The sequence below is a fragment of the Labeo rohita genome, chromosome 12 (genome assembly GCF_022985175.1).
Source record: "Labeo rohita strain BAU-BD-2019 chromosome 12, IGBB_LRoh.1.0, whole genome shotgun sequence".
NCBI lineage: Eukaryota > Metazoa > Chordata > Actinopteri > Cypriniformes > Cyprinidae > Labeo > Labeo rohita.
This window is the reverse complement of record NC_066880.1, coordinates 14323656-14552587: the sequence shown is the minus strand read 5'-3', so window position 1 is coordinate 14552587 and position 228932 is coordinate 14323656. Positions and strand designations below refer to the sequence as shown.

The window sequence follows — 228932 nt, the reverse complement described above, 5'->3', positions numbered from 1 at the left end:
GTGTGTTTTGGAGAGTGTGATCGAATTCTATTGCTCTCACGTCCTTCCTCTATTTCTCTCTGATTCTCTCTAACCACCCGACGAGCCCATGTAATGAACGTCCCCAGTATGATGTTGTGATGTTTCAGTAGCAAACAGTGAATATGATCTGTTCTCCTCAATAAAGGATTGCTAAAGTTTGATGTTAACACAATGACTTGCTTGTGTTTGAAATGTTATCTCAATGTTCCAGGAGGGGAATGAAGGATTCACATCTCTGTAAGTGAAATTTTTCATCTTCATTCAGGAGAACTCGGTCCACCTTATGTTTTAAAGCTATTTTCTGTGGAAGTGTGAGACTTCTGATTTATTTGCATCTGTACGGAGCAACAGTCTAACTTCCAGTTCCGGAAGTATTTTTCCCCATTCTTTTTTTTTTTTTTTCCGTAGGGATGTTTAAAAAGTGTTCATTAAAGAGTGACCCAGACTGACCTGCTATGAGGTGAATTACAACATTACATTAAGCAAAAACGTACTTAAAATCCAAATTGTATAAAAATGGTAATGTTGTTTTTTTTCCCCTCTAGGTACAAGTCTGTACTTAAGGGATTTAATAGGAAAGTTCACCCAAAAATTAAAATTCTGTCGTTATGGTAGAGTGGGGTAAGATGAGCCTTTTTTTATTTATATGGTCCTTAAGATAAGGATAAATGAGGCAGAGGTATAATGAAAGTGTCTCATGTATTTTCAGGGTGTTTCCAGAATGTATCTATGACAAAGGGTTCCAAAAATATGGCTTTTTATATAAAAAAAAATTTTTTTTTGGCTCAATTTGCCCCAGGTTAGGGGTAAGTTGAGCCAAGGCAAGGGGTAAGCTGCACCATCTCGGTGAAAACTGGCTGAATCTGATTCATATGTGAAATTTTAAAGATAATATACCTCTTTTAAAAACAAACTTAATCAAATTTCATTACCAATTTAATTTAATTTTCAATCTTTTACCTTTTCTGCAATGTCAAACAGGCCATTAGGGACTACAGGTGGAAAGATATATTCGATTATAATGTGATGAAAAGCATCTTCTGGTTCTCAGAGAAGGATTTGGTGCACTTGTACACTGTCCCTATCTAATAAACCACATGTATGTATGGGTATATATACACATGATAAATGATAAACTAAACCAGTTGCGTAATATCACATTAAGTTTATACTTCAGAGCCTTTTGGTGGAGTAAGAGAAAGTGCTGGCTCAACTTACTCCACAGCATTTGGCTCACTTTCCCCATAGCTGGCATTTTGGAACAAAAAACTAGCTAGCTTACCAATTCAGGCTCATATTTAGCTAAATGATTTGCATGGTTTTATGTTGCTAAATCACCTATAAATATTTTTAGACTTGGATACATTTTTGATGTAACAACCATTACATCTGTTATGCTAAAATTTTACTTTGACAAGCCAAAACTAGCTTTTAGAGTAAATTGTTGTCTTCCATGTGTTTCTTCTTTTCACAGTCTGGCAGAAATGATGTGTGATTACAAATAAATGGTCACATGACAGTAAAAGTGTACAGTTTCCAAGATACAGGGGATGGCTCAACTTACCCCACTTTCTCCTTATTACTCACCCTCATGTCGTTCATCTTTGGAATGCAACTTAAAGGGGTCATGACATGGATTTTTATTTATTTTAGTATGTTAATTAAGTTTTCTCCACAGAAAAACAAACAAAACAAAAAACAAATATTTAGTTGGGAAAAAAAATTAATTTAAAACCCTCATTCTGACCTTATTAAGGCTACATCTACATTAAGCCAGACTTTTGAAAACGGAATTTTCGTTTTAAAACGCTCTCCGTCCACATTAGCGTTTCAAGTGTCTTCCGAAAGTTTCTCATCCACACTGAAACGTAGGAAAACATTAAAGCTCACCGAGATGATGCAGACGGAACAGACTGTTATGATTGGCTAATGTCAGTGCGTCGGATCCAGTATCAATGCGTGTTGACAACATATGATCAAAATGAAATGGTCATTTCCAAACCAAGCATTATGAAATCATTTAGGTTGCTTACAGTTTGTGATGCAGCTGCAGTCAATTTTTCATGGTCAGCCATTAAGAGAATGAACGCCTGTGGGCGGGGCCTATGGTGAGAGGAAGACTATTCGTTGATGTGTTGCTCTGGAGGCGGTCATATGCAAACAACTGCTCCCTACTTACCTTACCTGGCTCTTAGGATCCAAACGAGCCGTTTTCTGATGGTTATTAAATAAAAGCTTTTTTACTGATAATAAGAACATGAAACTCGCAGGATGTGTTAAGCATACAAAAACCTCTTCTGTGTCAAAAGATCAAGGGAAATTTGGTTTCTCTTCATGACCTCTTTAACGTCATAGCTCACAGTAGGTCTGTTTTAAAAGGTTTATAAGTTAAATATAAATCAATTCCTCTATTGGGAAAATGTATCACATTTTTATTCCTTGGAACTCAACTCTTGACCTTTAAAAGTGCCCTCTAAAATCTCTTTGCACTACAAACTGTTCATGATGATAAAAAAATATTTTTTAAAAATCAGTATCAATTTTGCAGTATCAAGCAGCATAACAGGCTGGATGACATAACTGGAAGCCGCTAAGACTGGAACAATCAAGTTAAAAATAAGGTGGATTGAACAACAACAAAGGTGTTTTAGAGGTGTGAATGGCTATGTCAGTGGATTGACACAAGAGGGCGTGATAACTGAGTTAAACAAGTCAAACTTTCATTAGAGCAGATGTGAGTGCTGAATAAGAAAGCATGATGCGAGTTTAGCAGTTTTTAGTTTTCTTGAAGGTCTTTGATTTTTCCTCTCCCCAGAGTTGTTAAAATTTTGTTGATTTTATCATAGAACAAGAAACTGTGGTTTAGCTTTAGAGGCAGCAGCGTATTTCCTCTTGGCGAAAAACCGTTGTCTTTTTGAAACTGAAAAGATCCTGTTTCATTAAGAGGATGTATGTCACTTTACTCTGGTTGTCTGTCTGAATAAAGTGAGAAAAGATGAGGAACAGTGTTCATTACACCACAGCTGACTGCACACGCTCACCTGACTCCAGGGTGTCGAGGGGTCATCACCTCTCAACCCTTTCGCTAATCAACAGCAGCGACATCCTGAACTGGCTTTTTTTTTTTTTTTTTTTTTTTTAAACATCCTTACCTCATTACAATGTCTCCCACTGCAAAACCTAAATCCCCTTAATGATCCAGTATAGACCCACCCCCATCTAAAAAAGTGTCCCTGCGCGGTTACACAGTATTGTTTCCCTGGATCAGGATGCCAAACGTGTGGATTAAAGTAATCCACACTCTTCAGGATGAAGCGGTGGGGAACTTGACTGGATTGCGCAGAGCCTCTCAGGTTTGTGGATTGGGAGATTAAGGAAGGTGGTAAATGGTCTGAAAAGGGTTATAGGGAAGCTAGTTTAGTCGAAACACCTGTTGAATGAGGCTGTTTGTAAAAATAACAGTGTTGTGAAATGCCTGGTGTGGAGCAAAACAGGAAGTACCGGAGACGTAATTTTAAAGGGATAGTTGACCCCAAAATGAAAATGTTGTCACTTGCGCACCTTAATTTTGTTTCAAAACTTTTTGACTCTAAAAGGGGAGAAAGAGGTATTTTAGAAAGAAGTATCCTTTTTTGTACCTTTTTTATTTATTTTTTTTTTTTTGACCACATTAACTGTCACTTTATGTACATATTTTATGCGTTGGTTTATTTAATTGAATTTTTATTTAATTTTAAAATTTTTAAATAATTTTTTTAATTACATTATTTATTGGTTAATTAATTTATTTATTTTTGATGAACTGTGCCTTTAAGTTGACTGAACCAGATGTGGGGGTTGATGTTTTTTTTTTTCCCATATCACACAATGATCTTTGACCAGATTTGCCTGCCTAACAGGCCAATCACACAGAACATGTTTTTATATTTAAACATGGAGAAACAGAACAGGAAAAAAAAAAGAAAAAAAAAATCGTTTTTTTGAAGGTTAAGCTTTTATAATTGTATGTGCTGCATTTTTAGAATACCGTTTTTGTCACTGACAAAAACAATGGAAAAGCAATTGGAATGCAAAAACTTGTTCTGTTGAACGCTTCATAACTTAAAGTTTCTACATTTAAAAACACAGATTGGAGGTAATAGAACAGGGGGAAACGAGAACCAAAAGCTTTAAATTTGAATGCAGAATTGCATTTTAACACCGTGTCTACACCGGACGCGATAAAGACTGTCAAACCCATTATAATCAGCGTCTGCACTGGATGAGGTTGATGTACTGACCGGAAGTCATTCGTTTTCAATGGAGAGTACCTACACTGTAAAAACAATTTGTTGAGTCAACTTAAAATAATTTGTAACCTGGCTGCCTTAAAATTTTAAGTTCAGTCAACTCAGACAAAGTTTATTCAACTCAAAATGTTAAATTATACTAAGTGATAACTTGGATATCTGAGTTGAATCAACTTAAAATTTTAAGGCAGCTGGGTTACTTGCCCATCTATTAAGTTTAGCTAACACAAGTATCTAAGTTGTTACTTAGTACAACTTAACATTTCAAGTTGAATAAACCTATTTTAGTTGACTGAACTTAAAATTTTAAGGCAGCAGGGTAACAAAATATTTTAAGCTGACTCAACAAATTGTGTTTTTTATTTTTTACAGTGTACTACAGTATACGCACTATAGCGCGGGAGCTGCGTGGAGTTCCGATCATATGCTTATGCGGAAATTTCCGAACCGATTCGGAAGCCAGAATACACAGAGTTCAGGGAGAGCAAGACAAGCGTTTGTCATTAAAAAGTATATAAATTGTATTATTTTTATGAACGTTTGAAGCCACATTTAAACTGCATTTTGGAAGTTCAAACTCAGGGCACCATAGGAGTCCATTATATGGAGAAAAATGCTGAAATGTTTTCCTCAAAAAATATAATTTCTTTACGACTGAAGAAAGAAAGACACGAACATCTTTGATGACAAGGGGGTGAGTACATTATCTGTAAATTGTTGTTCTAGAAGTAGACTTCTCCTTTAAGTGTTTAGCTTGTTTTTGCTTTGGTTACTTGTGCCCTTTTAAACATCCAATATATAAAGCTAGCGTCATCATTTGTAACGGCCTGCTAAAATACCTTAGCTCATGAGTGTATAGAGTAAGCAGTGGGGGTCTGAGCGGTTGACCGGGAGGGTGGGCATGGGGGGTGTTAAGGATTACCCCCTTTTCCAAAGCCTAGTTACATTGCAGAAGTAAATGAGCTGTTGAAAGAATGCACCCAGGGCAGGAACAGCCGTACGTCCTGGGGGCCGAAGCTTAACCGCCACCGATTGGTGGGATTACAGAGGAAATGAGAGGACAGAGCAGGGGACCGAGAGCCAGGTAATTCAGCTCTAATTAACCACATTCACCAAGCCGCATGTATTCTTCCCCACCTTTTCTTCATTCCTGCAGGATTTGTTCCTACCTGTTGAGACACAGTTGCTGTGTGAATTCTCAGACATCATTGTTCGGAAGCAGAATGCTGCACGTTTGGATCGAGGCAAGTGTTGCGTTGAGTTTATTTGATGAGTCGTTTCGCAGGTCACCGTCGAAGATCACAGCTCCTGCGAGCAGCAGGTGTTGTAGGGCTAATGTACTTTGTGTGATAAACTTTCTCTCAGTCTCATCTGACTCCGTATTTGTCAAGTGACGTTAATTACGCCTCTCCCCCGCTACGTCTTTCTCTGTTTCTCCCTCTCTGAGCTGTCACCTCTGTGTCAGTGGATATCCCTGAGTCTCAGCATGCAGCGTCCATTGGAGCTGAATGCACCCTCCCTCTCAGCCACCGGCCCACCAGCCGGCGCTGTCCTGACATGACAGCCCATTGTGTTTGTCCAGCCAGGCCGAAACCCCTGGCCGCAGGAAGGAATTAAGAGAGGATAGGAGGGGAGAAGTAATTATGTTTAGTCACTGAATTCTGTAGATCCCTGTGTTAATTATGCGATTCACCACAAAACACTGTCAAGTCAAGTGAAAAGAGCAGGAATGCCAGTGAGAGCGGATCAGAACATGACACCTCGGAGCCCCTGTGAGGTCAGGGCAGGACCGTGTGTTTGTAAGGGTAGGATAAGCCGCTCACGTACACCAGGCTCCAATTACAGGCCTGCCCATTCACATGCGTCTCTGCTCTGCTCGTCTGGTTTGTCAGCAATTTTTTCGGAATTAATAGGGCGTGAGAATCTATGTATGCTGTAACATGCGTCTGCTGTGTAAAGACAGACTGTATGTGGCGTAACCACTCGGTGGTACATTAAACTAGATCAGGACATCCCCGTGCTCTTTGCAACTTGTTTTTAAGAGGCTCTGTAGTTCTGTAGTCCAAGGGTTTTCAAATAGGGGCCCAGGGATCCACTAGGTGGTCTGCAAAAAAATATCAGTATATATAAAGTGTGTATGTATGTATGTATTTTTAATGTGCATATATATATATATATATATATATAATGTGTAATTAATGGAATATACTAAAAACTTAATTATAGCTATAATATATTGAATTAATATCTATTTCATTATATATTAATATAATTAATATCTAACATTAATTTATCAGATTAAATTAATATACAGTATAACTGAATTTGTGTACACACACATAAATAAATAAATATACTTTTCCATAAGTAAATATGTTTTTATTACATTAATTTATTACTTATCTTAGAAAACAGTTGTATTTCTATGTACAAGTATTGTGTGTGTGTGTGTGTGTGTGTGTGTCTGTGGTTGTTTTTTATTATATATTAAATGCATATATAATAATGTATTTAAACAAGTAAAATATATTTTGTAATTATTTTCAATGTACTAATTACATAAATAGTATCTGATGTATTTATTTATTATATTACATTGATCTCATAAATTACTTATTTTAAAAGACACTGATTTAATATAATAACCTTATAATTATAAGTCATATCAAGTGTGTGTATATTTTCCTTTTATTTTATTGAAAAAGATACTTATTTTCCATAAGTAAATGTTTTTATTACATTAATGTAGTATTACTTTTTCTAAATTATATGTATACACACACACAGACACACGCATATGTGTATATAGTTTTTTCTTTATTATATATTAAATACATTAATCTTATAAATTATAACTAATTTTAAAAGATATTGCTTTAATATGATTGTTTACAATTTTAATATAATGAAAAAAAAATTAAAACTTTATAATTATAATAAGTTATATCAAGTATATTTTCCTGTATTCTCCTTTGTTTTATAGGGAAAAAGTCTTTTATATTTTTTCCATAAGTAAATATGTTTTTATTACATTAATCTAATTTATTATTTATTTTAGAAAAAAATTGCACAAACACACATAGGCCTATATATATATATATATATATATATATATATATACTGTGTGTATGTATATGTATGTGTGTGTATATACATATATTAAATACATATATAATAATTAATGTATTATTTTAATAAAATATATGCAACAAGTTTTAACTAAATATTTCTAGTATATTTTATATAAACAGATAATTTAGTACATTTTTCTAGAATTTTTAGTATCAATATACTAATTACATACATAATGTATTTATTATATTACATTAATCTTATAATTTACTTATTTTACTTATTATTTAGTTATATTAAGCATGTGTATATTTTCCTGTATTTTCCTTTATTTTATAGAAAAAGATAAGTAAATAAATATTTTCTTACATTAAATGTTGATTTAATATATTCATTTTAGAATTGTTATATTGTTAATCAAGCTTTTTTAAAATTAATTTAATAATTAACATTTCAAAACTGTTGCTTGTGAAACTTTTTTTTAATTTTATCACACAGTATTATTATATTTATAAGCCTATACTTGAAAACTCATAGGTGCTTTTATTTTACACCAAGGTTATTTGAGGCTCCTTGGCCTCAAGAAGTTTGAAAAGCCATGCTACAGTCACTCTATAAAATCAGTGAACATGCTATTGTGTAAAATGTATTTATATTCTCCTTCACAGATGTGCTCTAGCCTGGGGAGCCAGACCAATACGCTCCTAATATCTATCTCCATATTATGGCTTCTCTTTTGTAAGTGAGGAGAGAGAGGCAGATACGATCAGGTGCAGGAGCCTCAGTCCACGGGCTAGACCGGGCTCTGGAGGAGACAGGAGAGAAGAAGAGGAAGTCATTTATGGGCTGAGCATGTTTCATGCCTCAGAAACCATGTTGAATTAAATAGAGTAATCACTGCTTGAGGCCACCCTCTCTCCGGTTCACTCTCTCTTTCGTTCTTTGTACCTCATTTGCTGCTGAGAGGAGTGGATTATCACTAGATCACCGCGGAGGCCAGACCAACAAATCCACACACACTTTACTTCACCACAGTCATGTGTTTGGAAAATCTAAGACCTGGTGTGCTTCACTTTCTAAAAGTTTTTTCTCATCTAGGAGTCACGCGCTTTTGTTTAGGCGATTGAAAACTCGCAATCAACAATGAAGCGTTTGATTTGCAGACCAACCTGTTAGTCATTTGACCCGGTGTCCGGCAGCCAGCCGAAGGAGAAGAACTGCAAGGTCAGAGAGATAAAAATAGTTTTGATTCAGATCAACCGAAGCGTTTAATTCTGGAGGTGCCCTCGGGCCGCTTCCGTGAATGCTCTTAATCCACTTCTGTAATGCACATTGCCCAATTGTGTATGTGCATTATCTAGACGCAATGTGCGCTCCTTTGGGCGGTCGTTGTGAAACACAATGCGGAGTGTCTCCCGTGAGCCGTATGAATTTAGACGATGACAGCTGAGCGTGGAGACAAGACCATATATCTTATTTATGGGGCGGAGGCAAAGGTAGCAGCAGGACATGGGTGTCATATTGAGAGACTGTGATGAGGAGGAAGAGGGAATGACTGAGCCACTTCTGCCAGCATGTAAGCTACAGATGCCACAGAATGGACAAGCGGGGATGGTTGTAGCACTTGTTGTAACTCAGTGTTTTTGTGCTGGTTACTTAAGACTTTGCATCAGCATCATTACTCCAGTCTTCAGTGTCACATGATCATTCAGAAATCATTCTAACATGCTGATTTATTATCAGTGTTGGAAACAGTTGTGCTGCTTATTTTTTTTTTTTGAAAACTGATTTTTTTTCAAGATTCTTCTTTGATGAATACGTTAAAAAGAACAGCGTTTATTCAAAATATGAATCTTTTTTAACAATGTAAGTCTTTACTATCACTTTTTTTAATCAATTTAACACATTCTTGCTGAATAAAGTATTAATTTCTTTAAACAAAGAAGGAAAGAAAAAATGAACTGACCCCAAATTTTGAACGGTAGTGTGTATTGTTACAAAAGATTTCTACCTTAAATAAATTCATTTTTAAGTGTTTTATTCATCAAAGAATTCTGAAAAGGAATCACAGATTCCAATAAAATATTAGGTTGCACAACTGTTTTCAACATTGATAATAAATCAGCATATTAGGATGATTTCTGAAGGAGCATTTGACACTGAAGACTGGAGTATAATGCTGAAAATTCTGCTTTGCATCACAGGGATAAATTCTATTTTAAAGTATATTAAAATAGATAAACACTGCAATAATATTTCACAGTGTTACTGTTTTTACTGTATTTTTAATCAAACAAATGCAGCCTTGATGATCAGAAAAGTCTTCTTTAAAAAACATTTAAAATTTTACTGATCCCAAACTTTTGACCGGGTGTATATATTTATTATTTTATTTTATTTTATTTTATTTATAAAAATTAAATAATATAACCAGCACAACTGTTTTCAACAATGATAAAAAATTATTTCATATTTTATTTAATTATTAAATATTTTAAAGCATATTACAATAGAAAACTCTTATTTTAAATTGAAATAATATTTTATAATATTGCTGTTTTTTTCTGTATTTTTGAATACAGAAAAAACATTTAATTCAATTTAAAAATTAAAGTAGTTTAGAATAATATAAATTACAATTAAAAATATGTTTCTGTTTAAATTTTAGGATCAGCAAAATGTTTTATTTTATTCTATTTTTTTTTAACAATAAAGTGACAGTAACAACAAAAATGTCTATTTCAAGTACATGCTATTCTTCTGAACTTTCTATTCATTAAAAATCTTACTGATCCAAATCTTATGGCAGTGTTTTTATTTTATTTTATAAAAATAATATAAGTAACACTACTGTTTCCAATATTAATAATTCAGCATATTGGAATGATTTCTGAAGGGTCATGTGACACTAAAGACTGGAATAATGATTGCCACCACAGGAATAAATTATATTTTAAAGCATATTAAAATAGAAAACTGTTATTTTAAATTGAAATAATATTTCACAATATTACTGTTTTTTCTGTATTTTTGAATACAGAAAAAATAATAAATGTAAAAATTAAATTAATTCAGAATAATATAAATTAAAATTAAAAAATATGTTTATGTTTAAAATTTCAGGATCAGCAAGATGTTTTATTTTATTCTATTTTCTTTTTTACAATTATTTTGTTCAACAAGAATGCATTAAATTGATCAAAAGTGACAGTAACGACAAAAATTTCTATTTCACATACATGCTATTCTTCTGAACTTTCTATTCATTAAAGAATCCTGGAAAAAAATATCACAAAAATATTAAACAGCATAACTGTTTTCAACATTAATAATAATAAATACAGAATGATTTATGAATGATCATGTGACACTGAAGACTAAAGTAAGGGCTGCTGAAAATTCAACTTTATCACCAGAAAAATAACAGTTTTTTGTTTTTTTGTTTTTTTTTTACAGAAAAATTGTAATAATATTTCACAGTATTACTGTTTTACTGCTTTTTTGATTAAATAAGCACAGAGGACTTATTTTAAGTCTTACTGACCCAAACTTGGTAGCGGTACATCAAATTAAAATAAACTTGGTACCGAATCAGTTGATACTAGATGACACAAGTTCTGCCAATTAACATTTAATAACTTGATCACAAATTAAATCTTAATTCAGTCAAATATGTTTTTACCTCACTTTTTTTTTTCCCTTTATATTGTACACAGAAACTTAAGGATAACACTGATCATTTATAACAGGAACCCTTGACCGCATTGTTTTGAGTGGTTGAAGTGACAGTTTTATCTCCTCCTCTACTTTTCCATCAACATGAAAGGTATTCATTGCATAGGCCTACACTGTATCACCGTGTACAACCAATGAGGCCTCACACTCTAGTTTCAGTTTTGATATAAGTAACATACCTGTAATCTAGTCCTATGAGAACAGTAGTGCTACAACATCACTTTCAGTCTCTGTCTGGCCATATCTCAAATCACACAACTGGATTGGCCACAGTAAGTAAGCAGTGTTAATTGCACTTACCAATAGCCTGTGGGCGTTACAGGGATTATCGACCTGAATCATATTAGCGAAGCTTCCCAATGATCGGAACATTTACTGATCTGTGGCTCTGAGTGCTTTATCCTGCTTTACTGTTCAGCGCGGAGTGTTTTAATCCAATAACAGACACTGAAGTGCAGGCCGCAGTGCTGCCTCACCGTGCGCCGCCAGCGGGTGGCAGCAGTCTCCACTGTTTGCATGCGGAGCTCATTAAGGGGTCCTCTGGTGGTCTTTGAGAACCTGATAGCTCCTGTCTGTAAGTGTCTTGTAAACATGCAACATTCACAGCTTCTAATTCAGGCTTTTAGCTGCGAGCTAATTCGCAGGGAGCCTCAGAGCAAAAGCAATCTGGTCAGAGGAAAGTTTACTTTAAGACTGAAAACACACTTACCGAACTACCAAGGGATTTGTGTGCGTTTGTTTTAAGGGACAGTTTATTCAGAATATTCAAATTGTGTCATCATTTACTCATTCCAAACCTTCTTTTGGAGATATTTTGAAGAAGGTTTCAGCTGTTGTTGTATATACAGTATACACAAGTCGATGGAGTCCAAAACAACATTGGACTTTTATTATATGTGAGCCTGGACCACAAAACAAGTCATAAGGGTCAGTTTTTTGAAATTGTGATTCATACATCATCTGAAAGCTGAATAAATAAGCTCTATTGATGTATGGTTTGTTGGGATAGGACAATATTTGGCCGAGATACAGCTATTTGAAAATCTGGAATCTGAGGGTGCAAAATAATCAAAATATTGAGAAATTCGCCTTTAAAGTTGTCCAAATAAAGTTCTTAGCAATCCATATTACTATTAAAAAATGTAATTTTGATATATTTACGGCAGGAAATTTACAAAATATCTTCATGGAACATGATCTTAACTTAATGTCCTAATGATTTTTGTCATAAAAGAAAAATCTATATTTTTATCCCCCGTACAATGTTTTGTTTGCTATTGCTACAAATATACCTGTGCTACTTATGACTGGTTTTGTGGTCCATAGTCACATATGAAAGGAATATAATTAATATTTAATTTTTGTGATACTCAGATAAAAAGTAAGTCATACTGGTTTGGGACAGCATGAGGGTGATTTTTAATTTGAAGCAGTTTAACATAATGCTTGAAGGGGTGTGAATACTTTTGCAGTGCACTGTGTATGTTACAGAAAAATGAAAGATTGGAGTATGCTTTAATTGAAAATTTCAGTCTTTCTGAAATTTCACATTATTCAATGTGTTACCTGATGTTTCTTTGTATTAACTTGGGAAATTTGCCAATTTCTGAGCTTTCTCACCCCTCAGTGTATTATGGTGGACAGTGGCAAGCACTAGTGAATAACCAGCTGACCGATGGGTAGTTAATGCATATGAAAGTAACACCTAAAGCCCTCTACTCTCAAACCTGTTCACCAGGCACTCAAGAGGGGATTTATACCTGCTCGCATCCTCTCTCAGTCGCCCATCACCATCCCACCTGTTACCTTTCTTCCTCTTCCACAGACAGAAATGCGTCTCCTTCTCGTTTTAATCCCTGAACTTTGTCACCTTCCAAAATCTCCATCTCTCTTCTTTTCTCCTCTCCTCTTCCCTCAGATACACCTGTGGCGGTCTTATCAACGCCCGTGCTGTGTGAGTGTGGTATTATGAGATTAAGGATGGAGCTCTGATGATCGGATGCAGGTCTTAATTGGAGTGGAAGGTGTGCTTGGCCCCAGCCAGTGATTTTGGCTCAGGGATATGACAGTCGAGTAGGGCTCAGAGCACTGATACGGGACCTGGTTGGTGGAAGGATGTCAATATAATTCTCTAATCGTTTCTGATTGGTCCAGGGAGCTCGGATGGGATAAGGAGAATGACTCCCTACTCTCTTGATGTCTTCGCATTCTCTCCACAAGCTTGATGATGGCCGGCTGTCCATCATCATGCAATCATATCTGAAAGGTGTTCACAATCAGGATTGCGGATTAAGAGATTACGCTCGCATTGTCGCTGTCCATTGTGAGGGGTCAAGTCTGCGCAATTTTGGTGATGGACTGCGTTTCTGTGCGCCATTACCCAGGTCACCCTGACGGCTTGTGGCAGGTGTGGCCTCTCTAATGACAAAAGACCATATTGATATAATTGCTCTTTTTGTGATTAATTTCATATTGTAATGGGACGGGATTTAGCAAAGCTCTACCCAAAACTCTCAAGCTTCTCATTACAGGAAGAGCCCCGTCTCATTGCTGTGTTAATATAGGTCATCATAGTAAACGAGAACCCATTAGGTTATTGTATTATCGCTTGTCTTTTAGAGGTGCGCCAAAACAGCCCAAATTAGGGTAAGAGGCTCATGGGAAGAGTTGGTTCCTCTCGTCACTTTTGCATGCACAAGTCCCCAGTTGATGCGTTTGGAGATTCAGAGCAGGTGTTCTTACTGCACAGATTGCGCTTGCTGCAGGGCATCCTGCGAGCATCCGGGGCGGCCTCTTAAAAGCTTGAATTAGAGCCTTTGAATATTACATGCATGTAATGCCGTTTTAATTTGGAGTTTGGCAATATTGTTCATTATTCAACAGGAGCCGTTTTACACGGCCAAACTCCACCTGAGGATGAACAACCCTGCAGGTAAAAATTGGATCGTAATTACGCTATGACCTCCTATCAGCTGGTCAATCCCATTCACTTGGCAGGGTGGATTGTGAAAGCATGGGGCATTGTGGGTTTCGGAGGCCGTTAACTGAAATGGCCTTTGACTAGACCCCCTTGTCACCACGCACCGCTTATTGGGCCTCTTTCGCCCTGCGTGTTACGCTTTCCTCCATTGCTCTCCATTCATTCCTCCCTCCTCAGCAGGCCTTCATAAAGAAACAGGCCCAACCGTTGACCCCGCCATTCAGACTGGGGCTCTCTGCTGTGCCCAGCATGCCGTCTAACAAGCATCCTCGGTGCCCCATTTCTGATGGTTAGAATTGCACAGGACCTTCGGGGTCAAATGCGGGCTTGGCATATGCCTTTCATTCGCTCCGGCGTGGAGTAGACACACCTGAACCCTTGCCCTCTGAAATCAGTTTTCACATGCAAGTTACTGCTAAAAGTTTAAGAGCACTTTTCAATTAACAAATTAATGAGCTAATTGCAAAAAGAAAACGCTTTGAAAACAATGACGCTCCTTTTTTTAAAAAAGTTCTGCGTTGTGTCAAAGCCTGTTGCGTCCCATCAAAAAGACGGCGTGTGAAGACATTACTCAATTATTGCTCCTAAGTGCCTCTTAAAATTTAAGTGCTGCGCTGTCTGTCAAGCTGCCATTATGTTTAAAGGCTGTTCCCCTTGTGTCTGTTCATCTTATCACTTTTAGGGCAATTTCATAACAGAGCAATTTAATCCACTGTGTGGTTTCAATCCATCGAGTTCTCCAGCGGTATCACTGGAGTATACACACACATATGCACGCAGGCAGCCAAGCAGGAGAGCACTGTGTTTTCCACAGTATGTTGATGGCCGGTGAGGTCACTCTGTCTCTCTCTCTCTGATAGTGAAGAGTGGAAGATGAGCAGGTCTCTGTGGAGTGAATAAATGTGTAAATGCAGGTCGTTCTTCTCTAATCCACAGAGGTGGAAAAGCACTGAGCCGTTAAATAAGCAGAGAGCTGAGCCGCTTTGCTCTTCGCCTGCATATTGACCAGAGACTTAAGATGATTAATGCAGCACTTTAGCACTGCAGAGGAGAGAGTGTGTGTGTGAAAAAGACAGAGAGATGGATAGTGAGAAAGAATAGAGATGTTGAGGATCTTAATTGTTTTGTTTAAACGATAATGAACGCATGAAGTCTGAGATGATAGATTTGATGTGAAAAAATTGTTTTAATCAGTATTTTTGTCTCGTTCCACCAGTCTTTCAAAAAAGATCAATTTACTTAAAGCTGAATTGTGAATAATAATAATAATTAAAAATAATAATATGCTTGTTTTACACATAAATCTAACAACATATTGTCATGTTTATATTCAAAAAACAAAATACAAGAAAATGGTTTAAGAAAGATAACTTTTAAGATATATTCTCAAAATAATCACTTTACTGTGGCACAATGTAGTGCTAAAAAAAAAGTCTTATATTTTATATTATTGCACATATATCATTATATTTATATCATGTTTTTTCAGTCAAAATCTTAAAAGCATGATCAATTTACTTGAAGCAAAATTGCATGCAATTTTCAAAGAATATGAAGAATAATTAGGTTGTTTTTCTCATATCATGGTCATTTATTTTTTCTTGTTTTAAGCAGGGGTGTTTACACCATAAGACAAAAAAATAACTTTTACAGTTATTCTCTAAAAAATTAACTTATGTTATTAAATATACCATTATTTTATATCTTGTTTATAATAAAATGTCTAAAAAAGGGCAAATGATTAATCACGATTAATCACATGCAAAATAAAAGTTTGAGTTTGCATAATATATGTGTGTGTACTGTGTTTAATTATTATGTATATATTTAGGAGAAAAATGTTATGTACAAAATATTTTAATTTATGTATAATATAAATTCTATAAAAATTATAATAAATACATATACTGTCTTAAATATATACGTATTTCTTAAATATATACATGAATGTGCTTGTATTTATATATACATAATAATTACACATGGCACACACACATATGTTAGGCAAACTCAAACTTTTATTTTGTATGTGATTAATCATTTGCCAGCCCTAATCTAAATTTAAGTTTAAATTTAATTAAAATTAAGTTAAGATCAATTTACTTGAAGCAAAATTTAATTACTTGTTTTAAGCATGTTTTAAACAGGGTGTTTACATGTTAAAAGACAAAAAAGACAAGCAAATGATAAAACAAAAATAACAAAAAAAACTTTTTTTTTCTTATATATCTCATATTATTTAATGTATCATTATTTTATATCTTGTTTGCAGTAAAAAAAAATATCTAAATACATATGTTAAAATCAATTTACTTGAAGCAGACAACAATTTTCAGAGATTATGTCTTGAATTAAGTTTATTTTTCTTGTATCACTGGCAAATTATTTTTCCATGTTTTAAGAAAAATAGCTTCAAGAGAGATTCTCTAAAATATATATTTTTTTCCTCATATATCTTACATTATTGCATAATTATTTATTTTAGATTTTGTTTTGCAGTAAAAAAATCTAAAAACCAGGTTCAATTTACTTTGCATGATTTATTTTTTGCATTGCAAAAAATGTGTATTTTTTTCTTATATTATTACATAAATCTTTATTTTACAGTAAAAATATCTAAAACCTTTAAATTAAGATCTTAAGATCTCTTAAGATTGTCAAGAATTTACTTGAAGCAGAATTTAATATGATTTTCAGAAAATATGTCTTGAATTAAGTTTTTCTCGTATCTTTGGCAAATTATTTTTCCTTGTTTTAAAACGGGTGTTTACACCTTAAAAGATGAAAAAGAGAAAAAAATGATGATATATCTTATATATCTTATAATATTGCTTATAATAAACCTAATAAACATGCTTATAATATAATATAAGCATGTTTGAAGCATTAGGATTTGTTTTCACTAAAAAACGGAAAAAAAAAAAACTATTTGCAAATTATCTAATAACCTTAATCGAGATATATTCTCTTAATGTAAATCTTAATATTGTACACAATTTTGATTATATGTCGTTTAATTTTATTGAACTGTTTTTGGCCACATTATGTGAATATGTGAGCAAGAAATACCCACTTCCATAAAATTTACTGGTTGGCAGCACATACCCAAATAGTGAACAATTCCCAAGCCATGAGATGAGAGAAATGGCAAGTACACTGTACAAACAGAGCTCAGCGATTTTGCGTAGCTCTATCTGAATTCAAGAAGTTGCGTTTGACATCCCAATCCCAAGGTTGCACTGTGTTCGCAGAGAGGGGTTGTAATTGGCTACTGACAGCAGGGTGAAAGGTCAGATGCAATCGGGACTCAGGTAATTTACTGGTGGAAGTGATTTACGTGTGTGTTTGTTTTTCATATTCACCACTCCATGAGAAATTGCATTTTTAACAGGGCAGGAGGGAATGCAGAACAGTTGGATGCTGATTGCAGATATTCCACATGTGCTCTGTGCGTGTGTTTCTATGTGCATATTTATGCGGTCACTTAGTCGCCTCTAACACAATCTTACTGAATGCCTCAAAGCATGTGGACTTTTGCACTATACAAAAATCTGAATAAAGTAGAAAATGTAGCAGTATAGTGATGCTTTTTGTTAAAAAGTGTCGAAATCAGAAATACTCAGCAAAGAGGGTAAAAGAATAGCCATGTAAAGCATTTGATAACAGGCTTTTCAGTGCAATTTCAGTGCATGTCGAAAGACACTGTCCTTTCATGCAACTGCATGTCACAATAGGCCAGAAGGTGAATGCCAGCAGCTATAGACTCAACCAAATAGGCAACGTCAGATCTCGCAAAGCAATAAACCCTTCATAATACAAGAGGTCATCTTTCTCTCCGTAGATTACCTGTACGGCAGCAGATCCATTAACCTTTAATGGAACACATGACCGTTCTCTGAGCTTTTTGGTTAGGAAGCCAAATCAAAGTTGCAAGGGAGAAAATGGGAGCCGTGAAATCCTACAAAAGAGTTGCAAATAAAATTCAGATCTAAAAATGGCATTCTCATGGTCGGTTGATTCATTTGTCAGTGGTTCAGATGTGCGTTTCATAAGATAATATTTTAGGTTGCGTCCTGTCACTCTCAGTAAGGTGAAAAGGGAAAGAGCAGATTGAACATAGCGCTTAGCCATAGTTGAAATCAGCTGAAGGTATTTTCGTATGACAGGACCTTGTTTTGAGTGGATTTGCAAATATTCTGACTATTTGTAGTTGTAAATGGTGTCAGAAATCCTTTTCAGTTCCCTTCGCTCATCTTGCCAAAGTAAAAATATACTTTTGACATACTGCTGCCAAAACAGCATGAATCCTAGGAAAAGAGGTTCATACACAAGACATCTCAGCTGTGTAAATACTGCCTTCTAGCTAGTTGGAAATAAATTTTTTGTTGGAAACATTAAGCATTAATTTTGTTTTATTCTAAGACTGTATTTGCCTACTAAAAATGTGGTAAATAGAAATTTCTACATGTGACACTAGACCACAAAAACGGTCATAAGTGTCATTTTTTCAAAAAATATATTTATATAAGCTTTCCATTGATGTATAGTTTGTTAGGATAGGACAATATTTGGCCGAGATACAACTATCTGAATATTGAGAAAATTGCCTTTAAAGATGTATAAATGAAGTTCTTAGCAATTCTTATTACTAAGCAAAAATAAAGTTTTGATATATGTATGGTAGGAAATTTACAAAATATCTTAATAGGAAAATGATCTTTACTTAATATCTTAATGATTTTTGGCATAAAAGAAAAATTGATATTTATGACCCAAACAGTGTATTTTTGGCTATTGCCAAAAATTGGCTATTTTTGGCTATTGACTGGTTTTGTGGTCCAGGGTCACATATATATGTTTAACATTTCAAATTACTTCATTAACATTATCAAAATGTGTTACGAATGGAAAAAATATATATAATTTAACATTAAACTACATTAAATGCTGTGAAATGTTATTATTGTTAATGAGTTAAACCTTATTGTCAAGCGTTTTCCAGTATGCAGCCAAATACTTTAAATGTTTGAAGACATCTTTCTTATATCATTGACAACTGTTAGACTCCAAGTTAGCTACACTTACAGTCATGCAAGTTTTTGTGCCAATTGTGTCTCCTGTAATTAGGGGTGTAGAGAGGTGGAAAATTGTAAATGTTGGATCTGCCAGGCAGTGACGAAGAAGCGTCTGTGGGGAATAGCTGGAAAGAAAAGGCAGGAAAATGCAAAGTGCTCTAGGGTCCCTGGGAGCCATTTCAGCACTCTCGCAAAATCATTTCTGCAGATAAAATATTCAAAAAAGCAGTTATGTTTTCATTTAAAACATCATGTCCTCTGTAAGTTCTATTTAATGTCAAACCAAGCACTTGGGTTTATCTCAGACTTTTGTTGTGTTTTTGTAGCCGCTCGTTCGCTATCCGTTTTAACCGTTGAAGAAAAATGAATTGTTGACTCTTCAGCTTTCGTTTGGTTTTCTGCACTTATACTGTGTAACAACATTGCATGGAGCAAGGTTAAATAAGTGTGCGTGTCTGCTCAGTTTGTGCTGTAGTGTTAGATTTACAATACTGTAGACATTGACCTTTATTAAAAATCACTGTGAAAAGGAAAAACATATACAGAATGCGTAATGTACAGGATGTATTTGCTGCTCTAAAACACTCTGAAACATAAAGATGCCACAAATAACCATTTTTGGTTGCTTTCAGTCAAAAAAATCCCATCTCTTCATCTAAAGAACCGCTTTCCACCTTTAAAAACAAGGATTCTTTATTGGCATCCATGGAACCTTTATGTAGCATAAAGGTTCTTTAGAATGGAAAAAAGTTATTTAGATTATTAAAATATTCTTCATGTTAAAAAAGGTTCTTTTAAGAATTGTTCACTGAAAGGTTTTTCTATGCACTCTTAAAGGGGTGATCGGATGCCAAGTTCACTTTTTCATGTTGTTTGAACATTAATGTGTTGGTAGTGTATGAACAAATCTACCCTATAATGATAAAATCCATGCAGTGGTTTTTAATTAATCTGTAAAAATAATATCCCCTTTTTCAAATCGAGCCATTCTCAGATGCCTGTCGTTGTGGTGTCACACTGTCAGAGGCTGCTCCCACGATAGTTGATTGACATGAGCGGCTTGCCTCAGATCAGCTGTCTCAGTACAATCTCCATTGTTTCGATCCCGGTGCAGGCCGATTACTGAGCGATTACTGGATGTAATAATGAACATAGTGGTCGTCATTTAATCCTGACATCTGAGCCGCTGAAGATGCAGTAGATTACGTTTGTTTGTGAAGAGAATGCGGCTCACGATCTACATATATCCATCTATGTTCACGCAAATCATTCGTGATCCAGCTTCACTTACAGCAGAAATGAGTATAAGGGTTTTTTTATGCATCTTTGTGATCGCCTTTCTTAATAATGTGCTTGTTAGCAAGTTTAGCGGCTAAATGCGGCTAAAGAAAACTGGCTCGTCACTCCACAGAGAGAAGAGAGAGGCGGGGCGAACAGAGCTCATTTGCATTTAAATGAGCAATTAAAAAGAAAGGGTATTGTTTTACACAACCATTGAGAATTTTTAACCAAAGTATATTATAGACTTTTCATTAAGACCCTAAAGAATCATATCAATTTGTGGAAAATGGGCATCCGATGACCCCTGTAAAAATAAGGTTCTTTATTGGCATTTATAGAGGGTTTGCACTTAAGTCACAGTTTGGCCATATTGGGGATTCCCAGATGTAAACAACAGCATGGATTGCACGGTTAATGTGCTGCTGAATACATTGTTCTGGCAATTTATGCTGTCTAAATCACAGAAAAAACATATGCAAGCTGCTAAATCATATAGAGAAGAACTTAGTAAGCGGTAAAGGGCCAATATTTTGACAAACTAAAGTTAATAGGTGGTAAAGGTACATACAAGCAGTATTCATTAAGATAATATTTCACCTACCTGACTAGACTCAGTCTGGCAAACCACAAATGCCTTTTGTTCCTCTGACAGTTTTTTGCACTCTTCTCCTTGATTTGTTGTAACTTTTGACAGTCTGTAGTACTCCAAATGTTTTTCCCTGTCCGACTGATTAGTACAGCCCAAAATATGACATTAATTGATCATTTTCAGCAGCAATAATCAACACAACATGTTATGTTCACCATTATGGCCGATTGATGACGCATCATAAAAAAAACACTATATAGTTCAGTGAAGAACCTCCCTGGACCTTTTCCATTGCTTAAAAGGTTCTGTTGTAGTGGAAAACGGTTAGACAGTAAAAACAGAGGAGAAAAAAACAGATTTGTTCTTTTAAGAACTGATCACTGACAGGTTTCTATGAGGAACCCAAAATGGTTCTTCTGTAGCATTGCTGTAAAAAGCCCCTTTTAGAACTTTTATTTTTTTTTAAGAATTTGCCAAAGCTGACAAAAATCCTTTTTTGAAACCTTTGGAACCTTTATAGTTTACAAAAAACCTATGGACCCTGGAAAGAGCATTTTAAGAACCTTTATTTTTTTTGTTATATTCTTAACTTTGAAAGCAGGGATATTTTAATGAAATAGATTATTGTATAGTGACTTTTTTTCAGTTTGAAAGATGTTTGTAACTTTGATGTGAAAGAGATGAATGTCCCTTCCTTGAAAATGTTCATTTAATTCTTCTAAGTATATGTCTTTACAAACTATAGATATTAGACAAAAGTAGTCAAAAATAAAGGGAAAAAAATAATATTCTCTCCCAGTCGCCCTGCGCTTCAGTCAGATGGTAATTGGGGCCAGTAATTACTGTAAGTGGAGGGTTAACAGGCAATTAACCTGAAAGAAACGGTAGAGAATGTAAAAGATCAAGAGAATGGGAGAGACAATTCATGATGAGTCCAACTAGAGTAACACATTTCTTTTCAATATTCTGATCTTTGCCTCCCCTGTCAGCCAAAGGCCGGCTTTGTCATACAAAAAGAAAGCTTTAGATCATAAAGGCAGTCATCAGCGCTCAGAAAAATCTGGACAAGGTCAAGTCAGACAGGACTGAAAATATGTGTTTACCGTGATGTTTGAAGAGGTGAGTACAGCCGGCTGATTTGCTTTAGCGCGTTTCTTCCGGCAGTCAGTGAATGTGCACTGTGCCATCTCAAAACACTTTTAGAAACGGTTCTTTGTCTGACCTTTTAAGAAGATTAGCTCTGCTAAATGAGTGCTCGGAGATGTTCCGATTCAGACCTTGCAGGTCTGGTAGGTCAACTAGTAAAATTAAGTTAAGTAAAGTCCACTTTGACTCTGGAGGAAGTGGAGATGGGCCTGTCCGTTTGCTCTGAGAGAACTGTGGGATACGTTTGTCGATTGAGCCCCTGAGGTCTCTGACACTCGGCACAGCTTTAAAAACCTTAACCTAAGCTGATGTGAACGATCTCCCCTCGGCTCCTCTGAGAGGGTGCGTGTGCGACGGGGAAGGGGGGGGTGTGTTTGCGGTTAGTTTATTGAAGCTGAAATGATTTTAGCCTACCTCTATGTAAGGATGTGCTTTGCCAAGCAGACTGGCTGACTGAAGCTCAGCTTACTTTTTTCCTCAATGCATTTACATTCCCAACACCTGCATCACTTATTTATTTCTTAACCGCTTCCCACCCACTTTTTTGCTCCATTAAACCCCCTCATTTGAATATGGCGTGCTGGAGATACTGTATATTGCTCTGTCGAAAGCTCCTCCATAATCAGCGACGCTACAGACCTCTCTGAGCTTTGTGTGCGACTGTGCGGGTTCATGAGGTTCTGTAATCGCACACATTCAGCGCGGAGCTCCTCACCTGTTCCCTCTCTCCGCTATCAGAAACTCATCCGTCAGTAACCTGGACAGTGTTAGAGGGCCTTTAATGTATCTGCTGTGGCTTATTGTCCTTCCGGCTTTGCCCCTCAAGTCCAGTGAAGTGTGGAGCAATCATGGGCCTCTGTGGAGAACGGATAGAGCAATTTTTTTTCAGAAAAAGGAGGGAGGGGGGGATGGTTACAGTAGTTTGTGCATGCACATTTCCAGAGTAGCAATCTTCCGTTCCTTTTTCCGCTCTGAATAAAGGTGATGAAATCCCTCTCGCTGCCACTAATCTTGAGCTGACAGAGAGGGCTGCTATACAAGACTCTCTCTATCTGTTGTGAGAGGCAGTGGACGCCTGCTTGTAAGCCGCTTATGATATTGACTGCCTGCTTCCTTTCCTTTTCAGTGTGGCCCAGCCACTTATGGGTATACACACACTCACACAGTCTGCCATGTGTCGTCATGAGGAAATTCTTATTTTGTCCCTCATGACTCAAACTGTATGAAAGTTGAGAAAGCTATGAGAATGTTTCTTTCTCCGTCGAGTGGCCTGCATTGGGTATTGATTAAGATAGGGAATCGAGAACCCGTTCTTATTCAGAATCGATTTTTTTTTTTTTTTTTTTTTAAAAGTAATAATAATGATAAACACACTCGAACTGAATGACTGAAAATTACTTGTTCAACAGCCGTGCAATACTACAACTGCTATAAATCCATAGCACACAACAGAACAACTTTTGAAGTCTGTCTGCCAAACATATGACTCTTATGAATTGATTCTTTCTAGTGAATTCAAAACATACAATGCAACTAGTGAAGTTCGATTCCTGAACAAATTACTCTATTGAATCGGGTCTTTTACTGAATCAGAATTACACCGCATCTACATCGGATGCGACAGTGGTCATGAAATCATAAAAAAAAGACTCTAATGAGCCAATTCTTTTTAGTGAATCAACCCCATAGAGTGCAAGTAGTGTAGTATGATTCCCTAACGAATGACTCTTATGAATCAGGTCTTGTACCGAATCAGATTTATACAATGCAACTAGTGTAGTCTGATTCCCGAACGAATGACTCTTATGCATCAGGTCTTTTATAGAATCAGACTTGTACAATGCAACTAGTGAATGACTTTTATGAATCAGGTCTTTTACTGAATCAGACTTACACCATGTCTACACCAGATGCGACAGTGGTCTCAGATGAGTGACTCTAATGAACTGATTCTTTTTAGTGAATCAACCCCATGGAGACCAAATAGTGTCATCTGATTGCCAAACTAATGACTTTTATGAATCAGGTCTTTTACTAAATCAGACTTATACAATGCAGCTAGTGTAGTTATGTGTCAAATTCAAAACATACAATGCAAGTAGTCCAATTCCTGAAAGAATAACACTTGTAAATTGTTTCTGGTTGGTGAATCAACCCTAATACATTATAACTGGTGTTGTGCAATCCCAGAAACCTTATTAAAAAAACGTTTTAGTGAATCAATCCCATAGAGCACAAGTAGTGTAGTCTGATTCCTGAACAAATGACTCTTATGAATCAGGTCTTTCACTAAATGAAACCTATACAATACAACTATAGTCTGATGCCTGAATGGTTTGTATATGTTAGCTATATTTTTAGTGTATTCAAAACAATGTAATAAAGGTAGTCAGTTCCTGAAAGAATTACTCTTATGAATCTGTTGTTTTTAGTGAATCCAAAACATACAGTGCAGTCAGTGTTGTCCAATTTACTAACTAAAGACTCTTACTAATGACTCTTAACTAATGACTAGTGAATCTTCACAACTAATGAAGTCTGATTCTATAGTTTGAGTGAATTCAAAACATATAATGCAATTAGTGTAGTCCATTTTGTGAGAAAATGACTCTTATGAATCTGTTTCTAATGAATCCAAAACATACAATTTTGGTCTAATTTACTAACAAGTGACTTTAATGAATCAGCTCTTTTAGCAAATCAAACTTATACAGTGTAACCAAGTAGTTTAGTCCAATTCCCAAATGAATGACTCTTACGTGTTGACTCTTTTAGTGAATTTAAAACATTCAGTGCAAGTAGTCCAATTCCTGAAAGAATAACTTACGTAAATTGGTTCTGGTTGGTGAATCAACCCTGTACAGTGTAAATGGTGTTGTCCAATCAAAAACAAATGACTCTAATGAACCAATTCTTTTTAGTAAATCAACCCCATAAAGTGCAACAGGTGTAGTCTGATTCCTGAACAAATGACTCTTATGAATTGCTTCTTTTTATTGAAACCAAAAGAGTCGACTCTTACGTGGCGACTCTTTTAGTGAATTCAAAACATGCATGCAAGCAGTCCAAATGCTGAAAGAAGAACTCTTATAAATTGGTTCTGGTTTGTGAATCAACCCCAATACATTGTGCAATCCCAAACGAAGGACTCTAATGAACCAGTTCTTTTTAGTGAATCAACCCCATGGAGCACAAATAGTGTAGTCTGATTCCCAAATGAATGAATCATACAGCTTAAATCAGTAGTTGTTGACAGGCTGTTGATATGACAATGTTTAAAGAGACACATGCATTTGGTAGCAGTATTTTATAAATATTAGCCAATAAATTATTTTAACACTTTTTTATTAGTCTTAGACAGCTTTTGCAATGAATATGTTTTTGAATTTATTGAGGAAATCATATGATCAGTTTTCAATGGAATTGCATTTCATTCTCACATATACGTATTACTTAAAAGTACTAAAAGAGACCTTGATTGAGCTATTGAGAAACTGAAATCATTAAATTCTTTGCTATTTTTATTTCTATACTACCAGCTGAAGGTCAGTCCAGCATTGTTGCTCTGACAATTCAGTTTGTTCATACGAACTGTGGTGAAAAGCTCTGGAGTGGTATTGTGCTTTTGTAACATGGCTATTCCTTCAGAGAGGTTGAAGACAAATAGATAGCTGTCACTCAGCTTTTGTCCTGAATGTCCTGTAAAAAAGCAAAGTCCTGCGCTATAGCAATCTCACAATGTCTGTCTTACAGTGGCTGCTTTGGCATTGTTCAAATCGTAGTAAAAGAACAGAAAAGGACAAAGATGAAATCTTTGCTGTGATGATGACAGCTAGAAAGGGCGAGGTAAATTGTCAGCAAAGGAGAGATGAGAAGGGAAGGAGGGGGGAACAAGAGACTGAGAGGAAGAGAACAGGTTCATAAAACACAATCAATCCACTTTGGCCTGGGCTCAATTATCCCAATCAAGGTTAATTCTTTTGAACCTGGGCACCGTTAAAGGGCACGAATACAAAGGAGAGAGTGGAATGTAGAGAGGATTTACTAGGGGAAGAGGGACACGCTGATGGAAGACCATAAATCAATGATTTCTATTCAGAGGCACTCAGATCAACGTTTTGCTGGGGAGGGCCGTCTAGAATTGTGACACCGATTGCGCCCGAGCTATTGATCGACACATTCACTTTTTAATCTTCCAGTCTTCATGAGTGTGTCTGTACACGTAACAATCATTTAGTCCATTCCAGATGAGAAAGAGCGAGTGAAAACTCCTGCCAACTTTTGTTTTCATTATATAAAGGCAACTTAGAAAGTTCCAGTGGGGTCCAAAACTTGTGAAAATTCTTAAAGGGATAGTTCACTCCAGCATTTGCTTACCTTTAAAGAAGTTCACTTCCAGAACAAAAATTTACTCACCCCCTTGTCATCCAAGATGTTTGTGTCTTTCTTTCTTCAGTCGATAAGAAATTATGTTTCTTGAGGAAAAAATTCCCGGAATTATCTCCATATAGTGGACTTCAATGGTGCCCCCAAGTTTGAACTTCCAAAACGCAGTTTAAAAGGGCTATAAATGATCCCAGCCGAGGAAGAAGGATCTTATCTAGCAAAACGATCGGTCATTTTCTCAAAAAAAAATTGACTATTTATATACTTTTTAACGTCAACGTCAAAATCATCCTACATAGTTGTTTTACCATTTTTTTTGTAAAGGGCATTTGATCTTCTTTGTATGCTCACTTCGTAAACACTGGGTCAGTACTTCTGCAGCGACCTTCTCATGTAGGGCGATTTTGAAGTAGAGGAAGAAAACGAGATAGGAGTTTTTTGACATACCCTAACTGATTTGAACATATTGAACCGGAAGAAAACAGAGTTCACGCAGACATAGACAAGACGAGCATTTGAGGTTAAAAAGTATATTTGTATAAATTGTCAATTTGTTTAGAAAATAACTGATCGTTTTGCTAGATAAGACCCTTCTTCTTCGGCTGGGATCATTTAGAGACATTTGAAGCTGCATTTAAACTGCATTTTGGAAGTTCAAACTTGGGGGCACCATTGAAGTCCACTATATGGAGAAAACACCTGAAATGTTTTTGTCAAAAATAGTACTTTTCTCTAAAGAAACTGGATTATGGTCATTGATATTGTTATCGCAATAAATACCAGAAATTATCGTGATAAATTTTAAAGCCTATATCGCCCATCCCTATTGGGTAAACTATCCCTTTAAACTTGACGTTAAGAAAGTCTGAGGATTGTAAAATGAATAAGAAATATTAAAGCTTCTGCACTGTTTCTAGGTTAAAGTTGCGATTTTCTTCTGTTGAAGTATGAGATGCTTTTAGGATTATCTTTGGATTATTCTTAAATCATGCTGACAAAGACATGGAGATCTGGAGTTCATGCACATTTTAATTACTAAGAAATTTGTGTACATTTTTCTATTCAAGTTTTTATTGAAATTAATGTGCTGATTATATCATTTGTGCTAGAAAAAGTTTTCAAACCCTGCTTTTAAACCATGCTATGTTTGACACATTTGATCATTGACTTAGTATTCATTATATTTCAGGTCCATGCATAGTCAATTAACATTTTTGTCCACTTTTTAATGAAAGAGACAAATTGGTATTTGCAATGTAGAGTAAAAAAACAAGCACCTGCAAAAATCTCAGAAATTGTTGATATTAATCCAGGATCGTTCTTGAATTCCGTCCCCCGCCCAAACACGCTCCTCTATAAACACCAGGATAAAGAGGCCAAAATGAAAAAATTGCTGTCGTGCAAAGTTACATGAAGGACATCAGACAGGCCGAGCGAGCCGATGGCAGAGTGACAGCCCCGTGCGATGGCTCTGACTGATAAACGCTAACCTGCAAATGAAAGGCTCTTCAGTCCCCATCATCCCCTGTCACAATGCAATTACTCTACAGGGCGATAGCAAGATAGAGGCTCGCAGGCAAGCAGATAATAAAGCTATTGACTGATGTGACTTAATGATTAGAATGTAAGAAAAAAAGAACATAAGGACAGAAAAGCGTCGGCAGATTGTCAGGACGCGTGACCGTTTTTCCTCGCCGACACAGATACAGTTCAAGCCCGATGAAGAATCCTATCGGAGCATCTGAATATGTCCTGCTGCACTGAGCTGAATTTGAGCGAGCCAGATAGAGGGGGCGAAAAAATACGTTGGACTTGAGGATCTGTGTTTAAGTGTTTCATTGTGTCCTTCAGAGAGCTTTTGACTTTGAACTGTTGAGCGGTGCTCCTCCTTTTCCTCCACTCCCTCCTTGTCATGTATTTACACTCGGAGGAGAGATTGAAGACGTAAACGTGTAATTAGTCTCCATTGTTGTCTTTGCAGATTAGGAGCACCGTCGGAGCATGTCGTTTGAGGGGGCCGTAAGTTTGCAGCGTGATTGGCTGAAGGGGGGTTGGTCGGGGCACCCTGCCGTGGGCAGAAATAGTGTTTCCCCCAGGCGTAATTTTAGTGTAGTGAGTGTGAATAACGAGTGATTATTAATCAGAGCCCGGCAGTGTGATCACAGCTTCCTCTCCGAGAGCTCAGGGGTGATGTTCAAATTCCCTTTACTCAGTGAGGAACCGTGATGGTTTTGAGTAAGCAAGGGTTAGAATGAGAGCGGCCTGAAATACAAAGTAGAATGATTGACAGGCGGCATGGGAAAAAGGCCCTGCTGTCGGTTTTGATGCTGTGATGCTCTGATTTATGTGGTGACGTTGACCAAAGGCCACTAGGGAAGCACATTTCTGCCACCCCGTTGGTGCCCGGGGGCATCTTTGCCCCCCTGTAGCGCCCGAGAACGACACTTATCAGATGGTCCCTGTAACAAAGGATATTGCATCACGTCAATTCCCCTCTGGTCTGATGTGACAGCATTATTTCATTGTTTTAAACATCTTCATGCATCCATAGCCAGGGAAGAACCAGTGGCAAAATAAGACGATTGCGCAGAGCCAAAATGAAAGCGGAGTAGGAGGCAATACATAGTTTTCTTCTCACAAACACACACACACACATACGTTTTGTACCTTACGTCTTTTTAAGGCTTTAGATGAATTGGTGTACAAGTAATTTTTTATTTCTTTAATGCGAAGGACATTTTGAAACACTCAACGTAACTACACAGCCTTGGCTTTCCTGTGAAAACCCGGTATTGTGGTGGTGCTCCAAATACATGTGAAAATGAAACTATACTACAGCTTTTTAGACACATGAGCTGCCTCTAGAAAATGCAAGCTGTGAGGAAATTCCTTACAGAAATATTCCGGGTTCAATAGAAGTTAAGCTCAATCAACAGCACTAGAAAAAAAAAATCTTAAAAATAAAGGTTCTTTACTGGCATGGTTCCATGAATATTCGTATGAATTTGTACGAATGACCTACCCCTAAACTGGGGTCTAGACAAATCGTACGAGTGAGGTCAAACTAGCCACCTCGTTAATTACGTACAAATTGGTCGTGAGCTTTGGTCACTGAGACAGCGCACGCATATAGTGAAAGTAGTTTCTTTTAGCAGCTGATTGCATTTCAAAGGCTTAAAATCATGTTTTAAAACTGCAATACTTAAAAATGTGTGCAAATGATACGTTTTCATAGCACAGCAAGACGGTTAATCGTGTCTGGTGGTATCACCCACCCCTAATTAAAAACAATGTTCTTTACATTAAGGAAAACGAAAACAGAGTGTCTGTTTACACTAAGTACAAATGGCATGACTCGTTGGCAGAGGCTATGTAGTCAACACTACAAACAGCTGTCAGTTGTCAGCTCCAGTGGCACAGACGATACAGCATGTGTTCTAACCTTTCTGACATGATGAACCCAGGTTCGAATCCACCTTCTGGTTGCACTTTGGAAATATGGAAATATTATGGAATATTTGGATTCGTGTCGGTTGAGAGAGGTAGGATACAAGAGCACAAAGCTCCATTTCGCTGACTGTTGAGTGCGCAAGTCTTTAAAGTATACTCCTTTGTCAGTGAGGGACACGTTCAGAATCAGCACATGATCACTGTGTAGTGGGCTTTGTTTTCAAGTACGCAACTCCTGGCATTTGCTGTTCTTCTGCCGGTGGTTATCAAACAGAGTTGCATTACTGCGGGCGCCCCCTTCTGGATTGAGGGTAAATTGCCTGTATTCATTGTAAGGCCTCATGCACTGAACCGAGATGCCCATACCGTGACGGTACGGTACGAATACATGTATCGTTACACCCCTAGTATCTATTGCCATTTGCATCAAGTGCTATTTACACTTACACTCTTAAAAATAATGGTGCTTTAAAAGGTTCTTCACAGCAATGCCATAGAAGAACCATATTTGGTTCCACAAAGAACCATTCAGTCAAAGGTTCTTTAAAGAACCATCTATTTCTTACCTTTTTATAATCTGAAGAACCTTCTTTTGTGAAACAGAAAGGTTCTTCAGATGTTAAAGGTTCTTTATGGAACCATGTAAACAAAAAAGATTCTTATGACATCGCGAAGAACCTTTATTTTTAAGAGTGTAGTGCAAATAGCCGCCTTTTTTTTTTTAATAACTGTTCACTGTAAATTGTAAAATTTAATTTTAAACTCTCAAATGACCTTAAAACTGTACTACATTTGCAAATTTTGATTTTAAAAAAGGAAAAAGTCAAACTATTTTTTATCAACATTACACCACAAATGCTGTTGATTTGAGCTGAATCAGGAAAATTTATTTAATGATGTTTTAATGGAAATTAAAAAGCAGATTCATATCATCTATGTCAATCGATATGCTTGAGAAAGCACTAAAACAAAATACACAACTCATGGTTGAGATGTAAACAAAGCTGAGCTCACAGTGCACCAAAAATGCAGATCACACGATTATAATCTGTTCAGTGAAAGTGAATGAAAAAACCCTGTCAACCCCATTAGTTCCAGAAGAGCACACATACCCATAAACACCTAATCGGTTAGAACGTCAACTGGTAACATAACTGACTGGAATAAGTGTCTGAATAAGCATCACCATATGATTTTAGCTGAGTAATTTAGCAAATGCTCTCTCGCCCATTGTTCCGGCCGATCACTCAGGTTTCATTGCTCTGATTAGGTGAGCGGCCGAGAGATTAGGGCAGATTATGGAGAGATGTGCGGCCGGCGTGGCAGACATCAGAGATGACCTGACAGTTCCTCCGGTACCCTGCTGAGAATCCCCCCTTAGACGAGGGGCCGATCGCTTGGCTGTGGAGGTCAGGAGGGGGTACAGACAGACAGATGCATTTAATAATGTGTTCTTCAACTTGTCATCCCTTACAGTAGTTTGGAAACACCAGGCTGGGAATGAAAGCGGGCGCTAGTATCGCCGGCGGTGTGGTGTAATTCCTCTCAAACCCATCACACGATGAGGTGTCCTCTCTCATTGTGCAGAGTAGCTCACACACTGCCACTCAACGATTAAGATAAATAATGCAATGACTAGATTAATACATCATAATGCTTTAATATTTTTCATATGCAATTTGGATTTATAGTCCTTATCTGTCTGATGCCTTTGGCTAATCTACGCCGAGACCCTTGGCACCCTGGCTGTGAGATAAGAGAGGGCTGAGTTGGGTGCAGTGCAAGGGGAAAACATTAAGCGCTGAATGAGATTATTGTTTATCTTTCCTGGGTTGGACTATTCACTTTGATAAAGAGACACATTTGTCTGAGAAAATAAGGAGCAAATTGAATACTCTCTGGGGGCCGGCTCTCATTTGTAACCCTTTTTAGAGGAACACGCGCACACGCGCGCATAACCGGGATAGAGGGAGAAGCCGTGTTCATATTTGCCTCACTCATTTCTCATTTTTGCACTTGAAAATCAAGATCGCAAATTGAATCTGTATGTGCGTGTTTTTTTCCGTCTGTGATTACATCCGTTATGTTTTTGACTGTACATTCACATGGAAATTTGCACCGGCCGTGTGTGATGGAGGAGCAATCTGTTATCATGTCGTATGAATTTGACTGGCATAAAAGAATTGTTTTTTGATTGCTGAGGTTTATCGTACAGGCTGTGAGGTATCGAATGTTTATGCGAGTGCTGGTGAAGACGCTAATCTCTTTGGTCTGGAAACAGATGTGTGTGGCACACCAGACAGCTGTTTTTGTTTTTGGATATTTGTTTGTTAACCTTAAGCCTCCCTCTAATTAAAAACAGCCACAATAACATCAGTCAAATTTCATGGCAGATTTACAGTAATTTTTAACTAAATAATTTCATAAACTGAAATGTTAAACACTTGCCCAATCCTCTTAAAGAAGAAAATCAGATGTATCGGTGCAGGATTGGCTCAGATGTTTTGAATGGTTTTGTCTTTAATCTAATAGAGCTTGCAAGCAGAAAAACATAAAAATCTGTTTGATCTCATTAGATAAATATGGAAAATGCAATGAAAATGCTATGTGAATGTTTATTCCTTATTAAAAACAGACCATAATCTCAGATATATATATTAAAAAATTCAAAATTCAAAAATTCAAAATTCAAAAAAATATATTTAAAAATACAAAAACACTGAATATAATAGAAAAAAAAATTATATTAAAAGTGTGCATGTGTATAAATATATATATATATACACACACATACACATTTTTAATATAAAATATATATTATCCTATTATATTCCGTGTTTTTGTATTTTTTAATGATCAGCTTTTGATATTTTTTAAATGTATATTCTAAGTTAAGGTAATATGTTTATGAGCATGTTATACTTAATACTACCACAATAAATGGTGGTGGTGGTTGTGGTGAGAATGATTATTCTTAATAATAATAATAATAATAATAATAATAATAATAATATTTATTGTAATAGTATAGTTATAATTATTATAAATTATATATTATAGTTATATTGTTATTGTTATTATTATTATTATTATTATAAACCCCAGATGATAATCTGTGATCATCTGGGGTTTGTGGGTTTCCAGACCAAATAATAATGATAATAATAATTATTATTATTAGTATTATTTTTATTATTATTACTTTTTCATTGTTATTATCATTATTATTATTATTATTATTATTATAAACCCCAGACGATAATCTGTGATCATCTGGGGTTTGTGGGTTTCCAGACAAAGTAATAATAATAATAATAATAATAGTAATGTTATTATAACAATAATAATAATAATTATTATTATTATTTTAAACTCCAGATGATAATCTGTGATCATTGGGTGGGTGGGGTTCCATCATCATCATCATCATCATCATCATCATAATAATAATAATAACAATTATTGTTTATTTATTTATTTATTATTATTATTATTTTTATAAACCCCAGTTGCTAATCTGGGATTTGTGTGTTTACAGACCCAATAATAATAATACTTATTATAACAATTATTATTTTTAGTGTTTTTCCTGACCAAATAATAATAAAATAATCATAATAATATTTATTATTATTATTGTGTTATATTTGTTGTAACAGGGATGGACTAGCCTGGAGGAGTTGTTTGCTCTGTCATCATGTCATGATTTTTATTTAAAATTGTCAGTCTCTATCTGTCTGTATCTCTGCTGAGAGACAACAGCACTCTTTCCAGCACTTGAATATCACACTTACATCTATGAACCCAAATCGCTCCAGCCGCACATATGCTATAGATAAAAAGCAAAACAGTTTATGCCTTCTTTTGTTAAAGTGAAGAGAATTTATAGATGAACACTTTTTGCATAAAAAAGACTCAGTTGTAAAAAATTGTTTCATGTGCATGCAGCAAAAATGAATAACAACCCTAAGTAAAAAAAAAAATGGTCCAGAAGATGACTTTTATTTATAATCAAAGACAACAATGCATTTTAAATAGCTTCAAATTGTCGTCAGTCGTTAAAATACGTTACCAACCTATGTATCTACTCCCACACGAAACACTCAAGTGCTGTTTAAAATCTGTGGCATAACAGGATAAAGAGAGTTTGTAGTACAGGTATGAACTTGTGAAGGTGTGAGAGAGAGTTTGGGGAAAATCAGCACCTTTGAATAGAGTGACATCGAATACCGTCAGTCAGAGCACTGATAGATATTTTTGAGACACATGGCACAATGTGTGGCACTTAGAAATTCACATTAGTTCACCAGCTAGGGTTACCAGCCAATTAGAATGCAGGATTAATAAGTCAGGTGGAGTTACCCTCCAATTTGAGCCCAGGATCAGGGAGACAGGTAGAGTTTCACTCCAATTAAAGCCTGGGATTAAACCCTGGTAAGGTTACCTTCACGTCTTTCCAGATTTGAGTAGCTATGGCGAGGTTATAGCACGGTCATACTGTCACACCTTTGTTTTTGTTTTGTTTGTTTGTTTTAGTTTGTTTTATTTTTGTTTCTTTATCTTATTTTTCTTTGTTCGTGTTAAAACAAACAAAAACATATAAAAGTGAAACATTGTTTGTTCCTTTTGTTTTCTTTTTGTTGAATTTTGTTTGCTTCTTTCCATGTTTTGCTTGCTTGTTTGTTGGTTTCTTTTTGTTTCATTTTTACATTTGTTTGAACATTTGTTTCTTTTTTGTTTATTTCTTATGTTCTTATCTTCTTTCTCACTCTTCTCAGATATACATTCATTTATTCATTCATTCCACCCATTCACGTACAAACCGTGGAAACCTGACTCTCACGTACAGGATGCTGAGGTGAAGTATGCAGATGAGCCCATGCGGTCTGGAACGGGCAGGTGAGGATTAGCCTCTGATTGAATCGTTCCTCTTATCTGCTGTCAGACAGAGCAGGCGGCAATACTGAGCCTGTTAAGATGGGAGCTGATTCTGTTTGCCTTGGGAATACATGCACACATAATGGAGCAGCACCTCTCACCAGTCTCTGGAGAATTGCCTAACAGCTCCATTTTGCAGAGGTCGCTAATACCAGACCTTAAGACCGCTCACTCCGCGTCAACTATTTTTTATTCTCGCATATTAACACCACTTCACACCCTGTGGGAAAAACATCATTTGACATAAATTGGCATTAGTGAATTCAGCATTGACTGACCTCTGACTTTGTATTGTTTTATTAAAGGTAAAATTAAACTAAGCCATAAAATAAATATGAAAAAAATAATTCCTCTGTATTAGAAATAAGGAGGGTTTGAATGTTGGTTTTGTTTTCTTTTGGTTTGGTTTGGTTTAGTTTGTTTGATTGTTTTTTTTTTTTTTTTGTTTTTTGCATTTTGCATTTTGCTTTATTTTATATCTCGCTTTATGTTGAAATAAACAAACTAAAATTTAGTTTTTTGTTTGGTTTGGTTTGTTCTTGTTTTTTTTTTCATTTCTTGTGTTATTGTGTTTTGTTTTATTTTATATCTCTTTTCATGTTGAAAAAACAAACAATTTTTTTTAGTTTTGTTTTCTTTTGTTTTGGTTTGGTTTTCTTTGGTTTGGTTTTTTAATTTTTTGTTGCATTTTATTTTATTTTATTTTATATCTCTTCTTGTTGAAACAAACAAACACAAATTGTTTTGTTTGTCTTCTTTTATTTTCTTTGTTTTTTATATATATATATATATATATCTCTTCATGTTAAAACAAACACAAATAGTTTGTTTTTTGTTTGAGTTTTGGTAGTTTGTTTTGCGTTTTGTTTTATTTTAATGTCTTTTTATGTTGAAACAAACAAATAAAAATTGTTTGGTTTGGGGGGTCTTTGCGATTTTTTTATTTTATTTTATTTTATTTCTCTCCATGTTGAAACAAACAAAAAATGTTTTTGTTTTGTTTTGAGTTTGGATTTTGGGTTTTGTTGGATTGTTTTTTTTTGTTGTTGTTGTTGCATTTTGTTTTATTTTATATCTCTCTACATGTTGATACAAACCACTTGTTTTGGTTTTAGTTTTGTTTGGATTGGGTTTTGTTTTTTTTTGCATTTTGTTTTATTTTGTTTCTCTTTTCATGTTGAAAAACAAAAATTGTTTTGTTTTGTTTGTTTTTAATTTTTTGTTGCGTTTAGTTTTATTTAATATCTCTCTTCATGTTGAAACAAACAAACAAAAATTGTTTTGATTATTTTGTTTTGGTTTGTTTTTTGTTGCATTTTAACACCTCTTCACACCCTGTGGGAAAAACATCATTGTTTGTCAACAAAAATTTTTGTTACGTTTAGTTTTATTTTATATATCTCCATGGTGAAACAAACAAACAAAAATTGTTTTGTTTTGGTTTGCTTTGGTTTTTAATTTATATTTTATATCTCTCTTCATGTTTAAACAAACAAACAATCAACAATTGTTTTGTTTTGTTTACCCATCAGGTCACATCCATGACACCACATTTTAGTGTTGTTGTTTTTCCTGTCTGTTTTGTCAGTTTTGTGTAAATGCGTATTCTTGAGTGAATACTCCATATCCTCAGGGAATGAGGTGATGTGTCTGGAGCATGGAGCAGGATATGAGTGCAGAGGCAGCTGTGGTGTCCAGCAGAAGGGCAGTTATCCTCTTAACCCCCGAGTTTGAGCACAGAGAGAGACGGGCTGCTCGGTGCAGGAGAGAAGCTGATAATGCTTCTTCTTTCTCCACCCGGGCCCCTCTTAATCTTTTTCTTATACAAATGCTGGCAGAGAGAGTCATGAATTTTAATATCAGCCCCCCTGCCAGCCCCCGTCTCCCGTTTTTTCTCAGCATAGTTATACGGCGGTTCCAAATCACACATTTTCTCATCACAAACTCTTTTAAACTCTCATCGGGAGTAGATAAATAGATATTTTCCAGTCTCTAATTTCCCGGGTGGCTAATCGTTCTTCCCTCCACCGTAACCTACGATGGCTGTGTTTTCTCCGTCGCTAATGCTAGCGTATCGTTTCAGCCCTTGCCTTGATAATTACCAGAAACAGTTGCACAACAAAAGTTGTCTGTTATCATCTGGGGTTTGTGGGACACGCTGGGGGTTCCTGCGGTGACGGCGCTGAAGTGGCACTGGCCCTGCTCGTGCCCCAGGGGGCCTCTCTCAGAGCCGAGACCTCGCTAATCACTACCTCTAACGAGGCTGCTAATTGAGCGCACTCCCCTCCTTCGCCGTCTCTGAAAACATCATTCAGCTCTGCAGTTTGAGTCACCAGTGAATCAACACAAGGGCCCTCTCCGTTAAACAGCGCACCCATGGTAACCGCAAAAAGCGTGACCGGTGCGGTTGACGGAGCGCAGACGTCGGTACCGCAGTGAGCTCGAAAATGGTATAGGGACCCGAAAGAGAGAGTGACATGTCTTTATTGTTACCCTCCATCTTGACACAGCACACTCAGCCTAATCACACATAATTGGATGGGAGGAGTCGAGGGCTGCAGCCTTTGTGTGCAAAGGGCATGTGGTCAAGTTAATGGGGCCCTTACTCTGAGTAGATAGAGATCGCTCTGTGCTTTCCCTCTTTTCCTGCTTTTCCTGTTTTACCTGTTTGTTTTTTTCGCACGCGCTCAGGTATGAAAGACTGAGCTCGTGCTCGTTTTTCACCCATCACCTTAATTCGTCCTCGCATTTTTTCCCTCGATTCTGCTGCAACAGAACAGAGATAAGAGCGTTTCAATAGTGGGATAATGTAGACCTGTAATGCTTTCATTCTGCTCGGCGTATATCTAACTAGAGGAGTATAAACACGCCGATAACGCTGTCAGACCGTGTTATTTTCTTTGTCTTATTTTCCTCCGTCTGAGGTTTAATTCAAATGCCAGAATGGAGCTTGTCACACGGCAGCATCCTCTTGTTCCGCTCGCTTTTCCTTTTCTTTCGTCGCTCCATTCATCGGAGGGAGGGAAGAGAAAATGTCAGTCTCTCGGCACTGTCCTCCGGCGCTTGTCATCTTAACAGCATCAGAGTGACATCTGCCCCCGCCAGGAGAGTTCCCCGAGTGACAAGCACCCATCACGAAGCTGGCGCCTGATTGGATAATGAACTGTAAAATTCCCCATCAGTCAATCAGTCCAACTTTATTATTGTATGCGTGACACCTTCCACAATTGAATTGTCACTGATTGTGTTATGATTTACACAAAGGCACTTGATTTCAGATTCCTTAAACAGTGACGTGAAGGGGCGAACGGAGAGCCGGAGATTTGTGCTTTAACCGCTTCCTGTGCGAAAGCGCTCATTACCGCGCGCAGGAGAGTTATGGGTCGTATCCTGGGCTCTGTCCTCGGGGTTCAGACCCATGCTGCTCGCAACAATCGGAACCACCTTAAAGGAGATCATGTCATACAATGTCCCTCTCTCCCTCTGTCCCGCACTGCAACAATGGCCTAACTGAGCTTTTCAGTCTGACCAAACACGGCACAAAAGCAAAGCGGAAATTGGGGTAACTTTTCGGGGGCTTAGAGGGCCACTCAATAGAGACAGGGGCCTCTTGGGTCAGAATGGTGGTTAATTTGGAAGCAGGAAGTCATTGTCCAAATGGTAAAAAGAGCTGAGGCTAAAGGGTGGAGTAGGCATTTCTTAATATCTTAAAGAGATGCAGGTTCTTTTTGTCTTTGTTTGTATTCTGGGTGTATCAGAGCGCTGGTTTGCTTTGTATTAGTTACTTCCTCTGACCACACATGAACCTGTTGTCTTCTAGTCTGCTTCTTTTTCCACATTTTCATTCCATTGCTCATTTTACTTCAAAAACTTCGTTTTTGTTAAGACCTTCAAGCGCACGCCGTTGCGCCGTTCGCGTATTACTCATGCCTACTTCATACCTCCTTTGTGCCCCTTGTGTTTGTCACTCTTTTGTTTGAGCGGGCCAAATATTTAGCAGCACCTCAGCGTGGCTAAATTGGGGCAGATGAGTCCAGAGTGGGCTTGAGGGTTGGTGGTAGTAAACAGTGAGGCTGCAGTGTTTGCCTGGCAGGTGAGAGAGGTGCTCTTGTGTTAAGTGGCCCATTGCAGCGAGGGGCCGGCGCGCTGCGGGAGAATGCCCTTAAATGCGGCTCTCCACCGGCAGGCTTTGTCGAGCCCGTCTTTCTCAGGGTCCCAAAATCAGCTCTCCCCCCTCTCTCTTTTTCCCCCGGCTCATAAACGCCCATGTGAAGTGGATCATTACCAATGGCCTTCCCTCTCTACGCTCTGGCCCCTTTGGATTCCCACCACTCCAGATCTGTAACGGGAGGTCTGCTAGAAAAAGAGAGGTGGAGCCGTGAAAGGAAAACATGGCACAGAAAGGTCCTGTCAGCACTTCCTCCAGCAAATTAGCGGTGCTCAGAGGGGAGAAGTACAACTTCATTGACCCTGCGATTGTGCGAAGCGTCCCACGCCTCCCCTCCCTCACCCCGGCACTGCTCTGCCGATGACACACCGGAGTTACTTCCCCTAATTAAGGAGAGAACGGACTGGAGCTGTTTAGAAGAGCACTGTCATGCCAACGGAGAGTCTGGCATGAACGTTTACGTAAAGTAAATAAAATTCCTATTTCTTCAGAAATCAATCCTAGTATATTGATTTGGTGCTCAGAAAAAAAATAACTTCCTTACTATTATCAAAGTTGAGAACAGTTGCTTTCTTTTTATATTTTTGTGGAAACAGTCATCATTTTTTTCAGGATACTTTGATGAATAAAAAAGTTTAAAAGAACAGCATTTTTTTTTATAGAAATATTTTTTAACATTATAAATATCTATTTTTGCCACTGAATAAAAAATCAAAAAGGTTATTGCGACTTTTACTCAGAATTGCGTGACAAACTTACAATTGCGTGAAATAAAAATAAAAAAATATAAAGAGATAATTATATATTTAATATAATATAATAATTATGACAATTATGACTTTTTGTTTCTTTCAGATTTGAGTTTGTATCTTGTAATTCTGACTTCTCTGAAATGTGAGATATAAGTTCACAATTGCAAATAAACAGAGAAAAATTCCCAATTCTGACTTTCTGTTTCTTACAAATGCGAGTTTGTATCTCGCAATTCTGACTTTATAACTCGCTATTCTGATTTTTTTCTCGCAGTTCTGACTTTTTGTTTCTCACTAATGCAAGTTTGTATCTCACAATTCAAATTTTTTCTCAGAAATGTGAGATATATACTTGCAATTGCAAGTTATGAAGTCAGAACTGCAAGATATAAACTCACAATTCTGACTTTTTGTTTCTCACAAATACGAGTTTGTATCTCGCAGTTCTGACTTTATAACTCGCTATTCTGTCTTTTTCTTGCAATTCTGACTTTTTTTTCGCAATTCCAACATTTTGGTTCTCACAAATGTGAGTTTGTATCTCGCAGTTCTGATTTTCTCTGAAATGTGAGATATAAACTCACAATTCTGACTTTTTTTCCTCCGAACTGCGTTATACAAACTCACAATTGTGAATAAATAGAAATAAAAATTTGCAGCTCTAACTTTTTATACTTTATATAAACTCACAATTCTGACTTCTGAGTTTCTCACAAATGTGAGCTTATATCTTGCATTTCTGTTTTTTTTCTCAAAAATGTGACATATAAACTCGCAATTGCAAGTTATAAAGTCAGAATTGCAAGATATAAACTCACAATTCTGACTTTTTGTTTGTCACAAATGCGAGTTTATATCTCGCTATTCTGACTTTATAAATCATAATTCTGACCTTTTTCTCGCTATTCGGACTTTTTTCTTGCAGTTCGGACTTATTTTTTCTCACAAATGTGAGCTTATATCTCGTAATTCTGACATTTTTTCTCAGAAATGTGAGATATCAACTCACATTTCTGACTTTTTGTTTCACACAAATGCGAGTTTGTGTTTTTATATGTATATTTGTATTATTACTGCGAGCAATTGCGAGTTTATACTATCTCACATTTCTGAGAAAAAAGTCAGAATTGTGAGTTTAAATCAATTCAGACTTTTTTCTCAGAAATGTGATAGTATAAACTCGCAATTGCTTGCAGTTATAAAGTCAGAATTGCAAGATATAAACTCACAATTCTTTTTGTTTCTCACAAATACGAGTTTGTATCTCATAATTTTGAGAAAAAAGTCAGAATTGCAAGATATAAACTCGCATTAACTCGCAATTCTCGCTATTTTGAAATTTTTCTCACAATTTTAACTGTTTCTCCCAAGTGCAAGTTTCACAATTCACAAATCTTGCAAATCTGCCATTTTTGTTGCCACAACTTAAAGTCTCACAATAAAAGACTGAATTGCGAGATGTAAAAAAAAATTCTAAATTGTAGGGTTAAAAAAGTCACAATTACCTTTTTTTTATTCAGGCTTTCATATATGCAATATGGCTTTGTGTGAGGAACAAAATGAAATTTAAATCATTATTCTGGATCAGTGAGTCTGTATGTAAGTGAATCCTTCTGATTCATGAATGAATCATTCAGTTTGGTTTTGTGAGCTGGTACCAAATGATTCATTGAAAATGTCTAAGGGAGCACTTTTTTGGTCCTTTTTGATTTATTACTGTGAACTGTTATAGCAAAGAGCTGCATGAAGATTCTTTAAAGGTTTTCTTTTTATGTTCTACTGAAAAGGATAATAGAATCGGATTTGGATCAACATTAGGATGACTACATAATGAAATTTTTCATTTTTGGGTGGGCTACACCTATTAATCGAGTCAGTAGTAGCCATTGAGGTAAATCTGTCTTTTGAGAAACAGTATCTGGCCTTCACTGCATTCACTGAGATTTTCTAGTTCATGCTAATTAGCCACTCATTGTATATTAATCCATTATTCACAAACTCCTCGGGCTCCTTATTGTTTAACGCTCCCACCGCAAACCATTTGACCTTCTCTGTCGCTCACGTTCTGCTGGAAAAAGCCTATTTAATAATGGAGATATCCTTCAGCCTGTTCAGTTTTGCTCAGAGTGGCTGCTTGATAATGAAGTGAGGTTTATATGCCTGCTTTTTATTACTAAGGAAGGCAAAAGCATCTTACAGCAGATACTTGGTGGAGGGGTGCAGGGTTTACCTCCGCAGTGACACCGTAACGTGCTGAATGAAAGAGCTACATGTAAAACCAGGCTTATCCTGTAGCAGGTTAGGAATTTGCATTCACCAGAAAATGGGATTTCATACCACATTAAGAAACAATGGCTGATGAGTTTCCGATGTGCGTATTTGTGTTCCCTCAAGAGGGGAGAGGGGAAACTCAATTTTAGCCCTGAATTAAAAAATAAAAAAGAAAAAAAAATCACATATTAATGCAGGGGGTTTAATCTTTAATGCATCCACGTGAAAGAGACCCCCCAACCTAAAAAGGCATCTTTTCAAGGTTCTTGCATCAAGACCCAATTTATACTGTCTAAAAGTAATATGATAAATTTGTATAAAATGTTATTTGGAAAATATTTAGTTTCTATTACATTATTACATCTAGTTACATTACGTTTTTCATAATAGTTATAGTACTGTATTGTTTATTTACTTATTAATTAATTAATTAACTTATCCTTTTCATTCAATTTATTTACTGAAATGTATTTATTTACTCATTTAATAAGCTAATTATTTTAGTTTTTAACTAATTTAATTTAGTTTTAATGCTTAATTATTTATAATGAATTCATTTGAATTAATTTTATTATTTGCTTGCTTGATTGTTTACTTATTTAATAACTTATTTTAATTTCATCTTTTTAAATTAACTTTTGTTATAATCTAATGTTTATCTATTTATTATTTAATTATTAAAGTCTAATTTATGATTATTTGTTTATGATTATTTGTTTTAATCAAGTTGTACTTACAAATAACCATTACATGGTCAATATATATTTGCTTCAATTTATTTTTATGAAATATTTGAAATAATTGTTATTATTATTTATGTCTAGTTTTAATCTAAATTATTTTATTGTGTGTGTGTGTGTGTGTGTGTATATATATACACACACACACACACACACACACACACACATATATACAAATTATTTTAATGTAATTATTTATTATTTATTTATCTATTTATTATTTTCATGAAATGTATTTACTAAAAATGTATTTATTTACTCATTTAGTTAATTATTTAATTTAGTTCTAATGCATAATTATTTATTATAAATTCATTTTAATTCATTTTCTTTAGTAATTTATTTTATATAGTTTATATATATATTATTTGCTTGCTTGTTTGTTTACTCCTTTATTTATGTAAATGTTTAATATATATCTATATATATTTTAAGTTTTGTTTTAATCTAATATTTGTTTATTATTATAAAATATTTGTTTTTATATATATATATATATACATATATATAACATAGCTTTGATTGTTCATTTATTTTGATCAAATATTTGATTATGTATTTATTTTAATCTATTGTAATTATTATTTATTTCTCATTTTAATCTAAATTGTTTGTTTTTTTGTTTGTTTTGTAATGTAATTATTGATTTTTTGTTTATTTATTGTTTATTTATTATGTATTCTAATCTAATTTATAATTATTTCTTTTAAGAAAGTTCTCTTAAATCTCTGAATTTATTTTATTTTGTAAATATAATCTAATTATTTTTATTTGTTTATTTAATTTATTTTTTATTTTTTTTAATTTCCATGGACTCCCTAACACCCCTTTGCAACCTGTTAAAAAAAAAGGTCCTATATTAATGTACACTTGCTAATACATTTCACAAATAATTAAAAAAAAAACTGCAAGTGCACATTGAATTAAATGTAAAATTTTGAAGTAGAAAGACTGAAACAGTATCAATTTGAAAAACATACTCTAGTAATTATTAACAAGACAATTTCAAGGCCGCGTTCAAACGCTGATTGCGTCACAAAACCTGATTTTTTTCCCATTGGCGTGCTGATCCACACTTCAGGCGAGCTGCCAGAGTATCTTATCTTTTAATGCCTTTGCCTGATCTTCCAATTAGCTATGCCACCTAATAGGCTAGTTTTGGGGGTCTGCGCTTGGGTGGGAAAAAACCGGGGTTGGATTCAGCGGCGGTTTGTGGAAGCCGTGTCGTAAATGAGTCAGGATGGATCTGGGGGATGGTTTTAGGGGGTCAGGGTTTCGTGATAGTTCTGCTTGAGAGGCTGTCTGAGGGGCTTTTTTGTGCTCAGGGCAGGGGCTGGGCTGTTTCCAGGTCGCCCGTCTCAGGGCTGGCCGATAACAGAGCCTCAGCCCTTGAGTCCCCATTCTGCCTGTGTATTAACACTGCTTATCTGCACTCCGATAGAGCTGTGTGCCATTTGCCTTTCGGAGGAATTAGCTTGTCTTCCCTGGCTAACCAGGCAGTGGTGATTAACCTTTCCACTGTTCAATATCCTCTCTGCTGTCTCCCTGTTCAGATTAGACTCGACATCATTACTGTAGGTATGACTCCAGAAATGAGAGCTGCTGCTAGTTTGGAAAAAAAAAAAAAGCAGCAAGGCTTAGGAGAAGATTTTTGTGTTTGTATGTGTGTGGAGAAGTCAAACGTTTTATTTCTCGAAGGCTCAAGTAAACACACAATTTTCAACACAGCCGAGACTATAAATATTCAGCATCACTGAGCGCATATTTCACCTCAGCAGAATAAGTAATGAAACAGACACGATTTGTCAATTTGACCCAACTGTCAATCACTTTTTCTCCATTAGTCAGTAATCCATTAACCAGCCCTCCCTTCCTGCGAGTGATTATTTGCTATTATTCGACAAATATCATAATACGTTTTTCACACACACCCGGAGGCACATCCACAAATCAATTATTTCCTGACAAAGACTTGAAAGTACTTAGCAAGATGCCTGACGGAAAAGCTGCGGGTTATATCAAATTGAACCTCTCATTTGTTTCTCTCGCTCGCGCACACACACAATCTCTCAGCACAATTAGCCAGCGCCTGCCGCGTTTGTTTGGCCCACTTTAATTCTGCCTGGCATATCTGCGTTACTACAGAATAAACCGGCACACAAATACCATTGTTGAGGGTTTTAGGAGAATCAATAGAATGTAGGCAGTGAGTAGACCGAGCGGGTTCACTCAGTCTGCTGTTGGCAGGAGATAAAGACCTAGGTTGAAATGCACCATGAGCAGATGCTCCCATTATTAACACCATACAAACAAAGCCGCGAAATGTGACGCTGACATTTGACGCGTGCAGCTAATTGGTAATATCATTATTGTCTTGTTCTTCAGCTCTCATCGGGAGGTACAGGAATTACCTTTGTGTGGCTGGAAGTGACATCTCACTTCACTATTCATAATAGATACACACTTCTACATCAGCTGTGTGAGCAAAGGAATTTAGCTGTGGATTGGGAGCAAAAAATATGTATGTTTGTAACCCTAAAATTCACTTTTACATGGTGTTTGTATATACAGTCTGAATTATCAAGCCGTTTTGATTTTCTGAGCAATATGATGTCATACTGCTCAGGCCCCGCCCACAACCGCTGACGGACTATCCTGTATTAGCATATTCCCGCCCTCAGCCAGCTGTACGCTGTCCGCCATTTTTTCCGCTCTCAAGCAGCTGTAGTGACAACATATCGTAAGCAATGCAGGTGTTTTGTAGTTGGATGTAGAAGTGAAAATAAGTTTTCTCCTGACATCAGAGCCACTGAGGAGGCAGTGGATTAGTTTGGTTTTTGATGGTAATGCCGCACCGAATACACCTACATTTTTTTATGTCTGCGCAAATAATTTTACTCCGGACTGCTGAACGAGGGACAATTCTAGGCAGTTTTGCTTTTTTTTTTGTGATTATTAGCAAATTGCCTTTCCTCTTCCACAGAAGAGAGGGGTGGGGTGAGCAGAGCTCATTAGCATTTAAAGAGACGTGCACCGAAACGGTTTGCTGTGAACAGAATCTTTGACGAGGTTCTGTCATGACAACTCTTAGAGGGATTGGCATGGCAATGTACATGACAATGTTACTGTATTTGGTTTTGGTGGAATAGATTTGCTATGCTGCTGCTGCTGCTGCTGCTGCTGCGGCAGAGCAAGTATCCAGTGTTGTGGGTAACGCATTACAAGTAACGCAAGTTATGTAATATTATTACTTTTTCCAAGTAACTAGTAAAGTAACGCATTACTTTTTAATTGACAAGAAAATATCTGAGTTACTTTTTTCAAATAAGTAACACCAGGTACTTTCCCCCCCATTTATTGATTAAAAGCTCTCTTGTCCCCATGTTGAGGAAATCGGGAGTAAAATGTTAGTTCTAGAATAAATGTGAACATGCATTATTTCATCTCACTCACAAAAAACAGATTCAGTATTCCTCAAATTTAAAAAGAAACAGTGAAATTCAACTCAGAATATGACGCCAAGCTGCAATAATTAACTGTACAGATGTGAATTTACTTTTCTGAAAGCCTGAGGGTTTTGGGTGTGAAAAGGCTTTTACATTTGCCAAAAATAGAACTCTTTAAAGGTTTAGTTCACTTCCAGAATGTCTTTCTTTCTTCAGTTGAAAAAAAAAATTTTTTGAGAAAAACATTCCAGGATTTTTCTCCATATAGTGGACTTCAGTGAGGATCAGTGGGTTGAAGGCAGCATCGCCAATCCTCAGAATTGGGCTACTGTTGCTGCAGGTTGTTTTTAATGTCCGTGTTTTTAATGTCCAGAACCCGATTTTTACCAAGGGACTCCCACTGAAATGTGATTGAGCTAGTTTTGAGCAGCAGTTGGGCAGGTTTTGTTTTGACAACCTGGCAACCTTGATTGAAAGTCCAAATTGCAATTTCAGTGCATCTTTAAAGGGCTCTACACGATCCCAGCCGAGGGATAAGAGGCTTATCTAGTTAAACGATTGGTCATTTTCTAAAAAAAAAAATAAATAAATAAAAAAATTTGATATATATTTTTAATCACAAATGATCATCTTGCACTAGCTCTGCGATGTGTGTCTACGACTTCGAATGTTATGAAATCACGTTGGAAAGGTCGTGCATGGTTATTTCTTAGTCTGTGTACTTTGGTTCAAAATGGCATGGTAGGGCAAATTTTCCCCAACTTTGCTTGACCTTTTTCAGCATGATTATATAATGCTTTAAGTCAATGTAGTGCAAGGCGAACATCTGTGGTTAAAAATTTTTTTTTTTTTTTTTTTTTTTTTTTTTTTTTTAGAAAATTAAGATTTCGCTAGATGAGACCCTTATTCCTTATCTGGGATCATGTAGAGCCTTTTGAAGCTGCATTGAAATTGGACCTTCAACCCGTTGGCCACCACTGAAGTATGGAGTAAAATCCTGGAATGTTTTCCTTCGAAAACCTTAATTTGTTTTCAACTGAAGAAAGAAAGACATGAACATCTTGGTTGAAATGGGGGTGAGTAAATTATTTATCTGGGAGTGAACTAATTCTTTAAAGAGAATAGTTTTAATTTTTGGCACAGAAGTTGAAAAATGTTTCAGCTGTTTTTTGTCCACCCACAATCTTACCACTAAAACTACTATTCAGCACAATTGTAAAAACTAATATAGGTTTGGATTGACATGAGAGTGAGTAAATAAAGCCATAATTTAATTTCTGGATGAACTGTCCTTTTAAATCTTACAAAAGCATAAACAGAAGTTTATCCACATACAGAAATAAGTACCATCTCTAAAAGGATGCTTTAGATGGCTTTACATCTCCAGTAATTATAAAATATTTTACAGAATATTTCATATGCATACGTTTGCAAAAATACTAGCCCTACATTTCTGCATTTCACTTAAAATACCTTACTTTAACATTCCTTTGATGTGAACAGATTCTGTCCTTGGTCCCATCTATTTTGAAATAAGTTATCCTTTTTTTTTTTTTCAAAATTACAACAAGATAATAAATTATTGGTGTTACGTAGAAACTTGATCTCGGCCTCCAGGAAAATTCTCCTTTCCACAACATCCTTCACCTCAGCTTCTCTCTGCAAATGAAACTTTTATGTGAATGTGTCAAAGCTCGCAGGATACCTGACTATTTATAAACAGCTCCACTTGCACCGCAGACCCAGGTGAGTCCAGCCCTCAGGGAGTTCGCTGCTGGAGGAATATTTTGTTGATGTCAAAATAAAGCCACTGATGAGAAGAAAAAACATAATAAAATTTCACGCCCACAGTTTTCAAAAATGCATCTTCCTGAGAGTTATTTGGGATGTTCATCACCTTTTCCTCCCCCATTCAGGCTACTTGCCCTGATCAATGCCGCTGAAGAACATAGAAACTCCATTAGAGACTACAGGAGCTCAAAAGATTACTTGCTAATGCAATCTGATTAATATTGCACATAATCTATGTGTTTTTCAGGGCTGCTGTCTGCTCTAATGCAACGTTATCAGCTGCTACATCATGATACTGAGAGAGAGATTTTTCTGCATCCTTCCTGAGATACAGCATGAAAAGTATGTCACCAACAAGACATGTATTTGCAGCGTGGAGATAGAGATACTCTTTGTACGGTAGCACATGGCTGTACTGTTAAGCTTAATATACATTTGTTTGTATGGGTGAAACTTAATGGAGAAGTTTACCCAAAAATTAAAATTCTGTCATTAATTACTCAACCTCATGTCCTTACGAAATCAACCTTCGTTTATCTTCCGTAATTTTATGAAGCTACGAGAACACTTTTCATATGCGAACAAAACAAGATTCCCGGGTAAATGAATGGTGTTTAGGTAAAGGACTTGCTGACTCCGGTGTTCTTGTATGACCCTTGTGTGCTGACAAGATGTGTGTCTCAAGTATCTGTGACAAGCGTATTTTGGCTTTCTTTCACAAAGCATGATGGGACCGAAGTCTGGGAAGTTATTCTTGCTCCATCTGTGGAGGATTTTCTCAAGGGCTCTCAGGGTTCTCAGCCCAGACAAAAGAGCCTAAGAAACATATGCGCAGACTCACAAAACAAAGGCAACGAGTTGCCTCATTCACCTTCCTCCCATGCTCAGAGAATGAGCGCTTGAGGAAATGATATAACTCTAGAAAAGTTTGTCACACAGGGTAATGCACTTAGGGTGTTTTACTTGAGTCTGTGCCCTTCTATCTCCTTCAGCAAGAGGGCACCTGCAGGCAAGAGCTCCAGGCCACCCCTCTAACAGGACAGATAACACTGTGGTCAATGAGTGCATCATTAACATTACTAAAGGAGCCTCATTCAGGACTAATTGATTCAGGGGCTTATTTGCCTCAGCTGCAGGGCGTTGACTGCTGATATGTTTACGCTAGCCGGCTAAGAACAGGTCTCATGCTGAAAGAGACTAAACCCAAATAGTAACGGTGTGTATTGTGTATGGTTGGAATTCTAAAATTTTGGAATTTCAGAACGTCCTTACAACCTTTCTGGGCCTCGAACATGGTAGTTGCATCGCTGTCTAGTAACTAATAACAGAATTTTCATTTTTGGGTGAACTGTCCCTTTAATTCTGTGTTACTTGCATTTATTTGTAAGTGTTTGTGAAATTTATTAGCAATTTACTAGTGAGATTTGTTTCCACACCTTTTTTTCCTGTGTACAGCATATCCGGTGTAGTCTGATTCCCAAATGACTGATTTTTTGAACAGGTTCTTTTTAGTGAATAAAAAACATGCAGTACAACCAATGTGGTTCGAATTCCGAACAAATGATTCTACTGATTCAGTTCTTCTTACAGAATCAAATATATACTATAGAGTGAACAGCTGTGAAACATAAATTACTGGATAGTTTACTGGATAGGTTTATATGACAATGTGTATAAAGACATACAGTTGAAGTCAAAAGTTTACATATACCTTGCAGAATCTCCAAAATGTTATTTTCCAAAATAAGAGGGATCATACAAAATGCATGTTTTTTATTTAGTACCTGAATAAGATATTTCACATAAAAGATGTTTACATATAGTCTACAAGAGAAATTAATAGTTGAATTTATAAAAATGGCCACATTCAAAAGTTTATGTACACTAGATTCTTAATACTGTTTTTACCTGAATAATCCACAGCTCTGTTTTGTTGTTGTTGTTGTTTCAGTGATTTGTTCATGGGTCCTGTGTTTGTCCTGAACAGTTCAACTGCCTGCTGCTCTTTAGAAAAATCCTTCAGGTCCCACAAATTCTTTGGTTTTTTAGCATTTTTGTGTATTTGAACCCAATAATGACTGCATGTTTTTGAGATCCATCTTTTCAAACTGAGGACAGCGGATGGACTCTATCTATTACAGAAGACTCAAATGCTCACTGATGCTTCAGAAGAAAGAGCCAGGGGGTGAAAACGTTTTGAATTTGAAGATCAGGGTAAATGTAACTTTATGTCTTCTGGGAAACATTTAAATATCTGCTGTAGCTTCTGAAGGGCAGTACTAAATAAAAAAAAAACCTTCTGTAATAGATAGAGTCTCTCAGTTGTCCTCAGTGTGAAAAGATGGATCTCAGAATCATACAGTCATTGTTGGAAAGGGCTCAAATACACAAAAATGCTGAAAAACAAAGAACTTGTGGGACATAAAGGACTTTTCTGAAGAACAGCGGGCAGTTTAACTGTTCAGGACAACAAAGGAACTCATGAACCAACTATCACTAAACAAAAAAACACAGTTGTGGATCATTCAGGCAACAACATTGTTAAGAATCAAGCATATGTAAACTTTTGAACAGGGTTATTTTTATAAATTCAACTATTATTTTCTCTTGTGGACTATATGTAAATGTCTTTTATGTGAAATATCTTATTCAGGTCAGTACTAAATAAAAAACAACATGCATTTTGTATGATCCCTCTTATTTTGGTAAAATAATTAACATTTTGCAGATTCTGCAATTTCCCAAATACAGTTTTTCTTGAAAGTACTAAAAGAATCATTTAAGAATCCAAATTTGAACCTGAACCATTAAATTCTTTGTTTCTTATCCCACGTTTCTTGTATTTTATACAATTTCTGCAAGGTTTTTAACACCATATTTGATTTTTTTTCAGATTTAATGTCATTCAGTGCAGTTGAATAATTCAGGCAGGTTGTGTGTGTAATCGCTGACACAGTGACACTCATGACATCACATAGTTGACGGCACATTCACTCAGGTCTCAAGGGCACCACATGTACACCTCGCTCCTGCCTTCCACATGAACAAGTACTTGAGCCCCGCTACCAGCATCATCCGTATCCCACCGGAGCATGGTGGAATTCTCACCTCGTATTTACGTCGCTTACCCCCGACAAGCTCAGCCCGGCCCCTTTTGGCGTCAACAAACCTACTGCACACTCTTGCGCGTCTCAACCCCCCCACCACCACCACCCTTCCCCGTGACACATTGTGATTCACTGACTCGAACTCTCTCCCCCCAACCAACTTTAGAGTACAGAGAGTGCGTTGGACTGTGAATAGTGGGAGAAGACAGCTCCCCGGTGAGTCGTCTGTTATCGTCTCTTTGTCCTGGAATAGTCAGACACGATGAGTCACTCCCTGACATTGCACACCCCTCAGTGAATTCCCTCACACTGCACTCTATGGCCAATGTTCTCACTGAGACTGCTGGCTGTTCGTGGCTCTGTGTTTGGCCCACGATGAGCCGACGCCGGTATGATCCAGGAGAATAGACACGTGTGGCAGACAGCTCTTTTCAGTCCAGAAATGTACCCAGTTGGTTGCTTATGAAATATTTACGTTAGCCAAGCAGAACATGGTGACCTAGAAGCTGGTGTAAGAGGCGGTAATTAAAAGACTTGTAAGAAGTGTCTTGCATGGGGGACGGCGAGGTTGGAGGATAAAAATGTGAGAGGCAAACACCAATGTGATGTTTTTGTATTTTATCTTAGCTTCGGACTGAACCTCACTGTGAAGTTTAATATTTCATACAATCTTTTTTTTTTCCTTCTGCAGCCTCTTCTGTGTCATTTCCCCAACTTGTTTTTCTACAATGTAAGCTCACACTCAGATGTGGCAGGATAGCAGTGGATTCAGGTTCCTCGCCATGAACTGCCTCCTGCTATCGGAGGATCTGTCAGAGGAACACAGTGTGAAGGTTGAGCTCTCTGGCACAGCAAGGTCAGTAAACTTTTACCTACTGTAAAGCATAAAAGTGGTATGAAACTGATAAACCGGATGACAGGCTTCACGTCTGAATGTTGACATGCCCCCTCCCTTTCTTTGTTTCCTTATAAATGATGCAATCAGCCCTCGCTGCTTGGTTTTCACACCAGGAGGCTGAAAGTGGTCAAATTGTCATCAGGTTCGAGGGGGAAAAAACAATTTATAAAAAGGCGAGTGCTGTTTAATACGTAAAGGACCTTTTGCTTTATATGGTAATGAATTTCAAATGTCTTCCTCACTTCAGGAGCAAGAGGCTGCGGTGAGGGCCTTACAGCTGTTTCGTGGAGATAATTGATTTTGGAATAGGCCGACGAGAGCGCGGGCAGGCGGGGTTGACGGTGCTCTACAGCGGGGTCCGAGCCAATTTCCGCAGGCCTCGTCCCTTTAATTACAGCAGCGCTGGAGCGCGGGACACGGCGGCACTCTTCCCTGGGCAAATTAAACCCCCTCACCAGTCTTGCCTCTGCCCTCCCCCCGCCATGCGGAGGCCTGATGAATTTTTCATGGCTCTGCCTCTCTCTTCGGGCCTATCGTTATGGCTGCCGGCAGCGCTGACGGTGCCGCTTCCTCTGACCTCCCAGAGTGGCGAGGAAAGAGTTGTCACAGGTAAAGCAGAAAAAACTAAGAAATGACAGAGTACCTGAAGTCAAGACCAATCCTGCATATTGAAGTAGCCCAACATACTTCAGAAATATACTAACAGTCATTCTACAATTATGTTTGGATTCAGCTTCTTTCTACATGGCTATGAAAATGTTCAATTTTCTCTGTCAGAAGTGATTAAGATTGAGGCTAGACAAGCACTTATGTTCTTTAGCAATGTCTGTAAGCATCTTGCAGGCTGATGCATCTTGTTTTTGTTTTTTTTCTTTTTTAAACCTTTTCTCACAGACCTGTTGCTCGCAGAGTCTCCATTATAAGTGTTCCATTTTAGGTTTGCTAACTGGTGTTTTCAAACTGGGGTCCACAAAGGAGACACTGATGAGTCTTGTGGGAAATTTTTTTTTACAAAAAAGTAACATTTGGAGAGCTTGGAGAGTTTTATTGTACTTTCTGAACACTGATTGGAAATCATGAGATTAATCAGGATTATTTTATTCTATATGTGACAAATAGTTCTTAAGATTAAGAAATAAAAAAAAAAAAAGTGACATTGGACCACAAAACCAGTCATAAGTTGCACGGGTGTATTTGTAGCAGTAGCCAACAATACACTGTACGGGTTAAAATTATAAATTTTTCTTTTATGCCAAAAATCATTACGATATTAAGTAAATATCATGTTCCATGAAGATATTTTGTACATTTCCTAACGGAAATATATCAAAACTTAATTTTTGATTAGTAATATGCATTGCTAAGAACTTTATTTGGACAACTTTAAACACAAACACTACATATGTATAGTTTTGCGTATTTTTAAATACATCTAAACATACTTTAATCTTGGGTACAACAACTGTTAGTGGCAGTTAAATATTGGTAAAAGTCCAGCATTCATAAATGAGTTTTTTAAGTCTCATATGCTCACAAAGGCGTAATTATATAATTAATTATATAATTAAATAAAATAAAACAGTCAACAGTTATATTGTGAAATATTATTACAATTTAAAATATCTGCTTTCTATTTTAATTTATTTTATTTAAGATGGAATTTATTTCACTGATGGTGAGGGGTTTTTTTTAGCACCCATTGTTCCAATCCGAAATCATTCTAATGTGTTTGTTTGGTGCTGAAAAATCATTTCTTATTATCACTGTTGAAAAATGCAGCTCAATATTTTTTGTGGAAACCATGATACATTTATTTCAGGATTCTTTGATGAATAGAAAGTTCAAAAGAATGTAAGTTATTTGAAATAAAAAAGACCTCTACTGTCCATAAATTTTGATCCATAAATGCAAAAATATTAATTTTTTCTATTAAAAAAAACTTACTGACCACAAACATAATACAAAGTGAATAATATTACAATACAGTTTATTATTTTTGCCGTTAGTGCAAAAGACAAAAGCCAGCTTGAAAACTAAATATGAAAGACTCCTGATCTAAACTGAAAAAGCCATTGGGTTTCCATGATAACACTTGGCTATTGTTATCTCAGCATCATTATCATTAATATTATGAATAATTTCTTCTTTCATGACAATAAGTCAGCACTTGTGTGACACTCATTACAGCTTGACCTTTGGTGGCTTCAGCGCTTCATTTTTAACAAAGGAGAGTATGAAAGCCTGCCATGCATGTTAAAAGGAAGATCAGAGAAAAATTTCACAGAGAGACCTCAGTATACGTACGTTAAAAGCCATAATGATTATGTTAGCATTCCATATTCCATATTGATCTACACAGCATGCCTGGATCTGAAGATGAGGGGCTAAACCCACAATCTCCACCCTAGGCTGTGTATATCGCAGACCCCTTTTGTCCTGACTCGGCAGGCTTTAGTCTCGCTTCGGCTTGTCCTCAGAGACCCCACAAGGAGGAATCAGAAGGATTACCGTATACGCTGTTAATCGGACGAGACTCCATGAGGAGGTCCTCAAATAGACTAGTCTTTACATTTGTGGTCCTGTCTTGCATTATGTTCACTAAAGACATAATTTTAAGCCTGCTTCTGAGGCAGAATGGGGACAGGCCTTGACCTATCATTATTTTATGAGACCCGGGACAGGGCTGAGCGACGGGGGTTGTGGTATTGGGGTGCGCTTGTCCTCATCTCTCCAAAATCAGCTTGTCTGAAGAGTGCATTTCCATGTAGATCCAGGCTGTGGTTTCCCTCAGCACTTCACTGGCCTGCCCGACCTAAGCCCATCGTCCTCTCGTCGTCTTGAGGCTTCTCCAGGAATACACATTGAACGGTCTGTCAGGCGTTTCAATACATATTTTAACAGTCTGAATGGCAAGTCTGAATCGAAGAGCCGCGTCCTGTAGACTATCTCTTCCTTGACAAACCAAATTGCGACTGAATTCTGACCTTTCGTGATTTATGAGACTGAAGGGGACGTTAATCAGCTTGCATAAGATTAATTACAAGCGATTATAGATTGAACGAGTGGTAAAGCACCACTTGTCTTAAATACTATAAAAAACACGCGTGTCATTTGATTACAAGAAGCAGACGCACGAACTGAAGTGGGAGGAATCGGTAAGTGGAAGGAGGGGGCTGAGCTTTCAAAGAAATCATGCAGGGGGACTGCCTGTCGAGGTGGAATTGAATGTTTTTGCCGTTTAGCAACTGTTTAGCATTTAATTTCGCATGTGACGCTTAATGAGCCCAGCCCTTGCTCTGATCTCTCAGTGTTAGCCGAATTGAGAATTAATTGCATTCGTTCTCTCTCCCCCGTCCTCCCTGCTCGTCGTGACGCGGTTTTTAGTCTCCTTTACGAGGAAGCTCACAGACAGCAAAATAGGCTTTTCAACTTTCTTGTTTAAGCCTACACGCTGACCTCTTGTGGAGTAGAGCTCGCCGTGAAAGCACAGTATTAGCAGTCGTGTTGTTTTTCCACCTGTGGAGGGGTATATGAGTTCCTCTAGCTATGGACCCAGCACGTCAGGCAAATTATTGACTTAAAGCAACTAAGATTTGTTCACTTAACTATATTTAATAGAGAGACAGATGCAGTTAATGTCATAAGCTTTGCTTTGAGGAACATCTGGAAGCTCTCTGAAATATTGTCTATTACTAAAGTCATCATGTAAACATCTCATCTTTAATCATGACGTGAATGGATTTAGCGCTTTGTGCAATATGACATCTGCTGCTGCCAACATAAATTGGCATTAACACCCTTTAAATCTCACCCAGCTGCTGTACCACTCTCTCGGTGGCAGTTTTTCTGTATTGTTATGGTCGTTTATTTTATTTTTTGTTAGTATCGGTCTTGAGCTCTGAGGTCGTTCTTCACACTCAATTAGCCTCCATGTTGGCATTCCACTGCATACATCAATTATCCACTAGTTTTGTCTTGAATGCCTTGTCCAGTTCGGTTCTTATTCAGTCTGCTTCTGTGTCTGAGGCTTGTGTCTCTCTATTTTTCTCTGTCCTTTTCTTTTGCAAAATGCTGGGTTCCATCTCCATTATAAAAATGCAAAGGGTTCACACTCATCAAGAGTTCATTACTCCTTCAGAAATCATGGGAAAGATTAACTATTTCACAGCAGAATAACAAACAATGTTAATGTGTAAAATAAGTAAAATTAAAGAATCGTATTATCCACCTTTTTCTTCAAAATACGTAAGGAAGTACGCCTATGGGTGAGACTTCCAGTTCATTAGCCGCTATAGGGTAATAAGGAGAAAAATAACAATGTGCAGTAAACGGTGAAAATGTTTGCACTACAAACCAATGTGTTCATAATTAAGATAATATATTAAAATGGCATGTTACGATACACCAATTTGCAATATCAAGCAGCAAAATTAGCTGTTTTGTACAGCTAAAAATAGCTGGATGCAGATGAGTCCAGAAGCCTGACCCATACAGTTTACAAATGGCTGCGCCCGTTGTTACGAGGGAAAAAGGTTGATACACAAATAATATTTCATATCCACTTTTTTTCTGAACGCAGAAGTCCCGCCTGACTGGAACGATGCAATTAATTAACATATTTAGTCAATAAGTTAAACTTGCACAAATTTTATATTTAGTTATATTGAAAGTGTTTCAATTCAGTCGATCTTTTTAACCTCGTTTTAACATAGGAAATAGGAAAGCACCCAAAAGGCAGTTAGAATCCATCATGGCACCGCTCATCGGTTACTGAGGAAAAAGGGTGCATAAAAATGAAAATATTGTCATTATTTACTCATCATCATGTTTTTCCTCATAACTTTCTTTCTAATGTGTAAAACTGATTTTTTGAAGAATATTCTGGCAATACATTTCAAATGATAATGAAAGTAACTAAGCATTTGGGCTTAAAAATGACACCCACACACAAAACACACAATCACAAAAGTGTCATAAAGATGCTCAGTACTTCTTATGCACTGTTCCAGCTCTTCTAACGTTGTGTAAGAAGCAGTCAGACTTTCATTATTCAATAGTCATCTTGCAAATTCATGAGAGAAATAGCAATGTCGATTCATGAACAAATCTTTGTTGTTCAATGAATCAGTGGATTCATTTCACAAAATAGTCTGAATGATTCATTCACCAACCAAATTGATATGATTTGCCAGTAAAACTCACAAACTAGATGATTATCCGCGACTAATGGCTTTGAATTTGGTTTAAAATTGAAAAACTCAAACCTACTCCTTACAAGGTTAATGCATGTCAATTCCCTTCATGATACTTTTATGGTGCTTTAGATCCTTTTCAAGCTTGACAGCTCTTAAAAATATTCACCTTTTGCGTTCCACGTTCAAGAAGAAAGTCGTACAGGTTTACATACAGACATGAGAATGGGTAAACGACACATTTATATGTGTATATATAGTATATAATTACATAAAACCAAGTGTTAATGCTCATACTATGGTTACTGGAACAAAACTGAATTTGCTATTGATGACAGAAGAGGATGAGGTGAAAGAAGGTGCAGTGACTAGCTTTATTTTTTAATTTTTGAGTAAGTATATTTTACAAAAAGCAAAAGTAGTCTTTCTTTTTGTATTTGCTAAACATGGGACATAACGAGGTGTGTAATGAGCTGAACATTAACGTACCGTGATCCATTTCATACTGATAAATCACCTCAAAGTGCATGTGAATTCACCTGGATGACCTTCTACACTTTGTGTGTGGCTTACTGCTCTTAGGATGAACTTTAAGGAAATTCAGGAATTCGGAAATGAGAGAATGAGTCTGTATGAAACAGTGGCTGTGTGCTGCGGTACAAGGACAGGCAGGCTTTTGGCTCTTATTCATGACTGAGCAATAAAGATGCCTGAAGCTTCAGTTTCAGGTGCAGATTAAAAAAAAAAAAAAAAAAACATATTTCATGACATTGCCTTTACCCATTTAAAAGACATGGAAAAACCTCTTGACACACACACAATACATCTCATTGGTGAAATCCATTGTCATATGGCCATTACCGCTATTAAACAAATTATGCTCTGAACCTTGGTCACATGGATCAAGGTAAACTGCACAGTACCATTAAGCAGCTTGTCCCAATGACAATACTGTTAAACACTGGTTTATGGGCCACTGTTGCAGAAAATCTCACTTCAGACAGGATGAGCTTATGTTTCTGTAAGTAGGCGACCACAATTTACATTTGCAACAGCCCGGCCAGGCATGTTCAGGCTAGAGAAGCATTTTTAACCAAAATAAGATTATCATACTCGCTTCTGATGAGAGGTTTGGATTAATAGCTTTGATTAATAGAATAGCTTTGACCAAGGAGGATTTATTCAATATCATTTTACCTTATTCTTGCTAAAACACTACATGCGTGTGAGCCATATGCTATGTGGATCAGTGTGCAATGACAATGACGGATTAAACTGGGTTTTTATCTTCGCTCAGTTCCAGTCTAATGTAGTTTTTGAGAAATAAAAAGCATTGTTGTCTTACAAAGAACTGTTCATGTGCCTACAGTGTGCTTCAGACTGAAGGACTGGCTAGTAAAACAAGCAGGGCAGATATAATTATATGCAATAAATATTTTAAATATGAACTGATGAATATGGTTGGTGGCTGCAGACAGCTGTCCAACATGAATGATTAATTTAGTGCCCAGGTAATGTCTTCATATCCAGCATAGCAAGTCACATTCAAACATTCAGATGGCTCAACATCTGTTCTATGGGAATTAACACACTGCAGACTTTAATTAAATATGCATGGGGTATCTAAAATATGCCATGCAAATAACCCGTCAATTTTGATATCAAACATACTTCTTATTGTCTTCAGTTTTAATACACAAACTTGCATGTGCAAATGTTAGGCTATGTATAATTCTAACAGCGTTTTTAATCGTGCTTGTGTAAATTATACAATTTGTGAGGAATTCAAGGATCGTTAATTGTCGTTTTGTGTCCTTTGGCTTACAAAACGGCCTCTTTTGAAGTCCAAAAAATTAATTAAAAACAAGCCTTTTACCAAAAGAAACTGAATTTTAACTAACAGGTTGCTTAATTATAATTAATTGAGTGTTATAAATAGTTCAGTGTTTGAAAGCTATTGCCAGTATTTTGTTTTTAGTTTCACCGTGGATGTTTGTTTAACTATGATGCTGGTCAGCACCGGAAAGCGGTGTCTGCAGATGATTCTAGACCGTCTGATTGACTCCTCCCGGCTTCAGAGCTGGAAGCTCGGTGAAGGTGAAGGGCGACTTGTTGCATGAGCTGTGGATACCCTTTCCATACACTCCCGTACTGATTCACGATACATGGACAATTACGCTTCAACGAAAGCGTTTTTTAAGAACAAGTTCATCTGGCAAATTTACGTTTCGTGTTTATTTTGTAATTCTGTAACAGATTTGTAAGTGTTGTTAAGCTTACCCACACTGATAAGCTGCCTTAAGCTTTACCGTGGATTATTAAGACTTCTCCAGCGACGAAAATCCAAAAGTAATCGCAGATTAATTTTGTATCCTGTTATCTGTAACTTTAATAAACGGTTTTGACTGTCGACCTAATGCGTGCCTGAAAGTGTTTGTGCATCCTCTGATCTAATGCAAAGTGTTCTGAATGTGACTGTCCCCTTGACCGTATCATTTCAAGGTCATTTCAAAGTTCAGCTGCACTGTGACCTTTAATATATTGTGTAAATAAGTTAGTTCAACTGTATAACAACCAATCAAATATAAATTTCAATAGGCCTGTATTTCTTCATTTAAGAATTCTTTGAAGCATCAGTAAAAAAATAAATAAATAAATAAATGATGAATAAAAATTGAGATAATAATAATAATTTCTGCATTTAAATGTGTATTTTGTTTTAAGCTGCAGCATTTCAGAACCGTAGTGACCAAAATTTAGACGTTTCGGTTTACAAGTTTACAAAACGTGCTCCTTAGAGCGCTTTGGTTGATTTTTGTGCTCAGTTCGACTGTAAATAGAGGTTCATATTTGCAGTGAACACGATATTCAACCAATTAACTAATCCTGATGAACAAAGACGTCTCGTTACTTGTCTACGGGGCGCGAGATTAGTGCTTTTGTTTGCAGTTATTATTATGCCAACACCTGTAGCCTAGAAAAGATAATGTTTAAATCTTGCCTTGGAGCAATGCCGTTTTTAAAATGGTTCTAAACGCATGTTATTATAGCAATGACGTTTTTTCTTTCTTCTTTTTCTTTGTTTTTTTAATCAAATGCCCAATTAATCACTAATGATAAATCTGCAGACATCGCCGCCTTTTAACTGTACACATTAATCTTTAATGTAAGACAGTAGTGGTGTGCCCACTGGAGAGAAGGCCATTAAGCACTAAGCCCCAGGATAAACAGACAATTAGGCCAAGTGAATTAACTTGTTTGTGGCATTAATTACACGCTTTGTGCAAACAAAAAGCCTTGTGAAAGAATGTTATTTGACTCAGGCCTAACAAGCCGATCTTGTTTCCTACTGACATTTTATCTTGCCTTTTAAATTGATAAAGAGGCGAAAGAACTAATAATAATTACACGGAATACGCATTATGCTGTAGGCTAATACCACGCGTATTATAGTATCATAACAATTACAGATTGAACATATACAAATATATACATATATATTAAACATGATTTGTTTTTGCAAATAAGTGCTAATGTTTTTTTAAGGATCGTTTACTATTCAGATGTTATTTTGTTTTTAGCTGTTACGTTAACGGGTTTTCAATTGCTTTTTCTTAAAGAAAAAAAAGTGCATGTACACCAACAACTAGCCTAAAATAAATTTTCATCTTTTTAATTACAAAAAAAAAAAAGAAAAGTCCTCTCAGTCCTTCTATGCTGTGTAAATGTTTGATTAATAACGGTAGGTTATTTATCTATTGACTAGCTCCCAAACTTTCACACCTACGCGCGGAAGCAAACTCGCTGTAATATAGCAATATTCCACCTTTTAATCCTCCTACCGTCGAGTGAACTGGCGCACCATTCGCCTGCTTGAAAACATCCCGCAGTGAGTGGCCAGTTCTGATTGGAGCGACGATAAAACCCTGCGCGCAAAGCAAGTGTGGAGAAGAGCAGCGCGCACTGGCTAATGACGGGCGAGCTTGACAGTGATTGGCAGGGCTGCCATGACAACCACAGCACGACACCAGGAAGACCAATAGAAAAGCGAAACAAAATGTTTCACCGTTGCACTCGAAGTTGATTAAGGGTAGATATTACGCGTTCGGTGGCACTGCAGCGATAGCGGCGCAAACACGACGTCAGTTTTGCCGTCTTTTCCCGTCTGTTTGTCTCAGTCCGGCGACTCCATGGTGTTCAGGTCTCCTTTAGAGCTTTATCCCTCACATCTTTTCCTGCCCAATTTCGCGGATCGCCCTCTGCTTCTAGCGGGCAGCATTCCCAGAGCGAGATCCCCGGAGGACTTACCAATGTTTCAGCTGCCCACCCTAAACTTCTCGGCGGAACAGGTGGCCAGCGTGTGCGAGACGCTGGAGGAAACCGGGGACATCGAAAGACTCGGACGCTTCCTTTGGTCCTTGCCCGTGGCACCCGGAGCCTGCGATGCCATCAACAAGCACGAGTCCATCCAGCGAGCCCGAGCGGTGGTCGCGTATCACACTGGAAGCTTCCGTGAATTGTACCACATCCTGGAAAACCACAAGTTCACCAAAGACTCTCATGGAAAACTGCAAGCGATGTGGCTCGAAGCGCACTACCAAGAGGCAGAGAAGCTGCGCGGTCGTCCCCTCGGACCCGTTGATAAATACCGGGTCCGCAAGAAGTTCCCCTTGCCACGGACCATCTGGGATGGCGAGCAGAAGACGCACTGTTTCAAGGAACGGACTCGCGGCTTGTTGAGGGAGTGGTACCTACAGGATCCTTACCCAAATCCGAGCAAGAAAAGGGAACTGGCACAAGCCACTGGACTGACTCCCACTCAAGTGGGCAATTGGTTTAAAAATCGAAGGCAAAGAGACAGAGCGGCAGCTGCCAAAAACAGGTCAGTTTAATGGGTTTAATTGAAATTGGGGAGGAAATAAAACGAATACTTGCGTGAATATAAAGGCAATTTATAAACTGCAAAAGACAGCGAATGTTGTCACACAATCTGCATGATGTGCTCGATCTTGGTTGAAGGAATTCAAGCAATATTATTTTATTTATGTGAAGAAACAAAAATGAATTTTGCTATTGCATTTCAGCATTATTATTATTTTAGTCAATTTCCTGAATTTAATTGTTAACGCTTTAGAACGCGTATACTTTTATTTGGTGTTTTTAAATCTAAAATAATGACTAAATGTGCAGTTCTTTGATAATTAAGCAAATTGGAAAATAATCATGACAGCACAACTGCAATTTGCAGTTTATTTTTTCCAGAAACAATTACATATTTGTTTTACCTTCTCTGCAAATAAATAATATATAATAAAAATGTACGTGTTTTGAAAAAATGTACATTTGGCAGTGTATTGCATATTCTTTAAATGCAAAATACATTTACGAAAAACAAGCCTATATTTTCATATAGCGTAAACTGATATTATCTTATATATATATAAAATTAGATTAATAATTTTTTATAATTAGAAATAAATTTCAGTTTTTAATTGAGATTATTTTGTAGTTAATAGAAATGAATGTATTTGAAAAATATAAGCTAGTAAATAAATATAAATATAAGCATCCTTATATAAACACTGGCTTGTGTAACTAAATCGCTTTTTACTTTTATTGGTGTGATCTCACATTTCACAGAGTAAATCAAGTTTGTTTTTATTGGAGACCATGCAACCCGTCGAATTCAAACCATACCCCCTGTAACGTATGTACAGCTGAATATTATATTGCATAAAGGATCTAATTTTCTAAATGCTTGTCTTTTTAGGCTTCAGCATCACGGACTGGGTCAAAGCGGCCTGCGCTCCATGTCAGAGTCCGGGTGCACACCGCATAGCTCGGCCGAGTCGCCGTGCGCGGCCGCCAGCCCCACTACCAGCGTCTCCAGTATGAATGAACGAGGCGACGGCGGGACCATTCTCTCAGTTACCGACAGTGACTCTGATTTCGATGTATGATGCACCGTCAGACAAATATGGAACATTTTTGCCCAGAGAAAAATGAACTTGTGAGAAATTGTGGGCAACATGGGGGCCGGCCATTTTGCCAGCTTGTGTTCGACAAAAGGAGAAAAGCATGCTGTTTTTCCAGCGCTTCAACGGACTGACGCCCTTTCCTTTCATTTCCAAGGCCTACACGACCATTTTGCATGTTCATTTGTGAATATTTTACATTTTTAAAAGGCATTTATGAAGTGGAGTTTGAGAAAGTAGAACTCGATGCTCAAAGAAATGAGTGAGCCGGAGAGACAATTTTGTTATTTTGTGTTTATCAGACAATCGTTGAAGTCAAAAGCACCTTTATTCCCCCTTCGTCTTTTACTCGACAGCAGATGCTCATACTAATTTTATCTCGAGATTTATATTGAATTGTCCATGTCCGATTCAAAGTTTTCCTTAGGTCTAGGCTTGTCTAGATATGCTTGTATGATATCGCAATTACGCCACTCTCTTTCCTGCAAATTTCTTTATGTTGTGTCCATAAAGCGTGAGTAACTGTCTGTTAAGTGCTTGGAGATTTTAAGTGTCTATTCATTCTGCTCGTTTTTATACTGTAAATGGGTTAATGGCGCTGAAAACACAGTGTTATGGGTCACTTTTATGCAAATAAATATAATTTAATATAATGACTATCAGAGTATTATTTGTTTATTTAATGAGTTGGCATTGTGGCATTTTGTCAAGATATTCGCATTCTGTACATTAGTTTCTTGTTCGTTTTTATTTTTATTTTAGGAGTTTCTTAATTTTGTTATTTCTATAGTGAAAACATGTTAATTCCAACTTGGAACCATGTTATTGCTTTCGTTCTTTTATTTCTTTCATTTTAAATTTCGTTACCTTTTACCTATTAATATTATTATTATTATTATTATTATTATTATTATTGACGTAGTAGAATTGTTCATTGGCGCAAACGAGTTTAAAATAACACGAATATATTTAGGTTAATGAATGTGCCAGTGCAGATGTACTACATGCATTTTTCAACACATATATATGTATTGATAATTATTGAAAATATTTATGCTTTAGGCAGAGAACAAGGTAAAACAATAATTTTGTAATTTACACCTGCGTAATAATTGGCAAACGTAGTAGTCTACAATGTAGGCAAGAAAAATACAGACAAATAAAATTAATACATTGCAAAGCTTAGACTATTTTTTTTAATTAAATTAAATTGAAATGTTTATTTTAAAGAGAAAAAAAGGAGAAAAAGAAAGAAAGAAAACCGATCATTAAAGTCCGACGTGTCAGACGATAAAAGAGAAAAACAATTATGATCATTAATCGTAAAACCTTTTAGGTGACCATGTACACACCTTTCATTATTGGTCTTTTTAGAGTAGAAATAAACGCCGATGAAACACATTATTGTTAAACACAAAACTGAACTTACATGTGGACATATCAAGTAGCCTAACGTTGATACGAAAAAAAAGTTTTATTTTATTTTATTTTATTTTTAGTACTCAGTAGTGGTTTATGTTAACCAAGTAATCAAAAACTCATTCGGTCGTTGAAATTAGTTTCACCATATTACTTCCACATTACTCCAAAGAGTTCACTGTAATCACCTCAGTTTCCAAACGTCATTTATCTGTCTAATAATGGCATCATTCAGTTTCAGTCTTCTCTCTTACTACTACCATAAGGCTAAATAACAAGAAGATGGTTTGTTTGTGGTGTCCTAATAGCATTGCATATAAGAGAAAGAGTGTGTCGTTTACTGTGAGAGGATTTCGGTTCCCTCTTCTCCCCTTTGATTTGATCGCTTAACTGAGCACAACTTTTTATTCGTGTTTATTCACGCGGCAGTTCCCCTTGACCTGGATTCATTGTGCTGCATTGAACTGCGCTATAAAATAATCTAAACTCGACGCACCTCTTTAGCACACCAGAAGTGCAATTTAGTGCAATTTCAAGACTACACTTAAGTTTAAACTTAACATGTTAATAGAGAAGCAAATGTAGTGAAAAAGGACTAAATGTGTTTGTTGCACTGTCACCTGTAGCCAAAATCTACTTCACATTTTCCGCTTCATTTGATGAATAGCCGATGTTAAATTAATGAAACAACCAACGTGGAAAAATATTGGCAAGTCGATTACAGATAATGCATCCGTGTAAACACACGCGTTTCAATAGCGTTTTAAACAATCTTTCAGCAAGCGCTCAAGTCACAAGCGCTTCAACAAAAGTTTCTTTCGCCTGAGGATGCAACCATAGCAACAGTACGCAGATCGAGCGACTTCCGTTTAGATCAATATCTGACGGTAAGTCTACAAAACATAAGTAGTCCTTATCATTATCACTCATTATAGATTAACATACCACAACACATGTAATCACAAAAACTTGTGTTGTTTTAAAGATCTGTGAGTTGGCTGTGTTGGGGCCCCATTAGAATGTTTGCGCGTGACTGAGGAACCTCAAGAAGCTGGGGTTGAAAAACAAAATTGGACACATTTTATAATTCGCATACTCACGTGAGTGTGAACGCCTGTAAGCCGTTCGATCTTCAATTTGGAATTACATACGGGGTCACGGCCTCTGCGCACATTGCTGTTCGGCTAAATTCGGCTTTTTTCATCTGCATCTTATAAAACATTTCTAAATGTCAGTACTTTTGTGACAGCATTGTATTTACCGATTAAAATCGATTTTTCAATAATTAAGCTATTTAAAAAATCGCTTTGTTTTTTTATTTCATTATATTCTTAATCGGTAGATAATTTTATTATCGCTCACAGTTCAACCCACACATGCTATTATGACGCTTGCACGGCTGACAAAGCTGTCAAATAAAACTATTTTATTTAAGTGTGAATTAAAAGTACGTGCTTGATTGAAATGTAAAGCTTTAGGAAATGCATATATATCGACAAACATGTCATGAACTTTTCTTACAGTAGGAAGGATTTACATCCTATGCATGTGCTTATGTCGCCATCATGCGGTGGCTATGAGATAAAACAATCTGAGCTGTGAAATTTTTAAGTCTGTGTAATGACTGTTATATGTATGCTTTACAATGTACAGAATTTGTCTTTATTAATCATGTAAATAAAAACAGAAATTGAATAGTTTATTTCGTGCAATATTATTTACGTTTTTGTCTTATAACAAACAAATCTTCGTTTATAAAAAACAACCTCCAGGTTGTAACTTTGGCACTCCTTAATACATAGAAACTGCAATCAAACATGCATTTTCAGTTTTAGTGTGTTGAAATTAGTGAAGTTGTGAAGAAAATTATTTCATGTTTTACTCTCATTTGGTTTTAAGATGTTTTAAAGAAATCATTTTATTTAAAGTTATTGGAATATATTCAACATTTTATCCTTATAGATTTGTCTGCTTTTTATCTCTGCCTCTATAACTTTAGGCCTAGGCCTACTTTGATTATAATAATACTAATAACAAATTCCAGCAGAAAGATCTTGCTTTTACAAGCAAACATATGTGAATAAAATGAGCAAACGAATACATTTGAATCTGAATTCTCTCGTTCCTCTTCAGATTCAAATCTTCTTCAATAGGCCTACACTGTAAAAAAATAAAAAACACAATTTGTTGAGTCAGCTTAAAATAATTTGTTACCCTGCTGCCTTCAAATTTTAAGTTCAGTCAACTAAAATAAGTTTATTCAACTTGAAATGTTAAGTTGTACTAAGTAACAACTTAGATATTTGTGTTTGCTAAACTTAACAGATGGGTAAGTAACTCAGCTGCCTTAAAATTTTAAGTTGATTCAACTCAAATATCTAAGATGTCACTTAGTATAATTTAACAGTTTAAGTTGAATAAACTTTTTTTGAGTTGACTGAACTTAAAATTTTAAGGCAGCCAGGTTACAGATTATTTTAAGTTGACTCAACTAATTGTTTTTTACAGTGTATAGCATTCCAGCCGCATATTGCATATGTATAGCGCCATAACAGTGCTTAGATTTGCAGTACATCTCATGCCACCCAATAAATGCATATTTTTTCACCATTTTCAGAACTGTATCTGAACAAACAATATAATATATCAGAAATAAAAAATAAGAAATAATACATTACACTATAAAAATGCTGGGTTAAAAACAACTATAAAATATGAAATATGAACAAACACAGCAAATGGGTCGACCCAGCCTTTGGGTTAAATATTCAACCCAACCTTCTGGGTAGTTTTATTTATCTTGCTTAAACTTACTATATTTCTTGCTTAAAATAAGTTGGAAATTATCATTTATTAACATGTTCAATAAATGAACATTTATTGATAAGATGAATAAGTGATAATTAAAATATATATATATATTTTTAATTGCTTATTACCAGAATGTTCACCTTTTGATGATTGCTGATGGCTTTAGTAATTATGTGGCTGTTTTTTTAATTTTCAACCTATTTTGGATTAATTTTAAGCCAGCCATATAGTAATTTTTAAACTATAGTTAAGTTAAATAAAACTGCCCAGAAGTTTGGGCTAAACATTTAACTCAAAGTTTTGGACACAGCGTTTTTACGTGGTGGTTTTAGGTAATCTTGTTTCTTCGTAAAATGACGTACGACATGTTAAAATGATCTCAGCAGTGATTTGCAACTTCATAGGAAACACCCAGCAGGTTTAGACCACCAGTTATAATTAAATATCGTCACCAATAGGGGGCAGTATATGTTCATAATTTCGGTTTCTACAAAAAAGGAACAATACAAGTTAAAAACAAAAGTTGCAAAATGTTATGAAACATTGAAAGTGAAAATTTGTTTTATGTTATATAAAAAAATCGTAATAGTTTCAATGCAGTTTTTGTTTTTAAACAAAATCATAGTTTTGCTAAAGTTACAGCCTGCAGTGATAAGTCAGTTGGACCTTTTTCGACCGTGCTTAATGTAGTTACTGATGAAAAATGTATGAGAAGCTAATCTACTGTTTTGACGGAATTCAATATATTGTTATAAATAAAGATAAAAATATATTTATAGTGCTATGTTTTAGTTATAAACTGAACATGGACATTCATACCCTTTAATATGAAGAAGAAAGAAAATAGATTTATGTATCCAAACATGACAAAGCGCCATGCGTTTTAAACGAAAATTTAAATAGTTAAATGCCTGTTTACTCAGTTAGTTATTTACTTACATGCTACCATAATGTTTCAAATATAGCCTACTTTTATACTCCCATTTAATCAATAATAATCAATAATGATTCAGCAGAAGAGATTCTGCTCGATCCGCTCTCGACAAAGCAGTGACCTGTAAATTAGACCATAAAAAAATATATTGTTCAAGGAGACCACACATTTTGACTTTATTAAATATATATATTTATTAGTTCATTTTATAGCTAGACATATCAAAAACTATCCCTTGATTACATAGTTACAGTGTTTTTATGGAAACCTGTTTTCACGTAGGCCCGTCATCTAGTAGTTTGGAATTTTTGTCTAGTGTCCTCTAAGCTTGACTAATAAAATGTTTGGTAGCCTATATGATAATGAAGCTAGTAACTGGGGGGGAAAAGTCAAAGATGTGTTTTATTTCTTATGATCCAAGCTCCACCAGGCTGGCCGTCATAGTGTTGAGAAGGCCGTCGTGCATGGAGAAGTGGTGGTGGCTCTGAGTGTCGCTGACGGGGATGATGGAGGCGCTGGGGCCGGGCGGAGGCGCGAAGCTGTGCAGGGGTGGCAGACCTGAGCTGGAGGGCATTAGGATGGCTGGGCTCATGGAGGTGTGATCCGGGGTCGCCGAGGGAGATTTGTCGTCCTCAGAACTTTCACACAGAGATTTGTTTTCGTTCACGTGAGAGGTCAGTGAGTTGTGGCCGTTTGGATTTGCACCATCGTTTTCCCTGTTGAAACAAATCATTTAAATTCATTAGCGGGCTAGCAGAAACAACAACCACCGCTTACTGATAGACACACAAACACCTGGACCGCGCATGACTAAATGTGACAAATAAAATATGATACTTTCATTTTTCTCCATTAGGGCGACATTATAGTCCTTTTTAAAGTTTCAAGCACAAGCTAAAATTATTTTTATATTCATGAACTTTTTAACACAGTTAGAACAAGCATATCCGTTAATCATATAGCCTATTAAACTCTTTTTCAGCTCCGATCATTATAAATGAGTTGAGATTTTTTTATTTTTTTTATTTTTTTAAATTACACATTTACACAATACTCAAGAATTTTATAGACTAAATAATAACATCAGATATTCATGTTTTAATACAATGAATAAAATGAATACTTCTGTGTTTAGTTTTACATGTGTTTATTTATTTTAATTATTTGTAGTTATTTTTATTTGATTAAATAATTACTTTAGCGTCACTCATTAATTAAAAAGGCAGGTGACAAAACTCCCATGACACTAATCTCATCAAACACATATGTGTTATAAATGTGTTATTTGCGGTTATATATATTCTTTACAATTGCTGACCTATTGATCCCAGTGCTCTCATTTTTTAAATATTTGACGTTCAGATTGTTCTATAATAATTAAAAAAATAATGTTTTATTTTATGCCTTTATTCATGCTTTTTCTACCCACAAGTACACTAATGAAAGCTATTTTTTTGTTTAGCATTTCTTAGATACTATGGTAATTTTAGTGAGCATTCCTTCTTTGTTGTACAGAAAAAAGGCTTGTTTAAAGTCTTGAGAGTAATGGAGTTCTTACCTTTCCTTTGCTTCTGCTGCACGGTCCCTTTGCCTCCTGTTCTTGAACCAGTTGCTGACCTGCGTCGTGGTGAGGCCCGTGGCCTCGGCCAGTTCTCTCTTCTCTCTCGGGGAAGGGTACGGGTTGTGAGTATACCACTCTTTAAGCACGCACCGGCTCTTCTCCTTAAAACAGTAGCTGGTTTCCTCTCCATCCCAGATGGTGCGAGGCAACGGGAACTTTCTGCGCACTCGGTATTTTCCCACTGCGCCCAGAGGACGGCCGCGCAATTTCTCCGCTTCGACATAGTGAGCTTTCAGCCAGAGCTGTTGCAGTTTGGGGTGGTTGTGCGGAGAAAACTGGTGGCTCTCTAACACTTTGTAGAGCTCCCTGAAGTTGCCCCGGTGGAAAGCTACCACGGCTTTCGCTTTCAATACGCTCTCATTTTTGTGGAGGTGCTCACAAGCAGGTAAGGACCACAGAAAGCGTCCGAGACGTTCGATACTCCCACCTTGCTGAAGGACCTCGCAGACGCAGGCAACCTGCTCTTGGGTAAATCCAAAAGTTGGTGGCATGGACATAGCTGTGGGAAGTGGGATAGCCTACCTGGTGTCCTGCACGTATCTTAACGTTGAATTTTAAGGCGATATCCACTTTGGAAACTCAAGCAATGAAGCTCCTCCAACTGAAGAATTTCAGTTCTTGGCGTACATTTTCCATTAAAAGTAGTTTAAAATCAATCCAAAGTAGAAAACAAATGCAAAACTAACAGTTTGAGTCAGTGTCTTGCATTGCTCAATCACTTAGTTGCAGTATCATGACGCGCTAATCATTTCATTCTTACGCGCTCTCGTCGTGCGCAATAGATTCTTTCCTCGACTGTCCTTAGCTATCAGCCCGCCCTCTGGTTATCATATCTCTTACAGAGTGCCTAGTGTGTAAGGACGGCTAGCGCATCCTCCTGGGGAGTCATACGGGCAAGTGTGGAGAGAAGCTGTGTAGCAGAAACTGACCCTGCCTCTTGGAGATAGAGTGGCACTTGGATGTCATGCACCTCGGGGGAAGGAGTGCGCGCAACACACTCCAAAAACAGACACTGCTGTATTATCATCTCAAAATAAAGGGAAACCAATAGCTACACAGTGAAATGTTTTTATTGTTATTAACAAAACGTTTTACTGGTTGAAATGTCCTTTTGATTACTGTACTTTCATTTCACCATCACATGTTTGCAAATGCATAGGCGACACGTGAATACTGCAGTTACGTCATTTTCTAAACTACTATATAATCATCGAAATATCTGTGCAAAATACAAATATAAATAAAAAGTAAATCTGAGAAACATAAAGTAAACGTACAAAAAATAAACAAATTAAATATAGCCTCAAATGAATCGTTTTATTAGTGATGGATGACGGCCACCAGAGGTTTGCTGGATTGATGTTTGTGACGAGAAGTCTCTGGTGTCGTGTATCTGACGAGTTATTTTGGAATGTAACGTGACCCCAGCGTACTTTTTCATATGGACATTGTAATTCTAGCATTTGGTTCCAGAGGGACATAGATATTTAGCAAATTCGTTTTATGGTGCGCTAAAATATACTGTATATGCCAGCTCTCTGCAGCTCTCGAGTCATGAAAATATTTTGATGTTAGTTTGCATATGAAAGCAAAACATATTAGGAGTTTTTAGACTGAATATGCTGCTCACTGGTGTTAATATATTTGATTACAAAATATAGTAGTTATAAAACGACTACTGTATATTAAATGGAATTAATATTCTTATAACATATAGAAAGGTTCTTTATTGGCACTTAACGTATTTAGATTTTCCGCTTAAAACCATTTTAAGCTGAATAGACTTCTTTAAAAAGTTTATTTTACGTTATAGATTCTTCAGATCAGTGTTAGAATAAAGGATTCCTTATAGAACGGTTGGTTCTTCAGCTTTAAACCCTAAAAAACTGGAACCTTTATTTAAACATATTACACTTTTGTATTTATGCATTGTGCAATTGTCTTACTCAACCATCTTAGCTAAAAGATGCTCAAGTTAACCTACTGATATAATCAAAACGGAAATATCATTAAGCATAATATTCAGAAACAGTGGTAACGTATTTCCCCCCAAAACCTTGAAATTTGCATGATGTTTCACGTTTGCACTGTGGGATATTATGTTACGTATTTTACTTGTCTTTTTGTAAAAAAAAGTCCACACCCTTCTCAATAGCCTGCCGACACACATGCTCATTCTCACACACGTGCACGCAGACGCAAAGGGTTGAGTTTTCAGTAAAAGGACCTGATTGATTATACATGGCTGGGATCATTTTCCAGTGAAGGAGGAGGAGGTGTCTGAGCAGCCGTTAGCCAGTCTGAGACCTCCTGAGGGCAGCCACAGCAGCAGAAATGTGCGATGGTGGACGTTTAGTGAGTGGCTTCAGCTCGCAGCAGCCGGCAGGACAGGGGGAGTCAGTTTGAGTCCATTTTAAAAGCCATTCTTTATTCAGCGGAGCTGCTCCACGCTAGCTTTGCTGTGTCATTCTAAACCACGCGTCAGAGACAGTGAGCCGAGCTTGGCTGCTGTCTGGGGCTCCAGCCTCTGACCTTGATGATGGAGAAGTGAGGAGATGATGGAGAGAATCTTTGCCTGCTCTTAAAGTACTAGCTTACTTTTTAATGAATGAATTCTTGTGCAATGAGTGGTGATAGTTCACCCAAAAATAAAACTTCTGTCACCATCACATCAATCCAAACCTGACTTATTTCTTCTGCAGAACACAAAATAAGATATTCTGGAGAGTGCTTAGAACGAAGAAGTAATGTCTTTGTCCGTACAGTGAAAGTGAATAGGGTCCAAAACAATACTGGATGCCACTGACCTTCACTGTATAGACAAAAAGTGACTTTTCTGAATAATTTTTTGTGTTTTGCAGAAGTCATATAAGCTTTGAACATTATGAAGGTGAGCGAATAATCACAAATTTTCCATGTTTTGCTGGACTACACCTTTAAAAGTTAATCATATTACTTAAAGGAATAGTTCAGGCAAAAAATAAAAGTTCTGTCATCATTTACTCATCCTTAATGAGGATATTTTGAAGGATGTTGCTAACCAAAACAGTTTAGTTGACTTTTAATATATGGACAAAAAGCAACAATACAAGGTGAGTAAATAACAACTTTTTTTTTTTCATTTTTTGGTGGACTATAGTAGTCCACATTTGAAGTGGATCAAAACCTTTCATTTTGAAGGATGCTGGTAACCAAAACAGTTTGGTTGACTTTAAATGTATGGACAAAAAACAACTCAGACATTTCTCGAAACATCTTCTTTTATAGTCCACAGGAGTAAGAAAGTCATACAAGTTTGGAACAATATAAAGGTGAGTAAATAATGACATTTTTTTTTTCATTTTTGATAGTCTATACCTTTAAATCTTAACCATATTATTTAAAGGGACAGTTCAGGCAAAACTGAAAGTTCTGTCCTCCTTTACAGGTAACCAAAACAGTTTGGTTGACTTCGAGTGTATGGACAAAAAACAACTGAGACATTTCTTGAAACATCTTTTATATTCCACAGAAATAAGAATATCATTCAAGTTTTGAACAATATGAAGATCATAATGACAAATTTTTCTTTTTTTTTTTGGTGCACTGTACCTTTAAAAGTTAATCATATTGCTTAAAGCAATAGTTCAGCCAAAATGAAAATTCTATCATAATTTACTCATCCTCAGGAAGATCATTTAAAGGATGTTGATAACCAAAACAGTTTAGTTGAATTTGAGTGTATGGACAAAAGACATTTCTTGAAACATCTTTTATGTTCCACAGAAAAAAGAAAAAAAAAAATGATACAGGTTTGGAACCACATGAATATGAGTAAATGATGACATTTTTTTCATTTTGGGTGAACTAAGTCATAAAACACACACACAAAAGAATTCTGTCATCATTTATCTTCATGTCATTCCAAACCTGTATGACTTCTTTTCTTCTGCAGAATACAAAAGAAGACATTTTGAAGTATGTTGATAACCAGACCATTTTGGTTACCATTTACTTCCATCGTATGAACAACAACTCTCAAAACGTCTTCTTTTATGTTCCACAGAACAAAGTCGTACAGGTTTGGATGATATTAGGAAAAGTAAATTATGACAAATTATTATAAATTATTATTTTTTATTTTTTTGGGTGAATTATCCATTTAATTTCACTTTTCCGTAATTTTATCTGTTACAGTAAAACCTGTCGATGTTCTCTATAACCACTATTTAATCTTGCTTTATTTTTTATTAAATAAAAAAACTTTTTTTCACTTAACAGACTCTTGTGAGAGTTACAGCACGCTAAAAGCATTTTACACTGCGTGACCTGGCATCCTAGGAAATGCACATCACCACCTGCACCAACAGAGGAAGAACGGGCAATCCAAGCAGCTCTCTGCACACACCTGCACCTGTCTAATGTTTCATGGGCCATGAGTAAGAAAGAGGTCTGCTAATCTGCCCACGCGGCTGGGCAGCGTTGGTTTTTCCTGGAGGCCCGTTGCTGACCATGCAGTGGCCTAAGCCTTTTTCTTTATTCAAATCAAGGCAGTTGTGTAGGGGGCCATGAGCAGAGACACCCAACACCCGGCAATCACACTGTCCTCCACTCACAGCGCACACTCTAAATGATTAATGAAGCTGGCTCACCTTCCCTCTCAGGAGGGACGCGAAACCCGATAGCGCCGGGAGAGGCTGCGCTTAGCCGTGCGTCTGTGTGTGTGTGTGTGTGTGTTTGCATGAGCGCAAGCACTAGGAGAAGACGTGCAGGGCCATAAGTTTCATCAGAGTCGTCTGGTCGTTGACACAGAGAGAATTCACTACACAGTAGAGTACCGGTAGCAGTTTTGTAGAAGGTAACGACTGGCTAGAAGTAAAATTTGACTCCGTTCACATGACCGATGTTCCACCACGTGCATCATTTCAAGCTTTAACACAGTTAATCAGAGTATTGCGCCATTATCTAAGATGCTAAATCATGTCAGTGCTTGTTCTCGTTCTCTCTCTCTCACTCTCCTTCTCTTGTCCTCTTGTGTGTTGGCCCCCTGGGTGATCAAGTTTCAGCCCTCTGTCCTCCTGGCAGGCAGAGGGATTAAATGTTCATGCATAGGGAAGTGACACCACCAGTGTCTGGGCAGGAACATGCTTCTCAGACTGTAATCAAAGCACTATCTTTCATTCTCTCTCTCACGTCTCGCTCTCATTTACTCACTCTTTGCTTATTTTCATATGGATAACTTTCAAAGCTATTAATGATTTTTAGCAATTTTATTCAAATAATTTTGTGTCGGCCAGACGATATAATCTCTGGTGTAAGTGTATTTGCTAATCCATATAAATTACACTAACGTTGTTATGGTGTGTAATGTGTTCAAACACCTGTGACATATAAATCTAACTTTGTCACAGATCTTATTAACAGCTGATCCTTCGCATTCCCATGTTTTATTGGGAATCCTGGCTTATAGCAGATGAGTGGCTCGGTTAGGACTGCCCTGATGTTTCATATACATTTGAGGAATGTGTCCATATGTGTGGTAGAGCACTGTATTGTATATTTTCAACAACTGAGTCCTGTATAAGCGTTGCTGTAAAATGTTCTGTAAATGGGTTGATGATGTGACACTGCATTTTATCCTTTAAAAGGGTCATCGGATGCTAAGTTCACTTTTACATGCTGTTTGAACATTAATGTGTGTTAGCAGTGTATGCACAAATCTACCCTGTAATGGTAAAAATCCATGCAGTGGTTTTTAATCAATCTGTAAAAATAATATCCCCTTTTTCAAATCGAGCCATTCTCAGATGCCTGTCAGTGTTGTGTCACACCCACAGAGGCCGCTCCCATGATAGTTGATCGACATTAGGGTCTTACCTCAGATCAGATGTAACTGTCCAACCTCCATGTTTTGATGCTGGAGTAGGGATGTAAGCTAGACAAGGATTGAATGATTGAGGTGTTGTGTTGCTGGATGTAATAATGAACATAGTGGTCGTTATTTACTCCCGACATCTGAGCAGCTGAAGATGCAGTAGATTACGTTTGTTTGTGAAGGGAATGCGCCTCCCTATCTACATATATCCGTCTATGTTCGCGCAAATCATTCGTGATCCAGCTTCACTTACAGCAGAAGTGAGTATAAGGTTTTTTTATGAATCTTTGCAATCGCCTTTCCTTATAATGTGCTAGTTAGCAAGTTTTTGTGGCTAAAGTAAACATGCTCGTCACTCCACAGAGAGAAGAGAGGGGCGGGGCGAGCAGAGCTCATTTGCATTTAAAGCAGCCTCGACCAGAATGAGATGATTTTTGCAGAGCTGATTTTGACAAGGTAAAAAGGGTGTTGTTTTACACTACCACTGATAATTTTTAACCAAAGTATATTATAGACTTTTCATTAAGACCCTAAAGAATCATATCAACTTGTGGAAAATGGGCATCCGATGACCCCTTTAAAGCGCCAGTTAAAAAAATTTAAATTCTGTCATTAATTACTCACCTTCATGTCATTCCAAAACTGTTCATTCATTTTTAGGACACAAGTTAAGATATTTTGATGAAATGTGAAAGCTTATTGACCCTGCTATAACAGCAATGTAATTTAATAATTTTATGAAGCTACGAGAATACTTTTTGTGCACATAGAAAAAAAAAAAACAATTTCTTCTCTTTTGTGTCAGTCAACGCGTGTTCACAAGAGTACCACAACGTGTGGAGTCAGAGTTCTGATGTAGAACCTGGATGCGCTGTGCCCTGTTTGCAAGCAGAGGAATGGTACGTGTGCATCCTATCATTATTGTAGTTTTGTTTGTGCACAAAAAGTATTCTTTTAGCTTTATAAAATTACGTTTGAACCACTGATGTCACATGGACTACTTTAATGATGTCCTTACTACCTTTCTGGGCCCTGAACGTGATAGTTGCATTGCTGTCTATGCAGGTTCAGAAAGTTCTCGTATTTCATCAAAAATATCTTTATTTGTGTTCCAAAGATCTTACGGGTTTGGAATGACATAATGGTGAGTAATTCATTTTTGGGTGAACTATCCCTTTAATGTATTTTAAAAAAGCTTTAAAAATACAGCTGAATACAGCCTTGAATGTGGGGCATGTTTTTAATTCTGATTTAAAATTCAGTTTTATTTTGTGGGGGTCAAAAAGTTAAAAAATGTTAGGGTGATAAATCATTCCTGATATTATAAAATAAATATGAAAGAAAAGACTCATAAAATAATACATTCTTTAAAAAATCCTTATTAAGTAGTTTAGCCTTTGATTAATATTTTGAGACATTTTAAATTGTGTGTGAGCTGAAAATTTACCTTTCTTAACTATTGTGATGTAAATCCAAGTAAAGCGGCTTCCTGAGTGAGTAAAAAAATGTAGGATTTGAGAAAAATGAGATTTGATTTTCTCCAGTGGGAACTGATTCGATTGTTGGATTGCTATCATGTGCTAATTGTTTTAATTGTATCATGTAAGTGACAGGTTGCTGAAGGAGAGGAATTGAAACTTGTCTTGGACAACATTGGCCAACCCCTCATATTTAATTTATGATAAATACTGCAATGTCCTGTGATAAAAATAAGAATTCCAGTTTTGATTTCAAGGTGACTTTAACAAAAACTTTACTGCTTAATAATATTTAAATATGTTAATATAATTTTTTGACAACAAATAAAATAGGTATGACCAACAAAATCATATTAAAATATACTAGCAAGTCAGCGCTGCTAGCTTTGTGGGTGGTGTGTCAATACATAGTGCCGTTACACTTCTGCCATCCTGAGTTTGAGTCCCGGCTTGTGGACCTTTCCCGATCTTCTCTAGCCCACTTCGCCTCCAGTCTAACATAATAATAATAAAAAATGCTAACAATATTGACTGTATGCAAGATGTAATGAAGCTACTTATTTTAATGAACATATTTTATAACAAACATAATTCAAAAAAAACACTACCAAAAACACTACCAGTAAGATTTTTAACGTTTTTAAAGAAGTCTCATCTGCTCACCAACCTGCATTTATTTGAACCAAAGTACAGCAAAAACAGTACAATTTTGAAATATTTTTACTATTTAAAAGAACTGTTTTCTATTTGAATATATTTTAAAAGGTAATTTATTCCTGTGATTTCAAAGCTACATTTTTAGCATCATTACTCCAGTCACACGATCCTTCAGAAATCATTCTAATATTCTGATTTGCTGCTCAAAAAAACATTTATTATTATTATCATGTTGAAAACAGCTGAGTAGCTTTTTTTCAGGTTTCTTTGATGAATAGAAAGTTCAGAAAAACAGCATTTATCTGAAATATAATTTTTTGTAACATTATAAATGTATTTATCATCACTTTGGATCAATGTAAAGCATCCTTGCTAAATAAAAGTTTTAATTTCTTTAAAGAAAAAAAATTACGTATGTATGTAGCTTGATCACAGGAATAAATTACATTTTAAAATATATTCAAATAGAAAGCAGTTATTTTAAATAGTAAAAATATTTCAAAATCTTACTTATTTTGCTGTACTTGGGATAAAATAAATGCAGGCATGGTGAGCCGAAGAGACTTCTTTAAAAAAAAAAAAAAAAAATCTTGCTGTTCAAAAACTTTTGACTGGTGGTGTATTTATGATACTTTTAGTGTCATTACATTTAAACTTTTCTTGAAAGTGGTCTTTATCTTTATCTAGGACACAAATGCTTATGATTAGTTTATTTGCCTGAAAAATTCATTTTTAATGCCATAAATGGCATTATGCATTTGTACAAGAATACATACAGTATAGCAGTGGTGTGCGGCTGTCGTCATTCTACTATAATTTCATCAAATTATTCAAACAATAGATCTTTTGCATACAGTGATTACGGGAAACATATTGCGTAACCACAAATACAAAGTTTGTTTTATGAGCGGTTTAATATTTCAAAAGAGCAGGCAGAGCCCAAAATCAACAAATTGTTACCATACGATCTATCTTTCAATAAAGCTGTCAAGAAAACATACACATACGTGGAACGAGAACGAGTGATTGATGTCACTCTTTGTTTTGTTCTTGATCACCACTGACCCATTAAGGACTAGTCAAGCTTACAGATAACGGTTCAAAGAGGCCGCAGGCTCCTTGTGCGATACTTGTTGTTGTTTGTGACTGTACTCTCAAAGAGCTTCTGCTTGTTCTGGTGTTATGAAGAGTGTTCTGTAAATATTTTGTAACCGTCTACCGTGCCAGTGAAACCATACACTCTCTACAATGTGGAAAACATTCTGACTACATACTCAGCTTCTGCTTGCCAGAGCCTGAAAGCAGATCTTGGGACTCAGAGACAGGAATCAGTCCAGTTGACTGGGTCATCTGACCTGCTCCAAGGCAGCTGTCCTGCTCGCAAGCCCCATTCCCCTTGCTAAACGGGGGTCAACACGTTTAACCATGAAGTTATGGGAGCAATTTGAGGAATAAGCAGAGAGAGGCTTTTGGGGAAGCTTGTACATGACGCTTTTCGCGCCATCTGACCTTTCCACCGTGACACTCTAACTGCTAATTCAAATACCAGCAGCATTTGCAAAGCCGCACAAATCGTCTTCATCAAACTTGGTCATGAAGGTTAATAAATCAACAGCGGGGGCCTGTTTTTGGAGCCTGTCAGTGTGTACTGAGTGTAAAGAGCTTTGTGTGTAAGATTAGGTCTGCATGCGATGCATGTCGGTTTGCGTGTATGTTTGAAGTTTCTAAGTCTAAACAAGGTTGTTAGGCTTGTGCTGATAGGTCTAAATGTGTGCTAATGATGAAGTGTTAATGGAGGGCTGGGTTGATATTGACACTCTAAACCTGTGCTATTCCCAATGGACCAACGGCAGGATTTGACACTGTGTTTGGGGCGGTGCGTGTATGTATGTGAGGCTGTATACGTTTGCTGGTTTGCAAGTGTGTGTGTGCTCCTTGTCAGTGGTGCTGAGTTTTCTCAAGGCTACTTTTACACAGCAGCGGAATATAATTGTCACTCTTTTATTTAGTAAATGAGCATGAAAAAATAGGCTGTTACTTATTTATAAATAGACATAGGTCACTATATGTCACTGGATGGATGGATGGTTGTAAATTACTGCAAAGGCTTAAAGGAACAGTTCACAAATTTCCAAACCCGTAACCTTTGTTCATCTTCGGAACACAAATTAACATATTTTTGATGAAATCCGAGAGCTCTCTGATCCTGCATAGACAGCAATGCAACTACCACATTCAAGGCCCAGAAAGGTAGTAAAGACATCGATAATATAGTCCATTTGACTTCTGTGGTTCAACTATAATTTTATGAAGCTATGAGAATGCTTTTGTACACAAAGAAGGCAAAAAAACTTTAAACAATTTCCTCTCTTCCGTGTCAGTCTTCGACGTACGTTCACAAGAGTATCACGACTCGTCAAAAATATCTCAATTTGTGTTCCGGAGTAATTAATGACAGAATTTTCATTTTTGTGCATATTATCCCTTTAACTATGTATTCATTGTTTAAAATGAGTGCTTTAAATGTCATCACACACAGTTTGATTATTTACAGCCGCATTTATAACCGACTTCACACCTGGAAATTATCAGCATGGCCATAGCCAGGTTTTGAAAATTAGTGAGGTAGTGGTACAGCTAAATTATATACACTATAAACGCTATAAATAAGAGAAAGACATGTTTGTGAAAGATGTTTTCTCTGTTTTGGAGTATACTGACATAGACTGTACTGACATAGACTTCTTAATGGCTAGTGTTTGCGTATTTCATTTCATTCTGTAACATACTTGCTCTGCAGATCTGTGTACTAGTGTAAAATGCTACTGTTTTTGACAGCGTTGATAACGTTTCTGACAGATAATATCGTGGTATTTTTTGCGTTTGTCTTACATCATGTGGGATCCTGTCAGCAATAACCTGTCCGTGGGCTTTTTTGATTACTGTCAGTTAAAATGCCAGTGATGCACTGTTGCCAGATATTGCTGTTAAAACTAACAAAAAACGGAAAACAAACAAAAAGTTAACCGAAAGTATTTAAAATCTTTTGCAAATAAGATAAAATAAAAATATCACTGACCATAAACTGCAACTTCCTACTTTATTAACTTTCTAAAGTATCAAATTAAGTCGAAAAGACAAGTCCAAAAACGCTTATAATAGCTCAATCTGGCAACTGAAGCTAACCATTCTTGCAAACTGTCTAAACTAAATTGTACATGTCATGCAGACATCCATATGAGAAGTTTATCAACAAATTAGTAATTCAAAGAAATTTTATTTTTGAACATGAAAAATTTACTAAGGTCCAGACCTCGGTGACCTCAGCTGGCTACAGGCCTGATTATCAGGACTCACAACACACATCTTTGCATTTTGGTATGTTTTCAAGTGTGGTTGGTAACTTACAGAGAAATATAAGCTGCATGTATCTGAAGCTTAGGTGCAGACAGCATCATCTACCGAAGCTCTCAGTTTTATCATCTGCATGTGACTTAAATGCTATTGTCAGTTAATTAAAATGTGATAGACTGACTCACACCCCTATAGAGAGCAATGGTAACATTTTATTTTAAGAACCAATTCTCACTATTAACTATTAGCTTATTAACATGCATATTACTGGCTGTTTATTAGTACTTATTAGGCACATAATAATGCTTTACTCGGCATAACCATATTTAAGGGATACTCTAGATCCCTTAACCTGACCCTGTACCTAAACAACTACCTTACTAACTCTTAATAAGCAGCAAAGTGCAACCACCGTATAATGATAAAAATCCACCCAGTGGTATTTTTTTAATCTTTGTAAGTAATATCACCTTTTTCAAATCAAGTCATTCTCAGCATCTTGTCTGTGTAATGTCACAAAACCCAGGCCGCTCCCACGATAGTAGATTGACACAACCGTCTTACCTTAGACCTGCCCTGAGTGAGCTGAACAGTCCAACCACCTTTGTTTTGACTCTGGTGCAGGGGAAGACAAGAATATCTCGATTGGAGTGACTGAGGTGTTCTGTTGTTGGATTCAATAATGAATACAGCAGTCATCATTTACTCCCGACATCTGAGCTGCTGAAGACGCAGAGGATTAATGTTACTTTAGTTTTTGAAGGAATACACCTGGCGATCTACATAAATGTGTCTGTGTTTGTGCAAATCATTTGTAATCCAGCTTCACCTACAGCAGAGGTGAGTATAAGGGTTTTTATGCATCTTTGCAAATTGCCTTTCTTAAGAATGTGCTAGTTAGCACGTTTCATGGCTAAAGTAAACAGTACTGCTCATCACCCCACAGAAGATAAGGGAGGGATGAGCAGAGCTCATTAGCATTTAATGACAATGCAACAAAACAGCTCGCTGCAAAAAGGGCTGATTTTGACATGGTAAAAAGGGTGTTTTTTACACTACCATGGAGAAATTTTAACCAAAGTATGTTAAAGCAGTTAAAGGAGCAATTTCAGATTTCAGAGATATTTGAAATCACCAAAACATGTCTCTACCCAAAAGGATCACACCCCTATCTTAACAGCTCCGCTCCAAACATGCTATGCAACAGGCACCTCATCATGAGTGGACACTTACTGGTGATTGGCTAGAAGTGTGTTTTGGTGTTCGGCCCGAACCACTTTCAGCAGTGTTTCTCATAATTCACTTACTGCACCTTTAAGTACACAGTCTCAGTCTTTCTGTCAGATTTTGACATAATTCAAATCAAATTTTGTAATGTTGTGAATCACCTTGTAGCTGGTTGTTTTGGTTCATGGTTTATAACTTTTTAACAAAGTCTTTTGAAAAATCCCAATAAGAAAAATCAATTAAAGAAATGCTTCTGGTCTACATGAGAACATATAAGGGGATTGCCACTGGCTACTCGTTTATATAGTATCATCTCGAATATTATATGCTATATTATAAGCTTTTGTGTGCCATCCAGCTTTCCCTTTTAACTACTTTAAAGCAAAATTGAGACTTCCATTAGGCCTATGTGTTTTTTGAATGTTAGCACAATTATAAAAATAATTTATTATGATTTTTAAATGCACTCTGTGGATCCTTTTACCTCTCATTTTTTTTTTTTTTTTTTTTTTACCTAACAGGGGATTTTTAATGCAAATACATTTGCATGGCTGGGCTCATGGTTTGTAGTTGTGTTAGTTTGTGTGTTTAACAAAAGCAAAGGTTCTGCTGCTCTACTGTGGCCTCATTACACGCCAGCATTGGTGAAACAAGATAAACCATATTCACATTACACTAGACTCACTAAACGTATATGTACAGTGTGTGTCTACACTGTATATGATTTTTCGAGATTCAACTGTTTGAAAATCAGATTCAGAAAAATCTGTAATTTTGACCCACACAATGTATTTTTGGCTATTGCTATACTTGTGCTACTTAAGACTGGTTTTGTGGTCTGTGTGTGTATGTATATATTTCATACTTGCATACTAGTAAATGCATATACTGTATATACAGTATATGCAAAATAAGTAAAAGGATTTGTTATCAATATCACTCATAATACCACAACAGAAAGGTTCATTTACATCACAGCATTTTGCATAATGGCACACACGTCCATAGCAATATACACTCATACATCCATAAGCACAGAAAGAAGGTATTTTTGGCCCAGTCGGTTGAACTGAAATGAGTCCTAGTAATTCACTGGAAGAGTTTGGGGTGTATAGGTTTACAGTGTATGCCGCAGGCACATCCTCTCACTAATGTTACAATGCAATGTTATACCACCATTGTTCAGATCCAGAAAATGACACTTCCCTTAAGGGCATGCACATCAACTTACAGGCTTTACACGGCCCCACACCCCTCCTAAACCAACTTGATTTGGCTAAAACATAATCCATCAACAGTCAAAAGTTGCTAAAATACAGTAGATCTCTAGTGTGTGCACTGAGAAATGCTCAAGTATTAAACAATAAGCAAAACAACTCATTAATTGACTTTCAGATAACATGTATAGCTTGGAGTATTTTTAAATATTCATTTTACATTGCTATGTTTCTATAGTCACATTTAATGAATTTTATTTTTGAATTGACCCAATTATTTCTGTTCTGTCTTTATATGCATATTCAGAAGCAGCTAATCTGATAATAACCATTCAACTAAACAGGCGAGCTTTACAAATTGAATTTGGTTCGCATTCAATTGATTGGACGCGTGTAGTAACTGAAGTACGTGACCTTTCTCTTGGCCTTGGGTTTCCCTGACCTTCCCACAGTGGACACCTGTGTGATAGCAGGTTTGCTCACCTGAGAGGAGGAGAAAGGAGTGTGCTGTGAAAGGACCACACACTCCTGTGCAGCTGAGTCTAACAGCGAGACCACCTTTCTCTCACAATGGTTGGAATTAACTAAATCAATACACCTTTGTGCTTTTTAAGCAGAGAGGAACTAATGCCAGCCGAGGTTTCAGACTTTATCTGAGAGCTTTAAAGAGCAAGATCTTGCACCTTTTAATAAGTCCATGGCTGGAATTATAAGAACCTGTTTGCCAATCAAAATTAAGAGCTAATGCACCTAAACATGAGTGGCGTATTATAACATGTCTGATTGAAATGTTAGCCAAGCTTTCAAAGAAGATCCTGCTTTTTTGATCAAACTAATTCTTTGTGTTTTCTGACACTCAATACTCTGGTACATCTTGAACCCACAGCAACACAGGATAAAATTAGTTTCATTTTTGCTTGAAAACAGAACAACTGAAGAAAGCAGCAAACTTGTGCTAATCAGTGTGTGACGTATGGGTATGATTATGGAAGAATATATAATTAAAGCAAGATTCTTTTACTTCTGGAACATCTGAGTATTATGACAGAAAACGTCATGCTGCAGAATGCTTCTAAGTTGTCTGAAACAGGAAATGGAGACTGCTTTTGTATTGGAACAGGTATTTCTCCAAAAATATTTAATGGTTCAGTAATCTTCAGAATCATTTTAGGGTTTATTATCATATCTGCAGCGCTATTATTATTTTAGGTTACTGGACATCTATGAATTCAGACATAATGCATAAATATCTCAAAAGAAGCACAAAGCAGCTTCTGTGCTGCTTGATGTGCAGTCTTACGTGAGTCTTCCAATGAATAAGAGCTCAATAGTCATTTCTAATCTTCCTTCCTTCAGGCTAAACAAACATTACACTACCCCCTGCATGGCTGGCATGGTAATGCAACCCTATAGTGAAGGCCTGGCAACCCAAGGGGGTTTGGCTAGCATGGCATGACTGTCAACTTACACATAAAGAAACTAAGTGGGCAGATTTTCTGTGAAGAAACTGACCAATATGTAAAGCAAGCAACCCCAGTTTGTTTATACGTGCCATCATTTCACCACAATAAAAGACTGGCCCGGAAAACAATTATTCAAGTAAAGGCCAAACAGTCTCAAATGACAGTACAGTAACACTAAAAAGTGTAGTAAATGTGCACAGAATATATTTTATGAGCAGAATTTCTCTCCATCCAGAATTAAAATGTTTTTTCTCCATTGACGGGCTTTCAAAAAAGTAGGAGTATTTTGACTAGATACAATTTTTTTGCAAGCATAAAGCACAAAACAAAAAACTATTCAAAGGATTAGTTGAGATGTTAAAAAGATAATATCGCAATGTATGTACATAAAATCCTGAAACAAAGAGTTATACTTTGGCTGGTGTGGGTGAATGCTGACATGGCAATAACCCGCCATCTGTCAACTTGAAAAAAAAACAGCACATGCTGGTTAGGTAGGTTTTGATGCTGGGATGCTGGTTTTAGCTGGTTTATGCTGGCCCTTTGCTGCTATGCAGGACCAGCTCAAACCAGCTAAGGACCACCAAAGAGCCAGCATAAACCAGCAGAGGACCATCTAAGAACCAGCTAACACCAGCATCCCAGCATCAAAACCTACCTAACCAGCATATGTTGTTTTTTCAACAGGGCTTGCAGCGAAAATTTACGTCAAGCGCACTGAATGAATGATAAAAGCTATCACTAGTATACCGTTTGAAAAAAATACTGTACCATTTATGAACCAATATACATTTTAGATCCTAATATGTAGGGGAGCGCAGGGCACAGCCTAACACTTTTTGAATTTCTCAGTTTGTGTAAATCCACATGGGGTTCAGAGGAAATTTTTTTATCCACGTTAACTTCACACTTGTCTAGTACAAATATGTCGCTTTGTTTTATAATTACAGTGTATACGTTTTTCGTTATTTACCTCAAAAGAAAGGAAGTGAAAACATGCCCCGTATGCAGTGTTGGGAAGGTTACTTTGGAAATGTAATAGGTTACAGATTACAAGTTACTCGATTTAAAATGTAATAAGTAGTGTAACTTTTCAATTACTTTATTAAAGTAATGTAACTTATTACTTTTGATTACTTTTTGATTACTTTTCTAAATTTCTAAAATTTTCAACTGTTAATCATTTGGAAACAGTTAAACCAGGCAGGGTTAATCTTACAGTAGCACTCAACATTGATTACTGTCAGACTTTTAAAATCCTTTATCACTTGAATTATTATTATCACTTGAATAATATTGAATTGAGTTTTAATATTTTATTAGCTAACCAAATGCAAAGCTTCGACTAAGAAAAATTATAAAGCGTCTAGGCCAATGCAAGTTTCCCAGATGAGCGTGTGTTATTAGCTTTTACCAGTTGTTATCGGGGAATAACATACATTGGAATGTCATGACTGACCAGTCAGAATCAAGCATTCCAGCCGTGTAATAATTGTATTTAAAAAATTATTTTTAGATAATTTTAGATCATTCTGAGGTTAAATTCAGATTTGAAATCATAACAAGAAATAGTTTCATAGCTATGATACTGGTTTTGAAATCAAATGTTTGCATAATTATGACATAGTTATGAAACAATGGAAAAAAACAATTGATCTTAAAAACTAAAGTATATGCATAAACCCAAATAGGAAATAAAACAGTTATTGAATAAGCATGTGTCCTATGCTGTGTCCTAAACTCTTGAAACACTGGTGTCTCATTTTAGAGCAATCAATGCAGTTTATAAAAGTAGAGTATTAAATCTGTGTGTTTGTGTGAAAAAAATTCAGATGTAACCCCCTTTGTAATCATTAACATTTTTCAAAAGTAACTGTAATTTAATTACATATTTTCTCAGTAACTGTAACTAATTACAATTACATTTATTTTGCAATTAAATTGCGTAATTCCGTTACATGTAACTAGTTACTCCCCAACACTGCCCGTATGTGGGGTACATTGTAACATGTGAGGGGCACGTTGTAACATGACCATATGACAGCTTTAAAATGTTATCTGATCGAATGAAAAAAATATACACGACAAACTAAAATATTTTGTCAATAAAATAAAATGATTATCTTTTTCAAATAAAATAATGGCGTTTTTTAAGAATAAAAACAAATCTAATTTTTGAGGTTCACAATGAACACATCGCAACCATGCGTGGGACGGCGCTGATCGCAAAACACAGCTATACAATACAGTGCGCAAATAGATGAAACACATTCAGAAAAACACTCCCCTAACTCCAAACACAGCTCTCATAGAACACGAGACACATAAACGAGCCAAAATACATTTCTTGAAATAATAATTTCTCAACATTACACATCGATTGTAAGTCTTTATTCACCTGTTTCTTGTGGTTTATTTTTACAATCCATAAAAGTAAATACTGAAAATGACATGGCTAATGCCATATAATATAGCATAGTTTAATAATAGCAGGGCAGATTGTAACGCAGTGTTACAGTCTTCCCCATCAGCGCGACTGGAATATAAAACTGGTTAGTGTCTTCCGCTGACTTGCCAAGCATTAATAAACTATCTAAACTGATTAATTATAGTTAGTTAGATTAGTTATAATAATAACAGATTGGCGATTAAAATCATAGCAGATTTGTCTCATTTTAAATGAATATTAAAAACTGAGATAAAAATTTTGCTTCAGGTAGAAATGTACTTTTACTATGGTAAAATTCAGCGATATCTTCAAAAGGCTTTTAAATTTTGGCGCACTTTTGTCTGTGTATAGCGTTGCTATGGAAACTAGTATATAACGTAAATTTGGTTATGCTGGCGTGTGTGGAAATATTTAAACCACGTGTGTTACAATTAACCCCGCGTTAGTTTGTGTCCCGCGCACCCCTACCTTTAAGGTACTAATACGCACCCTATAGGGGTAAATAAGGTACAAATGTACCTTTTGAAATATCAGTAACAGCTTTTTCACTTTATATGTAGGCCTGGGTTTTAGATTTTCGGATGTTTTATTTGGTAAACTGAAACCTGAACCTATAGTACCATCTACTGGAATAACGTTCTCATTGCATTCATGACTAAGTCATGTATTGTCTTATCTCTTTGCTATAACTCAGTATGCACAAGTAAAATTCATTTTAAATCGTTTGGTTTGTTTAGTTTGATACCATCTATCAACCTGAACATCCTGTTATGCTTTCTGTTTGCTTGCATGAATGATTCTTGTAATACTACCTGTGTAGCACCGTTTTCCGCCACTAGAGTTCACTAAATAACATAATTAGAACACTTTCTATTTTCAGCTGCTGTAACTATCTCTAGTAGCCTAAATCAAATACATTGTGGCCACATGATACTGAGTAACTGTGTTGATTTGTGATACAATTCCTAAATATAGGATTGTCATGCGGGATAGATATGCAACCAAAATGTTTAGATTTGGAATAACTCCCAGATGCAGTTATTTATCCTATCAAAGTCAAGAAGCATGTGACATTTTGCAAATGCAGTTGACTTAGAGAGAGAGATAGATCTGTGCACTTGCACTGACTTACATTACATGGTTATTAATCTTCCTATTGTCGTAAGAAATTGCACCCACATGTGATCCTCAGGTCAAATCGAAAACACTTCATTAAAGACTATTAAAAGGTTATTATTATGAAAAAACATGACTCAAAGTTCATTTACGCTTTTTTTTACACAATTGGCAAAAGATTTTTCCCCCTGTAACTCAGCGTCTTTTAGAAATGTGTAATATATCTCATATTTTAAAACAACTCCTGTATTATATACTGGCAGCAAATAAACAATGCCCATGTTGCAGTTAGGCTACCAGTCAAAAGTTTTTGAACAGTAAGATTTTTTAATGTTTTTTTTTTTTTTTAAGAATTCTCTTCTGCTCACCAAGCCTGCATTTATTTGATCCAAAATGCAGCAAAAACAGTAAAATTGTGAAATATTTTTACAATTTAAAATAACTGCTTTCTATTTTAATATATTTTTCAGATGTAATTTATTTCTGTGCGCAAATCTAAATTTTTAGCATTGTTACTCCAGTCTTCAGTGTCAGATGATACTTCAAAAATCATTCTAATATGATGATTTGCTGTTAAAGAAACTATTATTATTATTATTATTATTATTATTATTATTATCAATATTTAAAAGAGTTGAGTACACTTTTTTAGGATTCTTTGATGAACAGAAAGATCCAAAGATCAGCATTTATCTGAAATAAAAAGCTTTTGTAACATTATACACTATATTATTCAAAAGCTTGTCAGTAGGCTATATGACTATAGAAATGAATACTTTTATTTAACAGGGATGCTTTAAATGGATCAAAAGTGATGATAAAAACATTTATGTTACAAAAATTTCTATTTCAGATAAATGCTGCTCTTCTGAACATTCTATTCATCAAATAACCTGAAAAGAAATCTACTCAGCAGTTTCAACATAATAATAATAAAAGCATGTTTATAAATGTTTATTAGAATGATCTCTGAAGGATCTTGTGACTGGAGTAATGATGCTAAAAATTCAGCTTTGAAATCACATGAATAATTTACATTTTACAATATATTCAAATAGAAAACAGTTATTTTAAACAGTAAAAATATTTTCAAATGTTACTGTATTTGCTGTATGTTGGATCAAACAAATGCAGGCTTGGTTAAAAAAACTGTTCAACAACTTTTGACTGGTAGTGTACATTTAACAAATGAACCTCTATTGTGTCAGAAGCAGTCAAAATGGGCCCTTATTTTATTATGCAGTGAGAAAATGACATCCAAGGAAAAAAAAATATAGTAAGATTTTACAGGAGGTTCTTTAAAATAAGTCCAAAATAGTATTAAATTACTCCTATTTACGCTCTACAATTAACCCTTTCTTTTACAGACGCCTTCTAGACATTTTTTGGTCCATTAATGAACCCAACAGACTCTCGTAATCCAGCCCTCGGGTGCCTCCCTCTGTTTCCCCACGCTGCTGCTCCTCTGTCTGTACACACACGCTCCCCCATCCGGTGCAGAGTGGACGCGGCGCGGCTTAAATCATCTGACGTGTTTTGCGCATTTCCTGAACTGGCTCTTGAGCTCGGGGAGGGAGAGAGAGAGTGAGTGAGTGAGTGAGTGAGAGAGAGAGTGAGTGAGAGAGAGAGGGAGGGAGAGAGAGGGCTAACAGGGAGGAAGGCTGCAGCGTAAAGGACTAACATGAGCGTGTAGCTCAAATGCTTTCGCCTTCTCAAATCAACGAAGAAAAGAAGCAGCTGAATATCTAGGCGAGTGGATGGCAATAGTCTCCGCGCGGTTCGTAAGCAGACTGGGAGAAGGAGGAATCCCAAACGCCTCTCCCACTCAACGCCTATTGGAAAGCGAATAGTACAAGACAAGACCCGCTGAAGACCATCACATTTGGGATATTTTGCTCTGTGTTATTGCCGATATTCTGCCTCTCGGACTCGTCCCTGTACTCAGCGCTATTCCAGACGTAGGGAATTCGATTGTTTACGTATGCTTCCCATTACGAGGAAAGACGGACCGTAAACAAAAACAGGAGCCTCTGGTTTTGCATATCGCGTTTTTGCATCCTATTTGATTGTTGCGCTCAAATGAGAGAATCAGGTTGATCCGACTAGCGGTTTGGGGGATTAAATCATCCCAGCATCCATCTATACGTGCATGTATACTGATGACGTGATGACATCTACGGGTATAGCGACCCCCTGAATCAAAACCTGCTTGTGAAACCGTCTGTTCTTGCAAAGAAGCCAGCTGCATCTCACTTGAGCGTCATCATGGTGGTTTTTAACGGAGTGTTGAAGATCAAGGTTTGTGAAGCTCTGGATCTGAAACCTACCCCGTGGTCGCTCCGGCATGCCGTGGGGCCGAAGACCCAGACCTTCCTCCTGGACACGTATATTGCCCTCAACGTGGACGATTCGCGCGTGGGTCAAACTTCTACCAAGCAGAAGACGAACAGTCCAGCTTGGAATGACGAGTTCGTCACAGAGGTTTATGATGGGAAGAAAATCGAACTGTCCGTCTTTCACGACGCGCCGATTGGCTATGATGACTTTGTGGCCAACTGCACTATACAGTTTGAAGACCTGCTGCAGAATGGCAGTAGGCACTTTGAAGATTGGGTATGTTCATTTCGCAATTTATTGGCATAGTGTAATCGCTTCAGTGTGGCCCCTGGAGGCCCCTCAGCGCTGCTCATTTTGGGTGTCTTACTATTCTCTCACACCCGAGGTTATGGAGCGGTTCTACTGAGACAGATCTGGTGTAATCTAGTGCAGTGGTCCTGAAGTAGCCCAGCACTTAGACATTATGGATGCCTATCTATCACACTTGATTTATATAATCAGCTCATAAAGCTGCTCTAAGATCTAAAGTTGGTGTGGAGACATCCAAAATGTAGTCTTGCAAAACTGAAAACCACTGATCTGTTGTCTAGGCCATCATTTTCACGGGGGCTGGTCAGTTTAGGCTTCTCCCCAGCAAAGCCTCTTGTTTCCCAGCCTTCCTCATGGGTTCTCACGCTCTGGGGGTTTTCCCATTTCTCCACAAAACATGTTCTGCTGCTTTTGAATCCAGACCTACATTCACCATTTCCGTCAAGTCAAGCTGTTTTGCAAATTGCCTTCATGAGATGTAGTGCTCCCGTTCCAGAGAAGGAACTGATCGATGCTTAATTATGCAAGCTGTAAAACGAGTTTGACACATAGTTTGCTACATTTTTAAATGATAACATGTAATTTATCTAGCCATCTATATCTATATAGTGTAGGACAGCACAGCCAAATGAAACCGAGTGCTTCACCTTGCCATTCTACTTAATTTGGATTTTGTTCACTCAGTAGAAATAGGCCCTTTTACTGCAAAAAGGACAAGTGATGCTCAATTTACTGGCTTCCATTAGGGTTTTAATAGTGTTTTGTTTTCTTTTGAGAATGTGGCTTATTGTTTCTTTGAAAAGAAAAGAAATGATAGATTGCTAGCAATTGCGTGCTATTGTGTGTTTTTACAAGGTGCATAATGCACATAACAACTTGTGATCAGTTTTACAATAGTCTCAGAATGGAAAGTTTTGATGCTGCTGTGTTATAATGTGTTTCACTGTCATGGAAAAATAGTCAGAGATTCACTTAGCATTCTAATCATGCCTGGAATTATGAGTTGGTCTGTTATATAATCTTCACCCAGCTGAGGGGCTGTAGTTGGGAGTGCTTTGTATATCTGGTCGTTAGACACCCATGGAAAGGTCAGCATATATCGATTATGTCGCTGCATTGGTCAATCTTCCCCTCCTGTCACTGGCAACTCACGCTGTAAATGTGTCAGTAGAGAGAGTGAGAAGGGAATCAATTTAATCTCTGCGTTCCCTCATAACGGCTTTGATGGCCTGCCTAATCATAACACATCCTAAGCCTTCTGTCTCACCGTCAGCTCTTTATTCCACCTGTGTGCTAAAGGGAAACATTTGGCAAGTTAAAAATGGTTGAAACATCCCAGTTGTATGCTAAACGAATTTTACTTCTTTAGCAAATATTGCTAGTTTCCAAATGCTAATTTCATTGTTCAAATCTACAAGTGCTGGTACGGTTCAACAAAAAGGGCAGTTTCTGCCATATGTTCATCTTGGCCAACATATCTGACTTAATTGGAGCTGAACGTTTTGTCAGACTTCATAGCCACAGACACGCTTGATAACAATGTTTCGGACATGGAAGCTCTGGTATGCCTAATTTCCCAGAGAGACACCGATGTGCAATCTACATCTGCCATGTCTCATTTACGCAAATTAATAAAAGCTGATCAGTTGATGACCGTAGACAGAGGGCGAAGGTATCTGGTAATGAGTGTGCAATTCAGAGTTGAATTGTGAATGTTTAAAACTCCAAATCATTTTCTGAATTTTAAGTAATGCAGAAAATACGATACAGAATTTTAATTAAAGTATGAAGTAAAAAATAAGAACTTCACTACCTAATCTCATGATGAAAACGTACCTATGGGAACTTTTACCCCATCAAATGTGGGTTTTTTTAGCGATTGGGCTGGTTTTGAGTAGCAATTGGGTGGATTTTGTTGTTAAAACCTGGCATCCCTGCAGTAAGTACATATCACTGCAGTTTCCAACAGAAATGTCCATTGAGTGGCACTAAAAGATGAATGGAACAGATGAATGTACGTTTTACGTGACATTGGTTTTGTACGTGTCACCACAGTTCTGACTTGAAATATCCGTTGAGTGACGCTATAACTCTATGCTTTGTGACGTTTTCAAATAACGGACCATCTGCACTACACCTAAACCTCCCTGATAGTATGAACAGGGAGGTTCCAGCTCTTTCATCGTGAGTCATGTCTTTCACAGGATTCGTCGGGGTCGATGTTGAGGCTGCATTGTTACCCCTCCGCCAATTCCTCTCCTCAACCCCTAAATAGAATACATACGAGATGGGAATAAAATATATATTTCAGTACTTTTGCAGTTATATCGTTGGGTAAATACACTGTATATAAATTGCGGGCATTAGGGAGCCACTATTTTCTGCTTCTAAGTGCACGTTTGCTTTTTTACTTTCACTTTCGAGATTTGTGATCACACGTGCTCTGTGTTTATTAGAGCAGCAGTTCTCACCACACATTTTACAAGATTAGATGCTTGTCAGTGGTGCTCAGGATCTGCAAATCATTCGCAATCATCCTCTTTATCTCTCTTTACTCTGTTTATGTGGTAAGTGAAATTTAATGTACTGTAATGTAACAAGCAACCATTAGCGGCTAACCATGTCCCTTTAGTAGTTCGCGTTTATTTGTTAGAACACGTTATTTGTTTTCCATGCCTTTCTGAATACAGATTGACACTTCGGGAGAGTAAGGCGGCCCCCTGGTGTTTTGTGGGCCCTATGCAGCTTGCATATTTTGTGTATAGGGAGGATCGGCCCTGCCTCTAGTGTTCAGTTCTGTTGGAAACTGCAGTGATATGTACTTATTGGTACGTATTTCACGTCTTGCGAGGAGTTCCCACAGGTATGTTTTCGTCATTCGATGAAGAAATAAATTAATGTAAGTGTAATTGTTAAATAGATAACTAACTACATAAATGCCAGTTTCTGTCATGAAAATCTAGATGGCGCAGGCTGAAGCTGATACACCGGGCAACTTTTTGAGCAGTGTTACAGATATAAATTTGTTACCCATTCTCAATGAGAAAGTGCCCAAGCAACATTGTTAGAAAAAAGTTGCCTGGCAAAATTGCTCAAAAAGTTGTCCTGTTTATCATCAGCCTGATGGGTCGTTAACGCATACTGATGATATTAACTACTTGGCAAAAGCTGATTGGTTTATCTTGGATCTGTAGCCAATAAGCTTGCTGCTCTACATTTAAATGGTTTGTTAGCATTCACTAGAGCATTTCACAGCGTGCAGAGTTCCTCTGAAAGCTTCCACCTCCCCAGCTCCACCTGTATAGATCTGCTATGGGTTATTATATATGCTATTTGTGCATTAAATGCTCAAAGCAACGTATCGGCGTATGTATTGGCAGTAGAAAGTTCCTGTTCTCGCTTTGCAGCAGGAATAATCTGCAGCAACAGCAATAACCAACAGCAGCATATTGGTTATCTATTGGCAGATCTATTCTGCCAAGACCAAATACATTAACATTGTCATATCCATTACCAAGCAATTTTTTTCTTAAACCAGGTCTTGGTTCGGTAAAGTTTTTGAAATTTAAAAAGCTTTGAAATCCTTGAAATTGTAATGGCTTTTAGGCTTCGCAGACAGAGAGAGTAGCATATTAATAGATATAGCTATTTAGTACTGTGTGCATAATTCATCATACTTAATAAATTAACTTCTGTGGACCAGGGAGTAATAAAACATTTGTTTTAATTTTTAAATTCAGTAAATTCGGACAATTCAGTTCTAATTAACCCATGAATTTAAAGGATATCAATTATTTAATTCTGAATTTTGCACAAACCAGCTCGTAATGAATTGTTATAAAGAATTATTGTCTTTATTAGAATACATAGAGTAATTAGAATAGACAAGCTTGATATGAGTCTTAGGATGTCAAACTTTTAGTAAAAAGTTTTAGTCTCATCTCAAATGACTGCATAGAGGTACACTGTATCCGAGACTGAAAAAGAAACCAAACAAGACTAATTTTGAGGAAGACAGTTGTTTCTTGGCACGTCATTTGAGCAGCAAAAGCCGAGCCAGACGTCTCTCAAGAACCCACACTCTTCACGCAGTGTATACACATCCAATGAGCTTCACCCGTACATTCACTCCCACTGTTACCCACACAGGTGGAGCTTTATTCTGCTTGGAACAAGGAGAGCATGCTTACTAATTTAGATAGCCTCCTCTACTTCAACAAATGCAAACAGAACTGTCGAGAAACAGTAGCAGCAGTGTTACAAAACTGTTTAGTGGAAAAACTAACCAACCAGGATCTCAGACCCTAAATAAGACGCTGTTGTGCCATGTTTGTTGCTTTACCACTTCTCTATTGGGTTTCTGGTCTGTAATCGTTCCTCAACCGCATGTTGTGGTCGCCCGGTACAACGCAACACAGTTTTGAGAAATTGCACCACTTTTGGGCTCACACATCTTCTTACACTAAGCCGATGGTTGGGTTTGAGCGATATGTTAGTGTAGCGTTTAGCGGAAGAGGTAATTGGAGCCTGGTCTTTTGGATGGTTCTCAGACACTACCGACTGAGACACAGCCACCCGTCTTTGTTGTGTGAGGCAGGAACAGACTGAATAATTTACAAGCCTTCCATCAGGCTCTTTATGGAATGTCTGACCCGGCACAGATCATCCACGACACCCTTAGCTCAAGTTAGCAACAATCCCATTATCACCAGCGAAAGTGGTGCTTATCTATAGGGATATCGCTGCCTTCAATTACCAGCCTTTTACCTAGGGGGTCATCTGTAAAGAGTCCTGCTGAAGAACTTCTGCTGATCTTGTAGCCGTTCGATCACTCTTGTCTTTTTCAGGTTCATTCATTCTCCTTCCTCGTATTGTCCTCCTCCCGCTGTTCCTCTGCTTCCTTCACCTTCTCTCCACTGGGTTTCCTTCCCTTCCATTTTGTTGTCCGAACTGTCCTTGTTAAATTCGCAGATATTTATGGTCCTGACATTACATCCAGTCCATTACAAACCAGCTCCAAATGCTTAAAACACATTTCACTAGGAGTGTTGCTTTAGCTGCAGATAATGAGCTTTAAAGGCCTGCAGTTTCCTTAATGTCTTTCCACTGCATTACAGCTTACATTACAGTTATCGATTGCACTCAGTATTTTACAGGTTTATGCCCAGCAGCTCTCTTTTCCATTGTCTCCTCTTAAATGTTGGTGTTAGCTATACGGTACTTCCTGGTTACTGGACATTGACATCATCTGCCCTCACTTCTCCCTGGCCATTTGTGCAAATAGGCCAGGCTGAGGCTGAAACCCCCGCTCCTCCCCCTCTTTGGCATACCGTTGCCACAGGAGCCCATATCGCCCTCTTGCCAATCCAAAGCGCATCAGAGCTGGGTGTTGATTGAGTTCCTTCGCCCATCAGGGATTTCTTAGGAATCCCATATCTGTGCTTCTAGACGGAGGTGGTGACACGTTGACTTGTACAGACAGAATCCTTCTCACATTATTCCTTTGGCCCGGTGTTTGTCGCACATCACTTCACAGTGTTTTTCATCAGTTCTCAAATCTCGGGATTTGAAGGGGAAGGGTGAATTATGGGTAAGCAGGATCAGTTCATCCAGCAGCACTAATTAATTTCATGAAATGACTCGATGAGAGACCGGTGAAATGTTTTTATATGTTTGTTGAGCCTTTCTGTTATTGTATTTAATTGTGTCTGTCCTCATTTGTTCCTCTTGTGTAGTTTGGCTTGTGTGCTTTGCAGATTTGTGTATGTGACCGCCGGTTGTCTGGCTTTCACATGCTGCGTTGAGCTCTCGCCTAGGGCACATTGAGCATGCTTACAGTGAAAGGGAACAATACAGGTGACATATGAGATACTCTGGCAAATATGCCTGATCTGCACCGCTATCTACATGACCCAGTTACTCACACTCACACACACACACACTTGTACTCTCACCCTTACAGCATAATATACCACAAATGTGAATATCTTCTCTTTATAGCTAGTCCTAATGGGTTTTAAACTTCTGACTTGTTGATCTTTGTTGCAGATTCAAGGGAAAGTTCATATCATAGGAAAATATTTGATGGAAAATGTGGTCTGTTTCAGTGTGATTGATTTCATATTATTTGAAAACTTTTTCTTGGTTCCAGTGTTGGAATAGCTTGCGTTTTTGGACATTTTAAGGTCCTTCAATGCCAGTCAAAAGTCAACAGTATTTTTTTTATCTATAATGAATTCTTTTATTCAGAAAGGATGGATTAAACTGACCAAAAGTGACTGTAAATATGTTTAATATTATGTTAGAAGATTCTGTTTCAACTTGTTTTTATTAAAGGGAATTATTAAAGGAATTTAATATATTAAAAATATATTAAAATAGAAAAGTTATTTTATACTGCAACAATATTTGACAATACTGCACTTTTGATCAAATAAATTCATTCTTGGTGAGCATGCGCTCTTCTTTTAAAAACTATATATTTAAAAATCTTACTGACCCCCAAATTCTTATGTACACTAGCAGTCAAAAGTTTTTGAACACTAAGATTTTTTATGTTTTTTGAAGAAGTCTCTTCTGCTCACTAAGCCTGCATTTACAGCAATACAGCAAAACAGTAAAAATTAGAAATAATTTTACTATTTAAAAGAACTGTTCTCTATCTGAATATATTTTAAAATGAAATTTGTTCCTGTGATTTCTAAGCTGATATCATTCTAATATTCTTATTTATTGTTACTATTTTGAATATATATATATATATATATATTGTTAATAAATGTCTTTATCATTACTTCTGATCAATTTAAAGCATCCTTGCTAAATAAAAGCAAAAATAAAATAAAATAAATAAATACCCAACTTTTTAAAAATATTGATGCTAATAACAATAATAATAATAAATGTTTTTTGAACAACAAATCAGCATATTAGAATGAATTCTGAAGGAACTGGACTGGAGTAATGATGCTGAAAATTTAGCTTTGATCACAGGAATAAATTTAATTTAAATATATTCAAACAGAAAACAGTTATTTTAAAAAGTAAAAATATTTCAAAATTGTACTGTTTTTGCTGTACTTTGGATCAAATAAATGCAGGATTGATGAGCAGAAGAGACTTCTTTAAAAACATTAAAAATCTTACTGTTCAAAAACTTTTGACTGGTAGTGTATATATATTTTAAAATGTATTTCCAAGAATTTTTAGACATTATAGTAGTGAATTATGCTTGTTAAAATTACAAACGAAACATGTTATACTTTTTAACTGAAAGAAAATCTTACTTTTTAGTATTCCTAATTTGCTGAGAGTCTGAAAAGGGCATCTCTGAGTGTGTAAAGCTTGATCTAGAGGAGGGTTTGGGGTTTGGGGTTTGGGGTTTGTTTGAATGGACACATTCTTGCCTACTTCTTCTAAAGAAATGCTCGTATGGCACTCTCCCATCATCACCATCATCATATCTGCAGTCATCTTCTCTGCAGGAGCCGGCAACAGACTCGAATCCTCTCAGCACCCTATTCACACTCTGTGTGTTCACACACACACACACCATTGGCGTACGTGTGTGTGCGCTCGTTTTACGGCGAGATTAAATCAAAGTAATTCACACCTCATGATGTTTAAGACACAAAAGGCTTGTAGTCTGTTCCTGTGCCCACAGTTACATGAGCGTTTTATCTCCAGACGGCTGTTTTCGTTTTGTCTGGTCTCTTTTTGCGCTATTTACTAAATTAAAGCCGTGAAGCCCTCTCAGGACCTAGTGTTTATTCAAACTGAATTCCAATCAGACCTTCAAAGGCTCCCATTATTAGTCTGTATCATGAATTATGCACAATTAGCTCCGGTGTGGTGTCTTATTAGTAATTCATGGAGCTCTGAAGGTTTCACTCAGAGCCGGTGCGTTCACAGAGCCGAATGTGCTCGTATGGCCACGTCTGTGTGAGATTTCGAGTGTGAATGGGAGCCGTGCGTGCCGCCCCGCCGCCATGCTGCGGCTCTGCTGTTGACAGATGGACGTAGGAGGACCGTTGCTGAGCTCAAACTGTCTTAGAGAGAGGGTAAGAAATGGATGAGAAGAGTATAAAGGAGAAGAGGGCGAAATTGAGGAGGAGGGAAGAGAAAGTGCTCCTCAATGTTTAATCATAGCTTTAGATTCATTTAGAAATCAGAGGCACATGTGTTTAAAACTTCCCGGACCTACTTTTGATTTCCCAAGTGCACAGACTGTCTTCAGTCGCTGTGTTTCTTTCTCTTCACGCATCCCTACAGAGAAGTCTCAGTTCCCTATCCTCTAGTCAAATCAACAGCTCTAACAGGACTAACGGCTTAATGTATTGAACTACTCAAACACCGCTTCACTCCGTTCATTTTTCATGTTATAGAAGCAGGCCGCTTGCTTTTGGATGGTCTGGGATTGACGCATCACTTTTTATATTTAGTCCTAAGACACGGATCCATAAATCGCAACCACCTCCACGTATAATGTTAGTGCTGAATGTACAAGGTGGAAATGTAGCATGAGCTGTCTTCCCAGCACACCATACGAACAAATTCAAGCTTCATGTTATATTAAAGGGATAGTTTACCAAGAAATGAAAATACTGTCAACATTTACTCACCCTCATGTCATTCCAAATCTGTAAGACTTAGTTTCTTCTGCAAAACACAAAAGAAGATATTTTAAAAAATGCCTTGGCGTTTATTTTCCTGTAAACGGTTACTTACACTGAATGGACAAAACATTTTTTCTTCTGCTGGACAGAGAAAGTAAAACAGTTTTGGAACAACATGAGGATGAGTACATTTGTAAAGGTATAATAACTGTAAAGTTTTAAAGTTATAGTTCACCCAAAAATGAAAAATGCTGTTTCAAACCTGTAAGACCTTCGTTCATCTTTGGAACACAAATTAAGATATTTTTGATGAAATCTGAGAGCTTTCTGACTCTGTATACACAGCAACCTGAACTACCACGTTCAAGGCCCAGAAAGGTAGTAAGTACATTGTTAAAATAGTCAGTGTGACATTAGTGGTTCAACTGTAATTTCATGAAGCTACAAGAATACTTTTTGTGTGCAAAAAAACAAAAATAACTGCCTTTATTCAACAGTTTCTTCCCTTTCATTTCAGTCTGCACACAAAAAGTATGTCCTTACTACCTTTCTGGGCCTTGAACATGGTAGTTGCATTGTTGTCTATGCAAGGTCAGAAAGCTATCTGATTTCATCAGAAATATCTTTTTGTTCCGAAGACGAACGAAGGTCTCTGTCAGCATGTGCTTTTAATAAACAGAATGTTATTGTGCATCGGTGTGGATGCTAATATAGTTATCATTACTGTTATCTTTATAGTTGTTGTTCTTGGCGTGAATGGGTCCTAAATGTTGACTGAATTTCAACGTTTTTGTTTCTCAAACCTGCCGTTTCAAAAAACTCAGCTTGTTTGTAGACTGTCGAGCAGCACTAAGGATTTTTTCCATGGAGACGCGTGTTCGGGAGAGCGTGAGCGGCATGTGTTTTCTGTGGCTTGTGGGTATCTGTTTGCACAGCGGTGATTAGAACAGAGAGAGGGCGAGCAGGAGACTTAGGGCCAATAAGGGGTGCACGTTCAGGCGCTGGAGGACAGTAACCAGAGCAAGAGTTTGTTTTCCTCATGCTGTACTTGATAGCCTTACCGCAAACGCACCACAATAGCACATGCGCATGCGTGAAACAACTGGCCCTGAGGTGATTTTTAGTGGATGTGTGAAGTCAGTTTCTCCTTAGGTTCTCATAAGTGTCCTTGCAGAGTAACCACAGGTGTAGTTCACCACATTAACTATTCAGCATGTTCCACTAACGTCCCAGATAAGTTCTAGAAACGGCTTTGTTGTAACTTTGAACAGTAGAATTGTTAGTAATTTCCAACTTTCAGGGTTCACCCAAAAATGAAAATTCTGTCATTAATTGCTCATCCTCGTTGTAGTTTCAAACGTGTAAGACATTTGTTCATATTCAGAACACAAATTAAAATGTTTTTTGATTAAATCCAAGAGCTTTCTGACCCTGCATAGACAGCAATTCAACTGACACATTTAATGCCCAAAAAGGCAGTAAGGACATTGTTAAAAAAGTGCATTTGACATCAGTGGTTCAACCAGGGTTTGAAATTAACCTTTTCACTCACCAGCCAAGTTGGCTACTAAATTGTTGAGCTACCTGCCATTCATAACTTCTACTAGACAAAACAGATAATAATAAATAATGTTATGATTAATGTTTTAAATTTAAAAACTGAAATATAGAAATATGAGACAAAAGAAATAAACAGAGTGATGCTTTTAAATTTGAAACTAAAATTAGGCCTAACAGTAGGTAGCAGCAAGCCACTTCTTAATAAGCGAGTTGGCGAGTCATTTATTCAATCGATTCTTTCAAAATGAATGATTTGTTCAGGAACAAAATTGTTTTATGAATGGATCAGGGAATCATTGACTCACTGGATTTGTTCAAAACGCAAATTAATTTGGTAAGGAAACACCACTGTGTGTTGGTGCCAAGATGTACAACATGGCTTTGTTTGGAACTGTTTTCTTTAGTGAATTAGAGCAAAAAAGACAATATTGTCTCTACATTTACATCACTTAAAGGAGAAGTCCACTTTCAGAACAAAAATTTGCAGATAATATGCTCACCCCCTTGTCATCCAAGATGTTCATGTCTTTCTGTCTTCAGTCATAAAGAAATTATGTTTTTTGAGGAAAACATTTCAGGATTTTTCTCCATATAATGGACTTCTATGGTGCCCCGAGTTTGAACTTCCAAAATGCAGTTTAAATGTGACTTCAAACTGTCCCAAAAGCAGTTGTAAATGATCCCAGCCGAGGAAAATGGGTCTTATCTAGTGAAACGATTGGTTATTTTCATTAAAAAAAATACAATTTAAATACTTTTTAATATCAAACATCTTGCTCTGCCTGAACTCTGTGTATTCTGGCTCAAGACAGTTAGGGTATGTCAAAAAACCCTCATCTTCAAAAATCATTTCAATTCATTCATTCATTTCATCCTACATCGCTTTAGAAGTACCCACCCAGTCTTTGCAAAGTGAACATGCAAAGATGATCAAACACCCTTACCAAAACAGGTAAAACAGCGATATAGGACAATTTTGAAGTCCATGCAGAGCTAGACAAGACAAGCGTTTGACATTAAAAAGTATATAAATTGTATTATTTTTATGAAAATAACCAATTGTTTCGCTAGATAAGACCCTTCTTCTTTGGCTGGGATCGTTTTGGGATTGTTTGAAGCCGCATTTAAACTGCATTTTGGAAGATCAAACTCAGGGCACCATAGAAGTTCATTATATGGAGAAAAAATGCTGAAATGTTTTCCTCAAAAAACATAATTTCTTTACGAACTGAAGAAAGAAAGATATGAACATCTTGGATGACAGAGGGTCATCTTTGTTCTGGAAGTGGACTTCTCCTTTAATATTTATTTCTTATTCATTGAACTGTTGCCCTGACACGAAGAAAAGTCTGCTACAGACAGACCATGCTAACCAAACCGTTCATATACTCCCTCTAAATGCGTGTGTGTCCTAGGAAGACTGCATATAATTCTATGATTAAATATATTTGTTGCTTCACAGTCACAGGGCTCAGTAAAAAAAAACAACCTAATTTCACAAATAACAAGATTGGTGTTATTTGTATGCAAAAAAAAACAAAAATAACAACTTTATCCTACAATTTCCCTGTCAGTCTTTGGCACACATTCACGACAGTACCACGATGCTATTTTATCGATGTCCTTACTGTCTCTTTGCACCTTGAACGTGTCAGTTGCATTGCTGTCTATGCAGGGTCAGAAAGCTCTCGAATTTCATCAAAAATATCCTAATTTGTGTTCCGAAGATGAACGAAGGTCTTACGGGTTTGGAATGACATAAGGGAGAGCAATTTACAGAATTTTCGTTTTTTGGGTATTCTTTAAATAGGACAAATAAAACTAGAAACAAATGAGACATCCTAATTTCATCATATACTCAGCATATTTTGAGACATAGTTGGGATCTGAAACTCTAGAGGTGATACATGTGGGATGATGTGGGATGAGGCTGGAGATTCTCTATTTGTTCTCCATGTCATGTAATTTCTCTCTTGGAGAAACAGATGAGATATTAAAGAGATCTCATATGTGATATTTCTTTTCTAAGGGGAGGGACAGTGAGGCAGTGAGCCTCTTAGGCTGTGGGTGTGGACTAGGTTGAGCTGCAGGGTGTTGCATAAGAGGAGCTGATTATGTCCCACGGCTTATCTCTGGGTTTTATCCTCCCTTACTCTCTCTGTTTTTCTCTTTTATTCTCCTGTTACGTCCTCATGATATCCGTATGATGCCTTTAGTTTGACCCCAGTAGCATCTACTGTTATAATTGATTTTGTGCATGAAATGCTACAGTGACTGTCCAGGATTTCCAGGAGCTTAGTATTTTCCTATTTAGTTCTTTAAAAGTGTTCAATAAATAATTTCAGGCCATCAACCAAACCAAGCAGCTCTGACAGGGATCACATCATCACAACTTTGACTTGAGAAAAAGTTAGAGACTGTTTAATTATGAGGCAACGAATTAAGTATGTTTACAATGAAGTAACTATACAAAAATAAGTATTCATGTACATATTGCATTATTAAGAATATATGATATATATTACAATGCATATATCATATATATATTTATTTAGTAATATAGTACTAATTTATTACATTTATATTATATTTTTAGTTAATATATTATTATTTTTACAATTAGTAAATTAATCTAAGCAAATTTGTGTCTGTTTTCATCCTGTGCAGGTGTGAACAGTCAGTTACAGTGGTATGTATGATATCTGTATGAAAAAGGGGGAGCAAAAAGAACAAAGAGATCAAGCCTCAGATGTGCCTCAAAAGAGGAAGAGAGAAACAGCACAGAAAAAGTTAAATGCAGGAAGAAACTTCTCTTTGCAAGTAATGTGATCTAACCCTCTGCAGCAGTGCTGCTGTACGTTATTTAAAAGGGACAAATCAGCATTGATTGACAGGCTGCTGTACATCTGCTTGCAGTCTATATATGCTTATGATCCTGTCTGGTCTTGCTCATCACATGCAATAGACAGATTAACTACATCAGTTTATCCACTGTCAGTTAGCAAAAGGTTTTAGAGTAATGTGCAGTGGGGTGCTAAACTGGGATTTATCTCATTTATATGTAAAAATAAACATTTTAAAAATGTCAGATGTAAAATAAAGAAGTGCTATGACTTACAAAAAAAAGATTCTGTTCTATTTCAGGGTCAAGTATTAAAGTAATTGCACTTTTATTTGTTGTGATGCTGATCATTTTTAATGATAAAAGTGGCGTGCGAACGTTTGGGAACCCTTTGCAGAATCTGTGAAAATGTGAACAATTTTAACAAAATAAGTGAGATCATACAAAATGCATGTCATTTTTTATTTAGTACTGTCCTTGGTAAGATATTTTACATAAAAGATGTTTACATATAGTCCACAAGACAAAAAAGTAAACCCTAAAATTATTAAAATAACCCCCTTCAAAAGTTAGGGAAGCCTTGGTTCTTAATACTGTGTGTGGTTACCTGGATGATCTATGACTGGTTTTTGTTTTGTGAGTCCCTTGTTTGTTCTGGACAGTTGAACTGAGCATTGTTCTTCAGAAGAATCCTCCAGATCCTGCAGATTCTTCAGTTTTCCAGCATCTTTTGCATATTCGAACCCTTTCCAGCAGTGACTGTATGATTTTGAGATCCATCTTTTTACACTGAGGGCAATTGAGGGACTCAAACACAATGGTTCAAACATTCACTGATGAAAACTTTTTGCATTTTTTAAAGAAAAGGTAAATTGTACTTAATTTGTCTTCTGGGAAACATGCATCTTCTATAAAAAATATATATTTCAACAAAATAAGAAAAATTTTGACCCCCCGGCTCTTAATGCATTGTTTTTCCTTCTGGAGCATCAGTGAATGTTTGAACCTTTTTAGTAGTTGTTTGGGTGTGCTTCAGTGTGAAAAGATGGATCTCAAAATCATACAGTCACTGCTGGAAAGGGTTCAAATATGATTTTGGAAAACTGAAGAATCTGCAGGACCTGGAGGATTGTTCTAAAGAACAATGCTCAGTTTAACTGTTCAGAACAAACAAGGGACTCATGAACAACTATCACAAAACAAAAACCAGTCATAGATCATCCAGGTAACCACACACAATATTAGGAACCAAGCGTTCCCAAACTTTTGAAGGGGGTTATTTAAAAAATGTTTGTCTGGTGGACTGTATGTAAATGTTTTTTATGTAAAATATCTTACTCAGTACAGTACTAAATAAAAAATAACATGCATTTTATTTAATTATTCACATTTTCACAGATTCTGCAAGGGATTCCCAAACTTTTGCATGCCACTGTATGTTCTTACTGCATTTTTACAGTTCAGTCTGCATTAAAATTGCATTTCCAGACTTAATTTCCCCTAGTTTTACTCAGATACTTAATAGCACCATTATTTGAGCCATACATGATGGCTCAATATAAATAGAATAAATCAAGACTAGTATCATGCCACAGGCCCCTTTTTCTTGTAGTAATGGAGGGCCAAAATTTGTTTGAGCATGTGAATAAAGACAAAAAAATCAAAAGCATTATTGTCATTTTAGGATTCATCTGATTTGCAAGAAGTTTATATAAGGATACATACTTAAGTTTTAAGATAATAATCACACATTCTGATTCCTTTTTATTTTTTTTTAGCTTTTGTCTCTTATCACATTGGTGAATAGTTTTATCTGTAAAACTCAATAGATTTTATTATCCTCATCTTACACAAGTTTGCATGAAGTAAATCTTTTTGTTGTTGTTTTGTTTAGTTTTTTATACTGGAAAAAGGACAAAAATGTTGATATAAATTAATGTTTTAAAGGGGTATTTCACCCAAAAATAAAAATTCTGTCATTAATTACTCACCCTCATGTCGTTCGAAACCAGTAAGACCTTCGTTCATCTTCAAAACACAAATTAAGATATTTTTGATGAAATCCAAAAGCTTTCTGACCCTGCTTAGACAGCAACGCAACTAAAACGTTCAAGGTCCAGAAAGGTAGTTACAGACATCGTTAAAATACATGTGACATCAGTGGTTCAACCGCAGTGTTATGAAGCTACAAGAATACTTTTTGTGCACAAAAAAAAAAAAATAACTTTGTTCAACAAGTTTTTCTCTTTCATGTCAGTCTTCGACATGTGTTAACACATTGCTGTCAATGCAGGCTCAGAAAGCTCTCAGATTTGATCAGAAATATCTTAATTTGTGTTTTGAAGATCTTACAGGTTTGGAACGACATGAGGTAGAGTAATTAATGACAGATTTTCATTTTTGAGTAAACTATCCTTTTAAGCATAAAATTTGTGAAGTTTATTCTTAAAACAAGTAAGAAATGTAGAAAATTCTCTGAAAATTCTCTGAAACAAGTCTTATTTTACATAAGACATACATTTGTTTTATTTAAAGGATGTTTAGACGTTTTTGCCAAACTAGCCAAAAGAAAATGTTTTTTACATATAAGAGTGTGTGTGTGCGTGCTAACGACTACAACTAGACTGCCGTCTGCAGGCTGTCCTTGAGCCCGTATGATGACAGCAGCTTTGGACAGAGCTTTCAAGTCGGCGACGACTGGACAGGCTCACGAACTCACATGCACGGCCAGCAGAGCAGTCTTGCCAACATTGTTTAGCAAAGCATGATACTGGTTTCCTGGAGAGTGTCATCAGGGAGACTAGAGCACACCGCTTCATCCTTGCACGTTCACACACACACGCAGCGGCCTTCCTTCCTCTGCTAAATTTAGTGGCCGTTGCACCTCTGAGACAAACACACTCAAGGAGGCTGCTGTTGAATGGAATCTCATGACATCACAGGAAGAGAGGGGGGTTGGGGGAGGGGCCACGTGGCCGAGTAACAGACATGTCATCACCCTGTTAGCATTTCGGATGACATCATCAGCCACTCCGCAGTCGTAACTTTCATCTCAAAGCGACTTTTGGTTCGAATTTCATCAGATGACCGCAGGTCTGATATGTGCGAGCGGCTCGATTTACAGCAAAACTTGATGATTTCATCAGGAGTGGAAGGAGTAAATCTGTTTTTTTCCCCTTCCAGCTGAGAGAGCAGGTTAAACTCGGGGCAAAGCGACAGAAACACAACTCCCACGGCACAAACTGCGACTAAAATCTGGGCAAACGAAGTGGTTTCTGCTGCAGAGCGCATCAGATGAGCTTGTGCCGTTCTTCGTGTCCTAATTCCTGTATTCAGGAAGAGGCTAAGACCGGGAGTGCTGATCTGGCAGCGGGTCCGCCGTGTCCCTGATGATCTAGATCGCTGTGAAGAGAAAAATAAAACAGGCCTCCTATTTTGAGATGCTCTATGAATGCAGCTCGATATCTCTCTCTTCGACACCTCCATCCACCTCCACATATGCACCGCGGGGCCTGTGTTCTCGCTCTCTCTCTGCATAATAAGATTAAGCAGTGGTTTCCTGACATTGTGGATCTGGTGCCTCTCCCAGCTCCTCTCCCCCCACGCCGAGCTGATGGCGAGTGGGCGTCGAATCTCGGCTAGGCGTCGGGCCCGCGTGGGGTCTGCGTGGGGATGTGCTGCACTGGCAGGAAATTGTTTAAAAAGGAATTATAAAACCCAAGCAGTTTCCCTGCCAACTCTCTGCCACCCTCCATCCTTAGAGACAACAAAAAGAGACAGAGAGCAGGAAGTTAGCGAGCGCGTGTGTGAGGGGCCCATCCCTGTAGAGGGAGATTCACAGAGGGAATCTATTACTGGGATCGTGAACTTTGACATCAGCTGATAAAAGTGATGGTGATGTTGAATGAGATGTTTACCGAGCGCCCAAGTGAATATTGTGCTTCTGTCTCCCTTTTGTGCTGAGATGCTGTCCTCTGATTGGTTTCTTTTCTTTGTTTCTTCTCTCTACAGATCGACTTGGAGCCCGAGGGCAAAGTGTACGTCATCATCGATCTGTCGGGATCCTCCAGTGAAGGTGAGACTCTTGAGTCCACAGCAGATTAACACAAGAAACAAACTGTTAGAAAGACAGCAAAAACAGATATAGTAGGTATGAGGTCAGCCGTTATAAATTTTACACATTCAAAAGTTTAGGATTATTTTAAGTGATATAATGTTTTTATTTCAGCAAGGATCAGTTGAATTGACCCAAAGTGACAGTAAAGACAATTATAAAGTTGTAAAATAATTATATTTCAAATAAATGCAGTTTTTTAACTTTTTATTCATCAGAAAATCTTACAGAAATATATATTGCATTTTACACAGAAATGGAATCATGGCTGCTAAAAATTAGGCTTTGCTATCACTGGAATAAATTAAGTTTTAAAATGTATTAAAATAGAAAATAGCTATGTTAAATTGCATTATTCTTTCATAATTTCACTGTGTCTAATAAATGCAGCCTTATGAGCGAGAGACAACATTAAAAACAAAAAAAATCTCACCAATTCTTATGTAAGCCCATTTCCGCCACTGAATAAAAAAATAAAAATAAAACAAGGTAATTGTGACTCGCAGTTCTGAGAAATGCAGTCAGAATTGTGTGATATAAACTCACAATTGCAATTAATGTCAGAACTGCGAGACTTAAATTCTCAATTCTGAGAAATTAAGAGAATTGCGACATAAACTCAATATTTGGACTCTTTTTTTTTTCAGAATTGCAAGTTCTCGCAATTCTGACTTTATAACACGCAATTGCAAGTATATATCACGCAATTTTGCAAAAAAAAGTCAGAATTGAGTTTATATCATGCAATTTTGACTTTATAACACACAATTGCGAGTTATTAAGTCAGAATTGTGAGATAAACTTGCAATTTTGAGATAACATTAGTATTTTTCCCCTCAAATTTTGACTTAACTCGCAAGATCGAGTTTATATCATGCTATTCTGACTTTATAACTCGCGATTGCGAGTTTATATCAGATAATTCTGAGAAAAAGTCAGAATTGAGTTTATATCACGCAATTCTGACTTTACAACTCATAATTGCAAGTTTACATCACACAATTCTGAGAAAAAAGTCAGAAAGCCATTTGCGAGAAAAAGTCAGAATTGCGAGTTTTTATCTTGCAATTCTGACTTTATAACTTGCAATTGCGAGTTTACATCATGCAATTCTGAGGAAAAAAAAGCCAGAAATAAGTCTATATCACGCAATTCTGACTTTGTAACTCATATTTGTGAGTTTATATCAGGCAATTCTGAGAAAAAAAGTCAAAATTGAGTTTATATCAGGCAATTCTGACTTTATAACACACACTTAATAATAAAATTGAGTAATTAAATTGTGACATGTAAACTCGCAATTTTGAGATAATGTCAGTATTTTTCCCACTTCGAGAAAAAAGTCAGAAAGCCATTTGCAAGAAAAAGTCAGAATTACGAGTTTATATCATGCTATTCTGACTTTATAACTCACAATTGCAAGTTTATATCAGATAATTCTGAGAAAAAGTCAGAATTGAGTTTATATCACGCACTTCTGACTTTATAACTCATAATTGCGACTTTATATCATGCAATTCTGAGAAAAAGTCAAAATATAATGCAATTCTGACTTCATAACACACAATGGTGAGTTATTGAATAAAAATTGTAAAATAGTATTTTTTCCCCTCAAAATTTTACTTAATAACTCGCAAGATTGAGTTTATATCACGCTATTCTGACTTTATAACTCGCAATTGCGAGTCTATGTCACGCAATTCTGAGAGAAAAAGTCAGAATTGAGTTTATATCATGCAATTCTGACTTTATAACTCAAAATGGCCATCTTATATGACGCAATTCTGAGAAAAAAGGTCAGATTTGTGAGATAAAAAGTCACAATAACCTTTTTTTATTTTTTATTCATTGGCGGAATCGGGCTTCCATAGATTGTTGGTAGTGCACATGTTTAGGCAGAACAAGTATTCAAACATTTTATTTATATTAAACCATTGTCATTTTAATCTGAGTAAAACTCAGAAAAAATGACTAATGTAATATGAATATTATACATTAATATAAAATGAATAAATATTTACTAACAATTTTGCATCTATAAAGAAATGTCACTAAAACATGGAAAAATTGAACACTGTTTTGTGCAATCACTAACAACTGAATAGTAATGATCAGAGGATGGTTTGTCTGTCCTGATGGTGGGCGTTTGATAGATTCATGAAATCCTCTTGGTTTTGTGATGCATCATTAGTGCATTAGAAAGCCCTGCGCCAAGCTACTTGTGAGTGAGAGGAAGTGTGTGTGTGGAAAGCAGCAGTGTCCATTAGGGAAATCCCACACTTTAACGCTTGTGTGTGCGTGTACGGGGGCTGAAGCTGTTCTTTCCTGGGTGTGTGACGAGCATATGTTCTGAGAGCCCACTCACAGACCTGAGTTTGGTGCTGGGAGATACCTTTCTTCAGCTGAGGTAAACTAATGATGCAGAATCAAAGCAGCAATGCTGGACTTTGTATAATTTCCCACTCAGGTTATAACCGACTGAATGCATTAACGGAGATGATCATGACAGATAATCTTCATTGAATAACAATTCAATCAACATTCAGACAATGGACTGACCGCCTCTTTGTTTTAAAGTGACAGTTCTTCCAAAAACGATAATTCTGTCATCATTTACTCAGGCCGCTCCAAAACCATATGACGTCTGTTGAGCAACTGCAGTTATCAGCTTTCATTCTCACACATGCATATTCCAACTTGGCACATCAGTGCATGTTGCACAAGGTTTGACGTCAATGACATCAAAAGCAAATGAGATGCTTACCTTTTAGTTGGGATTTTGTCCTTTTCATAGTCATATTTGTAATGCTTCTAAACTTCTATTTCTAGTCAGAAATAAAATATGACTATAATGATTTCACAAACTGTGCTGCTTTAGCTCAAATAATAAAAAAAAAAAAAAAAATATATATATATATATATATATATATATATATATATATATATTTTTTTTTTTTTCTACCTCTTATATCTGTTCAAATTCTATTAAATTTTTTTTCCAAATTTCTTTCTTTCTTTTTTCTTTTTTTTGTTTTGTTTGTTTTAATTGATCTGGATTCCATTTTTTTCTAGATTCTGTTTTAATGGCTAAATTTAAAAATATTTATCAAAAACATGTCTAACTAATTGAAATCATGAAACTTCGGCAATTTAACACCAATTTAAATTTTTTTCTCAAATTCAGGTTTTTTTAAATTTTTTTTTTACTAAATTCGGATTTCCATTAATTTTCTGTGTTCCACTTTAATTGTTTCATTACATGTTAATACATGTTAATAATCAAAAGCATCTCTAATAAATTGATTTCATAAAAACAATTGAATAACCTGCAATTTTAACAATTTAATTGTAAATAATTTCTGGTAAATATTCCCTAAAAATAATGTTTTAATAATAATTGTATTGGTAATACATCATTTTCATCAAGTAATGTATTTCTGTAACAGTTTCTTCAAGTTAAACCAAACTTTTATTTTGACAGCTTGCTGTGAAGACCCTTACATTTCTGTTTATGATATGACAATAGTTTTTTCTCAAAAGAAACGGTAAAATGCTCGTCTACTTATATATTGAGGTGACCAAGACTGACAACTGTGCATCTGTGCCATTCATTCACACAGAGACATGCAGAACATGCTAAATTCATATTTAAATAGTATTTTTGCGACTTAATTGCACAGAAATTGTAGGGTCCTACTTCCATTTCTACAGCTACCATATTAAACTCTGCAATGTCTATGTCAGAAACTTAGAGCTTTAAAAGTCAGGCCTACAGCTTACATATATATTTTTTCCCCCATTCATACACTCTTAAAAACAAAATTCTTTATACCTATAGTTCCATGAAGAACCTATTACATGACAAAGTACAATAGTCTGCAAAATTTCTCCATAAAAATATGAAAGTCCTACCAATGTGAAATGACACCAAGGTGAGTAAATAATGACCCAATGTTAATTTTAGGTTTAACCTCCCTATTAAAGCATGACTCCTTCTTTTAATTTCACAGATTATTGGTGATTTAACACACTAGGCTAATTTGTCAATGAGCTGTGATAATAGGTCTGTAAATGTGTACGTTTACATACAAATGTAAGGGGCAACAAACAACTACACAGCGCCCACACAAGACACATCCACATACAGTCTCAACAGACAATAAAACACACACATACAAGCTCTGTGTCTAAATAATAGTTGTGTTGTCTGGATGTTGTGTTAATCACAGGCCTCTTTTCAGAGGTGTCAGTAAACTGAGGATGAGCTTGGCTGGAGATCACTTAATTCTAGCGTCTCCGTGCAAACAGTCAGTTAGTGCTAATGTGCGACTTTGCTCTGGGCATAAATGAGAGCTCAGCATCCCGCCAGTTTATATCCAGTGGCCTAAGCGAAGCCTTGTTTTGTATGATTGTATGTACACACGTCTATTGATCTCTGGTTGATCTGTCATATTGATCCAAAGCACTCTGCTTGTTCTGACCTACCTGGGTGGGGTGATTTGACACGGCCATGAGAATCCCAACAACAAAAAACAGATCACGTCAGACTGACAGACTGATAAAGTATCAATAGAAGTGCACATTCCCAAGAACTCCCAGCATGCATCAGCAAGCACACTTGGGTCATAACTAAGGTTGGGAACTGAGAACCGGTTCTATTTTAAAATAGTTCTTGCACTGCATATTAAAATACTGTGCCACTATTCAGCATTAAACATGCAGCTTGACCAATTAAGCTGAATTCTCTGACCGAATGACTCTTGGACAGCATGACCAGTGAAATCCGATCACCAAGCTAATGACTCTTACGAGCCAATTTTTAGTAAGTTATAAATAAACAGTTTGACCAGTGGAGTTATACTCTCCAGCAAATGACTCTTGTGAACTGATACGTTTAGTGAATCAAAAACAAACGACCAGTGAAATCTGATCATCAAGATAATGACTCTTATAAGTTGATTCTTTTAGTGTATCAAAAACAAACAGCCTGACCAGTGAAGTTCGCTTCTCAAGCGTATTTTTGATTCTTTTTAGTGAATCGCAAATACTTATGAATCAGTTGGCTTCTCAACCACCTTTAGACGTAAATCAGTGTATTTTGATGTGTAGTTAAAGGGATAGTTCACCCAAAAATTAAAAATTCTCTTATTAATTATTCACCTTCATGTCGATCCAAACCCGTAAAACCTTCATTTATCTTTAGAATACAAATTAAGATATGTGTGATGAAATCCGAGAGCTTTCTGACCCTGCGTAAACAGAAATGCAACTACCACGTTCAAGGCCCAGAAACGTAGTGAGGACATTGTTAAAATAGTCCATGTGACATCAGTGGTTCAAACGTAAGGTTATGAAGCTACGAGAATACTTTTTGTGTCAACCTAATCTCATGACGAAAATATACCTGTGGGAGACGCAAAATACGTACAATAAGCTCACTGCAGTTTCCAATAGAAATGAACACTAGAGGCGGTAAAACAGCAAGCGCTTGTAATCGTTTTCATACACCGGTACACGGAATTGGACTTAGGATGCGGAATCTTTGGGTTTGAATCCTGTGAAAAACATGACCCATGATGAAAGAGACATTGTAACATCGGAAAACAAGCTAAAACGGCATACTTGCGATTGCGTTTTTACATCACATTCGTTTTTGTTCATACGATCAGGTAGGTTTAGGTGAAGTGCAGATGGTACGTTATTTTAAAACGTCACAGAGCATATAGTACCACTCAAGTCAGGACTGTGGTGACACGTACAAAACCGACGTCACATAACCGCCCCTAATGGTCGACTAACTATTAGTTGACGAGAAGAGGTTTGGTTGACCGAAATTTTATTAGTCGCAGCAAAAAATAAAATAAATTAAATTCCACAGGAAGTGGTGAAGACACGCAGTCCGTGATGGACAGATCATTAACAGCTGGTTTATATGGAAATATAGTACATCGGGCAGGACCAATCATTCATTGACCTCAAATATGGCTTTTTATCTGTAAGATATAGGTAGCAACTTTAAATGGCAGCTCAATCTAATGTTAACCTAGAAAAATGTGTGTTATTGAAGTGTCTGTGTGGAAGCTGAACAGTAGCGCACTTGCTGCATGACAGATGGAGGCACTGATGCGGTCACTTGGTCTTAAAATACTCCGTCATTTTTGGTCATACAGTTAAAAGTAATACCTCTTTTGAATCTGTAAAGTCTCTATGCTTATTTGTGTGCACTCAGAATAACAACAAAATGTTGCGCTTTTGTAAAATAATTAAAGCACAGAGGATGCGCTTTCTGCCATCTTGTCTCTGAGAACTTGAGCGCGAAACTTTGAAACTCCGAAACTCCATGTATACTTGCTTTACAGACATGATATAAAATCTATAATTATATAATCTGTATGAAACATGCATACAGGTGCATCACTACTGTGGAGATGACCAGTCGTCATCTCTTAAGCCGAAAACAAAGTAAGTACTACTTTATCAATAAATTATTAAAATGTTAATGCAGTCTCCTTGTTGTTTTTCCCTGACACATTCATAATTATATCTGCCGGTGTGCTGTGGCAAGCTTTATGGGTGAGCTTGAGTGCTTATTGAGCTATATAGGCAAATAAAGGCTCATTATTATGATTTATATGGTGTATTAATAAATGGTCGACTAATAGCCGACTAATGCTTAAAATAAATGACCAAAAAAATCGTAGGGCAGCCCTATAAAAAAAACAAACATTTCTTTAGCGCCACTCAGTGAACATTTCTGTTGGAAACTGCAGTGATATGTACTTATCGATACGTATTTCGCGTCTCGCAAAAACGTTCCCATGGGTAAGTTCTCGTCATGAGACCAGTTGTTTTGTGTGCATAGAAAACAAAACTAATTACTTTATTTGAAAATTTCTACTCTGCCATGTCAATTTTCGACACGCGTTCACGAGTACCACAACACATGCGTGTGGTGCTGCTGACGCAGGAGCCGGCATTCTCACGTAGAACATCCTTCTCACTTAGTTTACCGTCAAATATGTAAGGTTAGGCAAAAAACTGCAAATCATCCTCTCTGTTGAAATCTTTACATTTTCAGTTTTCGAAGACTGTTTTATGTACAGCATGCGTCTTCCTCTGCCTGTAAACAAAACGTAGCGCGTCCGGGTTCTACCTCAGAATGCTGGCTCATAGAGTATTCTCATAGGTTCATAAAATTAAGGTTGAACCACTGATGTCACATGGACTGTTTTAATGATGTCCTTACTACCTTTCTGGGCCTTGAATGTGGTAGCTACATTGCTGTCTATGCAGGGTCAGAAAGCTCTCAAACTGCATCAAAAATATCTTAATTTGTGAAGTGCCAGAGTTTAATTTTGGGTGAACTATCCATTTAACACACATTGTTGCATTTCTTACAATTCACATCCCGAGTCATGACCTTTGGCCTATGATCTTTTCTGCCATGGTGGCCATACCACCAATAGCAGGCGAGAGCAGTTTTTGGTACCTAGAGGTGGGACAGTGTTGTCATGTTTCCACAAACAGATCCAATCAATGAGCCTTACACACACAGGCAAGAGACTCTCTTTAGATATGAAGGACATTTGAGCTATTTTCAGTGGCACCTCAAGCTACAGACAAGAATAGCTCAGGCACTGCGGCGTCCTTGCTTTCTGTAAAATTACCCACGTTCCTACCTTCCTGACCCAGCGTCCCACTAGGCTCTTTTGTGTGTTAAGCCCAATTCAGAGCGCAAAATTTCATTGCCGTTTAAAGACTGATGATAACAGAGGCTTCTGAACCGAGCTGCGCTGGTCACAGATGTTTCATTCGGATAAATGAAATATATTTCTGTCTGTTCCACTGCCTGAGTGTGTTTATATACACATAAATCTAGAGATATTGAAAAGAAAATGGGAGCAATAAAGTATCTTGGCTCCCACCTGCTTTGAGTAAGTTTGTCCCTTTTGCCGTTATCAGCTCACCCTTCTGATGAAAGGTGACAGACGCGGTGCTTCTATCTTTACCCTCCTCTATTTATAGTGATCCTCTCATCAGCCAAATGTATTCCTCCTTCCTCAGGCTTCTGACTCATCCCACCATTCAATACATTTATCCATATTAAAGGATAACCAACACAGGTTGAAAAAAAGAAATAAGTAGGAAATGTGTGTCTGTGTGTGTATGCAAAGAGTGAAAACGTTGTTTGTTAGGCGCAGCATGTCAGTTGTTCAGGATTTGCTGTCTCAAAATAGCAGGTGGGACTGAGCCATGGATTAACAGATAGATACACATACACACTCCTTATAGGTGAGCCAAAACAATGGCGGCATGTAATGGTTTAGTTAAAACAAAATATTGGATGAGAAAAAAATCTGTCACACTTAATTTTAAGGTCCAGTTCTCGCTATTCACAAACCATTAACTACGGCTTTTATCTCAATAAACTCCTAATTTGCTAGTAAGGTAATTGTTAGGTTCAGATATTTGGCAGGATTAGGGATGCAAAATGTGGTCATGCAGAATAGGTGGTTTATAAGATTCTAATAAACCGCAAATATGTTAATAATAGGCATGCTAATAAGTTAACAGTCAAAATTGTTCCCTATACTACAGTGTTACCAAAAATTCATAGTACAAAAATAAAACAACGCCAATATTACAAAATAATAACATTGCTTCATGTGATAAATCCTGCCTCTTGTGTTGAACCGCCTCTAGTCTGAATAAACAAAAAGTAAGTAAACAACTCACACATTTAGATAGAACCACTTTATTACATCAAACTAATGATGCTTTGATGACTGATGACACGAAAAATTAAAAAATAGTTAACTTAAAAAAGAATAGCTGAATATAAGGACACAAATAAAATATGCTGAGTCAGTTGTTATTGCCTTGAATTATTATTTTGAAATAAATGTAAAATGCTTAAAAACACTAACTTCATGAAATTCATACTTGACTTGACATTAAATAGAATATTGATTACATTGTTAATCTAAAAATATAAAATTGATTTTTTTTATGATAGTGTAAGTAATGTCTATTTAACCAAGAAAATATAATGTGAAATGGGACATGAATTTACATTTGATTAAAAAAAAATGTGTTAGAAATTATGTAGGAAAAGTAATAGATTAATATATGTCAAGAATGCCACTTAAAAAATCTACATCATAACATGAGTTCTGACCTTTGTCACAAAAAGACTTTCTTCATTGCCTTTTTCCCTATCATGCTTTAGATATCATAAGAAATTTTATATCAGCTCAAAACTTAAAATCTCAAAATTCATCCTTTAAAAGACATTTTAAAATCAGACATTGCATTACCATGGGAAATGTACATCAAAATCATATTGCAAAATGTTTTCATTCATGAATTATAAAAATGTAAGTCTGGATAGTGCATTTTTATGTCTGTGTTAAAAAAATGGAAGTGACAGTTAAAGGGTTAAAAGAAAAGATGACTTTCAAATAAATGCTCAGTTTGATCACAGTTTCCACAAAAATATTAAGCAGCATGAATATTTTTGAAATTGCTAATAATAATGAGCACCAAATCAACATATTAGAATGATTTCAGAAAGGTCGTGTGACTTTGAAAACTGAAATAATGGCTGCTGAAATTTCAGCTTTGTCATCAGCTGAATAAATTACATTTTAAAATATACATTGAAAGACGAAGCAGATATTTTAAATTGTGCTTACATATCACAATATTGCTGTTTGTACTGTATTTTATCATCAAATAAATGCTTTAAGCTTTTCAAAAACTTTAAAAATTGTACCCAGATCTGCTTGTGTTAGTAGTGTTCAATGAAAATAGGAGAAATGACCCAAATAAATCTCCAACATGAATCATTATATCCAGTATTGAGTACAAATTATAATTAAAAAAATCTTGGGTAACCAATATGCTGCCATATATTCTGTATTTCAAAAGTGAGTCTGGACACACTCAAAACACTTATCATACACTTACTGAACACACGCACATTACAGTGATAAACATTCATAGCAAAGACCAAATATTGCTACAGCTGTCCCTAACAAACCCCTGTAACCCCATTTCCATCCATCTTCTTTCTGATTGGCTGTCCCCATCCACTTCCTGTTCGTCCTACACTTGAACTTTCTCCCAGGGTTCATGTGTTCACCACTCAGTGAGTGTCAGCCTTTGCTGCTTATCATGCAAATGTATGCAGGGCTGCTAGGAGAGGTGGTATTGGCTATTTTTAGATTTTATATTTCCTTAATGAGTTTCTGTATTTGAGGCCGCAGTGCGCTAAATGCTCTCTGTCTGTTCCATTTTCTTCCAAGTTTTCTCTTTCTCTCATCAGCTTCCCTACTCCTCCCTATTTCTTAAAATCCAAATCTGTCTATCTGTATGTTGAGCAGGGGATCTTGTGCGGTCGTTGCGTGTGTTTGTTCAGCGGGGCGGCCCAGGCGCTGAGATGGTTTAGATTGCAGGGGTTGCCATGGAAACGAGCCAGTGTGCTCACACTTATAGATGGATAGAGTGGGTGAGAGGTCTGAGAGCAGGAGAGAAAGAAAGAGAGATGGAGAAAAGGGTGAAAGAGTGGACAAGGTCAGAATCTCAACAATGACGTTGCTGTCGTGAAGAGTATTCGGATTAGGTAGTGACAGCCTTATGCAGATGTTTGTCATTGAAATCCGGCTCGGCTTGCGTGGAATTATGAAATCACAAGGATTCTTAAGTATATAAATTTTTTTGAGGAAGTATTATGTTTGATAATATCTCTATTCTCAATGTTGGTGTTGCAGCTCTTAAAGATTTACCAGTGATCTTAACGTATTTCCCTTCATGCGATTAACGGCCCTCAAAACATAATCTGCACTCGTTTTGTAATTTAGAAAGCGAGAGAAAGAGAGTCATGTGACAGATGGCTAGTTAGATAACATCTCAGATCACTACGCTACTGTGGCTACATAATACGACTGTGATATCACCTGCCAGGCTTGCCAGAGACATGACTGCTTGACAACATTCTTGTGACTCAAGTACTTCCTGAAAGAATCTTTCTTTCTTACTTTCTTTCTCTTTCTTTTTTCTTTCTTACTTTCTTTAAAAGTACACTACTTTTCATAAGCTTGAGGTTGGTAAGACTTTTTTGAAAGAAGCCTCTTATGCTTAAAATATATTACAATTGTAATATTATTACAATTTAAAATCTGTTTTCTATGGAAGCATAAAAAAGGTAATTGCGACTCTTTATCTCACAATTCTGCGAGATAAAATATCCGAGATAAAAACTCACAGTTCATACTTTTTTTCTCAGAACTGCAAATTTATATCTTGCAATTTCTCGTAATTCTGACTTCATAACACAATTGCGAGTTATTAAGTCAGAATTGTGAGATATACACTTGCACTTCTAAGAACATATCAGTCTTGCAATTTTAAGTTTATGTCTCACAATTCTGAGAAAAAAAGTCAGAATTGCGAAGATTTATCCCGCAGTTGTGAGTTTATATCATGCAATTCTGGAAAAAAAGTAAAAATTGTGAGATTAAAAGTCACAATAACCTTTTTTTAATTCAGTGGCAGAAACGGGCTTCCATAGTTTTCTTTTTTACATACTTTCAAATAGTCGACTAACTGTTAGTCGATGAGAAGAGGCTTGGTTGACCAAAATTTTATTAGTCGTTTAGTTGCAGAAAAAAAAATTCCACACAAAGTGGCGAAGTCACCAGCAGGGGCCGTGACGCAACGTCACATGGCAGCTCAATCTAATGTTAACATAGAAAAATGTGCGCTATTGAAATGTTTTTGTGGAGTGTAGAAGCTGAATAGTAGCGTGCTTACTGAATGACAGATGGAGGTGTCGGTGCAGTCACTTGATCTTAAAATACTAATTTTTGGTCATACAGATAAAAGTAATATGTCTTTCGAATCTGTAAAAAACTAGATTATTTGTATGCTCTCACAATAACAACGAAACGTTGCGCTTTTGTAAAATAATTAAAGCAAACAGGGTGTCCCTTCTCTGCCGTCTCGGTCTCTGTGAACTTGAGCGCGTCACTTTGAAACTCTGTGTATACTTGCCTTACAGACGAGAAAAATATATCTATAGAGAGTGAAATGACTACTTTCAAATGAACCAATTCAAGTAGAAAACAAATATTCTCAGTTTATGTAATCTGTATGAAACATGCATACAGGCGCATCGCTACTGCTTGAGCGCTTATTAGGCTATGTAGGCAATTAAAGGCTCATTATTATGATTTATATGGTTTATTAATAGTCCACCAATGCTTAAAATGAACGAATACTAGTTGACCAGAAAAATCTTTAGTCAAGGGCAGCCCTACTTTAAAATGAATTTTCAGCAGTCATTACTCCAGTCTTCAGTGTTGCATGATTTTGATATGCTGGTTTGATACTCAGGATTGTTTTTGTTACTATTATCAATATTTAAAACATGTGTGCTTCTTTATACTTATATTGTGGAATATTAATATATTATTTATGCTTTTATTACTTTTTATTACATATTAATATATTTTCTCATATAATTCTTTAATTCTATAAATGTCTTAACTGCAAAGTAGTAATCTCTAACCAAAAAAAAAGTACTGACCCCAATTTTTAACCGTAGTATATGCTTAAGTTCTAAGCATTTCTAAAGCGCTATTCAGATGGTAATTGTTTCTCATGTGGATGTCTGTAAAAATAAATTTCCATGGCATCACAGTATTAAAATACATGGATTCGGATAGTGATTTATTTTCTGTGGCGAAGCGAGTTCTATGATCCTACGAACCCGGAAATGTGCTGCTCATATGGTCAATCACATGGTTGTCTGCTGTAAATAAAATGTCAAAAGTTTGGAATAATAAGAATAAATTCACATTTAATAATATCCTATTTATTATTTGATTATTAAATCTCCTGTTTAAAATTGGAAATAGATGTGATGTAGTTTATGGTTTTCTGTCTTGCAAAGTAATGTTAGATGTCATTAAAAATAATGGAGATTAGCAGAAATAACTGTAACCTCTTATTTACATAAGGGAAACATAAAGCTGTTTGGTTTATATTTTTATGTATATAATTGTATATAATACATATTTTAAATTGTATTGCACACATGTTGCTGCCATAATGACCCCATTTCAAATGTTTACATGCATCTCTTCTTTTTGTTCTTAACATCTCCCACTCACTGTGGTGTAGCGGTTATGCAACATTGTTCTTGTAAATGCTTTCTAACATTTCTGTAATAAATATGCATGCAAATTACAGCAAAGTGCAACAGTTACCATACAGTGTTCGGCAGTGGTCTAAAAAGATTGAATTTTGTGAATTCAGTGAATTTTTATTTAATCAGTTCTTCTTGTGAACTTAGAGATGTGGATTTGGACAAAAATTAAATTACCACACAACCCTGGCATTTGTAAAAAATAGTAGGCAAAAAACATTTTTAAGCAGGTGGTGGGAGAAAAGCACAGACATTCTGGATTCACATGGCAATAAATGTTGGAAATGTTGAAAATAGCTTCCATCCCCATGAGAAACAATTACCATCCGAATCAAGCATAAGTGTATTTATTTTGCCGCCCATGTTAAAAGGCTACTGTATTCACACAGCAGGAGAGTAGCTGCATGTACAGTAGCAGTGCTGAGCCTATTTTTGCTGTCCGTTGTGCACTGAACAGAAATACACAACCTATTTATGAGCACAGTTTCATTTTACTATATGTGTTTTTATGAAGCAACATAAAGTGCTGGAGCAAAGTGCTCACACGTGATGGCAGGTTACACGCACAAGCACAAACGGTGCTTTCTCCTCACTTAATCTGACTGAGTCCAGATGATTTTACAACAGATTATAGCTTTTGCAATTTGTGTTGATTAGTTTCTGTTTGGATGTAAATGTGTTTCATTGTTTCATCGTACACTGAAAAAAAAATTGGTGTAGAAAAGATTTTCACTCAGAAAATGGTAGTAAGTTTCACAAAATTGCAAATAAATGGCAAGGAATACTGAGCCTGAAATTTTGGAAGTACAAAAAAATGAAATAGGGTATTCTTGTTAAACACTCTAATGAACTGTTTAATTTAAAACTTATTTCTTTTTTACAGTGTATGAATTTAGGCAGTTATTACAAGAAATACATGAAATTGTGATGTGTTTTGGATGCTGGTATTAACCAGCAAATCTCCATTGGTTTCAACAGAAAGATCTATTTTTAAAAGACTGCGGTGGTCCACCAGTTAGACTAGCATCAAACCAGCACTAACCAGTTTGTATCAGCATGTACCTGCAGGGTGCGATCACTTCTCCAGCTCTAAACTCTTTAAACTTTACCTGGGATGATGAAAGTTGAAGGTTGTGTGGCTCATCTGCCACTCACTGATCAATCTGAAGTTATGGAAGCGACTGTCATTGAGTTATAAGCAGATTTGCAGTCTCTCTCTCTATCCCTCTCTTTTTCTGATTGATGCCATTTTAATTGGTCCCATGCTGTGCTCTGGCTGGATTGGAGAGTGCTTGTGGGTGGCGTGTCTGGGGCTGAAGTGGCATTGGCGTGGGTGGAGGCTGCCCCGAGCTCCTCTTGGCTGTCTGACCGTGGGCGAATGCAGCCGTTCGGCTCAAACTCTCATCAGCTCAGCCTTCCATAAGCCAATCAGGAGAATAGTGGACGAAATATACACGAACAGAAAAAGAGCAACAGAGAGAGGCGTAGAAGGATGAGTATGGTGCGGATGGAAGGGAGCGACCGTGGTTTGGTGTAGCGCACGTGCAGTCGTCCCTGATCACCATGGACACAGTCACTAGGGAACGTGTTCATGCATTCTCACCTGCTGCATGTCATCAGACTTGAATGAGATAGCTAATGATTGTAAAGGTGTGAGTGTGGGTACTGTACTCCTCTGTCACACCAATTTCTCTTTTAGATGTTTGCAATCTTTCTTTCTTTTCTTACTTTTTATGTTTATTTATACAAGATTTCAGTAACATTTTACAATAAGGTTCATTAGTTAACATGAACTAAGGGTGAACAATACTTATAGAGCATTTATTCATTTTAAATTTCAGCATTTACTAATGCATTATTAAAATCACAAAGTTGTGTTTGTTAACATTAGTTACTGCACTGTAAATTAACCTGAACAAACAATGAACAACGGTATTTTTATTAGCTAACGTTAAACAAAGATTAACAAATAGTGTAATAAAAGTATTGTTCATTGTTCGTTCATGTTAGTTAATACATTAACTAATGTTAACAAATGACACCTTATTGTGAAGTGTTACCAACATTTCTTTCTGGTTCTCAAATCTGATTGGCTGAGAGCCTTTTCCAGCAGTGCAATATTCTAGTGATAACAGCACTCCAACCATTTCACCATTTGTATCACTCCGCTTATGGTATTTCTCATTGCGAGTGTCATAGCGGTTGTCCAAATCCACTGTAATTTTATAAATAATACTGTTTTTGTGTCACAGAATGTAGTTTTAAGAATTTTTATTGGCAAGAATGTACTTGTTTAGACTTCAAATACGCGGCTTGGTAATAATGTTTTAGGAGATGTGAGCCTCACCTCAGCCAGTTTTTCTGGAATTTGCTGCCAGCTCTGATGTCTCTATAGTAGTTAAACATGATAGACTATATATATGTATGTGTCAGTATTATATTAACCACCTGCACCTTTATCTCATTTTAATGACATATATGGATATCAGTCTCGACCATTGAAACCGTCCTTATCTGTCAACCTCTATACAGATAACAATGTGTATGTGTGTGTGTGCCCAGTTCAATAACAAACCGAAACACAGACTATATCCAGGAATCTCCATATAGATCAGCATATTTACTTTGACACAAACAATAAGGCTTCAGTATGTCATACTGCCTTAAATCTGTTACTTTTAATATTTTTCAATGCAATTTTCAAAATTCTATGAAAAGATTATGTATGTTATGTTATGTATGTAGGTATGTTTTGATGCTGGGATGCTGGTCAGGTATGTTTTGATGCTGGTTTAAGCTGGTCCTTAGCTGGTTTAAGGTGGTCCTTTGCTGGTTTATGGTGGTCATGTTGCTGGTCAAGGACCATCAAAAACCAGCTAAGGACCAGCATAGACCAGCAAAGGACCAGCTTAAACCAGCATCAAAACATACCTACCAGCATATGCTGTTTTCTTCACCAGCGTAGTTGAATTTGTCACTTTGTTTATGAGATTCATTAGAGTTAGCGTATTGCTAAGCTAACAGCATGATGCTTAAGTAAAAAATAAACTGCAATAATGAATAAATAGTTCATTTTGGTTAGAAATTTCAACTATAAAATAAGAAAATATTTTAAAATATGAATCTGTCACTTTAATTGTTTACTGTTTTGGCTAAACTTTTCCACTGAGCTTGTTGCTGTTTATTCTAGGTTTGCGTTCTCTGTGAAAGATACTGCCTTACCTCACTTTGGTTAAAATCCATGTAAATAAAGCATAATTTTGCTGCATAACCGCCTTTATATTGGGCCTGTGATGCCTTAAAATGCTGTCTAGTTTGTCAGCGCACTAGATTTTAAAACAAAGCTATCGATTTCCTCTCTGTCTCATGTTCATGTCAAATTAAAAATGGTGGCTGCTCTGACTAGATCTATAAACTGAATGCAGACAGTATGAACTCCCTGTTAGTGGGTTGTGCATGGTACTCCAAGGTGAACTGTGTTGTGCTGGGAGGTATAGGTGTGTTCTGGATAAGCCCTGCTTTTTGAGCAGATGGATAATGTATTATGTAAGCACATCTATCCCACTAATGGCCCTTTTAGCCGCCACGCTGTTCTCCTGAGCAGCTGCCCGCTCCAGAAGACAGGACGCTCTGATATCAGACAACACACGCACACAACTTGCCCCAGGAGCACCCTGACATGAGACAGAACGCAGATATACACAGAGACGTTCACTGAACGTCCCCCAGGAACCTCGCAATGGTAATTGTACCGAGCGTAGTCGCTCTATGGGGGCTGCGTGCCGCCCTATGGGGATTCTTAGCTGTAATCACACCTCTGCAGCAGCTCCCCTTACAGACAGCATTAAAATAATGCAGCCCACACATACGCTGCTGTACTGAAAGACAAGAAGTGTGGGAGGAGTTGGATGGCAAGTTTATTGGAACAAAACAAGAGGGAGAAAGTTGTTGGACTCTCTACTCTCCACCAAGGAAACCTCTCTCATTGACAGACACAGGGTACATTATGGGCACCGCCACAACACACATAGTGATGTGAATGTAATTTCACAGTTGTTTGTGTGATGAAGGAACACTGTCCCCCCAAAGGCATCACCTGACTGCTGGAATGCATGGAGCCGTGGCGGTGAGTCACATGGTCGGTCAGGTGGTCCGCGGCCGACAGTTTCTCTCATGATCAACAGACATATACACAATTACTGCAGCCCTCAAAGGGGGAAAGTGAGGGGAAGATTTGCTTCAGAATCAATGATGTGTTTGTTCACTTTCTCTGCTGGCTGAGTTGACATTAGATCATGCGGCTTCTTGAAGACCGACCAGCTGTTAGGAGTTTGGTAATTGACCAGTGTTCTACTGTACCAGAGCATGTGGATGTGTGTTCACTTCAGAAAGTGTTTGTATTGCCTTTATCTTTAGTTACTACTATGAAAGAAGAGAAGTGTGAAAAGAATGGTTGTTTTCAAACAGGTTTTCTGAAACACGCCACCTGTTTGCTTTTGGTTGGATTAACAGGTAGCCACGCCCCAAACTCACCCCATTGGCTGAGCCAGTGTTACTATGTCAAGCTGGTGATATTAAAGGAGAAGTTCACTTCCAGTATAATTTGCTCACCCCCTTGTCATCCAAGATGTTCATGTCTTTCTTTGCTCAGTCTTGAAGAAATTATGTTTTTTGAGGAAAACGTTTCAGGATTTCTCTCCATATAATGGATTTCTATGGTGCCTGCGAACTTGAACTTTCAAAATGCAGTTTAAATGCAGCTTTAAAGGGCTCTAAACGATCCTATGCGAGGAAGAAGGGTCTTATCTAGCGAAACAATCAGTTATTTTCTAAAAAAAATGACAGTATATACTTTAACCTCAAATGCTTGTCTTGTCTAGCTTTGCATGCTACTCTGTGTATTTCGGGTCAAGACAGTTAGGGTAGGTCGAAAAACTCCCAGCTCATTTTCTTCTCCACCTTCAAAATCATCCTACATCACATTTCTTAGAAAACAACTGATCGTTTCGCTAGATAAGACCCTTCTTCCTCGGTTGGGATCGTTTAGAGCCTTTTGAAGCTGCATTTTAGAAGTTCAAACTCGGGGGGCACCATAGAAGTCCACTATATGGAGAGAAATCCTGAGATGTTTTCCTCAAGAAAAATAATTTCTTTACGACCGAAGTAAGAAAGACATGAACATCTTGGTAAGTAAATTATCTGTAAATTTTTGTTTTGGAAGTGAACGTCTCCTTTAAGACTATGTATGGCTTAATATAACGTAAATGATGTCTCTTACTGAAATTTGTAGTAGAAGACCCATGAAAGAGTTGTTAATTTACATCGTTTCATACATATTTTGGACTATGGGGGGCGTCGGTATTTCAATATTTGAATGGTTGCACTCGGTGAGCTACTGGTGCTACCTTTTGCTATTTTTACCTCAACGCAACCCTGAAAATAAAATACTAAAATACAATGGCCACAGCTACCGAAAGAGCTTATAGGTGGTGATGGATATAACCGTAGGCGTAAACCAAATGCGATACCATCGATTTTTCCCCACAAGGAGTTTAAACGCCCCTGGATATTGAGTGAAATCTGAGTGAGAAACTCTTTTAGTGAACACGGCGTCATGACAAGCATCGGCATGTTTACATCCTGCAAAGATGGCATCTAGCGTTTCTTGTCTCTGCCATTTGTAAGCTCTTTCAATAGCTGTGGTCTACAAAAAGCCTCAGAGGCACCGGGGCTGAAGTGGAGAGAACAAAGATGCAGGTCTTTAAGACGTTTTGTTCATCCACGGGCATCTTCCCATTCTTTTCTCCTCTTCTTATGACTAGGAAAAGCAGTGAAGACTTACCTCGCTTCTCCTGTTGCAACCAAAAGCCGCACAATGTGGCATCGTATCAGTATTTTGTTTTCAGAGTTGCTTATTCTGAGTTGTGTTGCGGTAAAAATAGCAACAGGTAGCACCATTAGCTCACCGAGCGCAATTATTTCACATCGAGTCCCCCATAGTCCAAAATATGTATAAAAAGATGTGGATTTTTTAAATAACAAATCTTACATGTGTTTTCTGGTACACATTTCAGTAAGAGATATCATTTACGTTATATTAAGACATACAAGTCCTAATACTTATAACTTACAATACTTATTTTCCATGTCATTTTATTCTGCAGCTGCATCATCCAATGAAAATGAGGAGAGAGTGTTTCGTGAGCGGATGCGTCCAAGGAAGCGTCAAGGAGCTGTCCGGAGGCGCGTTCATCAGGTCAACGGTCACAAGTTCATGGCCACCTACTTGAGACAGCCCACCTACTGCTCCCACTGCAGAGACTTCATCTGGTAGGACTCTCACCTGTCGCCCTTTATCTCATTCACAACTAACGTTTCCTTTATTATAAGATCTCTTTCAGATATATAAGGTTTTGTTTATGTAATTTTCCAAGACGATGAACAATGACACCTGATGCTAATCACAGGCACTCCTTCTTTTGATTCCAACAAAGTAGTGTTTTTGTAATGAATATTAATATTGAAAGCATTTTAGATCCACTGTTGTTTCTGTAAGTGCTAAGGGCCTAAAGGGATGCATTCATAGATTAGACATATGTTTATTTTTATTTGTGCAAACAGTTCCTCACTGTAGAGTAATAACTGTTATGTTAAGTATTTGCATACCTGGTGAATAGTGGATCTGTGTGGCTCCACACAATGCTGCTTGTTGCCGCTGACACAATCAGCTATAGATACAGTGTCTGTGTTGTAAAACAATGCCCCCTCTGCTGGTCGGAAACAGAACTGCACAATTTTGCTGTATGCCAGAGTTGTCTAACACATTTGTTTCACTGTGGTTCTGCAGGGGTGTGTTGGGGAAACAGGGGTATCAGTGTCAGGGTGAGTAAGATGCTCTTCTCTTATGTACAGTGTCAATTATAATGTCAATTATAACATATCCTGGTTTGATTATTTTATCTTTATCTTTATATATCTATCCATATTTTTAATTGCAATGCAAAGTAAACTTCTTGCCTATTCCCCAAATCTTAGTGTGTACCTGCGTGGTCCATAAGAGATGTCATGAGCTTATTATAACAAAATGTGCTGGCTTGAAGAAACAGGAAGACACTCCTGAAGAGGTCAGTACTACATCCTTGCTCTCTCTATAGCAGAGACAAGCTATGTTTGAGTTTGCGTACTTAATTTCTGAAGTATGTATACTGCACATTATTATCATTTCTGACCTACTACATGTGGCAAAATGTTTGCAATTATCACAACAGAAAACAATGCGAGGAATACTGTTTCCTAGAATACGATGCACTTATTATGACCTTCTTTTTACAATGTGACAAATAATATAAGCAGACACATTCTTCTCGCTTTCTTGACATTTCTTAAATGCAGTTGTTTTATTTCTGAGATAGTAGCGGGATACCACACGTAACATAACATAATGAGATAATGTGACAACATTTGATAAATGTACTGTGGCAAGGTCAAGAGAACTGTTTAAAATGTTGGTGCATAATGTGTGATACACCTGATATTTAAAAAAAAAATTGCAGGCAGCATTCTTTGGGATCCTGTTTCTGCCACTGAATTAAAAAAAAAAAAAAGTTTATTGTGACTTTTTATCTCACAATTTTAAACTCACAATTTGAGTTGAAGTCTGACTTTTTTTCTTGCAAATGCAAGTTTGTATCTCACAATTCTGACTTTTTTTTTTGGAGAATTGTGATATAAACTTGCAATCCTGACTTTTTTCTCACAATTCAGATTTTTTTTCTCGCAATTGTCTTATTACCCCTCAGAATTGTGATATAAACTTGAAATTATGACTTTCTTCTTGCAAATGCGAGTTTGTATCTTGCAATTCTGACTGTTTTCTCGCAGTTATGACTTTTTCTGAGAATTGTGATATAAACTTGCAATGCTGACTTTTTCTCGCAAATGCGAGTTTGTTTTGCCAATTCTGACTTTTTTTCTCACAGTTCTGCTTGTTTTTCCCTCAAAATTGTTAGATATAAACTTGCAATTTTGACTTTTTTTCTCACAATTCAGAATTTTTTTCTCTCGCAATTCTGTTTTTTTTTTCCCTTAGAATTGTGAGATATAAACGTTCTGACTTTTTCTTTTTTTTTTGGAGAATTGTGATACAAACTTACAATTCTGACTTTTTCTCGCAAATGTGAGTTTGTATCTTGCCATTCAAGTTTTTTTTTCTCACAATTCTGACTTTTTCCCTCCTAATTGTGAGATATAAACTTGCAATTCAGACTTTTTTTCACGCAAATGCGAGTTTGTATCTTGCAATTCTGACCTTTTCTGGGAATTGTGATATAACTTTGTAATTCTGACCTTTTTCTCGCAGATGCAAGTTTGTATCTTGCAATTCGAAATTCTTTTCTCACAATTCTGACTTTTTTTCTCGCAAATGTAAGCTTGTATCTCGCAATTCTGACTTTTTTTCTCAGAATTGTGAGTTCGATTGCAACTGCGAGTTAGAAATCCAGTTTTGAGTGGAAAAAAGTTCTCAGAACAGTATTTTGTCTGAAAAATAATAAAAAGACACCTTTTCATTAATAATTTGTCTTAATTCTTATTTTGTTAAAAAAAAAATTGTGAGAAAATCCTATCGTGTAATCGGTATCGTGAATCACGGTGTCAGTTGAGTAAATCGTTACATCCCAAAACCTTCTCAAGTTTTAATTATTTTATGTTCTCTTCTTTTTAATCATTTTCTTATTATATTTCTATTTAGATTTGGGTACCGTAGCTGAATGATGTTTTGTTTTTCCAGGTTGGCTCCCAGCGCTTCAGTGTAAACATTCCACACATGTTCAGCATTCATAATTACAAAGTCCCCACCTTCTGCGACCACTGCGGCTCCTTACTTTGGGGACTGATGCGGCAAGGCCTGCAGTGCAAAGGTAAGTGTTATGGCGAGTCATTTCGGTCAAGAGTTTGTTATTTTTGCAGTGTATTAATTTCTGTCTTTCCGCCTGTTTTCAGCCTGTAAAATGAATGTCCATCGGCGCTGTGAAAGTAATGTAGCCCCTAGCTGTGGTGTCGACGCCAGAAAAATTGCTAAAGTGCTCTCTGATCTCGGGGTGACGCCAGATAAGATCTCCAACAGCACCCAGCGTAGGAAAAAGGTGAATGGTCTAAATATCCAAGGAATGTGGGGAGGCCAGGGACCATGGGTTGATGCAATAATCTAGAGCACACAAGAATAAGCTGTTGTTCATATCATATGAGAATAGCACATTATAATGGGCCACATTATAAGCAGGGGAGAAATTAAAGTATGATCACTTTAAATAATGATGCAGGAAAATGAGGCCAGCAATGGTTGTGATGATAATGATGTAAAGGATTAAATGAGAAAGACATTGGAATATTAAAAACATTAGTGTTGATATTAAAAATGTTCTCTTTTCAGTTGACTCCAGGGCAGGACCCTCAGCAACCCATAACAGAAGCCCCCTCATCAGAGGAATCTGACCGATGCAAATCGGCTCCAACTTCACCTTGCGAACAAGGTACAGAATTACACACACACACACACACACACACTGCAGTCTTAGTCTTTCACTATTACATTTTCATAATTAATTTGCACACTTATTTGGAACACACTGGTACAACGAATTAAAGGAATAGTTCATCCAAAAATGAAAATTTGGTCATTAATTACTCACCCTCATGTCTTTCCAAACCCGTAAGACCTTCTTCATCTTCAGAACACAAATTAAGATATTTTTGATGGAATCGGAGAGAATTTTTTTTTTGGGTGAACTGTCCCTTTAAGACTATAGCTTCCAATCTTCAAAAATGATTTAAAACCACAACGAAAGCCTAAAAGTGCTCCATTTTGTGTGAGAAACAGCACGGACCATATCTCAGACTGTGAGTAACGATCATTTTTGAAAGAATTGTTCCTTTAAGTCTAATTTTTATGTTTGTCCGTCTGTAGCGGAGCTTGCAGAACTGGAGAGCATCCGCAAGGCCCTTTCATTCGGTCAGGAGCACAAGTCTTCCTCCTCTTCCGCAAGCAGCGGCGTTCAGAGCACAGCGACCGAAGGCCGGGAGAATGGAGATGTGAAGACCGTCCAGACGAAGAGAATGAATCTGTCGGACTTCTCGTTCATCAAAGTGCTGGGCAAAGGCAGCTTTGGCAAGGTGAGTGTTTTTCACAGATCAGTACTTTTCAGTTTTAATATCTGAAAATAACAGAATCACATCTTCACCGTGCCCTTTCCATTCTGTAGGTGATGCTGGCAGAGCTGAAAGGCTCAGATGAAGTTTACGCTGTGAAAGTTTTGAAGAAAGACGTCATTCTTCAAGATGATGATGTGGACTGCACTTTGACAGAGAAACGCATTCTAGCCCTGGCTAGAAAACATCCCTATCTAACCCAACTTTTCTGCTGCTTCCAGACAAAGGTAAAACAGTTACCAAACCAAGACCAGATTTCTTGCTAATTCAGACTCAAAGCCTTCTTTATTCTAATTAAGATAAACACTTTATATCTACCGTCTTCTTCATGTCACCTTCATGTCATTCCAAATGCAGTATTACTTTTTCATACCATAAAGGTTTTTGAATTGATACTTTCAAGCTCCAAAATAGAACTTTATGCACTGATTCATTGTAGCTGTATGCAGTGATTCATAGTTTATACCTCATTCCAAGTCTTCTGAAGCCATACAATAGCTGTATTTGAGAAACAGACAATACATTGTGCCAAAATGTAATTTTGGGGTAAACAATTCCTTTAAAAATATCAGTAAGTCTAGAATAAAGTTTAGTTAATCCATTAATTATCATGAAATAGCAATACATACATTTATTAGATAACGCCAGTGTCTAATAAATTAGAGACTTTCTACATGCACTACCGTTTGAATGTTTGGGCTGTATAATATATATATATATATATATATATATATATATATATATAAATTTTTTTTTTTTTTTTTTTTTTTTTTAAAGAAATCTCTTATACTCATCAAGGCTGCATTTCTTTGATCAAAAATACAATAAAAACTATTATATTTTTAAATGTTTTTCACCAAGGCTGCATTTATTTGACCAAAAAATACAATAAAAGCTATAATTAAAAAAAAAAAATTCTTGTACTTACCAATGCTGCATCTATTTAACCAAAAACACAATATAAAAACATATATATATAAATATATATATATATATATATATATATATATATATATATGTTTTTGAGGGAAATATTTTATACTCACTAAGGCTGCATATATTTGACCAAAAATACAATAAAAACAATATTTTTTAAATATTTTTGCAAAAAATCTCTTATACTCACCAAGGCTGCATTTATTTGACCAAAAATGCAATAAAACTATAATACTTTTAAATAAATGTCTTATACTCACCAAGGCTGCATTTATTTGACTAAAAATACAATAAAAACAATAATATTTTTAAATGGTTTTGAAAGATATCTTATATACTCACCAAGGCTATATTTATTTGAACAAAAATACAATAAAAACAATATTTTTAAGTGTTTTTGAAAGAAATCTCTTATACTCACCAAGGCTGATTTTATTTGACCAAAAATACAATATATTAAAAAATATATATATGTTTTTGAAGGAAATCTCTTATGCTCACTGAGGCTGCATTTATTTGACCAAAAATACAATAAAAATAATATTTTTTTAAATACTTCTGAAACAAGTCTCTTTTACTTACCAAGGCTGCATTATTTTGACCAAAAATAGAATAAAAACAATAATATTTTAATATATTTTTGAAAGAAATCTATTATACTCACCAAGGCTGCATTTATTTGACCAAAAACACAATAAAACAATAATATTTTTACATATTTCTAAATAAATCTCTTATTCTCACCAAGGCTGCATATATTTAACCAAAAATACAATAAGAACAATATTTTGTTAAATGTTTTTGAAAGAAATCTCTTATACTAACCAAGGATGCGTTTATTTGTCCATTTCTAATGTAATATATATATTTTTTTAAAGAAAGTGATTTATTGCTATGATGTAGAGTTTTCAGGAGCCATTAATTCAGTCTTCAGTGTCACACAGTCCTTCAGAAATCATTCTAATATCCTGATTTGGTGCTGAAGAACCCTTTCTAATTATTTTCACGATGAAAACAGTTCTTGCTGCTTAATATTACGTGTAAATCATGATACATTTTTGTCAGGATTTTTGTTAAATAGAAAGTTCAAAAGAACCACTTTTACTTAAAACAGAAATATTAGGTAAAAATGTAAATGTCTGTCATTTTAATGCATTGAACAGTAGTGTATGCTAATGACGTTTTAACATTTGAAGTTCATGGCACCTAATGTATTACAATAAGGTTTGATTTGTCAACATAAGTTGAAGTTTTATGGAAATATCTTGTAAATATCTCTTCGGCGATCCAGCAGATGGCAGAGCCACACATTATGACTTTATGAGGATTTGACTGCTAGTAACAGACATTGTCCAGAAGGTGGCAGTGTGGCCTCTTCTGTTTGTATGTTTAGATCATGTATCACAATGTGGTTTTAGGTGACAGTCTGTTGAGTTGTTTGAAACTATATAAAAAAGAGAGGGGTCAGATGAGGTTATGAAACCTTTAGCAGTTTAAAGTGGTTCAACAGTTTAAAGTGGTTTAGAATCCTAAAAAAAATGGCAGTTGTTATTTCCTAAGTAAAGCAACAACAACAACAGTGCGTGATATTTAAAACAATCGCTGAAATGTGTCCAGTAAGTTAACTTTGTTCAATCACCAGGGCTGCCCAAATGTCTGCACATAACTCTATTTACGGACAGCGAAGGCGAGTTGAAGTGGTACTCGTTCTGTCAATGAATTGTGCTCATTAAAGACTCTGACATCCTTTTCACCCACGCTTTTATCACTCTCATCTTCTGTCTCTTCACCCCGTCCTTCTCTATTTTGCACTTTCACTTCTTTCCGTCTCTTGTTCAGCTTCCCCTCCCATGCCCCAGTTACACTCACAGTGATATCTAGTGTCCTCATTTCTTTTTTTCACTCTTCGACTACCGCCCCCTCTCTATCACCCCTCTTATTCTCATTCGCCCACATCTGAGAACACGGGACGAGCACTGACGGAGGGCAACAATACAAGAGAAGGGTTGGAGGCAGTAGTAGTGCGGGAAAGGGGCAGAGAGAAGAAGGAAGACGTGATTTGGGGGAAAAGAGGAGTTGTGTACTCTTTTTGAACTGCTGCCTCTGGTTTTAATCAGCTTTGGGATCACAGCCATATTCTTATCAACTGTAATTACGCTGCAGAAATGTAAATAACATTACACAACTGTTTCTGATGAGGCCTGTTGGGACCGCGGGCAGACATGCTCCTGCAGATAGAAAATAGCCAAAAGAAGGGGCCATGCAGAAGGACTATGAGCTGGATTATGGGACATGTAAAGTCTGAATGATTGCCTGGGAAAAAGAGAGGGACAGAAAGAAGGAGGGGCAGAGGGTTAGCTCATGCTAGAGCAATTTACTGGGACTTTAAAACTACTGATAAACAACAAGAGTTAAAGTCCTTGTTCATCCAAAAACGAAAGTTGTCATCATCATCTCACCTTAGTGTCACTTTTTGTATTACGAGTGTTTTATTTGATGTATAGACTACAGTAGCCTACTGATTATTAATAAATATAAAAAATGACTATTATATTGTAATGTGTTTTATATATTTTTATATATTGAGTAATATATGAACACCATATTTTAAGTTTCAATAATAAATAAAATTAAAAATAAAGAATTCTAGACTGGCCATAAATAAATGAAATAATGACTTACATTATCATATATTATATTAAAAACTTTACCTAAATTCTAATAAAAAAATATAAACAAATTGAATTCAAACCTGCTGATTAACAAATATGAAAAATGACTATTATATTGGAATGTGTTTTATATATTAATGAGTAATATATTATTAAATTTCATTGATAAATAAAAATTAAAATAAAATTAAATGAAGAATTCTAGACTACTGGCCATTAATAAATTATGGTGTTATTATTATATAATATATTATTATAATATGTTATATTATATTATATTATATTATATTATATTATTTATTATATTATATTAAAAATGACTATTATTGTATTATTATATTATATTGCATTGTTAAATATATTAAAACCTTTACCTAAATTTTAGTAAAAAGTAAAATAAAGAATGGTTAACAAATATGAATAATGGCATTTTTATATTATATTATATTATATTATATTATATTATATTATATTATATTATATTATATTATATTATAGAAATTAAATAAAGAATTCTAGACGACTGGCCATTAATAAATTAAATAATGACTTACATTATCATATTATATTTAATATATTATATTATATTATATTATACAATTTTTGATATATATATTTTTATGTATTTTTTATATTTGTTTTATGTTATACAATATATTAATGAGTAATATATGAAAAACATCTTAAGTTTCATTCATAAAAATTAAAATAAAATTAAAATTAAATGAAGAATTCTAGACTACTAGCCATTAATAAATTATTATATTATATTATATTATATTATATTATATTATATTATAGAAACTTTATTTAAATTCTAACAAAAAAAAATTAAATGAATTTAAACCTGCTGGTTAACAAATAGATGGCATTATTTTATTTTATTTTACTCTAATATTTATGAGTATTATATTATATGAAAAAGTTATCTTAAGTTTCAGTGATAAAAAAAATATAAATGTTTTTTTTTTTTTTAATCATAAATGGATAGTTCACCCCAGCTTTCTTTATTTACTCACCTATAAATATATTTAAATACTTTTTGATGTTTTATTAACAAGGTTCGGTAAGAGCGCGTCAGATACCTAGCAGATAATATCGTCAGGTAATTATCACAAGAGGAGCTCACTCAAGTTAATAAACGCTACAAATTTAAATACAGCTGACTTGCCTCTATCCATTTGACGGTTTATCAGCATGCCTCCACCACCCCATCTCCTCACTCCGAGTTCTCACTACACCTAGGAGGGTTCTCTGGGTTCGGGCCATTCCCGAGCTCGGAGCTCTTCCCCGGACAGCACAACAAATATGCATTACTATAATATGACATGATTTAGCTGAAGACTAACATTATGTGAGTGAAGTCAAGTCACCTTTTTTCTGTAGTGCTTTATATGATACAAATAGTGTCAAATTAGCTTTACAGGGATGAACTGGAATAGTTTAAAACTCAACTATGGAGAATGCTGTAAAGATAATAGTCTGTGAGTATTCTAATATTGTTAGGTTCATATTCATAAATCATTCTGCATAACTTTCCAACACTCAGAGGAAAAGTGCAGCTATAGACGAGTAAGAATTATTTGAGTGGACAGAGAAAATGTCTCTGTCATGGCTTGTGATTTGTCACGGTTCTGAACAGTGTGCTAGTGTGACATGAATGTAGGGACAGATGAGGTCATATTCACAGCTCACTGCTCACTTTTTCTAGCACTGTAGCAACCCAAGAGCCCTGAAGCGCTTCCTTTCGCTACTGTGAAGCAATCTAGACTCAAGTGAGTTTAGTGAACCTATGCCCTGATGTTTTACAAAATTTTTAAGAAACTGCAGATACTTTTCAGTGCATTTGCAAACAATTACTGAGATGAATGAAGATCTAGATTGCATCACATTCGATTCCTTTAAGATCTCTTGCACTCATTTTTTCTTTCTTTAATATCAAAGTTTATAAAATGAGAAAACATGCACTTTTAGATCACTGCCTTTGGGTCAGATTTCTCATATTAGAAGTTTTTGGTGATTGTCCCATGTGTGTTTTCTGAGAACCCTCTCTGCAGTTTAAGTGGAGCACTCACTTGTCCTCTCTCCAAAGGAAGGAAAAGTTGATTTGAGCCTCATTTTATTTTTTCCACCCTCCTCTCTCCATATCTTGATTGTCTTTCGCTCTCTTTCTCTCTCTCTCTCCTTTTTTTTTCCGGAGTAGATTGATGAGTTGAATTCACTCTCAAAACTCTGAAAAATGTTGTAGTGCAGCCAAACCTAAGCTCAAATTTCTTCTGAGCACAACAACATCTATCCTTCTTTCATCATCCATCATTTGCTCTCCCTTTATCCATCTTTTTGTCTGTATGCTCTCCGTTCTCACTTGTTTTTACATCAGTCTGTTAGACTGCTGGCTCTGAATATATTCGATTTTTTTTTTTGTAAAATGTGCACGTAATTTAAAGTCATTATAAAACCTTTTAGACATAAAAAAGTTGCAGGACACTCCCTTGTTAGATTGTCTAGATTTCTCTACAGATGTTTTACACCTGAGATACAGTAAAGAGCCAGCAAACTTTTTCTGAATGAACAAAAGTTCATTTTTTCATTAAATGATTTTTTTAAATGACTTTATAGTAAAATATAGCATATTGTGTGTTAGTCATGCCAATTTTAGTAAGGTAATTCTGTGAAATTAAAAGCAAAAACTTGAATATTATTACAATGTAAAATATGTGTACTTTGTTTAATATATATTATAAAATGTAATTTATTTCTGTGATGCAAAGCTGAATTTTTAGCAGCCATTACTACAATCTTCAGTCATGTGATCCTTCAGAAATCACTCTAATATGCTGATTTGCTGATATTCAGGATTCTTTGATGAATAAGAGCAGTATTTATTTGAAATAGATTTTTTTTTGTAAAATATAAAAGATTTTTAATGCATCCTTGCTGAATAAAATGGTAGTGTAATAATAATAATTTAGCATTTAGCAGAGAAGTCCACTTTCAAAACAAAGATTCACATTTAATGTACTCACCCCCTTATCATCCAAAATGTTCATGTCTTTCTTTCTTCAGTTGTAAAGAAATTATGTTTTTTTGAGGAAAACATTTCAGCATTTTTTTCCATATAATAGACTGATATAGTGCCCCGTTCGTTTACAACCGCATTTGGGATTGTCTGAAGCCTCATTTAAACTGCATTTTGTAAGTTCAAAATCGGGGCACCATATCAGTCCATTATATGGAGAAAAAATGCTGAAATGTTTTCCTCAAAAAACATAATTTCTTTACGACTGAAGAAAGAAAGACACGAACATCTTGGATGACAAGGGGGTGAGTACATTATATGTGAATCTTTGTTTTGCAAGTGGACTTCTCCTTTAAGTGCTTATTTAACACCATTGCCACAGTAAGTAGTACTATACAGAATGTACAATGCTGCTTTAATCCTACACGGATTTGGTGAAGTTTTTAAAATGTTTATGTCTACATCTATAGGCTTTCGCTAATGCAGATTACAGGTTTTATCATGCTTGTGTGCTGTATGTCTGTTTAGTGTTTTCAGCACCGGTTTGTCAGAAGCGTCCTGCACCTGCAGTCCTTAGAAAATAAGCCATTGAAAATGTCTTTCATAACATGTTATATAAGCATGGATGAGACTAAACAGACGTTTCCTTACACCACCCGTCAGTGACAGCATGACAGAAAACTGCCCGGCATGAAATGCACACACGCACTGTAATTTCAGATGTAACGATACACTGTACTTTGCTGAATTCATGACACAAAGATATCAAAAATTCGTCTTTTAAGCAAAATCAGGCAGTTTTGACTAACCCAAATGGGGCTGTGCTGTGTCTGCTATCTTCCAATCAGAGCTGCTGTCTTGTGGTCCAACCCGAACGGAAGAAACTATTTGTTCATTTCTAATTAGGGGCAGGAAATGTTTGTTCATATTGGACTGGGTGGGCCTCCTTCAGATTTCTTGGCACATTTACACAAATTATTTAAGCATCCTGTTTAAATTCCTCCTCTCTGAATGAAGAACAAAATACACAGAAGTGGGCTTTTGTACTTCGCATAAGAGAACTTTGTTCATCAGAAGTCACGGCTTAAAACAATTTGTGTCAGTAAGGGAATGTGAAGTATATCAGTGTGGTATTTCTGGCAGGACTTCATCATGTATGCTGCATTAATTACCAACCACCTCTTCACAATTAAGATTTATTTAATATACCTATATCCTGATTGATTTAGTATATAATTCTAGTGGTCTTTAATTCTATCTTTAATATTGGCACAAAAAAGTGCCTTTCATGTCAAAGTATTTAGGGGTTTGTTTAAATAAGTCTGCAAAATGTTAATTATTTTACCAAAATAGGAGGGATCATATAAAATGCATGTTATTTTTTATTTAGTACTGACCTGAATAAGATATTTCACATAAAAGATGTTTAATTTATAAAAAAATCACCCTGTTCAAAAGTTTACATACGCTTGATTCTTAATACTATGTTGTTACCTGAATGATCCACAGCTGTGTTTTTTTGTTTAGTGATAGTTGTTCATGAGTCCCTTGTATGTGAAATGCTAACTGGTGCTTCAGAAGGAAACACAATGCATTAAAGGCCGGGGGTGAATACTTTTTTGAATTTGAAGATTAGGGTAAATTTAACTTATTTTGTGTTTTGGGAAACATGTAGTATCTTCTGTAGCTTCTGAAGGGCAGTACTAAATAAAAAAAATATGATATTTAGGCAAAACAAGAAAAATGTACACATCTTAATTTTGTTCAAAAATTTTCATCCCTGGCTCTTAATGCGTTGTTTTTCAATCTGGAGCATCAGTGAGCGTTTGAACCTTCTGTAATAGTTGCATATAAGTCCCTCAGTTGTCCTCAGTGTGAAAAGATGGATCTCAGAATCATACAGTCATTGTTGGAAAGGGTTCAAATACTCAAAAAGAAAGAATTTGTGGGACCTAAAAGATTTTTCTGAAGAACAGCATTTAGTTTAACTGTTCAGGACAAACAAGGGACTCAAGGAACAAGGAACAACTATGATTTCCGCGATGTGGAAAACCCAGATGAAATCGCAGAATCCGGTCATAAAAATGGAATTTACAGTGTAACGTTGAATGTCATGGAATTTGCACAATTTGAGATTAATAAATCAAAAGTAGGTCAGTACACTTAAATAAAAACGTGATATAGACTAGCGCCTGTGGATATTAAAACTATTGTCATATCATATACAAACAGAAGCTTAAAAGTCTTCAGAGCAACATGTCAAAATAAAAGTTTGGTTTTACTTGAAGAAACTGTGACAGAAATATATTACTGAAGGTAACGATAAATAAAAATATAAAATAAAAACATTACATAAAATTAAAACATTATACTGGGCATATTTATCAGAAAAGAATATTTATCAGAATTAATTTACCAAAAATGTAAACACACAACACAGTATATCTGGGGGAAACACACACACACACACACCTAGCCTACACCTAAACCCAGCCCTCACTGGAGACTGTGCACACTTTTACTTTATCAAAAAAAAAAAAAAAACTCATTCTGCATGATTTATAAGCCTGTTTCTTCATGGGGAACTAAAAAATATCCCCATTTGGTCCCCATAACGTAATAAATACTAGGTACACACACACACACACACACACACACACACTAAATAAATAAATAAATAATTTAAATAAAGTAATAATAAATTAATTCTTTCTAAAATCAATAAATTGGACTTGCTTTTGATTATTACAATTTAATGAAACCATTTTCCAAAATGGAATTTAGAAAATTAATGGAAAACAGAATTTGGTAAAAATAAAACTGAGTTTGAGCAAAATAAAATGTATTTCATAGGGCTTTAACAATGTAATTTTTGTTAAACGTTTAATAAATTGATGTTAAATTGTGTAAGTTTCATGATTTCAATTAATTAGACATGCTCTCTGATATGTTTTTAATTTAACCTTTAAAAAAAGGCTTGAAAAATGTAAACAGAATTCAGAAAAATCCACAAAATTTGGAAAAAATAAAACAAATTTAGGTAAAAAATAAAACTGATTTCATAGTGCCCTATTTTGGTGATCTATTCCTTTAAAAAAAGACTTAAGGTAGTTATGTTGTGTGCATAGCAATTATTTGCTTCCTTATAATCTTGGCCTTTGCTGTATAGCTCCACACAAGCTTTTTTATGTGTGGGAGGAAGTTTGTGACCAAACTGGAACTTTTTGGCCCATGAATCAGCAGTACATCTGGTGTAAAAAATCAAACCATATCAAACATGGAGATGGACCAGATTGATATGGGGTTCCTTTGCTGCTGCAGGAATTGGAAATCTCGACTGTATGACAGACATCATATTTTTATTCGTATCAGGCCATTTTGGCAGAGAATGTAATGCCTCGTATATAATAATTAACATAATATTTTTAAAAACTGAAACTCTATGGTATATCCTCATGTCCAGTTTATGGCCAGGTAAATGATAAACTCTGCAGGATTTTGTATAGCTTTACTAGAACTGTTTTTCTCTGAATTGTTTTATCGTAAGGCCTCTATAAAACTTCTCCACTTCCTGACCGTAAACGAGGTGTACAAAGAGAACAACAGAGTGTGATAAGATGTGTATACAGTTTTTATATCAATATGTCATTTTGCTAATTTACAGTATAGGAAACCCAAACATCACAAACGTTCCTTTCTTATTTCCTTATTAGAGTTATGTTACAAGAAGTGTTTCCTACTGTAAGTTGGAAAGTGTAATCAGATAATCAAGTAAGCAAATTTGCTAGCTCAAAGGATTGTGTGTTGAAATGTGCAGCGCTAAACTGTTATCTGCACAGATGTCATGCGAAACTAACAGTGGACTAACAGTGAAACCATAGATGATTTTAAATCACGCTATTACTGGGTGTGGGTGTTCTATGACAATCAACTCTGTCTTTTTGTCTTCTGTTTTATTCTCTCTGTCTCTCTAGGATCGGTTGTTCTTTGTTATGGAGTATGTGAACGGTGGAGACCTGATGTTTCAGATCCAGCGGTCACGGAAGTTCGATGAAGCTCGTTCCCGTTTCTACGCAGCTGAGGTCACATCAGCGCTTATGTTCCTGCATCAACATGGCGTCATCTACAGGTAAGTCAACAGAAAATACCGTCAGCCCATTTCACTTACATAATGTGTCATTTTGATGAGATGGATTTTCAGTTGGAAAACCGTAGGGCAGGACTTCATTTTATCAATCAGAAGTTAAAGGAGAAGTCCACTTCCAGAACAAAGATTTACAGATAATGTGCTCACCCCCTTGTCATCCAAGATGTTCATGTCTTTCTTTCTTCTGTCGTAAATTTTGTTTTTTTTGAGGAAAACATTTCAGCGTTTTTCTCCATATAATGGACTGATATGGTGCCCCGAGTTTGAACTTCCAAAATGTAGTTTAAATGCGGCTTCAAACGATCCCAAATGCGGTTGTAAATGATCCCAGCTGAGGAAGAAGGGTTATTTTCAGAAACATAATAGAATTTATATACTTTTTTTAATCTCAAACGCTCATCTCGTTTTACTCTGCCTGGACTATTTTTGTTCCGGTTCAAGACGGTTAGGGTATGTCGAAAAACTCCCATCTCATGTTCTCCCTAAACTTCAAAATCACCCTATATCGCTGTTTTACCTTTTTTGTTAAGGGTCTTTGATCTTTTTTGTATGTTCACTTTGGGTCGGTACTTCTGCAGCAATGTAAGATGATTTTGAAATGATTTTTGAAGTTGAGGGAGAAAATACGATTGGAGTTTTTCGACATACCCTAACTGTCTTGAGTCAGAATACACAGAGTTCAGGCAGAGCAAGACAAGATGAGCATTTGAGATTAAAAAATATTTTAATTGTATTTTTTAAATGAAAATAACCGATTGTTTCACTAGATAAGACCCTTCTTTCTCGGCGGGGAACATTTGGGATCATTTGAAACTGCATTTAAACTGCAGTTTGGACGTTCAAACTCAGGGCACCATAGCAGTCCATTATATGGAGAAAAATGCTGAAATGTTTTCCTCAAAAAAACATAATTTCTTTATGACTAAGGAAAGAAAGACATGAACATCTTGGATGACAAGGGGGTGAGTACATTGTCTGTAGATTTTTGTTCTGGAAGTGGACTTCTCCACAAAATGTCTTTATTTTCTTATTGCATATTTATATTCATGGTGATATTGTCCACAAAATTGACAAAGTTTGATTTCATGTTACATTTTTTGGTGAGACTAACATTGTAGACTCTAAATGCGTGCACTAGTCATGCCATGAGACTGCGGTGTGACTTCAGCTCCCACAAATGATGCCAGTCCTACCCAGGCATCATGCTAACTGGCCCTCAAAGACTTTAAATGCTTGTTTTTGTTCCAGCTCTGTGGCAGATGCTAATCCTATTTGACCCGTGAGAGTTAGCAAAAGATCACGCCATTGTTAGTGTAGCGTTTAGTATCAGCTTACCTCTCTCGATGAAGTAAAGCCCTTATTCAGGCCAGAGCAGGTTTCCTGCTCCCCAGGCACAGCTGAAGATACAGTGTACACTGTGTGCTGCTGACTGCAGCTCTGAGCTCCTGATACAGTTCAGAGGTTTTATTTTTTTGAACAAAGGGCTGATAAGATGAAACAATTGTGAAGCATCTCAAAGGACTAATCGGCAACCTTTTTAAGGGTCTGCGCAAAACGACAAAAGAAGCCCTCCTCTGTTTAACATTTCTTTATGCACACACACCTATTTGGACAGATATTGACGCACATGCTACATTCATACAGTTGAAGACCAGTTATGAAAGGGAATCAAATGCATTCAATGTTTTCATATGTACAGAACAATTTAAGAGTCACACCTGTTGATTAATACGATTGTCAGTCCCAAACTCACTGTGTGAACATAGCCAAACACATTCATTCTTTCCCAGGTACAAACTTGTCTCTTGCTGTCTTCCCTCTGTTTTTTATGGAAGCCCGTTTCTGCCACTGAATAAAAAAAAAAAAACTGACTTATTTTCTCACAATTGCATGATACAAACTCACAATTCTGACTTTTTACCTCCGAATTGTGAGATATAAACTCCCAATTGCAATTATAAAGTCAGAATTACTATACAAACTCATAATTCTGTTTATATCTCCCAATTCTGCGAAAATGTAATTCCCTCCCTCCCTCAGAATCAGACTTTATAACTTGCAATTGGCAGTGTATATCGTGCAATTCTGACTTTTTTCTCAGAATTGTAAAATATAAACTGACAATTTCGAGATACAAACATGTAGTTCTGAGCAAAAAAAAAAAAAAAAAAAAAAACCTTGCAATTGCGAGTGTCACGCAATTATATAGTGAGATATAAACTATGAGATATAAACTCACAATTCTGAGAAAATATAACTTTCCTCCACCTCAGAATTGGAATTTATAAGTTGCAGTTGCAAGTAATATCTCACAATTCTGAAAAAAAAAGTCTGAATTGCATAATATAGACTCGTAATTACAAGTTAAAAAGTCAGAAGTGCAAGATACAAAGTAGAATTCACTTTTTTTTTTTTACATTTTTATTCAGTGGCGGAAACAGGCTTCTGTAGTTTATCACACAATCAGGCTTGCAAGCAAAAAGATATGCTGAAAGCTGAATACAGAGGCTGCAATGGGTCACATGCCCCAAGAAAAGCACAAAAAGCAATATTCCTTATCCAAAGCTTAGGTAGATACTGTAGCCCTGTCATAATCCTACTCATTCATGCTGAGACCTGCAAAGAAGCAAGAGGTCAAACTACACCTGACCCCCGTTTGAGACAGCCATTATCTTCCCTTCCTCACTGTGTTATCATGTCAAAGGTGCTTGCCATTTCAATGTTTGGATGCTTATATTGATTTGTTCTAGTCCAATAAGGGTTTTTGAGTTCATTAATGCAAGTGAGCTTTCAACGCCCATCTCCTTCTGCAGGGTTTGTCTTTTATTAATAGTAGTCATTTGAAGATGGATTTGATTAATGGTTCCAGGAACACCAATGTTAAATCCCTCACTGAATTGTGTTAATAGCTCAGTGCATGATTTAAAGATACGATGATCAAATGTTTCCTTATTTGTGGTTTGTAATTTATTAGTTCTTGTAAATGTCATTGTAAATGGATAGATGGTTTTGCATGATAGATCTGGCCTCAGGGAAGAGTTGAGGAATGTAAGTGGAGGTAGGATGTATTAGTGGATTACAGCATTTTTTTTGAAGAATGAGAGGCCTCTTTAGCCCCCAGCAATACCAAACCCTCTCCACCATTTCTCTCCAGCTTCTCTTTCTTTCATGGGGAGAACAATTAGGGAGTAAATCCTAAAATGACACTGGTTGATTTCTGATGTGATACGTGTTAGATTACTTGAAGTGTGTCAAGATTCTGTTATACAAATTATTTTTATCCCATTTCTTAGAGAGATATAGCTTAAAGGAATAGTTCATACAAAAATGAAAATTCTGTCATTAATTACTCACCCTCCTGTCGTTCCAAACCTGTAAGATCTCAGTTCATTTCGGAACACAAATGAGGGTATTTTTGATGAAATTCGAGATCTTTTTGACCCTGCATAGACAACAACGTGCCTACCACATTCAAGGCCCAGAAAGCTAGTAAAGACAGGGAGTATGTACTTTATTAGTGTATTTCTCTTTAAGCAAGAGGGGAGAAAGACCTCTTTGGTCTGTTGTGCAGGTCAATGCTTGTCTTGTGTCTGATTAGACCCATGAATGGTCTCAGCTGTAACTCTTTTTACTTTCTCTCTCTGTTCTTGTATGTTTAGCTGAGATTTTTTTGACTGAGGCTGATCGGTGACAAAGCTTTATGTTAAAGCGATGAGGGACTCCATGGAAAAATCACTCTGCACACAAAGGGAACACAGGAAGGCATTTCAATAGGGCCTAATTATGTGTGTACATGCACATGTGTGTATGTGCGGGAGACCATGCATTATGGCATGTGTACGTGTGTGTGCAGTTGTCTGGTGGAGCTCAGAGGAAGTGTGGAAGTCAAACCCAAAAGGAGTCAGGGAGTTTTTACTTAATTAGTTACCTAGAAATCTATGTAATGTAGATATGAATATATTTTTTATATTATCTTTTACATTTTATTATAATATTTGTATTTTTATTTCATTGCTATCAAAATTAGCACGTGATTAAGTTTTAAAAATATTTAACACAGTTCACGCAGGTGTGGGGCTAGGGTTGGCCACTCCACTCACAATTGCTGCTTCTGTCTCTTTTTTCTTAAAGAAGAAGTCCACTTCCAGAACAACAATTTACAAATAATTTACTCACCCCCTTGTTATCCAAGATGTTTATGCCTTACTGACTTCAGTCGTAAAGAAATTATGGTTTTTGAGGAAAACATTTCAGGATTTCTCTCCATATAGTGGACTTCTATGGTGCCACCAAGTTTGAACTTTCAATATTCAAAGAGCTCTAAACAATCCCAGCTGAGGAAGAAGGGTCTTATCTAGTTAGGGTTAGGGTATGTCGAAAAACTCCTCCAACTTTAAAATCATCCTATAACGCCCTTGCAAAAAGGTAAAACAGCGATGTATGACGATTTTGAAGTTGGAGAAGAAAATAAGTTGGGAAGTTTTCGACATACCCTAACTGTCTTGAACCGGAATACAAAGTTAACGCAGAGCCAGACAAGATGAGCATTTGAGGTAAAAAATTACCTTTTTTTAGAGAAAAAAAGATAAGACCATTTTTCCTCTGCCTCGATTGTTTAGAGCCCTTTGAAGCTGCATTTTGCAAGTGTAAACTTGGGGGCACAATAGAAGTCCACTATATGGAGAAAAATCCTGTAATGTTTTTCCTCAAAAAACATAATTTCTTTAAGACTGAAGAAAGAAAAACATCAACATCTTGGATGACAAGGGGGTGAGTAAATCTGTACATTTTTGTTCTGGAAGTGAACTTCTCCTTTAAGGATTCATCTATATTTAATTTAGAATTTAGTGTTTCATAACTTTTATCCAATTTCTGGTAAATAATGGACTTATGTGAAGATTGTTTTTAAGCTCAATTTAAATTAGAAGTCTAATAAATGTTCAAATTGACAGCTCTCAATTATACAGAAATGTTGAATGGCTATAATCAATGGTTAAATATTATGAAAAAAGAACAGTTTCCTAAAGACGTCAGCAATATTGGTATCAGTGATACTCACCTTCAGTCATAAAAATGTTACAAATATTAAAATATACTGTCTTTATGTTGTTTCTACATTAATTTGAAGATTGAATGTGAAATTATTGCAATCTAAATGTATATTTAAGAACTTTAATGTTAGGTTGTAAACGATCCCAGCTGAGAAAGAAGGGTCTTATCTAGCGAAACAGTAAGTTATTTTCATAAAAATAATACAATTTATATACTTTTTAAAGCCAAACGCTCGTCTTGTCTTACTCAGCCTCGACTGTTTTTGTTCCGGTTCATGACAGTTAGGGTATGTCGAAAAACTCCCATCTCATGTTCTCCCTCAACTTCAAAGTCGCCCTATATCGCTGGTTTTACCTTTTATGTTAAGGGTGTTTGATCTTCTTTGCATGTTCACTTTGCAAAGACTGGGTTGGTACTTCTGCAGTGATGTAGGATGATTTTGAAATGATTTTTGAAGTTGAGGGAGAAAATACGATTGGAGTTTTTCAACATACCCTAACTTGAGTCAGAATACACAGAGTTCAGGGAGAGAAAGGCAAGACGTGCGTTTGAGATTAAAAAGTATTTAAATAGTATTTTTTTAATGAAAATAACTGATCATTTCACTAGATAAGACCCTTCTTTATAGGACCTTGCGCAGTGCACAGTCCACTTCAACTCAGTGTGTACTGTGCAGTGGACGGAAGACAGTTCCTGCCTTTAGATTGCAGGAAGCTGTGGTTCAGTCAACTATTTCTATTGGCTATTGTCGTGTTAAGTGCGTATCACTAAAATCCTTCCAACTTCCATAGTTGCTGTCAAAAATAGAACAGTTACATAAACCTGGGCTGTCTCGCCCTCATGTCGGAACAGTGCCTCACAAAATGGTTTGTGCTTGAATGATGGCAGCAAAAAAATGTTGACATTTTTTTGCCAATCAACCATCAAAGGCCAAGCCTGTTTGGCTCTCTGTTGCTATCTTTGTCCTGTTAAGCTTGATCAAACTGTTGACACACAAAACACACTCATGAACACTTTTTATATATATAAAACAAGTGGGTTTGTGAGAATTTTTAATGTTTTGGAACAAACTCTCTGCATTTACTTGATCAAAAATACAGTAAAAACAGTAATATTGTGAAATATTATTACAATTCAAAATGACTGGTTTCTATTTTAATTTATTTTAAAATGTAATTTATTCCTGTGATGCAAAGCTGAATTTTCAGCATCTTTACTTCAGTCTTCAGTGTCAGATGATCATTCAGAAATCGTTCTGATATGCTAATTTACTGCTAAAGAAACATCTTATTATTGTCAGTATATTTATTCCCAGGATTAATAGTCCAAAAGATGTTTATTTGAAATAGAAATGTTATAACTAATAAATGTCTTTATTGTCACTTTTAATTCATCTTTTCTAAATTAAAATATGAAGTCCCTGAAAACACAGCTTTAAAATAGATATGTACTTAACTGTACACTTTTAAGTGTTTTGAGAAATGAACTTGAGCTTCCTTATAAGCACATGTAGTCTATCATAAGAATACATTAGCTCATGTTTCAGTATAATAGAAGGTTTTACAAGGAAGGTGTGAATCCTTATCTCAAACGTGTGCAAACAGATGCACACCTGATGTGTGTTTGTGTGTTGAACCACACCCTGGCTTCTGTATCCCTCAATATAACCATCACATACACAGGTAAACACACAGGGTCATCAAGAGGTCATTGTAGACACGCGTACCCATGCTCTGGCGCCCAGCGTTCTCTCCTCTAACCTTTCCTGCTCCACCTACCTCATTAAAGAAGATATCTGTTAGATAAAGCATGACATAAACGTATTGGCGGTACACATCTCTTTAGCCTCAGTCACTCACCTAAGAAAGCCATGCTGCATGTGTCATTTACCGCTGAAGAAGGTGGCGGTACATCTGCGAGGCTTTGATAACAATGCCTCTACACATACTTACACGAGCCAGAGGGGATTCTATTCTCAGCTGAATAGTACACTGATATAAGACTCTTCTATGGCTCATTAACTGCAATTTGAGGAAGCCACAGATCACAGAAAGAGCAGCCACGCTCTGATACGTCTGAGGAGACGACTTAAGATATATTGCAGCATCCCCTATCAGTGCGATCCACCCAGATGCTCTTGTTAAAATGAAAGGGTGTAAAAATAGAGAGAGTTATATACTAATGTTTGGGTCAGTAAGAATTTATGTTTTTGAAGGAAGTGTTTTATACTAACTAAGGCTGGATTTATTTGACTTTTGTGTTGTGTTGCTGTCTATGCAGGGTCAGAAAGCTCTCAGTTTTTATAAAAAATATCTTAATTTGTGTTTCGAAGATAAATGAAGGTCTCACAGGTTTAGAACTACATGAGGGTGAGTAATTAATGACAGAATTTTAATTTTGGGGTGAGCTATCCATTCAAGCTAGAAAATGGCCATAGAAAATCCACTGAAATTGATTTCTTATACAAGGAAAAAATTGGTCATAAGCTGAAAAATGTGTCTTTGTATGTTTTATATACAGCTGAAATCAAAAGTTTAAATACACCTTGTAGAATCTGCAAAATTGTAATTGATACCAAAATAAGAGGGATCATACAAAATGCGTGTTATTTTTATTTTATTTATTTTTACTGACCTTAATCAGATATTTCACATAAAAGACATTTACATATAGTCGACAAGAGAAAATATTAGTTGAATTTATAAAAATGACCCCGTTCAAAAGTTTACATACACTTGATTCTTAATACTGTGTTCTTATCTGAATGATCCACAGCTGTTTTTTAGCGACAGGTTAAACTGATCTTGAAATTCAAAAAGTTTTCACCCCCCTGCTCTTAACGCATCGTGTTTTCTTCTGGAGCATCAGTGAGTGTTTGAACCTTTTATAATAGTTTTTTATAATAGAGAGTCCCTCAGTTGTCCTCAGTGTAAAAAGATGGATCTCAAAATCATACAGTCGTTGGAAAGGGTTCAAATACACAAAAATGCTGAAAAAACAAAGAATTTGTGAGACTTGAAAGATTTTTCTGAAGAAAAGCAGGCAGTTTAACTGTTCAGGACAAACAAGGGACTCATGAACAACTATAATAAAAAAAAAAAAAAAACAGCTGTGGATCATTCAGATACTGGAACAATTCAGTATTAAGAATCAAGTGTATGTAAACTTTTGAACGGGGTCATTTTTATAAATTCAGCTATTATTTTCTCTTGTGAACTGTATGTAAATGTCTTTTATGTGAAATATCTTATTCAATCAGTACTAAATAAATAATAACATGCATTTTATATGATCCCTCTTATTTAGCTAAAATAAATAATATTTTGCTGATTCTGCAAGGTCTAAATAAACTTTTGACTTCAACTGTATATATATATATATATATTAGATATAATAAAACATCACAATAACTCAGTTTCTTTACACTTCTGTTGGAAAATTAGTATCTTGACCACAAAGGAGACATTTCCCTCATGGAATTGACTTAAGCATGTAATCACTAAGCTGGGTCTTTTTCTATTTTGTTCTTGTCTTTATTTTGCTCTGACACATTGAGAAAACAGGATTTATCAGGCATGACAATCAGATTAGCTCCTCTGAACATTCCTGCCTTCATTCAGGTTCCAGCCAGTTTGTCCAGGTGCATGTAACACACAACCACACACACACACACAAATTCTGCAGAGGAATATACAGGTGTTCTGCACCTCCCTGTTTGTTATGAGATATACAAATCACTTCACATGTTTAGATCATTGTTGTTCGTTCCTGCAAATCTGTAATTAAGGAATGAACTCTCTGACCATCTGAAAGTATGCACTAAATCACTTGACTGACATGGACGGCAGGCCTCATATGAACATGTCTAACTGTCATGTGACCCTCGCTTAAGTATTTAATGTTTCTACATGTTTGAAAAATCCTTTGCTGCTGAATGCCCTCGGCCAGATACCACTGACTGTGTCCTCGCTGACACGTACTAGGGTCTCATCCTTTAACCTTTAAAATGGCATTACAAAATCTCCACCCTCTGTATGTGTACTGTTTTTTTCCACTCTGCGGCACAGAGCACAAACATCCCCCTGTAGAAAACAAACTATCTGCACTGGGGCAAGTCTCTGCAATCGCTGCGATTCAGATATTATCGTAATGTCCTCCTCCTAAGGTGTTTGGCTTTGGCCATCGCTGTAAAACTTGCATTTCTATGCATCGCTGCATTTCTATGTCCTGTGGCTTGTTGAGTGCAGATTTTGCACTTTGATGGGGCCGTTGTGTGTGTTTACAGTACTGTTCAAAAGTTTGGAGCCAATCTAAGTATTTTTTTTTATTCCTTTTATTCAGCAAACATGCATTAAAAGTGACAGTAAAAATATTTATAATGTTACAAAAAAAAAAAAAACAGAAAAAATATTAAGCAGCACTACTGTTTTTTTTTTTAATCAAATCAGCATATTAGAATAAGGGTCAATTTTTCAAAATTGAGATTTATACATCACCTGAAAGCTGAATATATAAGCTTTCCATTGATATATGGTTTGTTGGGATAGGACAATATTTGGTCGAGATAAAACTATTTGAAAATCTGGAATCTGAGGGTGCAAAAAAGTCAAAATATTGAGAAAATTGCCTTTAAAGTTGTCCAAATAAAGTTCTTAATGTATATTACTAATCAAACATTAAGTTTTCATATATTTACAGTAGGAATTTTACAAAATATTTTCATGGAACATGATTTTTACTTAATATCCTAATGATTTTTGAACAAAAATCAATAATTTTGACCCATACAATGTATTTTTGGCTATTGCTACAAATATACCCCAGGGATTTAAGACTGGTTTTGTGGTCCAGGGTCACATATGAATGTTATATATGTAATATAACATAATATAATTTCTTTTCTTTTTTTGCTATTATTTTATGGTAAAGTTTTTGACAGTTTTGAGCTGGAGAGCATAAAACGTTACTTAAAGTTTCATTTTCTTTATTTACAGGTAATAAATGTTAACTGAAATAAAAAAATATATATATATATATATATATATATTAAAGAATATATATTTTAGCTAGTTGACAAGGAAACATTTCTCATTCTAATTTAGTTTAACTTCATGTAAGTAACTAAAACTGACATACACTACCGTTCAAAAGTTTGGGGTCAGTACATTTTTATTGTTTCTTTTTTTTTTTTTTTTTTTTAAGAAATTAATACTTTTATTCACCAAGGATGTATTAAGTTAATAATTAAAAGTTTATTAAAAGTTAATAATAAATAATTTACATTGTTATAAAATATTTATATTTTGAATAAACACTGTACTTTTTAAACTTGTTATTCATGAAAGAATCCTGAAAAAAAAAAATCACAGGTTCCAAAAAATATTTGGCAGCACAGCTGTTGATATTATCCAACACTGATCATTCTAATAATAAATCCGCATATTAGAATGATTTCTGAAGGATCATGTGACACTTAAGACTGGAGTAACAGCTGATAAAAATTCAGCTTTTCATCACAGGAATAAATTCTATTTTAAAGTATGTTAAAATAAAAAACATTATTTTATATTGTAAAAACATTTTGCAATATTACTGTTTTTTTTCTATATTTTTAATCAAATAAATGCAGCCTTGATGAGCGTAAGAGACTTCTTTAAAGACTATTACAAGTCTTACTGACCCCAAACTTTTGAACGGTAGTGTAAATGTTAGTAAGATTTTTAATGTTTTTTAAAGAAGTTTGCTATGCTCACCAAGCCTGCATTTATTTGATCCAAAGTATTGATTTTGAAATTTTGAAATATATGTACTATTTAAAATAACTGTTTTCTATTTGAATATTTGCTGCATAAAAAAAAAAAAAAACATTTATGTTGACAACAGCTGAGTAGAATTTTTTCAGATTTCTTTGACGAATAGAAATTTTAGAAGAACAGCATTTATCTGAAAAGGAAACCTTTGTAACATTATAACTATCTTTATCATTACTTTTGATCAAATTAAAGCATTCTTGCTAAATAAAAATATTAATTAATTTAGCTTTGATCACAGGTATAGATTACATTTTAAAATACATTTTTAAATAGTAAAAATGTTTCACAATATTACTGCTTTTGCTGTATTTTGGATCAAATAAATGCAGGCTTGGTGAGCAGAAGAGACTTCTGTAAAAAACATTCAAAATCTTACTGTTCAAAAACTTTTGACTGGTCGTCTAACATCGTCTAACAAAAATAACACAAGCACAACAAAATTACTAAAACTGTAACATATTTATATAGTATAAAAATAAAAACTAAATCAAAATAATAGAATAGAAACTATAATAGTATTTTAGTGATGCTAAAATAACACTGCTGGAGAGAGGAGTCCTAATGGGAGTTAAATTACTCTGTATTTGCACAGCAAAAGACACATCCATCATTCAACCCCTCATTGCAGTTGTTTACCCTCCACTATACGTATGAATCCATCATCTTAACACAGTACTGTCATTAAGTCACCCTAAACTCTGCAATCATGCTCCTGGAAATTTTTTTCATACCTTTGAAAGAAGCATGTGGTCACGGTCAAAATTAAACAAGGGCTCAGGGCAAAAATGTCACAGAAAGTGACCACAATGTCACATGTGTTTTAAATGCTGGTAGAAAATGTCACTGTAGTTTGTGAATGTCTGTCTATCTATCTATTATCTATGTGTATATTTTATCAACGATTCAAATCTGTGTATTTAATGATTTAATTATTTGATTATTTAGTCCGGTACATGACTGACGGCTTCATGAGTGCTCCGAATGTTGACGTGCATGTTGTGAAGTGAAGGGTTTTAACGGCTTACCTGAGGCTGCTGTCGTTTACCTACACAAATGTTCAGCCCTGAGCACTTCAAACACCTCGACTTACATGCAGCCATCTCAGGAATGGAACAGAGAGCAGCTTGAGTTATAAATGAGGCAGAGTGCCATGTGTTATTGTTGTAGAGGTCTGCAGAATGGTCAGGCCCTCAAGGTCCTGTAGATCAGTTGTCAGCTTACTGTCGAACAGGCATGCCGAGCCCTTCGCACCAACCGTTTTAAACAGCCTGGATAATTTATTAGAAGAGTTTAAGCAAGCAAAAAATGTTAAATATGGTCTAATTGTTTATTTTTTTCTCATCACTCTAGAGATCTGAAGCTGGATAATATTCTGTTGGACGCTGAAGGCCACTGTAAACTGGCTGACTTTGGCATGTGCAAAGAGGGCATTCTGAACGGGGTCACGACCACCACCTTCTGCGGGACCCCTGACTATATTGCACCTGAGGTACGTCTAGTAAATCATCTTTGGACAGAACTAATAGCTGAGATGTTTGAAAACCTTATTCTTGCATCTCTGTCATTCAGATCCTGCAGGAGTTGGAGTACGGCCCTTCGGTGGATTGGTGGGCTCTGGGCGTTCTCATGTATGAAATGATGGCCGGTCAACCTCCGTTTGAAGCTGACAATGAGGACGACCTTTTCGAGTCCATCCTCCACGATGACGTGCTTTATCCCGTGTGGCTCAGTAAAGAAGCCGTCAGCATTCTGAAAGCTGTAAGCGGCCCATTTCTTGAAATTTTTTTATTTGTGTATGTGGTTTGTGGTTGGCCCATTTATCATTTCTTTTTCCACTTCTGTTCAGAATCTTTTCTCTCTCTGCAGTGATATATTGAGCTCCACTGTATGGTCATACACCTGGCTGCACTTTCCCTCTGACCTCTCCAACCTTCCCCTGTTCATTTTCTTCCCTTTTGTTCCTCATTCATCCCTCTGTTCTGGTACATTTACCTCCGACTTACAAATACGCTAATTTTGTGGCATGCTTCATACACTTTGAGAGTATATGATGTGATTTATTTCCATGTTTCTGATATTTGTGCACTAAAAATTCATGAATTTAGCTGAAATGTGTTGTAAGCGTTTGAATCAGTTTTACAAATTTTCTACGGACTTAATTAAAACGTCCATTGCTTCAAACCACATACCCTTTCTCTGAAACCCCGCCCTCCAAAGATATATCATCCAATCCGATGTCAGCTACTCTGAACATGCATAATGATTGACAGGCAAAGAGTGTTTGTGATTGGCTTGTTTTTTTGAGTAATGCTTTATAAGAATATTTCCTCCTAATTTCCTTCCTAATCTTTTTTTTTTTTTTTTTTTTTTTTTTTTTTTTTTTAATTGTTGGAAAAAACATTGATGTTTGTACATTATACACAAAAAATTAATTTTATTTTATTTCTAATTTATATAATTATAAATTATATATTATTTTAATATTTTTTTTAGGGCTGTCAAATGATTAATTGTGATTAATCGCATACAAAATAAAAGTTTGAGTTTGCTTCATATATGTATGTATACATAAATACACACAAATGAATGTATATATTTAAGAGAAATATGTATGTACAAAATATTTTTATTTGTATATAATATAAATTATATAAAAATGATAATAAATACATATACACTGTAAAAAATAAAAAACAATTTGTTGAATCAGCTTAAAATAATTAGTTACCCTGCTGCCTTAAAATTTTAAGTTCAGTCAACTAAAATAGGTTTATTCAACTTGAAATGTTAAGTTGTACTAAGTAACAACTTAGATATTTGTGTTTGCTAAACTTAACAGATGTGTAAGTAACCCAGCTGCCTCAAAATTTTAAGTTGAATCAACTCAAATATCTAAGTTGTCACTTAGTATAATTTAACATTTCAAGTTGAATCAACTTTTTTTGAGTTGACTGAACTTAAAATTTTAAGGCAGCCAGGTTACAAATTATTTTAAGTTGACTCAACAAGTTATTTTACAGTGTACATGTAAATATTTCTTAAATATATAAATGTATTTGTATTTATATATACATAATAATTATACACAGCACACACAAGTGCAAACTCAAACTTTTATTTTGTATGTGATTAATGGTTTGACAGCCCTAAGTTTAATAATTTCTACATTTATTTGTAGACATAAAAATGTAAATACATTTTTTAAATGTTAAAATGTGATAATGTATATAGAAATTAGCAATAACCTTCTTTAATAAATGCTGTAAATGTATTCTTATTTGGTCAAATATGATACCTGACTGAAGTTATTAATTAATGATCCTTTTTTAAAAGCATTACCATTTTTTGATTGGCTTAAAAGAGGTGTGGACAAGTTTGATTTCTTTGGACATCTTTTTAATGATATTTTCCTTGTTTTTAGGGATTGTATTGCACAAAAAATGCCTACAGCTTCTTAAAGGGATAGTTCACCTAAAAATTAAAATTCTGTCATTAATTACTCACCCTCTTGTCTTTTCAAACCTGTAAGACTTTTGTTTATCTTCAGAACACAATTTAAGATAATTCTGATGAAATCCGAGTGCTTTCTGACCCTGCATAGACAGCAATGCAACTGCCGCATTCAAGGCCTAGAAAAGTAGTAAGGATATTGTTAAAATAGTCCATGTGACATCAGTGGTTCAACCGTAATTTTCTGAAAATACAAAAATACTTTCTGTGTGCATAGAAAACAAAAATATCTTAATTTGTGTTCAGAAGATGAACAAAGGTCTGATTCATTAATGACTGAACTTTAATTTTTGGGTGAACTATCTCTTTAAACACTTCCTATTTACACTTCCTTTATGATTTAAGTAATGTAAAATCTATTCCCTTTCCTTAGTTCATGACAAAGAGCCCCAGTAAGCGTCTAGGCTGTGTGGTGACCCAGGGACTAGAGGAAGCCATCAAAATCCACCCCTTCTTCAGAGAGATCGACTGGGTCTTGCTGGAGCAGAGGAAGATCAAACCTCCCTTTAAACCTCGCATTGTAAGCATACATGATTCTCACAAATTGAATTAACCCATTTCTGTTGCTCAAAGGTTTTTGTCTCGATTCCCAAGAAAAACACAAAATGTACTGTATATAAAATGCAATGCAATGAAAGTCGCTTTGGGTAAAAGCATCCACCACCTGCATAAATGTAAAACATTAAATGCTCATTTTGACACGTCATAATTCATAGATGTTTTTTTTTCCGCAAAATATTCCGACACAGCACGCACACATTGACTTTATCTCTTGTGTTCCTCTGTCTTTAGCGTCTGTGGTCTAGACTGAAAGTCGGATGCCACAACGGCACTTCTCAACTTCTGCTTTCCCATGGGGGGGGGGGAGGGCTGCAAGTGTTGTGTGTATGTGCGCGTGTGTATATGTACACAAGTGGGTGCTCTAGATGGAAAGGTCACAGAAAGGTTCAGAGAAAACGCGACCGCCACTTGCTCTCTTGCCCTCTGAGTAACTTTGAGCTGGTGTTCCGTCACCACACTCTGTGCAATCAACACATTTACATACGCACCTGTGGCTTTTAACTGAAAGTCTACACTGCTTCTTAGAACAGCGTTGGGGACGAAATCTTAAGAAATACAGACATTTGTGTGTATTATTGTCTTAATTATCATATGTGACCATGTACCACAAAAACCAGTCATAGGGGTCAAATTTGTGAAATTTTAATTTTTACATCATCTGAAAGCTAAATAAATAAGCTTTCCGTTGATGTATGGTTTGTTATAGGACAATATTTGGCCGAGATACAACAATTTGAAAATCTGAATTTTGAGGGTGCAAAAAAATATAAATATATAGAAAATTGCTTTTAAAGTTGTCTAAACGAACTTCTTAGCAATGCAAATTATTAATCAAAATTTAAGTTTTGATATATTTATGGTAGGAAATTTGCAAAATATCTTCATGGGACATGATCTTTACTTAATATCCTAATGATTTTTGGCATAAAAAAAATTGATAATTTTGACCCATACAATGTTTTTTTGGCTATTGCTACAAAATTTATCTGTGCTACTTAAGACTGGTTTTGTGGTCCAGGGTCACATCTTTTTTAAAGGGTTAGTTTTGATGAAAATAAATGACAATTTTGTCATCATATACTCATGCTCATGTCATTTTGGTACTTAATTTTAACAAATTAAGATATTTTTTTCCTTCCATTGGAAGTTTATTACACCAAAACATGCTTCAAAAGTTCATAAAGCACAATCCATATGAATCAAGCAGTCGAATCCAAGAAATTCTGAAGGAACGTGATTGATTATATGATAAACAATTTTAATGTAGGCTTTTATTCACATCTAATATGGTAAACAGAAGCTCAAACATGCTTCTGCAAGAGGTTTTTCTCACGTGTCAACCATTTGCGGTTGAGCTTCTCCATGAACCAGTTAGGTTTTTTTCTCATGCGTCTAACAAGTACGATTGAGCTTCTGCAAGAACCGGTGAGGTCTGTTTTCCGTGTCAAGCTAATACAATTGAGCTTCCTCAAGAACCAATGCGGGTTGTTTGATCTCTTTACGAGATTTTTGAAGTGTTAAATATTTTGATTTAAAGAATGAGTTCATTTCCAGAGTTAAAATTTCCTGATAATTTACTCACCCGCATGTAATCCAAGATGTTGATGTCTTTCTTTCTTCAGTTGAAAAGAAATTAACGTTTTTGATGAAAACATTTTAGAATTTTTCTCCATATAGTAGAGTTCAATGGGGATCAGTGGTTTGATGGTCCAAACTGCAGTTTCAATGCAGCTTCAAAAGGCTCAACACGTTCCCAGCCGAGGAATCTTATCTAGCGAAACAATCAGTCATTTTCAAAAAAAAAAATACAAATTTATATACTTTTTTAACCACAAATGCTTCTCTTGCACTTGCTTGACTTAGAAGTACCAACCCAGTGTTTACAAAACAAACAGGCAAAGAAAGTCAAATGGCATTTTCAAAAAAAGATAAAACAATGATGTCAGAGAGTTTTTCTACCCTACCTTTTATAATGAAGAACTAACCACATGTGACCTTTCCAGCGTGATTATGTATGTGTGAAGTCGTAGACTCGCATTGCAGAACTAGTGTAAGACGGGCATTTGTGGTTAAAAAGTATATCAATTTAAATTTTTTTTAGAAAATGACCAATCGTTTTGCTAGATAAGACCCTTATTCCCCGGCAGCGATTGTGTAGAGCCCTTTAAAGTAGTGTTGCACGATATACCGGTACTAAAAAAATATTGCAATACCCTGCTTTTAAAAACAGTATGATTATGCATTTTACTAGTACTGATACTTTAAGAATGCATTTTAATAAGAGCCATATTTCTTGAGTAAAACACTGGGATGAACAGATTAAAAGTAGCCGGTTTAAAAGTAGTTAGATTAAAATGTAATGAAATAAAATGGAAAACACAAATTCACAAAAACAAAACTGTATTTGAGAAAAATGTATTTCATAGGGCCTTAAAAACATGTAAAAACATTAATAAATTGCTGTTCAGTTGTGCAAGTTTCATGATTTCAATTAATTAGACATGCTTTTTGATTAATATTTTTAATGTAACCAGTCTAGAAAAACTAAAATGGAATTTCAAAAAAAATAAAACCTCCTTCAGATTGTTACTTGCATCTAGGTTCTTATTATTAATAACGATTAAAATAACAAAAAATGACTATATCATGATATAAATTGTTATTGTGAAATAAAATTACTATATCATGAAATAAGATTTGGCTTTATCCATTTAGCTAACTTATCAATATAGCTCTCTACATACCCGTGGGCTTGGTAGTTGCTCACCTTTTCCTGTGTAGTGGCACTGGCATGTGATTATTATTATTTTTATTTTTTTTTAGGGGGGATGAAATGCTTTGTTTCAATAGATAAAATAACTATGATCTCCGTTTGGTTTGTCTTTTATTCAGTTACTTTTCCTGTTATTCTATGTTTTTGTCATAGTATCGGTTCAGTAGTAGTATTGTGATAGTTTAGTCAGGTATCAAAATTGATCAAAAAGTCAAAATTTTGGTACTGTGACAGCACTACTTTGAAGCTGCACTGAAACTGCAATTTAGACCTTCAACCCGCTGATCCCCATTGAAGTCCACTATAATCCACTTAATTTCTTTTCACCCGAAGAAAGAAAGACATGAACATCTTGGATGATATGGGGGGTGAGTGAATTATCAGATATTTTTTATTCTGGAAGTGAACTAATACTTCAATGGACTTTCAAAGGAGGAGCAGAAATCTCTCAGGTTTCAAGTACAACATGATGACAGAATTGTAATTTTTTAACGGAACTATCCCTTTAAAGGTGAACCTCAGAAAACCTTCATAAACCCATGTATCTCTGTCTGTCTTTTGCTATAGAAAACCAAGCGCGATGTGAATAACTTCGACCAGGACTTCACTCGCGAGGACCCCGTGCTGACGCCGGTAGACGAGGCCATCATCAAGCAAATCAACCAGGATGAATTCAAGGGCTTCTCCTACTTCGGAGAGGAGGCTTTGTCTTAAAGCCTAACTTGGTGTCTGTCAGCTCAAATATATGTTAACACACCCACAAACACTCAAAATCCCATCGCATCGCAATACACGAACACACACTCCACAGATGTTCTGAAGACGGGGCTCAAACCGGACCAGAGCAAAACGGCCAGTCCCTGTGGTTCAGTTCCCCTTTACTGCTGTTTTTGTTCTTTTATTTCTCTCCAAATCTTCAAAAAGAAAAAAAACTACTGCATATGGATCTCATCACAGGCCTCAACAAGTTTGACAACCAATCAGAAAACGAATGTTCTCCAGAGCCCAAGAAGGAAGGGTCGGAACGCACTACCTTAAACCAAAATTGACGATACCAATGATTGTACTACAATTTCGGACTTCAAGTTGGTCTTCGTAATCCCTTGATGGAAAGGTCTTGCCCTTGAGGAGGAATTTACCCTGCATACGTGACAATGTTGTGCTGTGCAGTCAAATGCCTTTTTGTGTATTCAGGTGACATTTTGGGAGCAATTTTATAAAATATACAAAGACATTTGTAGTATATATAAATATATATTCCGTCAGTGTTATGAAGGTCCATTTGGAATGATAACCTGCTGTATATGGGTTGTGTTACGAAGTGTCGGCCTGAGTAGGTGTGTGCATGACATGTATGTGTCCGTGTGCATGTGTTTGCATGAATGAGAGCGAGAGGCCCTTGCCCTCCTGAAGCTCTACGGTTGTTTTCATGTTGTTTTGCAATGGCTTTTAATTTGCGCTCGACTGTGTAAAGACTACAGTGTGCGTGCGTGTGTGTGCGTGCCGCGTCCCGCCGCTATGCATAAGAAGGTATAGTCGTGGGCAGACTGACCAGTACCCGTAGCTGTCCGGTCGTTTTGTACAGAACGTAACGTGTACATAGTATTCGCTCCAAAAGCCTGTGAAAGCTTCTTAGAGTAGGCAATTGTTTGCATGGTCTTGCAAATCGTGTCGTTATTGAGTAGCATCAGTTTATGGACAGAAAAACATGTTTTGATATCTATGTGCAATACCCTGAACACATTTCCCCTAGTTCTTTTCTTTATTTTTACATTTTTCTCTTTCGGTTTCTCTCCGTGTGCTGATTTTCTCGTGTTGCATAGGTTAGAGCTTCACCAAAGGCTTTCTCGCTCTCTCTCTCGTGCTTCTCTCTGCCATTCTCATGTACATAGTTTGCTGAAGTACATAAGCTGTGGAATGTAGTGGAAAAATGTGTGAGCTCTTAATTTATTCAATATACATGTAGCTCGCTTCCCTTTTTGTGTCAGTAAGTCAGTCGTTTCCTTCGTGTCTTTTTATGTTGCTTTATTTCAGACAGTTAACCTGCGTAGATCTTTCAAACTATTCAGTCTTGTTTTAAAAGTTTGTGAACCCCCTGTAGTTGAATCATTTACTTGTGCAATGTGAAAGACTCTAAAGGAGAGGTGAAGTAAACGAAAAGGGTACATTTCAGGCGTACTAATTAAAACCTTCTGGAATGTGATGACTTTTGTTTTAGCAATTGAATGGCGATTTGAATAAGTGTTTTGTTGTTCTTTTTAAAAGTGGTTGCTGACTTTCAACATTTCTTTCTGTCTGAAGTTTCTTTTCATTTCGTTGCTCTTTTTTTTAAAACGTGTCTGTGGGTTGATCAGGGTCTGTGGGTTGAGCTAGGTCAGTGTTGCTGATTGTCTTTAAAGCCTTTTCTCTCACAGGCACTTTCCTGTCTGTCACCCTCACTGTATCATGCCAAATGTCTCGTTCAGCTTTATTTCCACCCGTTGTTTCCTTTTTAATTGTAAAGGAATGGACTTGATATATAGGACGCATCCTTTAAAGTCAAAACAAAGTAAATAAACTAAGAATTACCTCTTAAATTAAGTGCAAAGATTTCTCTGGCTGAATATTGAATATTTGCGCATACAGTATTAAAATACATAAATGTTTCATATGTATGATAGTGCTGTATTATTTACATCTGGTATTGGACTTTAGTTTCTGTATGGTGAAGCTTCATGTGCACAGAGGTATTTCTTTTCTGGATACACTAGCGTTATCTCGTAAGCATTTTACTATGTGCCAAATGTACTGTCATCTAAAGGATGTGAATGTTTTGTTTAACCTATTAAACCCCAAGATGTATGAAATATGATGTGTTTTGGTAATATGTTGCAAGAGTATTATGTGCACACACACACCCATACTGAGGAAACAGAACATCAGATTGCAAAAGTAAAATATGTGACTACAATACAGTGGAACATAAAAAACTGAGTTGATAGGACATTTGAAGTGTTTTTTTTTATTATTTCAACATCTCACAAATCATCTATTGCCTTAAATCTGCTGATACCAACATGTTTCTCTGAGGGCGTGGGGTCAGCAACATTGCGAAACCAACATTCATGTGTATGCATTGCCGTTGAGCTTGATGTAAGCTGTACTTTAATAGTCATTCAGAGAAAAAGCCTAAATGGAAATGTTTGATGTGTGCACATGCACACTTCTCACAACCTTGCTTTTTCTGATAAGGACAGACATAATTGCAGTTTTCCATCAACTACATGGTTTCTTAAGTTATAACAGGGTTAGAGGTTGTCACTAACTATTATTTTGGTAATTGAGTAATCTGTCTATTATCCTGACGATTAATAATTTTTTTGTGTCTGTGTGTGGGGTAACAAAACTATACCTAAGCAAACAATAGCCTTTGAAACAACTTAAAATACATATATAATAGCAATGAGGTAATACTAATTAGTTCAAATAAAGTATCGAAATCAAGTAAGCATATTGAACAAATCTGCTTATGAACAATAGCATTATAATAAATGACTGCAGAGGGCGCCAAACGGACGACGATTGTTTTTACACTTCACAGCTCAATCAAATCCTTGTTTAATAGACTGTTTTCAAGATGCCTCATCAATCAGCCATATTGGCAGCACTGAACGTAAACAGTGCTGCTGAACCAAAGGAAACTCAAATATTTTGCTGATTTTTGCTGTTGAAAATAGTCAGTTATTGTCATGTTTTGGGTTGTTCTAATCAATCAGACAGGGACAAACATTTGGAGTACTATAGACTGACAAATGTTATAACAAATCAAGAAGAAGAGTGCAAAAAACTGAGGAACAAAAGGCGTTGGTGGTTGGCCAAACTGAACCACGATTTCCAGAGCAAGAATCTTGACAACATTAGTGTTCATTCTTATCATTTCCAGTCAGGTAGGTGAAGTATTAGGCTAATAGTTAATTGCTTGTACATATCTTTACCATCTTTTAACTTTAGTTTAAATATACCCTTTAAATATACTTCAGTAGCACTGGTATATTTGTAGCAAGAGCTGTACAGCAATATATTGTATGGGTCAAAATGAGCAATTTTTCTTTTATGCCAAAAATCATTAGGATATTAAGTAAAGATCATGTTCCATTAAGATATTTTGTTAATTTCCTACCATAAATATATCAAAGCTTAATTATTGATTAATAATATGCATTGCTAAGAACTTCATTTGGCCACTGTAAAGGTAATTTTCTCAATATTTAGATTTTTGCAAAAATCGTGAAAAAAAAATGACTAGTTTTGTGGCCCAGGGTCACAAATGATAACGTTCGTGTGGAGCAGCATTTACTGTGAACGGAGGAGCTGCAAAAGGCATAGACCTGCATTGCATATATTTATTTAATTGAATCGTATCTTTGCTTAATTATTATTTTAAATTATATCATGCAGCATTGGAAAAGGGTATAATAATGCGTTTCTTGGATTCTGGTCTGTAGAAAGTATGACTTTGGTACTTGACACGGGTAAAATGCAATCCAGGATTTTTTAAAATCCAGTACTCGAATTTTATGGAATTGTGACAGCCCTAGTTAGAGGGGTTCGATTACATGTTTGTTTACATGGTATACTGGTAAGGGCTTTTTATTAAATGGGACTGGCTCCGAGATAGAGTTGAACTAAAGTTAAATCTGTTCCAATTAATCCCTGCTCCGGGAAAAGACGCTTTACTGTTGTTTTTCCCTGGTCGACGGTCATTTTTGTTTGTTTGTCCACTTACAGATTTTGAAACTCAGCCCTGATTCATTCTGGATCCTTATTGGACACTTCACGTGTTGTTTGTTTTATATGAGACACTGAAACTGCGCTTTTCCACAGGCCAAATGCGCACAGAACTCGGGGAGCGCGCATGTGAGAGGGGAAGCGCGAGACCCGGGGTCGCGCGCTGAGAGGCAGGCTTGGGGGTGAAGAGCACCAATCAGTGCGCGCAGTGCGCAGTGCACAGTGCTGATAGCACGCGCAGCGCAGGAGCGGCGCTCACGAGCTCTTTACCAGCGTCCGGTCAGTCAGTGTCACTCTGGAGAGGTAGTGCGATCCTCGGCAGTGTTCTGAGACTGCACTAACTGCTCCGGTCATTACTGGAAATGTCATGGACATTGAATGGACATTACGGAGGACAAATAACTAAATAAAGGCATTTGTGAGAAAATACACGTTTAAACTTTATTTTATTCGGAAAAGTTCTGTGAATTCATCATACGGAAGACAAAAGTTGTCTTCAGCATAAGCGCATCATGACAGCAGAGAGAGAAAAAAAAAGGTAAGGCGCAGGAAAGTTTTTATTTTTATTTTCTTGAGTTGTTTACCTTCCTTTGAGATTCTAAGGTGAGATCTGACTTATTGCGCAATGACACGGGCACCAGAGCGGAGCGAACTGCGGTTTTAACTGCTGTTTTAACCTGAGCCACATTATCGCATTAAAAGTTTCCTAGTCTTCCAGGTGTTGTTTTTGAACTGACATGTTTTAGATTTCTCCCTTTTGTTAATAACATTTAACCTATCACCCCGCAATTTTAGTTTCTCTAGACTTTGATATTGGAGAGGTGTGCGCGGACCCTATTTTTGGCTCGTTCTTGTTAATGGACTCATACAAATGACTTGAAACGTTATTAAATGTCATCACCTGAGTGCAATCAATGCTTAAAAAAATAACACACTTACTGCATCTCATTATAAAACGAATGGATTAAAAATAATGATTCTGTTCAATATGCATTCATAATATATACTGCAAGACCAAAGAAAAAGCAGAAAATCTTTATTCGAAGAGTTGGACCCACAGACACGCTCAGACTGAGAATAAAATTGAGCAATAGAGTTTGACGACAAATAACTACCTGTTGAATTCAAACATTACTGTAAAATATTTGATATATTAGGCCTTAATGTTTATTTGTTTTCATCAGTTTAACATTTCACAGTCGTTTTTAATTTGTTTCATGAGATTTTAGAGCTCAATTTTCTTATTCAGTTATATCAGTAAAATTAAAAGTGAATTTGTGTGCAGTGAACTAATATTTTTTACTTAAAATACTTAAAATTAAGGCAGCAGTTAAATTACATTTTATCTATCTATCTATCTATCGATCTATCTATCTATCTATCTATTTTTTACAGTTGTTTCAGATATTCAGATTTATTTAAGAATTATGGTTGTTGTGATATTTTTTGTAACATGAGTAACTGAGTAATATATATATATATATATAGCCATTATTGTCTTTATTTCTGTTGCAATATACTAAAAAAAAACAGTTTAGATTGCACCATTTTTTTTCATTTAAGATACATTTTTTTAATAGAAAAAAAGTAGTTCAAACATTAATAAAAGCATTTTTTAAGTCTGTCATTAAAGTATTTGATTTAATTCAGCAGCAAAGATAATTACATTTTATGCCTCATAAAATGTAATTATCTTTATTAGGACTTGAATAATTGAATTAAGATTTTTCTTGAAAGCATTATTTTGAATTTTTACCATTTATCTATCATGTAAATAACTTGTAAAAGATTTATCTTTTACTAGCATGCTGCCATAGACACTGAACCTTAGTATTTCCCCTTAATGGATGACATTCTAAAGTCAGATATTGCCAGATATGGACAGCATTTTGATTTGGTGGTAAAATAAACCAGCACTGGCTCTCTGGTGCCTAAGGCATGTTGAAGAGAGGTTAAATGTTCCTCTGTGTGGTTCTCAGTGGCTTGTTAACGGGAACGTAATGTTCCAATTGAAACTGAGGTTATCAGATCAGGGTTCACCTCTTTTTTTTTTTAAATGCATGAACGGGCCATTATGTTTCCCTGCTCTGGTTACTTCCATCACTTTATTCAATTCTTATCTGTTATCTGGTTTGTTTAACTTGCTCTCCAAGTGTTTCATTAGCACTGTGATGTCTTTTGTAATTAGTGCCAGTTGGCTAATGTAATCATTTAACTGTGCTGTTCTAATGACATCTATCAAAGCTTGCTTGCAATATAATATATGCAGTATGGCTATTCTGGCACCCTTGGTTTAGTTATCTTATTCTGTTTAACACTGAATCTTTCACTGGATTATTAGTTGGGAAACTAAAGGTTGGCCATTTCTTTGAGGTTAGGGAAAATAGGATTATCTGTAGTGAATGGACGCTCTGTACAGTCTGGCTCTTGGCTCTTGGTGAACTCTGGCCTAATCTGGTTGAGAGGCGAGATGCAGAGAGAGATAGAGGGAGGAATGGGTTCACATCGGCCTGCTAATCACATGATCTGCTCCCTTTGACAGCTTTTGCTTTGGTTGTGCGTGATGACGCCTGAGGCAGTAGGTGATAGATACAGCAGTCGCGCCATTGTGTTTGCTAGGTTGTTATGTGCGCTTTAGGAATCGTGACAGCTCTGTTTCACGCAAATCTCCCTTGAGATCTCTCGCTGAAATACAGACTGTCTTCCTGTTGAGAGTTTGACTGACATTTTTAATGTAAAGAGCTCTACAGGTGGGAGTGGCCACATAGCTGTCGGTCTTGCTATTTTGTTTCAGCAATTGCACGAAAGATGAAAAGAGAGGACAAAGAAGTGAAAACGGCCAGCAGGCCTCTGTCTTCGGGCTACCTTGACCTGTTGCGCATTACTAATTCAGAAGTTGTTTAGCCAGCTAATGTCGAAAGTGCTTATAGCGTAGCTGGGGGTTGAGGTCAGCAGCTGGACTGTGTGGGAACAGAACTCAGTAGCCTAGTTGAGGGCAGAGGACACAACTCCCCTTCATTTGAAGGATTGAATCCAGCCAGAATGCGGTCAAAGGGTTTGTAAAAACTACATCTCTGAAGAGAGATAAACTTTACGCTCAGTTCACATTCAAAGGTTGTTTGGGCAGGATTAGGTTACTGAAAAAATAAGCTAGGAGCTCATGCATTGGGTGATGGTTACCGATTCCAGCTGGCTGCGAGAGAAGTGTTTCTCTATGGTTCATAACAAAACCACTGGGATGATCAGATGTATATTTTTTGTTATTATAAGTTAAGTCTAACAAGTTATGTAAAATATGCATAATGCTGATGGCGTTTGACCCCCGATTATGCAACAGGTAGAATACAATGATATGCCAGTAGGTGGCGACAAGTGACGGCGTTTCTCATTGAATCATTCGCACACACAACTGATTTATTCGAGAATCAAATAAGTAGCTTTTAACAACCATCCTTACAAGTGAGTCGTTGAATTGTTTGCTTAACTGATTTGTTTAAAATACCAATCTGTTTGGAATGAAACATTTGATTCTACTTTGACCTCTAAAATGTAAATTACTCTGTATTGTTGTTTATTAAATCTGCTTTTGCTTGTGTGATAATTTCTTAAAGGGATAGTTTATCCAAAAATTGAAAATTCTGTCCTTAATAACTCATCCTCACATCGTTCTAAACCCACTCAGACCTTCATTCGTCTTTTGAACACAAATTAAGATATTTTTGATGAAATTGGAGCAACTGCCACCATAGTGGTTCAACCTTAATGTTATGAACCTACGAGAATACTTTTCATGCACAAAGAAAACAAAAATAACAACTTTATTCAACAATTTCGTCTCTTTCTTGTCTTTGACACACGTTCATGACAACACCATGATGCACTGCTGTCTATGCAGGGTCAGAAAACTCGGATTTTATCAAAATAATCTTAATTTGTGTTCTGGAATGACATGAGAGTGAGTAAATAATAACAGAATTTTCATTTTTGAGTGAACTATCCCTTTATTTATTATAGATTTCCACTCTTCTGAAATGTGGACGAAGCAGAGAAACTGTAGGCATTAATAAACATAACTAGAGATCTTTGAAACAGCATAAACCCCAAACCATTTAATTTCTTGGTCACATTTATCATGGATTTAAACTCATGAGATCCATCTAGACTCTCTGGCGTAAAAATGTTTCAAAATTTGTTTATTGTGTTGTCTGGTGGGTTTACGGTTTTCCTGCATGTCAGACTTTCAGAATCAGGGAACAATGTGCAGTGTTTAAATGCAACGAAATGTTGCATTAGTCAAATTTTGCAGTCAGCAGCATTTTGTTGCTCATATGTTGTTGTGCATATACAACTTTGTTTGTTATTTCTCATGCTAAAGTAAAATTAAAGCGCCCTGCTTTTAAAATGTCCTTGACATATGATTCACACTTTTTAAAATAACTGGATCAAAAGGGCAGATGCTGTTAGATTGTTAGATGTTATTTGACACAACTCCAGGTTACATAAAATCAATTTATTAGCATCAGTGTTTTATTGCGTAGTATTTTAAATACTCTAAAACAGTAAATAGATTGTATAATAGATTGCATAAGCGCTTAAACTCTGGATTCAGAATCAGCTGTTGTGATGAAAGACAATCACTCTTCTTTCCCACAAACGATTGTACTAAACTCTATATGAGTCTGCGTTATCTTAAACCATTACATTTGTATTTTTAGAGATGAACTGCTCATTAAAACCCTGATGTGGTTTCATTTATGGTTAGAGACAGAAAGCAGCAACAGTTTGAGTTAAAATGGAAGTTACCATTCCTCATTTAGCCCCGACAGTAAATTCATGTGTAATTCCCATGGGTATGACCTCTGAGTAAAACCGATCAGCCATTTCCTGTGAGAAGAATCCATAGTTACTATTACAATGACAATTTTTTTTTGTGAAAACGGGGATAGTGGGAGGGCAAAAAGGGGGCATGTTGTGGTTGCCAAATATGCAGCTGTATAATAGAGGGCTGATTATTGCATTCCTTGCACCCCCGCACCACGCTGTGCACATTTTACAAACACTCCCAGAGTCGGAGAATAGGGGACCCACACTGGGAGGCAGCTACTGGAATTACACCGCTAGGTCCTGGTCTCAACATCGGCCTCCCACTGAAACTTAGCACTGTATGCAGGCCACGTGTGTTGGTATCTGTGTTAGTGTTATAATATGTGATGCATTAGAGAGCACTTGTGGTGTTTTGCTGACAAATAGCTCTGTGTGGCTTGGTTTGTTGTGAGGGTGGCATAGTGCACTGTGGCACACCACACTTAGAGGCCATAGAAAGTTCACTTCTTTCTGCCACACACGCTTTCACACACTGGCAAGCCACAAACCACACAATTCTTTGACCTGGCAAGATAAGCGTTCCGTCTGGATAGATAAATGACAGCATGTTCTTGCTGTGCTTTCACTGTCTTAATTTTTCTTTTTTGGGTGAGCGATGCTTTTAAAATACTATATGGACTAATTTTTTAAAAGTATATGTATATGTCCCTGGATTGTCAGATTATACTGTATAACATGTACTAACAAGATCAAGATAGACATCTATATGAGCCCGGCCCTGTGACCTAAACTGACCTGGCGCAAATTTACTGATATTTAATTTATCAGTGTCAGATTTTAAGACCAAACTGTTTTTGATCCTGCAATGACTCATTTTTTTTTTTTTTAATTTCCTTTGCAAGTGAGTAAACCTAGATTAAAACCTTGATGCACAGATTCTCACAGGTGTGGTTTTGCAATGCTTTTGCTTTGACTCAATGATGAAGTTTGTGCTTATGCACAAAAATGATGCTCAACATAAAAAAAAAAATATTTGAAAATATTTTATTTTAATTAAAAACTCAAAACCTGACCATTCACAAATTTTAGTTTGGTTTCAAGTAGTTTTTGCTAAAAAATTGAATACGCGTTTAGCCACTGTCATGTGTACCTTTGCGCTGCGTAATTTTGTGGGTCGTTTCATTTCGGTGGAAATCCGTGCAATCGGGAATTACTCATGAGGGTGGAAATTTTTACCTTGGGTACAAGTCTGGTGAACTGTGACACACAAATAAAAAAACTGCTTGGATTGGAAGTGTATTCCTCTGTGTACAGTGCCTTGTTTTTCATTAATAGATAACAGACTTTCTTTACCTGCAAAATTTGACTGTGCCAGCCAAAAAACAATAAGTTATCTTAACCTAAAGTTAAAGTTTATTGTTTTATTGTCTTATTGTCCTTTCTATATTAAAATGTATTAAGTACAATAATGTACAAGTACTGTGTGTGAGTGTATATATATAAAGCATCAGTGTAGGGGGTAACGCATTACAAGTAACATGAGTTATGTAATCATTAATTTTTTCAAGTAACTAGTAAAGTAACACATTGTGTTTTAATTTACAAGAAAATATCTGAGTTACTTTTTCAAATAAGTAACAGGTACTTTGTTTTCCCATTGACTGATTGACAGCTCTGCTTTGTTAATGGTGAGAAAAATTGGGAGTAAGTGCAGAGGCGAACTCAGAATATGACGGAAACCTGCAATAATTAAGCATGTTAAATAGCACAAATATCCTTTATGTATTTAATCCCATTTTATTGACCAATGTTTTTGCTATTGACCTTTAATGATACAATTTAACCATACTAATAATCAGACTGAAATTAAATTAGACTAACATTTTAAACTTTCATTTGTGCTTCATTTGTTTTTTCATTTGATGAAGAGTGTTGAAACTACTTCTCCTGTGTTTTACTGTACAGAAGTGCATTTACTTTTCCTTCAGCCCAAGGCTTATTAATTTCACTTTTGGTGTAACAGAGCTTTAATGTTTGCCAAAAATAGACTTTTTACATTAATGCCAAACAAGAAAGTGCTGCCAAGATTTAAAAAGTAATGCAAAAGTAACGCTCTACGTTACATAAAAAGTAACTAAGTAACATAAAAGGTACTTTTTCGGGAGTAACGGAGTAACCTTTAAAAGTAACTTTCCCCAACACTGTAAAGCATTTGTTGCACCCATATATAAGCATATTATAAGGCTATGTGTTGTTTTCATCAACCTCTTCTGTGTTCCAGGCATCCTTCAGAAAGGCGCAAGGAAAAGTCTCGTGATGCAGCACGCTGCAGGCGCAGTAAAGAGACAGAAGTGTTCTATGAGCTGGCCCATCAGCTGCCGTTACCCCACAGCATCAGCTCGCACCTGGACAAAGCCTCCATCATGAGACTAGCTATCAGCTTCCTGCGCACACGCAAACTCTTCAACTCAGGTATGAAGCTGAAAAAAACTGATGTTCATTACATGTGATCTGTCAGTAGAAGTCAAACTCCATTGTATCTCTTGGTGAGTCTATCGCATCCCATAAAGCTGTAAGGTTGAAAGGATTGCCCTCAAATTTGGGTTAGATCATGTTGGTCAAATGTTATTAGTATGACAGCACCACATACTGGCTAAAACATACTTACTGGAATAAATGTGACCCTGGACCACAAAACCATTCATAACATGGGTATAAGTGTAGCAATAGCCAACAATACATTGTATGGGTCAAAATTATCTATTTTTCTTTGATCATTAGGAGATTAAGTAAAGATCATGTTCCATGAAGATATTTTGTAAATTTCCTACCATAAATATATTAAAACTTAATTTTTGATTAGTAATATGCATTGATAAGAACTTAATTTGGACGACTTTAAAGGCGATTCTTTTCAGTATTTAGATTTTTTGCACCCTCAGTTTACAGATTTTCAAATACACTGTAAAAAATAAAAAACACAATTTGTTGAGTCAGCTTAAAATAATTTGTTACCCTGCTGCCTTAAAATTTTAAGTTGAGTCGACTAAAATAAGTTTAGTCAACTTGAAGTGTTAAGTTGTACTAAGTAACAACTTAGATATTTGTGTTTGCTAAACTTAACAGATGGGTAGGTAACCCAGCTGCCTTAAAATTTTAAGTTGATTCAACTCAAATATCTAAGTTGTCACTTAGTATAATTTAACATTCCAAGTTGAATAAACTTTTTTTGAGTTGACTGAACTTAAAATTTTAAGGCAGCCAGGTTACAAATTATTTTAAGTTGACCCAACAAATTGTTTTTTACAGTGTAGTTGTATCTTGGCCGAACATTGTCATATCCTAACAAACCATACATCGGTGGGAAGCTTATTTATTATTTTCTGCAATCTCAATTTCGAAAAAATGACCCTTTTGACTGGTTTTGTGGTCCAGGGTCACAAATTAGATTTTTGATTGGATTGACTTTTATTTTTTACCTACTATTTTTTCTGTAGTTTGCCCAATCTGGCTTCTTATATTTTCAGTGTTCAGACTATAAGAGGTGGTTTGTCACCAGGTTTAGGTTGGTCTGTAATTATAATTAGCTTCACCTAAACACAGTAGAGGTCTGTGGTGTGTCCTCATTTCGACAGCTAAGTCAACATGTTTATGTGTCAGTGAATTTGGGCTGGGTAGGTCCATGAGATGTCCTGTACTCCTCAATATACAATAAGAAATGCAGGAAGACAGACAAAGAGCAGTGTGCATTGTTTCCAGACTCCATTCCTGACGCACATACATGTGTACAGTATGTGCATGTCTCTAAAAGAGAGAGAGGGAGAGCATCAAACAATGAAAAGGGAAGAGATGGAATCTGGTGATGAAAATGTGTGTGGGTGATGTGGAAGTGGGTGGGGGAAGATCGATGGACGTGGAGAAACAGGGAAAGAGGGAGATGACGAGGTGTGGGGTAATTAGGGGCTGCTAGTGGTATTGTTTTCTGTGAATTATGATTTCTTCTCACACTCTTTTCTTAGCCACAACATGGTCTGCGTTGGCGCCGTGCAGGCCTGTCTGTGAAATTCGGTGTGTTGTATGTGTTTCTAAATGTGTTCTGTGTCATGCTGTGACCTTTGATAGGCCCTGAGATTACAAAACCAGAAGCTGTTTAAACTGATATGTCATTCGGTGAGGTGTGTATTGTGGGAACCGTAACTGCGTAGTCATAGAATTATATTACTGATAGGTGTTAAAGAGGTTATGATTCTCATATGAAAAACAAGTGTGACATCTCTGACATTTTGAACTTACTCATTGGTTAAACACTGGGTACGTCATATGATATGCTAGATTTTCAGCAAACGTCCTTCTGGAGATATGAATCTTTGAACCCTCATTATCAAACGACCCAAAACAGATGAACCAAAGAGGTCTCCTGTCAAAATGAAAAATCACAACTGAAATCTCTTTAACAGTTTCCTTTTCTGCAAATGGAGAATCTTGAGCCTCATTTGCAACAGAAAGTCCCTTAAAGAAGAGTCTGACAGGACCAGGTGTTTTTATTCTATTTTAATATATTTTAAAAAGTAATTTATTGTGCAGTGGCAAATCTGAATTTTCAGCAGCTAGCCATCAAGGTCCCATGATCCTTCAGAAATAAATTTAATATGCTGATTTAGCACTTAAATATATAATATAAAAATATAATTGTTTTATCATTATAAGTGTACAAAACAGTTTTGCTGCTATGTTTTATACTTTTTTGATGAATATAAAATTTTACTGTCATGTTTGCTAAAATAAATGCATTCTTACCTAGTGAAAAAATACTAAAATATATTTGAAATACATTTATTGTGTGCTTAGTACATATTTATGTGCTTAATAAAAGTACCCTGCAATTGTTCATTTGGTATATTAAACTGATATACTTAAAGTCTGCTAAATTGAAAAAAATTACAATAATTTCTAGCTTAATGCACTTTAATTGTGCAATTAGTGCTGAAGTCCAGCCAAATATATATTTAAGTATTTTATTGTGCTAAAGTGGAACTATTGCAAGCATACTTTAGCCCTTTAGCTGTCACTCCCATTTTTGAACACAGATGTAAAAATGCACACAAACTTAAATTTTTAGAATTCATCAATGAAAACATTTTGAGATATGATTTTGATGTACATTTTCCATGGTAATCCAATGTCTGATTTTAAAATGGCTTTCAAAGGATGAGTTTTGAGATTTTAAGTTTTCAACTGATATATAATTTCTGATGATTTCTAAAGCGTGAGTGAGAAAAAGGCAACTAAGAAAGTCTTTTGTGACAAAGGTCAGAACTCCTGTTATGATGTAGATTTTTGAGGTGCACTCTTGACATATATTAATCTATTACTTTTCCTACATAATTTGTAACACAAAAATATGGTAAAATATCTATTTAGGAGTCTTAGACCTTTCCAAAAATATATAGTTTGTCATGATTAGATTAGGATTTATTTGTAATATGGGGCAGGTGACAGGGAGACACATCTTAGGCATAATATTAAGAAATGTGCATTGTGCAATGAAGAAATACTACAAATAAAGTTTAATTATGCCTTTATATCAGTAAGTCTGAAGCAATATGTCAATATGGTAATGGATCTGACGTATACTTAGTATGAAATAAATGTATTTTAAATCAGTTATGGCATAGGTTTATTTATTAGGGCTGTCTTATAAAACTATGAAGTCTTCAATCTTTTGAACAGTAGTATATGTCCATTTTTATTTCTCCTAAGCATCTTGGAAGAAACCTCTGAGCCACAGTTGATAGTTGAAACGTAACTTCCTGAGGCATAAAAGAGCAGTTGCTGAGCAGGCTGTCAGAGAACATTGTTTATGGTCAGAAAAGGCTTAAATGATTCTAATAGAGATGGACAGGGAATGGCAGAAAATTGCGAGTTCTTGGGTTTTGGCTGAGAGCCAGAGGAGTAAGACATCAGAGTGAAGTATTAATAGCAGCAGGACGAATGCTGTGGGGTTTGAGGTGGGAGCACAGACATGGACCACCTGCTGACACCCAAACGCACAAAGCTGATGTCTGAGCCGGGTCAAAGCCTCAGCGCTCGGGCCCTTATTGCCTGATCTGAATGAGCAGGGGAGGAGGCCCTTATCTGCAGGGAAGCAGACATGAACCTCACAGCATGGAGCCTCTCTTTAATTATTTTCTCAAGTTGTTGATGCTTTTCATGGCATTGTGTACCTCAAACATCCTTTCTTTGCTGATCAGCTCAATAGCTTGTTTTTATTCCATGTTGGTATGTGAATTTAATTTGATAAATAAGTCTGTTTAACTGTTTACTTGAAGCTAAATGGTACAGGATATGAGTCTGTGTTTGTGTAAGAGTGTAATTGTGGCTTTTACTTTGGGTTTGGTCTTTTTTGACAAAAAAAAAACAAGTTTGACACTGCTCACATACTAAGTTGTCTTGTCTTTTGTCCCAGGCTGCACAATCCAACAAACGCGGTCACAGGATGACAGCCAGATGGACAGTCTTTATCTGAAGTCTCTGGAAGGCTTTGTCGCTGTTGTAACATCAGATGGGGACATGATATTCCTTTCAGAAAACGTCAGTAAATTTATGGGCCTTACGCAGGTGAGCCTCACCTCATTTCCTTTATTCTTTAAGAAAAATTAATGGGAGAAAGTCTTCTGTTACTTCATTTATACTGGCTGAGCATTGAAATTTACTTTCCCCTTACAAAATGTTATCAGGTAGAACTGACAGGCCACAGCATCTTTGACTTCACGCACCCCTGCGACCATGAAGAAATCCGAGAGAATCTCAGTGTCAAATCAGGTGAGCGTTAACTCAATTTTTTCCCAGAAGTATGTTACAGTGTTTTTTTATTTTTTGGAAATGCAGTATACACTGTTGTGCATACTGGCACAACAAAATCCCAGTCTCCTTTATCTCTGGATGTAATTTTCCATGAAGATGTCCTTATCTGAGTGCACTTATCACAGTCAGGATGTTCCATTTTGTACATTCTTGTTGTGATTCCTATGAGGACAAGTCCCCCCGCCCCCTTTTTTTTTTACCAAGCCTCACCTTACAACCACAGACCACAGTCTAGCTTGAAGTCCCTTGTGTAAAGACTTGAGGGCTATATGTTTGTTTTATCAATGAGTGTTCGGGAGCTGCTCATACAGTTTTAGTTTTAAGTTAGTTATGCAAAAGCATTTTAGCATTAACAGAATAGCTAGGGTTGAATGAATTGGGAAAAAAAATTGAATTGCATTTTTTGATTAAAAAAAAAAAATCGTGATTGCAATTTAAAATGTGATTTTAATTTAACCAATTACTTTCAATTAATTGACTATATTGTGATCATATATATAGCTAAATACTACTAAAAAATAAAAAAAGGTTGTTGCAGTCAGAAAGTCAGAATTGTGAGATAAAAGCTTTTTCTTGTAAATGCAAATTTGTATCACAATTCTGACTTTTTTCTCACAATTGTGAATTTATATCTTGCAATTCTGACTTTTTTATGCAATTCTGACTTTTTTCTTAAAACTGTGTGATATAAACTCAGAAAAAAATCAGAATTACAAGATAAAAACTCGCAATTCTGACTCTTTGCTTGGAAATGCGAATTTGTATCTCGCAATTCTGACTTTTTTTCTCTCAAAATTGCGTGATACAAACTCACAATTCAGACTTTTTTTCTCAGAATTGTGGGATATAAGCTTGCAATTGTGAGTTATAAAGTCAGAATTGCAAGATTAAAACTTTTTCTCACAAATGCAAATTTGTATCTTGCAATTCTGACTTTCTTTCTCAGAATTGTGTGACAATAAACTCACAATTATGAGAAATAAAGTCAGAATTGCGAATGTGAATTTTTATCTTGCTATTCTGACTTTTTTCACGCAATTCTGAAAAAAAGTCAGAATTGTGAGATATAAAATCACAGTTGTGAGTCAAAGTCGGAATTGTGTCATAAAAATGCACATTTGGATCTCGTAATTCTGACTCTTTTTTCCTCCGAATTGTAAGATATAAACTCATAATTGTGAGTTATAAAATCTGATTTTTAGGGGGAAAAAAGACTGATATGTTTTTAGAATTTCTAGTTTATATTTAAAAATTCTGACAACTTGAAATTGCGTGTTATAAAATCTCAATTGCAAGATAAAGTTCTAAAGTCAGAATTGCGAGAGATAAAAATTCTGAGAAAAAAAGTCAGAATTGTGAGTTTGTATCTCGCAATTCTTACTTTATAACTTGCAGTTGCAAGTTTATATCACGCAATTCTGACTTCATTTCTTGATTTTATAACTTGCAGTAGCGAGTTCATATCTTACAATTCTGAGAAAAATGTCAGAACTGCGAGTCTGTATCATGCAATTCTGAGAAAAAAAGTTGGAATTGCAAAATGTAAACGTACAATTGCAGGAATAAAAAGTCGCAATTACCTTTTTTTGTTTTTCGTTTAGTGGCGAAATTTAGTGTAACATTCTATTATTTTAGAGTACAACTGTACACCCTATCAACATAAAATAAACTCGACTAATCCAGTCTCATAAATAAAGGGAATTGTTTTACTCATTTTTTTAATTCTGTTTGTTTGCTTTAATTTAATAGTTAATAGTTAATTAGCTTCATTTCAAATATAAAAAAAAGAACACACAGACAATAAAATTCATAGCTTTAAAAAGCATACAGAACTACCAAAAGCCTAATCAGGAATTCATTCAGCATTCGTGTTCATTTCATGCAACAGCAGGAATTCAACACACTTAATTTGAATAGTTTCAGTGCTAAACATAGCTTGTGAATTTTTATGCTTTTGTGTCATTTTTGCACCAAATTTGGTGTGAACTTAGGCTTTACTCTGGCTCAAGTAGTTTTTGTAAGTTACTATTTCTGTTGCTGTCATGTAAGCAGTGTGTGCTTGCACACAGACACACTCAAAATGAGAGTGAGGGGGCCTTTCCCCACATCGAATGTTCCTACTCTTCTTGTTTTATCTGTCTCTCACTGTCTGTATCTTTCATAAGCTGGTCACCTGACCCATTTAGAGCATTTGAGCAAGTGACGTAACTTTCTAGCCATTTCATTGGTCAGTTGGAGATAATCCCTATGCAATAGCACAGTGAGCTCAATATACTGTAGTTAAGGTTTCAACAGACTGATTCAGTTGAACTTTGCACCCAGCGTCCACGACCCACTGACAGACCAAAGTCCTCTGAATGTGCCAGAAAAAGCTTTATTGCATGCACAATGGTCAGTTATAGTAAATACATGATTTTTAAGCACTTGTCTTATGAGTTGTTTGATTGACAGGACCTGTGTATGGCAGAAGAGCGAAGGACATGAGCTCGGGGAGAGATTTCTTTATGAGAATGAAATGTACAGTCACCAACAGAGGTCGCACTGTCAACCTCAAATCGGCCAGCTGGAAGGTAAGAGCTCATAAGAATATCATGAAATGTCACGCAGTGCACATGCGCACGTGCTATCAAGTAAAATACGGTTTCCCGGCTCTGTCTGTCAGGTCCTGCATTGCACGGGGCATCTCCAAGTGTGCAGCAGCCGCCCCCTCAAGTTCTCTGTGGGTTTTCGGAGCCACCTCTCACATGCGTCACGATGATGTGTGCACCGATCCCACACCCCTCAAATGTCGACACACCTCTGGACAGCAAGACGTTCATGAGCAGACACAGTATGGACATGAAGTTTATCTACTGTGATGAAAGGCAAGAAACTGTTAACTAATTGATGTATATGTGCATAATGTATAAGTGCATGAACAGTGAGCCCAAAAATATTTGGACAGAAAAGACACAAAAAAAATCTACAAATTTCAAACCCAAAGGCATCTGCAAACAAATGAGACATGAACCAAGTCAAACTTTCTTCAAAATTTTTATAGTATAAAATTATTCATTTTGTAATTCAGAAACTAATAAACTTTGTGCTTTGTGTATAATATAAAAGCCACTTGTATGGACATATATTATAAACTATTATAAAAGATCCAGTGAAATTGCTTGATGACATTTAGTTTTTTTCCTGTGTTGATGTGCTTTCTATTAAATCAGCAAGTTTATTTATTATTTATTAGCCACAAGCTTTGAAAAAGCATTTTACTTTCATTTACAGCTATGAGTAATACTTTGATAATTGCCAATCAGTTACAGGTTGTTTGAGGGGGAGGGACATTCTCACTCTAGTGAGCATTTGATTGGTCAAGAATCTGTGCAGTTCATGATGAGTCATCAGTATTTACAGTCTGTCTCAGTGGAAGATTTTGTGTGTATATCTGCTAAAACTCAATTTCATTTTTATTTATTTCATTTTCAGTTCACTGTATCTTTGTTAAACAAACATTGTTTACCATTTTCCCATTTTCTGCTTAAGTCAGCATAGGGAACAGCATTTGTGGGTTAATTTGTGCGTTTCAAAGGTCACTATTGGAAACTCTTTATCATAATGCTGTTTTGCTACTGCCTGTGTTATTATCAGTGTGTGTGGTAAAGGAGAGTGATTATGAGCTTTTCTCTTTAGATTAGCGTAATTTCTTAAAAGCTCCTAAAGGGCACAATTGAGTTCTCTTACATATCTTGCATAACAATCCAGGGGAGTTAGTTTATCCCCTGGCGATACGGGGCCAGTGCCGCTGTTCTGAGTGCTTGGTCACCCGTGGCTCCCAGATGTACTTTAGTGCAAAAGCAGGTTACTCAGGCTACACCGCAATGGATGTTTTGTAAGGAGGGTTAACAGATGAGGTCAGATATTTGCATGCTTCCATTTAATAGGAATCATTATTGACCGCACGGAGTTCATTAAAAGCCCATACTAGAAGAGGAAATGGGAGGCTATTCCAGGGTAACACTGAAGGTTCAAATAAAAGAAAAATAACAATTGCATGAATTTGTAAGGAGTATTCAACAGCACAAAAATGATTTGGTGAAGATTGCAACAAATTCCATGTGATTAATAGACAAGTCAAGCTCACATCTGTCTTCAATCTTGCGCTCGCTAAAGTGCTTCAAAAACAAAAAAACGACGTGGCCTTTGTCTTTTGGAGGCAGTGTGTTGATTCATGAGAGCTGTTCTTGTCTTTTAATCCAGCATGTTGGAAAACAGACATTAAAGATAACGATCAGACAGAACGAGTACAAATGTCTTGCTTGAGAGATTTATAGCTCCAATAAACAAGGGTCCCGCTTGTAATCATTTGTTCTCACTAAGCTAAGCATAGAGTTTACATTGGCTCCCAGCAGCACAAGTTCGATTGTTTTCGCCAGATGTAATCGACAGTCATGAATCTTGGTTAATGATGTGGTTTAATTCAATCACACTTTGTTTTGACTGTTCCATTCGTTTTATTCTTGACTTGTCTTTGTGTTTCAGAGTAAGCAGCCTGATCGGGTATAGGCCAGAGGAACTTCTTGGCCGTTCGGTGTATGAGTTCTGCCATGCTTTGGATTCTGAAAGCATGACGAAGAGCCACCAAAATCGTGAGTACCTGTTTGCTGCCAACATATACAAATCTGGAAGGCACAAGTAGGGTCTTTTTCTGTTTAGACTTGAAACAGATTTGAGTTAGAAATACCTGTCTGAACAAAGGCACAAGCTAGACACGTTAATTTTGCTGTTTTCTTCATTCTCCGTACCTCCATTTCATGCACTGGCGCAAACATACGAGAAACAACGCAGTAGCTCATTGTCATGGTCTCGACCGTCTTGGCTAATTTACCTATCTTTGAATCAATCTTGACTCCGTCCTGAAATGACTCACAGTTTGGAATAGATCCATGCCTCTCATCTCTGTCCATGGGTAAACTGCTTGAGTTCAAAACCTTGTAGACCTGAGGCGTTCCCATGGGCTTGATGACTGAGGGAAACAGATGTCCCGCCGGGCTCCAGGAATTGTTGAGGGATATTTATAAACTCAATGGTTGTTGCATTGCATTATTTATTTACTTAACAGATGCCGCATACTCTTCGTTTAATCTTTTCAGCAACTTTGCTTTTAAATTGTGCTTCCCAAGAACCAAAACCTACCGTATGGTTTGAAAAAAATCTATATTTTATACATTCTACATTTTGTAAGTTGTACATTCTTGTTTAAGTAAGGAAGCCCATTTCTGCAATAAATAAATAAATAATTGTAAATCATAATATGACATAATTATGATATAAAAAGTGAAATCATAATTATGAAATAAAATTGACAATTATGACATGCAGATGAGATAAAAAGTTGGAATAATGGCATACAGCCATAATTTGTACATAAAAAGTCATAATTATGACAAATTTTTTTTTAATTATGACATTCTAAGTCTTAATTATCAGATTAAAAGTCATTATGACATAAAGGTCAAAATTATGACAGACTAACTTATTATGACAAAAATTATTATGACAAAAATGCCATACTTTTATGCCATACATTTGATTTTTGTATGTCATAATTTAGACTTTTCTCATAATTATGACCTTTTCTCTTAATTTTGATTTTTTTTTTCACCCTCATAATAGGATATTTTTTGTCAGAATTTCAACTTTTTATCTCATAATTCTTATGTGAGCACTAAAAGTCATAATTATGAAAAAAAAAATTATGACATTCTAAGTCTTAATTATAAGATAAAAAGTCGTTATGACATAAAAGTCAAAATTGTGTTGTACTACCTTATATAAAAATATAACTCTAAATAAAAGTGACAATTATGACATGCTTATGAGATACAAAGTTGGAATAATGACATATAGCCATAATTATTACATAAAAAGTAATAATTATGACATTCTTAGTCTTAATTATCAGATAAAAAGTAATTATGACATAAAGGTCGAAATTATGACATACTAACATGTAATTATGACATAAAAAGTCAAAATTATTAAGACAAAAATCTACTTTTATGTCATAAATGTAATTTTCGTATGTCATAAGTTTGACTTTTCTCATAATTATGACTTTTTCTCTCTTTTTATAACTTTTTCCCCTCATAATAGGACATTTTATGTTATAATTTACACTTTTTATCTCATAATTCTTATGTGAGCAATGAAAAAGTCATAATTATGACAAAAAAAAGTCAAAATTATGACATTCTACATAAGTATTAATTATCAGATAAAAAGTCATTATGGCATAAAAAGTATGTATGACATAAAAATATAACTAAATAAAAGTGACAATTATGACATGCTAATAAGATAAAAAGTTATGACATTAATGACATACAGCCATAATTATGACATAAAAAGTGATAATTATGACATTTACCCCTGGTTTCACAGACAAGGCTTAAGCCTAGTCCGAGACTAAAATGTAAGGCTGAGCTGTTTTAGCTGAAAGAAACTTGCACAGACTGATCATAAAATATATCAGTGCTTTTGTTTTGTCTCAAGATGCACACCAGTAATGTTTTTTTTCTAAGGCATATCTATAAAAATTACTTAAATGTCCTAATTGAACTATAGCCTAATTCTGGCTTAGTCTAAGCCCTGTCTGTGAAACCAGGTCATTAAGTCTTAATTATCAGATAAAAAGTCATTTATCATGGACATAAAAGTCTAATTTATGACATATAATCTGGTGATAATGACATAAAATGTCACAGTTATTATCATTAAATGTACTATTATTAAGTTAGATTTTTCTTATAATTATGACTTTTCCCCTTCATAATATGACATTTTATGTCATAATTTAAACTTTTTATCTCATAATTCTTATGTGACAGAAATTGCTTCCATAGTTATGCAGTATAATGTGTTTTTCAGATTACTTATTGGTTTATTTACGTGAATTAGATTTCCAGTGCATCTGAGGCACAAGCAATACGAGTTTTGAGTTTATGTCAGTTTCAAATCACAAGATGGTCCAACTTTATACAAAAGCTCTTGTCCAGCCTTGTTTGAATGTGATTTAGTTTGTACATTCAGAGGAAACTGATTTGATTGTTGTTGCCACATGAGGCATTGAGGCCGAGTAGATGGCCTGAATCCCATTATATGCCCTTTGACTTCAACCCAAAAAGCTCTCAGATTCGCTTGTTCAGGATGACCCACCCGATTAGCTAGTGCATTAGCGGCTAACAAGCCTTTGAAGTGTACAGCACCTCTGATCTGGTTCCTCTGATGTCTTTAATCCAGATCGGTGCTCTGGTCTTCTTCACTGGCCTCTTCCAGTGATAAGTACCTGGAGTATTACCTAATAGCAAGATCGTTTGATTTGAAAAATGACTAAACTTACATGACATGCAGTAATGGACATTCAAAGACAGCTGTAAGCTACAGAGCATGTGCCAAATAATGTCAAACAAGGATAATTAATAAATATATATATACGATTGTGTAAAATTGTCTAAAAATCGCATTAAAAAGTGCCTTACTCTGTTTTCTTCTTCAGTTTGTAATAAGGGTCAAGTGGTGAGTGGCCAGTACAGAATGCTAGCCAAGCACGGGGGCTACGTCTGGATGGAGACCCAGGCAACCGTCATCTACAACAATCGCAACTCCCAACCACAGTGCATTATCTGCATCAACTACGTCCTTAGGTACTGCATTAAATGAAACACCATACAGATCCTTGTCATAAAGCCGTTACAATATTCTTCTCATACCGTCATTGTATTCCAGTTCTGTCGAGGAGCAGTCCGTCATCTTCTCCCTGGACCAGACGGAGTCTCTGTTCAAGCCCTACCACATGTGTAACATGGGAGAACTGTTCAGCCAGGGTGGAGCTTCCTCCTCAGAAGCTGAGGACATTCTTTTCACTAAGCTCAAGGAGGAGCCTGAGGAGTTAGCTCAGTTAGCGCCCATGCCAGGAGATGCCATCATTGCCTTGGACTTTGGTCAGAGCGCCACCCGGCACTACTTCAACCATTCCCCCTACAATAGCTTCACCCTCTTCACATCCTCAACCCCCGATTACAAATCTACTCCCATCCTGCATGCATGAACTCTTGCTCCTTCCCTCGGCTCTCCTTACTCTACCTCACAATTTACAACCAATCACGCACGTACACTGCCCAGGTCATAAGCTGCGATGTTGCAGCAGATGTCGTTGTACTGTAGCTCAGTGGCACTGTAGCTTGGCTTTGCTGCAGGGTACGCAATATGTGACGACGTAAAAAAAAATCTGAATCTATTTGCTCTACAGCACATGGGCATCTTATGGCTTAGCGTTGGCTTTAGCATAAACTTTTGTATTATTAAAATAAAGTTTTGTTCCTTTTTTAATAATAAAAGTAGGTGTTATATTTGAACATCACCTGTGCTTTTGAAGGTTCACCAATGGAAGTAGGCAGTGTTTGTGTGTTTCTTCTCACAACAGGGCTATAATGGGTATACTAATTCCTTTTTCCCTCAAAATGCATGTCTTCACATGTAAAAACCACTGCATGGGATGGAAATCACCACATTGTGATGCTTTCAACACTTCTGTAATTGCTTTTGGTGATGGCTGAGGTTGTTTTTAACATCATATTTCATTTTTTTTACTCTCAGATATGTGTCTCTGGACCACAAAATGTAAGTAGCATGGGTATATTTGTGGCAATAGCCAAAGATACACTGTACGGGTCAAAATTATCGATTTTTCTTTTATGGCAAAGATCATTTGGATATTAAGTAAAGATCATGTTCCATGAAGATATTTTGTAAATTTTCTACCATAAATATATCAAAACTTAATTTTTGATTAGTAATATGCATTGCAAAGAACTTCATTTGGACAAATTTAAAGGCAATTTTCTCAGTACTTAAATTTTTCTGGACCCTCAGATTCCTGATTTTAAACAAATTTTATCCTATTCTAACCATACATCAATGGAAAACTTATTTATTTAGCTTTCAGATGATGTATAAATCTCAATTTTTAAAAAAAAAATGACCCTTATGACTAGTTTTGTGGTCCATGGTCACATATGTTAAACGAACCATGTAGTAATGTAGTAATTCTTATGTAGTTATTCCATCTTCTTATGTAGTAATTCTATCTCATTTCAGCTATTTTTATCCCACAAGTGTGTTGACTTCTTACTGTCATGTGCATTGCAGATAGGCCAGATTTTGAAGAACCAACCTTCTTCTCCAAGTCCACCAAGCTTCCTGTGGTGGGACCATCATGGCTTGTGGACACGCCACCTGATGGCAGTCCTGACAGAAAACTGTCCAACATGCCGTCCACCTTCACCAGACCCCCGGTGCCTCCTGCAGGCAAATGCACACCCTGTTCCACGCCCTGCTTGAGCGGCTGCAGCAGCTGTTCTACAGTACGTCCCGTCTCTATCTGGTCATATGTCAAAAGCAGTCAATTAGATTTCATAGTCACTTATGACAGGTCCTCTAGGAATTGTTCACTCAGAAATGAAAATTACCCCATGATTTACTCACCCTCAAGCTATTTTAGATGTATATGACTTTCTTCTGTCAGATGAATACAATTGGAGTTACAGTAGAAAATGTAGTGGCTCTAACAAGCTTTATAATGGCAGTGAATGGGTGTTGAGATTTTAAAGTCCAATACAGTGCATCCATCCATCATAAAAAGTGCTCCAACGGCTCCGGTGGGTTAATAAAGGATTTCTGAGGTGAATTGTTATGTTTGTGTAAAAAAAAAAATCCATATTTAATACATTATAAACTGTAATCTCTAGCTTACGATAACTGCCTTACGCGCGTTCATGAGAATGGCGTTCTAGCGGATGACGTAGGACGTAGGCGAATGCAGTGATGATCACGGAAGCACAGTGGAAAAAACAAAACACCTGTCACGAATTAGATATACAAAACGATTTGTAAAGAAAAATACAAGCCAGGAGGAAACTTGTTTTTCCTTTGCTGTAAGCAAAACTTGAGACTAGCATATTCTCACCGGAGGTGCGTATGACAGTTAGCCCACAAGAGATTATGGTTTACAGTTTTAAATATGGATATTTTTTTTGCACAAATGCATCAATTCGCTTTAGAAGGCCTTTATTAACCCCCAGAGCCATGTGGAGTACTTTTTATGATAGATGGATGCTCTTTTCTGGGCTTCAAAATCTTAACACCCATTCACTGCCATTATAAAACTTGAAAGAGCCAGGACAATTTTTAATGTAACTCTGATTGTATTTGTCTGAAAGAATAAAGTCATATACATGGCTTGAGGGTAAATAAATCATGTGGTTATTTTCATTTTTCCCTTTAAGTCTTCTACGTTTAAACCAGTTCCAGTTTTGGTTTCCTCCTGATGATCTCTTTGAATAGTGATTTCAAATTCAGAAGGTGTGTTGAAGTGTTTAATGTGTTGTGATGTGTGTGTTTGCAGCCTAGCAGTCCAGTAGATTACTGTGGCAGTGGAGAGTGTGATCTGAAAGTGGAGCTGACAGAGAAGCTATTTGCCCCTGAATCTGTAGCAACAAATCCCACAGGCTCCCAGGTGAGTGTGGTATGATTATTAAAGCTATTTTTCTTCTTCTAAAAATATTCCTTCAGTGTCCTTCAATTTTAATTTTTTCATCAACTGCACATTTGAAGTAAATATTTGGTTATCTAACTGTGTGCAGTTGGACCTGAGCGATCTGGACCTGGAGACTCTCGCTCCATACATCCCAATGGACGGTGAGGACTTCCAGCTGCACCCTATATGCCTGGAGGAGCCATTGTCTGACACAGGTCCAGGCCTGAGCACAGCCCTCCACCACAGCTTCAGCAGTGTAGCTGACCTCTTCCAGCCCCTGGGTCCATTCCCTCCTGACAACAAGAGCAACACTAACACATGTCCGGACACAGCTCGTGTGCAGCCTTACCAAACCACACCAAACATCCCATTTTCCTCTAAGGAGCGTAGACCGAGTCTTCAGTGGACCCCTGACCCATCCCCAATGTATGAACGTACAGATATTAGACGCATGGATGACCGAAGTACAGGAGATCCAGGACAAACATGTGATTTCAACTCTGCACTACCACAGCAAAGGTGATTAGAATTCATCATTGCATCACAAGTGTGTTTTACTTTGCAATACGCAAACTGGGCATCAGTGATTAACTAGACTAGGATTTCCACAAGGAAATATGTCTTTGCAAGACATGAATTGTGTAACCTTTGACAGCACCAGTAATCTTGTTTTCTGTCATCTGCTTTTGAGGACATCTTACAGTGTAAACACAGCTATAAATGACTGAAAACATGCAAAAAAAAGTCTAGACCGATTACAAATTAGCATGCAAATATGAAAAAAGAAAAACTCCAGTTGCAAATTAGGGTGCAAATATGTTCTAGCTGAGACAACTGAACAGAGAATTTCAAACTTTTTGATGTCAAGGACAAACAAATATGTGACCCTGGACCACAAAACCAGTCATAAGTCATATGGGTATATTTGTAGCAATAGCCAACAATATACTGTATGGGTAAAAATGATCGATTTTTCTTATATCCCACAAATCATTAGGATGTTAAGTAAAGATCATGTTTCATGAAGATAATTTGAAAATACATCAAAACTTAATTTTTGATTAGTAATATGCATTGCTAAGAATTTCATTTAGACAACTTTAAAGGCGATTTTTCTCTACATTTTGTCAAATCCCCTACGCAGAATGTTTTTATGAATATCAGTGTATTGCTGCCCTTTACATAAATTGTTTCTAAAAGTTTTTTTTTTTTATGTTTTTAAAAGTTTTTATTCTCACCAGTTATTTAATCAAAGTACAGTAAAAACAGGAATATACAATTTAAAGTTACTATTTTCTATTTTAATATATTTTAAAATAAAATTTTTTCCTGTGATGGCAACTTTTTATAATGTCTTTAATGTCACTTTTGATCACTTTAACTCTTTCTTGCTGAAAATCCCAAAACTTTTTAATATTGGTGTACTATAACAAAGGTCATGTTAATTCACTGACTTCATTTTTCTTGCTATTTTCAGATTTTTTGAGCACTTTGCCCCTGTGCAAAAAGGCATGAGTGTGGGTCAAATAGCTCTCGTCAACAACTTTAAACGAAAGAGGCAGTCAGAGTTCAGTTCATCATGCTCTTTCACTGATATTCCAAAGGTAATCTTTCAGATCTCACTGTAGACTAATGAAAATGAGTAAAGTTTACATAGTGACACTAAAGACAGAATATTAAATTGTTGTCTCTTTAGCAGGTGGTAGCTCCTCACAAGTCAGCAGATGGCATGCAAAAAAGGATGAAGACAATGAACGTCGACAGCTGCGCCTTCTCTGTCAGAAAGTCTCTCAGCACAAGTGTGCTAACAGGTACATTAACTCTTTCTCTCTGACATACGTAGTTGTTTTCCAGTTTTTCTACACTCCAAATTTACACACTCCTGTGTTCTTTTTTGACAGATAAATTTTCATGTATGCAAAGTGGATTGGTTGCTCCTCACGGCTACAGCCAGTCTCTTAAAGGGAGCTCAGAGGATCTCAAACAGCATTTCCCAGAGTCATTTTGCTCTCCCAGTAACAGACAATATCACATGATTCCTCCACACAAACACACAGGTCAGACTCAATAAACATTTCTTGATATTTACAGTGTTGTGCTGCTTAATATTTGCAAAACATTTCAAGATTCTTTGATCTTTGACCTTAGACTTTTGAATGGTCATGCATATTCCAAATCTTCTGGCGCCATAAAATAATCTCCAGACTATAACTGGATCAAATGGGTCTTTATCTATGTGACATTTGAGTTACATCTTTTTTATTTGTGACAGGCATGATAAGTCAACTCTTGGGGCCGTCATTCGACTCATACTATCTGCCAGAGCTGACACGATATGACTGTGAGGTAAACGTGCCTCTACAGGGAAACCTGCATCTGCTTCAGGGCAGTGACCTCCTGAGAGCTTTGGACCAGACAACGTAGACCCAGAGCTTCTGCGGCGACCCATTCACCCATCACTGTCTATATATGCTGTTGTCTTTTACGCATGTATTATCAGCCTTTATTTAGACGTATTTGTACATTTAAGACCTGTGTAATATTTTAATATATATTTGAAAAATCTGATTGTTACTTGTTTAAAATGTGTTCGGTGTACCACATTCTGTGCTGTCTCAAACTCTAATATCGTCCTGTGCCTTCAGATGCTAAGTGTTCTTAACATTTATGGTCAGATTTACCTGATGTTTCACTGTTGCAATGTTATATCTCAACTAACTAGAACAGATACAATAATATATAGTTTAAATGGTGGTTTAATTTGTAACTTATTCAGCAAGGAATACGACTACTGTGTTTGTATAAATCAAAGACAGTTAACTGCTTTGCCAAACTATTGCCTTAAATATTTGCTTCAGAATTGTACCAGCAACAAACGTGGCATTTGAAAGCTCAGAAACAAATCTGTTTTCCCATGTAGAATATTAGTACTAGTATTCTTCTACTTTTCACAATCATGACAAATGCTGTATGAAATGTATAGTTTATGTCATCTAAAGCACTTTATTTTAAAAGATGCAAACGGAAGACCAAACTGAAACGCCCCAGGATAGTGATATGTTTTGGGCATCTTCTCAGGCCCATCCAACACTAACCACCCATCTTCTTTCTTTAATAACCAAACTGTAAATTCCCATTTTATTTTCTTATACAAACATATCTGTTGTGTCTACATTAGATGAGGTCTTTGTAGATCACTGTAACACGTAAAAAATGTTTGTATTTGGTGTTCAGAAGTGCCTTGGTACTCGGTCTTGTCTACCTAGCGGTAGACAGAAATGAATCTGTAGCTTTCTCTTTTACACATATATGTATATATATATATATATAGTAGTTTAAGGTTATTAGATTTTGTATTCGATTTTGTGATGTGTATCACCTTCTCGTGATACTCTGGGGTTTCTGTGAGTTTCTTAACAAAATATATAAAGCTAATTTTATCGTATATATCTTTGAGAGTCTGTGATTGTTTATTCTCAGGTTAGTGGCTTAAGTAACGAGCGTTTGTATTCCAATCTTTCTTTGTAGCATTAAAAGATATGAAAGATTGCATTATGTGTAAAAAACATTAAAATATAAATGGTGCTACCTAATCATTCTCATTTTTATTCTTCCTACGATCCTTCATTTTACTTAATGCAAGTTATGTTTCATTTGCTTTATTGTTGCAATAATGCGCTGGGTAATGCAGAAGTAAGTCATTTTCTGTGAATGTGCGACACGTCAGAATGTAATTAAAGTAGTGATTATTAAAGTGTATTGGCACATTTAGGCAATGCAATTCACACCAGCAAATTATGTATATGATTAATTACTCTGCTTATGGGAGTTCAAAAATGTCCGTGAATGCCAAAAAGAATCGGCAGGAGATGCAGAAAATGAACTTGTTTTAATGACATAACAATTAGGCTACAGGAACATTCCGATCCTGGCCTCTGTATCCCACAAGACCATGATACTGTTGGCCGCAAACAAATGTGTAGCGCCAAAACATACAAATGACCATAAAAGGAATAAATATTTAAACACTGAACAAGCAAACACTTCCTATCAAACGCTTCTGGGAGTCGAAGGAACCCGAGAGCATTGATTAAACTAGAATATACAGGCTACATTAACTTGTTAGGTTTTCATACATGGATCAAGGTGGGAATTCAGTGGGAGATGCAAGTAAGATGTTTTGATTGTCATGGGAATCCTTTTATTGAGATGCCGATTACCTCAGAAAGGCATCCTGATGCAGCCTGAATTTCAGAAGAAGAAACAATGGATTTGGATGTGTGGAACTGGACACATGATTTTTATAGATTAGAGAGTTATTCTCTTCAGAAATCAAAGAATTGTGTTCACTTGTAGCTGAGAAACAAAAAAGAGAGAATTGTGTGACTATTGACTGTTGTTTTTTATACTTCCAGCTATGGTTCAATCACAAAAGAAACATTGTGTTCAGCTGTATCTGAGACAAACTATGGAACAGAATAGAAAAATTCATTTTCATCATTTTTAGACCAAGATACAGTTTGATTGCAAGTTCACTGGCACACTTTCAGAGAGGAAGTTTCTACAATGTGATGTTGTAGAATGGGAGTGATTTTGTTTAATAGTGCCGATATGAAGTCTGCAGTATGTATCCAGTAATTGTTCCAGTGTGACAATAGATGTTTCATAACCTAAATCATGTCACTGATGCAATCGGTTGCCAGATTGGGGTCGTAAAAGTTACGTAACTAGTTCAGTGTGGTTCATAGAAATATTTTTAGCTATTAATCTATATAATCTGGGTAAGCCAGGGAATTACTTTAAATTTATATAAACTCATCGCCATTTATAAATACCATCATTTTCTCTGCAATTAAATTATTATTTATTAAAAGCTTGATCCATCACAGGTTTTAATACCAGCCTATTATATGCATGTGAGGATTATAGTAATAATAATATTTTTCTTATGTGCAGTTTCATGTAAGTACAGGTACATTTTGTGCTCTGTTAAAGTAAGTGTTTAAAATCAATTGTTAAAAAAGGCATATAGTTCTTTTTAAAGGAGAAGTCCACTTCCAGAACAACAATTTACAAATAATTTACTCACCCCTTTGTCATCCAGGATGTTCATGTCTGTCTGTCTTCAGTCCTAAAGAAATTATGGTTTTTGAGGAAAGCATTTCAGGATTTTTCTCCATATAATGGACTTCATTGGTGCCCCAATTTTGAACTTCCAAAATGTAGTTTAAATGCAGCTTCAAATGGCTCTAAACGATCCCAGCCAAGGAAGAAGGTTCTTATCTAGCAAAACAATTGGTTATTTTTTTCGAAAAATAAATATTTGTATACTTTTTAAGCACAAAAGCTTGTGTAGCACAGGCTCTGGGATGCGCGTCCACGATGCTACGAAAGTGTAATGGGGCGTTCTTAAACGATTCTTTCATTTTGAACGAATCTTTAATGTGACTCAGGAAGAATGAGTGGTCTCAGGGAGTGATTTGTTCAGTCGTGCACGCGCAACATCCTAGTAGGTTCTGTACTGGAATTAGTTCACCTGTTTCGAGTCTTCGGGTTTTTCGAGTCATTCGTTCATCTTATGGGGCTGTCACGTGATGAACTAACGATTCAAACCTGAAATCTTGTCAGATAAGGTGAGGTGAGCTAATCATAGGCTAAAGGTCCCGGTAAACAATAAATTAATCTTTTCTGTTTCTTATAGCATTATAGTTTTGTCTTGTTTGTAGAGTGATCAACGTTTGTGTAAACAGTAGATGTGTTAGGGAAGTAACACGTAACATTTTAATTATATTTCGCTAAAATGAACGAAATGACTCGAAAAAAGATTCGTTAAAATGATCCGAACTTCCCATCACTACTATGAATCACGTGTAAGTTCATCGTCTGTGTACTGAGTATGGCGAAAAACTCTTATTTTCTCCTACAACTTGAGAGGAGGACATTGTTGTACCTTTTTGTTTGTAAACAGCATTTACAAACTTACTTGCACTTTCTTAGTCTTTGCGCATTCGCTTTGTAAACACTGGGTCTGTAGCTCCGCCTACGTTCCGCGTGACCTTTCGACGTGATTCAGTAGTACGTAGCGTTGTGAACGTGCATCCCAGAGCCTGTACTATACAAGCTTTTGTGCTTAAAAAGTGTAAAAAATTGTATTTTCCAAAAAAAAAAAAATGATGTTTCGAAAAATTGTTTCGCTAGATAAGACCCTTCTTCCTCGGCTGGGATCGTTTAGATTCCTTTGAAGCTGCATTTAAACTACATTTTGGAAGTTCAAATCGGGGCACCAATGAAGTCCATTATATGGAGAAAAATCGTGAAATGCTTTCCTCAAAAAACATAATTTCTTCACGACTGAAGACAGAAAGACATGAACATCTTGGATGACAAGGGGGAGAGTAAATTATTTGTGAATTCTTGTTCCGAAAGTGGAGTTCTCTTTTTAACTAAAAGTGCTGCCTGCTTACTTGAAACTTGTATGTCAGTGCATATAACATTATAAAACAGAAGTGAGACTGATAGACCCGTTTGTCAATCATGCTTATTTTTGCTATTCAAATAAGTTGCTTTTTCTCACGAAGAATGTGGACTGAAGCCAACCGGCCTTATTCCCAATGGGATTGCAGACATCTTCAAGAGCCTCTCATAATGCAGAGGGTCTCAGTGGCAGACTGATATTTTCCATAGAGAAGGGAAACACAAATAAGGAAGAGTCAATAGATCATTAGAATCTAGTCCCGCTGCAAATAAGAACTGTAGTCACTCAGAATTATGTAGCGCAAAATAAAAGTACAGTGTGTACCAATGAAGTTTCATTTATAGTAATCTTACATTCTGATGAAATATTTTCATTTTCATGTTTAGTTTCTCATCTTAATGTTTAACGTTACTGTAAAATAATGAAATCAGCAGTATTTATATATGAAGAGTTCAGATGCAAAACCAGCTGAACCATCTGACATCTTTCTTTAAAAAATGCATTTTTATCAGGCTCAGATGTACAGGTTTCTATGTAAGTACCAGTACTTCTGATTGGGCTGAGGCTGATATATTAGCGAGTTTGAAGAAAAAGTATGTGATGGACGTATAATATGCGTCGAGAGCATTCACTCAGTATCATTATCTCGTTTTTGACCGAGATGGCTTTTAGCTGGTTTTGCATGTGAACTCTTCATATTTAAATAGTGCTTACTTTATGTCTTCCTGTTGTCAGCGTTCTCTTTGTTGAGAGGACAATGCTTGAGTTATGAATTTTTATTGTTATCATCATAATTTTGCGTTATGTAAGGATGGACTGACACAATGACCTTTTGGACAGTAGATGATTTCCATACAGGAAGAATCTAAATAAATCTTTGTTTCCAGGTATTCATAGTGTAGCATTTTGTGAGTTTGCATATTAGAACAATTTGTTCAGTGGACGGAGAAAAAAATCTGATTTGATCATATTTAAACAAATGAAAATTTGCTGTATATGTACTCACACTAAGGCCATCCAAAATGTAGATGAGTTTGACGAGTCAGTTTTGGAGAAATGAAGCATCTCTTGGCAATGAATCTTCTGGAGTGAATGGGTGCCGTCATGCACGCTTGATCTGTGCATACTGTATTTCTCTCCTGATTCAGACGAGACAACTATTTAGTGAAGAAAGCAATATAATGGATAGAGGACTCATATTTTAGCTGGAAGCAGTGATTTAAAGGTAAAAACGTTTTAATGATAGATTTGTTTATTACAAATACAGCTTGTGGATCACTTGCATTATGTTTTTATAAACTATTTGAACTTGATTCAGTCGGCATCCATTTACTGCAGAGGATCCATTGGTGAAGAAACTAAGATCTTGAATGGCTGGAGGGTGAATTCATTTCAGCACATTTTTATTATTGGAAAACTAAAAATTAGATAAAAAACACTGTCACTGGAGGATTTCCATGGCACGTTTCAGTCTGCAAAGAGGTTTTGACACCCAACTTCTGCCCTTTCACAGCAGTCTGACCTGGAGGAGACCTTTGCGCAGCTGCTACCTGAATACCAAAGATTGCAGCTGAGATTTTTAAAAGAGGAACAAGACAATGTGGAGCCGTTACTTAGCTACATTGCAAACACTGCATTCGACATTATCTGATACTGCGACAGTCACTGATTCGAGACCAGTGACTGTGAGGTATTGTCACTATGTCCGCCAGGCAGATGCAATGAGCTTTACGCAAAAACACAAACCACATAACCACCATTTCCGGCAGTAAGGCACACAAATGGAGCTTTCTCGTGGGAACTTGTTCGACACTTTACCTCTTGACTTTTTCATATCACACTGTCTAGATTCTGTGTGTGCAAGCGCTACATGATGAAACCTGTCAGCTCAGCATATAGTAGTGTGAAACACGGTTCAAAATACCAGGATATTTAGGATATTTCTTGCAAACAACAATCATCTTATTAAAGTCAGTATATTTATAGGCCTATGATATGATGTGAGCTGGATTAAAAGGTTGTAAAATTTTAAAGGAATGCGAGAGGCGAAATTTGAGCGAAAATGAATGAAGGAAAATTATATATTATGAAAGTAGCATAACTCATCTCAAGACAGTTTAGGTCAGTGCTTTTTCCGCTGCATGGTGTCAATGATGCGACGATTCCTTTTTTGACGTTTGGCTTCCATCTAGTGGCAAACACAGCAAAACGCCAGCTGTTCAAGATTGATTGTATGTTTGTTGTCATTAAACATTTCATCAGTTAAATTTACTTATTGTACAATTGTATTATGAGCTTAAACCAGTGCTTGGCATTTTTTTCGTTTTCAACATATGTATTACACAATTGAGGAATCACCAAATTAAAAAAATAATAAATAAATAAAAAATAAATAAATGACTTTACTTGCTTCCTTACTTACGTTCCTGGTCCTGGCTTCTGATTGGCCAATACGATGTTTTACAGTAACAGAAAAAAAAAAAAAAAAAAAAAAAAATTCCAATGCCACAAGAAATAAGACACAGTCACATTAATAACATTAATTGCCAAAAAAAGTTGCATAAATAATTTCTGTGGTTTTAAAGCATTACGTTTTCGTTTGTTCCAAATGTTTATGTAAAATTTACACTACCAGTCAAAATAATTGAACAGTAAGATTTTTAATGTTTTTTTAAAAAAGTCTCTTCATCTCACCAAGCCTGCATTTATTTAATCCAAACTACAGCAAAAACAGTAAAACTATTACTATTTCAAATAATTGTTTTCTATTTGAATATATTTTAAAATGTAATTTATTCCTGCGATCAAAGTTTCATTTTCAGCATCATTACTCCAGTCTTCAGTGTCACATGATCCTTCAGAAATCATTCTAATATGATTTGCTGTTCAAAAAACATTTTATTATTATTATTATTATTATTATTATTATTATTATTATCAATATTTAAAACAGTTGAGTATTTTTTTTTTCAGGATTCTTCGATGAATAGAAAGCTCCAAAGATCAGCATTTATCTGAAATAAAAAGCTTGTAACTAGTGTAACTAGTGTAACATTATACACTATATCATTCAAAAGCTTATTTTTATTTATTTATTTTTAAAGAAAGAAAAAATAGAAATAATTTTACTGATTTTTTTAGCTATAGGATGCTTTAAATTCATCAAAATTGATGATAAAGACATTTTTAATGTTATAAAAGAATTCTATTTCAGATAAGTGCTGTTGTTCTGAACTTTCTATTCATTAAAGTAATCTAAAACAATTTTACTTCAACATAATAATATTTTATTTATTTATTTATTGAGCAGCAAATCAGAATATTAGAATGATTTCTGAAGGATCATGTGCCTAAAGTAATGATGCTAAAATTACATTTATTTTAATATATTTGATAGAAAACTGTTATTTTAAATAGTACAAATATTTCAAAATTTTACTGTTTTTGCTGTACTTTGGATCAAATAAATGCAGGCTTTGTGAGCAGAAGAGACTAAAAAAAATTAAAAGTCTTACTGTTCAGAAACTTTTGGCTGGTAGTGTAAAGTTTTTTCAGTACATTTAATTACAAAAATAAATAATTGCTAATTGCTAATCCTCATGGTTGTGTTCTTTACATATCAAAATGTCACAATGAAAATAAAATGCACATCAGACACACACCAGTTTCTAAATATAGATTTAGGTTATAATAGGTTCTAAATATAGGTTGTATTGTTATAGGTTTCTAACTCTTAAAAAAATTAAAATAAATAAATCTAAATTGTAAATACAATAATAAAGCAAATTAATAGTTGTTTCTTTTTCCAGTCAACAAAATTCACTAGTATACTGTATAAAATATTCAATCTTTTAAAAACATGCTAAACTGAATAAATCCTAGCACTCTGTAGGATTTCATTATATTTGTTATCGATACAGAATTTGTTAAGTATTTACCATGCTTTATCTCAATAAATAAATAAGGCTAAAATATTTTTAGATACTTACAAGTTAGAGATTTTGTAAAAAAAAACAGGTGTCAAATTTTAATGTGATGATAGAACACAATGTGCTTGAACAAATTAATATGTTTAATCCTTTAAATCGGGGAGCTGTGTCATATTTCTATAGTATTCTGTTAAAACATGAAGTAGTAGATGAAGCCAAAGATAGAATTAGGTTTAGAGATTGATTCAGACAGCTGGGAAGAAGGCCTTGAGAACATACATACTTGTTCAATTAATGTTAGGCATAATTTAATTCAGTTTAAAACCTTGCATAGATTATACTTATCTAAGGTAAAATTGCACAGCATTTTTCCAGAGGTGTCTCCATTTTGTAACAGGTGTAAAGTAGCAGAGGGATCGATAACTCACATAATATGGTTGTGCCCTAAACTACAGGAATATTGGAAAAACATATTTGATTGTTTTTCTAAAGCATTCAAAAAGAATATTAAACCATGTCCACTTTTAGCTATAATAGGGATATTTAGTAATTTAGACATATTTAATAAATATGAAAGACAAGCTATATTATTCGGTATGACCATTGCCAAGAGGGTGATTTTAAGAATGTGGAAAATTGAATTTGCTCCCAAGTTCGAAATGTGGGGTAGAGATCTCGTAAATATGCTTGTATTGGAGAGGTTGAGGTACATCAATATTGACAAATCTGAGGTATTTGACAAAACATGGGGCCAGATTTTAGAATACCTGAATGTAATTGATGTAATGCATGTATAGCCAATGACCCTTGTTGATGACGAGTTATTAATAATGGAGTGTGAACAGAACTCATTGATAATGTATTTAAGATGGTGCCTAAAGTATTATTTGACAGCCAATAAGTCAGGATAATGCAGGATAATTCTGATTATTTTTATTTTATTTTCTATTTTTGTATTGTGTATAATTGTTATCATTTTATTTCAATGTACATGCACAGGACTAAGTGACTCTACAACATTTACAAATCTGTATCCTGCTTATGCATTACCTGACCAGTTAAATTATAATTAGCCTTTATATGCATTTGTCCCTCTGTGTTTTGTTGTTCTGTCATAGGTTATTACATTTTAATTTATATTTTTATTATTGTAATTTTTTTTTTTTTTTGTTATCATTGTCTTGTTTGTTCTGTGAAAAAGCTAAACACTAAAATAAATGTATAAAAAAAAGTAGATGGAGCTAAGGCAACAGTGAAACAGAAATTAAAATTAATTGTAATGTTAAAAAAAAATAAATAAATAAGGCTAAAATACAGAACAAAGAGCATTTCATATTTAACATTTTATAAATAAATAAAAAGCCACTGAACCAGGGTTCCTTAAAAGTAACAACACACTCTTTAAAACGTCAGCCAAGCAGTCTCTTGGTTATATAGTAATGGGTATTGAGTAGCACCAAAGTGGCACTCCTAACAACACCTTTTAGCCTAACCATATTTACAGACTAACATGGTTCAGATGGCATTCAAAAAGTACTCACTTTGTCCAAAGGATGTCGCTGTTGGAGAACTTCACAACCACAAGCAAATGACTCTGCAAACAATCCAAGCATGTCTATTGGATGACAGGATCCGCCCAGGACAAACACCCTGTGTTTTAGTGCACACAAACATCATACTAAGTCTTTTAGAAGAGCATTGTTAATTATATTAAACTGATCATTTTCAGTGATAGCCTACTGATGCATTATTTTTTCTGCTGTCTCTATGACCTTTATGTAGAGACCATAGGCTATGTGGAGTCATATGTATATGTGTATAATGCACACACACACACACACACACACACACACACACACACACACACACATTTTTTACCTACTATTTACTTTGAATAGTAATACATAGAAGAGCAGGTGGAGACACCAAATGGTGAGTAACTTAGGGGTGGGTTTGGGGTGTCATGGGGCGTTGCTGATGCACATGAAAACGTGACAATTTCCCAAAACCTAAAATAAGAAATCCTACACAATGATAGAAGGGGGGCTGCACATTCTTTTCAATGTAAAGGGGAAGCCATTCTTGGAACAACACGTAAAAGGACAGTTAATTTACAACCTCTCCCCGCCCCCAACGTTCCCTCCTCTTCGTTTATCCAATCAGGCAGTGGGTGTTGTCTGTGTGTGAGCCAATAATGGCCAAGCACTTGTCCTTTGAAATACAACCATGATAAATTATTGTGTGTCAGTGGTGTGTGAAGAGGAACCATGTGAGGGGGGTGAGACAAACCAGACCAGTCCAGCATAACATCATTTCCTTGATCTTCGGCCTCAGTTAATTCTTTTTTTATCATCACCATGCTGAATAAATCACATGTATTACTCTTAAACAGTAGCCTAACAGTTTTGCCTTAATAAAATGTGTTGTAATATTACATTGTACTTAAAAGTGAAGGACATCTTAATTAAGGGTTAAGAATATATACTTACATATATATATATGTGACCCTGGACCACAAAACCAGTCTTAAGTCGTTGGGGTTTATTTGTAACAATAGCCAAAAATACATGGTGTGGGTCAAAATTATTGATTTTTGTTTTATGCCAAAAATCATCAGGATATTAACTGAAGATCATGTTCCATGAAGATATTTTGTAAAATTCCTACTGTAAATATATAAAAACTTAATTTTTGGTTAATAATATGCATTGTTAAGAACTGTATTTGGACAACTTTAAAGGTGTTTTTCTTAGTATTTTGATTTTTTGGCACCCTCAGATTCTATATTTCAAACAGTTGTATCTCGGCCAAATATTGTCCTGTCCTAACAAACCATACATCGGTGGAAAGAATATTTATTCAGCTTTCAGATGATGTATAAATCTCAATTTTGAAAAATTTACCCTTATGACTGGTTTTGTGGTCCAGGGTCACATATAGCATCACTGTCCCAAATGAGCTCTCTGAACTCATAACAGTTTAACATGTAGTTCCTACCTTATCTTTACAACTTACCATTCTCTAGATTTTAGCTGTGAATGAGAGAACTGAATATTGCCTAATGTCTCTTTCTCTGAATGACAATGTTATCTTCTCTTATCCTGTTTGACTCTACTGATGAGAGACTTCAGCTGTCCCCTGACAATCATTGTGGCAATCGTAGCATAAAACCTGACCTTTTAGTCAATCTATTGGTAGGTTGTAAGCACAATGAACTTTTTAAATTAGCATGAGATCACTAAAATATAAACTTTCCATATAATTGTCTGCAGAGCTACTATTAAGTGCATTAGCTTAATCTTACTATATGAAAACATATGCTGGCCGATTTTAAATAGATAAACAGACAACCGTTAGCATAGCTATTGAGAAACAACTGGATAACAGCTATCATGAGGTGACAAAACAATGTACAGCCATATAGTTCTTTGCAAGTTTCTGGGATTGATTTTTCACACACTTGCTACTAGCTATGACGTGAGGTCTGTGCTTCTCTCGAATGACATGTTTTTAGCAAATACTCTTTCTAAAGCTTGTAGTTAATATTTGCTTATTTTCTTAACCAGACTTGGGGCCAATTTGTACCTGGTTCCATAAGGATCAATACTAATCTTATCTTCTGTGCAGAGTCCATTAGGGTGATGTGAGCTCAGTGTAAAGGTTAGGCCGCTGTGTATTCAGCATCAGCAAAACCCATGTTGTCCATTGGTGCAGTACGGCTTAAGACGCTATGTATGCGTGGTGTACTTTAGAAAACATATGTTCTTGAGTAGCGATAAAGCAGTTTAAGTTTATGGGCTCCCAGTTAAAACTGGTTTTGCTGTTTCAATGAAGGGTAAATAGAGGTGTGGAGGAGGGGCCTAAAATCAAAGCTAAACAGAACATATAATAAGGACCTTCTTGGTGTGTGCCATAAAAAGCTTTCTGATAAGATTTAATAAACTTTATGTCCACAATCATTTTCAGTGTTTGATTTGGAATATCACAGCAGGAACTCATTAATTTAGCAATGACCTTGTGACTGGAGGACAGGCGATAGGTTCCAGGGAGAAAATGAAAGGACTTTGATTTCGCGTTGTTATACCTGTATAAAACATAACAAGATATAAATTAAAACATTTAACTAAATTATTTGTTCAGGTTTTATACATTTGTATGACAGAATATGTGTGCTACAGCTTAACTGGTGAATGTTTTTAACCCATACTATGAATATTCGCACGTGATTTTATCATAGTAGTAGTAGTAATGCTAATAATATTGTAAATCATTACCAATACAAGAGTCAATGACACGACGTGATATATATGTAATTCTGGACTAATTAAGTTAATACTTTAAGGGCTGGTTTTACAGACAGGGTTTAGACAGGATTAGGCCATAGTTCAATTAGAACATTTAAGTATATTTATATTTTTATAAACATTCCTTTAATAAAAAAAACATTACATAACAAGACAGAACAAGGGCAGTGACATATTTTATAATCAATCAGTGCAAGGTTCCCTGATGAAAAACCAGCCTAAACAGGCTGGCTAGACTTAGCTGGTTTAAGCTGGTATCCCAGCGCTAAACCAGCCTGCTGACCAGCTAAGACTAGGCTGGATGACCAGCTAAAACCAGTTTAGCCATTTTTTTTCAGCAGGGTTTCATCATTTGAAACAGCTCGGACTAGGTTTAAGCCTTCTCTGTGAAACGAGGGGTAAGTTATTAAGTTATAAACTGCAAGTGATACAAAATTTATGCATTTTTATTAATGTTTCTAACTGAAAAAGTCATTTTGAAAACCCTGAAAACATGTATTATTAAAGTTATGTTTTTAGTGGTATGTGATCTTGATTAATGCCAATAATTATAATAGTATCATAGAATAAATAATCTGTTTCTAGTAATATATTGCTTAAAGATTAAGAGATTCAAAAGTAGCGCTTGTGTTTCCTCCTCCCTCTTGACACGCAATGACCTTCCGTCTGCTTGCGCGACTCCTCCAAACACGCCACTGCCTTTTAAAGCGAGAGACGGCATGAGCGCTGTCACTTTGACACTGAACGAGGCAGGCTCCGGAGCTTCCGTAGTCTCGTTCACTTACCCCCCTTTTCGTTTCCCTTTTTCACCTCGTCGATAACCCATCATCCTTTAATTTCTACTTTCTCCATTGTACCGTAAGTTTCAACGCCCCTTGTCGCCATGTACCGGTATTTTGGGGAGCTGCTGACTCGCGGAGCGGGTAACGCTCTGGCCTCGGGATGCGTCGAGTCCGCTCTGCCGGCTTCCTCGTCTTTGCTGAGGGTGCGTCACTACAGCGATGCCGCTGACAAAGAAGACGACCCGAACTTCTTCAGGATGGTGGAGGGCTTCTTCGATCGCGGCGCTGCTATTGTCGAAAACAAGCTGGTGGAGGACCTGAAGACCCGGGAGACGCCGGAGCAGAAGAGACACCGTGTGCGTGGGATCCTCAGGATCATCAAGCCCTGCAACCATGTCCTGAGCGTGTCCTTCCCCATCAAGAGAGACAACGGAGAATGGGAGGTTATCGAGGGTTACCGGGCACAACACAGCCAGCACAGAACTCCATGCAAAGGAGGTAAGAGATATTCATGTTTTTAATATCGTGCAGTAATAAGCAATAATAGATCAGTTTGCATGAGTTGCGCGCAACAAGAGGTTTCACAGTTTTGGTTTGCGTTGTAAGTACATTCATGCTGACAGTTGTTGACACAGTGATTTACAAATCTAAATGTGTTATCTTTTATTAATTTCATAATGTTTGAACGGCGTTAAACATGGTATTTGTATAGATTTGACTAGTGCTTCCCTGCAAATAATAAATCACCTTGACACACCTTGCACCTGCACAGGTGTATGTATCACCTGGGGAGAGAAGTCAGACACAGTTTAAGCAAGAATTACATCCCCCCCGAATTTGATCTAAATTTATTCTGTTTTCCATTTTTTATGGATTTTATGATTTCATTCAAATCTGCTGTCCAATATCATGCCGAATCAAATTAATTATGAAGAAATTACAACTAAGTTTTTAACTAAGCTTTTGTCAGATGAAAATAGTCTAAGTCAGTGATTTTTGTCAAATTAACTGCTTTCAGTGCAAAGCGTAATCCAAAACAACAAAACAATGCATAATTCTAATTTTATACAATAAAGTATTCCACAACATTATGAGAGTTTTGCAGAAGACCTCTATAGCTGAATCACAGCCTGATATTCAGCACAACACCACTCTTGCTTGTGCTTCTTCTTCTTATTATTATTATTACTGTTACATTTTGCTAAAAAAATAGCAATAGATTATTCAGTTGCACATGTTAAGTTAAGATGAAATTTTATCATTGATGAAAAAACTGAATGAAAACTCTTATATTTCTGTGTGTATTTGTCCATTTTTAAATTAACTTGGTATTCCAAAAGAAATGTATTGAGGAAAATCGATCAGCCCTCTTAAGACAATCAGGTTTAGAGTTTTGTGTGACTTGGTTTGTTACTTTTGGTTTTGGATATCTACAGAATATCCTTCCTGCTTGACATCTTTATTAGTCATTAATGTGAACATCCCAGTTTCAGCTGTTTATACTAAGATGCAACTGACTGCACCCGTATGGCAACAAGGGCAACAAGCTGTCTCAAGTAAACTGTGTGTTTTCAATAAACAAAGGACCATTCATGCTATTCATTTAGGTTCAGAAGGTTCATTCATGTTAGGTTAATGAACATTTGCCTGGGTGCCAGAGGTTGAAACACAGTCTATTATGTATCAAAACCATTAAAAGTGATCGGAATGGGAAAATATCCATACCTGTTTACTTTCTGTGATTTAACAACATATATGTATACTTCAATGAAAGGGGTTTACACCCATAGTTGGGCACATCCTCTCATTGTAAATCATGTGAGGCCCACAGAATCACATTCATTCTTAACAGCAGATGTTAAGAAGCAGTGGTCATCACGAGATTGAGCCCGTGCAGAGTGGGAGGGGGAGATGTCATCATGGCACTGCATTGTGGGTGATTTGTGGGGTGACGTATCGTGAGAGAGAGTTTTAAGGGTGGGTATGGGGGTGGATCTCAGGCCCTCTGGCTCGTCATCTGTGTGACAGGACCACTCTGATCACAGCGTTTGGAGACTCACCAGTGTGTATTTGTTCTAATGCCTAATGTTAGCATATCAGTTAAAGGTGTAGTCCATGCAGAAATTTAAATCTGTCATCATTTACTCACCCTCATGTAGTTTCGAATCTATGTGACTTTCATTCTTATGCGGAACATAAAGATATTGTGGATAATGTTGGTAAGAAATGTTTCGGTTCCCACTGACTTTCATAGTGTTTCTTTGTTCATGGTTTGGAACCGAAACTATTGGCTTACAAACATGATCAGACAGTCATAGAGGTTTGGAACAACATGAAAGTGCGTAAATTCAGTGATATCTCATGATAATTTGTACGCATTTGTACAACCTAGTTTGTAAGATTTTGTACGATTCGTCTAGACCCCAGTGAGTGGTTTAGAAGCGGGGTTAGGGGTTGGTCATTCATACAAATATATATGAAATGGGGAAGTCGTAAAATACGTACGATTTAGCAGCAATTTTAAGAATTCGTACGAGTGAGGTTGTACAAATTTGTACAAAATAGCCACCTTGTAAAATATGTACAAAATGGCATGAGATTGGGTTGGTAAATATGACAGAATGTTTGATTTTGGTTGGATTGTCTCATTAAAGAATATTTATTTGACTGCAGCCATGCAACAATATGAAATTCTGAGAGAGTACAGGGTCTCTTTGACAAGAAAATCCGCTGTGTATGAAAAAAGTTGTCGTTCACTCTTCAGTCTTGTTTATTTAAGCCTTGCAGTGAGTCAGTAAAAATCCTTATTCTGAAAGGCCACAACTTCAACAGCAGAAAAATACATTTTTTTTTAACCCTGTCTTTTTTTCTAAATGCATGTTTTTGATGCTATAGTGAAAAATTCATGCTTCCATATGTTTTACTTCCCACCCCTTCAAGGTCATGATCATCTGCCTCCATATTTGAATGCAACGCCCACATTTCAAAATGCAATCAACAAGTATTGCATAAAACCAAGTCCCTGCCATCTTTTTGCATGGGGCGTTACACTCGGATGTAGATAAGACCAGTGCTAATAAGCATCTCGATACAACAATCTTTTATTTTAACGCATTATTTTCTCATCACAAACCAATGCCACTTTGCAAACTTATGAAATTGATCAAATTCCAAATGTGCATACTTTTCAAATATCATGTATAAACTAGCTCTTCAAATATTGCCTTTTAATGGAAAGTGTCTTGCTTAAAGATTAGCAGGCACAAAATGTCACAATCATGATGAATCAGAAAACCAGCCAATCAGAAACTCTCGCTTTTGCATATTCTGGTGCAAAACGGCCGACATAAGCTGCAGCCCCTTTAATCATTCATGCGATGCAGACCCTTGTTCTCTATGGCTCAAAGACTATCACGGACAAAAGTGCTGTGATTGACATTATCTATGTGTAATAGACAAGATTAGGTACACATTACAAAGTACAAGAGCAATTTAGTCATCACACACTGTCAGCTAATGGCTCTGTGCATTTCATCATCTGTTAGACGTGCACGTGAATACCAGAATCACCGGATCAGCAAAAATGTTTTGCTGCGTATTCTGTATGTGCAAGAGTAATGGAAAAGATGGCATGAGTCAGACTTGTGCAGGAAGTGCACGTCCTGGTTGTGCTCGGGCGCATTTGGCTCGCTAGGTGGAGTCGAAGGAGGTGCTGGTTGTTTTTTTGTTTTTTTTCCTTCGTCCTTCGGATACAGTAGGTGAGCTATGCTGAGTCATTCCTCCACTCCAGAGCCCCCGCCATCTCCCTCGCGTCGTTTTTCCCTCCCCTCTGTGTGCATAAATAAAGACCATTTCAGCTATAGTGGAAAAAGCACATCTGTTCAGCTGGTGGGCTTTTAAACGCAGACAAAAAGACACCCAGAGGGGGCTGATTTTCTTATTGCCTTTTCAGCAATGAAAAAGACATCATGTTCAGTGGTTTCATTCCACTTTGGCCTTGTATTACAAATATTAAATATGATTAAACATTAGAGCACATAATTTCGCTCATTTGGACCAGACATCCTCATTTGCAGATTCCCAGTCCAATTTCCTGCTGCTTGTACAGGATGCCAGTGTTATTTACGTTTATTGTAAAAGCGATTGATGCATCTGCCAGGCCGCGTGGAAGCGTGTGTCAGAGACAGACACACTCGTTCAAGATTCATGCTGACTGGGCATTGAGTCATTGCAGCCTCCAGCCCAAAACACACATGCTCACAAATGCACAGGAGTCCTAGTGTACACATGACATTCAGATAACCTTTGCTTTGCCAGGTTGTACAGAACAATGCGTACTTTCCTTTTAAAATTTTATGTATTATTAAATGTGTCCTTTTGATTGCACAGGTAAAGGTTTAAAATCTACATGCATGATTCATTCATTGCTGTGCAGCTATTTCTGCAATTATATATCTATTGTTACACAATAGGACACACAGTTTGTCATTGAAAACAAACATCGTTTGCTTAAGGTGTGTGTAGCATATATACATTATGCTTAGTTAGAAACGCAGTGTCTGTGCCCTTTGAGGTCACAGACGTGCTGTGGCTTGCTTTAGGAAACCAATGTTAGACGCCAGCTTCTCTAGAAGGGAGTGATGGTAGCAGTAGCACCTGTCCTAATGGAGCGTGACCAGAGCACACACATTGAGCTGCAATTTTAGCTGCATAGCTGGAAAAAGTGACCTGTGTCCTGTGAACATGAACTAGCAAAAAAAAGTAAAAGTCTTAAAACATGCTTAGTTTATTACTAAACTGCGTTGTACGTCTATATTGCTTAAGAGTGTCTGTCTAAGCTCATTGTGTTTGATCCCCATTAGTGAGTAGAGGAAAGATCTGCCGAGGTTTTGGTAGCCAGTTGACTCATTGTAATGGCTGTGATTACATCCAGTTTCATTTCCCTTTTGCTTTTCCTTTTTAGGTATCCGATACAGCATGGATGTATCTGTGGATGAGGTTAAAGCTTTGGCTTCCTTGATGACGTACAAATGTGCTGTTGTGGGTAAGCTTTGGTGAATTATGCACTTGATAAATTGCTGGATTGTATGTTAGATTTATATTTCACTCAAATACATTGTTTTAAGTAAGTCATTGAGTTATATTAGAGTTCAGAAGATTATTCATCCTCATAGATTACACATAATTTGTCTTATTTCTAGATGTGCCATTTGGTGGAGCTAAAGCTGGAGTGAAAATCAACCCCAGGAATTACTCTGTAAGTACCCTGCAACACGCATGTTTAGACTCTTAGCACACAGACTCCTTAAATAATTCTTTATTATGTCTGTGGGCTTTGTTTGCCTTTTTCATGGGCTCAGTGAAGTGGAAACGCATTTCATGCCATCAGTCCTCCTTTCTCTTTTAAATGGGCTTGCTCTCTGATTGGTTGAAGTCCTGAATAAAGAGTCCACAATATAAAGATGTTTTAATGTGCAGCAGTAGATCTTTCCTGTTGTTTGTTTAGTGTAGAGTTTGTGGTACTCTTTCTTTCTTTCTTTACATTTAGACATTTAGCTTGTTCTTTATCAACTGCATTTAAAGTAAATCTGACAATGTTTTGAAGGAGTTTCTTTTTTTTTTTTTTTTTTTATCAGTTTTTGCTGAGGAATGACTTTAGGGTGCTTAAAGTGCAGTCTTTTAAAGACAGACATACATGGATCTTCTTTTTTTGCTTTTATGGTTGTTATAAGGGGCAAAAAATATAATTTGAGAATTTTTTTTTTTTGCAATCACTTTTTTTTTAATGCTTTTCAGGATAATGAGTTGGAGAAAATCACAAGAAGATTCACCATTGAGCTGGCCAAAAAGGGATTCATTGGTGAGTTTATTGAATAATTTGTGCTTTTTTTTTCCACACTGTTTGAAATACCACACATGACCCCTATATGAAGGCATTCTGGAAAAATTCTGGAAACACAATATACAGTACAGTCCAAAAGTTTGGGTTAGTAAGATTTCTTGTTTTTGTTTTTCCCACAAAAATGTCTATTTCAAATAAATGCTGTTCTTTTAAACTTTATATTAATCAAATAATCCTGACAAATATGTTTTCGCAAAAAATATTAAGCAGCATGATTGTTTTCAACACTGATAAAAATAAATATGCACCAAATCAGCATATTAGAATGATTTCTGAAGGACCATGTTTTCACATTTCATTAATCTCTCCTGCATTATTAATGAGTTAAATGCAGCATTGGTGAGCATAAGAGAATTATTTTAATAACTAAATACATTTTGCAGTGCATTGCAGCAATTCTGGAGATATCAGGAAATCCTCATGGATTTATTAACTTTGCTTCCGTGCTCTTTTAACCCGGAAGAGCTTCAGTACCTTGGTGCTGTCAAAAATGATTCCCGCTGTGTGCTTCCCTGCCCCCTTTGAAGCTGTTTTTGGAAATGTATTCAGGGAGCAAGGCTCCCTGCATAGCTGTTTATCTGGATGCCTTCCTGTTTTCCTGGCCAAAGCAGCTGGCGCTGGTATGGGGGGGAAGGGCAGTGCACTCTCACAGCGTCAGCGTGGGCACTGAAACTCCAGCTCTCCATGAAAACAACACAAGCTGCCTACTCAGATCTCTCAGCCTCTTTAAAGACTTTTCCCTGAAGTTGTTCTTAACTGGTGCCTGTCATGGAGTGGTCCCTATGCCTGGTCACACTACCATCGTCTGCTTTCATAACACAACTGCAGCTGACAAATTGTAAAAATATCTCTTTCTTCTCTCCTTCCACATTCTTTCCAATCAGGACCTGGCATTGACGTACCTGCCCCAGACATGAGCACTGGTGAGAGGGAAATGTCCTGGATCGCTGACACCTATGCTAACACTATTGCCCACACTGTAAGCAACTGTCTCTTCTAACACTTTATTAAATTATTAACCATGCTGATAAAACTCCCATTGAGGTTTTTCCCTTTTATCACCTGTAGATTAAAGGGATAATTAACCCAAAAATGAAAATTCAGTCATTAATTACTCACAATCATGTCGTTCCAAACATGTAAGACATTCGTTCAACTTCAGAACACAAATTAAGAGCTTTCTGACCCTGCATAGACAACGTTGTTGTACTTTTGTGTATGTGCGTCGAAGACTGACACAGAAGAGAAGAAATTGTTAAGTAAAGTCATCATTTTTGTTTTCTTTGCGCACAAAGAAAACTTCTGTAGCGTCGTAACATTACAGTTGAATCACTGATGTCACATGGACTATTTTATCAATGTCCTCACTACCTTTCTTGGCCTTGAACGTGTCAGTTGCTCTTGGATTTCATCAAAATTACCTTAATTTGTGCTCTGAAGATGAACAAAGGTCTTACAGGTTTGTAATGCCACGAGCGGGAGTAATTAATTTTTATTTTTGGGCGAACTATCCCTTTGACCGATTATCGGCACCGATATTAAAGATTTTTATGGTTATCGTCATTTTCAAAACCGATTTGCTGATGAAAATAATTTAAAAGCATATAAAAGTTTTTTTCAGAGCCCTTGTTATTCCTAATTTTGACATTCATTTTCATTTTCGCACCAGACAAAATATCGGTTATATGTAATCGCCATTGACCCTGAAAAACACATATCGGTCAACTCCTTAACAAATTAAATGGTTAACGTATACCATAAAGGATATTTAAGCAATAAATATTTCAGAAACAATAGTTCACAGTGATTAGAGTCTTCTGTAAGAAGTCAATCTTTCATCATCTTTATCAGCATCCGTACTCCCCTTGTTTGTCCATCTCTGGTAGTATAATGCTATCTATATGACACACTGTATAATGTTTACCTTTGTGCCCTAATAAATGGATGTCAAGGCTTCATTTGCACGGACAACAGCAACCAGTTTGCTTTCTTATTACATATGTACATATTTTAGAGTGTTTTTCCTTTTTGTGATATGATTTTGCATGACAGCTTTAACTAGCACAGAAAGAGAATGAAGCTGGGTCACTGGTGTATGAAAATGGCCAAATCATACAGAGTTTCTTTTTATGTGCTCTGTGGTGCTTGTGGTCAGGGTTATTCTTCCTAGAGGGCTATTATTATAATTACATCATCCTCTAATGCAATACTAGCACTGTCACCATGGCAACAAAAGAATGGTCGTTTTTTTTTTTTTTTTTTTTTTTTTTTATATTTTTAAATGGGAAGGTAATGATTGTGTTAAACAACATCCAGCTTTACTAATCCTGAAAGGATCCTTTGGACGGTAGATTTTTGCTAAGTCAGGTTTGGAGAAGACAAGAGTCCAGTCACGTCCAAGCACAATGTCACCCTGGAAAACAACCTGACCTTAAAATGCAACATGTTATGTAACATACAATACATTTTTTTGTAATTTTAGTTAGCTATAACGTTGATCTAAATGTAAAAATGGGTACAACAAGCTGTCGCTGACAAATTAAAATTAAAATAAAAAAATGTTGCTTGGCCCAAAGCTGGTGTGTTTTGGACACAAGCGAAACTCGCTGTTCTACAAGAGAGCAGTAAATGATTGATGATATAAGTGGGTGATCATACGGTTGAGTTTATAAAGGGCAATAATCACTCTTTGCTAATACTGCAGTCTCAGCAGATGTGCAGTCGAGGGAAACACTGCATAAGCTTTAACTTATCAGACATGTCCAGCAGTAATGAATACTTCGATTAATCTTCTCAGCCCAGCAGGTGTTTGATTATGATGCATATAATGTGGTTTAGGTTGCTGTAATACATATAGTATGTTATTAAGGTGTTATCCATCCCCTGCAACAAATTTCTGCCCTGGCCACTGTTGTGTGTTATCTGTGAGTAGAGCACAGGTCTCTTGTCTCGATGCTGTTTCCTCATTCATTGACTTAATAGGGCTATGGCAGCTGCCCTTGGAGAAGCTTGCAAGCTACGCTTGGAGTGTGACGCCTCTCACGTACTCTATGACAGCACTAGACCCCTTCACACCAATGCAAGAGCTCTGGTTGTTACTGTGTCACATGTTGTCCTCGTCCTACCCTCTAAACAGCCCTGACCAGTGCTTGTGTTTTTGGATGAGAAACAGAGAACCAGTGTTGAGTTGAGAACCAAGCACTGTTTTTTATTCAGAACAGGTTTCATTAAAAAAAAAAATAAAAATAACATGTTTTCCATAACAGTCAGTTTCTTTAATGGTTCTGCATTAATTCATTTTTTCAGTCACTGTTTATTTAATGTCAGATAACAATGTTTTTTGTGGTTTTAGTTTTATAGTAGTTGACTATATTAACGCTGTTGTGTTTTTTTTTTTTTTTTTTAAATGTTTGTGTGTGTTGCTGCAGTTGAAAGTACAATACACTAATTGGTCTATTTTTCTGTTGTGTTTGTTTGTCTCTCTTTCTCTCTGTAGGACATCAATGCCCATGCCTGTGTGACGGGTAAACCCATTAGCCAGGGTGGTATCCATGGCAGAATCTCAGCCACTGGTCGTGGAGTCTTCCACGGCATTGAGAATTTCATCAATGAAGCCTCCTACATGAGCAAACTGGGCCTGACCCCTGGATTTGCTGACAAAACCTTTATCATTCAGGTATAAAAGACCAGAGTCTGGCTGACACATTTAACTTTTGACTAAACTTTTACTAGTTTTCGTACTATATTTGAATGATTGGACCTTAGTTTTCTATATAACAGTAAAATTTCACTGGTGGAGTGAAGTATATGAAATGGAGATGTTTAGCAGAATGTTCATGCTGCTCTTTTTTATGCAATGAAAGCTTATTGTGACCTATGGGTGTGCGATATATATCGTCTATGGTAATATTGTAATTTTTAAACGATCTTCAATTTGACGTTGTCGAGTATAAAGCAAAAACCAAACAAAAACACACATTTCATTGCGTAATTTAGTCTGTTAAAATAGATTTAGAATTCCCCCAAAATTCAAGATAAGGGTGCAAAAATGTCCCTGCATGACTTTTATATTAAAATAATCTGACATAGTTAAAATCACACCAAAAGTGACTGACGTTTTTATCCAAATATCAGTATGAGTGAAAATGTGATCTTGATTTTATAAAATAGTCCAGTAAAAAAGTTACAATTTATTGACTTTTATATTGATATTTTAGACACAATTCCTGCTGCTGCTCTATTTTGTCAATGGTGTCAAAATAGTTTAAAACAAAGCCACAGCAGAATTGTTTTGCTTCTCTGAGCAACACACGTAAAGACATTAGGATGTGACGTGTAGGGTGACACGTTCCGTTCCACTAAACTGGCGAACAATCTCCGGTTCAGTGCGGATAGTGAGGAGTCATCACTATGACACAGGCTTTACGCCATTGGTTCTGGGATCAATCAGTCAATTTTCCGGCAATTTTCGGGAATCAATGCGCTGTGTAAAAGGGGCTTGTGTGAATGCTTCTAAATGCCACTTCAGATGCAGGTTCTGTGCTACCTCTGCATTGCAAATACAAATTTTATTGACATTGATTTTATTTGATTGGTAACAGCCCTATATTGTCTTACTATTTAAGATGATGCATACATTTAATTAGGTTAGGAAAAATGGCCTCATTAAGGTAAAAATGACCTATTTTAAACTTTTTGGAAAAGTTCATTTCTGTTACTTTTGCAAACTAACCACTGCACAGAATATAAACCTGCACAGAAACATGCTCTGCAAAATATCGTCTGATTATCATTATTGGCAAAATTCCTGAAAATATCGAGATATATTTTTTTTGTCGTTATCGCATATCCCTATTGTGATCCGGAATGTTTGGGGAAAAAAAAAAAAAAAAAAAAGAATAAAGCTATTGTATGACTTCAGAAGACTTTAAATATGTGACCCTGGGCCACAAAAACAGTTGGGTATATTTGTAGCAATAGGCAAGAATATGGATCAAAATTATTGATTGTTATTTTCTGCCAGAAATCATAAGGATAGTTTACTTACAGTAAATCTATCAAAACTTAATTTTAATTAGTAATAATATGCATTGCTAGGAACTTCATTTGGGCTCCTTTAAAGGTGATTTTCTCAATATTTATTTTTTCCAAATAGTTGTATCTCTGCCAAATAAATCCTAACCTAACAAACCATACATCAGTGGAAAGCTTATATATTATAAATCTCAATCTCAGTGTCAACAAATTACCCTTATGACAGGTTTTATTGTCTTAGTAATTAATATGGACTACTTAGTAATTTTAGCAGCATAACTTCCAAAATTAGTTTTCACGTTATGGAAAGAAGCACTGTTAATATTATACAAAAATTAAGCTTTTTGTGTGGCACATAAGAAAGTTTGTACCAGTTTGTAACTAAATGATTTCAGTTTTCATTTTGGGTTGAAATAATTTGCTGACTGAATATACCTTTGCTGACACCAAAAAGGAAGAGTTATTCATATGTCAGCATCAAGTACATCTCAGTTCCTTTAAATCACGTGCTGTAAGAATCCCACTGCAAATACAGCAAATCTCTGCTCTGCTTTACAGCTGTGAAATCTGTTGACTTTACCATGAACCTGCAGGTTTATTCTCTAGGATTAAGATTTAGAGTTGTTTTGTTGCAGTCTTTGGGTTCTAATGAATTTCAGTCTTAATCACAGTGTGCTCAAAACTCTTAAAATCAATCAGTGCAGCCCGTACTATGGGGGAAGGGCTTCTCATCGACTGTTGCTCTGGGATTACCGCCTGACAAATTACATTTTCTTTCTAAAGATTTACTGCCATGTGTAGCGACAAGACAAGAGAAGATGTTATGTCACGTGTTACGGATTCAGAGCCTCACAGAAAAGAGATAGCCTAGTCATTAGCATCAAACAAAGCCTCAGGAGAGAAGTGGGTTACATAATTCTGAGCTGGTATGACTGCTTCCCGTTTGTCCTTTTGTAATGTGAGCACTGAGCAGCCATATGCATTTCCCTTTCGACATGACATCTTGCTAGAAATACTGTTGATGAGGTAAATAGGCTTCCAAGTATAAGCTATTTCCAGTATTTCTGTTGTAATTATGACAGAGATGCTTTTGTTCAAAGCTCTTTTCTTATAAGTACTGATGTTAGTTTACCCAAAAATGTAAATTCTGTCATTATTTACTCACTCTCATGTTGTTCCAAACCTGTAAGACCGTCATTCATCTTCAGAACACAAATGAAGATATTTTTTATAAAATCTAAGCACTTTCTGACCCTAGATAGACAGCAATGCAACTGACACGTTCCAAGGCCCAGAAAGTTAGTAAGGACATCCTTAATATATATTAATTCTTGTGTTCTGAAGATGAATGAAGTTCTTACAGGTTGGGAACAACATGAGGGTGAGTAATTAATGCCAGAATTTACATTTTTGGCTGAAGTGACACTTTCAATTAATTAATCACAATTCCTTTTGTGAGAAGATTCGAGTTCTGTATGTTCTTTAATTAAAAACAACAGTTATCAAAGATGGGGAAAATAAATATTTATTTATGATTATTTATTATTGTAATGTGATGTAAGAATTTAGGTTCCATCATGGTCGTCTGAATTCTAATATTTAATAAATTAATAAAAATGTATTAATACTTTTAAGGCATCTTAACAGCCCGAGATGCTTGTTTTAAAATTAAAATTGCATGTTAAATCCAACCACATGGGGGCGCCATTTCTTATTTAATGAATGAATAATAATTTATTAATTTAAACACTTTTTAGTCTTTAGGCCCTCTTGGAAGTTTAAGAGTCTGTTTGAGATTCACTGACAGCCAGACTATGCTAAGTCAAACCACAAGGGGGAGCAATTTCTTTCTTTCTTTCTTTCTTTCTTTTTAATTAATTTAAATACTTTTTAGTCACCCTAAAGGCTCTCTTGAAAGTTTGAGATGCTTATTTGAAAACTTTTTATAGCTAGACTACACTAAGTAATAATTTATTCATTTAAATACTTTTTAGTCATCTTAAGGGCCCTATTGGAAATTTGAGACGCTTATTTGAAAACTATTCATATCTAGACTAGCATTAATCAAACCATACGGGGTGCCATTTCTTTTTTTAATAAATGAGTAATAATTAATTCATTTAAATATTTTTTTTTTAGTCAACCTAAAGGCTCTCTTGAAAGTTTGAGAAGCTTATTTGAAAACTATTCCTATCTAGACTATGTTAAATCAAACCACACTGGGCACCATTTCTTTTATAAATATATAAATAGTAATTTATTTATTTAAATACTTTTTAGTCATCCTAAAGGCTCTCTTGGAAGCTGAACATGCCTGTTTAAGAACGGTCAACGTGATTTTGCCAAGTAAGACATGTTCCTGGATCAACATTACTCTCCAAAAATATAGGAAAAAAATAATTAACTTAAAAATAATTTAAAAATAATTAACCCAATCCTTACCCCTAAACCTAACCCTAATCATAATTTATTCCTAATATGAGAGGGAAATGATAGCTGATTAGCAAGGGTTTAGAAAAATCTATCTCTGATTATAAGCCTAAAACTGAGATTTCCTGAAAAGTTAATCCTTAATTCTGATTAGCTGATTGAAATGTTGATCCAGGATCAACAAGGATGTTGATCCAGGAACATATTGTACTTGGTGACATCACGTTCACCGTTTGCGTTTGGGAACCATTGATAGCTAGACTACACTAAAGGAAACCACACAGGGGTGCCATTTCCACAAAAAAACAGGATTGTTTTTACCACAACTAATCCTAGTTTCTTATCCTGTCATGCAGGGTTTCGGTAACGTGGGTCTGCATTCCATGCGTTACCTCCACCGTTACGGTGCCAAGTGTGTTGGAATTGCTGAAATCGATGGCAGCATCTGGAACCCCAACGGCATGGACCCCAAAGAGCTGGAGGACTACAAACTGGTCAGTTAAGGATCCATTTACAATTGCTTTTCTAAATCTCTGAGTTTTGCCATTATTTGTGTTTAAACTGTTTTTCAAAACATGTTTGTGTTTTCTCTTTAGCAACACGGCACCATTGTGGGCTTCCCCAACTCTCAGCCATATGAGGGAAACATTCTGGAAGCTGATTGTGATATCCTCATCCCTGCAGCTGGAGAGAAACAGCTGACCAGGAAGAACGCTCACAATATCAAAGCTAAGGTCTGACACCAACAGCATCATCCAGATGTGCTTATTATGCTTAAATGCTCTTCAGCGATGCTGAACATATCCTTTTTATTGATTCAGATTATCGCTGAAGGTGCTAATGGTCCCACTACACCAGATGCAGACAAGATCTTCTTAGAGAGGAACATCATGGTCATTCCAGTAAGAGAACAGCATTCACTCAAACTCTGTTGTGCTTTAGGAAAATAGAAATGGGAATAATGATTTATATCTTGATGTGCAGGACATGTATCTGAACGCTGGAGGTGTCACAGTCTCCTACTTTGAGTGGCTGAAGAACCTAAACCACGTCAGCTACGGTCGTCTGACCTTCAAATATGAGAGGGACTCCAACTACCACCTGCTGAGTATGTGTTTAGCTGCTCTACAGCGTCTAGTCACTCAAAGAGTAGCAGCATGAAATCAATAGACTTCAGGCATCATTGTATTATTCAAAGCTATTGTCTGCCAGCAGGCATCTTTATCTCTTTAGAATGTTCTTTGGTGGCAACCTGTATGTTCTTGTTTTTCCTGTTTCCCTTTCCTTGCATCACTCCCTCCCTTTTGACACGTAATCTTAGCATGCAGGCAGGCCTGATGCGAGGCTGTGATCGGCAGGGTGTGACAGTGTTTCTTACAGTAGGGTTTGAACCGCCCCTGCTATTGTGTTGTATGTGCTGGATCACATGGCACAGCTTCTCTTTGTCTTTCTGCCTTTGTGACACCAATTTAATTGACATCCAGATGTCAAAGCCTGCCAGCCCTTCAAAAAAGGATCTGTTAATGTTAATTTGCAATAATTAGATGAGATGGAAACCAGAGTAATGAAGCTGATTTTGAAGAGATATGTCAGTTTTAGTGAAGTAACATTACAGAGTGGTGGTGGTACAGATTTGTTGTCCCTATTAACACAAATCAGTGGAGGACAAACTTCAAGTTTAAGATGATAAACATTAAAAACTGTCTAAGTTTTATTTGAATAATTAATCAATCTGTTTATTTTTTTTTCTTTTGTCCAGTGTCTGTGCAAGAGAGTCTTGAAAGGAAGTTTGGAAAGCAGGGTGGCCCCATCCCCATTGTCCCCACTGCTGATTTCCAGGCCCGTGTAGCTGTAAGTATCCGTAATGGTTTACAGTCTTTGCCTTGTTTGTGTGTGTGTGTGTGTGTGTGTGTGTGTGTGTGTGTACACATATATTTAGTGAAAGTAAATTTTGTGAATCATAGTTTGAGAAGAATGTTGTTAGCTGATGTTGATATACCAGATGTTGACTACACTGATAAAATCTGATTTTTTTTTTTGTTTTATGCATGTACAGTTGAGGCCAAAAGTTTACATACACCTTGCAGATCTGCAAAATGTTAATTATTTTACCAAAATAAAAGGGATCATACAAAATGCATGTTATTTTTTATTAATGCTGACCTGAATAAGATATTTCACATAAAAAAAAATAAAAAAAAAACATTATGGACATATAGTCCACATCAGAGAATAATTGAATTTATAAAAATGACCCCTTTCAAAAGTTTACATACACTTAATTCTTAATACTGTGTTGTTACCTGAATAATAATAATAATAATAAACTTTATTTATATAGCACTTTTCATACATTTGTATGTAGCTCAAAGTGCTTTACAGCGAGCAGACAAACAATAAAAAGAACAATAAAAAAAAAAACAGCAATAAGAACAAGAATAATACAAATTTAACAAATGACAGCAATTTAAAATAAAAAAAAATAGAAAATAATAAAAATAATAAAAAAGGTCTAGCAATGTCAGATCAGCCAACCACTAGATACACCATGTCAGCCAGGAGATACCCTGCAAATCTCTCCGATGCAAAATCAGCACTGCCCTAACTAAAAGCCAGAGTATAAAAGTGTCTTTAACTGCTTTTTAAAAATATTAAGGGAGGAGGCCTGACGAATATTTATGGGCAGCTTGTTCCAAGTCTTAGGAGCATAAAAACAAAAGGCTGCTTGTCCATATTTCTTATATTTTGCCATTGGGATGTTTAGCAAGGTGGAGCCTGATGATCTTAAGGGTCTATTTGGAATATACTCGGTTAGACACTCTGAAATATATAAAGGTGCTTGTCCATTTTAAAGCTTAAAATACTTTTATTAGTTTTTAATAATCAATTCTAAAAGAGACTGGTAACCAGTGTAGATCTGCGTTATATGTGCAAATCTATTAGCATGAGTAACAACTCTTGCAGCTGCGTTTTGAACAAGCTGAATGATCCATAGTTGTTTTTTTGTTTAGTGATAGTTGTACATGAGTCTCTTGTTTGTCCTGAACAGTTAAACTGCCTGCTGTTTTTCAGAAAAATCTTTCAGATCCCACCAATTCTTTAGTGTTTCAACTTTTTTGTGTATTTGAACCATGTTTTATGTGTTTTGGTGTGAAGAGCTGGGGGTGAAAACATGTAAGTATCTTCTGTAGCTTCTGAAGGGCAGTACTAAATGAAAAAAAAAAAAAGTGATATTTAGGTAAAATAAGGAAAATGTACACATCTTAATTCTGTGCAAAAATGTACACCCTTGCCTCTTAATGCACTGTGTTTCCTTCTGAAGCATCAGTGAGCATTTGAACCTTGTGTTGCATATGAATCTCTCAGTTGTTCTCAGTGTGAAAATATGGATCTCAAAATCATACAATCATTGTTGAAAAAGGTTAAAATAAACAAAAATCCCGAAGAATTTGTGGGACCTGAAGGATTTTTCTGAAGAACAGCAAGCAGTTTAACTGTTCAGGACAAACAAGGGACTCATGAACAACTATTACTAAACAAAAAACACAGCTGTGGATCATTCATGTAGCAACACAGTATTAGGAATCAAGTGTATGTAAACTTTTGAACGGGGTAATTTTTGTAAGTTATTTTCTCTGGTGGACTATATGTAAAATGTCTTTTATGTAACAAAAATCAGGTCAGTGCTAACTAAAAAAGAACATGCATTTTGTATGATCCCTCTTATTTTGGTCAAATAATTCACATTTTGCAGATTCTACAAGGTGTATTTAAACTTTTGACCTCAACTGTATTTAGTTAATGTATTTTGTTTATTGTATATTTTTTTAAGCAGATTTTTAATTTTTTGGCATAACCATTTCTAGTTTATTTAGTGACTCTAGCCAGCAAAACAGGAAAAAAATGCTGAGCTTAAAGAGATAGTTCACCCAAAAATAAATTTACCTCATGATTTACTCACCCTCAAGCCATCCCAAGTGTGTATGACTTACTTCTTTTAGACGAATACAATCGGACCTATATTAAAAAATGTCCTGGCTCTTCCAAGCTTTACAATAGCGGTGAATGGTGGTTGAGATTTTGAAACACAAAAAAGTGATAAAAAGTACTCCACGCGGATCCAGGGGTTAGTAAAGGCCTTCTAAAGTGAAGCACTGCATTTGTGTAAGAAAAATAGGTATATTTAAAACCTTATAAACCGTAATCTAGCTTTTGCTAACTGAGTTGCGTTGCAGCGGATAATGTAGGATGTAGTTGTTGTGTAGTTTAAAGTTTTTAATATGGATATTTTTCTTATCCAAATGCATCGATTCGCTTCAGAAGGCCTTAATTAACCCCCTAAGTTAAGTGGAGTACTTTTTATGATGGAAGGATGCACTTTTCTGGGCTTCAAAATCTCAACAGCCATTCACCGCCATTATAAAGCTTGGAAGAGCCAGGACGTTATTTAATATAACTCATTGTATTCGTCTAAAAGAAGAAAGTCATATACACCTAGGATGGCTTGAGGGTAAATAAATCATGGGGTAATTTTCATTTTTGGGTGAATTATCGCTTCAAAATGACTAGATTTCATTGCTTACAGAATGACAGCGCAGTCAGTCTATTCTAAACTGAATTAAAAAACAAATTGGTTTTATGTACTGTGTGAACAAAGCTTTGAAGTTCTCTCCAAGATCAGCAGTTTTTAACCCTCATTTCATGCTTGTTCATTGATGTGATGTGTTTTGTCATGCAGGGTGCGTCAGAGAAGGACATTGTGCACTCTGGTCTTGCCTACACCATGGAGAGGTCGGCCAGGGTACGTTCTTTTAATATTATTGAAAAGATTTGAATATTAAGGCTGACACACACTCATGTCTGTAAAACAACACCAGGTAGAGCAGGATCCGCCCTTGACTCCACCTCAGCTGCTTAATTATAGTGTTGTTTTGTCATAAAACAGTTGGAAGATAATTTTAACTCGTCCACAATGTTCAGCCCTCGCTTCAGGCAGATTTGAGTCTAGCGTGGTATGAGCATCATGCAAAGAAAAAAACACCTCACCCATTGCACAGATGTCGTTTTTGTGTATTGACACACTTTCTGTTTATCCTCCATGCTTTATTGTAGTCAAACCTGTATTCACATAGTTATATTTTCCCTTTGCAGCAAATTATGCGCACGGCAAACAAATACAACCTTGGCCTGGATTTGAGGACGGCGGCTTACGTCAATGCCATCGAGAAGGTCTTCAAAGTGTACAATGAGGCTGGCCTGACCTTTACATAAATGACAAAATTCCCTTTGCAGAAAGAAGACAAAAACGTCCATCAACCTCCCAGTCCCCCTCTACAACCTTTTTAACATATCAGAGTTTACATTAGCCTAACCCCTGTTTCCTCTATTATAACACCGTCATGCTGTCATGTCCCAGAAGCTCCGTCCTAATGAAAGAACTCTAAAGCGGTTTATTCTGTTTTGAGGCTGCAGTTTTCACTGCTTTGCTGTATGTGACGTAGTCTCAAAACAAACTGGCGCCAATAATTGTTGTAACTTGTTTAGTTTGTCCCTGATTTTTGTATTGGTCTGTGGTAAGCTAACGTGATCCTCTTCAAACACATCTGTAGCGCAATGTTGTTTTGTCATGTTGGCACGGCTTCCTCTCACCTCAAAATATTACTTCAACTTGGTGTGTTTTTGTCTTGGTAGGTTTTATTTACTTTATTCTTATTGTTCGTTCTTGCAGACCATTTAAAGATGGTTGTTGCTACAGTAATGAAGAGCGTTAAAGATGCCTTACACCTGTGAGCAGAAGTTTTATACTCAGAGGAATTATTTTTTGTTCATGTAGTGGATCACACAAAGGGAAACCCAGCCATGATTCTCATCATCTCAATGTTTTGATCTAGAGATGTAATAAAGTTCTAGCTGGCAATGTGCAGTATATTTCGGTACAGATTTTTTTTTTTGTATCTGAGGCAGTTCAAACCCCTTAACTTTTAGAGATCTGCTAGTTGATAAACCTAGAGGACCCGGGGCTCTCGCGCTTAAATGAGAGCTGAAGTTGCTCGCCAAGCTTATCTGCACCCACATATGGAACTATGTTTTGGAAATTTGTATTGCCTTTTTTGTTGAGAATAAAACAAATTATCGTAATTTATTTTCTGTTGTATTTTTTCCCCTCAGTGCCACTAATGTATCACATTCTTGTAAATATATATCCCTATTATGTAGTTCATTTTCCCATTCCCACTATGTCATAATTCAGACTGAAAATGAATTTAAATAAGGGTGGATTTTAAGTGATGTAACTACTCTGGTATAACTATAGAGTGTTTTCAAAAAGCGTCATCGATTAGCCATATTGGTGGCACTGGACTGAACAAAACTCGCATATTTAGCTGATTATTGATAAATGGGTAATTATTGTCATGTTTTGGGCTGTGCCAATTGGTCAGACCAGGAAAAACATTTGGTGTAGACTGCCAAAAGTTATAAAAAATGGAGGAGAAGAGTTGGCCAAACCGAACCAGGATTTCCAGGGCAAGAATCTTGACAACATTTGTGTTTGTTCTTATTTCCATTCAGGTAGGTGAAATATTAGGGTAATATCTTAATTGATAGTGCTCATGCATATCTTTACCACCTATTATCTTTATTTTGTCAAAATATTGCGCCCTTTCCTGCTTGCTAAGTCCTTCTCTATACGATTTAGCAGCTTTCACATGTGTTTTATGTGGTTTAGACAGATTAAATTAACAGAACAACATATTCAGTAGTACATTAAACGTGATCCATGCTGTTGTTTACATCCAAGGTAGTTTTACTGAAATATGGCCACATCCAGGTAACTGACCAAATCTTAAGATTTAATCTTAACTAAATCGTAAGTGCAAATGCACTATTGCCATTTTGCCATGCCCTTATAACTTATAACAACAAAAGCAGGATAAACAACTGATAGCCCTGCTGAAAAAAAACAAAACAAAAAACAGCTAAAACCAGCCTAAGCTGGTTGGCTAGTTTTAGAGGGGGTTTGGCCATTTTCTTAGCTGGTCAGGTTGGAAAACCAGCTGAAACAACCAGTTAAAGCCAACCAACCAGCTTAGGCTGGTTTTAGCTGTTTTTTTTTTGTTTTGGGTTTTTTTTTTTAGCAAGCAGAGAATTAAGGTAGGTACTGTTTTTAAACTTTGTTTTGGACATTTTCTCACCAAAACCTTTAGAGAAAAATGTTTTCTTCGGAATAAATCACTTCGTGATAATAAAAAAGGATTTTCTAAAAGATTTCTCTTGTCTTTCAACTCTACTTCTACAAAATAATTACTGATGTGCATCAGGTTTGTTTTTGTATAGTTTTTTTTTTTTTTTTTTTCAGTTCAGGAAAGTGCTGTAAACTGAATCGCTATCCACCTTATTCTTCAACACGAAAATTAAAAAACAGCATATGCTGGTAGGTATGTTTTGATGCTGGAATGCTGGTTTAAGATGGTCCTTTGCTGGTTTATGCTGGTCCTTAGCTGGTTTAAACTGGTCCTTTGCTGGTTTTTGCTGGTCATGTTGCTGGTCAAGGACCAGCATGAACCAGCAAAGGACCAGCTTAAACCAGCATCAAAACCTACCTAACCAGCATTCCAGCATCAAAACATACCTACCAGCATATGCTGTTTTTTTCACCAGGGTTACCATTTTGTACATGCAACCTAGCTAAGTTTATTGAAAATGAAAACTATTTAATTGTAGCTCTAAGAAAAGACGCAGTATCCTGTTTGTAAACTATCAGTTGTCGTTCGTGTTTTAAACTCGTGATCTATCAGACGTGACTTGAACGCACTATGTAGTGCATTTATAAGGTTTTCCTCTTTATTATTTTTTCAACGCCGCTTTAACTAGCCAAAATTAATTCCTGAAGTAAATCCACGAGGCACTGACATCATTTTAGTGAGATACAACAGCACAAACACAAGGACAAGTAGTAGTAATGGATTTTATTAATTCTGTAATGTTTTGTGGTATTAGCATGGTTTGTCTTATCTTAAAATATGACATCATGTTTGACAATAATACAGAAATCATTTCAAGCATTCAAAAAAGAAAAACACTTAACCATGTAAGCTAACTCAATCTCCCACTTTGGAACAGCTCGTAACTTCTTTATTTCCATCATGTTAAGCATCAGTTTTATTGGCTTTGTGTGACTAATATTTATAAATAACTTTCACTAAAGCATATTTATGAATGTGTGCATTTTATAGAAATGCATTCTGATTTTATATTTTTTTTTTAATTTACAAATCTTAAAGGTGGAGAAAACAGAAATATATGCATAGCTTGTTTCATATATATTCTCAAATATATTAAATATATGCTTGGTTTAAGATGACATAAAACATACAGCTTCTGGAGAAACATTCAGTGCTGCCATATACAGTTTAAAATATGCAGGTTTTTCGGGTCCAGTTAGAGTCCAGTGATGAGTGAGAAAGTTATGTTTAAAGTATACAGGCTCACTTGAACAGGTTCTTCCCAATGTCCATAGCCTGATCAGCAGCACTTTTTGCTGCAGCATCTGTAGCACCTTTGCCGATTGCCCCGCTCAACACATCGCCAATGCCTACAGACAGAATGTATTGATCAGAGAGTTTCAGACTGGATAAATACAATAAGACTTAGATACCTTTTCCAAGGTCTCCTATCGAAGAAAACTAAAATTACCTCCAGCGCCTTTCTGGTCTTTTGCACCTCCTGGCTTTTTCTTGTCTCCTCCTATCAGTGCTCCAACTTTCTCTTTGGCAACATCAGCTGATGTAACATTTACAAGAGTTAACGATCATGTCTGTACAAAGTTGTAAGTAAATTACTGTAAATTACAGATATTACTAGCACTTCTTGCAGTTAATTTAATTGCTTACATTAGTTTTCAAGGCATACATTTCAGGTGTTTCATTTTCAAAAATGCAAGGTTATAAAGTGAGTTTTCAACTTACCAGCCTGATCGATTACCTTGTCCACCTGCCCATCCGCTGCTCCCTTCAGGAAGTTCATGTTTCGTGTCTAATGTCAATCAGCAACTGTGTGTGCATCAGAGATGTGCGTACTTATAGGCTTTGGTGTTTAACATTTTCACACACACCCCCAAAGCACTGGATGAGGAACACCCACTCAAACTCATCCACCTCTCTGCTATTACTCATCTCTGTCACTCATGTCTCATGTTTTTCTCTTCTCACGCATGAAAGGAGTATTCAGAACTGAAGAAAGCGAAATTCATTTAATTGCTAAAACAAGTGTTGAAGTTCAATATTAACCCATTCAGAAGTATTGTTTGTACTGTATACAGGGCATGGCATCACACATACAATACTACTGAAGTACTGGAAATACAAGCTTTCACTGTTTTTGAATTGTTGTTTGGGTGAATACAGGGTTGTGTGACTCATGAAGGAAGCAGTCTAAGAATCTTTGTGGCAAAATGAGTTGAGCAAAGCTGTAAGCATGTTTACACTGGTTCAGTTCTTCAGATGTACAGAATCTGAAATGATTTGTGATCATCAGGGGTTCAAGCGCATAGCGCTGAAAACCTATGGTAATTGTTAAAATGGCCAAGGATCAGCAATCTTCACGTAAAACTAGGGCTGGGCGTTATGGGCAAAAAAGTATCACAATAATTTTTTTCATATCAATCGATATCAATAATTATCACAATAAATGTCAAATCTGAAAGTGAAAGTTTTAGAATCCGGACCTTAACAAAATAAATATCTAAATAGAAAAATGAATTTCTGCATGTTCTAATGAGTTATATTGTTCCAAATTAAGAACAGGTTTGGGTTGTCTGATAATGATAATGATACCTCAGGTATTCAATATCATGGAAAAAAAATATAACTAACAGTTACATGGTTTTATAGGTAGCCTATTTGTATGAAAAACGGTAGTCTAAAACATTCAGTATAAATGCACACATGCTATAGCTTAGTCACAAATACATACATATTATAATTATATACCATTACTTCTGTAATAAAATTCAGTGTGAATATCCCACATTGCTGCCACAATACCATGGCACAGTGAGTGTTACTACAGTAAATCCATGGTAAATGATGGCGATGTGTAGATTGAAAAGCCTTCGGACTGTCTCGTTGCACACAGCTTTAAACTAGTTTGAATCATAGAGTCACTTGTGTTCATCGCTGAATTCAAGTGTTTCACACTGGATCTCACAGCGCTGTTTAGTGCTCAGTTTTTTTCATATCAGTCGATATCGATAATTGTCACGATAAATGTCAAATCTTTATTTCTTTCAAGTTTAAAGTCAGATTTTTCACTCCAAAGTGAAAGTTGTAGAAACCAGACCATTAATTTTTCTTAACAAAATAAATATCTAAATAGAAACATTTATTTCTGCATGTTCTAATGAGTTATGTTGTTTTAAATCAAGAAATAGGTTTGGGTTGTCTGATAATAATAATAATAATAATAATAATATCGCTTTTTTGTCTTATAGAAATGCACATTTGATAGTAGCTTGAAGATGCAGAGGTACATTTTTGTTCATTATCAATCAGTAACATTTGTAGCAACCTCAGTTTTATATGGTTAAACTTATTCTTAAACACAGTTAAAACCACACATAATGGTACCTCAATACCATGGTAAAAAATATAACTACATGGTTTTATAGGTAGCCTATTTGTATGAAAAACAGTAGTCTAAAAACATTCAGTATAAAGGCACACATGCTACAGCTTAATCACAAATACATACATACTATAATTATATACCACTTCTCCTTTAATAAAATTCTATGTGAATATCCCACATTGCTGCCACAATACCATGGTGCAGTGAGTGTTACTACAGTAAATCCATGGTAAATTATCGCAATGTGTAGATTGAAAAGCCTTCTGACTGTCTAGTTGCACACAGCTTTAAACTAGTTTGAACCACATTGGAACCACATTGAGTCATTTGTGTTCATCGCTGAATTCAAGTATTTCACACTGGATCTCACAGCGCTGTTTAGTGCCCGCATGACAGAGCCGTTCACATATCACATCTCTAGTCATAGAGACTTGAAACTTGGAGGGATGGTAGTACTTACACCGCCAACAGGGTGACCAAGGCTTGTGCCAATTGGCCCGATGGGGGCGCTACAGCAATCAAAAGTACGAAATCGCTCATAACTCCTACACCGTCAGTCGAAATTTTCAGGTATTTTGGATTTTTTGAAAAACCTACTTTTGCGAACTAGTCCTAGGTTTTTCACCTGAGAGATTCTCTGGAGAGTGAATATCAATAATTATTAAAAAAGTTTAACTTTTGACTCACCGTCGCAAAGGGGTGCCAAAACGTTAAACGTTAACGTAAAATGCCTATAACTCCTGGGGTCGGTTGCATAAAAGGGTTAGACTAGTCTCAAAAGTTAGTCTTCTAAATTTTTTTCTTGAAGACTGGTTAAAACTTTTAAAATTCGGTTACATAAACACTTAAACTAGTCTAAGTTGAATCCAAAATATAAGACTGATTACCCCTTAGTTAACTGGTGGTTGGTCACACTTGTTGTTAAGACACTATCTTAACATAGAAGCTAAGTTTATGCCACTGGCCCCTAAACAGAATCAGATATCTTCGCCAAACTCAGAACACTTCTGTAAGAGCTCAATCTGAGGTCACAGGGAAAAAAAATTGTGGAACTTAAAATTTTAAGGCAGCTGGGTTACTTACCCATCTGTTAAGTTTAGCAAACACAAATATCTAAGTTGTTACTTAGTACAACTTAACATTTCAAGTTGAGTAAACTTATTTTAGTTGACTCAGCTTACAATTTTAAGGCAGCAGGGTAACATTATTTTAAGCTGACTCAACAAATTGTTTTTTATTTTTTACAGTGTAAGGACATTGGCCAATGAAGTTTAAGCACCTGTTAGACAAGGTTAACGGAGACTGATGGGAACGAAACTCTGTGGGCCTGTTTGACCTGTTTCACTGCTGTCAATCAAATTATTTGTTAAATGATCGAGAATATGTAGAAAACCTACTTTTGCGAACTAGCCCTAGGTTTTCTGCTCAGTTTGGAAAAAAAAAACTGCGGTACAATTCTCTAAAATTCATTAGGTCAATAATTTTCAAAACATGTTGAAATGTACTCTTTGGAAAGCTATAACGAATTTGTTTAGAAAAGGGGCCTGTCCAAATTTACCCAAAACCCTATAAAGCCTAAAGGAAAACTCAAAACTTCACAAAACCTGCAGAGCACATGCAACAGGCGATTCTAAACATGCATGCAAAGTTTTAAAGTGTTGTTCATTCAGAAATCACTCAGTACCTGCTTTTGCCAAAAATGCTTTTTTAAATCATTGATTGGTGATTACAGGTTTGCTAAATAATGTTTTTTTCATACGGCTTAAATGCCTTAAAGCATTTGAACCCCGGTAATCACTGCTTGTAGTTATATTTTTTCTGTTTTTATGTCTTATGCA

At 36.1% G+C, this 228932-nt stretch overlaps 5 protein-coding genes and 1 long non-coding RNA gene across 7 annotated transcripts; 5 read left to right on the top strand and 1 right to left on the bottom strand.

The window, feature by feature from the left end:
* Positions 1-48386: 48386 nt before the first annotated feature.
* LOC127174358 (uncharacterized) lies at positions 48387-52309 on the top strand. Its single transcript, XR_007828874.1, has 3 exons — positions 48387-48472; positions 51929-52093; positions 52223-52309. It is a non-coding gene; the product is annotated as an uncharacterized LOC127174358 (long non-coding RNA).
* Positions 52310-61285: 8976 nt separating this feature from the next.
* Positions 61286-63958, top strand: six3b (SIX homeobox 3b). The gene is made up of 2 exons (XM_051125109.1): positions 61286-62209; positions 63098-63958. Exons 1-2 carry the CDS (start codon positions 61518-61520, stop codon positions 63285-63287), a joined length of 882 nt encoding a protein of 293 aa, XP_050981066.1. The 5' UTR covers positions 61286-61517; the 3' UTR covers positions 63288-63958.
* Positions 63959-68614: 4656 nt separating this feature from the next.
* On the bottom strand, positions 68615-71050 carry six2b (SIX homeobox 2b). The gene is made up of 2 exons (XM_051125110.1): positions 70025-71050; positions 68615-69182 (listed from the first exon to the last, which is right to left on the bottom strand). The coding sequence occupies exons 1-2, from the start codon at positions 70582-70584 to the stop codon at positions 68876-68878; spliced, it is 867 nt and encodes a 288-aa protein (XP_050981067.1). The 5' UTR covers positions 70585-71050; the 3' UTR covers positions 68615-68875.
* A 19422-nt stretch (positions 71051-90472) lies between these two features.
* Positions 90473-163426, top strand: prkcea (protein kinase C, epsilon a). Of its 2 annotated transcripts, none has more exons than XM_051124368.1 (15): positions 90473-91515; positions 108577-108640; positions 128054-128219; positions 128737-128771; positions 128925-129013; positions 130678-130807; positions 130890-131032; positions 131320-131419; positions 131854-132059; positions 132149-132322; positions 142697-142851; positions 155085-155223; positions 155304-155492; positions 157618-157764; positions 161146-163426. In XM_051124368.1, exons 1-15 carry the CDS (start codon positions 91168-91170, stop codon positions 161290-161292), a joined length of 2232 nt encoding a protein of 743 aa, XP_050980325.1. In that variant the 5' UTR covers positions 90473-91167; the 3' UTR covers positions 161293-163426. The 2 variants fall into 2 exon arrangements, with proteins under 2 accessions (XP_050980325.1, XP_050980326.1); XM_051124369.1 differs by lacking the exon at positions 90473-91515 and adding an exon at positions 108331-108459.
* Positions 163427-165552: 2126 nt separating this feature from the next.
* On the top strand, positions 165553-191205 carry epas1a (endothelial PAS domain protein 1a). The gene is given in 18 exon segments (XM_051123942.1): positions 165553-165883; positions 172451-172641; positions 176636-176787; positions 176907-176991; positions 179485-179603; positions 179696-179723; positions 179726-179897; positions 181558-181664; positions 184574-184721; positions 184804-185018; positions 185674-185697; positions 186226-186440; positions 187481-187591; positions 187719-188131; positions 189090-189216; positions 189309-189423; positions 189514-189669; positions 189885-191205. Coding segments are annotated over 18 exon segments (2556 nt in total). The 5' UTR covers positions 165553-165857; the 3' UTR covers positions 190037-191205.
* An 11825-nt stretch (positions 191206-203030) lies between these two features.
* glud1b (glutamate dehydrogenase 1b) lies at positions 203031-222610 on the top strand. The gene is made up of 13 exons (XM_051123933.1): positions 203031-203600; positions 208066-208146; positions 208304-208359; positions 208899-208962; positions 209889-209983; positions 212501-212680; positions 216825-216962; positions 217065-217202; positions 217290-217370; positions 217453-217576; positions 218228-218319; positions 221207-221269; positions 221620-222610. The coding sequence occupies exons 1-13, from the start codon at positions 203204-203206 to the stop codon at positions 221737-221739; spliced, it is 1629 nt and encodes a 542-aa protein (XP_050979890.1). The 5' UTR covers positions 203031-203203; the 3' UTR covers positions 221740-222610.
* Positions 222611-228932: the final 6322 nt, after the last annotated feature.

Bases quoted from the DNA above. Each gene is read 5' to 3' on its own strand.
- six3b (XM_051125109.1), top strand. From the start codon at position 61,518: ATGGTGTTCAGGTCTCCTTTAGAGCTTTATCCCTCACATCTTTTCCTG. The intron at 62,210-63,097 runs GTCAGTTTAATG...TTGTCTTTTTAG, and splicing joins GCGGCAGCTGCCAAAAACAG to GCTTCAGCATCACGGACTGG.
- six2b (XM_051125110.1), bottom strand. From the start codon at position 70,584: ATGTCCATGCCACCAACTTTTGGATTTACCCAAGAGCAGGTTGCCTGC. The intron at 69,183-70,024 runs GTAAGAACTCCA...TTGTTTCAACAG, and splicing joins GCAGCAGAAGCAAAGGAAAG to GGAAAACGATGGTGCAAATC.
- prkcea (XM_051124368.1), top strand. From the start codon at position 91,168: ATGGTGGTTTTTAACGGAGTGTTGAAGATCAAGGTTTGTGAAGCTCTG. The intron at 132,060-132,148 runs GTGAGTGTTTTT...TCCATTCTGTAG, and splicing joins GCAAAGGCAGCTTTGGCAAG to GTGATGCTGGCAGAGCTGAA. The intron at 142,852-155,084 runs GTAAGTCAACAG...TCATCACTCTAG, and splicing joins CAACATGGCGTCATCTACAG to AGATCTGAAGCTGGATAATA.
- glud1b (XM_051123933.1), top strand. From the start codon at position 203,204: ATGTACCGGTATTTTGGGGAGCTGCTGACTCGCGGAGCGGGTAACGCT. The intron at 208,963-209,888 runs GTGAGTTTATTG...CTTTCCAATCAG, and splicing joins GGCCAAAAAGGGATTCATTG to GACCTGGCATTGACGTACCT. The intron at 212,681-216,824 runs GTATAAAAGACC...CCTGTCATGCAG, and splicing joins ACAAAACCTTTATCATTCAG to GGTTTCGGTAACGTGGGTCT.